Source organism: Agelaius tricolor, unplaced genomic scaffold (assembly GCF_023055355.1).
Source record: "Agelaius tricolor isolate 1412-34295 unplaced genomic scaffold, bAgeTri1.0.p SCAF_26, whole genome shotgun sequence".
In the NCBI taxonomy this organism is placed as follows: domain Eukaryota; kingdom Metazoa; phylum Chordata; class Aves; order Passeriformes; family Icteridae; genus Agelaius; species Agelaius tricolor.
The window spans coordinates 7,196,736-7,463,529 of NW_027269286.1; the positions used below are offsets into that span (position 1 = coordinate 7,196,736).

General features: G+C 38.5%; 2 protein-coding genes across 8 annotated transcripts; both read right to left on the minus strand.

Annotated features, from left to right (window-relative positions):
* Positions 1-24,734: 24,734 nt before the first annotated feature.
* AKAP11 (A-kinase anchoring protein 11) lies at positions 24,735-68,908 on the minus strand. 5 transcript variants are annotated; one of them, XM_071448496.1, is made up of 12 exons: positions 68,782-68,908; positions 59,946-60,053; positions 54,443-54,559; positions 50,910-50,957; positions 49,345-49,479; positions 48,234-48,498; positions 43,127-47,780; positions 40,818-40,928; positions 36,914-36,997; positions 36,163-36,209; positions 33,675-33,835; positions 24,735-29,124 (listed from the first exon to the last, which is right to left on the minus strand). In XM_071448496.1, the coding sequence occupies exons 2-12, from the start codon at positions 60,003-60,005 to the stop codon at positions 28,978-28,980; spliced, it is 5,829 nt and encodes a 1,942-aa protein (XP_071304597.1). In that variant the 5' UTR covers positions 60,006-60,053; positions 68,782-68,908; the 3' UTR covers positions 24,735-28,977. The 5 variants fall into 5 exon arrangements, with proteins under 5 accessions (XP_071304597.1, XP_071304596.1, XP_071304594.1 ...); XM_071448495.1 differs by having other exon boundaries at positions 36,914-37,027; XM_071448493.1 differs by having other exon boundaries at positions 36,914-37,027; positions 40,818-40,973.
* A 15,355-nt stretch (positions 68,909-84,263) lies between these two features.
* On the minus strand, positions 84,264-243,407 carry DGKH (diacylglycerol kinase eta). Of its 3 annotated transcripts, XM_071448480.1 has the most exons (31): positions 243,205-243,407; positions 236,791-236,976; positions 162,792-162,902; positions 160,493-160,573; positions 144,611-144,715; positions 144,171-144,303; positions 137,464-137,570; positions 136,237-136,362; positions 134,995-135,097; positions 133,139-133,301; positions 130,622-130,730; positions 130,178-130,317; positions 128,552-128,636; positions 126,092-126,177; positions 124,583-124,682; positions 123,075-123,348; positions 122,382-122,510; positions 118,844-118,978; positions 116,932-117,049; positions 116,388-116,498; positions 116,142-116,238; positions 113,485-113,592; positions 110,467-110,580; positions 110,044-110,178; positions 108,794-108,960; positions 108,058-108,163; positions 107,140-107,232; positions 102,876-102,995; positions 102,365-102,473; positions 100,840-100,970; positions 84,264-95,091 (listed from the first exon to the last, which is right to left on the minus strand). In XM_071448480.1, exons 1-31 carry the CDS (start codon positions 243,259-243,261, stop codon positions 95,002-95,004), a joined length of 3,729 nt encoding a protein of 1,242 aa, XP_071304581.1. In that variant the 5' UTR covers positions 243,262-243,407; the 3' UTR covers positions 84,264-95,001. The 3 variants fall into 3 exon arrangements, with proteins under 3 accessions (XP_071304581.1, XP_071304582.1, XP_071304583.1); XM_071448481.1 differs by lacking the exon at positions 100,840-100,970; XM_071448482.1 differs by lacking the exons at positions 162,792-162,902; positions 236,791-236,976; positions 243,205-243,407 and having other exon boundaries at positions 144,171-144,272; positions 160,493-160,515.
* Between the last annotated feature and the right edge of the window lie 23,387 nt (positions 243,408-266,794).

Consider the following 266,794-nt stretch of genomic DNA (forward strand, 5'->3'; position numbering starts at 1 on the left):
AGGGAATTGCACGTACTTGCATCAGAAAACCTCATTCAAATACCAAGATGTCAGAGCACATCAGGAAACCCTGAATTGCACAAAGCCACAAGTAGCCTACTGTGCATTATATTTTTACTATGATGAATTAATACATTGTGGTTTTCTCTATTTGTTTCCTGTTCAGTATTGTCTTTAAAAAAATTACTCACTTGTTTGCTTACATTACTGGAGGGAATGATCACACTCTACAGGATCTGAAGGGCAATAATAACACAGAGCATGAAGTCAGGCAGCATTGCAATTCTCTAGCAGCTCTACTTTTTCATTTGGCTGCACTTAGTAAGGAGGTCCTCTATGTGGAATTGTACCACTGTTTCTATGGTGATATGTCACAGACATTTCAGCTCTTTGTGGCATTTGCAACCTTCTGAGGATTCAGTTTAACCTAAGTTGGTAGGGGTAGATGACTGGAAATGCTCTTGGCAAAGGTGACTGGCTGTGACTGGCTGTGGTTAGATGCTGGTGTGCACAAAGCTTTTGCAAACAATGAAATGTGACTCATGCCTAGATGTTGTGGCACTTTTCCTCCCTTACTATATCAGCATTTGGTTTTATATTGCAATTTGATTTATGCTTCGCTATTTGTAACGTTAGAAATTACTTAAGCAAGGTGTTTCAAGGGAAGATGTCACTTCCACCACTGTCTTGTTCTACAAGATAGTTACAGTAAGATGAGGTGGCAAAATTTTCTGAGAAGAAGATTTCTGCTTATAGTGTCTCTAAGAATGACTTTGTAAGAGTGCATGCTTGTCCTTTCCTGTATTACATATAAAACTGTTTGTCAAGAAGCGTGAATGACATTGAGTCAGAAAGACACTTTTAACAAGGGACTGCACATCACTGGTTTTATAGCATCATTTGTCAAAGCCAAAGAACAATTTAAGCACAATGACTTCACATTAATTTGAGAATTCTGAGTCCCTTGAAATCTTTTTTCTCAGAATATTGAAAAAAAATAGAAGTGGGAAAATAAGTAAAAGTATCCCCCAGTTATAGTAGCATGAGGAGTGCACTTCCACCTTCACATGCTGTAAAAAGTATTCCTAACATCTTTAGGTAGCCTGAGCTCATTTCCCAGCAACAAAGTTCATATTTATCAGGAAAGCCAATGGATTGTCTGGTTATGGCAGGGGGAGATGTGACATTTCTGAGAAATGTGGAAGAATTGTGATGTTTCCTAGTTGAGTGACAGATTCCCTGCCTCAGTGTCAGAAGTATAGGCTTGGAAAACAGAGTCGAGTACCACAGCTCTTGATATCCTCTGATCAGCAAGGATACTTATGGAGACACCACCAAATGGCACCAACCCAATCCTAAAATCACTTCAATAAATTGTTTCCCCTTTAAGACCAGAAGTTCAAAGGTCACTTCAAGCCAGTCCTCCATATATGCAGGATAATAGAGCACATCAGGCAAAGTTTTCAAAGCATGGTGGAGTTTCCTGCCAGCCATGGCCAAATCACCCAGCCATGCAGGTGTTCTCTAACCAAATGTCCACTCTGGTACCACCAGACCACTTAGCTGTTGGAAAGTGGATAAGCAGCTGGAAAACTGCTTTACACATGCAGTCAGCATTCAACCCAATACTTTCCTTGCTATTATTTCTGCTACATCTAATCCACAACAAAATATTTGGTCCATCCACTTACTGCATTTTACTTTTAGCAAAGTTTCTAGGCTAAGGGGTTCTTTTGCTTCTCACGTGTTCAATCCACACAGCAAAATGAGGTTCCTGTTTTGATAGCAGCTACTGATGGTTGCAAATAATAGCAAAAATAAACTGCTGCTACTATTTGACATGACCTATTTCCAGATAGGAAATGGTCTATCATAGCATAACTGAGAAGATAACCCATTATTAACTCCTGTCTCCAAAACTTCCAAGAAGACTGATTATATGGTTCACCCTGAAACACTGCAATTTCACTAACATATTTGTTGAAAGCAATTATAATCTATACAGTACTTCATAGATCTTGGAATACAATAACTTTAAATGGAGTAAATGGCTTACATGCTCTGATCTCAATTGAAATAGGACACTATTATATCTTCAGAGGTTACCAACAAATCTCTTTCTCCTGGGTAAACAAAGAAAATCATGAGGAGGAGAGAAAAAGAAAATATTTTGAAAACTTGTGAGTCCAATTGTTCTCTGCCAACAGCTATGCAGACACTGGGGCTGACTTGTTGCCAGAGTCAGCACACTAGTTAGAGCTCTCACATTCTGCAGGCAGCAGCTTGACGATAAAAAAGGAAAAATCTTTCCCTTCTTGCCGCCTTCAGCAGATGACTCCAGCCTAGAAGGGAGTCAGCCCAAGTGTTTGCAATGGCAATTTGTTGAGTTTTTGCTCATTATAACCTTTGCCAGAGCTTTACTCCATGACCCAAGTGGCTGGCTGACTGAATGCCTCTTCCCGGACTGAGGAGGCTGAGCCAGCGAGGCACTGCTCTCAGCCTCGTGTCCCAAATGGGCAAAAGGAGGGGTTTCCAGCTCTCAGCCAGGCAAGGCTGTGGTAGAGAACTGCTGCTGAGTGGCTCACTAGGGGCCATCTGGGGCACAACAAGAGGTGCTGTTTCACCAGCAGGGCACGCGGGTCATCCCTTGGGCACAGGCAGCACCCTGGCCTGTGTTCAGAGCACACTGAAGACAAAGCAATACCTTAGCAAGCTACAGAGTTAGATTTTTGTCCTCTACTCTCTCCTGCACTAGGGCACTGCAGGCAGGGATCATAGAACCATGGAGTCAGAATGGTTTGAGTCGGGAGGGACTTTTAAAAACCATCTAATTCCAACACTACCACGTGGGCAGGGACACCTTCCACTCAGTCTGGTTTGAAGTCCCATCTAACCTGACCTTGAACACTTACCTGGGGAGCAGCCCTGCAGAAAAGAATCTGGGGATGCTGGTTGGCAGCAGGTGCAGTGTCAGCCAGCTGTGTCCTGGGAGCCAAGAGGGCAAAACACATCCTGGGGGCTTCATCAAACACAGCATCACCAGCCAGGCAAGAGAGGTGATTATCCCACTGTAGCCAGTGTTGGTGCAGACCACCTGGGGTACTGCACACAGTTCTGGGCCCCACAACTTAAGTATGTGAAGGTACTCAAATGCACCAAGAGAAGGGCAACAAAACCGATGAAAGGGCTAGAAAAAATGTCCTATGAGGAGCAGCTACAGATTTTTGGCCTTGTCTGGATTGGAGAGAAGGATGCTGAGCTGTGACCTCATGCTCTCTACAGCTTCCTGACCAGAGGAAAGCGAGAGGGAGGTCTGAGCTTTTCTGCCTGGGATCCACTAATAGGATGTGTGGAAATGGTTGAAAGCTGCATCAGGGGAGGTTTAGACTGGACATCAGGAAGCATTTCTTTACCAAAAGAGTAATCAAATGCTGGAACAGGCTTCCTAAGGAGGTGGTCAATACCCCAAGCCTGTCTTAGTTTAAGAAGCATTTTGACAATGCCCTTAATTGTATGCTTTAACTTTTGGTCAGCCTTGAACTGGTCAGGCGGTTGACTAGATGATCATTGTAGGTCTCTTCCAACTGAATAATCTATTTTATTCCTTTCTTTTCTATTTAATTCCTATCATTTCCAGTGATGGGGCATTCACAATTTCTCTGGGCAACATGTTCCAACATTTCTCCACCTTCATCATAAAACTTTTTCTTCCTTATATGCAGCCTAAATTGACCCTCTTTTTGATTAAAACCATTAACCCTTATCCCATCTCAACAGGCCATGCTAAAAAATTTGTCTCTGTCTTTCTTATTAGCCCCCTTTAGGGACTAAAAGACTACTGTAAGGTCTCCCTGGAGTATTTTCTTCTCCTGGTTGAAGAAATGCAATTGTCTCAGCCCTTCCTCATAAGCAAAGTGTTCTATCAGACCATCTTAGTGACCCTCTCTGCACTCACTCAAACAGGTCCATGTCCTTCCTGTGTCTGGAACACCAGAGCTAGACACTTACTTGACACTGGACTCATGAGAGCAAGGCAGAGGGTCAGAATTGCCTCCCTCACCCTGCTGGCCTCTCTGCTTTTGATGCAGCCCATTACACTGTTGCTTTGCAGGCTGCAAGCCCATGTTGCTGGCTTATGTTCAATTTTTCATTCGGCAGTATCCCCAAGTCCCTCTCTTCAGGACCACTCCTAATCTCTTCATTCCACAGCCTGTATTATACTGGTACTGATGATTTCTCCAACCCACTGTTCAAAGATCATTATCTATGTAGCTCCCTGCCACACCTGACTGAAGATCTGTTGCCTTAGCTATTGATCCCACAACTCTCTGGCTGTGTTATGGAAATAACATAGATTTGGGGAAAAACTAGATTATGATTACTATGAGTGGGGATTCTAAGACACCCCTGACTCCCTAGTCCTTCCTCCTGACAGGGTGGAAGTGGCTTCCCAAAAGCATGTTTGATCCTTGATGACAAGAGCAGGCCTGTATCTCCACAATCGAGAATGTCCAGAATGATCACTTTAGATTTTGGGCCCCTCTCTTAAGCACCAAAAGCTTACAAGCACTTGTATCCCTTTCCATTTCTGCTTTTTAATACCTCCCCAACATGGAGGTCTCCTTTTTTGTCCAAGGCTCAATCTCCAGATATGGTGAAATCAGGGGTTTCTGCTGGTGAACCATGGATGTGAAGGAGGAACCTAAAGAGGCAATGGCTTGGTGAAATAGATAAGAAAAGATGAGGTTCTTCTTTGTCCATGTGGTATGGTTTTGTAGCCCATTTCCCAAAAGCATCAAGCGGAAGCCAAAGAAAGTAATTTTGTCATGCCTCCTGCACTGTGTGTGCATCATGGGGCAGACTTGCTAAGAGGAAACTTAAGGAGGATGTGATGTTCCAAAAAGAGTCTGGGGAGTTTTTGGTGGTTAAAATCCACACCTCTCTCATCAGTTCTTAGCAGAAAATGACAGTCAAAAGACCAAAGTATCTGTGAGGTAATTTAGAGAAACTAAAAGGTCCTCAAAATAACAGAGGTTTTGTCTCTGTAATCATATTGCTCTGAGGAAGCCCATTATCTTATTTATGGTTTGTTTTTCAGGGTCAGAGCGGACATGGGGCTGCATATTGAGAAATACAGGTTGTAATGCTGTAACAGGTTGGGCCACCTCTGTGGGTTTGTCATACAGTCCTGTACAGTTTGTTTTAACTAGGGTGTACTCACCAAGTTTACAAAATCAGTTAGAACTTTACTGAAAGCCAGGCCAGGATCAGCTAACTTGCAGTGTTTTAATTCTGTAAGAAAGTCCAAAGGAGGCTTTGCAAACCTATTACAAGAAACAAGAACTCAAATTTAAGAGAACAGCAGATAAAAATGTCAGGCCACTTAGTGTGTTTCATTTGGCCAGGAGAAGAGCCAACCAATTTAACTGAAAGCATCTGCAAGGGATGTGTAGTGTCTGCAGGGCTCTTGAAACAAGTTCCACGAATTCCATCAACAGCTATCAACCAGATATTGCCACTCAGAAGCTAAGTGGCATTTTGCAAGCAGACCATGTCTGCACAAGAGAAATGAACCCAAGAAACAATTCAGTGCTTATAACACCTCACAAAGTATCCTGTGCTTCCTCACCTGCTCTCACTAATGGAAATACCATTACTGGCTGTCCCTTGCATCTCACCTAGCTTTACACCTGTTCCATGCAGTAGTCAGCTTTTGAGTAAGGTTCCTATGACTATCATCCACCATCTTCTTCTGACCTATTTTTAAGTGTCATGGAGTTTAATATCTCCATAGAAGTAGTTTTTCATTGAGCAGTCGGGCTGATGAAGATGGCTGAGATTGGCTAACACAAAATCTACACAAAGAGATGAAAGTCTCTGTTCAAAAGTGCAATGGCATCAGTTCTTGGTTATCCATCTTGAGGATGGTGGAATCAGAGAAAGTTCAGGTATGCCTAACCCCAGACTTTCCTAATGGCTTTTCATGGCAGCTTCTGAGGAGTCATTTGGACAGTGTTCTTTCCCAGAGGGCTTCAACATCACTTTCTGACAACTTGGAAACGAAAACCCAAACTCCTAAATTACTCTTGAAGTGTTGCCAGTATTTGTGGTTTAATGGTTGGGACTGAGCATGCTTGTTTGTTTTCTTAATGCCCTAGACCCTAGAATCAGGTTATTTATTACCTGAGAATTCCACCTCCTTTCATCTGAAAGCCCTTTAATCACAGGGAGATCACAGGAGAAAAGCCACAAGGGAACAGAGGGGAAATGATGTGAGTATAAAGGAAAAAAATAAGTAGTTCAGTAGTAATGATACTGGGTGCCTAATGATTCTTAAGCTAGTGTCTTGATTTGCTGGAGTCTGACCCAGGTTTTGAGCAAATTGGGCTATTGCTTGTCACTATTAATTTGACTGGTTCTTCAAGTCCTGAGGACTTTTGTAATCTTCAGCCTTCAATCAGGCTTCAGATGATGAAGGTGTGCACCTAAGAAACATGTTCTTCCATATTAGCCAACTTTTCTTTAAAATTTATCTCCACAGATAGTCTAAATGATTAATTTCATTGAGACCCGTTTGGAAGTTGTTTAACAAAGATGATTCTTGTGCTGACCCATCATCTCTTCTTGCGTGTCAATGTGTATCGCTACAAGCAAAGTTTGTGCTGTCAAGGAGGTGGCATATCAAGGACAGAAAGTTTCCAGGTTTCCTGCCATGAGGGATCACACATCACTATTGCCTTGGGGTGGTGGGCATATGCCATTTTAATATACACAATACCCCCCACTGCTTGCTTTCAATCTGAGTAAATCTGACTCATACTGTGACTAGGCTGGTTTCGAGTGAAGGCAGAATGCAATGGGGTGGGCAGATAGGGTAGGAATTAAGATAGCTAGAAACTGAGCATGAGATGGTTGGTGTTTGTTCTTATCAAAAAAAAAACTTGTCCATCCCAGCTTCCAGATACAGCATCTTGATCCCCTGAACTGCTAGAGCCTGGCTACAGCTGTTTTGGCACCAAAATATCCTGGCACTGTCAGGACGTGTCATAAGAAGAGTGTGTCTTACATCCATCTGGTTTACTGATAGCTGCCTCCAAAGTGCTTTGAAAAGTGCCGACTGAGGATACAGAACAATAAATCCCCAGCTTGCCATTCAAAGCCTCAAGAAAAATAATAACCTTGAACCCTGTCCTGAAATTTTATCACTTCATGCTCCAAAAGGACCTCAGTGTCTCAAATGGGCTATCCATCTTGAGAGCCATGTTTTATTGGCAGCTCACTGTGTTACAAAAGGGCTAAGAGTGCATGCCTGGCCTTAAAAACACCCACTTGAAAGTTTTCTGAAAAAAAAAGCTTTAAAGTCTGCCTGGCTGGTGGCTTGCTTTCTTGCTGCACTACCAGTAACTTTGCATTTGCTGTGTCACTCGACAAATTGATGGGCCAAAAAGTTTCTCTTTGGAAACTTTCCTCCCCAGCAACTAGCCTTCCACCCCCCTGGTAGCACACCCCTAGCCAGCTCTGTGAGGGCACCAGGCCAGCATGAAAGAGTGCTCTGCAACAGCAAATTGGGTTCTTTCAAACTGTGTTTGCTGAATTTGTTTCCAAGCAGTGGAAGGGAGCAGCCACGGGGCAGCAAGACCCAATGCCACCCAGACAGCTGTCATGCCATCATGACAGAGGGCGCAGAGAGGACAAGGTGGGGCTGGCAGGGGGGCAGTGGTGGGCCAGGAGCAAACACTGGCATGGAACCCCAACTTTACATCTTCCCTGGTCCCGCCAGCACATCCCACCTGAATGCACCCACTGTGCAAGCCCTTGAAGGCGCTCAGTCATCGCTTCTCATGCACGCTATCACAGCCAGCATTACTGCTGGCTTTGCCAAGGCTTGTGAACTTATTTTCTACTTACAGAAGACCAACACAGGACAAAACAAAGGCCTCCTCATCCTTTCTTTTTTCCTCTCAGGGTTCCTATACCTCATTGCAATCCCTTCTAGTGTCCCCACAGCTTTCTGTGCATGAGGTTCTGAGCAACTATCTCATTGTCCTATCTCTGAGGCATACAACTAGCTTTGCTTCTGCATTTGTTGCATTTGATATCAGCTGCCCCCATAGCCACACACCAACAATCATTCTTGGAGTTGAGAACATCTTTCTCTATTTTTCTCTCTCCTCTGCTACAGCCAGTTTTTCACTCCAGTTTCCACCTGAGAACTGCTCTCAAGTGCTCTCAACTGCTCTCAGCCCTCTCTGCCTATTGTACTTCTTGTCCTGGCAGCTCAGCCTTGTTCAGTGACCCACATCTCTTTAGTTCAGCCATCATGCCATGCCCAGTGTGCTGATGATGTCTATAGGTAAGTAAATGGCCTTTTCTCCATCTCATGCAAGCGCTTTTTAATTCTCTTCTGTAGCACTAAACTCTGTGAAAGACTGCAGTTTAAAAAAACAATCATTCGTGTGCATGATTCATTTCGCTCGTGTCGAGAGTTTACTTCTTTCATCTTTGCAGATTAATAAATGTGCTTTCTTTTAAATCTGGTACTTTAGGCTCATCTTTTGTCACAATATTTATCAGCAAGCAAATGGGATGGCTGCCCACTACTGGGAGCCAACAATGCTAGTGGCAGGGAAGAGTATAAGGGTTTTCAAGGATGAACCAAGTTAACTGTTGTTACTGAAACACAGTGATAAGAGCAAGGCATACAAGTATGTAATTCCCACAAAAGCACTTAGACAATCTGCAGGTCAGAACTGTGTCACTTCTCCTCTAAACACCATCCTTAGAATAGGCTGTCTAAAACATTCCTGAATATGTTCTTTTTTTCTTACAGGCAAGAGTACTTCCAGCATACCATCTGATTAGAGAAGTCTCTAAAATGTTCTGATGAAGGTAAAGGTGAAAGGCAAAATCTGAATGATGTGTAAGGGCTGTGATAGGAAACATGTGTTGCACAGGATACTAAATATTTCTCTAAATTACTGTATGCCCAGGTACGTTTCTACTAGTTCTGTCAGCCTGAAGACAGGAAGCACAGCACAGTTAATCTCTGCACATGTGAATTCTTCCATCCCACAATGGCAGTGCTTCTTCAATATCCTCCATTTGGGAGGGTCCCTTGGCCACACCACCCTCCAGTGCCTGCACAGTACGTGCTGATTACTGGTACCAGTGTTGCTAGTTGGTAGAGCCCAGGTGGCATTTTTTAACCTTTCTCTTTTGATTTCTAAATTGCCAAGAACTAGTGATGAAAACAAGGCTCAACAAGGCTCAACAGAGTTCCATCCAAAAGAAATGCATCTTTCCCTATGGGTTTAACTCAAGTAACTAACTGCATGTGGGAATCACGGGCAATATACTATGTGATACCACTACTCTTCTATTCAGTAAAGGTATGAGACTCAAAGAAAAAATCCAAACAGGCACTGAGAAAGGAGAGAAAATGCATCGAGGCTCAGCTAAGTGCACAAACTCAGCCACAGGCTGTGAAATCAAAGCTTGAGGCAGAAGCAAGGTCTTCCATTTCTGTTGAGGGAACCAGGTGCCCAGCTTTTATGATGACATAAAGTGTGCTCAGCTGCATAAAGGTTCCAGCTATTCATGCCAGGTCAATAAGAGATGACACAGGGCAAGACATCTGCTCACAGGAGGGAAGGTTTGGGACTCAAATGCTAGGGATCAGACAGCGAGCCTGTCATCATCACAATTTAGTGATGCAACACACATTTGCAAATTTTGCCTTGGATTCCCTGAGTGAAAAATCCCACATTTATGAATCTTCCCTTGGATTGTCTGAGTGAAAAAAAAAAAAGTATATAAAGGCTTTATCCTGATTTTCAGCTGCTGCTGTATGTGCCATATGCACATGCCAGAGTGAGGCCCAAAGCTGAATGGCAGATCCTAGTTAGAGCATTGGTGTTTGGCTAGTGTAATTATTTGCAGTATTTAAAGTCTATGGAGTAGTTTGTGGACCCCCATGATACACTGAGTTACTTGCTATAAAATGAATCTCAAAAGAAGCTATCATTAAAAGCTAGGAAATTAATAGAAAAGCTTTTGTTTTAATTTGTCTTACCAAACTGAGGTCGTTGTATCCATCTCTTCCTGTATATACAAAGTCTAAAATGCCTCCTACCAATGGAAGATGGAAGTATGGGAGTGCATATGCACCAAGTCTTCCATAGCCAGCATCTTCCACCCAAGAAGCTGAGAAACCTCTTCATTATCTCCTTGTTTAGAAAGTTTAAAAATCATGCTTCATTTAGCCCTGGAATTAACAGGTGCCTGCTTGCATCGGAGGTTAAATTTGTCGGAGTCAAAATACACTAATAAGTAACAGTCATTCCTCATACCTCAAGGTAACAGGGTTTGCTGTTGTTTACAGAGCCCCCTTATAGCTGAAGCAGCTTGCCAGAGCAGAGAGGAGATGACCTGCTGGCGACTGCCTGTCCCCCTGACAGAGAGCCAAGAGGGACTGTGCAGCGCAGGGCGGGAAGCGCAGCAGGAGACGCGGGGAGGATGTCCTGCACCGCAGACAGGGCACAGGGCTCTTAGTGGTTAAGATGACAACAAATGTGCACCTCTGTCATCAATCCCTAGTAGCAAGCCATATCCATGGAGAAACTTAGACAAACCAAAAAGGTCCTCAAAAACAAGTGAGGTTTTGTTTTTTGAATAATGATAATGTACTGAGGAAAGCCATTATCCTATTTATGGTTTGTTGTTCAGACTCCCAGCCAACAGCACACCATACTCCGTGAATATATACATTCTAATGATATGATGGGGCAGGACACAGATGTTATGGGTTTGTCACACAGTCCTGCCTGGTTTGGCTTAACCAGCATGAAATTGCCAAGCATAAAAAGCACTTGCAATTGATAATAACTGCCAGGCCAGTGTATTCTAATTGCTATACCATGATTGCACATGAAAACAAGAAAGAAGGAGGAATAAGAAGGAAGTGATAAACGCAAAGATTCAGGGGACCAGTCCAAAGAACAACAAATTCAAAACAATTCAAGTTGAAACCATGTAGCAATTTTGTTATGTTGAAGCAGAACTGTGACTAATTTAATTGACTAAAGAACGAAAGGAGAGTCTGGTCTCAAATACTGTCAAAGACCACTTGCTGCTCTTCTCCAGGGATGGCCAGGCAATAGAAAATCTAGCAGATTAGGATTATGTATCACTTTGCCTCTTCCCAATGGAACCACTAAGGTGGAAACGTGTTTCTGGATCATCATTCTCATCCTTCTTTGCTTTTGTGCTTTTGTAGCCAAAGTCTTACAAGATTTTTAAAATCAGGGCATTTTTAATACACATGCCTTCCCCCTCAGGCTCATCTAACATGCTACTTCCCAAGCAAAGTTTTAAAGGTAAGAAACATTTGCAATTCCCCTTGACTTTGATTACAGATCCCTTTAAATTCTTGGTCTCTAGTCAATCCTCTAAATAGCTGAGGCACTGAAAATGAGAGGCCATTGTTGTCAGATGAGTTTTTCATGAATAATCTATCCATCATGACAAATTTGACAAATGTGCAGAAAAATTTGATAAGAAGAAAAGTGAATCGTTGATAGGACACAAATAGGGGTTTACTTGTATGTGGGGCTGGATTTTCAAAGAGCATTGATTTTTGCAATATTTCTGTGTTAGATTTTTACCTCTTCTGCACAATTTGGTGTTTTAAGAGATAAATGAAAGAAGGTGAATGCCTGAATTGGGATCCAGATGGGCCTTTGTCCTCACTGCACAAATCTAACCCCCTCTTTATAGAAGGCTTACCCTGGAACAACCTCTGGGGGAATTCTGAAACCATGATGGAGAGCAAACCAGCTCTTCAGCACTGTGGATAACTGGGGCTCACCTCCCAGCCCTTTATTTGTCAATGTAGACATACCCTTAGAATCCTTCCACTCTCTCTGCAACTGGACAAGTACATCCAGAAGCCAATTCAAAGTTTGGGAGAGCTGTCTTATCTTCTTTTGGATATGCCTCTATCACTCCATTGCATATAGTGAGAGCCAAGGCAATTCGGCAACTAAATCTTCTTGTAAATCTTGCCACTTAAAAAAGAAAGAAACAAACAGGTTCTTGTGGGACTTCAATGTTTTTTTCTTTCCAAAATATTTGAAGATTGTTGAGGAATACATTTGGTCCAGGTAGCTCAGTGTGAAGATACAGTGGGAGCTGCAGGTTGAGCTCTGGGTGTTGGGAGCCCGAGGCAAGAGACCATGGATTGCAGACCCTTTGCATAACAAAGGGCACAGGGATCTGTGGCACCAGCCAGGTGACCAATCACTCAGACACATGGAAGGAGCCAAGGATTCAATTGGAAGAATCCAGATTTTTGTGCATATCAAAGCTATGGGTGTAAAAACCCGGGATTTCTTTTGTTCAGGATCCCTCCTTGAAGGCAGCAGCTCGAGTTATTACTGCATCATGATAAAATTTTTTAAAGGAACAAGAGGATTGAGACTCTGCTGTGGGAAACCTGGGGTCAAACAGGTGAGGAAACCTGGTCTGATTGTGGAGTGGGTGTGGAGCCAAGGGGGACACATCAGTACTGCAACCACCCTATTTTGTATAACAAAACTTCATTGTGAAGAGGCAGAATGAACCTTTTCTCAACAATCTATATGCATAAGTGCTTTTTGCAAACAGATTCAATAATACCTATGAACACAGCTAATGAAAAAGAGGAATTGCTCTCTAATGAGGAATGGATTAGATACAAATCTCATCACACTTCCTAATACAGGAAGTGTGAATTCTGTATTTTAGGGAAGTTATAGCTCAGGCAGCTATCCAGGCTACCAGGTCAGACCATACCTGCATGCTGCATGACAGCCACAGACATTTGTGATGCATCTCAGAGAAAAGATGCATGTCAAAAGCCTGGAATTGCAACTGGAGAGCTCTATTCTTTGAAAAAAAATGAGGCTCTAGAACTAAAGAATCCTTTAGAACTTCAGAGGATATGGGTTAATATTAATACTAAATTAATCTCTTTTTTTTCATTTGGATTCTGTCAAGCGACTCACCAAGCACCCTGGATCCTCCCAACCTGAGGCAACTAATGTTACATGTTGATGGAAACATGTCAGAAAAAAAAATTAAACCATTTTCCTGTGGTAAATTTTGATTTTTATGAGAACCACATTTTCCATTTTTAAGATACAATTTCCAAGCAACTCTTAAGTATGGCTAAAAAACATATCCACAACTGTCAGGAATCATTGGTTAGCAAATGGAAAGAAAGCTCAGGTTCAAAACAAACAATGTGGGTTTGCAACCTTTTGAGGTTTCACTGTAGGTATCACGATAACCAGCCCTTTTCCCCCTAACACCCAACAGCAAGAATTTGTTCACTGTCTCAAATCTCACAAAGAAAACAAGAATGTGAGCCCTGAATGCTCAACCACCAGCAAGAAAATAAAAACAACACAGAACACATTCTTTGCACATCTCTCAGTTTTGACTGTTGGGGTCCTGACTCATGAGTGTTGAAAGTTTGGGGTTGCCGAAACTGCTTTTGTTTGTCACTAATAATCACTCATCTCAGGGAACATGTGGTTTACTGTCTCATGCCAGGCCTCCAATGCTAGGGGCTGAGGTTCCTTGGTGAGACAGCCTCTTCCAGCTCCAAGACATGTTCTTCCGCATTATCAGAATATTTTATTTTTTTAAGCATCAACTGTAAAACAAATGGGTCTTTCCCTTGATAGACATTTTGATTTTTATTTTTTTTAAGATTAACTTTGTTAGCCACAGAACTTTTGCAATGTTTCAAGACCACTGATAACTGACCAGGATGGAAAAGAACACAAGTACATGCAGCTTGCTGTTTGTTTGGTTTTAATTACTTTCTCTGCCATGGCTAGAGACTTCTGGAATTATCCTCTTTGTGGAAATAAAGTTAGGCAGTTGGGCTTTTCTATCAAAATACTTAGCTGAGTCATAAGGCTTGGGGAAAAAGTAACACAGGGTGAGTTTAGAGTTGTATTGAGTTGTCTGGTAAGCAAAGGAACGTTCTTCAGAAGTACCCAGGTAAATTGCATTTTCTAATGTGTTTTCATTCTTTATGCTCTCTCTGATAGAACAATCTCAGGATTAGTCATTTGGTTTTCTATATTGCCTCTTACAGGCAGATTCAGGCAGTCCATAAATACCACCTGCCCCAGAGAAGGCAATGCAGAGTTCTTTTATAGCAGCCATTCTAAGAAGAAACTCCCATAAGAAAATATTCCAGTCCATTTTCTGCCTGGCAGTACCTCTGCACAAACAAGCAATTCCACTTCAAGCACTGACTACAGCTGACGTCTATTCCCTGCTCCCAGTTTCTTCCAGGAATATGGTTATCTCATAACTACCCCAAAAAAAGTCCTTCAAGCACATCATTTAGACAGAAATTTAATGCAAATATCTTATGGGACTGAGCACTTAATCCAAAGGGTCAGATGCCCAGAGTGGGACTGGGCTCGACTAACATCAAACTACTACTATATAATCATCCCAGTACAAGAAAGAAAAATTTTACAGTGAGTGTCATCATTCATTGGAACAACCTGAACAGGGGCATGGTGGTGTTCCCATCACTGGAGGCTTTCCAGTTATGACCAGACAGGGTCAGATAACTTCATTTAGGCTCCCTTTCCCCCAGCATATTGGACTACATGATCTTTAGAGTTCCCTTTCAACCTGGACTATTCCATGATTCTGTGATACATATCAACACATTAACAACTAATCCAGACTCTATGGTTTTAAGCTGGTGTAAGGCGTGAAAAACAAGTTTTATGGGGAGTGACTGAAGGAGTTCGGGCTGTTTAACTTGGAGAAGAGGAGGCTCAAGGACAACCTTATCACTCTCTAAAACCACCTTAAAAGAGGCTGTATGAAGGTGGAAGTCAATCTCTTCTCCCAGGTAACAAGTGACAGGACAAGAATAAGTGGCCTGAGGTTGTGCCTGGAAAGGTTTAAATTGGATAATTCTCTTTACTGGAAGGATGGTCAAGCACTGGAAGAGGCCGCCCAGGGAAGTGGTGGAATCTCCATCGTTGGAAGCATTCAAAAATATGTGGATCTGGCACTTAGGGACATGATTTAGTGCTGGATTTGACAGTACTGGATTAATGTTTGGACTCTGTGATGTTAGAGGTCTTTTTCAATCTTAACAATTCTATGATTCTCTGTTTCTGTGATTGTTAAAAGAAATAAAGACATTTACTCTGTTTTCATATGACTCCAAGAAATGAGACAAATCATGCTCCAGAAGGAGGTTTTGTTTCCCCTGAGTCCTACAGGGAACGCTTCTTGGTACGAACATTGCTCCCAGAAAGAATGCACTTTATTCTATGCCTGTCTCTTCTAAGAGGGGTTTAAACCACCAAGGCACTTGCACTGCCACAGCAAAATTTGACTTTACAGTTCTAACCAAGCCTTGCTGCAAAATACCCTGTGAATGTCAGAGTGAGCAGCAGAAATAAGAGGAGTGTTCTGACTGTAGCACTATAAATTGGCTTCTTCCCTGAAGGCAGAGAATGTCTTGGCCTCCCTTCTAGGCCTTCTTATGTATTTTACACGTCTCATTTAAGCTGCTTTAGAGAAAATGCATAAACAGTTGTGTTAGAGCTGCCAAAAGGGGGTCCCAGGCCCATTCCTGAAATGAAGCATTAAATGCTTTGGAAAATGTCTTTCCAGGACCACCTTAGCATATAGATCTTGGCCTGACTATTCTTTGGCTGGAGTTTTCTATGCTGTCAGCCATGCAGAAAGGAATGGAGGGGAGATGTTATTAGCAAATAAAGATATCCAGCAGCAGATCAGGTATTCAGAAGGTTTGCACACAACGGGACTCATGGCAGGTCCTCAGCCTGTCTATTAGTGGTCTCAAACTGCCTGCATACCTGAGGACAGGCAAACCAAGAGAGGTAGAGAGCAGTGGGCTTTGGGCTGAGAGATGTCTGCATTCCTCTAACGGGCTGATAGAACCATTTTCAGCATGAAGCACTACATGCTACTATATTGTCAAATACTGGTTTTTATACACAGGCCAAGGACATTGTCCTGCATGTTTCTGTGAAGTTAAAGTTAAGTGCTGTAAAATTAGACCCTAACAGAAGAAATAGATTTTGTCTACACAAACACACTGATTTTAAATTCTGGTAGTAATTTTTGGTCTCATAATAAACAGACCACTGTGTGTTTATTTCTGATTCTGAAACCTAAAAGTAGCCAATAACCCAGTAAGGAGCCCTAGCTATTTATTTTCCTCTTGATTCATACCCATTAGTGTATGAAAGTGGCAATTTTCCAAACAGGCACTCATTTTGACAAATGCATTTTACTGACCCCTTTTACAGAGGGCAGACCTTGGAGGATATGTAGAAGTTTCTGTAGAAAATGACCTCACTCTTAAGTAGTAAGGATGCCAGATATCTCCATCTCAGCCATCCATAAGTCATCTTGATTTGTCAGATGCATTGGCTTTTAAAAAGCTCAAGGTAAGAACATCCATGGGAATAACAAGCCTTGTCAGCTTCATTTTATGTTTCTAGCAGCAGTCAATAGCAAAGGTGTCATCCTCCCACATGATTCTTCCAGAAATTTTCCTGTATTTACATAATGCCATCAGTCTTAAAAGGCTTTCCAATAACTATAAATTCCACTTTTAAATAATTGCCTAATTGGAAATTAGGACCAGGATTTTCATCATTAAAATCCTTAGACTGCAGCCATCTCTGATGCCTACACACATGCATCTCTCCAAAAGCTTTGTGAAACTGCAAACTTGAGAACAATGTTTATCTCTCCACCTAAAACATCCTGACAAAAGCTGGGATTGGTGACACTGCACACATCCTCTAAAGAGCTAAAAACTGTGGACTGACAAGCTTCCAGTGGCAGAGTTCATAATCTAGAGCTAGATATGCAGAACTCTGTTTTACCATGTACCCATCTTCAGCTGGGCTTAAACCTGTGTGTTCACACATTCATGGCAGTTCAGGTGTTCAGCTAAATGTGAGCTTATGCTTATAGACAGTTTGAGGAGCAAGCAGACAGGCACAAAGTAGACAATGCCAAATTTGATTACATAAGTAGTAAGCACACCCGTCTTTGAAAATCTGTTACTGATATTGGGCTTCACCAGGCCTGTAGTTTTACCTCTATCTGGACTTTTATTTCTGGTTCTGCAAAGTGTGAGGTTTTCTTCTTTGGTTGCACACTGGCTGGAGGTCCATGTGCACAAGCTAAGAGATCCATGCCTTTCTCCAAATATTTGTTATTGAGCACTCACAGCTCAAAGTTGTCTGGTTTGATTTTTTTGCATTAAAACTCTGACATGTTATGTTGCCTATTTTTGCTGCTTCTTAGAATTCCCCAGCTCCAACACCTCTTTGTTTTTCCAGTAATCTCTTCCTCTTGACTGACCCATACACCCGCAGTTCAGCAACTGAGCCATACTGGGTGCACCACTGGTGCCTGTGGGTAACCTCATTCACCTCTTGGCCAATGGCTCTTCTCACTCTCTTGAAACACTTATCAAATGGGAAAATCCCCTTTGCAGCAACCCACCTCTGTCATCTTCACAGCTGGGTAAATCTGCATTTTCTTTAATTCTAGCATTGAAATCACAAAACCATAAAAAATTCCTACAATGTGGAATTGCCACTCCTACAGTGGTGAAGAGAAAGGTGACAGGGTTTTAAAGCAAAGCAAAGATTTTTCAAAGTAAATTCAGTTATGAGCCAGGTTTTACTGCAATTTCCAGAGCAAAGTTATTAAAAGAAGATGCAGAAAAATGTAAAGAACTAAAAATGGGGCAATATCCTCTAAAGGGTCCCAGGGCATTACTTATGGGATATTGCAGATGCTGAGTCTCTCTGACAGTGTTTTTGGTCAAGTGAGGGTGGGAGGCAGGAAAATGTGGAAGATCACTTAAGGCTGCTGAAAATAAACATCTATCTCACAGATACAGTTCACAATAAGGACCTGAAAGGAAAGATTTACTTCAGAAAATGCCAAAACCCACAATTTTACTTTCTGCATCCAGAGTTCTATGTTCATCCTTAATGTAAAAGACATGAATAATTAAAACTTCTTACCTACTAGGAGAATACGTCTCCGAAGAAAAAAAATAGATCTGAGTATGGACAATTTTCTTAGCATTTACAGGCCTTATTTTTGTGTCATTCTTTTCCTTAAAAGGCTGTTGAAATTTTTGGTGATTAGTACAAAGATTAAAGCTGAGCAGAAGAACTGGTATAAAAGCTTTGTGTAAGCTAGAGAGGTACAGAAAAAGGAGTAAAATAAAACAGCAATAAAAACAGGACCGGATGTACTCACTCATCACTAGACATGTTACATGATTAATCACTTGTCCTCATTGTAACAACGAAGACAGGAAATCCACAAAACCTCAGCATGTATGTAATAGTGCATTTCTAGCTAACAAATTACAGCTATCAAGCTACAGAGAGAAGCATGCACTACATTTAGTATAATTTAACATACTGGCCTTGCCTGAAAACCTGGCAAAGTCTGCTACCATGCAAGCCTATAGCATCAAAGCTCTGTATTTCTATGAGGGTGAAAATTCAAGTATTTAGCATTTACATGAGATTCAGCCAGAAGGATGACGACCGGGGCAACTTGCGCAAAGTAGTTCATCGTGAAGGTGCTTGTGATGCTCCAGTCCAGCCAAAACATCCATCACTGACCATAAACACAGCAAACATTCTAAACAGGTTGTGGTGGCGTTACCTGGAGCCAAAGCACAAGCCTGGTTGCATTTTATGTCAAACCACTGACCAGCCTTGCTGCTACTTGGAAAGTATGGCCAACATCCGATTGTGGGCCGCCCCGTGAGGTTCACCAAACCACCAGCAGGAGAGTGGTTATGCTGCTTTCTTCAAAACATTTTTGTGGCTTTCTTGAGAGCACGGTATTTGTCAGGTGAGTATTGCAGTCAGGATGGTTTTATCACCTTGTTGCCATTATATGTGCTCCAGTACCATCCCAGAGGCCTCTCCTCTGCTCAGCTGTAAATAGAATGCACGAAGAACCATTCTCTGGAGGGGCTGCAGGCAGCAGAACACATTTTAAGGCTAACAAGGAGAATCTTCAGTCTGAACTCCCATACACCAAGAGGAAATACCCAGTTATTTATGTAACTCTACCTAAAGTATTTTTTATATCTTTCAAACATGACAAAAAGAACATTTTTACCTTTTATGCTGCAATTTTCAATCATGTCAACCCCTGACCAATACATTCTTAATGGGAGAGGACTGCAATTCTGAAATGGTTATTTCAGGTCTTCTCAAGGGGTGGTTAATTAGCTGTTAAATTATCTCTCTGCACCTAAATTAACACATGACCACCTAACATGCCTGTTAACATCCATCTGCCACACACCATCCTTTGCCAATGACCTCTTTCCCTGGAGCCTCATCAATCAAATTCAGCTTGGCAGGAGACTTCTTGTTCGCGTAGAGAAAAGAGGGAGTAATTCCCACCACCTCCCTGAGCAAAGGGCAGGAGGCATCAATCAGCTTCACAAAATGAGAAACAAAGAAAAGTAAGACCTACCCAAAAGATCTTCCAGAAGCCCCGTATCAGAGCTGAGCAGAGAATTCCCTTATTCCAGGCAATTACAGCGTTATGAACATCATACATCTTAATGCAGTCTTTGTGCAGACTGTTGTGGTTTTTATTAAAAAGTCATGCCCTTGGGAAAACAAAACCAAGAGAGATAATATCATGTGAAATGTTAGATTCTTTTATTTCTAGTGTTATCTTTGGGAATTCCTAGACTTTCATGTAGGCATGGGTTTGCTACTGCCTTGAAGGTGAGTCATCATTTAGAACAGGGTGAGAATTTTCATCCTTTTGACTCCCCACAGAAAGGTAAAAAAACCCAGTCAGGTACTTAGGATAGGATGGTTTGGGTCAGAAGTGACCTTTAAACTCATCCAGTTTTGACCCCTCTGCTGCGGGTAGGAACACCTTCCACTATACCAGGTTGCTCAACCCAGTCTTGAACAATTCCAGGGATAGGACATCCACAAATTCTCTGGGCAAGCTGTTCCAGCACCTCACCACCCTCAGAGTGAAAAATTTCTTCCAGATATCTGATTAAATCTCTCAGTTTAAAGCCATTCCCTTTTTCCTATTACTACATGACCTTGTAAAAAGCCCCCCTCCCAACTCTCTGGCAGACCCCTTTAAGTACTGGAAGATGCTGTAAAGGCCTCCCCAGAGCCTTCTCTTCTCTAGGCTGAACAGCCACAGGTCCCTGTCTTCACAGGAGAGGTGCTCCAGCCATCTGATCGTGTTAGTAGCCTCTTCTGCACCTACTCCAGCAGGTCCATGTCATTATGCTGGGGGGCCCAGAGCAGAACTTATAAAGCTATTACCTTCCAAATGATGAGCATTTTTCTACATGCAACCAGTTTGGGACAGTCCCTGAGTGATTTTCAGATTTGTCTGAAAAGGCCCACAGTTTGCAAGTGTTATTACAGAAAAGTATCTGAAATTGTAAAATATTAGTTTGATCATATTTGGGAGAGCAATAAAAATGCTAACTATTGTGGGATTTGGTAAATACAAGAAGTCATTGTGAATGTCCAAAACTCTTCAGAAGAGCCCAGGATCATTGTTCCATTTTACAGACTGACTCCTTCCAACATATTTCACCTTCTTTGAGGGTATCAAACCTTCTTCAGGGTCAATGGAGTGTCTGCAGCATAGGACCTGAGATTGGGAGACCTTTTAGGAACAGAGAGCAGTATAAAAATCAAGTCAGGGAAGCAAAATGCATGGAAATTACATGGAATAGGTGCCAAGGAAGCCATGTGGGGTCAATGCAATCCATAACCCTTGCTGAAAGGTATTAGTTAGACTGAGAAGGTAGAGTACTTAAAAAGCCCCACCCAGCAAGGACACTATAACCAAAAAGAAAGAAAACCTTTGCAGCCTTTACTCTTCTCAACAACCCAAGACTGTAGAAACTGCACATTTAAAAACAGATATGAAATATAGGACACAACTGCATTTGAACTTTTGACTTGCAAACAAACTTGCAAACTGTCTTTTGACAGTTGATAGGAAATGAATTTAAGTTCAAATTAAGTGAGGTCCAGGGTCAAGACTGTGTTGTGACCACAGTTCATTCTCTTTCATTTTCTCCTTGTTAATTAGAGACAATTTCATGAGCTTTAGCTTTACTGCACTTCCAATCTAATTACTGGAAAATGTCTACATTTTAGGAAAGAAAATTGAAAATGAACGATGGAAAAAACTAACCTTCTCATTGCTGCCTTGTATTCAGATTAATGGTTATTTCCCAAATTAATCTAAATCATTCATCCAGTGTAATTTGGATGGCAGCAGGAAGGATGACTTTTTGCGTACCTAATTTTTTTCTTAACAGTTGTGGTAAGCTAATACATGGAGAAAAATAAATTAAGTCATATTTTTAAGACACAGACACAAGACGGGCATATACCATAAGCAATGCCATTCCAACACTTGCAGAAGACAAAAAAAATCTCACAAGGTAATTTTAAACAAAAATTACCAAATTCTCTAAAACCATGTCTCTAGCAGCCTCTCACAAGCACTTTGATCATACTGATGAGGACTCCTTGGGGAATTTCCAGCACCCACCTCTTTATTTTCTCAGGCAGGCACAAGAAAAGAGGTCTTGTTGAAGATGCCAGCATGTACTAAGCTTGTCAGGATGTTTCAGGCTTAACCCTTTGAAGACTCTGATTGCCCTGAAGATAAAATATTCACATAGTGGTTTACAGCAATAAATTAGGACACAAGCAAAGTTCTGAACCTCCTAAGCTAAAAGAATGAAAAATGTGTATGATCTGTTGCCACAGAAATATTAATTAAGCATCTCAGAGTCCTGTAACAGTTAGCTTGGATGCTCTCCTCTTCCCAGTGCCTTTTAACTCCAATGGATTTAGCTGTGAACTCCAACTCTCTCATACATACTGCACAACATACTGTGAAGAGTTCAACAGGACACCCGCGTATTGCCATTTCTCTTGACATAATTTCTCTGCTTTTACAACTTAGTTTCCACTGAGCCATTTTATAATTTCCCACAGAAACATCATGCATCTCCTCTGAACTACAACTTCCAGCAGAAGCAGATGGTTCTTTGTTATATTTCTGTCCATATTGATAGCATTTTCACAGCATCGTGTCTGATTTTGTGTGCTTATCAATCCAGTTGCAGCATCTGTTCACAGCACAATACTATGGGGCAATAATCTGAAAATACGACCTTCTAAGGTCTTGACTACTTGCTATTAAAGGTTACTGTTTATCCAAATTGAGACCTGATGCAGCTGGGTGAGACAACTGGGATTTTGCCAGCTTTCCAAAGGACTGAGTTCTGCCCTGTGTCTGGAAGCCAACCAGCAGCACACTGCACAGACAGCAGCACGAATTATGGAGTATGTTTGAGTTACATTATACTTCAGTATCAACTTAAAAGTTGCTTTTAGATCAGCATAAAATCCAAGGGTTTTGCAAGCAGTAAATTGGGTTCCAAACCAAAGCAACCACAGATTACTTTCCTACAGGAGTTAAAAACTCAGCCAAAAGCAAGTTTAGCTCTTCTTCACTGCTTGATGATTTCTGGTAGGCAAGCCTTGTTCCATAGCCTCACAGCTAAGACTCCCCTTGCTGGTTTTTAACCACTTCCACCAGACAAGAATAAGAAGGCCAGAAGTCACATCAGGACAACAGAGAAGGGTCAAAAGAGAAGCTGAAGATGACAGCTGCACTACAAGACTTGACAAGGGACAGAAAAAAGGTAGAAACCAGCAATAGCCACAAGGAAAGTGTAGGAAGAGTCTCTGATTTAACTTAGAAGTTAAATGAGGTGGAGGCTGTACAAAATAAGAGATTGGAATTGAGTGGGCTACAGGAGCAAATAGCAGAAAGAAGTACCACATTATCACACACTTTCTTTTCTCAATATTCATCTGATTTCTGGTTGAAGCACCGGAATTCCAAAAACCTAAGTCAAATGAGTTGCACAAGTGTTCTCTTTTGCCCTTTCTTAATTCAAAACAAACAAACCAACCCAAGTAAATGCACACAAAGCTCCCTCACAGTCCTAGAAGCAGCAGCAATTTTCAGAGGGACAAAGACAATGCAGACTATATGTTCTGACTACATAAAGGTCCTAATTTCAGTTTTTGCCATTTCTTTGGAAAGGTGCTGTGTGGTCACGGACTAGATAGCCAGTACCCTGACCACAGACACAGCCTCATGCTTGTCACTGTTGGTTCCCTTGCCCTAGCAGTCACACGTTTCTTCATGGTTTGCCTCAACAGCAGGGGAAAGAGACAGGGTTTGATTAATATGGTGCTCAATAACCAGTAAGGTCAGTGATCTGGGTACATTTCTGCAGCCTTGGCATGACTCACTTTCCGTAGCCACCTTCCAGTCGGAGGCTCAGAGCAATCGCCAGCATGGAATTCAGTGACACCAGAAGCTCAGGGTAGGGACTGAGAGGAAGGTCTGACCAACAGCAGCAAGAGATGGAGTAGCACACATGTTGGGCGAAGACTATGGACTAGCTGGAGACTTAACTCTCAATTTCATACACCAAGGTTAAACAAAGTGCATGGATACTGTTCTGTGGTTGAACGAAGCCAGCCAGAACCAGACTGCTGAATGAAAGAAAAATAAAGTCCAGGGCAGGAAGAAAAAAGCTTAGATTTATCTTCCACATGAATATCTTCTTTCCCTTTATGAAAATCTTTTCCTCGTTTCCAACTCACTACTTGCCTTTTTTTGAACATACAGTATTTGAAGAGTAAGTTATTTATTCGCTTTAGTTAACATTTATTTTCCATGTGATTGACCATGAGGCATTACCCAAACAAAAAATCTTTGAAACAGATATGGTAATGAAACACAAGAATGCTCCTTTTGGAAGCAATCTCAAAATACTAAAGAAACCTCCTTTAAACCATTGCAAAAATAATCAAGGAGAGTTACTCACACTTACTGGTTTTAATGTAACTTCAGCAAAAAATTCCTAATTCTTGAAATGAAACCCAGCTGAGAATAGCAGACTCACAACTTATACATCAAAAGACAGCTACCTGCAACAGCAGTACTTCCAAATCTTAGAAATGGTCCTGTGCACATCACCTCTGCTCAGCATTACTATTTTAGGGTACTTGTCAATATGCTGTTTGGGGGATTTCACAAGATTCCAAAACACTTCAGGAGAGTGAAGAAACCTGCAAAATGTCCTGCTTCATACATTTTCACTAGCAGAGTATTCTTGGATTTGTCCAGAAGACTAAAGCTGAGTTCTAAGCTAGTTTCCCAAATACTGGACAAAGCAACTTCAGTCCACACAGAAATACCAAGGCAACCTTACTAACCCAGCTTCCAGGCAAGATGGAGCTGACTGGTTCTTACATGCCCCTTGTGCTGTGAGTAGAGTCCATGTGACACTTTACTGCATGTCAGTGGAACTGTGGGCTCACCTTTCAACCCAAAGACAGTAAAGCAGGGTCCTCACCCCTTGCAGGACTCCAATTTAACTCTGTAAGAAGTATGCCATCTACTGATGCACTGCTTACTACACCCTTCCTCACACAGCCACCGGCCAAGACCACTCTTAGCTGTGTTTGCTGAAAAGAAAAATAATATTCCATGAATTTACAAGAAATGACAGCACTCTCAAAGCCAGTGAAATGTGTTTTATTTTAAGCCACTGCTAAAACAAGGACAAATTTAGTGCAACCTGGAGTTCATAATCTGAAAACTGAATATAGTTAAGTTACTAAAATGGTAAAACTTGTCACCATTATACAGTACAAGACCTTCATATTCATTGAGTACAGTTACATAAACATTTAGTTATTCAAACTGCTTTTGGTATACAATTGCATCACTAACTGGGCTGTGAATTACTGTAACACTGCACAAATAAGCAGCAGTTCCAGCAAATTATAATAAATTTTATTATTAAATACTGTTCAGACATTAGAACAAAGGCCCTCTAAAACTACAACACCAGCTATACAACAGGAATGTACAAAGATGATACAAAATAAAGTGACAACAGTGGCTGGGCTCTGTACCTGCCTCTTCAGACTCAAGTACAGTAAATGCTTGACAGCAGTGGCTCTTGCTGAAAAGCCAAATTTCTTACAATAAAAATCATTCCTGAATCTTGTATTTTTTTTTTGCAAATTGACTGTCTAGAACTACAGGGGTTTGCGCTGGTGTTTACTACTCACTGTGTTCCCATCTCCAACAATTTGTCTCTCTTCATAGAAAAGGTCCCAGCCAAAGTTACATTAGAAAATGTAACACTTAAAATCTGATACCATTTTTGAGAGACCTAATTAGTCTCGGAATGTGGGTTTCTGGGTTTTGGTTGGCTTTTTTCTAAAAAGCTTACACAATCTTCTAAAACTCAAGAACAAAGATACTACAGAAATTGCATTCACATACATTATCTGGGCTGCCTTTTTACATCCTTGTTTTGAGACAGCAAATCCTCTTTAATTTTCAAATATGGGTTTGAGTTTTGTTCAGTTTTTATTTTAAGGCTTTATGCATTCTTTGTATTGTTTATGCACCCTGTTCTGAATGCTTAAACTAGTTTTAAATATGGCCACTGCTAACTTGCTTTACAGAGGGACTGTTTCTCAAAGTGCTTTTTCTACAGAATCTTACAAAACATCAAAACACTTCCATTTTTTAGAATACCAAATGTATTTATGAAGTATCTGGGTGGTTTCTGAAACAATAACATCAGAGGATATATTTTCCTCAAAATAAAAATTAAATTACCGGGGTTCCCATACAGAAAAAATGCAAGATGAATCAAACTCTACCTTATTATGTTTGTTTATAAAGCAGCAGTATGTTTTAAAGGGACCAGAATGTGGCCCTTCATGTTTTTAGAGTTTTCACTTACGTTTCTGTATTTGTGGTCAGGAGTTTTAAACAAACTCAGTAAAAGTGTAATTTAAGACTTGCATTAGCAAGGAACAGCTTTCTCACTAATATGGCAGAGAGCACCAGTTAGATACAGTCACAGTATGGTTTTCAAGGATTATTAAAATTATTCAATTGTAATAATTTTGCCAGGCTAGAGTAAAGCTTTTTAACTTTATACAGAAGGAGGAAAGTCAAGTCATTCTGAAGAAATTTAGAACAATTTGTGTAGCAAACTGGTTTGGTTTTTTTTGGCTTGTTTTCAGTAAAAATGAAGTATTTTATACCATTTTTCCCATGAAAATTTGGAAACTATGCTACTTTCCTCAGAGGATAATAAAACCATTTCTTCCTTAATGTAACACCAATCAATAGTTACACAACACATTTGATCCAGTCCGAAAACAGGATTCCATTTAAAAAAATATTTTTCAGTGCAACTGTTATCCACTTAACTTTGTGAATAGTTGTAAGCTTTGTGAATGGCATGATCTTCTGCCTTTCTACAAGAAAGTAAATGAAATGAAAAAGCACTTCACTAAGTTTACAAAATCCATCATTTTGAATAAATGAGTTAAAAAAATGGCTGTTCCTGCAGTGTTTTTTGTTGGTTGTGTTTTGTGTTGGTTGTTTTGTGTTGTAGGTTTTTTAAATGTACGGTTTTGTATATTTGGAATACCTTCAATATCTTCCTCACTGTACAGAAACACTTTACTATACTCTACTGTATCCTCATGTCCTGAAATTCCACTTGGTGAGAAAAATTTAGTCATGAGGCACTGCTTTTAACATTTTATTTCCTTGACATTTCAATTTTATAGGTAAATTTGTACCTATAAGTATATTATTGCTGAGTTAAGGGGAAGGTGTTATAGCCAAGGAATTATTTCAAATTTTTGTCTAAAACAATATTGAAAATCAAACTGAAAAAGAAAAAAAAAAACGGGGGAAAAAGGAATACAAGGGGTTTGGGAGAGGAAGAAAAAATCCAGACAACCTTTGTACAATTCTTAAAAAATATTTGCTACTAGAACTATCTTCCAAATATAGGAATTAAATAACTTCCTCTGCCATGCTTTGGGCTCCAGAGAAAAAGAATTCCTGATGTCTGGATTGTATTACCTATAACAATACAAAAGACCTTGAAGTGGCTTTTGGTCTTTTTGCCACATACATTGACTTTCCAATCAGTGAAATGATATATGAAGTGAGGAAATAAACTGAGCATAACAGAATTTGAATTTAGTGGTAGAAGTTTGCACCAGGAGTTCACAGCGGTGACATCTCATACACACACGTATAAACAAACCTGTGTGCATTCACATGAGTGAACACATGTATGTGCACATACAAAAACACGAAAAATCTTTGGCTCTGTGAGAAAGGTGAACTTTGTGAGATCCAAGGCAGAAATCCAGATGACAAAAGAGGACTAAAACCAACCATGCCTCTGCAAAGAGGCCAGTGGAATGCTTTCCTGAAATACAAGGACACTGCAAGAACAGTGCTCTTGAATTTACCAGTGTGACACTTCGTAGCAATTCATGGGGTAGGGGTAATCAGAATTGAACATATGCCACTAAAAATCTGGAATAGATTTGGAGACCATAGCTCTCCTTGTTTGGGATCACAAAACTGTGCACTATAACAACAGTATATTTTTCTGTGAAAAAGCTATTAAGATTTTTTTGTTCATCCAAAATCAGTAATGCTCTCTGATTATTTACCAAGTTTTAGGTGGCAACCTGGTAATCACCAGCACGTGCCTTTTTCTCTCAAAGGATATATAAAAAAACAAATCCCAAAAAACATTTTCAAACCACAGGATAAGTGAAGGTTCAGATTTCCCTTCAGACAGAAAGGCAGATCAGCAGCATTGGTGAGAAACCTGACAAGACTGCTAAAAATATTCAATTAAAAGTGCCTTTAAAAAAATTCAGTGAAGGTAGTTAACAAAAATGAAAAATCAATTTGCAAGAAATTTCCCCTTTACATTTTTATTAGCTTTCTTTGCTAAACACTTCCATGCTCACTGAGTAACAACATTGTCTATATTCATAAAAAGAAAATTCATATGTGGCTCTTGGAAAGGAATTAAAACTATTCGAAAAGATGGCCAAAATCCTCAGAAATTTCCATCTTCTACTTTTAACACATCTGTGTGAGAGACTAATGTACAAAGTCTTTGACACAGAACTAGTGTCACAGAAGTATCTGCATACAAAAAGCCTCAGTAAAAAATTTAGCAATTTAAATCTGACTGGCAAGCTTCAGGAAACCTTGTTAAAGAATTACATACGAAATTATGCTCAACTTCTCACTCTGCCCTTCTACCAGAAGTTACCAGCTCTGCAGGAGTCAACAAATTCATGCATTTGCACCTCTGCAATTTCAGAGCAGACTATCCCATCTTCACATAAATTTAAAACTGAAAAAGGTGGCTATGAAACCAGACTATATTAAGGGGCTGCTTGGGCAGGTCACAATTTTCTTCCTGGCAATGCTCTTGGGCATGTAACACCTGGCCAAAATGAGTATTTCTTCCACTGTCTGCAGCAAAGTATTCCAGAGCAGATTGTTGCTGAAATCAGTGCTCTTAGTTCTGCTGTGAATATAGCACACAAAGGAGTGGGAGAAAGAGCTGTCCTGGCACAAGGGAATCCTGAATATCATGTCTGAGACTGTCTCCTGTGGACTATGATCATAGACAAGGGTTGTTCATAAATATCTCAGTGGTATGAACACAGCAGTAAATACAATTTATGCGTGGGTGGACAACACCGATTATGGACTGAATAAACATACCATGTGCACAGTATCACAAAGCACAGCACAGCTATTTTGACTTTCACCTCAAAGTCTTTTAACGCTGACTATAACTTAAACATTCACTAGCTGAATTTTACTTTACACATCTGTGTTCCTTCTATCTCCTTTCAGAAGAGGAATGAAGTGAAGAGTGTAGCATCTTTGGATTTTTCAGACATTTTCCAGAAGCCAACTGACCAGAGATTTACTCGGAGCTTGCTCTCCATCAGATGCTGTCTCTATCATTTCACAATATTTCAGCACTGCTTGCAAGAGATCTCCAACTTTCCAATATCTTTCTCTCAGTCTTCTAGAAAGCTAAAGGGAAAACAGGGGAACACAAAATATTTTGACTAGGACATCCTGATTAAGTTACAGAAGTTATTCTTGAAACATTAGGTCATAAGACATCAGTTCTAATGAGTTAATCATTATTCCCACATCTAAAAAAACAAAAACTTCCGCAAGAATTGAGCACTTTTTTTAGGGCAGTCTTCACAAAACTTTCTTCTGGAGGGAGCACCATTTTCAAATTATGTGGTGCCACAGGTATGAGTACTGTGGTTCATCAAGACTGCAGAAAACAGGAAATTCTGAACACAAGATTAAGACATTTGCCACCCCTCCCATGCCAATAATGCATGTATAAAAAGACAAAACTCTGTCTTAATAAAAGGATGTGGATTTTCCTTTCACAACATATAGTGTGGTTGGGGTGGCACAGACACTACCCTCAATGAAAACAGTTTCTTCAGTATTGGGAAATTATAACATCTTGGGGAGAAGGAAAAGGTGATGATTAAGTTAAACTACCACTCAGGAGCAGAGATCAGTGTAGTTGAAAACATTTCTTTTCCCCCGGGATCCAAAGGAAAAAATCTTCCATTGCTGATGTGTCAAGCTCAGCTATATGTGTAAGAAAGCCTACCCTAAGGAAAGAATGAATTTGACAGCTTGCCCAGGAGTAAAAACCTAACAATTTTTAGTTTAAATAAATAAACAAATACCCACACAAACAAAGTATTTTCTGTAGCTTTCTGGACACCTGTCAATGCTGAATTTTGTAAACACAGTTTAGACACCCTACTTATTCTTTGGAGCTGTAAATTTTTAACCCCTTTTATAGTCCCTACCAAGACATTCCATATATTAAGTTTAAAAAAAGTAATACACAGTGTTCAGGGAAATATTTTTCACAGCTACAAAATTAAAAATTCATATAGTTTCTACTGGGAACCTGTCAAATTGCAATATAAAGTTCTAAAAAAAATAAAAAGGAAGACAATCTTTCCCCCCTTCTTTACCTAGCCGATGTTCCAACTGCAACAAGGCAGGTGATAGGACTGACAGAAAGAGCGTGGTTATAAAAACATGTATCAAAAAGTTAACTTCTTGAGAAAAACATTAACTTGAACAAGCAAAAAATTCTCTCTAATCCTGAACATAATTTATTCTGAACACTGGCAACTTTTCTCAGTAGAAATTAAGGACATCTTTTCTATGTAAGAAGAGACTGAAATCTGTAGTTATTTCTGTGAATTTTAAAGCAGAGCACAGGAAGTAGGAGTTTTACAGTCTACAACATGCAATTTTGTAAATGATGTTTGTTGGTTTATAAAAGAATGGTCATTTTTCTTTCCTCTGCCAGAGGAAAGTGTGGCTAATGTCCAAATACCTACTTCAGCAAATAAAATATAAAACTTCAGTCCAAATAAGTTTTCCACTACAGTAAAACTACAGAACTGGCACCTAAATTTTAATTTTATGTTTAATCTCACTATTTCTTTAGATGACCAATCTGTTTCTTCCTGCCAGACAAGTGAAATATTAGTGTTTACTCAAAATAAGACTCTTAAACAGGTAGGTAAGGTCTCATTAAAAATGGAATACATATGATTTTTTAATCCAGGCACTTGCATATCCACATTGTCAGGCATCTCACAGAAGTCAAGATCTATTCTAATTTGCTGATTTCTTGTTATCCTCCTAACAAATGTATTTTGTTACATACATAGGTATTTAACGTCTTGTTGCCTTGCTGAGCATAACAAGCACCCTTAAGTAAGAGTTCATACCCAGCTGCTGCAAGTAACAAATACCCTGCCTGATACACGCTAGGAGCCCGTCTGCCTTTTCTGCAGCCGCATCACATCGGCGGCTCATCACCCTGCTGCGATCAGCTATAACGCAAGCCTTTGCTCCCTTCCAGGACTCACCCACTGCTTATAGAGCAAATGGCTGTTTCCGACGAGCTCTAAGGCCCGGCGGGTTGCCCAGGAGCCGGGCTGGGTGACTCCCGAGGGTCCCCGGGAGATGCCGCAGCCCCGCGGCTGCCGCGGGAGCAGCAGCGCGGCCGCGGCGTCCTCTGGGCTGCAGCGCCCTCTGCAGGGCCGCGCTCGGCTCTGCAACAGCCGGGAATGACAGCTTCCAATCTCATTCCGTCTGGAACGGAGAACATTCCCATCGGGAAGTGGGATGGAATAAAAAACAGGTAATCATTCTCTGCCTCCGGGGAGGGAAACAAAATTTCCATTTATTTTAACATAACTGCATCTGAACAACTAAAAAAAATCTATAAAACTAATTGAAACAATTAACTACTGTAGCATTTTCAGGACTGCATGACTACTGCCTGCCAGAAGGTCTTACCTTCAGGTGCCAACTCAGTATCAATTTATAACTGAAGTGTCAAGTAGAAAAATATCATATTTTTTTAAGAGGGCACACATAACAGGCACTGCTATTTTCCAGAGTGCTCTTCTCTTATTAATGTTGTCTTATTAAGGCAGCTGGAGTCGTCATCAGATACACAGCCAGCTAACAGCATCTTTCCTGTGTGTCCTGGAGCATTGGCTCAAATCTCAGCACCACAGCTCTGCAGTCTCTTTACTCAGAGCTGGCTAAAGAACAAGGGACTCATGGAAAAATTTTAAAAAGAAGCGCCTGCCATCTCTTTTGAGTCTTATTGCTAGATACACGTGTCTCGGGTACACAGAAAATAAATTATTATTAACACTTGTGGGTCCTACCACTATTCTACCTGAGTATTTGCAACAAGCTTGAAACAGATGAACAGATCTTCAAGAGAAGGCAGAAGATTTCATGAGGTCAGAATGACTGTTATCCCTAACCCAAACTCATTGAAAAAACCTTCAAAAACCTCCAGAAAATGCTCAGCCAAGCATGTGAGAACAGAAAAAGTGATGTATTTGCTTCTTTGTGTTAAGGCACTTATAAACGGTAACAAAGAAGAAACATATGAATATAAAGACTAAACCAAATAATTTCAAATAGCACAGAAATTGAGAAAAGTATTCTCAAACTGCCTTCCAGTTTACTGAAGCACAAAGTCCACCCTGTCAGAACTAACGTACAGCCAAATATATTCTTGAAATAATTCTAAAGCAAACATACCAAGCTCCAGAAAAGGAACATAGGGCATATATTTCTGTAAGCCAAAACAACATTTCCAAACTTTCTGAGTTATTTAAAATAAGAATGCAAAACTTCCTACTCTCAAAATCCAATATACACGTTCCATACAGTTACATAGGCAGAAAAACACTCCAAAATTATCATTCTCTTTGTGTGTGAGGAAGGCAGGAGCCTCTCTGTTAGGAGAATGCAGACCAGGTACAATCTGGACTGGCCTCTAGGCACCTTTCACAATTCTCCAGTAACTAAGCACCATCAGTGCACACATCCATCCAGCTCTGGGAGTCTGCTTTGTCATACTGACCTTTACCTCCCACTAACTCCACTTTTCTCTTGACATGATGATGTGAGCTTTGGAAAGCCCCAAGCTGAAGAGTCAATATTAAATTTCAGAACTGAGAGCAAGCTTTTTAATATACGGGTAAGTACAGTAAGTCATTTTTGCCAAGATCTTAATTGTTAAAATGCTATTAATGGCATCAGGCTAGCATTTTTTCACATTATCAGGTCACAGAATACAAATATTTTATAATTATTATTCCTGTGAACCTCATCATTAGAGACAATGCCTGTATTTGTATTAAGTTAGCCTTTCCATAACAAGGTAATGTTAAAGTAATTCCTCGGTTGATTAAAAAATATAAGTTTAATGTAAGAAAATCCAGATTAACATGTGTAGTTTGGTGTGCAGCCATGAAAGAATAGGTTTTATGATTTAATGGAATAGTAAGTTTCTCTCATGTGTTTCTGATGGAAATACTCAGGACAGCATGCATACCAAAATACTGAGTCTTTCCAAAGATACACAAATTGCTAATGCCCAGTTCTTTGAAAGTTTGATTAATAAAATGAAAGCAAAGGCACCTAAGAATAAAACAATCTTATTGAGAGTTCTTTTTAGTAGTTTTGGTTTTAGTAGCTTACAGAATAAAGACATAACATTTACTTCAAAACTAAACTTCTTTCTCACAAGAAAATGCATCTTTGCTATGAAAAAAGCCCAACAAAACATAAACAAACAAAAAGACCCCACAAACCAAAACAAAACGACCCTAAGCAGAACACATTAAGTTAGGAAAAAATTTGCATGACCAAGTTCTTGTAAAGATTCAATTTATAAACAATTAAATACTAAATAAAAAATGCTTGAAGAAATCTAATTTTCAGCAAACAGAAATGATGTAATTGCATCCTTTTTGGAGTAAAACACTTGTAAGTGGAGAAGTGAAAAAATCAGCTTTGATGCATACTGATTTATGTATGGTATATACAGAGGCGAAACATGCTGTTCCACTTTGACCTCTCAGGATTTAAATAATGATTTTCCTCAGCAGTGAACAGCAAATGAAGTAATAGCAGCTGGTAAATCACAGCAACTGGAAGCCAAGGGAATCCTTCCCCTTTCCCACCACCCATCAGGCCCGAGTACTTACAAAGACGAATTCCCTTGCAGCGGTGTCACGGAAGTGAAGGTCAGACACCTCTGTTTCAGAAGCTGCCAGCCACTGGAGGGCTGCTCTGAGCTGTGGGTCCACTAGATTTGGTTCCAGATCAATATTCATTATTGATAAAGTCTTTCGCACTTGCTCCAAACCTAACATTAAACATAAAATAAGCAAATGTATAGCTTCAAATTGTTTCAAAAAAATCTCTGTAGTTCACTGTTTATAGACTGTATTATCTTAAAAAACCCTCAATTTAGTGTACACAGATAATATGAAAGGAAAAAAATAGATTGGTCTCAAGTGTTTCAGAACTTTTCCATTAGGAAGTACTGTTTATCCCATTTACAACTGTGTGCAAACATAGCTCCATCAGCTCCTTCCATTTCAAGCTGCTATTTTTTACTATGCCTCCATCTAACTCATTTTAAGAAGTATGTATTTCTGAATTCTTTCCTGCACTGATCAGATAGCCTCTTGAACTTTTCCAAAATACACCGCTGGTTTACTGAGGCATATCCAGTTTTTCAACATTTCTTTTACAGCATAAGCTCCAAAATTTGTACAGCATTGGAAGAGTAGTTGTGTTAATAACACCTAGGAACTAGAGTATTGTCAACTTCTGTTCCCAAGCTGAGTTTCTGTATCCAGCTACCACAGAGATCCTTTATCACAATCCCAGAAACAACTAGGCACGCATGTAGTGCTCTCCAAGCTGGAGTCACTGCTTCCAGACTACTGAACTTGACTCTAGAAACATGGAATACATCAACAACAAAAACATTTATTCATGTTGAGTTTAGCTCAATCTCAATACTCTTCCAACTACTCTTCCAACTAAGGTTATGAGAATTGAGATACATAAGGTATTCATTCCCAAGCGGCAAAGTCAAGCAAGTTGAAACAGATTCCCCCAGAAGTAAAAGCAAGAGAAAATTAACTAGCAAAACTGTCAAACAGTCCTTTCAGTGGATAACAGATTATTTGTCGAGGAGCCCCAAAATTTAACTTCTTTATAAGAGAAAGAAGAATTTTTTAAAAGATTATGACAGTGGGTGGAAAGCATTGTGGTAACATTGCTGGGAAATTTTGGTACATTTTTCAGTATTATAAAATAGATGTACCTTTGATAATAAGGCTTTGATTCAAATTCTTTGGTGACCAAGGCACAGTCAGCTTAGAAAAATGTCAGACATTTCCAGCTATGACATGAACAGAACTTCCAAATGTACAACACCAGGTACAAAGTGTTCTACCTAGCACACTGTTTAAAGAGTCCTACAATTACACAACAGAAAGAGCCTTTTCAAAACAATAGTGAGAAGGTGAGGAACTTACACTGGAAAAATTTCACTAGAAAATCCTTAATACAGTATAAAGCAGGCTGTTGCACTACAGACAGTAGGTGACACCTAAACCATGTAAAGAAAAAAATCCCATCACTATCCTAATTGAGAAATTTGAATATTTGAGATGCCAGAACTTTTAAAGTTGAGACCAAAAGAAAGCAAATTAAAACCTACAGAGTAGAAAATATTTTAATAACAATTATTCTAAGGACAAAATACTCATTAATATAGCTTATATAGCTTTATTTTCTTACATCCTTAGAGTCTTATCTCATTTAATACAATTAAGAGATGTTGGTTACTTAGATACATTTTCCAGGAGCTTAAAAGGAGAGAAAAAAACTCCAAACCAACCAATACATCTTTCTGCTTACACTAATACTACTTGAAGATGTGCAACAAGGCAGAGTATCCTCTATAAGGAATAGCAGAGGTTCCTGGAAACACTTTTTTTATCTTCAGAACACACCCAACACAAAGAAGACCTCTGTTACAACATCAGCTCATCTTAAAACCATCTTCACACACTGTGTATTGGCTGTTCTCATTTCAGTTAACAAACTCTGGCGCATCAATCACACTGGAACCAGACCACAGAGATCTTCTAACAAACCACAAAGTTGTAACAAGATTCTGGATAGACCTTATGTTATACTTCACTAAGAAGAAAGGGAAAGTAGCAAATGCATCAAATCCAAGATTTTTATTATTTTTTATGACTCTCTTCCAAGATTAAAGTGCCCAGTTTGAGTAACGTCTTCAGCATTTTGAAGGCAGCCATGCAGATGCATTACCATGGCTCCTTAACAAATATTTTTCTTAAAAGTTAAGCTCTGCATATAAATTCACACTTTCAACAAGCTGATCAAAGTTCCCTACCTTATGTTATTAAATTTATGTAAGCATCAGTAAGTAACTAGCACTTCCCAAAGGCTGCAAATTTCAGTGTACTAAGAGGACTATGTACGGCATTAATTGAAAATTCTGACGCTTGACTGTCATTGATTATGATGAATAGAGATAATAGAGTTGTCACCTTATTTTGCAGACTACAAAGGCAAAGAATTAACAAAAAATTAATGTACAGTGCACAGGACAAGAACAGCAGCATATGCAGGAACTGACGTTACCTTCTACAGCATCCTTAGAATCTTCATCTTTATCTTCTGTTCCATCACTGTATTTTAATTAAGAAAACAAAAATATGAATACAATCCAATATATGCAGTAAATGTAGTAAATTCTAAGACTGTAATGAAGGTTAAATAACAACAAAATCATAAAAGAATTAAGGAGTGATCATGAAAAGCAGCTTTGCTTCTCACACCATTTCATGTTGTAAACCGACATCATCAACATCACAAGATTTTCTCTTAGGAAAAGAAGAGAGAAATGAGAAAGGTGTTAAAGGTGCTACTTATTGATTTTAATAGTTTTGCTTCATATGTGAAAAGGTTCAGCCACCTTATGTCACAGATATGAATAGCTATAGGTAAGCCTAAGTGGTCTATAAAAACCAATTACTATGCAATTCTGAAAGTTTACACAAGCTAAAGGGAAAAAAAACCCAGAAATCCTGTAGGAAGCAAGCTCTAGTCTGCATGAAAAAAAAAGTAAATCTAAAGACTTATAAAACTGCAGGCAAGAACATGCAAAAAAGGGACCCTTTTGCAAGCAAAATATATTAATCAGTTTTAGCACAGAAAAATTTAATCATTCAGGGTGGATTAATTAATGAAAAAATCATACAGTGATTAAGTGAGAAGAGTGTGAATAATGTATCAGCATAAAAAATGTACTGTATTTTTATTTTAAAAAATGATGATTTCATGCATTAATTATGAGGAATCCATCTGGTTTATATTTCTCAACTCAACCAACCTGTCTGATGTTGGAAAGGATAAATTCTCCTCATACATATCCCCTTCTAAACCAAGACTGCTCCAGCTACTGCTGTTACCATTACTGCCAGGAGAAGAAGAGAAGACAGCTGAACTAGAAAAGAACAATAGCTCAAACTAGAACCTTCATTTTCCTTACAACTCTTTTGTCAAGACATTTAACACAAGAGCACTGAAACTTTCTAGGTTTACTGGAACAAACATGACTCTCAGTGCCATCCAGAGCAGCAATGTGCACAATAATGCAAAACTAGCAGGTTTCAGTACACTGGTGAAAGTATTAATTTGTATTCATTAATTTTTCAGATCAGTGCTAGCAGCAATTCTGTCCTCAGGTCTAAGCACATCACTTGTTATTTCTAAAAGCTAACAATTTCAAAAGGATTACTCATAAGAAAATAGATTACATCTGTATTATTTGCTTAAGAAGTAGCTAACAGTTAATAAAATTCTGCATTGTGAAGACAACTTCACATATAAAATCCTTCCATCTCACTCCAAAAACCCAGTAATGATCTCCATCAACCTGATGAGAAGGAATTCCTAGAGTAAAGAATTGTTTTTTTTTCATTTTTAATATTGTTCTGTAAGTTGATCTTTTTAAAAAAGTAGGCTTTTAAATCTATGAAAACAATACTGAAGAGATTACTTCACTTACAGTTCACAACAATTCTGCACTTATTCTATGACTACATTCAACCCACTGCAAGGAACTGAAAAAACTGAGCATGTTCTTACACTCGTTAATTTCAGTCATTATAAATAGCACAGTTTGTTAAGCCTGTCAATATGTACAACACTGAGCAACTCATATGATTAAATCTCATTCCCCCACTTCATACCACCCCCAGAGGATGTCTGGAAGCCTTCCAAGAACAGGACTTCCAAATATCCAGCATTCCTCAAGAAAGCAGACTGCCTACTAGAGATGGCATGAGAAGCTGTGGAGTAACTGCAGAGAAGAACTGCTGCAGGAGGATGCTTTCTCCACCTAAGTTTTATGTGACTGTTGAAGGTCATTTCCACTCATGGCAAACAGCAGAATCGGGGAAGAAAACATTTCAAGAGACAGACATTGATCTCTTTCAAGTGTTTGCCAGTAACATTATCACCTATCAGTGTCTCTTGCTCTCCAGCATGCCTGCTTGGATCCCAATTTCCAAACAATGAACAGCAGGTTAGCAAGTCTACAAAATAAACACACTCAAATAACATGAAAAAAGTTTAAGAAGTTGCAAGTGCCTTATTCAGTACATTATTGTTTATTTAGACTACATGTCCAAAGAAAATTCAAAGAGTTCTCTTGTTATGCTAACAAGAAGAAAGAAACTTAAAGAGCAGAAGCTTCTGAAGAAACCAATTTGCAGAGAATGCAAACCTGGTCTAAAAAACATTTCTCGAGCTACTGTGTGAGACTATCACACTTTATATGAAATATTAAATTTGGCTTTAAATCATTAAATTACAGGTATAAAAAAAAAGTTAATATAGCCTATTGGTATCAATACTTTACACTCACAGCGTCTCCTTCACTGGAAGTTACAAAAGCAAAGCAAAAATAGAAGTAAAAGCTCTGCTGGTCGGCAGACTAAAGGATAAAGAATTTGCCATCTAAGAGAGTAACCTCTGCACACTACTGTTCTGCTTAGGTAAGAGACAATGCACTTTAAAGAGGTCAATCCTGGTCTGAAATAATCATATATATTGAACCATATGATTGCAGTGAGGTATGAGAAAGAGATGAGACCTTTTCCTAATTAACAGCCAAATTAGCAGTCTATTAAATAAACTCCTGTAACCACAAAACAAGCAATAAACAGACAAAGGCATTATAATGCCTCTGTAATTGTTCATGCAGCTCTTCAACAAGAGCCAGCAGAAGAATAACAAAACAAGCAAGAGGCTTCTGCTCTGAGTTATAACCCAACCTGGATGCTGGATGGAAAGCCTATGTCTATGCCTGTGCTTATACCTACAAATCAACTAGAGAGAAAGCTTAAGAACTTTTTAATTCTAAATTTAAGTCACCAGATTTAGGCATGAAAAGCTGAAGACACAAGCACTTCCCTGCATAACTAACTAGCAAGTTCCCTAAATACTTTTCATCTTAATGGAGCTGCCCACAGGATGCAGTGAATTAATTTCTTGTGTTGCTTAGCTTGTGCTTGGCTTTTGCTTTACCTGTTAAACTGTCTTTATCTTAACCCATGAGTGTTCTCACCTACACTCTTCCAACTCTCACCCCCATCCCACCTCGGCAGGAGTGACTGACTGCTGGGTGGGGCTTAGTTGTCAGCTGGGGTTAAACCACAACAGGGTATTATTACTGAATCTGTGCTTGTTACAGGTCTCCCCCTAGCTATCTTTTTTTACAAAAGGCAACAACCCCAGATTCTTGCTTCCACCTGATAAAGCTCAGCAACACAGACGAACACACGTGCTGTTACCCAGCCACAATTAGTTCTGTAAAAACAGCTGATCAATTTGCACATGCCTGTTTCCTCCATCAACACTTTACTACCCAAATTATGCCTACCCTTCTATAACTAACATGTTAACTCCGGTCATTTCTCTTCTAATGAGCCACAGATTTTCTTTCAAATTATAAAAATTACCTTCTTTTCATTTACATCTGTTTTGGGAATGATAAATCACAAATACAACAAAGGCACTACTGGTCCAGAATTTTTTTGTATTTTTTCACTTTATCAACTTATCTATATTTTATTGTGTAACTGCCAACATAGTGAATATTCTCCCTTATACTCAGATTTTCATCATCATTTTCACTTGCATCATCATTTTCATAAGAGATGATGTTTTATTAAAATAACTCTGAGTTGATGCATTCTTTTACAAAATTATTAAGGTGCATGAGTGATAAATTGTAGTAGTGGTTTGATTAAATTATTTAGTTAAGCAAAACATGAAAAATACTGCAAACATTTAACTGAGTAGTTTCACATTGGTACCAAATAACCTAGCTGGATATTACCTAAGCAAGCATGTGTCACATACTTTCTTTAATTGCAGCAATGATGGAAGTACTAACTAAAGAAAAAAATCTCTCTCCCATTTCTGCTATTCTTCAACAGAAATGCTGAACTTTTTCATATCAATCACAAAAAACTAAGTTTATTCATTCCTCATACATTCCTTCCATAGAAGCTGGGGCCACAACTCTCAGTATAATTCTCTCTGGAAAGAGGCAGAGACATTGCAAATTTTAGAACTGCCATTCTAATCTTTGTTAGCTATCAATCAGCCAGGAACAGTACAGTGAGAAGCTCTGTAGAAAACGTTACTAACTTGAACAGGTAAGTTCCAGTATTACACACCTGCAATTCTATGGTTGGCAGTATATAAATACTCCACCAATGTCAGTTAGAGCAGCTTATAAATTCCAGGTTCAAAAAAGACAAAAATAGCTGTAAAAGCTCAACATGCAAATTAAGCTATTACTTTTTTTCAAAAATAAATGAATTTATAGAAAACATTTTCTCAAGGATTAGGTTTTAATATTTTAGAGCACAACTTATAAACTGTATTCTCAAGCTTTATTTTACACAACATAGTTGTTTTTAAAATGCTTCCATCTTTTGCTAATACTTAAATTTTATATGTACAGTTTTACTTGATGTGATTCCCTGGCATCAATGACAATGCACTCTCCATATATTTTACAGAGTATGAACATTCATGGCCAACAACATTTTGTAAGAAAACAAAATCATGATATTAGAGCCATTTTGAATAAAAAAGTCATTGTGTGTTGAAAACAAAAATAATCTCTTCTCCCCCAAACCCCAGGAGAAATATCACTTGATGACAAGTTATTTGATGTCAAGGAAACTGTTTAACTATACTAACATCTTTATAATTACCTGTCACTTAGGTGAAGAAAACTGCTGCTCTCATCAGGATGTTCATCTTCAAAACTTAGATTGGACCAACTCCCAGTGCTATCATCACCAATACTAAGACTCATCTGCTGGCTAACAACAGATTCAACAGAGTGAAATCCTTCTCTTCCAACAGAGCTAAACAAAAATTTAAGACAAAAACATCACTGCATTTCATGCTGATCTGTGTTTAGTTCATTCACAGCAATTTAACCCCATTCCAAAGACATTAAATTCCATTGGAAAAGAAAAGGTGGGAAATCCCTTAATTTGTGCCCTATTCTGAACACAAGAAATAGTGCAACCAAATTAATCTGAAACATCAACAGGCTTACATCAGAGATTGCTATGTGGAATTCTTTCATTAGAAATCAAAGAGAGTGGTATAAAGAATTCTCTCATTTGGAATATTATTTGCTATGAAGCACAGAAGGCACTGTAGCCTTGCAGCCTGTATATCAAGGTACACCTGTCAAGCAGAAGACTTACCATTTCTGAACTTGTTCACCCTAGAACAGTTTGGCTATTTTCCCTGGCCTGCCTTCAGTACTAGCACTTAAGTAGTCTGCTACTGAGGGCAAAGTGCTTAAGTATAAACTGGGGACTAAAATATTAGGATTCTATTTTTTAGAAAGTTTTCTGCAAAAAAAGATTTGTTTTTCTCCTTCAAGAAAGTGTAGCAATGCATGACTTGTACAGAATTTTTCCCCTCAGGAAGTAAGTTTAATTTTTTTATCCAAAAACCAATTAAGCAACCATAACCCATAGAAGTTAATCTTTAGAAGACACTTTAAAAATTCATTTAAAGAAGTCTGAATTCCTTATTTAAAAAGCCAACCAAACAAAAAAACCGTACAAAATGAGAACATGCAGTTATGAACTAACTTTCATGTGCACACTGTGATTATCTATAGATATGTATATATGAAGCAGTAGGAAGTTCAAGAAAAATGATCGGCCTACTCCCACATAGCAAGCAGCCACAGTAACATTCACTATTTAAAAAGGCAACCTTAACCACATCATTCCTAACTTTGCTCCAGTGAACACGAATTTGCACAAATATGTTCTTGAACTGGAACCCATCAGGGTAATAAAAAAGGTCATTTTTCTCATTTTTATTTACAGTTATATCAGCACCAGTTGTCTACATCACACCAGTCAGCTTCTTGAGGATCATATGCATTACATACCACACACTAGATGACAATAGAAGAAACATTTATAAATTCTGTCACAGCAAAATTTTAATAACGCTTCCTTGCCCCAAATTTAATAATAAACAGTATCTCTTTGAACCCTGCATTTTGTTGTTGGCATATTCTAATTAGAATTTTTAAATAAAAGTGTCATCTTTGATACCATAGGTACAGAAAAACATCACCACATGACTTTTCTTTAGTCACACATCAAGTAAAGACTCAACCCTGTTGTGCAAAGACCAACAATATGCTCAAGAGCACTTTTATGCTCTTAGTATTTATGTGTTTCATATCAAACCTTGAAAATTTAGTTCGGTCCCACTGTAAATATTACTTCAAAATGAAAAAAAAAGGGTACGGATTCCTCTTGAACCTGAAAAGATTTCACTGTGATCACAGCACAATCAGTTTGAGGAAACAGTTGTTTGCAACAGATTTACTGTGGAAAATATTTTCTATTTATAAGCCTAATAAAGGAAACAGTATGTTACTCTTTGCTAAATACACAAGAATTTCAAAGTCAATTCCTTTGTTATTGTGTTACTATTTTATAAGCTAAAGCATAGTTTACTAAGTTGCTTTTTCTTAAAGTAACAGGTTATTTTTCTTTTGCTTTTTTTCCTAGTAGTAAAGACACTATCCCAACACAGCCATAATAAAAAATGAAGTCTTCATACTACAAAGCAATGGCTCATTTGACCAGCATCAGATGTTGAAGAGGAAGTATGAACGGGAAACAACTTGGATTCTGTCATGGCTCATAGATAACAAAACCTGTAAGGATTAGTATGTACAACTATAGGTACTATTTTGAAGTTGAAACAAAAAGTTCCACTTATTAGTAACCTACTAGAACATATGTGCTGACATACATAGTATCCTTGATTTCAAGCTCACATAGATGGAAAAAAGCTTTTTCTCCCTAGTTCTGAGTAATTTAAATATAACCAGAAGAACAAAAAGAAAGCATTCAGAACATAAAGTGTATCTTTCTAAGAAAATATATCTAACATTCCTTCTGAGCACATATTTGTATTAACAATCCTTTTTCTGGTAAAAAATGCAACAATAAGAGAAAATTAATATTACCTTATGGTAACTGCCTGACCAATATTAGTCATAGCGGATGTCATTATTTCAGTAGTAAGGCTTTCAGCAAAACTGACTCCATCTTGTCCAATACCACTGTCAGCTGTCAGACTTGTGTAACTCAGCTCTCTTTCTGCTTTCTCTACGGCTGCAGTAGCCCCCTTGTCAGCAAACACTGTCCTCTGCTCTACATCAACGTGAATTTTGGGAATATCGAGCTGAAACACTCTTGAATTTTGACAGGCACCACCCAATCCAGAATGAAGAAAATGCCTCACTGGAATGCAGGATCCTTGTGCAGGTAGATGATGGGATATACTTTCTGTACAGTACCGATGTTCCTTCATACTGCAGCATCTACAGACAGTTCCAGGAAAAGGAGACAGTTTCTCAGTGTGCGAGAGCTTATCCCCATTTTTTCTGCTTTCAGCCACATGGAGAACAGCTGACTCTAAACTCATTTCTAGAGTATCATCTGCTACTTTCCTGGCATATTGTTCTATAGCTTGAATTATACCTTCACTGTAGCCATTTTCATTTATATTACCTGTACTATGATAGAGTTTATGATCTGGGGAGAAAGGAAGAAAAGTTCTAGAAAACCTTGTTTTAATGAGATCCCCTGTGACTTCATCAAACTCAGTCTTTTTATACAGACAGGAATCTGTGAGAGACTTCGGCAAACATGTTCCCGACATTTTCAGTTTCTTCCTGACATCACAAGTGATACTGTGAGCAAGGGATTCAGAAAAATGTAACAACTCTGTACATTCCATTCTCTGTGTGCAGACACTCCTCTCAAACATTTGACCTTCACAGCGATGAATGCTGCTTTTCACTTGCTGTACTGCATCTTTATTCCCTGCTTTGGTCAGCTCCAGCTTACCATTTACCTGTGCATTTTGCCCAGGAAATGTCTTTCTGCTGTATCTGAGTTTGGTTTTTCTAGCAGCTTGCTGCAAGCCCGATTTGATAGACCTGTAAGCAAGTCTGCTGGCATACTGATCCACCAGCAGCTCGGTGTTACCTCCTTCTCTTTTCAGAATGCGGATAACATGATCTGCGTACTCGTCAGTCACACTTTCACAGCTTGGGTACTTGGATGTCAAACCTGTCGTGCCTGAACCCTGTGGTAAAGGAAGCCCACATGAATCTCTCTCCCCCAGCCACTGGTCCTGTACTGGGCCACACCATTCTTTTGAATTACCATCTTTATCGCCTTTACTCACATAAAAGCAATCCACCTGGCAGTTAACCCGCTTCAACCTCAACAGCTTGCAATGCCTTGATTTCACTACTTTCTTGGCCTCATTGATGACTTTTCCTGCCATATCACCTGCATAATTCCACAAGGAATTACATGTCTCTTCTGGGATACTTACAAATGCAGTATATCTACATCTTTTCTTTTGCATCCCTAACTGAGCCTGCCTGCCAGCTTCTCTTTCGTTAGTTTTATCACCTAAATGGGAAGCAGCCATTTCAGTCGCTACTGAAATTATGTGGCTAGCTAGGCTATCTGCATACTGAATTGTTTTGGCTGAATGCTCCCCTTTCTCAACAGGCACTTCAGAATGATCTTCATCTTCACTACTTTCCACTTCTTCAGAAAGCGACCACATGAGTTTCAGCATAAATTCCTCATTTTCCAAAGAGTCATGTTCAGTTTCAGATGAATCAGCAGCGGATGGATTGTAGGGTGTAGAAGGTGGTGTTGCAGGTGCAAATTCCTTTGCTAATTCTCCCTTGAGTTTCTTGGACAGTTTTCTTAGATTCCTTTCAGAACTACCTTGGCATGGTACTAGAGGAGTTGGTGGGGGTGTGTTGGGCATTAAACAGGTATTCCCATGTTTCAGGCTTGATTTTTCTTCCATCTGCAAGGCACCTTCACTGCCAAACATCTCTGAAGGCAAGCTATTTGCATGCAGAAAACAATCAGTCTGCCTGTAATTCAAAGCTCCTGCTGATAGTTTCTGGGTATCACTTTTTTTGGAAGGCTTGTTTAAGCATGTTATTGAACAGCTTCCTGTGTCAGTACAGTCCTCTAGAACATGCCTAGCAAAAGTCACAGTGGAACAAGGCGGTGGTGATTTTGAAGAAAAATTGTTTCCTTTTTGTTCTTGCCAACAATCTTTAGATTCTAAAATACACTGAACAGAATGAGTTGGAGTAAGAAATTTACATGGATTATTCAAAGGCAACTGTTGTTGTTCCACAATTATAGAAACATTACTTTGTTTCTCAGCCTCTTGCTTCTTTATCACACATTGTTCTTTTCGATTGGTATCTCTGTAAGCCTGTGAGCTCACATTACATGTTAAATTCTCACTGGTGTTGCATAACACAGTTTTACTTTCTTCCACAGATTGTTTTATGACATATTTGGCCAAATGATCTGCAAACATGCTCTTGGGAGTGTCTTCACCAGTACCTTGCACATTAGGTTTTTTATCTATTACTCTTCTTGTTAAAAAATCTGAATACTCTTCTACTGCTTTTGTTACCCTAGATGAGGTTATGGTTTCATAAGCTTCATTTACTATCATATCTACCATAGTTCCAGAGAAAGTATTAATGCCTTTTGACCCACTTGTTAATTCTGAATTATTGTTCATTCCAGATCTGTTGTTTGTTAGTTTGGTATCGTTCTGGTTACAGAAGAGGGATGGAGTACTTTCTGTACTTTGACCATGATCTGAAGTTAGATAAATATTTCTGAAAGAAGCAACTTCCTCCTCTCTCGTTCTGCTTGCGAAAAATGGATGAGTGGAGTCTTTGAATATTTTTGTACTGTCCTCAGCATTTGGAACAGTGGATATTTTCACTTTGTAAGCATCAGAGGAAACCTGCTGCTGACAAAGGGCTCTTCCAGCTAAGGGCACAGGTATTGAACTCACAACACCAGAGGTACAAAATAGAGCCTGCTGTACTGTATATTCCTTCTTGGAGTCTTGGATTGGCTTTTGTGCTACCCTATCATTAAAATTAGGAGAAACTGTGGAAGTCTGTGTTGACTCTAACATACTTTCCGCACTTACATATTTGATATTGTCCATGGAAACACTAATGGCTGCTTGTGTTGTGAAGGTCACATCAACCTGAGATAGTTCAATAAATGCCTCCTGAATGACAGATTCAGACAAATCTCGGGCATAGGATCTTACCACTTTGTTTTCATAATCAAATGATGAGGACTGTGCAGTAGGTGTTGATGGATATGAAAACTGGCATACTTCCATGATTCCTTCAAACACAAGTTCTTCAGCGAGATCTGCTGCAAACCGTGCAACAGTGTTGTTAAATATTTGTTTCTTTACCTGACGCAATTCTTTCAAAGCACCGGTTATAGCTTCGCTCACCAAAAAATTTGCTATGCCATTAATGGCACGCTCCTTCAGTGAGATTGCTCTACGTCTTCCAATCTCATAAAAAGCCATTTGAAAGACTGAAGAAGTTAACCTAGCAGCCAAATGGCAAAGTGCATTTGTGCATGAAGAAACACCTTTTTGGAGGTCCTTAAATGCACTGCCAAAACTTTTTTCAACCAATTCAGTTGCAAACTTTTGAATGCTGTCTCTTATCATTAGTGACTTATGTTTAGATTTTGTTTGCTTCTCTGGTTCCTTACTAGTTTTCATTTTGAGATCTGTAGCTTGCCGCCTCTTCTCTTTTAAAGTCACCCTTTTGTGTTTTGAATTCTCTGCACACATTTGTTCTGACGAGGACTCAGAAAAAAGAACAGAACCCAGTATTTCACATGAAACACTGTCAGCATATGCTGAGTAGCTGTTATAGGCTGCGCCACGGTGACTTTGACCTGTCCCCTCTCTGCCAAAATTAATTCGACACAGGCATTCAGAGGAACCGCAGCTCCCCAGGGGGCTGAAGGCTGATGTTCTAATGGGGCTGAAGAAGCCTCCATTCTCCTCCCCTGATGTTCTAACGGGGCGAGGGGAATCCGGGACCTCGAAGATGCTGCTGTATGGTGACTCCGGCTTACGAGGAGTTGGCTTCTTTACATTGGCTGGCAGAGTGGGACGATCAAACTTGAATTTCTGAGGGTTCATTGCAATGCTTGCAGAAGACAATTTTTCATGTGCAGTCCTCCTTTTCTGGGCAGGATTCCCTAGGATGGGATCCCTAATAATTTTACAGGAGTTTTCCAAGGTTTGTTCCAGCTCATCAAACCGATCAAAACTATCAAAAAATTCGCTCACTTCTGAGTCTGAATCCTCTATACCATCTTTTACTACTGGAATTTTTGGCAGCTGAAGTTTTGCCTTCAAGCTTTTTTGATACCCTTCTTCATCTAAGAAGATGATGGGGCTTGGGCTGGAGCAATCTGATTCAGAGGATTCAGCTGGAGAGGAAGAAAACAATGTTTTACGTAAAAAATTAACACCTTGATCAGAAGGATTATATGGCTTATAGAAACTCCTTTGTATCCAGGGATCAGAAATTGAGGTTGTAACTGAATTCTTTACTGAGGACCGCTCCTTAAGTCCCAAAATATCTATCAAAGTAGAACATCTGGCAGATGATTTTCGACGTGCAGAACCCACAACAATCTTTGAGTCAACAGCTTCTAAACATTGAGCAGGGACAGTCTGTGAAGCAGCATCTCGATGGTTTTGAGAAGAAAAGCTGCATGTACCTGAACAAAAAATAAAAAAGGTAAAAAGAGATTGCTTCAAAACCACGAATTTCCACAGAACTACAGCAAACTGAACAGATTATTTAATGGCAACTTCTGGGTTTACTATTGTTGCAAAATGCTAGCTCATCTTTCATGATTAGAGCAATCTTTCATTTTCTTTAAATCCTATTATACAAATCTAATCACTGACAAATTAATGTATCTTTTAGCACATAAAGTAGAACAAGATTTTATTTGATATCCATCTGACACTGAGATTAGAATCTTTTGTCCATGAGTTGGAAAACTGCTGCGAAAAGAGCAAAAAAATAATTTTTCAATTGCATAATATCCCTTTACAAAGCATGATTAATGTAAAAATAAATTACAACTTATTTACATTTACTTTTTTATTAAATCCTAACAGCCTAAATTTCAAATACCAACTTCTACAAGTGTGCAAGAACTTACCAGCACTTGGTATCTTTGAAGGTTCGTCTTCATCTAAGTGTTCAAAAGCAGTGACAAAATCATCCTCAATTGAAGAAACTGACTGATTGGTGTCATCATCTTCTCCATGGGTGGTCTCTGTTTGATGTTTTTGTGAAGAGTTGATTTCCACTGCATACCTTATGCCTGCAGTATACTTGCTTAGCAAGGTGAATATATAATCAGCTTTGATCCTTGGGAATGAAGGAGACAGTCTCATCACACAAAACACTTCAGGAAGCTGATTCTAGAAAAAGAGAGCAACAAGAAAACAAATACAGCAATCTTTAAGTGATTCATTCAATTCATTTTTATGAAGAGCAAATAATTTTAAAATATTTTAAATACAAGGAAATTAATTCAACAGTTTGTGTAGAGGGACAGCTAGAATGACCTCTTCATTTTTGTAAGGTCTGAATTCTGAATAAATCACTGCAATAATGTAACACAACCATGATTACATGTACCCAAGAAGCTATTAAAGAATTCATGATAAAAATTTGTGCAGGAACACAGTATTTCAGAGCATGTTTATGCCATATAATATTTCAGTTCACAGGATATCTGTTTCTTCGAGGTACCTTTAATCTTATATGCAATGTTTGTAATTGGAAAGAATTTAATTAGCATGGTAGTAATAGGAACAATATAGAAATAAAAATAATAGAAATTTTGTCATTAACAGCATTTATAATTTTTTTTAAGAAAAGCGATCACTGAGTTTTATGAACACCAGACATTCCCTTAATTTTGGGCACCTCTGTTTCAACAAAAAAGTCTGCTGAAGATGAAAGCTATCTGAGCAGAGCAGAGATAGTTAAGTTGACAAATTTCATATTCTTTCCAAATTGCCAGTGAAAGGGACTATAGCCTACCAGAAGCACAGGATCAGCACCATAATTAAATATTTGTTAAGTATTTTCTGTAAACAATACAACACAGTTAATTTTCATGAAACAAGAGAAATATAATATTAATACCACTGTGTTTAAGATGGCCCAAAACCAAAAGCAAGACAGGGTGTAATAAGGCTAAACTCTTCAGAAGGCAAAATGTAATGCTTCTGACATGCAAGAAGACACAAAAATTTTACCTGATGTTTCATGACATAAGGTTTTGCCAAGCTTTTCTTTACGTCTTTTAGAAACACAGCCTCATTTTCTTTTAGTTTGCGCAACTGGAGAGATTTCAGAACATCTGGAAGCTCTACAGAAACGGTTGATATCTCCTGAATTTAAATAAAAAACATTGAGAATACAAAATCAAAATAAGAGCAGGCAAATGACAATGGGGTTGATTTCATACCTCCCCTAAATCCTAACAGCGGCTAATTCTGGTAAAGTTTTTCTTTTCTTCCCTATTTCTTACTCTGTCCCTCACTTACTCTCTCAAACTGTGATGTAAAGCTTGTGTAAACAAGATTTAATTCAGTTCATACTTGGAGGATGCTTAAAAGTCATAAAGCAGAATCTTGAAAGTGCTGAAAAGCAGCTGCACATCCTACAAAATACCCAACTACACTGACCTCAGCTAATGATGGCTCTCAATGGATCTCTCCCTACATGATCTTTGTGTGCTTCATTGGAACAGTATTCCAGCTCCCTATCACAAAAACATGAGCAAGGCACTTCTTTAAAATGACTTTGGACAACCTTTAGATTTATCTAATACAGAAGAGGCCTACGAAAGAGTTCCAATTTTTTTCCAACAGTCCAAACACTACTGATCCCTATGGTTCAAAGCAAATCTCCATAAACCTGTTCTGTTCAACTTCCCCTACATTCCATCTAACTCTAAATGATCAAACAGTTCTTACCCATACTTGAAATAATGTCTAGTATTGTAATTTGAAGAATTAGCAACATTGATCTAATATGGAACACAAATGGATTTAAAGTTTCTGTTTTACATTTTAAAACATCAGGAAACTATTACAAGCAATGTCTACTAAGATCTAGAAGAGTAGAAACATGGAATTTTACTGTGAACATGCATGTTATGAATTATACTGATATGTAAATTGCACAGGAAGGCTAAATCTGTAATTTATGAAAATTGCACATCATAACTCTCTTAGTCTGCTACACTCCACCTTTTAAAATAATATTTCCTTTATGTATATATATATCTATATATCTAAATCTCCAGAACTACATCTTAAGGCATAACCACAATACTGACTTCTAAACCCCCATCAGCAATTCACAGCTAGAAGTCAGATTAGTAAAGTTCAGTTTAGTTTCACACATGCAACTGCACCATATCAATAAGCACAACTCAACTAAGGATAAGATAACAAACCAAAATACTGATACACACAATTTTTAACACCAACAACAAAACCCAAACCAAAAAAAATCACCCACAAAAACCACAAGCAACTGAGGCCCTTCCCACCCAAACATGCCCCTGCACTGTATTTAAGTTGTTCTAGAGCATCCTAATACAAAGACTGCCCAGGTAACATTGTAAATATATATAAAACACTGATTATCATATTAAAATAATTATTTTCAACCTTTCAATGACATTTGAAACTTAGGCTTCAAAATACTTATGATACATCTATTCAATTTATTAAACACCAAATTTCCTCCATCTAAAAATCTAGGTGCTACTGAGAAGAAATTTTCCAATATAGATAGATAGATACTGTACCTGCAAGTGAGCAGTTCCCATCCCTTCTGCAAAACCTATAAATGTAATCTGTAAAATAAATACAAGAGTACAGTGAAGTACAGTACTTTTTTTTGTTTCCTGCAGATATTTAAGAGTTTAAAATTCAGCAGACTTTAAGTTAAAGTTTCATTCTACTGCCACAAAACCAATACCTTAGGGCAGCACACCTTACTCAAAGAGCAGCACACAGTCATACATAAAGAACGGTAATGCTATACTATTTGACTGAGAAAGGTCAGATCAGACTGAAGAGCATACATGAAATTTCAAACTCACTACACAGGAATTATTCTAGTGGCTGGTATATACAGAGCAGCACATACATGCCTCATTACATCTGTTAAAATAAAGATCATTTTGCAAAGATCAGTGCTCATCCATCCTTGCTTCAGGCTGGGCACGTATAAAACAGTTTCAGTCTGAAATCTGTCCATGCTGATAAACTGTTATACATTTGGATATACTGAATAAAGCATAATGCCATTATGCAATTTACCATGTAAATTGATTAGCCTGAGGCCAAAACACAACAGATTACTTAAGCCACATGTTTGCATGCCATTGCCAAGTAAACAAACCCTAAGATAAAAGAATTAAAATATTCAACCTATCAAAAAAAAAAGGTCTTGTCAGACTCAGGAACCTAAAGTATGCCAGAAATAACAGTTTTACCTCAGTTTTTTGTGCTTGTGGACAAGTGAGATATTTTACCACATCTTGTCCCTCTTTTCTGTCTACAGGTGTTTTGTACCATTCAAAACAAACAGACTGAAGCGAGTCAGTCATTGCTCAAACTCTGCTTCATACATCAGATTTCCTTAGTTTTCATTTATTATTTCCCTAACAACAAATCCAGAGGCCATCTGCATACTCAAAAAAAAAAAAAAAATCAAGACATTTATTTTCAAAACAAGGCTGTCAGAAAATAAGCTTTGCTTCCATTTTGTAGATACAGAATAAAGCACAGAGACTAAATACATCTTCCACTGATGTTTGAAATTTAGTTTTATATGCTTTCCATTTTTTTCAGAGCACTATGCAATAGACTGATTTTTAAACCATAACTCAGAAATTTGCAGCAGCTACTCCAGTTAATCCAAAGAACATCACTATATTTATATTGATATATTATTACTGGTTCAGCTACCTGCTTGTACATACACAGAAATTCTGTAAGTGAGGAAAAAGAGCTCTGTAAAAGCTACAAAAAAGAAATGGCCAGAGTTCTATTTTGAACTATTTTTGTGCTTTGAATTTGTCCTTTCAAAATGTGAGTAAAAAAAGAAACCCCAAATTTTATTTTCAACTGAAATCATACTATGAAAAATTCTGTCTTGTTTATTTCATAGGGTTTCATGCTGGAAAAAAGATCTTATTCTTCCAGTTAATATCTTCCTGCTTAAATCCACTTATCCTTATGTCAGGTATGACAAGATCATAAAGAAAATAATGCTTCACCACAGCATTCCAAATAGCTCCATACAAATTACACATCTGCAGCACTGAATTCACTGTGTTAACTGTGAAACAATCCTGTTTGAGCAACGTTACTCTTCAACTCCTACACCTTCTCTTCAACTCCTACACAATTCATCTGCACAACATCTGCAAGACATTCTTCAACTTCTACATTTTTTATCTGTACAGTATGAACTTCTATCAGCACAATATGAACTGAATTACTCCACAGAAGGGGCAAAATATCAAACAATTTAAGCTACTTGGGAAAAAAATCTAGTTCTCTGAAGAACATTTTGAGAAGCTCTAGAGTTTGTTGCTGTTTGGGATTTTTTGGCAGTTTTGCTTTGTTTTCTTTAACGGGTGTTTGTTTTTTGTCTTCTTACATGCCCCTTCCTCTTCCTCAAGATAATGATTCCAACCCTTATCTTCTCCCATGGTATAACTCATTGTGAGAGACAGGGCAGTGAGCAGGAGTCATAGCTTCACACAAATGAAGGGCAACATTACACTGTGAAATGAGCAGACAGCTGTCAAAGAGACCACTACTGAATCTGTCTATTTTTGTCTTGATGACAAGGCTAATCTGGATCTCTTTATTGTGGTCAAACAACAGCTTTCAAAGAAAAAAAAATATCACCTTTTAATACCTTGAACATGTCAGAATATATCAGTTCAAAAGTTGTTTGAGTAGGCCAAGGAAACAAAAAGGTCATCAGTAACACAAGTCCTGTCTTTAAACTAAAAACAAGTGTATGAGACACTGTATTCGAAGGCTATCTTAAGCCATGGCTACAAAGGAAATGGTACAGGAAAACCTAAATTCTGGTTTTCTCAAGTCTGAGTTCTTCTAACATCATCTTCCATATAAGTATCTTTTTCCTGTATTTTCATAAGAAAAAAAATACCTGTTCTGTGACAAGATATTGACCCTCTTCCATTTCAACCAGAGGACTCCTAATTGCTTGATCGCAAAAGGTAACTAAATATAGTCAACTATCTTTCTCCACAGGGACCATCACTGCAGGCATATAAAACATGTTCCCAGCTATTTGTCAGGTATTTTCTACAAGACAAAAAAACCTTCATCGATTGTAAAGCATGGTCTGCTTGATCAGATAAAGACAAGGTTTTGCTCACACCTCCACTGCATAGCTCTTCCTCCTTACCTTAATCTGTCACAGCTTTCATCCTTCACAAATGCAGTTTCTTGCCTGCTTCCCAAATGTCTAAACCCCTGACTGTATCCATTCAGTTACACAACCTCTGGTGTTATCCAAGCAACCCTAACTCATCAATCTGCCTCTTGCTACTGCTTATGCAATTATCAGTCTCCCCTAAACACTTCCTCAGTTGTCTTTGCTTCAGCTCTCCCTATCTCAGCTTCTCTGCATGGCCTGTTCAGGTCAGCCTCTCCTTCTCTAAGCTCCTTGTCAGATCTGTCCACTACTAATTAGAAGTCTTGTAAAACCCATAACACAAGATACATGGTATACATTGCTTTTACTTTTTCTTTTCCCTTTGGGGAAGTAGCTGTTAGCCTCGTAACTCAAATAGTTCTAGTAATTCCTCCTTACAGCTTCAGATTTACCTAGATAGTCCCACATCCTCTCAGGTCTACTTCATCCAGACCTTGTCCAGCTTTCAGACCATTCATAATCACATAAAATAAGTCTAGACCTGCAATTCTGAGGCTTCAGCTTTAATCTTCAGACCTCAATCAAAGTGTTCTGCTACTTTGTTAGGGTATCATCTACACAACCGTAATCACAGCAGTGCTCACAAATGCAGTACACCCAAATCATCTATTTACAAACCCTGGTTTTTCTAGTTTCACAAATCCTCCAAAGCAGAGAAATGTCACCTTGAAATGTTACAGCCTTTTTAAGACTTCAGTGACTAAATTCAAGAATGACAATAGGAGAATAGATTTTAAGGCAGTAACTTGCAGCATTGTTCCTATTTATTGTCCTGCAGCTTTCCATACTGCTTCAAGAGACATTGCTTTCTACCACAGCCACAAAATATATATAAGTGGGAATATTATGGCAAACCTCAATAAAATGATCTTGCTCTTCCTGATTTAAGCATTCCTCTGCTGATACATTGCATAATTCTTTCCTGCTGTGTAGCAGTGACTTCATAGATTGCAGGATACTTTCACCAAAACTCTGAAAAAAAAGAAAAAAAATTTAAGAAAAAATACATGTTCAGTTTCAGATAAGTGGTCCATCCATCTGTTCTCTGCTCCCCACAAGTTTTGCTATTCTGATTACTATTTCAAATTATTTTGTACATAAATCACCAGGTTTGAAGTTTGAATTTACTTCAGGACATGAAGCTGAAGCAGGTACATTTTCTTCAAGCAATACTTTTATTCCAAAAGAGTTTGACATTCTGTATTTAAAAAAAAAGGAAAGATGTGAACACATGGAAAAAAAGAACAGATGAATCTAAGAAGAAATTCAAATCCCATCTATTGCTTGCATTGTAGTCTCTATATGGAACTTTTCCATCATCTTTTCCCTAAATAGGATGAAAAGCAATTTTAGCCAGGAGAAGTAGTGGAGTGGCTTCAGAAGTCGGAGGAGAAGAAAACAAACAAACAAACAAAAACTCCCAAGAAAATCCATATACACTCTTTCCCATTCCATGAAGAATATAAAACAACTGTAACTAAATCCCATGTAAAAACTTCTTGTAACATTTCTTGTAATTACGCTTATGGTGACATGCAAGCACCCAGGGATGGCTAAAAAAGGCTGAAGAATCCAAGACTATTCCAGTGTAACAAAGCATAGCAGAACAAAAGAACCAACACTAGGAAGGCAAATAAGACTGCGTAACAACTAAAACTAGTTCGCTCAGCTTGTAAAAAAGAAAGCATCATCTGAATTGTTTTTAGGAAGTTTTTAGGAAGCAATCTCTTATTTTAATTTAAAATTTTCATCTTCTCTACCAAATTGGAAGGTTAAGAAGACAAATAAGAACATCAGATGGTTAAAAATTATTAACCCAATAATTATTCTCTATAAGACTGCTCTGTTAAAAAATTACATGAGAAATCAGCACGTCCAACTTACGACGAAGTATTTCAAATTCGCCTAGCTTCTCAAACAACACAGAAGTGCTAGATAGCCAAATGTGGACAGAGAATTTCTGGTACTCCCACAACAAAAATAATCCCTTTATAGTAAAAAGTGATTTTACATATTACAGGTAAACCTCAATAAAGATTTTAATTTTTCTCTGTATAAAAAGCAGCAACAAATGCTACTATGTCGAAAGCCAAATGCTACTATGTCAAAAGCCAAATTCAGGGGGCCAGTGTCATCGTGGTTATGCTCATGGCAACACAAAATTAGGAAAGCACTTCTAGAATGAACAGACAAAAGCAAAACAGAACTTCAGGATCTTTGAAACTGCCAAAATACCTTTCAGAATACTAGCCAACAAGGCTCAGACTGCCACACTGACAGTCAAGGTCAAGTGACACCAAAGAAGTCAAAACAGTAACTTTTATAGAAAAGTAACAGCTGAACTATTTCATAAAGTATTTTAGGCAGTTATTGGGTCATTTGAAATAAATTAATGAAGTGCTCACCTAATTTCCACTTTTATCTATTCCCTTGCCCCTACATGTTTAGCTACAATTTGCTCCCACTTTGTACTTTCCTAAGAATGCTGTGAGTGCCTTTCTCTGATTCTCTGGATCTTCCAAATTTACAGGAGGCTGCAATACCAATTGTTGCTCAAAGACTGTTCCCTGGTAATTCCTTCATTCATCTTGTACAAAAGTAATTTTTGAAGCCAAACAAGCATGTTGAAATGTCTCATTTTCAGCTTTTATAATAATTTAATCAGTCACAACATTCAAAATAGTAATTAGGGAAAAAAGAAATTCATATGACATGACTTGCTAATTTTCTGCAAGCCAACAATGCTCCAGTTTGAGCACTGAAGGGATCATTGTTATTCTCTAGTTGGCTTTTCTAAAGCTGCAAACTATTACACACACCTCATTTATATACAAGTACCTTTCCCTAGTTCAACATCTGAAAGGCAGAATGGGTAACTAAGAACCAGAGCAGGGTATGAGGAACTACTGAGGTGAAGGACAATTCAACATTTTGGAGAATATAAAGTTGAAGTGGGAGAAGAAGAAAGATGAAACAACTGGAAAAATCTCCCTAAGGTCTGGAAGGACCAGCATTCAAGACTACATGCACTTCTGGTAGCCCATGGTGGAACTATACAACTGAGGAGATAAAATATCCATAGCTAAAATGAGGAGGAGTGAAGTGACATGTTTTTCAGATCATATTAATGAATATAAAAAAACCTCAGAATGTGAAAATAATAACCATATGGAAATTAACAGCATACTACATACACAGAAGAAAAAAATCCCATCTATCTCGACTTCTGTAGATCACCTAAATATACGAAGCATTAACAAAACCAGACAAAGACAGAATTACCTAAAAGAGTTGGTTTTGGAAATGAAGACTTTGCCTGGATGGAGATAATAAAAGGAGGGTTTTGAGAAGAGTTGATATAGGTCAGTAAGCAACTTCTTCAAAATTCACAAGCCGGGAAATAAAATACCTTAATTGATTTCTTGATCATGGCATAGCAATGAATGAATGGTCTATATGATACTGCACTGAAAATAGCAAACATGCATCCTTTAGTGAAAGAACTGACATCACAGTCACTGAGAAGGACATCCTGTGTAATTGCACATACAGTATTATCCACATGTAAAAAGAAGATTAACTCATAACAAGCAGAGAAACTAGGACTATGGAGGATAATCACTGGAATGCAGAGGCTTTCATACAGAAGCAGACTAAAACCTTAGTTTACACAGTTTCCAAAAACCAAGGCTAAAAGATCACCAATTGTAAAAAAATAAGAAAGGTGAACATCAGCAAAGGAATAGAAATTATTCAAGCAGAAAAATAAGGATATCCATAAGCAAACAGATAAAAATTTGCTGTGAGTAGCTTCAGCCTGAAATTTTAAAGTCTTAGTTATTACTGCAGTTTGGTTCAAAAAGACAAAAGCAGTTTGGGGGAAGGTGTTTTAAAGCCCTCATTAACTGAGAGGCTATATTTAGTAAGCTTTTGATATTCTTATCATTATCAAAATTGTGCTTGTGACAGCAGAGGACTGGACCCTGAATTTCAGAGAAATCCTTCTATCCAACAGATAGTGATGCAAGTTCTCTCACAATCCTGAACTAGAAGACACAACCACATTAAAAACTGAAAACTAGCAAGCTCTCAAGACTATCAGCTCAGTTTAGGTAAGGACAAGAGGTCATCTTCAATGCAATAATTTTTTTTTGTAAATACTACACTTCCAGTGTACATCAAAATATGGGCAAAGAACACCCAAGCAATCTGTAAAGCTCTACTTGGTAGGCCTCTAGGACTTAGTATTCTTTCCTCACATAAATTCTTGCCACAAATCCTATTTTATTCACAAGCACAGATTTCAAATTCACTAAGTTTTGCCAGGGGAAAACCAAAAATACTGTCAAGGTGTTCAGACATGAACAGTGGAAATTCTTGTCACACCTCGAGCTCAGCTAAGCAATTCAAAGATTTGCATTATTCCAGAAAATAGAGAAATCATTATCAACAAATCCATCACAGTACACTGGAGGAGATATTTGGTCTCATGAAATGTTTCATAAAGCAACTGCTTTCTAATATTTCAAACAACCTTTACGATGCCACAATCTCCAGAGAAATGAAGTGCAGTGCTGGACAGTCACACTTCCTCTGCTCTTAAATAACAAAGCAGCTCTTCCTGATTTCATCTGCTCTAAGATTTAAAGGGACTGAATATTCTGAGGTAATTTTGTAAAAATAGAAACTAAGACTTTAAATATGCACACCATAAATGTGCATTGACTTTTAAGAGCTACTACTGCAATAATTCCTGTTAGCTGTGACAAAGCATTACGAAGAGGACAGGAATCAGAGTGCAATCTTCTGTAAATCAACAGAAGGTGAAATACAGTGCAGTTCTGACCACCCTACTGTCTGACTCTAAGAGAATGAAACTTCCACACCATAATCTAAATAGACACTTCACAGGTAAACATCAAGAGGAGGCAGCCAGAGATCAAAACAATGGAGTCTGGCTGCAGGAAGATGCAGAATTCTGCAGGAAGGATTGAATTAATGTTTCTAGAACCACACAGTCCGGAATGCTTAATAGCAATTGATGAAGCACTTCACAGCAGTAATATTTTAAGCAACTACTAGAATCAGTGAGGAATCACTGGTCACTGTCATTATTAGGGAGATGCTTCTGTAACACACAGGTCTAAGAACCTGGTGGGACAGGGAGGGTGGTATTTGTTTTGTTTAGTAAATTGAAACAGAAAAACAAATAAAGGGCAGACTTTAAAAGTCTTTTAAAAGTAAGTTTATGTTAAGGTTAAGGATGCAAAATTACTTCACTGTAGTTGAAGATCTCTATTTGAGCTGGAGAGTCCTCAAAAACCATTAAAATTCAAGGTTTTATACCACATGTCTTAAAGTGAAAGATTATCACCCATAATTAGAAACTGCTTAAGAGATGGCAGTTAACATTCCATGTCAGGACCTGGAACAACTGACTACCAGCCTCGCTGTCTTACAGCACCTTCCCTCTGCCATCACAAACAGGACATATACCACAGACACTGTTTCTTTAAAACAACAAAATCTGCTCCTGAAATAAAATAATGTAATTTTCATGGGATAGGATGCTTCCTTGCTCAATTTCTCCTCTTACTGTTGCAGCAACTTGCAAATAAGGAAGTTATTAATAGCCAAAGAAGACCTAGAAAATTACTCATCTGTGTTCAACTACCTGGAGAAATACAATTAGATAAATAAATTTCTTCCTTCAGGATAAACTGCAACTTTCACTTTATTAAGTGCTTATAGAGGTTGCAAAAAAATTTTAGGAACAGTATTTATGTTCTCCAAGTTGAAGTGACAAAATTTAAAACAATAAATAAACTTAATTCAATATTAGAAATCCCCCCTAATATTCTTTGTAAGTGCTAGATATATTTTCTTTTTCACCAAGGCATTTCCTAAATGTTCATGCAAAAACAAGGAGAAACCAGACAGGAACCAAGATCTAAGGATATTACAAGTAAGCCCTAAAACAGGCTTCATAGAATTCAATAAGACTATGCAGTCGTATTTTAAATTATTACATATAAACTCAAAAAATCTGCTCTAAAATAAAAGCTATATTCTAATAAACAAGGTGAATTCTAGGAAATTAATACATCAAAATTTTATCACATCATCTTGAAAGACAAAAGCATTTCCTTAAATGATGCTATCTCTCAGTTCAATTACACTAAATACACCAGAATGCAGAGCAAAAGCAATTTCTTTGTCTCCTTGAAACATCAAACAACCAAAATTAAAACATATTAAAAAAAAAAACGAAAAAAACCCCAAATAAACCAGTTCACTTGCTTCATTATTACATGGAAAAGCTCAGAAATACTGTTTTTATTTAAATACAGATAATTACCTTTTCAACAGATATTCTTGATTTCATGTGATTGCCCTGAGCCCTGGCGTACGTGTCCATGTTCTTACCAATCTTGGTATTCAATGACAGACGTCGGCTCAAAAAACACTGCAAAAAACATTTATATTTGATTACTTTATATATACGCTAATATTTATACTAAATATTATTTATATTTAGTATAAACTTTATATATACGCTAATATTTATACTAAATATTAATATTTATACTAAATTTATACTTGATATATATATACTAATGGATAAATATACCCATTTAGTTCACATCCACTGTAAAAATGCAAGTAGACAAAACAAGACCCAATAAAAACAATTAAAAAGCATTTGAAGATTAAACAGCACACCATCCATACTGACAGCTGCCTTTAAAAAAGTACTGCCTTAATGACCTTCAAAATCAGGCATGAAATGCAGAATGCAGACACTTAGCAGTAAGGTTCACTGTTTTTCTTTAACTGGAATTTCAAGGCTGCACTGGGGGTGGGGAGGAACACTACATTAAATTTTGATTCACTGTCGCTCATATGCTGGCAGGTTTTTCAGTGGGTCCCTGTACAATACAACACACTGCAACCACCCTTTAACAGTCTCGGGAGGCAAATGCACAACTCACCCACTGTGGCAGCCAACGGGCCCAGCCATGTCTGTCACCCTGGGCTACCACAGGCTAACATGGATCACCACTCTCCTTCCCTGGTTCTGCTCTGGGCAGCCCAGGCTCTGATGGCAAAACACAGCAGACTACATGCATTTACCAGCGCTCTCAACTGAGTAGGTCACAGGAGTTTCTGCTCTAATCAGCTGCCCTTATTTATCCTAAGTCTAATTCTAACAAGAAGAAAATAAAAAACCAGCTATGAAGGTATTTTTTCAAGTTTCCCTCTTTAACCAGCAGCAATGGATCCACTTTGTTTCATTCATCTTTGCATCCACCAAAATAGGCAATAAATATAGAGCGTTAAGGACAGAAAGCATGTGGTGAGCTTTTAAGTTCTATGGAAGTTTTAATACTTCATCTTTTCCCATGGTCACACATTTCAAACAGGAAAAAGAACTCCTACACTATATAAAATAAATGAGGCAAGGAGCAAGTGCATGTAAAAATTACTGCAAAGATAAAGAAAGTAAACACCACGATATCAGAGTATGGGTCTTCACACAACTGACCAGACCGGTTTTGTCAATCTCATCTCAAGCACGTATTTAACCTTTATATGGGAAATAAAGTTTCATATGGGTTTGGTCTTGAGCATAAGTCACTTAAATATGAAGATCAGTAGTGTCATCGAGTAACTACCTTTCTCCACACCAGCACCTCTAAAAGTAAAACTTCTTCAAGAATAAAATAGCAAGAGATTATTATTAGGTACATCTGTAGCTACAAGATTATTATTAGGTACAATGTGAATACATTTCACTTTGATTTCTGCTTTCCTTTATAAAGATGAACGTGCTAGAATCTTAGAAAAGAAGTTACACTTAGGCAAATAAACTGAAACATTTTCATCTCTAGACACAGCTTCTCTCCACTAAATATTTAAAGTTTGGAAAATTCAGACAATTACATGAAGCAGTCAGGTGCATGATCCACAGATTATAGATATAATATGTAAGTATAATACATACAAATAAAAATTAATTTCACAGTAAACTATGGATAGAAGACTAAACACAACAATGATTCTGCTAAAATTCACGTGTCTAAAATAAAAAAATCCACACAACAGTATCAGGCAATACAAAGATATCCACCTGTCCCAATTGCTCTATCTTAAGTGGCTAGTCCAGTAAAAATCCAAAGCATATTGGGGAAATACTCTTAGACACTCCTTTATCTAAGAAAAAGCCATCTACAGAAAAAGATGGGTTTTCACACAGATACTTCAGCTCGACATTTTTGGATGGATCCCTCCTTGCAGCAATTTTAACAAAGCCCAGCATAGCACGCCATGGAGATGACCTTTTAACCTTGCTGGGTGCTGCAGTGTTTACTCAGGTACAGCAGTTCACAGTTACACTGTAAACTGCCTTCAGGTTAAGTATTTTCCTGTGTCATCTGCTCTGGAGACCTGAACATCAACCTGTAGGGTCCCCTACCTATGAAATGAACAGACTCGTAAATCACAGTATGAAGACTGAAAAATCCTGGGCAGAAAACATAAAGGTTTATCACCATAACCCCACAATGTTTTATCTTCTCTGCAACCTGTCCTTCAGTACTTGAATAATACAGGTCCTAATATATACACCTATATTATACCACCTACAGCATTTCTGCTCTCTGTCATGCACTTCAGAGAAATCTGAAGAGTCCCACTTGTCCAACAATGCAGCAAAACCATATTCTTTTTAATATGTAAAATCATTATCCATTTTCAATACAACAATGGTTCAATCATGTGAGCAGTACACAAACATTAGCACTAACTGAAAAGGAAGTGAAAGCACTGACAATAAAGCAGCCTGGAAGTAGCTCATTTGTATAAATAAAACCTACTGTTTAAAATTGCTTTTACTTCTGGATATTGAATTTTACTATTAAATTTAACTTCCTCCTATTGTTTACTCAAAAAAGGGGAATCGATGGCAAAAGCATCAGATACAAGAGGAACAGGACTTTCCTGTTACTGAGTAACTATTGTCAGACACCAAAAAAAGAGGGAAAAATTGATCACACAACTAATTACTGAACACCCGCACCATCTTTCACTTTTTAGCAAGTTGCATCACCTTAAATGCACACAGCATGGGCAATACACAAGAGCAGTTGGAAGCCTCTGTGCTGCTAGGAAGCTACAACTTAGCTGCCATTGCTGAAACTTGGAGGGAAAAATCCCACAGCTGGAGTGTGGCTGTGGACGGCTACAGGCTGTTAATAAAGAAGGCACAGGCTAGGAAGGAGTGGCTGAATGTTGCTCTCTACAGTAAGAAATGGAAAGAGTGTGAAGAGCTGTCTCTGAAGAACAGCCTCAAGCAGGCTGAAAGCATATTGGCAAAAGAAACAAAACAAAGTATTAAGTCAACCTGGTGGTTGATCCAGGGAAGCCTTCCTGATCCAGCTACAGGAGGCATCATGCTCAAAGACTCTTCTCCTGCTAGAGGCCTTCAACCACCCTAAATTCTACTGAAAAAGTAGCACAGAAAGCTATTTTAGGAGGAGACTCCTGGAATGCATGGAGGATAGCTTCTTAAGACACATAATAAGACAATCTTGACCAGAAGGGATGCAACACTGGACCTGTTAGTCACCAACCTAAGTGATCTAATCCGTGGCAACCAGATTGGTGAAAGCCTGGGCCACAGGAGTCACACATTGGTGGTGTTTGCAGCCCTGAGGGACATGGAACAGGCAAAGAGTCCGTTCAGGATCCTAAATTTTGGAACAGCACACTTCTGGCTGCTCAAGGAGCTAAATCCATAGGCTTCCCAGGAAACTGTCCTCAGGGATGTGGGAGAAGGACAGAGCTGGCAGGTCCTTAAGAACACTTTCCATAAAGCTGAAAAGATACCAATCCCTGGGTGTAAGAAATCAGGAAAGGATGGCATGGGACTGGCACTGCTGAGGTGAGACCAAACTAAGAGCAGCAGAGCTCAAACTAAAGGGCAGGAAGGAGATGAACAGGCAGAGGAAGCAGGGACAGGTATTCTGGGAAGAGTACAAGGACACTGCCTAGTTTTGCAGGGATGAGGTTAGAAGGCCAAGGTGAGGCTGAGGCTGAACTTGGCAAGGGATGCAAAGAATAAGAAGGGCTTCTACAGGTATGTCAGAGAGAAATGGAAGGTCAAAGAAAATGCACTCCCACCAATGAACACAATTGGCAAACTTGTAACAACAGATGAGATGACTGAGGTGCTCTGCAACTTTTTTGCCTCAGTCTTCACTGGTAACCTTTCTTCCCACACCTCTCCAGAGGATGGACTGGAGGAGCAAAGAGAAGATCAGGTTTGCAACCACCTGAGGAACCTGAACATACATAAGTCTATATGACCTGTGGAGACACATCCTAGAGTTCTGAGAGAACTGGCTGATCTAGTTACCAAGTCACTCCATTATATCTGAAAAGTCATGGCTGGAAAATGGGAAACATTGTATCCACCTTAACAAAGGGCAGAAAGGCAGATCCTGGGAACTACTGACCTGTTGGTGTCACCTCAGATCTCTGTGCCTGAGAAGATCATGGAACGGATGCTCCTAGAAGCTGTGCTAAGACACATGGAGACAGGGAGGTGATTCAGGACAGCCAGCACAGTGTCACCAAGGGCAAGTCCTGCATGACCAGCCTGGCTGCCTTCTATGATGGGGTGATTGCATCAGGGGACAAGGAACGAGCTACAGATGTCCTCTATCTGGACATCCATAAGGCTTTTGACACAATCCTCCATCCTTCTCTCCAAATAGGAGAGATATGGATTTGACGGGTGGAATGTTCAGTGGATAAGAAGCTGGTTGGATGGACCCATCCAGAAAAGAGTAGTCAACAATTCAGTGTCCAGATGGACACTGGTGCCAAGTGGTGTCCTGCAGCAGTTCATGGCAGGACCAGTGTTATTTAGTATCTTCATTAATGACACAGACCAAGTGAACGGAGGGCACCCTCAGCAAACTTGCAGACGACACCAAGCTGAGTGGTGTGGTTGACGTGCCTGGGGGATGGGATATTATCCAGAAGGACGTGGATAAGCTCAAGCAGTGGATCTATATGAAATTCATCAAGTTCAACAAGACAACACTCAAGGTCCTGTACCTGGGCTGGGAAAATTTCCAGTGTCGATACAAGCTGTAGAATGAACTGATTAAGAACAGCCCTGAGAAGAATGACTTGGGGGTGGTGGTGGACAAGAAGATGGACATGACCCAGCAACGTGCGAGTGCAACCCAAAAAGCCAGCTGCATCCTGGGCTGCAGGAGGAGCCAGCAGGGTGATGCTCTGCTCTGGTGAAACCCCACCTGCAGTGCTGCATCCAGCTCTGGGGTCCTCAGCACAGGAAACACATGGACCTGCTGGAGCAGGTCCAAAACAGGGTCACAAAAACGATCAGAGGGATGGAGCACTTCTGCTATGAAGACAGGATGGAAGAGTGGGAGTAGTTCAGCCAAGAGAAAGCTCTGGGAAGACCTTAGAGAAGCCTTTCAATGTTTAACTGGGGCTTATAAGAATGACAGGGACGAACTTTTTAGCAACACCTGTTGTAATAGAACAAGGAGGAATAGCTTTAAATTAGAAGAGGGTAGGTTTAGATTAGATACAAGAAATCTTCTACAATGAAGGTGGTGAGCCACTGACTGTCAGTGCCCCATCCCTGGAAACATTCAAGGTCAGGCTGGGCAGAGCACTGAGCAACCTGATCTAGCTGTAGATGTCCCTGCTCTCTGCAGGGTAATTGGACAAGATGGGCTTTAAAGGCCCCTTCTAGCCCAAAGAACTCTATAAATGTATAAACCCAGTTTTCCAGAGATGTGCTGAAGAACACTCTTCTCATCAGAGCATGTAATAAGCATTTAGCTAGCTTTTCCATGTGCATGTATCCTTGTTTGAATATATGTAAGAAGCAAAATTAAATAATCAGCTTAAGAGAATCCAACAGGAAATTTGCCATGGATTTAATCTCTTTGTGTAAGTCTATCCCATGCCTAAATTTACTTTAAGTCAATGTGTATTGACAAACCTTAGCTGGCAGAAAAAAAAAAAACGTTATCTTTTTTCTGTAAATGTGCTGAGTAAATATATTAAATTGCTACAGAGGCATATGTGGACGTGCACACCTATGTTAAACACATACAGGTTATGACAAACTTGAATAAACTTAAAATATATGTAATATGGCATTATTAAAATTAAATTTCAAATAAAAGGTTCTAGCCAATGACAATAGTAAATCTATATTATGTTTTAAAAATGAGGGGTTTTTAGTAGTACTAGAGCAAAAATAGACATCTTTCTTTTTAAGAAAAAGTACTATTTTTTTTGTCTTCAGCACAGACCTGAATCAGCCTAGAGAACTCTGATGATGATTTGCAAAAGCCAGGCTTAGTGAAACACTGAGCTTTGAATGATTCATTCAAAATATGAAATTTAAAAATCCTTAAGAAAACACTCTTTTAGAATCACAAAATCATCAAGGTTGGAAGAGGCCTGCATGATTATCTAGTCAAACAACCCATTCCCTCCGGTCCTCTCACTGCAGGCATGGCAGAAGAGTCTGGCCCCCACCTCTCTACACCCTTGCTTCAGGTGGTTACAGAGAGTGATGAGATTTCCCCCATGCCTCCTCTAATCCAGGCTAAGCACCCTGAGACACTCCTCATAAGATGTGTTCTACACCTTTTACAAGCCTTGTTGCCCTTCTCTAGATGTGCTCCAGTGTCTCAATGTCCTTATGGAACTGAGGGCCCAAAGCCAAACACAGGATGCAAAATGTGGCTGCACCAGTGCTAAGTACAGGGGCACAATCCCTGCCCTGCTCCTTTTGGCCACACTATTGCTGATACAGGCCAGAATGCCACTGGCCTTCTTGGGCCCCTGGGCACACCCTGGCTCATGTTCAGCTGCTGTCAACCAGAACTCAAGCCCCTTTCTACCAAACAGCTTTACAGCCACTCTTTCCCCAGCCTGCAGCATGGAGTGGGGTTGCTGTGACCCAAGTGCAAACCCAGCACTCAGCCTTGCTGAACGTCATACACTGACCTCAGCCCACTGATCCAGCCTGTCCAGGTCTCCATGTAGAGCCCTCCTACTCTCAATCAGATCAACACTCCCATCCAACTTGGTGCTGTCACCAAATTTACTGAGGGTGCACCCAATCCCCACGTCCAGATCATCAGTAAAGATGTTAAACAGGACTTGTCCCAGAACAGACCCCTGGGGACACCACTAGTGACTGGCCTCCAGCAGGGCTTAGCTCCATTCACCACCACTCCCTGGGCCCAGACATCCAGACACCCAGCTTTTTATCCACAGAAGAGTGGATAAACTTTTTATCCAAGCCATGAGCAGCCAGGTTTCCTACCAGGATGCTGTGGGAGATGGTGTCAAACTCTTTACTGAAGTCAAGACAGACACCATCCACAGCCTTTCCCTCATCTAAGTGGGTTACTTTGTCATAGAAGATCAGATTGGTCAAGCAGAACCTTCCTTTTTAAAATCCATATTGGTTGGGTCTGATTCCTTGGTTTTCCTGCATGTGTATTTATAACCTTGCCAAACAATTGCTACCAAAAATCAAATGAAGCAAGACTACACTGACAACACAGGCAGAATAGTCTAATGGATCCTCCTCCATTTCTCATTTCTAATGATTTATCAGTTTCGCTGATCAGGTCAGCAGTCTTGAAAAAGTCCAGGTATGAAACACAAGTTGTCTTAACCACAGCCACCCACAGGAGCACAACACATCAAAAGCAAAATACATCATTTATGGTAAACAATAATGACAGGCTGGGTCCTCTTTTTCTTGCTTAGTTTTAATTCTCTTTCTTTGTATTTCTGTCATACAGAAGCAGCAATTTCAAAAGACTCAATCATTTTCTTCTCCTAGATCACTACTAGCTAGTCATCACCCAGAGCTTCCCCCTAGTCCTGGGTCTCGACTCTCAAACACTTCCTGGGAAAAAAATGTTACTTGATATATTAGACATATCCACTGGTCTGGATTCTGTATGGCTTATGCAATCAACTTTAAGTTTCTCTACTTCAGTCTGTTGTGTATTTTGTACATAACAGAACCACACCAAGAGGGGCTGTTATTTTCTAAGCTACAGCGCTTTCTCAAGAAAACTTATTCCCACCTAGAGAAAATTTCACCAGAGAATACCTTGTTTAGTTCTCAAGGATTAATTAAATATAGGTGGTATCTACCACTAAAGTCTAACTGTACGATTCTGAAATAATCTCACAAACATGAAGCCATGTAAGACTCTTCCAAATGTAACCTGGATAAATTTCGAGCATTGTTACCATTTATTTCAGTATCACTGATCTTTTCCAGATACAATGTAAGTGGGATTTTTTACCTCCCCATCTCACTCTGGCAATACATCAGAGAGGAGAAGGCTGTATCTTTAAATACAGTTCAGATCTACAGTTCCCCCATTTTTTTCCCTTTTGCATATTGGATTTCTTTTGGAAACCAAAGAAAAGTACTTCGGTTGTAATAAGAGAGCCAAAGATAGCCCCTCAAAAGAGCCAAGAAAGCAAAGGAGGAACGCTCCTTGTTCCTCCTCCCTTGAGGGAGAAGAGGAACTGGGAGGAGGACATGCGGCGGGAGGGCGGGAGGCGGGAGGGCGAGGAGACACTTCTACAGCGAAATGTCCAGAACAGGCTGAACTTACTTAACCCGTGCGCACCGACCACAACCCCAACAACGCAGGAGGGAACGCAAACTCACGGAGCCTCCGTGCCCCCCTACGGCTGCACCCGCACGAGTCAGTCAGTCCCCACCGGAGATGCGGACGGACAGACCCGGCCCAGGGGGACACCGAGGGCCGTGCGATCGCGAACGCCGCGCTCTCGCTCCTGGAGCCGAAGCGCTGCGTTGCCCCCTGCGCCCCTCGTGTCACCCCGCGCTGCCGTCCAGGGGGCCCCGGCCTCGCCCCGGGTGACCGGCGGGGCCCGCGGGAGCTGCGCTGCCCCAGGGGATCCTTCCCCGGGAAGGGCGGCGCAGGATGCGCTTCCCCGGGAGCCCCCGGGCGACCAGTGGCAGCGAGCCCCGAGTGACAGGCCGCCGGCGGCGCCCCGCCCTGCGCCCGCGCTCCCCAGCAGGGCGGCCCGCGGGCGAGCGGCTGCAGGGGGTGGGAAGAAGAGCGGGCGCGCCGTACCTGTGGCTGTGGCTGTGGCTATGGCTGTGACCGCCGCCGCCTCCTCAGCGCCCGCCACCCGCGGCCATGGCCCCGCAGCGCAGCGGCCCCGGAGCGCCCGACCGGAGCCACCGCCCCCGCCCCAGCCCCAGCCGCCGCGGGCCCCGCCCCCTCCGGCCCCGCCCCGCTCCGCCCCGCCCCCGCTCTCGCGACGCTTCCCGCCCAGCCCCGCCCCCAGAGCCGCCGCCGCCGCCGCCGCGCGCTCCCATTGGCGGGAAAGCGGCGGCCCCTCCCCGGAAACAGCCGAGGCGGCGGCGGAGCGTGCGCTGGGCCCGTGCCGGTCACGTCCCCAGAGGGGCCCTGCGATCCCTCTCCGTGTCCGTGTTCCTGTCCCGGCTCCTGCCCTATCCCAGCCCCTCCACGCGGGAGTGCCCAGGTGCGGGCACGGCCCTTGCAAAGCCCCCGGGAGCTGTGTGCCTGCCAGGGGCCGGGCTGTTCCTCCTTGCTCCGTCGGGGCCGCGTCTCTTGGCCGAACGGCAGCCTCAGCGCGGGGCCGGGCTGGAGGCGGCAGCCTGGGTTTAATCGGACGAGGCGCAGACAAAACTCTGAGACCCTGTTTGAAAATCCTGTGCCCTCCTTCCTTTCACACTGCCTTCCTAAATTCAGTGCTGCCGGATTCCGCAGGGCAGGTGTGCATTTAGCCAGCAGATAGGCAATTGATTTTCACCTCCTCATGAGTTGTTCTGCTGTGTGTGTAGGTGTAGGCCTACACACACAGCAGGGATTTCCTTTCATTTGGATGGAAGCGGTAATCTGGTGTAGCTTCCCAGCATAACACAGCAGCAGCAGCAGCAGCTCGTCCAGGCACCGAGCTGGCAGCAGGGACACAGCGAGGAGGTGTTGGGCAGTGCACAGCAGTGTGGGCTGACAGCTCTGTCCCCCCGCGAAGGAGAGACTCCGGCAATCGGGCCAGGCCTTCCTGAGACCCGGCATGTGAGGGGGAAGCCCGGGGGAGGAACCACAGAAGGGGAGTTCGGCAGGTGGAGACGGGCCGGCGTCTGCCTGCTGCAGCTTCTGCAAAGCAGGAAAAAAAGAGTCGCCAAAGCTACGTTCAGACACAAAAAAAAAAAAAAACAACAACAACAAAACACCAAAAAAAACAAACCCACCCAAACTTCGTATACTAGGGCAGGGGTTAGGGAAGAAAAAAAACCAAAGAATGCTAGCCTTGTGGCTTTTTCAGTGCTGGATGGTTTCAAGCTCTAACCTGCCCCATTTTACAGAGACAAAGACAGAGAGACTACCCTAGCCCCCTCATAAATTGCACTTTTCTTCCACCACTAAGACCTATTAAAAATATATGAGAATTTTTTTGCTACTGGCTTTCCCTTACTCTTCAAGATAATTCCTGCTTCTGCCTACCTGCTGTTTTTACTTAAGCTGTAGCTTTTATTTCTCTTTAGTCTTTCCTGAAGGGCTGTTTGAGTTCTACAATCATTTTAGACACCTCAAAAGTCAGGGGGTCCATATTCACTTTTGCCAACAGGTAGCTAAACTACGTTTTCATTTACCCTAAAAACTACTAAGCTGTGGAACAAAGCCATGCAAAAACTACACAGATATAAGAACCAAAAGATTTGTTCTAGACTGTCTCACTTTGCCACAAGTGGGTTATAATGTTCCTCGTACTCCCAGGGCCTGCAGGTCCCTATGGGATGGAAAAAAGTAAATGAATAATAGCCTCAAATTTAACTCAAGATAGTCGTCATTTCAGTGCCCATTGAGACCAGCCTGATTTGGAAATACACAGTGTTTTGAATAAAGACATTTTAACAGTTTGTTCATCTTCAGCTTAACAAGAAAATATCTCCTTTTGACCAACTCCATCATTAAATGCATGTCTTAGTTTTCAAGAAAGATAAAAATTCTGTAAGAGGGATTTGTTTTTAATATATCATTGGGTTTTTATGTATCAACATTAAGTAAAAAATTACAAAACAAAATAGCTATGGAAGCAATGCAAACATGAAAAAGCATGCTTTAAAAATAAATTCAGGCCTTTTATTCCCTTTGTTTTGGAATTCCCCTTAGACTGTTCAGAATAATGAGTTCCTATGGCTCCCTGCCAAAACCTTGAGAAAAATCAAAGTTTACCCTCATCAGGAAACCATGAAACATAACCCATGGCATGCCATTGTTGGTTACAAAAATAAAAATGTTCATTTTTTTATACAATGATAAAAATGGGGATAGCTTTGAAAAAATGATTTTTTAAACAATTTTTTTTACAATTGATTTAAATACTGCCTATGGTAAAGCACAGGAAACTTGTCTGGTCAGCCAACACTTCTTAAAATTTATATTAATTATGAAGAAATACAAAGTTGGTTTCTGGGCTCTGGTATTTTGTGTCCTGTGAATTTTGTATTTTTCAAGGAAGGGTCTGACCAGTCAGAGCCCATCCCACTCAGCCCAGCCTGGGAGGAGGGCAAGTTCTGGACAGCCCCAGCCCTGGGGCATCAGACACCTGTGGGGACAGGGATGGGTCTAGTCCAGGCTGGAACACCAGTCCACATGTGGGGGTCAGGATCAGACCCCATGAAGGGAATCAGCATCTCAGATGTTTTCTGCCTGCTCATTTGGTATGAGAAATTGGCATCTTTAGAATATTTTTGTCAAAACTACTGTCATGTTCCTGGTGCTATCCTGACTCACTGGCTGCACCTGTCTAATACGTTTGGTATTTCAGGATCACTGGCTTGGAACAACTTATTCAGAGGCTGTCTCAGAGTGAGTTATATATCATGTCTCTCAGGTATTGAATGCCAGTTCTATAAAATGTGTTGAAGATCTATGGAAGATGTTCAAGAAATAGTCTGTGGCTTTGTTTGACTTTTTTTTTGTCCATTTTTTTACTAGTCACTTTCTTATATTTTCCCCCTCAGTACACGAAAACTACACAGCTGTATGATTGTGTCAGTGTTGTTTTGTTGGGGTTTTTTGATGATACTACTTCTGGAAAATGTTCCTCTATAACTAAAGCTTTATTAAGTTCAGGCCAGACCTGAAATTATATCCTTCAAGCTACACTTATTATAATAAGGATTTCCTTCACAAGGGCAGATGAGTAATTTATAGTATTTTTCCTGCCTTTAACATATTCTTCCAGTCTTAAAACCTGTGTAAGCCTTTTCCCTTGATGCCCTTGCAGCAAGCTGGGAAGGATCTGCCCTGCTTGAAAATATTCCACCCTCCTTCTTCCCTCCCCACCGCCTCAAAATAAAAATCTAAAACTCACAGCTCACAATGTAATAATTTCATGAATGACTTCTAGAGGCTTATCTGTTTGTAACATACCCTTCAGCTCTGCAGCCCAGCTCCCTGCTCCTGTGTCTGCTCTGCTTCTGGCCTGTGCCAGCGTGAGCATTTGTGAAATCAAGCGATAAATGAGATTTGAACTGAGAGGACCAGAGAACAACCTGCTTTCCTTCCGTTTTGCTGATCCAGTTCACCAACATAATAAATGTGTCAGCATGGCACTGAGGACAGCACAGACACAGCTGAGAGCAGACACAGCTTAAATGGTCTTGTTCTGCTGCGAGTGCACACCCAGGCATTGACTTGCTTTGCCATTTAGTGCCTGTTCAGTGTCTCCTTGAAAACACTCCTGACACCCCTGACACCTCCAAAACTGGAACTCTGCATCTCAGTGGGTAATTCTATGAGTCATCTTGTCATAAACCTGGGCTGGCCATGATGTTTGTCTCCAGAAAGGGTTGGGTTTATGGCATTATGGTATAATGTAACAGCATATTTTGGTTTCTCTTTACCAAATCCTTCTCAAATCCATTGTTTCCAGTAACATGTTTGAGGAGTCATTTTTATTTGCATGTTTGTGGGTATTTTAACTCATTATTTTTTCAACAGTGAAAACCCAATAAACTTAATATATGTAACTATGTTGCAGTTATTAGTGGTTCCTCTTTCCCTGGAGTTTGATCTGTAATGTATGTAAGTTTCCAAAACAATATGCATAAAGGATGTCATCCACAGTTCTATACTGAACTGGCCAGTCATGTCCTGCTGACAGACAAGTTCTGAGAGCCAGCTTAGGAGGCCTTTCATTGCAGAATGGAAAGCATCACACACTAACCTTATCAAAAGATGCATTGTATACTCCATAGAGATGCTTGCAGATGCTATGAGATTATTATCCAGAGCTTTGGAAAGCTCCCTGAATTCACATCCTTTCTGTGCATTGTGTTTATTAGAGGATGTGATAAACGCCGTCACTGTGTTACACAAGACCATACAATAATAATTGGAGCTGGCTGGGAAGTGAAATTTTAATTCTACAGGAAATTCCAGCTTGTCAATATTTTGTTTTGTTGAGTGCTGGAACAAAACATGTTGGCTCTGCAGCCTTTCTGGCAAAAATGGAACAATCTATTTCTTTGCCAGCTGACAAGCCTGGGAAGCCAAGAAACCAACTGAGCAGTCGGCCTGATGCCAGGGAGCTGTATAGCCAGTCAGCTGAACTATGGTAAGGAGCCAGCCTGGCCAGCAGCCACAGCCAGATCATGGCTGCAGCTTCTGTAGAAAGTTTGGATGGAACCAGGGCAATACAGAATTTCCAGTGCCAATCTGTTCAATTAGAAGATGGCCAAACACCCTCTCAATAATTGACTTCTGTCAGGAGAGGATGTAGCTTTACTCTAGTTTTTGTTGCTTGTGTGTTTTTTTCTTCAGCTTTTGCCTTGTGACTTTGGCACATAACTATTTCATGTATGAGCAGATTAAATCCAATAATTTTCCTTAAGGATTAATGATGATACCCAAGCCCATGAGGGGGTTTTCAGAGTGTCCTTCATTGCTAGTTTTATGACTGTCATTCAAATAACCTTGCATGCCAGCAATATCTCATGGCATCTGCCTGTGTATGCCCTGCTAACAAGAGTTATACAGTTACTGCAGGCAGTGCAGTGTGAGATTGGAATAAACACTTGTCTGCTATCAGATAACAAACTGTCTCCTTGTCTTCAGCCCATATTTGCAAAGTTTTAAGGTAAACTTGCCAAAATGCAATAACGAGGCAAAAACATCTTCTGAACTAGGGAAGTGATACTGATCTTTGTTGGGAAGTTGATGATGTGGAGGTCAACACCGATATGGAGAGCACCCTTCTCTGTCAGAACTAGCTGTGCTCAGGTACTGAGCTGTTTGCTCAATGTGACCCTAAACCTAAACATTATTGCTGGATTCTTGTAATGGTCCAGTTATTTTTCCCTTTTGATGTATTTCTGGAAAGGTATCAGATCAGTTTGTAAAAAAAAACCTACATCTTTGCCCTCCTGTAGTTCACGATTATGACATCATCATAAAAGTTTTTTTTCAAATGCTTTTTTCAAATGTTTAGATAATTTCTATTATAGGATAAATGTTATAATTCCTCAGATCTGCAGACATTGTACACACTATACGCATCCTTGTTTGTTTACAGTTGCTGCCTATACTTCCTCTTTAAAGCCCAGAGATGTCATATACCATCCTTAGCACAACTGTGGTAACTCCAGGGAACAATGAATTTCCTTGTAAATGTTCAGTGGTAATTAAATTTTCTGCAACTTCATCTATGTAAGTAGTCTCTAATATTCCTGCTGTGAAATTAGAGGAAAACCAGATGCTGTACTGAGACACATTTCAAATCTTGTGCCTTCCCCATATAAACAAATGTGACTCATTTTCTCTCTCTAATTCAACTACTGTGGAGATGCTACAGCATCTGGATTCCAAATTAATTCAATGTCAGTTTTCAGTGACCTTTATATTTTCTAAGCATGGCCCAGTTTATTACTGGTTTTACAGAGTTTATTCTTGAACTGGAAATCATTTTCATAGTGAAATTTTCCCACAATGAAAATAGTTCAGTGTCATGTTTATGATGTACTTTCTCCTTCATTTCTGCTGGAGTTCTTACACAGTTTGCTGTGTGCTGCTGCAATATATCCTGAAATGTGCTCTTCATCTCAGATGAAATAACTTGAGCATGTGTTTAAGGTTTTAGTCAGTCTCAATATGACCATTTGGCTTGTCTTGTTTATATTCCACACATGAATAACTACTGCTGTGTGCCATTTAAGTCCTTCTGATTCTCAATTTCCTCAGTGTTGCCACATACTCAGAGATTATTTAATTTCCCTTCTGATTCCGTCTATAATAGAAATGCTCTTTAAACATGAGCACACTTTAATTATAGTGTTATTGTCTTTTTCCATCAAAATATTGACTGGAAACTACCAAGTCCTTACATGTCTTCGATGGACCTTTCAGTAAAATAATAGGAGTATTGATAGCTTCTCCCAAACTTTGTTTTCAGTTCTCTCTCCCTCAAAAAAAAAAAAAAAAAAAAAAAAAAAAAAAAAAAAAGAAAAAACTAGGAGTGGAAAGGAAGGAAAGGAAACCATCACCCCATCACCTAAAACAAACTAGAAGTGCCTCATTCCTCCATCCACATGGTTGTATAAAATATTGCTGTAATACAAAGTATCCTGAAAACCTCATATCAGAGAGAGGGAATTTTTATCATGTAAGGGTTGCCATTATGAAAAAGCCACTGTACAATCCTTTCCAAGGACTTCTTTGTAAATTACTGTTTGAAGACACAAAATCTTGGCCAAAATGAAACACAGAACAGAAATACCTGAAAGAGATGCTGTGAGGTCTTCCCTACCACTTTAAGATGTCTGAGTTTCTTTTCTGATCTATCTTCACTGAAGGCAATTTCATTTTCCCAATTAAATTTTTCTAGGTACATTTCTCAGCTCAGAAATGTTACATTTACATGGCCTACTGAGAACCAGATAAATTTATTTTTTAAACTGCTTTTAAATTGAAGCTCACTTGATTGTGACAGTAAATTGAGTTTTCCAAGAATCAAAGTGTAGCTTAAAATTATACATCCTGGTAACATTGTATTTTACTGGGTATTTTGGACCTACTACCGTTGAACCACAGTCCATGGTCCAACCTTTTGGGCCATGTACCATTGAAGTATTAGTTATTCTTCTAATTAAGGAAGTTAATTTTTAACTTTATTGAAAAGAAAGTATCTTCTTTGCGGTCATTTATGCTTTAAAGCTGTGGATGTATATATATAAAAAACATAAGTATCTATTTTAGTTTATAAAGTCAAAATCTTTTTCATCAGTCAAAAGGAGACTAATCCATTGCCTCTGCTCAGTTGCAAGAAACTGCATTAGGAATATTTGAAAACATAATAAAAGTGTTTTAAAATCAAATTGTTTGAACTTCAACAATGTGTCATCATTTACAGCCGATAAGACATTGTTCTGCCTCTAAATTAATGGAAAGCAAGAATTAATATTTGCTTTCAGACAACTGCCTGGGTCATGCATTACATAATAAAACAGATGTACTATAGATAAATCAGAATTTGATCCTGAAAGCTGGGTTGTAAAAGTATTAATTTTTTTTCCCTTGTCTGCCAAAAAGTTTCCAGAATTACCAGTAGCTTTAAATTTCATCAGCTTTGAAAACATGGAAGTGTTGAGGCTTGTCCTGCAAGTTGGTTATCTTGACATATTGCAGTCAAATGGTTTATTGAAAAATTTTCCTGCAACTAAAAGTTACATAAAGACTGATCAACTGTGATTTTCAGTTCCCTAGGGGCAATGAGAATGGGATACAGAAAAGAAATTAGTGGGTGAAGCATTGATAATATTTATATCTCTTTACCTTATGCTAAAAGGTCTGTGATAGTCATAAATGTTGAACCACCCAATTCTGTATGAGTATAATAAAGTCACTGAAGGGTAAGTTACAATAACATCAATAACATATTGATGATGGATTCTTTAGTAATATACCCTTTAAAACACATTATACCAAAGGAGAAAAGTGGAAATGGATTTCCATTCCCCTACAAGCCCAGCTTTGCTATTTTTGTACCAGAAAATGAAGTTACATTGATCTGATTTGCTTATTCATTGGCAAAATGTGTTCATTTTTCAGGCCATCAAAAGGAGTTTTTTGTGGTTGGGAGCTGATGGATATGAAGGATCTGTGTGGGGAAGAACTCCAGGGCTTCAGAAGAATCATGGAGGACTTTGCATGTGGCTCCTGCTAGGAAGCAATCCAATGTTTTGTTTTCCCAACTTGGTTCCCTCAGGCTCTGGCAAGACAGGTTTGCTCCAAGGCACCCTTTCTCCTCCTGTCTCCTTCATTATCCAGGGAGGAGGAGCCTTTTGCAGCTTTGCAGCTTTAGGGCTCATTTTTCCCTATCACAAAAATAGAAGTTTGGGGTTTTTTATGAGGCACGGTTTTAGAACACACAAGGCCACTCCTGATAGCTGGTATGTGAAATGAGAAATGTGCCAGGATGCAGAGTACAAATTACAGCTTCCTGCCTTTTGGCTTGTTTTTAATTCAAGGCTGGTTTTTTTGGTCCCCCTTCTGTCTCAGGTGTGCCAGGGGAGGATAATTTTTTTAAATGTAAATTCATTTGGTGAGATTTCAGAAAGCTGATAGATATTGATGATTGATTATGAGGCTGGATTTCCAAGTAAACTTAATTACAGCTTTATAGGTGATGAGTTTTAAGATATTTGAAAATTTGAAATGAATATTTATAATTAATATGAATAATACATTGCAGCAGCATAGCTATATGGTGTATTTGAGTGTTTTATATGAAAAATACACATGGTGCTAGAGAAAATACATTATATTCATTAAAATAAAGTGTTCTGCGGAGGCTTTTTAGTGTGGGTGTTCTCCAGTTCTTTTCAGGAAAGATAATGATGCACACTGCAGGTGAGGAAGACTTGTCAGGATGATACAGAGCTAATGTGAAAGGATCCTAAGTCAAAAGTAAAGTTCTGCCAACAAGACAGAGCACTGAGAAGCAAGATTGCAGCTTTTTTTTTGTTTTGAAAGAAGTTTGTTTAGAAGTCTTCTTCTATTAAATTTCCTCCCACTATAGAAATGTCAGGATTTCTGTCCCAGATCCAACAGTCCAGCCTGTATTCTTGGCTGTAGTCAACAAAACATGTATGAAGGTGCCCACTACCCAATGCAGACCAAATATAGAAAACATTTATTTATAACTTCTGTCATTTAATAATTTTCTCAAGCTTTACAGTCTAAGACATAGCTTTTCCAGAAATGTTCTTGTCAATGATAAAGATTGATCCTCCAGCTAGTGTTACATTTCCTTTTTTCTTAATTTTTAATAAAAATAAGAGTTCTACACATCTTTAAAAACAGATTAGAATGAAAAATTACTGATTTTTCATTTTAATTAAAAGGCTAAACACCTACAATAAAAGGAGAATATTGCCAAATATATTGGCAGCCATGCAGGACTGAATTTAGCTGTACTATACAATATCCAGGGCAGCATAGCTCAGTATTTACACTTCTTACACATGCACAAAACACTCCAAACTCACCTATCACAGAGAGATTTATCCAATTTTTCCAAAGCAAAAGTCAGACAGGATTTACCTTCACCAGAATTTAGACATTCTATAAGAAGTGCCACAGGACCATTAATAACAGCAGGTGTCTGGGTCTTCTCCTTGTCTCACTGGGAGGAGGAAAGGAAGCTCCAGCAAAATGCTGGGATAAAGTATCTTCCTGGGACACTGGTTACATGTCTAGGTCATACAGCTACAGAATTAGTAACACCATTCCAGGCTGTGCCTTCCTGCTTTTTTGGAGATGTCACATTCCAGTATGGCTACTACTGGCTCATCATTTTTAATAGTCCATATAAAGGACTGGGGCACATTTTTTTCCTCTTACAGTGCCCTGGTGTCACTCTGGAGGATGAGAAGCTGTCAGTGTTTCTACCTTAATTCTCTTCTTCTCTGGTCAGCCTGAGGATGCAGTTTCTGCCAGCTTGCTGGTGGTGGTGAAAGGGGAATATTGTTCTCTCTTTCTCTTTTGTCTTTCCTCTGTTCTCCCAGTTCTGCCTCCTCACTGGGCCACTCCTGGTGCTAGATCCTTCTACCCTTGGCTTAGTTCATTAATCCAGCTGATCCCAACCACATTGTCACGTTCCTCAATGCTTCTTGGCCATATTAGGGCATTAATGCTGGTTGGCAGAGGGGTCTGACAAAACCCAGTGCTGGAGCAAAGGAAGCAGCAGAGAGCCAGACAGAAAACAGGCCTGTGAAATCAAGAGCCTAAAGTTTCTGTTATTTTAAGTTGCATGGTGGCACAGTGTGTTTTGAAAAGTAGGTGAGCAGCTCCATAGTTTGAAGGGAGTGCAAATGAGGGAGGGAGCAAAGCAACGTGCTGGCAGTGGGCTTCTCTCTGTGCTGAACCTCTGCAAGCACTAGGTGGCCTGCTTTTAAAGGAAATGGGCAATCCCATCCATTTCTGTGTGAAAGAGAGGATGAAAAGTGCAATTTGCACAAGTTGTGCATCTATTTTATACATCGTGCTAGTCATGCTAAAACTTCATCACTTCTGTAAAACACTAATCCTGTGTTGGAAGGAGCAGACACCATCAGTGCTGGTGTTGGGTACCCTGAAGACACCGAGGCCAGAGGAGAATGGAAGGTAAGATATGCAGCTGACCTGCAAAGTGTGGGATTCAGACATAGAAACTACATTTTGGCTGTGGTATTTAATGTCTTCTGGGAAAGTCCTTCTAACAGTTGTAATTTGTGTATCTCTCAAAGAATGACTTCAATTCTGGGCCAGTAAAAAGAGTCAGTGCAAAAGGAAAACTTTGCTTTACCACAGGCCTTGAACCGCTGAATAAACAAAAAGAAAAAATCAGTTAATATTGAAAGCAAACAAAGCTTTGGTGAAATAGTAAGTGATTTAACAAATTTCAACAGCATCATTACACGTATCATATGCTCACTGATACTTTACACATCAGAGTCACTCAGTGCCAAAAACTAAGATGCAATAGAATTTTAACATGGGATGCACCCTAGAAGCCTCATTTTTCTCTGTTTAATTTGGGAGGTGGGAAACTGATGGCAGCAACAAGTGAGCCTGGAAGCTAGAATGGGAACATTAATGGATGGATAAAATGTCATGTAACATCTTTTCAGCACTGTGATTCCTCCAGGCAAACCCCCTCTACCAACCCAAAGGCAATCTGATGGTCAGATTCCCACAAATAACAAAGCAAGTAGGTCTACAGAGGATAGTAGTCCTCTCTAAGAAAAAGTATTATTTCTTTTCACTCCCCCAGGGATTAGCCTGGATATCAGAAGCATTTAAACTGGGTATTAGCTAAACAGATGTAAAAGAACCACAAGGGTTTATGATTCAAGTTTTTCTCCATTTAATCCAGCAAGGGAAAAAGTCTTTAATAAAAGCCCAGATTGCCCAGCCAGCTAAGAAAACCAAGGACATTGAATCTTATTTTCAAAATATATATGTTTTGAGAGGGGATTTATATTGAAAAAATAAGCCATTATATATTTTTGATCCTGCTAGTAAATGATACAATAATTTAATTTCAGTTTAAAAACTAGTGCTTCCATCAAACCTTAATTGAGCTTAATCAGCTATTAACAGTAGTTTTTATTGACTGAGAAATAAATGGTGATTGATTGGCCTGACATAATTAATTGTTATTGTAGTTTTCAACAGTATAAGCTCATTTGCCCAGGCTACTCTTTCCACAATGTTTGAAAGATTTAATTAATACTGCTGTCAATAATTTAAATAGGCTTAAGATTCTGGGAATTACAGAGTAATCATTTTTATGGCCGAGTGATCACAGAGAGATCTATTGAAGTTTTAATTCGGAGAACATTTGATTTGAAAAGCAGTATATACCTTCCTAAGACAACTCTGTGAAGGTTTTACACTACAACTGTCAAATTTATGCTGTTCATTATGTTTCAATGGAGCAGAGCTGGCACAGGTATTGTCCCCTCCATCTCTCCCTGTGTAGCTGCCCAGTTCCTTTATAAATTCTTTAAGGAATATATTTGATTTTTATTCATATATAAACTCATTCAATTATTTTCTTTTGATGAGGTAAGATAATAAGTGAAAGATGTGAATTCAACTGGCATCTGGAAAAATATTTTACAAGGCAGTCTGCTTGATGCTCTCCCTCCTCTTGATCCAGAGCATCACCCCTGTCCCTACATTTCCTCGGGTTTACATTTCCTCGGTCTGTGGAGTACAGAAGATGCTCAAAACACAATGGTGTGGAAGGTGAAGGCCCAAAAGAGAGGAAGTGAGAGATGGAATGCCAGAGCAGAATTATGTGAGGCTCATCTTCGTAGAAAGTCAGTGCTTGAAAAAGAAAACTCACTTTATAACTTCCTGTTCTATTCAAGTGTGTGGGTTTTAATTTCAGGAAGGGGGTGCCCATACACTCCAGGTAAAGCACTCTCCTCTAAACTGTTACTCTGCCTTGGATGAGGAGTTGGCCCCACCTGCTCCTCTCACAGTTTACAGAAGCTGGTGAAGGAGAAAGAATATGAAAACCTTACTATCAAGCTTTGAAGTCACTCTGAAGTGACCCCTGAACCTACCTTAAAAAAGCAGCTTCCCCTCACTCCAAAAAAAGCCATGTTTCGGGAACAGCTCCATGGCATCTTCAACTTCTTGTAATTTTATCCTTTTTATTCCCCTGAAAATAGCCCCCTAAGATTTCTGATTGACTGTATTAATGCTTTGAAGCAGGTTAGTTGGAAAACAAGTCATCAGGCATAAATCAGAAGAACAAACTCTTATACCACTTGCAGGCCCCTGTGTGATTTGACCTTCAGAGTACTGATGGCTTCAACAATGGGTTGGAAACACTGTGCCCAGGAAGTCTGAGCAAAGCTGTGCTCCCTCAGAGGGAGGGAAAACACACCAGGTTGAATTGTGACACCATTAGCAGATGATGATTATTATTATTGTTACAAGGGCCATGTGTTAGGGATTCAGGGGTATTACATGTCTGATTCTAATTAATGAACTGCTCTACTCAGAGGATAGCCTGACTGCCAGGAGAACATGTATCTGCTGTTACATTAATGTCGCTAGGCAGCAGATGGATGATTTTTTTTTTTTAATGAAATTGAAGAAAGGAAATTGAACTTGGCAAAGTGTAATTGGGAAATGACGGTAGGCACCTGAGAAGGGCTGAAGCCTTTGAGCCATGGGAGATGCAAATAGCAGCAAAAGGGCAGAGGGGAGGAATGAGTTCAGAGTGGCAAGTGCAGGCACAGCTGTGCACTGCTGTCAGGGAAAGGAAATGGAAACTAAAGCTGGAGAATAAATCCTGCTGCCTCAGTGAGGCATCTGCCACATCTCAGGATGCCCCATTTCATCCCCATGACATCTCTCATCTCTCCCTCTATAAAAAGAAAGATGCACTTCCGTGTAGATCCCCTCAGTTCTCATCTGAAGGAGGAGGGCATGGGCCAGATGCTGCTTTCACTCATCTGCAAGCATTTGGCCAGGACAGAAGCTATTGCACCTGCCTTGTGTTTTGTCGTGCTTTCAAGACAGATTCAATCCATGACATCTTACTATTGCATGGCTGGGGATGATTGACGTTGTGACTCCATTGACATATTTTATTTTGAAAAAGTGTAATTATAAATATGATTGGAATGGCATTTGTGTAATTAGGAAAAAGTCTGCAGTAACTCCAAAGGAAATGGGGCAAACAACTAGTTAAATACAGGGCCAATTCAGGCTAATGCCATACTCCTCTATCTGCCTCCAGAATGGGCAGATTTTAATCTAAACACAAACTTTTAGTGGCCTGAATGGCACAATTAAAAAAAAAAAAATATTTCTCACTTTTTACCATGCTCATTGTTCCAAAATTTTAATATTAACATGAAATGTTAATACTGCACCAGTTTCATTTTTGCCCTTGTAGTTTATCATGCCATCCCCACTAAACCTCTTTAAATAATTTGCTATTTTGTTTTTGACAAGACATCCATGCAGCCCTTTTTGATAAAATAACTCTGGGCAGTAACTCTGTTAGATTTGCTTCAGCACTTCCAATTTCAATGCTTGCCTGTCTACAAGCTTCTTTTTTTCAGATTTTCATTAATTTAGTGATAGGAACTAAAAGTTAACACAGTTTCAGAGTTCATCATCAGCTATTTGGTGCCACTGAGATGAATGGATTGATTATATGCCACAAGTATTAACTTGTGGTATGAACAGTTCATTCATTTACCAAACTTTTCTCAAAATTATTTAAAACTTCCCTCGGTGCATCTTCTAGGTTAAGGCTTATAATCCAACTACTTCTTTCACATTTTTTTTACTTCTTATTCACAGAAAACTGATTTATGGTCAAGATGAACTGTGGGAAGCCTACCTTACTGTGCAGTCTAACCTCTAGAAGAAATTCTGGAGAGTTCCCAATGTCCAAATACCATCACACCCCATCTCCTCATGTACTGCAGAGTGCCATCCCTAGTGGTGCCACCTACTTTACCCCATGAGTTATTTCTCCTACTACAGTCTCTCATTTATACCACAGCTTTGATTATTGAAACCAGCCTTTTCAGTTTGGTTAAAAAAATTGAATTCTCCCAAAACACACCTAAAATTAAAGTACAGCTTCTATCCTAAGAGAACTGTAAGGACCTGGAATTCATGGTGCATTGAACCCCCCAGCACTGACCTGTAAGCCTTCTGGGTTATCCACAAAATTGCCTCTCCAACGTATGATCATTCAGGACAGTGGGATCCCAACCACGAGACAACTTCATAGATCACAAGATTACAGCCTTCATGAACTGACTTAGCTTCCTACACACTATAATTTTCCTTCTGTCTATGCCACTGACTGTGGTTACTTTCACATCACGTTGTGTGCTAGGTACCAGCCTAGCAGCCCACGGACCTGCAACACGGCAGCTGATGCTGGCCTGCAGAATGGCCCTCTGGAGTCACCCCTGTGAGTGTTTGTCAGGGCTGGTGCCAGCGCAGCACAGCCCTTACTGCTGAGGAAAACGTGTTTGCTTCACTGCCACTTACCCTGAAAAAACGCGTGCTACTGAATGTTCTGGTTTAATGGCTGTTGTTACCATGGATGCAAGTGCAAATCTGTTTTTCCACTTAATACGCGGTGTGGCAGCAAGATCCAGCGGAAGATCCCTGCAAATGTAAACACCTACATGCACAGTGACCTACTTATGTCTGGGTTTGCACGTAGCTGTGTAGAGCATGGATCAAAGCTGTATTCAAAGCCCTTAATTTAAAACAATATTCAGGCAGTCCCTGGCAGACTGAGTAGAAGTGATGCTTGGTATTCATTCATCCCAATTTTATGTAGTTTTGAGTTTTCATTTAAGTTCCCAAGTCTTAGATTGTGGCAAGGAGTTGCCATTGCATTTATTTCAACGGGGAATGCTGGTTTAGATTTGAGGACATTGGTAGCAGCCCACATTTTGAGTGGATAACATCTAAAATTCGGTGCTATGATGTTCAAACATTTCCAGTGATTTCTAGACACAAAATAAATTCAAGGACTTATATACATTGAATGCATTCTGTTTATTTGAGAAGGAAGATCTCATACGAGTGCCTGCTATGGAAGGCATCTCTTATCATGTACAATAAAATCAACCATTGCTTCCAGCAGAATACAAAAATACACATCTCAGTGACTTCCATACAATAATAAATATGTAATCATGCATCCAACAATAAAAAGGCACAGAAAACTGGTCACTTAGTAGTCATAAAAATTACTAACTATATTAACAAAGCCACCCAAATTATCTGTACAAGGAAATGTAACAATATATTCCAAAGGTGAAAACACATAAAACATCTTTAAAATAGTATATGCAATAAATACCTCAATTGTTTTTATATATTAAAAATAAAACTGTGCCATTGTAAACAGTATGTAAACAAACAAAATTCACTGTTCCTTACCATTATTACAAGTAAATAAAGCCAAAAGTTACACCCCTGCTCTGTTAGATATACTTCATTGGCAAGTTTTGTCAGGCAGTTTAAAGTTTTACTCTTTTCTGCAGCAAACAGAGCCTGCTATGTGTGTAATTCTAAGTATTAGAGCAATTGCTAAGCTTTAAAACTGACTGCCCAGGACATGGTAGGTCATCAAAGAGAACTGGAACTAGGAAAAGCAATTCTTGCAGTGTTATGGACAGAAGTAATTTATTTTTACTACATGTAATAGTGTGGGTAAAAGTCAGCAGTTTACATAACACTGCTCTCCTACAGGACTCGAGGGGGCTGTACAGAGGTGGTGAGCATCCCTATTCCCTTGGGTGGAGAAAGTGAGGCACTCAAAGGTTAACTACACTGCCCCCAGTCTTACACCAGCTCCACTGGCAGGAAACCAAAGGCAGAATCCAGACCTTCAGCCACTTCCTCCTCATTTCCTAAGCTGTCACATTGCCTTGCAGACAAACAAAGGTGTGTCCTGAACTCCAGCCCTGATTAGAATTGCAGAAAGCCAACCAACACGCAAAAGGAAAGGTGTCTGCTCGCTTGGGCGCCCCTCTGTCCCCACTGACAACCATGGAGCCTTGTCACCAAGTGAAGCAGGAACACCACAGGAGCTTTTCCCCCACTAATCTGTGATCAGAACCACATTAGCAGACTAACTAACAAGCCCAGACAGAGCCTTGTGTATCCTTCACAAGGCTACTGATTGCCTCAAATGTCTATTCTTTTGAGGTCCATTTCTACAGCCAACAAACTCCTAGAAAGTTCAACCAAGGTGTAAACTTCCTGCCTTATTAGCAAGGGGAAGGATAGAAATCTGAATATGATCCTTTCTTAAACGAAATTATAGGAAAAGACTCCTGGAAGTGGTGGGCATTTGCACAGATGTCTTCAGAAAGAGCCCTCTGAAGGAAGGTGTCTGCTATGTTATTTCCTCAGCTTTTGATAACCTTGACATAATTACCTCATTTTACAAGTCCGACCATCCCTGGGATGACTATCTATGATAAATATAAACTTACCTGTTCCCAACATATGTATTTCAAAGTGCATGACAGCTCTTATTTGAAAATGGTATTTTAGCCTTAGATGAAGAAATTAGGATGCATCTACTTAGCTGTTTCACAGCCATATGGTTTTTTTACAGGAAGAATACACTTTGAGCATATGTAATTAAAAGATACCCTGGAAAGGGATTTAGGAAGCGCTGCATTATGGTACATTTCCTCCTTGTGCTATTAAAGAACCGTTCCTTCTGCCTCTAGACAAGTGATTTCTCTAATGTCAACCAGTTGTCTGACTTGCCTTACCACTTAACATTTTCCTAATTTTAATTGATCCATGGAATATACAAAGTCATTCAACACACTGGCTCTGAAGATACTTCCAAGTCTCGATGAGAAGCTTAAAGCCAAATACTTACTATGTAACATTTTTTTTCCCCAATAAGGTACTTTTGGATAAGGTACTTCAAGTGTCTCATACCAGATCTGCAGAGACAGGTGAGCTGCATGAGATCAGTAGGTACAGAAAACAGACAGGACTACTTTTTATTTATCAATGAATACTTCTTCACATTCACCTGCCACATTGCATTCCCTCTTTGTGAGAGAGGCATGAAAGGTGATCTCTTTTTAGATGATTCTGTATTAAATCTTACAAAAGTTATTTTAGAAGGTATTTTCTTAGACATATTCAAGGACCAGATCAATGAAAAATTCTGTACAGTCTCTGAGGCATATACTCCCACCTGTGTTGTAGTTTGCAGGTTCCGTAGAAAAATCCAAATAGAAACTGCAGATTTCACATTGGGAAAAAAATAAATACATTTCACTCATTAAAAAAACTATCACAGTAGGAAAATAGACAGTAAACAATAGATTCAGAGGGGTTTAATCTTGGCCCCAGTGAGATCAATGGGAGTTTTGCCAAGGATTTCAAAAAAGCCAAAATTTCACCCAGAATCATGTACAATTCTTTAGCTGACAACAATCATAAACATCCTGCCACCCCATTGTATAAGTTAAATATTAATAAGCATCTGTAAACATCCTGCAATTTATCTGATATAAAAAATACTATAATAAAAACAATGCAGCATCTCAAGCACTGTATAGTTTTAAGTTTTTTGGCTCTACACACAAGTTGGCATTGTTATATTGGGCAAAACCAGGGTATGTATATACATCTCTATGTACAGGTGTGCTCTCACATAAACACTATGAACTAGGTACTACATATCTACACACATCCACACAAATACTGGCAAGAGAATGACATTCATAGGCATGGCATACAAAAGCCTACCCATGATCAATTTGAGGATCGCTTTTATGTGAGGACCATTTTCTCTCCAAGAAAATCATCTGAAGGCTTACGTGTAAATGCTGTAAGTGAAATACAAGAATAATCTCCAAGGGGCCTGAAGTACTGTTTAAAGCACAGCATATGCCTAAGTCCCAAAAGATTTATATGACTGCAAAGATGATGGACTTTCTTGTGGAATGAACAGGAAGAAGGGGAAACAAAGGGCAGAAACTACTGAGTACACATCAGATTTTACCTAAACCCTTGCAAACCATTTTAGATGTTTTCATTTTCAATTGAATATAGGTTTGGATTGAGTCGAAATCATGTGTTTCAGCTCTTTGCTGCAAACTGCCATTTAGACACAAATATCTGAGTTATGCAGAGAACAAGACAGTGTCCCATCTCTGCAATGCTTCCATGTGTACTTCATGCATCCACTCATGCATGTAAGTGGATGTTACTACAGAATTAATGAACAGATGTACTTGACTGGAATACCAGTGTAAGTCACAAGTCTGGCTAATGACAGAAACCACCCATGCTGGGCTGGGATCCTCTCAGAACCTTTGAAATACCTTTAGATGAAATTTACCTTTCTTAAATCCCAGAATATACCTTAAAAATACAATAATGCAATTCCATAGTGCTCAATATTTGAAGATACCTGCTCTAGACAGACAGATGTGACAGTGAGAAGTTTTGTTAGTAGTGACTGATTGGTTTGATATCACCATGAATTAAGACAAGAAGCTGCTAATATTATATGACTGTGTGTGATGACAGCAGCAAAGAAGAGCCAGAGGGAAGGTGCAGAGATCAGGCCCCCTTCACCTTCCAGGAGCATCTCAACAGCTTGTACTCCTTATGTACAAATCCCATCTATTCCATGTCTCATCTGCCACTGTGAATATCACCTTGCCCTTTGATGATCCCATCGACACACAAGCATATTAAATTCCTAAGGTAACTGGCAGCTCTAGGGAGGTGCCTAAAAGAGTTTCAGCTCTTTTAGGATTCAAAGGATTTGATGTAAAAAGATGGCTAATGAAACTTATTATTTCAGGACAGGTTCACAAGCTGTGCTCCTTGAGTGGGAAAAATGGTAATTTTTGTTGAATATGGTCAACCACATTTTTCAAGGTACCCGATTTAAGGAGAGATAAAACCAAGACAGAAAGTACAGGTGACAGATGCCTGTAAAAAATCCTCTGGAATGTGGCTAGGCACACAGTCCAAATGCCTGTTTCAATGTATAGACATGGCATCTTGTGAGAGGACAGTGCTACTAGGAACCTTCACAGTAAGAATCTGTATGCCTGTGTGCTCCTTGTAAACCTTCCTAAACTATTCAACTAGAAAATCTTGTATCCTTGAAATTCTCATTAAAAGCCTCCAGGCCCTACTGTTCAGCACACGTGCTCTCCCCATCCCTGAAAAGCAAGACCAAGCAGCTTTGAATGGCTTTCCTCAGTGTCCCCATTCACAAAATAATTGACCATGACTGCAAAGAGAATTAGTCCCAAACAGAGCTTACTTCAACTAACACCAGAAGAAAAACAGTGGTGTCTCTAACTCTTTCCCTGTTAATGACACTGTCAGGTTATTAATTAAGTTGGTTTTTATCCAATTAATGCTTTAGTTTAAAAAATGCTTAAAATGCTATTCCCTTTAAAAAGTCATAGAAGGGATTTGGGGCACTCTGGAGATTTTTTTTTTGGCTTTACACACAGTTTCCATAATGAAAATAAACCATCCAATTTTACTTTTAGTTCATTTCTTCCTGTTCCCACTTCCAGTTCACACGCTCTTGTCTACCTGGATCAAACACAGCTCCCTAAAATAGTTGCTTCCAATGAATTTGGAAAAAGATAGTTGCAAATGACTTAAAATTTTATACCACACTGCATATTCAGTAGCTTCTTCCTAATACTAGTCTTTGAATAATACTACAAACTATATTTTCCCAAAGTATTTGTTCCACAGAATAAAATATTCACTGGCCATTTGGATATTGTCTACTAATAGCTATCATAATGTTCAGTATCTTCAATGTCTTACACAGCTGGTAGAGTTAGCCAAAACACTTCTCTTTCCAAGGGCACTCTGGTAGGTCGTGTTAATTGTTAGATAGAGCTTCCAGCAGGGACTGTAAAAACACAGCTTAAAAGATTTTTAGTCCACCATGGCTATGCTAGGCTTTGGAGACTGAAGCCTTGGTGTATCTTTCTCTCCTAAGCACCCTATAACTTTTTCCTGGCCTGCCTGTCCAGCTGTTCTGAACAGAAACCATGGAGAGACATGCAAGGGTCTCATCTTGCCAGAAGCTGGGAGCTCATCCAGACACAGGAGCTGGCAAGTAACGTAGAAACATTAATAAAGGTATGACTAGTGTTAAACATAAATGAGGCACCAACTTCTTCTGCCTCACTAATACAAGCAATAGGTTATAGGAACTCAAAATCCCATCAGAGTGCTCATCAAGTTTTTGTCAACTGAGAAACAAGTCTTTAATTATTTAAAACAGATGTTTGTAATTCTATCATGTGCACATATGAATTTTCTGTCGAGTGCTCTGAAAGTGATAAGTCTTTAACCACTACAGCTAAATTGATTAAAATTTGTCCAGGAATACTCTTGAGTATGTATTCATCAGCATTTTGCTTCTTTGCAAAAGTGTTAACAATGCTAATATTTTTTAATTTACATATAACAAGGGGATGATGTTTTAAGATTAATTCTATGCACTGAAAAAAACCATAAACCTTTCAAAAATTTTTTTTTCAGGTAAAGTATTGAGGGTGATCACTATTAAGCCTAAAGAAGTTGCTATGAATTTTGGTATTAGCTCCAAATGGCTACAGAAATAGTCCTCTCAAGGTCTCCAGATGGCTTCCAAATGGATTCTAATTTCTGAGAAACACTGGTCTTCTGTATGGCAGAAACAAACATTTCAAGTACGTAAGCTAACACTTAACAGAGCTATAAAATGCAAGTTCTACTAATGCAACAGTAGTAGAAAACAACTAGAAAACTTTTTTTTTTGTTTTTGTAAAAAAGATCAATTCCACATTATACTCTAGATATAAATACAGAAATTTATACAACCAGTAAAGAATTTATATTGATAATTACCAAATGATGCTTTATCAATCCTGCTGATGCTACTATTCATCTCTGAAGAGAAAGTAGAGATATTTTAAGTCCTGTCCAAAGCTTAAATCCTGTCCAAACTCCTCAGCTTCCTCAAGTCATCAAAAACCTGTTCCTTAAGACAGCAATACAGTCATGTACAGTTCTTGCAAACATTAAATCCTCGCAGTTAGAATAAGCAGCATCAAACCTAGATGATATGAAAATCATACCACAAAACATACAATCCATGAAAACAGAATAAAAAATACAGGACAGCCTGTGTTATAAATGTATACAGGATGCTGCAGTTGAGAGGTACTTAAGTTATTGGGGTGAAAAAATAAATTTAAGATTACTTCTTTAATTTTATTTTCTGTGGCTCTCACTTCCTCATACAAGTGACAAGATGATTTTCTGGTTGTAAGCTAAACAAATTGCTCCAGCTCCGTTATCCTCAATGAGATACATTCCTTGTGACTTTACCTTTCACAAGGACTTTTTGCACTGCTAATTATTAATTACCAGAACTGTTGAACTCATAGCCAAGAACTTAATATTTAGGGGCACACAGAGAGCACTGCAGAAATAGCTGTAAACAGTACTAATGCAATCATTAGCAGGAAGCATCAAGCAAAATGGAATCACCATAGGGGGTTTTGTCTTGCAAGTACATCATTACAACTGTTTTTAAAGTAGGACTATGGAACATCCTCTCATATTTGCTTTATATATTATTTTTCCATTACATGTGGAAAAGGTCTCCTGCCAGTGTTCCTGAAATGAAACCACATGCATTGAAAAACACTGATAATTTTACCCTTGAAGTAATATTCATTATCAAGGCTTCATGAAATTTTAATTAATAGCATGAGCAAGTTCAATTAAAAAGTAAAATTGGCAGGTTATCTATTTCTCTACAAAAAGCATGGAAAAATATAAAATGGACATTTATGAAAAAAAAATCAACACCTCTCCTTTGAATTACAGCGATGCAGGATTGCAGTATTAATTATTTTGGCCAGGGATAGAAAGATAAAGATGATTTCTATTTATTATTTACAGGACCAAGCATGTTAATTCCAGTCCCAAAACAAGAAACACTGGAATGAAATAGTCTGGGAGGGTTTTTGATCATATGCTTTACACTTTACTGTTCTTCCAAGTTCAAAGCATTTTTCTTTGAAAGAAAGAGACACTCAGGAGAAAAGAATAGTGTTTAAGGGGAGAGACATAAAAATGTATCAAAGAAAATTTTCCCTTGCCATCTTATAAAAAAAATTGATTTTTGAGTCTTCTTTTCTTTGAATTATTGCAAAACATCCCCAACACCTAAAACTATGAGTTGGCTTGATTTCATTCAGTTTCTAAGAAGAAGTCATGAGGCTTTATAAAGGCAAAACTTCCATCATCTAAATCAGAGGTTGCTACAGCTATCAAATACAGTGCACTGAGAAAATCCTACTTGAAAATGACAAAACAGCAACTTATATTTAGCAACCTGCTGCAATTTCAAAACATGCAGCTCTTGTGTTCCTCTCTCTGAGGTGTAGAGCTATAAGAATACCAGCCACTACAAAAAATGCAGATTACTCTGCTCTCCCTTCAGGCTTTAATGTATACTGACCACAAAAATCGCATGTATTTGACTGGGGAGGAAAATTTTAATCCACTAAACTTTGTATAGGGATTGTCTTGATAAATCTAGCATGTTGAATCAGGCTCCACAGGGTCTTGTTTTCTAAAAAGCTAACTGCTTTTAGGGATGTGTTTACCTTGGTTTTGTTGAGATATTGGGATGTGTGCTTTGAAGCACTTTTTACAGCAGGATTAAATTAGGGAGAATACAGTACATTTAAAAAATGTATTTAGTTCTAGGAGCTGGGACTTTTACAGCAGTAAGGAAAAAGCCCCAATATTTAGAATAACCATGAGAGAGTAACACTGTTCAGGTCTTCAAAAAAGCCACACCACTTAAACACAGCTACAACCCACAACCTCCAGAGAGAACCCCTGTAAAAATATTTTGAGCCTCCTTGTCAGATGCATTTGCACTTCATAGCCAACACTAGTCTAAGGCATAGAGTTGCATAAAATTTGCTCTCCTGGGCGTCTAATAAATACAGCATTAATGATACAGTTTTGTTTTTTCTTATTCACATGTTTAAAAAAACTGCTTAGGACAATCAAAGTTAAATTCTTTGGTGGTCATTTAGAAAAATGAACATTGATCAGTTGTACTATACTGAGGTAATTTGAGGAGTGCCATAAGAAAGCTGTTACAAACAAAATTTTCCCATTTTCCCTGCCCAAAAGCAGCTCCCATTTTTTAATATACTCAGCATAGACCTCTACAGTGACTTGAAGAGATCTGGATCCATAGCCCATCTTAATGCATTACATACAGCAAGGCTGAGAGTTGTAAAGAGATTGTATCTCACAATCAGGAAAGCAAAGAAAGTTCTGCTATGTATTATGTCCTTGAATAGACCAGAAGATTACCTATGTTGTCTACTATAATGTCAATATGCTAAAATGCTGCCACACGTTAAAATACAGTGTAGCTCATGGAGAACCAAAGGGAAAAGGAAATAAAGCTTACAAAGACTTTGCAGATGTCCCCTGAATGTCATGAAAGGGGTGAATGTCAAGTACATTAAAATAAAACCAGAACCAACAAACTTTCCATTGTTTGCCTAACTTTTCATTTTTTTCATATGCTTTTCGTACAACAGCCTGAAAGTGATATCATTTGGCAAATGCATTTTGGTTTATTTTGTATGCAAAACCTAATAGAAAATAGCCTTTTACTTTTGTTTGCTTACCAGAATAATCATTATGTCCACAGAACTCCCAGAGTGGTGCCTGTTGAACTTACAGCAGCAAGAAGACAAAGTACTAAAATAAGATAAAAATTAAGCCTGTTTGATTATTTTGATTTTTTTTTCTCCAATAAAACAACGAGTATAATAGATTTTACTTTCCAAGGGATGAGTCCCATCTACTTGCCATGGAACAACTCCGGTCATATGCATGAGAAATGGAGGGCAAAACTAGGATGCAGTACTTGACATTGGCCCCTCTATACAGGAAAATAAGTTTTGGTAAAAACCAAATGAAACCTTACTCTGCTGCCCATGAGGAAAACATATATAGATATTAAGATACTCTCATGTTTAGGAAACATCAAAGCTACTTGATTAATGAAAGTCAAGTGTTCCTTGAGCTGCAATGACACGTTGCTAGAAACAGCAAGGAGAGAGCAATTCTGTGCAAGTTTTCTGGCAGGTGGTGCAAAGTCATCTCATCTCAAACATTTAGGTAGGATTTTTTTGGTAGATATCTAAAATTTATTTTCTGTCTAGATTAATTCTTTTGTGAAAAGTTTACCAGGAAATTAAATAATGAACCTGTTTCATTTAAGTAAAGTGTAAATAACCTTACAAACTCTGGTCTAGAGCAATATCTAAACAAAGATGGTTTTAATTTTTTTAACCTGTTTACACTCATGGATTACTGTCTTGCATGTGATTCATCTTAGCATGCATAGCCTAAAACCTTATAGTCTGCGTTTTTTCATTTTTATGGTCTACTGATGGTGGAGTGCTGTCAAGAAACAAATGGATACCTTTGTAAAGAAATGCATACAGATGCATTTTTAAATTAATAGTTAATTAGCAACAAGTAAAAGTTTACCCCACAAAAATCAAACCAGCTGCTACATTTTAAATATCTTCTTATGTATGATAAATAAAATTAAATTTTTCTTTAAGAAAATTTCATTAATATTTAAACCTGCTTTTGAACAATAGAATAAATAAAACCATTAGTGCCTACAAGTTCAAATATGCTACAGCTGTTTAAGATAACTGAATAACTACATTAAAATGCACCATTGAGAAGATTCTTTATCATTTTCCATGCAGGAAGCCAATTGATGTTTTTGTGAGGTACCGGTCTTTCAAAAATTCTCATAAGTTAGTTACCTGATAAACCTTCTGTACATGATATATTTAAAAATCTAACTGTACAGTGTTTCAATCATATATAATCTGCTGAATATGGCACAAATGCTAAGTTTCCACACCCACACACCCTTTGCCATAGAACACATTTTAGGCATAACACAACACTGAAGAATAGAAAAGTGCCTGAAACTGGAGGAAAAAAAAAAAGACACTCAAGTAGCAATAAATTAAATCTCATTCAAACCGATAAAAAAGTTGTTCAAGTGTTTAAAGTATCAGATGTGTCATGCAACAGAACAACAGACAATTCAGGCAGGCACACCATGCATTATAGTTTGCATTCATGGTATCATGAGGTATCTCTCCCCTCTTCTGCATGGCCAGCGAGTGCTGGATACCTGCGGCACTGCCAGGCTCGCGTGTTGAACCTTCCAGATTTCCTGGTCTCCTGCACACGAGGTTTTACAGAGCTGCGCCTCGGAAGGAAAACCAGATGACCTCATGCTGTACAGTGGCATCTTGCTGCAGCATAAAGAGAGGCATACTGAGCTGCATGTAAGCAAAGCAATCATTCCTTGATTATATTTTCCAGTCACTGCAGTTCACCATCAACCGACCGATTTACCAAAGTGGGCTTATCCAAACTGGCCAATTTGCACACCAACAAAACATCTTCACAGAACATATCACCTTTTCCTTTTTGTTTTGGCACAAATCCTTTTGTACTCTTGCTGCAAGTTCTCCACCACACAAGAATTCAGAGATGCTAGCCTGTACAAACACCAGTGCTTATTCTTCCATAAACTACAAGGACAGCCAAGTGCCTGCAACAGCTTTGCTTCTCCAGCAACTTTCTCTTCTCTCTTTAAGAAAAGCACCAGCATAATTACACTTCAGACAAAGGGGTGTTCTTGCTGAGCTCTTTAATTCCCTGGAGAATTCGCTTCATATGACCCACTTTCGTTATCCCCAGGTCCTACAGAAAATGTAAAAATAGAAAAAGAAAAAAAAGAGAAGAAAAAAAAGAAGGAAGTTTACTTTAAAAATGGGAAAAAGAAACCCCATTGATTATGACCTATCCATGCAACAGATGTCTAGAAATGTGCTCATTGCAATCAACAGTAACCAGAAGTGTTAGCAAGAGTTGCTTTACAAAAAGACTGCTAAGAGCATACAATAAATCCCTCTCTGTCTGGCAGACAAAACATTACTTACCTGCAACAGCAACAACCCAGGGCACTTTAATATACATCAAAACCATCTTTGGCTTGACTTATAAATACAAACACCTTTCACAATTTCTGGCAAAATAAGAGAACAATCTCCCCCTCCTCTCTAACACAGCAACCAAATGCTTGGTAGAATGTGATGGATTGAAACTTCTGTCCAGCAATGTTACTTGATCTGAGGCCTTATGATGTCTGCTTTAATCAGCAAACACACATATCCCCAGTTTCTCAAGGGAAAGTGGGTGTAATGGCTACAGGCATGTAGGACAACTTCCCTTTAGAGAGCAATAGAAAGAGTTTGTTTTTCATTCCAAAAAGGTTACATCTCCTAGCATAGATGCTCCTGATTAGAGAGCTGGAAGAAAAATTCTCAGAAACATGATAGTCATATCCCAAAGGAAATGTAAAAAGCACAAATCTCCTTGTAGCCACTAAATCATTCCCATCAGCTGAAATGTTTCTATTATTGGTTTCCAGATCGGTCTCTGCACACAACAACAGACAAGAATTTTTTGTAGCAAACTTCTTCCAGTATTAGTAATAGCTTTAGCAGCATCCTTTTTCAATTTTGGCTGGTCCAATGATCAGAGAAACAGAATGGGATGCCCAGCTGTGCTAATGATCTCCCACCACTCTAATGAATTTTCAGCTCAGTCTGGTGGAAATCTGCTTCCCTTATCTGTAAAACTCAGCTATGAAAAAGTCTTTAAAAACCACGTTTTAGGGGTGTTGAGCAATCAGCAGAGTCAAACACTAGTTATTAGTAGAATAAACCTTACATAAATAGATTATGGTTAAATAACTAAAAAAAATTTAGAAAAGTTTCACCATTTTTCTGAAAGAGAAATAATTTCATTTTAAAAGAAAGATTTTTCTTTTAAAAATAATATAGAGACATTAAAAAGAAGGGACTGTAATTAGGCAGCTTGAAAAAATTTTTCTCATAAAGAGTGGAAAATGAAAGCATATATACTATTCCATATGTACTCTACGCAAAGACTGTATCTACATTTCTACAGCCACAGAGACCTCAGAAAAATCTGTATTCTATATTACTTTAAAATGTTAGCATGCATTTAATTTTGGAAGAAAGGGGTGGTAAAATGGGCATGAATTAATTATTTTATTATAAAGGTAGCACAGCCAAGATTAAAAAGATGGTTTAATTTTCAGAGAGTCAAGACTGAATTCTGGTTATGTTAGAGAGAAAAAATACTTGGCTGTTTTTTCAGTTGAAAACTATCAGCACTATAAATAGATAGTCATCCTTTACAGGACTTTGGCACAAAGGTGTCAGCGTTAAGGAGCTCAGTTTATTCATAAAAGTTCCCAAAGCAAGTGCTGTTCACAAACTACTTGGAAAAAACCTTATGATTTTCCATATCACATAAATTTATTTTATTTTCACTAATAGTCATCTCACTTATAAACAAATGCAGTACTCATTTTTAATTTAAGAATAGTTAATGTAGGTAGTAGTCAAATTCATCCTAAAATGACAGTAATATTTATAATTTTACATTTCTGTAATATTGTCCTTTTTATGTTAAACTTAATTCTCAAGTGAATCAAAAAAAGCCACACATGACTACTGAAACTAATGAAATAGCCTAGTTGCTATGTGGAAGAAACTCTACATAAGGGAAAACCCATAAGGATACTTTCCAAACCACAACAAACCACACAATTTAAAGGTTAAGAACTTAAAAATTCTTCAGAACAAATATATTTTCATGAGTAGAACTTCTGTTGGATAAGCAATACAGTGAGGTGCTGCCAGAGTTCAAAATCAGAAGAAAGAAACATATTATGAAATTCCAAAAAAACTCAGCCACTCTTCCCACCAGTCTTTGTAAAGCATTTCACAACACCTTTGATTCAGAAGCAAGAGATTTTGGGTTTATTTCTTTTCCAGCTGAAGTTGCTGTAATGCTTATCACAACAGCAAGTCTCAAGTGCCTCATCAAAAATTTTGGGGACCCCTTTCTGCTACACTTCCAAGGCAAAAAAACCCCAACAAAACCCCTCATTTTTTATGCTTTTATAATAGTTTTCAGTTTGGTGGAAACTAGAATTTATACAGTCATGACACCAGATGCTATTTGATATTCTCAGTTTACTGCTTATGCAGAAAAGTTTGCTGAAATTTTCTCATCTCGGACTATAAGGATCTGCTACAGCAGCACATCATGCATCATTCAGAGAACAAGAGCCTCAAATATCTCTGGAATTGGTGCATGAGACAAAATCTGTTCATATCTACTTGATACCTAGTTAACAAAAATTCAATTTGGCTAAACTACAGTTTTGAAGAAGAAACTGTACCCAGAATCTGAAGAAAAAAAATAGACTTTCTTTTTTCCCAGATATGGCCTTAGAACTACAGTATCACCTCTCCTCCTGCTCTCCCTAACCACTGTGCCATTTCTTGGACAGTTTTTGGCCAAATGTACCACCACTAACAATTTATGTAAGAACTCCTTAAGAATAACATCTTCTAAATGTGAAATCTACCCTACTTGTATCCCCAGTGTTAAAAGCATGTCTGAAATCTAACAAATCTTACAAAACTTTTTCCATAAAAAAAATTTTCAAAACATGCTACTGCAAAAGACAGGGATGAAGTGTCACAGTCCTTGTCACAGATTTTAGTTTGACTGGCACTGCTTATCAAGGTGATCTGTGGCATGGAAAGCCTTTCTCCAAGGAAACCAACATTGCTTTGGAACTTTAAAGAGACATCATCCCCTCGTCCTACTAAATGTGTTGCAGTTCTGATTATGACTAAGCTGCCTGAATAGGAACATGGTTAAAAAAATAAATAAGGTTTAAAAAAGGTTAAAATAAAGGTTAAATAAGGTTTAAAAAAAAAAAAGGCACAACTACACCTTCTTTCTACAGTTTCTGCAGAATAACACACAATTTACTGCCCAGCTATTCATCAAGGAAAAGAAAATCATATGAGTGTAAATTTCTAAGATCCCCCTAAAGGAAATCAGGCATAAGAGGCTGAAGAAAGATCATTACTGCAAGGACTGGGTAGAAAGAGATATCCTGGTTTTTCATTTGCCAGTTGCCACACAGAGCTCCCTGAGAATGGGATCCACAAGCTATGCAGAAATACAATTAGAGGTGCCCAATTCTTCTGTCAGCATATCAATCTGTTCCAGTGATGCATGCAAAGGAAGAGTGTTTCATCAAATCCTTCTCCATACCGCTTTTTATTTCTACTTTTGACCACAAAAAGAAAGGTGGGCTCAGAGGATTAAATTAAAACAGGCAGCATTTTTTCCTGCTGCAGACATGAAAGGTAATAGAGGTAAATGTATTGCACATGAGTTAGGAACTCATGAATCAATGGTGATCTTGTTTAGCTTGTCAGGAAGCACAGGCCTTGCAGTGGAGGAGAGGCTGCAGACAGATTATAGCTTGCAAGAGCACTGAAGGCTCATTGCACACCTCGATAGCCAAAGGGAGGAAATATTCACAGGGCAGCTTGTGACGTGTTCCTCATTTCCCAAGTAGAACATTACACATCTTGACACCAATTCAGGTCACTGGAGAAAACTGCAGGCTGCCTGAGACATCCTTAATTGGCTCCCTGCAGAGACCCTGCCCTGTAATCAGCAGGATGAGCACTAAACTCTGCTATTTAAGTTCAGTGCTGTTAGAGTGCAAGCCATGCCCAGCCAAAAACCTGGCCTAGCTTATGAAGGGCACTGATTTGGAAGCTCTCGGCATCTGCTAACGAGCACATGGGGCGATTCTGGAGCGAGATTTTGGTTGGCTCAGGGCATGCCTTTGGCAACTTGTGTAGAGCAGCTCCTCATCCCACATGTCTCCAGGCAGCACTGCATAGAGGAGTTGGCTCTCTGCAGGCCCTCTAGGACAAGCCTTCAGATTTTTTATGGCACAGACATTTGTGATGGGCTTTTATATACACCGAAGCAACATGAGCCTTAGCAACAGGGATACGGGTTGGTAGTTACCCTGCTGCAGACATTTACTTGGTTTGAGTGCCAGTCCACTGGGCACGCAGTCAAATTGGTACTCATGAGAAATAAGGCATGGCCAGAAGCCATGTCCAGTTTAACACTGATCTTACCCACCATAATTTATTCCAACTTTAAATTTTCTTAACATTTTAACAAACCTATGCATTGTGTGATGCTGAGTTTCTCAGCTGAATTTTAAGTTTGTTCAGCACTCATTCAGAACAGGGAGTTGCAACATCCATCACTGGAACACTGTGGTGGATTGCTTGGACAGTCTTCTATTTCTAAAGTTTTGCAGGGAGGGACTGTCCTAAACTGTCCCTTTCTGTCAGAAACTGTCCTGAAAGAAAGGCATTTAACTTCCATGGAAAGAAGCTTAGGCAATTTAATACCAAAGAGTAAAATAATACACAACAGCCAAACAGATTATCTGAAACACAGCTATTTTCAGCAGCTGCTTTCTATTGCAACAGTCACACAACGCAAGCACTACCCTTATAACATCAGGATTGCACATGATATAAAAAACTACATAAAATAACACATTTGTATGAAAATATTGTCTCTACCTGGAGACTATTGCACTGTGGCTAGAACAATGACTTGCACTCTAAATGTAAATATTTGCAATTTATACAATATCCTATTTCCTCTCTTATGTGCTAAAAGCAGTTGCAAAACCCATTACCAAGAACTCATTACTACCAAGTTCCTGGAAAAAGTCATTTAATGAATCCCCAAAGATATAACCACTATTATTACATATAATGGATGCACTTAAGTCATTCCTGAAAAAGATCAGCAAGCTCAAATAACAGCCTCAAACTGCTGGATAACATTTCTCCCTGCAAAATTTATCTATCTGACCTCAGAGGAAAAAGGTTTTACAATTTTGAAATAAAATACTCTTTTTAAAAAATCTATACAGCCAAAATCAGAGGTCTGTCACCGATGGGAAAACCTATTTTGACACACAAACACCAACACCATGTAAGCCAAATACTGCAATTTATTAAGCTGCTTCTCTCTCTCACACCCACTATGTCCAATATATACACAATAAATCATGTGGAGCGGATCAGCCCCTGCAGGAGATAGATTCAAAATAATTATAACCACCGTCAACTGATCTGTACTGATCATGTTTAATGGAAACAGTGAACTCTTGAAGAAAACATTATATTACACAGATGCTAGTAAGATATCAAATGTGCTTCTCCTATGCCTTCTGACATAAACTGCATCTACTGCATTGTATCATTCTGCATAAAGTGGGGGGAAAAAATTAAGAAATTTTGGATAAAACAGATATTTTTAGTTGTGAGTTCAAGTCAGTACTTCAGAAAGTCAGGCCCAAGGACAGCGCATATTAGTTTATTGCATATTTGCACAGTGTAAGCCAAGCTACAAGCAATGACAAGTGCAGGGAAAGAAGAAAAGTTGGTTGTTGTTTTGTCAAAGAAAATGGTCAATAGCAGAAAAGTAGCACAAAGGAAATACCTTAAGGTCTCGCCTTTCCAGATGTAAAAGCTCAGAGCCTCGGATGTCATGGCTGATGAAGATTTCTTTGTACTCTCCCAAACTGAGCAGATCCAGCCAAGCAGCAACTTCATCTGTGCCCCATTTTTGAACTACCAAAGTTAAGAGCAAAACCCCCTTAATTTCTACATGCTCAAATGCATCACAAGCAAAGGTTAGGCCAAAGAGAGTGGAAAACAGAGTAGAATTGCCGTGCTAGCAAAGGGAAAGGTTAGAGGTGTCTTTTCCACAAATACTGACAATTTCCTTTTTACATGCAGGTTACAGGTTAGCAGTTAACACAAGAAAGTATCTAAACAAGGTTGGGGTTCTTTGCTTTGCAGCCATGCTTTCAGCTTTACTCCAGTTTCTTCAGTAAAGCCTTTAAAACCTCATGTCCCAACAAATTCACATTAAACCAGCTAAGGATCAGTGATGCAAAGTCTAATGTTGTTCTGCTGTATGTCATTAATTTATTAGTAGTCATCCAGGGAGAAGAGAAGCCTTCAAAAACTAATTAACATGTAAAATTAAAATAGCAACCGTACCTCAAATATAGCAATGGCAGCAAGCAAGTCCAGTTTTAATTAACAGATTCTAGTATTCTTAATTCTTAAGACAAAAGGTACTCTTTAAGCTACTGTGTTACACAGGCCATTAAGCAGCTCTCTGTAAAACATTGTTCTCTAAGGTTAGTTGCCCACATTAGTCCCATTAAGACCACATATATAAAAAAAATAGTTATGCTACTTATTGCTATAATTTTGCAACTTCATTCAATGCTGATCGCTTCACTTTATAATGAAGAGAAATCGGATATCTAATCTGAAACTTAGATCTGATCAAAAACCGCAAGATTTTGTAGATTGTGATCAACTGTTCATTGAAAGAATAAAGACATAGAAACAGTTTTAGGACCATCTAATCACTGATTACGTCCTGGACATAATCTTAAGGAAGTGAGCTCACGAATAAAAATGGGAAGAGAGGAGGGTGGAGTTTGTTCAACTTCTAATTAAAAAATCAGTATTGCCTATCATGATTTTTTGTTTGAGCTGTCTCACTTACTGAACCTATAACCCACCCAAAAATTAAGAATAACTGGTTAATTAAACCAGTGTGATAAAAGTTATGTCACACCTAAAACTAAACTGAAAAACCTGAATTGGAGATTCACAGTGAATCAATGTGTTTACCCATGGCTTGTATGGCTATGAGTAAACCAAATGTAACCACCAGCAAAGACACAGATCCTGTTGCATGATAAAACTTTCAAAGTATTTTCACAGTAGTTCTTTGGTTCACTTGGTAGTACTGGGGGTCCTACTGAATGTTTTCCAAATGCACTGAAAGAAATATTTATCCTAATGAAGATGCCAGTTAGCTCAGGTGCTTTCCACTTTGACTTTAGTCTTAGGTAAGTCTTGTCACCTCTTACCAAAAAAATCCCATAAAATCACATTTCCTGCAAATGCTACTACTTTTCTTGCAATTTCAAAACACATACCAGGCTGAGGGCTGGTCTTATGCTTCTGAATTTTTTCTTTTTTAAACTTTGGCACTATACGAAACACTGTACTTCTATTGTTTCTTTTAGCATAATCCAGAGGGGGATCCTGCATGAGAAAAGAGGCATAGTTACCTTTAATTAAGAGAAAACAACTGTTAAATTAGATGCTTGTGATGGTAATTTATAGCTAATCTCAAAAAGTAAGACCCAAATTTACTTCTGTAAAGAATAATGTTAGGATTTAACTCTATACATGTTTGTATTAATAAATATAAATTAAAAATATATGTTTCATGTATTTATTTATCAATCAAAACCTTTACATTCACAGATGGGAATAAAACACCAAAAAAAGGCACCAAGCTTAGAAGGTTGTTCACAGCAGACAGAAATGATCTGGCAACACTATTGAAAGTTCCTCAAGAGATCATGAAAAATTGTAATTTACTTTTCCCTATCAAAAGAAAATTAAGTTCAGTTAAAATCAGAATGTGTTACTTGAACTTACCTCATCATCATTTGGTTGAAAAACATAATAAAGCCAAGGAATCTCAGCAAGTTTTCTCAACTCTGTTTCCACACTGTGCAAAGCATCAGACAACAGTTCTTCATGGGGAGCTTCTAACTGCTGTTTATAAACAGGCCAGAAAAATAGGACTTTCAGTTTCATGAAGTTTAACATCTAAGTCTAGATACCATCTTGTTACCACACACAGACAGATGACTACTTCATGGTGAGTGTCAACAAATGGTGAAGACAAATAATATTCCAAAGTTAGACTTTCCTCAAGAGATGTGTGAGACCACCCTCATACTACATTTAGTACAGTCCCAATCACAAAGGCATGACTGAGACAGCTGAGACTTTTGGTGCAGAGCAGTTGGGCATAGCTGTCAATCCTTGTCATCCTTCACTGCACTCCTGAGTCTTTACACAGAGCAAGAGTTATCTGATAACACCACTGCAAGGACACACTAGAAATGGACACTACCAACAGAAGGAAGAGAAAACCTGATGAGAAGAGTAAGCAGCTGAAAAATCTTTGTATGAAACGTGGTGTACAAAAATTGAGTAGATGGTAATAAGCCTCTGTTATTTTTTGCAAATGTGTTCAGATGGTTGATCACTATCTCATGTTCAAGTATGAAGAAATGGATCATGCTGAAGATTTCCATTCCCAAAGGCCTTCCAGTGGTGATATGATACCTGCACTACCCATTCTAAATAGGTGAGACAGGGAGCAATAGGCACTGCTTCTGGCTAAGGGTGGAAAGTACTCCTTGGCAGGAGACAAAAAGACAAAAACATCAGTAAAGGCCAAAGGGAAAAAGAAAGTGGTGGTAAAAACATTGGGACTTGATGATGCATGTGAATTTGGCTCTCTTCAGACTTTGAGGACCCCACAGAGATGCCTGTTTCCTTTAAAACTCCAGTCTGAAAAGTGTTCTGAAGCTGTTGTGTGAGTGAACACATGTGGAAGAGGTAAGGAAGGCAGCTGATCCCTTGAAAAGCTGTTTTGAGCTCATCTGGGATTGCTGAAACACCATTTTGAGGTAAAGAGTTGAATCCTAGACCAAGTTGCTTGGAATCATTAATAAAGCAATCTGAACACCTATTTCTCTCTTTCAAGTAAAAGTAGTCTAAAAGCAGTGCAGAATATCCTTCTGAAAAGATCTAATTCTGTTACATCCTAGTGAATGCATTTTTTAAATGGAATTATAAGAAAATCTTGGATCTCTAGTGCTGGAAAAATATTTTGATATTGTTGGAGTTTAGTGATAAATTACAAACCCCATGAATTTATCCTGCCTAACAAAAATGTCTTTCCTTTGCTTCAGTAGTCTGCCTATGTTCCCATCTTTCAAAGGAAAGACCATCTATAGTAAGATCTTACTGTCTAATATAGTGATACTGGAAATATAAGCTCATTTTCTCTGTGTGTCCATAAGCAGATTTTGATCTTTAATTTGACCTTTTTTTTTTTTTACCTTCCATTTGAACAGCTCAGTTAATTTGGAGCATGGGGAAAAAGCCACTTGTCTTTGAAGAAGTTACAACTTTTCTTGTGTTTTCATTTCTGAGAAATTACTCAAGTCATCTCTTTTCTATAAAAGAATGAAGCAAGGAATTCTGTCTTTCTCAACAAGTACTGATCTAATTGCTTGATTCTCAGAGGAAAACATTTTGCCTGGGGACAAAAAAATGCTCATCTGATGGTGCTCTTGAAATAAATCCAAAATAATAATTCTGGTATAGAAAGAATCAGCAATTCAGTGCAAATTCTCCTCCTATAACATCTTGGAATATCTTATTTCCAAGATAAAAATTCACACTATGAATGAAGAAATAAAAATAAAGGATATTTTATTTCCTTCTCTATTTAAATTTTTGATGTCAAAATATTTTATTTCAGTGATTTTAGACAATTTTATTCTGTTGAAACAAAAAGTCTGTCATACTTTTTCCTTAATGCATTTGAAAACTGGGCTTGGTTCCAGACTGGAAATGCCTTTTAAAATTAAAAACTGGACACAGGGCCATATAGACAAAATATAGTACTTGTAATTTTTTCCAAACTGTATTCCAGCCATAAGCATCTGAGAGATTCCACAAATCAGCTTCATTGTCCCATCTTGAGCAGCCTGGTCTCATAGAAGGTGTCCCTGCTCATGGCAGGGAAGTTGGAACTGGAAAATCTTTAGTCACATCCACCTCAAAACATTCTGTGATCCTATGTTATTATCATATCACAAAAGATTGTATTTTACCATTTGTTGTGATTTAATGTTCCTACTGTTGTATGAATTTGTTAATCATAGTTCTTGCAAGAGGTGGAAGGAACCACAGACTTGTTTTATGTTAATGTACAGGTTTTTTTCTCTTTCTCAGTTGCTGTAAGAGCAAAACTCAATAGCCAGTAAATGGCAACCAAAGAAGCAGCTTACCAAGCATCCTAGTTTAGTTGCTGGCTTGGGTTAAACCAAATAGTATAAGCACCAAAGATATGAGTTTACTGCTCTCAAGAGCTTTGACCACAGGAAAGAGGGATGTGGGAGAAGTGAAGACGCCAAAAATTTAGAGAAAGATATGAAAGAAAGAATGTCTGTTGTTATCAGAGAAGAAAGATCCTTACAACAGTTTATGATGGGAGTGCTGATGCATCAAGCAACATCTTACACTTCATCTCTCTCTCTCTTAATAGAATGAGGGACCAACACAGAGGCAACTGCAGCATTTATAAAATACATGGCAATAAGGTTAACCAGAGTGCCTTGTTACTGTGACTGTGAAATACTCATCTAAACGAGCACAATGTCAAATGAGCGTAATGGACACCTCTGGAATATTGTCTTGGTACCTTCCAAACAGCCTTTTTACTAAAAAAAGGGCCTGATGTAGCCTCATGAAGACATTTGCACAACCTTAATGAGAAGCAGAAGTACAACATGTAAAAATTCAGAAGCAGAAAAATGAATCAAAGCTTTGGAGCCTGAACAAGGGCCCAGTCCAACAACACAACGAGATCACAATCTGCTGCAGAAAAGGTAATGTTTCAATGGGAAGGTTTCCATAATAACATTATTTCCAAACTGTCTTGATAAATTTCACCAGTCCTAGTATGGCATCACCAACTTAAATGTTTTCTTCTAATTACTTTTGTAAAAATATTTAATTTTTTTTAATCTCTATTTTAATTCCCAGCTAAATCTAAAATATATGGGATTAGCAATAGCAATTTGAAAAATAAATCAGCAGGTGTTTTTTCCCTTTTCTTGGACAAAAACATCTAATGAAATAACTTTCCTTTCAAAAACACTGTAAAATAAAACATGTGAACCTAATCTTTGACTATTTCTATAACTTAAACAATTATTAGCCTTTAGACTAAGTTTACTTTTGGTTACTCTAAAACAGATTTATCACTTGTTTGTATGGTATGCGAACCTGCAGTATTACATCCTAACTCAGCTAAATGAAAATATTCCTATTAATACCCATTTTTAATTACAACACATATAAAAGCGCTAGTAATGAATCTGCTTTTGAATCTAAAGAAAATGTAATTTGAGTATCTTCTTAATGTAAAACTGGACCAGCATACAAAACCTGACATCTTTTCTCTCTTCCCAATGCCAGTAGAGAAATTTTCTAATTATACACCCAGATACAATTGTTGAGAAATCTTTATCATTTTAGACACAAATACTTGCCAAAGAAGATTCCAAGTACCATTAGGGGTTTACTGAATAGTTACCAGTTAAAGATTATAAAATAACTCCTGACAGGTATTAGAACAGGAGTGATATTTCCTTGCCCAGATTAGGTCTGTAGAAGTTGACTATATAAACCTAAACATCTCTCACCCTAGGCTCCCCTTAAACTCTGAAGATGGTCACATAATAGTTCTCCAGAGGTTCTCTTAAATGCTATGTCTCCAGAAGATAAATAATCTTTCTCTAACATAGGCCTCCAAGACAGCTGAGTGTGAATCAGCCTCCCAAGGATACCTATTTCTCTCCCCTGACTTTTAACAAGAAGAGTCCAAGCAATGACTCAGCTATCTCAAGTGAGGTAAGATGGATGCCAGCCTAAGAGAAGATTTCAAAACTTATTCTGATCCAACCACAAATGCAGTGTAATCTTCTCCTATTGACCTTGCAGAACTTCTTGCAGTGTGTCCTCACTTTGGCACCAATTTACCAAAAATCAGCAAAGACCAAATCACAGATGACCTGAATGAAGAATAAAATCATGTGCTGTGCGACCTTACCAAAGGAACTCTTCCTACTAGCAGAGATTCTGTTTCATTGTGTAGGGCCTTCACATTGACAGCTATCTCCATGGCAGTGTTTCTGGTAAGGCTCTGGGGAATAAGAAGCATAAACATTCTTTGAAGTGATGCAAGTCAGACTGAGAATAAGTACTTTCACCTTACAGCACAGATATTAAGTACCTTCTCCTAGGAGAAATACATCAGTTTAGTTCTCACGGACAACCTGTCCGGCACTGAGAATAGAAACCAAAAATGTAGTATCTATTTGCTGTCTTTTCCTCAATTTCATTTAGTGTGGCATTAATACAATCCTGAAGATCATCAGGTGATCAGCCACCACACCATATCAATCCACACGTGACAAAGACCAGTAGAAAAGTTGTGAATTTCATTTAACAATGACTATTGACTCCAATTTTTCACCTTATCCTCAGCAGAAGCAAGATACTAACCACACTTCAAGAAGCAAGGTCAACTAACATATTTACCCTGTGTCCATTTAGGTTAGATATGGACAGCCTCTACCTAATGAATCAGTCCTGGGTCCAATCCCAGAAAACACCCAGATTATCTAGTGTGAAGAGAGAAACCAGGAAACTCATTTCACATCAGCCCCTTTGCCTTCTCTGTATAGCACTTGGATAGCAATTAAGCATGAACATTTCTGTGAAAGCATCCACAGAAAATGACCTTTATGTAGTAACAGATCTGGTTCAGCCTCTGTCATGCCTCCACCCTCTCTGAGGATATGCCTGTACAGTACCAGCTGGGGAGGACAGTGGGGAATGCAGAAACTGCATCTTCTGCCTTCTCATCCAACTTGTTTTCAAATGGGGACAGGGGACAGTCCCCAGGCCACAAGTTTGTGCACCCAGGTGTTATAGCTTATTTATATAAATCTCAGCTCTTCTTTACCTCAGGAAACCTTGGGTTGGCTTTATTTAATGCATGTGAACATGCATTAACAGCATGAGCAAGCTCCTGCTCCAAGAGGCCATGTACTTTTGCTGCTTCACAGATCCTAAAAAAACATTTAAAAAGGAGAATAATGTTTCTTAATTTCTTTAAAGAATAATTCTTGAGTACACAACTTCATCAGACGAGAAAATGCACAAGAACATGTTTCAAAAAACACTCATAAAATTATAGTCCTTTATAACAAAAATTGAAAAGCAAGTATTTCTTCAAGCAATAAAGCACCTCATAGAAATTATATCCATCACACAGATTATTTATGATGCTACAAAATACTGAGATGCATTTATTTGTCTTAGAACACTAATGCCATACAAAAAATGGAACAAAAAATGTTGGTCCTATTAATTCAAGTAAACTACAGAGGAAGACTCTAGCACATTGCAATAACTTACTTGAAATTATCTTAAAAACCCTTACACCTATTTCACAAGGCATATCCTTCAGATGTGACATGAAAATTGGCATTTTTAAAAATACATAGGAAAAGGACACAAAAAGAAGTTGAGCCTCAAAAATAAAATAACATTTTTAAATTAGAAAAAAACAACTGATACAGTGGCAACAAAACTTTAAACCAGGGAAAATGTACATGTCTAAGTTTCTGGATGAATTTGCGTTAATAATTCAGTCTTGGTGTCTAGGTTGTCAATCCAACTTATTAATTTTACTTTACCTGGTAATAAGTTCTTCTGCAGCTTGTGAGCACAACTGGATCTGTGCAACTTCTTCTTCTGTAGCCAACTCAACAGCTTGCTGAGGGTACAAGGGAGATCGAATGACAGGCTTGCAGGAATCATACTTCTGTTTGTCCTCCCAAGACTTCAGGGTGTTTTCAAAGGCCTAATCAAAATGAATTATACATTCAATTGGCAGCACTTGGGAGTATTCTTTCTCATCAAAAAACTTAATTTTACATTTTACATAATTTTAAATTATATATTATTTTAGTTAAAATTAACAAATAAGCAGGTGCTTGATTTAATTTTATATAAATAATACTACCCGATTAAATAATAATTTTACACCTAAAGTTTTTAAAATTTAGTATAGTGAGTATGAAAGCTTGCTCTCTGTCTCCTCCCCATAGTCTTCAAACTGTGTCTTCCAAACCAATAAGAACACAAAGACAGTAATAATGGTTGGACTCAATGATCTCAGAGGTATTTTTCAACCTAAATAATTCTAGAATTCTGTGATTCTCTAATGCAAGCACATTTTGTGTGGATATCAAGATAGAAATTCAAATATTATTCTGATACAGAATTCAAATATTAAAAATGGTGGAGAAAAAAAAACAAATTTACTAAAATAGAGCTCAAATTCCACCTGAACTCCACCCCAAATTAAGGATCCAGCTAGTGGATGGAGAACTGAGGGGCACTTGTACCTTTCACACAATAATCCTAGACAAGCATCAACTCTCCACTGGCTTTGTGACTAGGTTGTACTTGTGTCTCTTCTGTCTGAGACTGGCTCATGGGAGAGAGGGAGGATTGGTAGGACACAGAGAGAAATCTGCAGAAAGCTATTCTGGAAAATGGACAGTATAGAGCTCTGCTATTTATGCAAGTGTGCTAAAATTTCCAGTTTGTGACTGGTATAACACATCTAGGGAAAAAGAAAGAAGCAGTAAAAGGGGAGGGAGGGAGGAATAGATAAAATGTTGACCATTCTTACTATATATTAATAAGAGTATAGGATTAGCACTAATGAAACAATCAAAAGTTAACAAAATTTTGCCACTTATACAAAATAGCAGTTCTCTATCTGGCTCATTATAGAAATTATACCACTGTAAGTAAGTCAATGAATTATATAAATAGTTATAAAACATTTTTATAAGTACTGTTTTCTTCACGTTATAACTGAAACAAATTATCACAGAAACCAATGTTAGCAATGGTAGCTCTTTCTGCAACATACTCTGTCTCGTGTTAGCATCTGAGCTCTGTTTTTATGTATGATCTTAATAACTCCCGGGGGCTGGATCCATGCCTCTCCATCGACTTGCACTGGAACCCCTTCATCACCAAGTATGGTGATCTTTACTGACCGACACTGGAAAAGAACAAACACATTATTTTACAGGGCAATAAACACTGCTGAGACTGACAGGCCACCTGTAATCTGTTGATTATGAGGAGCTGTGGCTTCTCTCCAGAACTGTCTCAGGAATTAAGCTCTCCTATACATCATTCATCATTGAAGACAATTTGTTACCCGCTAAAAGCAAAACAATGTCAGTGCTTTATTAATGTATAGGGTGGTGGTCATTGAGAGTCCTGCTATTGCCAGAATCCCAAACTGCTGCCAACCATCTTGCATGCTTGCAAGTAAGCAACAAACCTGAGCTATCCTGTGGTGCTGCAGTTTGATGACTCTGGACACTGCCATCTGCATGCTGCCAAATACAGCAACAACTTCTAAGATTTTATCATCAAATGATGGAGCTCCAAATATCTGTGAGGAAAAGAAAGTATTCCATTTTTGATTGCAAATCCAGTGCTTAGATTACTATGAAACACAGATTCATTTACAGATTTGTTTTCAACATTTAAATGCTCTAAATTCTTTACTGTAGAATAACTACACTGTTTCTCCAAAGTCATAGGAGTAAGATACCACAGACAACAGGCAAATATCGTTTAAAAAAGCAATGCTGATACCATTTGAAATATCTGGATGACAAGGCATATCCTTATATAGAAAAGATGGCATGCTTCAGAATGCAGATTAAAATTGTTTTTCAAGGCAAGATGAAAGGCCAATTAAAATCTCTGCTTGGGTAATGTACTTAATATCTAAGAGGTTCTTGAAGGTAGGAGAAGGTAAGAGAAATAAATGCTTTCCTTTTCTTCTCAGAAGTGCTTATCTGTTTATATTCTGAATTCTCTGGAAACCAACATCCGAGTCCATGCTCTCTCTGCTTGGCTTAACAGGGCTTTGATACTGAAGACAATCTTGTTTGTGCTGTCTATAATTATCCACTGTAAACAAGAAAACCACTTCTGTATAGAACAGATGTCCTTCTGTGCAGCCAAGGTGCAGAATTTCCTCAGGCTCACACAAAGCACAGGAACTCTCGCCACCTGGTGTGCTGCTGGGGAATTCAGCCTCAGGGCAGATCTCAGGCTGCACTTCAGCTGGGTCTGGTGGGTGATACCATGCTAAAGTCACTTGAAGCTTGGCCATTTCATCTTGATATGCAATAAGGAGCAATGAGGGAGAAAAATCAGCAGGAGACATCACTCCAGTAGGAGTTTAGTGGGTAGGGGATCACCTCTCTGAGCAGTACTTGGACTCCCTTAGTTGGCAACTTAGGCAGAGTAAGCTGCATCAGTACCACCTGAGACCAGACTGAAGAAAAACAGTTCTCTGTTTTTCAGATTTCTCTGAAATCCCTCTGATTTCTTTTTTCCAGTTTCCATGGATTTTTTTCTATTTTTCACAGGAATGTATTAACATCTTGAAAAGAACCAAGATCATGATTCTGCAGTTCTACAAGAAAAAGTGTGGAGAGTTCTTGATCCAGTAACTGATGTTTACAGGGCTAGCTCTGACACGTGTTAAGAAAAAACAGCTGTAAAATTTCATTTATTTTGTGTTGCCATTTCAGCAAAAGGACAGGAAACACTCAACTAGTCTTCTGCTGTGTCTCTCCACCAGCAATATCTGTACCGAAAACCAATCTCTTTTTTCTCCTTTTTTTCCTTTTAAAGGCAAACCAATCTCTGTGGATCAACATTCAAATTGACTCCTTTCCTGTTGCAGGTCAAGTTTCCAGCCTGTCTTCTGGACAGCAAAATTACATGCCGTGCTCAGGCCAGTCAGGGTGCAGATGCCCTGCTTTGCTCACTGTTAATGTTTCAGCAATCATCAGAGCTGTCAAGGTAACATCTTTCATTTGTCCAGACAAGCAGAACCAGCAGCACTTCAGACCACCATCACCTCTTGATGTAGAGTCATTCAAGACTGCACTAAAGCAGTGAATTATGCTCCTAACTTTGGCCAAAACAAACATGTCACTCTGCTGGCACATCTGCTCACTAGAAGACTAATAATATCAGTAAAACTGCTCCAGGACACACACGTTTGCTGTATACCAGTATGAAAGCTGAGGCAAATCTTCTCTCTCACTGAAGCAGTCCAGGGAGAAAAAAACCCTCCTGAACAGGGGCTGAGCAGATGTTAGAGCAGCTTTCAAGTTCTGACTATGAACATGGACTATATATAAAAGCTTTAGATATCCATTGCCAAATATAAATAGAATTTACATCCTCTCGCATATACCAAAAAAAAGAAAAGGAACTAAAACCTGTCTAAATTTCTTTTTTCACTTTTACATATGTGTATATATATACACATATAGAAAACATATATATTCATATGCAATTCTATATGTATTATATAATATAAACATGCAATTACATACAATAGATATGATATTCAATTACACGTTATATGTAGATATGTTTTTACGTATGCATTAAAAAATGAAAGGATAAAAACTCACAAGAAACATAAAATGTTTTGGCAAAAGAGTCCTGGATTGTCTACATCAAAATCACAAGCCAGCTTGCAACTACAATTTTAGGTGATTCAGACATCACACATTAAATCAGGACATGCAGATTAGGATAATCTGCTAGTAATTACAGTTGGTGAGCTGTGAGTGAAGTGGGTAGGGGCAGTAACACTGTTCCAGGTTGTAAGGCATGTAGGGATCCATGTGATGAAATGTTTCTTAGGAGTTGAAAGAAAGAAGGGGAAAAAGGTACCTTAAAGTATTTTAAAGGTTCATTTAAAATAATTTTCAAAAACCAGTTTACTACCCTGACTAAATTATCGGACACTAAATGCATCAGTCTTCATTTTCTGAATCACCATCCCTCACAGCAAAGCTGTTTGAAGAACAGGAGGAAAATTAAGGTATAAACTTTGACTGATTATCCTGTCTACCTTGCTTGTTGTTAGACTATATCAAACAGAAGAATCTATGCTTTGAGAAACCTTATTTACAGGCATCTGTAAAACAATATAGAGAAAAATTACTTGTGCCTCTGTTTATAAAATTAATTTCTAAAAATAATCATAGAGCCATTTAAAAAACAAAATCATTATGCTTTATTATGAATATTTTGCTGGAATGGACATGACAGAAGAAAATGGACAGTAAAAAAATCATGGAACATATTTTCAGTTTAAAAAAAACAGCAAGACAATACAAGAACTGAAACATCCTCCTGAAATAAGAGTTGTTATCCAAACTATATGCTACTACTTTTAAAATCAAGTGAGAAGAGCAGTTCATTATATTTATTGCTGGTTTTGCCCAGAAGGTTAAGTCTCTTTAATGCTACTTACATCATCTTCTTTGGTTCCACCCCAGAAGTTAGTCCCACCAGCATAGCTGGGAATGTTTAGCACAGCTATGCCCTGCAGGCTTGGAAGGGGGATGTACTGTCCATCACACTGTAAGGGATAAATGCTCCTTCAGTACATAAATAATATGATAAAAGTAATCAGTAAAGAGTAATTTTTAGCACATGAAGTTTCAACAGAGCTGGCAGGGGACAACAGAGTCTTTAAGAGGTCTGGTACAAGACTAGTCCCTCCATGCAATGCAGCACGTCTAAAACAAACCTCTTCTTTCCAATCTTAGCAGAGGTGAAAAATATGTAGATCTACATGCTGTAGTATCTACAGCAGGGGTGCTCCATGAGTCTTGAAAGAAACATTTTCACATCCCTTATTATGAAATTTCTCATGCACTTTGACCATGGTCTGTCCATCAAGGATTAAAAATCTTTTGCAGTAAGAAAATCAATCTCCCTGAGTGCACACAGTAAGATTGCCAAGGACATTACAAAAAGATTCATTTATACATTTAGGAACTAGTCTTCCATCCTATACCAGCATTCCCAAAATTGCAATTGCAACTTGTTATTTAGTCAAATCCATTTAAACCAGGGGCTGGAGGGTGGGTGTCAAGAATATCCAATAATATTTCTGGCATAACCACAAACATGTGGTTAGCTGTCAGTGTTTACATGTATTGTTGACTTCCTGCAAAAATAACTTCACTCTCCTCCCAGAAATGCAAAGATAAATCTAGGACTGACCCCGCAGGTGTCACACTGGCTGTAGATGGGAGTTGTTGATTTTGCAGGTAAGAGGTCGCCCTTATTTCCAACCATCTAGTCCTTCCTTCTTACTGCTTTATCCCCCAAAACACAAAAGCAACTCCATGTCCTGCTCAACACGATCATGGGAGGGCATCAATCTCACTTTTGGCCAAGAGTGAGTTTACAGACACCAGTGAAACCACTGTTGACTTACAGCAGTACAACTGCCTGCAGGGGGAAGCCCAATGATCTCAAACCATTCCACTGGGAGTCAAAAGTGCAGTCCTGCAGCAGTGCCACAGGCATGGAATTGAAGCAAGTTATACGCAGGTGTCACTTATGGACCATGAAGTTGCCAGTCAAGCTGCCTTTAATGAAGATTGCTAGATGACTGCATGTTACCAGTCCTCAGAAGGATCTTAAAATTATACAAATGAAAAAAAAAATCTAAAGAAATAAGGACAAAATCTGTAGCATCTTTATCAGGAGGAGAAAGAGATGCAAATTATTTCCAGAATGTGCTTAGTGCTCTCTTTTTGTGATTTAATCTTAGCAGCAAGACAGAATGTAACATTTTAATCAAGATGTGTCAGTATCCAAAATATGGTGTGATATTAATAGATGCTGCACAGCCATTTGTATTACAGTAGAAGTCTGCTTCTAGTGCCTGAATATGCAGGCATAATATATCCAATAATATGCAAGACAACAGTAAATGTGCAATTTTTACTTGCTGACTTACTTACAGGAATATTAGGAAAAAAATATGGAAAGGTCAACAGTATTATTGAATCTTATTTGAATCCAATTCAAAAGATCTTTAAATGAGACTTCTATCTCCAGTATACATAACGTTCTCTCCTGGCATTATTTTTGCTAACTACTGCATAATTCCTTGATAATTACTCAATCCTTAGCTAACAGCAATCTGCTGCTACCAGACAAAATCCTCCTAAATCTCAGAGTGAGAAAGAGCTCCAGTAACCTAAAATTATTCTTTCAACTTAAAAAGTTAACCTCATATAAATATCATAAACTTCCATATGAAATAGTTAGTATGAAATACAAAGAGAAATTATATATGTTATATACATACATATATAATTAATTATATACATACATACATACATATATAATTAATTATATATGTTATATATAATTTTGTCAAAGTCCACCTTAGATATTCTTTGGGTGAAAAGAACAATAACCATCCTATAGTCTTTTTCTGCATTTGGGAATCATTTATATCTCCTTTAAGTTCCCAGTACCATGTGGAAACTTAGATTTTATGTTAGAACTTAAAAGCCAAATGAGAACTATGTTTAGACATGGAATTTGTTGTTGCTTTGATAATATCTTGCTTTTTCGTGTGAATATTAGAGAAAGTCTCTACTGCTATAGCTGGGCTTCTTGCAATGCATATTCAGAATCTCCTCCCTTTTGTCAGTAATGTTCTACTATTTACATGCTCTTCCTATATGTGTAGCTTTCATATACTTTCAATTGAACCTGAAGGATTAAGACTACTTATCTCTTTTCTTCTCTTAATTTTATGGTCATTTCTGTGGTTGCCATTAAAACCTGGTCTGTCTTTTTATACAGTGAACATTAAGAAATATATCCTACCTACACAATTTATTCTCTTTTTTCAACCCAGTAATTACAAGAAACTGGGTAGTTTTTGATCTTAAATAATACTGGGCATTTTTTGATCTTAAAATACTGACATTTTACTCAAAAACATGACTTGGAGGACCAACTTTTACATAGCACATCTTTACTCAGGGCCTTTGAGGTCAGCTTGGGTTGATGTAAGTACAATAACAGGTTTCAAAAATAAGCACTAATTCTTCACTACACATTGTGCCAGCAACTTTCTCCATAAATAAAATTTACCTCAAGTTGAACTTTTTGTTCTAAGTTCTTGTAAGTTCTCTGCAATAGCTCTTTTGTGCCAAGAACTCCATACCACATCATGTTTTTCGTCCGACTTCTGAAAGCAGGCAAAACAAGATTCACATATTGACATACACACATTATTGTGTCTTCCATTTGTAAAATTAAGAAATTCATATAAAGAGATAAGGAAAAGAAAAGAATGGAAACATCTTGGCTCTGTTACTGGCAGAGTAATTATATTACCTGCATTTTTCAGGGTGCTCTTCTCGCTTGTTATTAAATTCTAGGGAAATTTTTGCATCTAACCCAATTCCAAAGTAGTTGTTCATGACACATTTTTCTGAATATCCCTCCCTGTTAGAGGAAAAGAGAAAATCGGGTTTACATTAGTACAGAACCTGGACACGCAAACATCTTTGACCAAAACTGTGATTGGTCACAGAACAGAATATGAACTAAGATACTTCAAGAGATCTTTCCTCTAAATCTTCCTAAGTAAACTGGTTTGGGCTGAAAAACCCAGCTCTGAAAGATTACTGTCCTCCTCCTCCACCTGAGCAAGGTATAAGTAAGCAAATGACTCCCCTTATTTTCAGCTGCTGCAAAAGAATTTGCAATGCTCAGAACTAACCCAGTACAATCCAGCTTGTTTTCAGACATTGAGGTCTACTGCCAAATGATGGCAAACAAGAACTTCATAATGCAAAAAATAAGAGACTACAAAAATGTGAGAAGGATGCCCTTAGGGAAAACAAAATAGTACATTTAGAAAAAAAATATTTCTTACAAGGAATCTGGATCCGGGTCAATAAACGGCGTAGCACCAAATGGGTCGATGTTTGCTAGCAACATTTTGCTAATAATTGAACTTCCTGCAATGGAAGCAGCTAGACCAGCCCTTAAACCTGATTAAAAAAGAAAAAAATAAAAAAAACAACAGAACAAAACAGAAAGAAAATAATAAAAAAAAATTGTATTTGATAAATAGACAAACATATAATATAAGCCACATACTGAGAAACAAAATTCATTAAATCTGTACAGGGAAAGATTGTGATTCTATCTCAATTTTTACTGGTTATCTTTTCAGGTCTCTGGCTCTCTTAAGCAGAAAGGCAGCTATGCTGCATTGGGGTGGCTCTCACAGGTAACACCATGGAGAAAGAAAAAAACAAAGGAAATTTAGGGTTTCAGGCCCACACTCACTGCCTGGTACACTAACCAGATGGGTGACTTAACATCCAAAAAGACTGCTAGAGCTTTTCATTCAGTTTTCTCTTCATCTCCTAAATGTCCACGATTTTTCTTTTGTCCTATCCTTTGGAAGCATTCATAAGGAACATTCTCACCATTTTTACAACTGGCAGAGCCATCATTTAACGTAATTTGTGAAAGCTCATGGGTTCAACATGCCTGCTTTGACTAATATCAACTTCATTCCACAAAATACTCTGTAATGCATGTAAACAAAGCAAAATACTAACAGCTTTCACTTAAATTTGCCTAAAGAAAAAAACATAAGCTTGGTTCCACTGTGTTTTAGCTATACTATTAATTAAGTTAATTAAAACAGAGTTTTACTAGTGCTCTCTAGTATTAATTCCATTTGGAGCAGAAAGATAGTTTTTCATTTATCAATTGAATTTAGGTAAGAACAGATTTTTTTTTCCCAACTATTTTACAGAGCAGCTTTGTGTGGTTTCAGTTATCCACTTCCAGAGAGATATCCACAGACAATTCTTACTCAGAGGGTTGAACTTTACATAGCTTTGTCCCTCAGCCTCTTCATCCTAATCCATTGATTAGGATAAATGATAGAAGGATTTGGGGGTACCTGTGGATAAAAAATTGGATATGACCTGGCAATGTGAGCTTGTGGCCCAGGAAACCAAACATGCCCTGGGGCTGCATCCAAAGCAGTGTGGGCAGCAGGGTGAGGGAGGGGATTCTGCCCCTCTGCTCTGCTCTGGTGAGACCCCAGCTGCAGTGCTGCATCCAGCTCTGGGGTCCCCAATATAAGAAGGACATGGACCTTCTGGAACAAGTCCTCAGAGGGCCCTAAAGATGATGAGAGGGCTGGAGCACCTCTCCTGTGAAGACAGGCTGAGAAAGGTAGGGTTATTCAGCCTGGAGAGGAGAAGGCTCCAGGGAGAATTTATTGTGCCCTTTCAAAATACAGAGCAGATTTATAAGAATGATTGAGAGACTTTTCACCAGGGCCTGCAGTGACAGGAGAAAGGGCAGTGGTTTTAAATTCAAATAGGGTAGGTTTAGATGGGACAAAAGGAGAAAAATGTTTGGGATGAGGGTAGTGAGACATGGGAAGAGGTTGCCCTGTAAAGAGAAGCTGTACAAGCCCCACCACTGAAGTGACCAAGGTCAGGCTGGATGCTTTTCTGAGAAACCTGATCTAGTGAAAGATGTCAATGCCCGTGACAGAGGGCTGTACTAGATCATCTTTAGAGGTGCCTTCCAACCCAAACCACTCGGCATTTCTATGATCCTGAATTTTACTTTTCATCCTCCAGGATCAAATGAGGCACTTCTGCTACTTCTGGTGTTGTGCCAAAGGATCAGAAATATGCTACATTATTATGCATTTTCTCCTATACAGTACCACACAATGTATGGTGTATGTGTATGTCAGATCAAACGAATTCATGCATAAAGTAAAAGTCATTATTTGACAGCAAGCTTACCTGGACAGATAATCCTCGTGTTTAGTACTGGGAGGTTTTCCTTGCTTGCTGCCAAAGCTGGAGCAGAGAAAGAACCTGTCTGAGAATGGATGCCTCGGCTTGTACGTCTGTCAGGAGATCTTGGTGCAGTTTTAGCTGTGCAGAAAAAACAGAAGTAAGAACACTAATTAGACCTATTATGACATTATCAATACATAATTTTTACAGCCCTGAAAATATATCAGAAGCATTAATTTATTCTGTTACCACTCCATGACAAAAGTCCTTCCCCCTCACACCACAGTTTTTCTTCTAAATACAGTAAGAAAACTCAGAAATATATCAAGGGACAAACACAAATTAGAATGAGCAAGTGTGCATGGCACTCCACATGACAAATTCTCAGCTTATACTTCAAGCTACCAGCAAAAGTATTATATGTATTAAATGGAAATATGTTCATAAAAGGTATTATATTCACCTTAAAATGCAACAGTATTTAACACTGCAGTAAGCTTCTGATAAACATACCACTGAAATAATTAAATTTAAACTTAAATTTCATCTATGTTTATTTATAAATATACACATATCATACAATATATTGTCATTTATAACAATTTTAATATAGGTAGTTCCATGGCCTGTAGGTTAGAATATCTGTCTTATCAACACCTACAAGATTTTCTTCAAGCAGCTAAAATGGGCCCATGCCTGCATCAGATGCTGAAAAATCAGAGAAAACATCTTTATTTACAGCCAAACTGAAAACTGCAAGGGAAGGGAAAAAGTCATGTCCATCTTTGCCTTCTGCATTTAGAGAGATTGTGGGAGGCATCAGTTTTCCATCATCTTTTTCCACAGAAAAACTCAGAAAACAAACAAACCAGCAATTTCCCAAATAATAAACTTATTTATTAAATTTCTTCGGAAGTTGGATCAGTGAAACCTTGACAGATATCAATGTTTAGTAGCTGTTATTGACAAAGGCTCAGGAAAAGGAAAGGGAAGAAAATCAAGGGGAAAGAGAAGATATTCACAAAGAGTAACTGGAAGCTCAGTGAGGCCAGTTATCCTCTGGCTGCCTCTGGAGGCAATGAAGAAGGATTGGCTTTGCAGAGGGCTGACCTTGGGTGCTGTCATTTACTTTCCTGGCAGGACTAGTTTCATGCAGCCTCAGAGAATATGCCAATGCCTGCTTCAGCCTGGGAAAGTCAATCTTTGTGCAATTCAACCCTGTCAGACATACCCAGAAACCAGTGCCCCAAGGAAAAAAGTTTGGGTATTACCAAATGCTTTGTTATAGCATTTCCATGTGCATGTAGAAAACTCTCGCACAACAGATGGTCACAGACAGACACTTCTTGGCTATCTCTGCTCCAAATTATCTCACATGTTAAAACTTCAGCTTAGGGCAACACCAAACTTTACCATCTGAAGAAGCTCAGAACAAAAAAATGAAATCATTTCAAGATAATGTGATTTTTCCTCTCAAAAGATGAAAACTAATCTGTCAAAAATAGAATTAGTAGGACTAGCACCAAGACAACAGCAGGGAAACAGCACCAGGAATGTGGTGGGAAGCATACAATGCATCCTTTTCAATGGCAGGAGTGAGACAAATCAGGTCATGTCAATCATAACTTAGCCTGAGAGTAATGGGTGTACTGTATGAAGACACTTATGGAAAGAAAATGTTGAGTGGGAAAATCTAAAGACAAAAGGATTAACTAGAACAAGGGTTTAGACATTGTGTTCACATCACTTCAGGTCAGGCTTTGCCCATTCATGGGGATTTTTTTAAGTGATGATAATCTACATAGAACTGTAAGTGGAATGGCAAACTCTTCACTTTCTTGTATCCATGAGTAAGATGACACACCTTTCTGAATGACTTGCTGAAGTGAAACAGAAATTGTTATACACCAGACAAGGAAAAGTGGGTAAATTTTTCTGGATTGTTTTATATGAAAGGACTGACCGAGTGGACTAAAAGTCATCTCCTTCTGACTTTTAACACCTGCATAACAGCCATAGCAGTTATCACAAAATGCTACAACAGTGCATGGTAGCAATACAACACATTGATTTGTATTGATGCCTGACAAAACACTGTAATAATGTCAAAAAATAAAAAGAAATAAAAATGGCAAGTAATAGCTAGCAAAAGTCATTAAATATTTAGATGAAGTTATTAACATACGGAAAAACATTATCTTCATCAAATGACCAGGAAGATCCTTGGAGGGTAAAATATAATACTCAGAACAAATTAGCAGTCATTTTTCATAATACTACTGAAAAATTCACAACACTGTTCACACAGTCTGTTCTCTCTGCACTTGCAAACAAGGCAGTTGTATTAAATAGGAAAATCAGCAGAGCAGCTGCTCTTTATTTGACAGATGAGACTCATGGGAATAACTGCAATAAAGATAAACTTTTTCTGTGAATGCTCTGATAAAAACAACAGAGCCCTAATGAGTAAAACTGATGTTTCAGTGCAGATAATTGAATTCATGTTCCATGCTTTGTCCCTAAACATCTATCGTCCAGTGACAGCATTAATATGCACTCTATTCCACACACAGAAGAATAATACAGCTCCCCATTAGATGCAGAAATTATACCATCAAGAAACAAGGAATTCAGTAAATTTCTAGACCTGAATATCTTTATTATACAGTTATGGCAGTAGGACTGGGTCATCTGTAGGGCCAGCATCCTCTCTCAGCTACTATTGAAAAGGGGCAACCAACAGGCATTGATTGCCATAACCAAGAGAAAATGAAGAGACCAGTGAAGAGACAATCACTGGAGAAAGCCTGACATGTTTCTGGAGAAAACATGAGATCCTGGATCAAGAGAAGCCCCAACAGCCCAGTGTCTCATTTCCAAAGTAGAAGCTACAGACAGACACCAGCTTCAGAGCAGAGCCTTGTGAGGACAACTTTTGAGGATTTTAGTGTGGGTTAGGGTGAAAAAAGGAGATGCAAATCACAAAATACTTTTCTCATTTTGCCCCAAAAAGTTGCTCACCAAGTATCTAGAGGATGGGCTTTGATGCCACCAGCTACCACTATTTCTCTATGACTCACAGATCATTTTGTGGCCTCACCAGCAGGACATCACTGTCCATTTTGATAACATGGAAAAGACTGAAATTTCCACTGCTAAGACGCAGCTTTCCTAAAATTTCTATGTAGCTTGAGAATCTCAGTCTACAACTGAGATATGCTGTTGCCACCATCACCTAGGCTCTAGGCTTTGCTCAGGTTCATGTAGAAAGATGAGTGTAAACACTGATTAAACAGAGATTAAATTCAGGCACTCCTCTCCCCAACAAGTGCCTCCTCAGCTTTGTAAATACATTCCAAAAGACAGTTCATCTATTATTTCCCACACTTTTCACTTACCTTCTATTTATTCAAATCTATTAGAATTTGTGAGTAGCTTCCAGTTAAACAGAATGCTAGTATTTTTAATTATGGAACCAATCATGCTTCAAATACAACTATAAGGAGATGGAATATTTCTATTTTATTCCTAATTTACTCACTTGATGGAGACTCAAGTTCTTTTGTATCTTCCTCTTTTTCCTCTTCTTTGGATTCATCCAACTCTTTGCTGTATTCCACTGGAGACTGGTTCACTTGTTCTTCACTATGAGCATTCTGCTCATCCACAACTGTTATTAAGAGAAAAGACAAAGTCTCAAGGATTCTAAAGAAAAACTGCATATATTGAAATAAGCACTTTCTTTGGTAGCTTTTAGCTTTAAAATATCAACAAAAGAGTTCCATCATCAATTCAGTGAAAGAGTCAGTCAATTCTTTACCAGCTGATAAAGATTTGCTGTCAAAAATTTTCATTTAGTGGAGGCTAATAGTTAAAAGAAATGCACTTTTACATGTGCACACACGTATATACATAAGTAGTCACACCTGCAGAGTCATCAACATTCAAACAAGCTGCATTTCTTTTCCTTGCAGCTTACACAGATAAAATTATGCAGCACATAATTTTATCTGTGTAAGAATATAGAAATCAAATTTTATAATGAAAATTTATTCCAGTTAGACAAACAAACAAGCAAACATACCAATATTGCTGGGAGCATGGGAGGGGAAGGGAGAGGTTATTGGCACACCTGGGGAAAGGACCGGGATATTGAGACAGGCTATTACATCACACCGCAACAATTATCCTATCCTATTCTACCAGTCTGGATCAAAATATTGCTGATGTGCACCTTTTTCTGCTTGTTCAATGATCTGCCTCACAGCCTTCTTCAAGCTGTTTGCTCGGAGCATTAACTGTTGCCTTGGTTTGAAGAGCTTCTGGGAAGACTTTGAGACACACTCTGCTAACTGCTCTTTACTTTCAGACAAGGATTCTTCACTTGAGAACTCCTCTGGTTCTTCTTCCACGATGGGGGGAGCAATGCCCGGGAGAATGGGAGCAGCCTGGGCTTCTGTGTGAAGAGCCTGGAGCAATAGGTCCAGCTTTTCATTTAACTCTGAGCACTAAGACAAAGTGGAAAAGACAAACACACGTTAAAAAAAATTCAACAGTGAACAGGTGAATATTTTCAGGAAATATGGTACCAGATTATATATGAAACTGCAGGTGTCTTTAGTGTCTATGTAATTTCTTAGGTGAAATCCAAAAAGAGGTTCAGTGTTTCAGAATATCAGATTATGAGTAGGCCTGCAAGGGCTTTTTGCAGACCCTGTGACAGTAAACCAGATTAGATCAATTATAATGCAAAACCTCTACACTTAGATTCAAATAATACTCCATGCTAAACTCAGCCTGCCCCATAATTGTATGGATTCCATCCTACCCCCTCCCAATGACTTGCAGCCCAGAAAACCACCAGAAGTTTGCCCATACATGGTTTTTCAGTACCTCAGTTTTGAGAGGTATCTATCAGCTGTTAGACTGAGACGCATGGGGATTTTCTGCAATACAGTTGTATATTTAAGCAAGTGAGTTGTCACAGAGCAAGTGGCTCAAGCCAGATCAGACACTGTGAGATGCCAGAATCAGACACTGTCAAATGCCTCTCCCCAACACCAAGTAATTGTTCTCCCTAGGTACACAGGAAAAGAAAGGATTTTCTGCACCTAAGAGAAAGAAAACACTCTCTGGCCTTGGAACAGTTAAAAAGAAAAACTAATTTTCTAAAACGTGCACCGGATGGAAACGTGAACCACAAATTGCCACTTAGCAAGTACATTTTCTGACTCTGGGATTGCCAAGGATTTTGTTTTCTTCTTTTCTTTTCAGCTCATGTAAATTTTGTGTCTCGTACCAAATCCTTCTGTTGTTTTCTTTCCCAATGTTTTTGCAACATGATCTCTGTATTTTGCAGCTTACACCACTATTTTTAACATTGTGGTCTGTCTCCCCTTCATTCTCACAGCATACTCTTCATTACCCCATTGTTTTCCTGTAGCTAACTTAATCCCTAGAAGTATAACTAATGCAAAAAGAAATCCTTTTATCTCTATGTATGCTACCATGAACTTTATCCTTTATGAAGAAAGAAAGTGTAAACAGTTTAACAAGATCTCAGACTTTAAAGACAGTTTGGAAATAATTAACTCTATGCAATAGGAAGAGAAGAATTTTGAACTCACTGGTTGAAATGAAAGCCAAGCTGGGCATTCTAGAGCAATGTGAAAATCAAACATCCATGAGCTATAAACTTTAAGAACCCAACGACTTTAAACCTGAACGTAGTCATAATCTTACTTTAATGGCCATGGCATCCGCTTCCTCTGCATTTTCCATTGGTTTTTCGTAAGTCTTCCCTATTTTGGCAACAAAGTCCTTTACAGTTTCACATAATATTCTTCAGGTAAAAAAAAGGAGAGGGAAGAAATCAAATGAAATTAAATAGATATGTTTTGAATATTAAATTCTTATGGCAATTTATTTTTATGTACACTACTATGAATCATTCTTATTGGAAACTGAACTCCATGCTCATACTTGCAAATCAGATGACACTCTTTTCCATAGCTTCCAAAACTGAACTGATAAGTTTTAAAATAAAAACTCTTTCATTTAAGCCTTGGCATACTTTGTATCTCAGATTCTTACATGAAATAAACATGACTGATTTTATCCACTCCCTTGCTTGTACATCTTCCTTAGGAGAGGATTTTGCAAACTTGCATTCCCTTTAGTAACTTCAAACACAGTCATGAAAATTCACATGCAAAGTTGGAGCTTAAAAACCATGGAGAAAATCTACTGACTTTAAGGAAGCACTTCTTAGATGAAAGCATATGGCCACACACATCCCATTGCACAGCTCGTGCTTTTGAAGCATATCTGTGCAAACTACAGTGGCTGCAATGAATTTTCAGTGTGTAAATCAGAAAATTACTTGGTTCCTGCACTGCAGAGAGACAGCAAACTTACTAATGAAGTGGGGATAATTGCTTAGTACTGTTCATTTGGTTGACATTTTTCTGACAAATTAACAAATTTAACAAGGTACAGAACCAATTTAGAATCTGGAGTTAATAATATCCTGCAGTTTAATCTTCTATGTGTGCTATGTATAGTTTAAAAATGAAATTTTGTTAACTTGTTTTTACGAGGTAAAAAAAGATGTGATGATATTCAGATGCATTTTAAAAAAATTCTATGACTGGTCTTTTGCATATTGCAAAACATAAGATTTTTTTCATAGAGAAGGTATATACAGAACAGTTCTGATTTCAGATATGTCCATGATTTGCCAATTTTCTCTCATTTCAAAATGTTTCAGTTTGGGGAAAAAAATCCCATTAATGTCCTAGATCAGTATTGATTGAAGTGATATAGACAGGGCTACAACAAAGCTACCTAAGCTAAAGTTCTGCTTCACGCTGGTGAAATTGTTGCTCCTCTAAACATGCACATTACAAAAAATAGCCAGAAGAAATGCAGTGTGAAGGAGACCACATCTATGCATTAGTAACAGTAAGTTTGGTATTTAAGCCATGCACTGATTTGGAATGATTTAACATGATTTTATATAGATAATGTGTGATTATTTTTTAAATTTAGTATTAAGCCATCCATTACAACTGTACCATCTAAAAATTTCACAGAAAAGAACATCCACTCTAAAATATATAAATCAAGATATATTAAGCCAAGCCAGTTGGCCATCCATAAGAAAATCAGGCTTAGATAGAATGCTATTATGGTGATGATGTTACACAAGAAATTTATCCCCCACATCGTACATAAAACTGATTGACTCACTTGGCAGATGATATGACAACTGAATGCTGATCAGAATTGAGAATTTTTGCAAGATGAGCAGCAACTGAATCCTCATAAGCAGATATCTGAAAATAGAGAGTAAAGAGACTTCAATTTCCACACATTCCAGCAGTTTAACACCATGTAGCGAGTTTAAACACCACAAAATAGCAGGATTTCCATTTCAGATCTAATACAAGGCCAAGTGTCTGGTAATGAAGATTCTACATGCATACTGTATTTTATGTATCAGATGTTTAATATGCAAAGTTAAACTGCATCTGGGAACTTGATCCACAGTTCTTTTCCTCTTGTAGAGAAAACAGTAAGTTATTTCTAGGCTAAAATAAGTCTGTGAGGCAGAAAAGAATCTACCTTCTCAGATTTATAAAAACCTACATTATTATGATCCAATATCTTTTACTTCTAAAATAAACAATGCCTTCCTCAAACAAATTTCTCAATAAGAACAAGTCTAAGGTTTGCAGCTGTAATCTGGAATTTTCACTTTACTGTCAGGTGGGTTCTCACTTCCCAAGAGCCACAACTGACAAAGACTGCCAAAATGGTAGGATGTTATCAAAACCAATCTTCAAGGAGCAAACTATTCAGGGCTTAGTCTTTACAAGAACATTAAAAATTACAAATTACAAAATACTCAGGAAAATATTTGGACAGGATCAAAAATGTATCATCACACACTGTATCCTATCTCAAAATGTCTCTGGATCCAGACTTCAATTTTAAAAGAAAATTTTAACAAAATTCCAAATCCAAAGCTAAAACTAAATACAGTTCTGACAGCTCCATTTAAGAATCTCTTGAAATCCCTCAGCATGCTTTTGCCTTTGATTTTGAGCAGGCAGATATACCACTTCAGTTTTTTCTCCTAAAACCCACCCTTCATCATAGGACTCCTCTGACATTGAATCAGTTTTCATTTCAAAGGAGAAAACAAAACATAAACATCTAATCTGTAAGAATGAACTACTGCTTTTCAAACATCAGTACAAGATTTCTTGAAACCAAGTGGAATTAGTCTCCTGAAACTGCAGGAAGAATGAAAGGGAAAAAGAAAATAATCAAATATGTACTTCCATTTGCTTTTCAAACAGTGTCATAATTCAACACCCTACTGTAAGGGTAATTATTATTTTTTATGAAATAGCCTAACTCAGTAAGCAATGTAAAAAATCCCATTAAAATAGAGATTGAACGGGGTACTCAAAAGCAAATGGTTTTGTCCAAGTCAAGTAATGACAGGTAATATAGCCTACAGAATACATTTGCTAAAAAAGAAGTTTTATATGAGCAAGCAGTTCCTTCCATTTTCAGAAGGGGCTAAAAAAAAGTTTCAAAGCCAGAAATAGCTAGAACAAAATTATGATGAAGACACACTTGAAAATTTCAACTCTCTTGAAAAATTAGAGGCGATAAAGCCTTGATCTGCATTGCTGACACCAAAAACAGAACTGTGTGCAAAGCAACCCCCTTGAAATCCCAGCCTTTTTGCATCTCTATATCCAGCAATCCATCAAAGGTTATAACCTCCTTGCCAATTAAAAGAGCCTGGATTATTAAATTGTTCAAGAGACTGCTGATTAATTATGGCTTCTCAAGTACTTTTGAGCTACAGTTGATATGCATTAACTTTCTTGGGAATATATTATTTTCTCATTTTCAGCCAGACTTTTCATGCCAATTAATTTGATTAAAGCATCTCCCTCTCTCAAAATTGAAACCTCATCAGCTAGTACAAGCACAAAACTAGTCTGGAAGACAGGCTGAGTCTTTCTTTGATGATACTTAGGATTTTGAGCTCTCCCAATGAACAAAGAGAAAGTTGTGATATCACCTGATCAAACTCAAGCTGCAAAGCACTTCCGTCTCTCTTTAGAAATACAACTCTTGCCTCCAAAATGCTGGGGGCTTTTTCTCAATGCTTAATCCAAACTCACAGACATTTGCTTTTATATATTAAAAAAATGTATTTTAAATATTTATGTATATTATCATAGTATATAGAATGTTATACTATAACATAGCACTAAATTATGCTACTATATACAAAATTATATAAAAACTATACTCATTTATAAGAGTTATGTAAAATATATTGTTATATTATGTTACATGATAATATGACACTAGATTACATTCTTGTTTAACATGCTATAAAAATACATTTTCTAATGCATATTAAAATATACATATATATTCAGGAAGAAATTTTTCAGACAGCTTTGCTGGAAACTCCTTACTTTCATTCTTTCTAGGTAAATAATATAGAACTGGAAACCTTACTTACTTGAGATACACAGCAAGGAAAAGCCTTAATTCAGTTCAGTTAGCAGATCATAAAACATCAATTTTTCACACAAATGCTTCAATTATGGCTACTGTCACCCCAGAAGCTCCAAGTTAAGTACAAGAAACAACAAAACAAAAGTTAAAGTGCACCTGGCACTCCTCTGACTCTTCTGCAGTCACAGGAAGAATAGAAGGCTTTGCTGGTAATTTCAGTTCATATGACATTATACTCCACCTGAAAGAAACATAAGTTTCCAGACTGTTAGTTTTACACTCTCTCCACTATATTAACAAAAAGAAAGTTCACTGTCACACCACAGAATATCTATGTATAAAAAAGCAGCTTAATTTGTAGTTGTAAACTATATGGGTAAAATAATTAGAGAGATTAAAGGTAATAATTTGTTTTATTACTCAGATTATTTTGTAGTGATTTGATTATCAGTCTCATCTGTGAAAAACTCATGGGACATTCAATATAGGGCATAAAGATTTTCTGGAAGAAAACATTCAGATTATAAAAGAATTTGTGCAAACATACTGCAGAAGTCAAAGGAAACTAAACATCTTCCTAAAGAAAAACCTTTAAGGTGACATTAGCTTTCCATCCCAACTAGAGGAGGCAGGCATGACAACAAAGCAAAGGATGAAGTGTCTTCCTTGATGTATATATATTTTTTTGTTTGGAACAGGACAGCACATGACAGCACAGATAGTATGAAAGCACTGCTAGCAACAACATCCTTCAAAGCCTGCTGAAAAGAGCAAGTAATCACTGCAGATGGGTCTTGGGAGCAAGTCTACTGAAATTAGACCAAAAAATGAAACAGAGTATGTTTTCATGACAGGAAAGGGGAAATATGATTTAATCTACAAGTTTTTCAGAATCTGAGGATCAGTAACAAGCATTTCTCTACATATTTTGCTCTAAAGCAATCAAGTAGTCTGCAGAAAAGCTTAAAATAAATTTTTCTCTATTTCATAAAAATAACTTATAGTAAAATCCCTTATGATGACATTCAAGTGTTTGTAACTCAAGCAAGAAAAGAAACACTCATGAGAGATGGGAATAACATAAGAAATACTCCTCTCAAAAGCAGTGCTAGACTTCCATTGGAACAACATGATCACCATCATCTCTGATTTTTTTGTTTTAAATGGGGTTGCTGCCTTCCTTTATGGATGAAAACTACATGAAACAAGGAGTGGGAAGAGCTCATTTTTTTTACTAAGAAACTGCCTTGAACAGAAATATTAGTCATGGATCCAATTAGCCCAGCATCTTGCCAACAGCTGATGCCTCAGGAAAGGGTGAAAGCACACAAGGTGAGTTTTCCCCGCATCCAAGGACAGAGAGCTCAGGTGTTTTCTAAATAAAGAAGCTACAATTAATGGTGTTTAATGAGCATGTATGGAGTCCTTAAAATTGCTCAAATCAGTTTTGAATCTATACAATTTCTTAATGCTCACAACTTCTTGTAACAGGCAGTTATGCAGCTCCTTCAGCCAGGCAATAAGCTGTCAACTTTTGAACATGTTTGGACAGCACACTTCCCAGTTCCATCAACCACTCATCCCTCTGACTCTTTAGTTTAAAAAGCAGGCCAAAGAGCTGTCCCCATCACAACTGCAGCTTCCTTCATGATTAAGGCCTGCACTCAAAAAACAAATCCATTGAACACCAAGTCTCTAAGATGGATTTTAGGCCATCAGAAACCCCAAAAAAATACAATTTAAATCTCACAGTAAGTGATGCATATGCACATTTAGGTTTACCTGTCTAACATTTTCGTGCTGGCTCGTTCTAGTTTTTCCAAAATCTGAGGAAGTTGCGTATCATCATCACAGGATCCTCCCCAGCCAAGGACACGAGCAAGGTCATTTCCAGTACCAAGGGGTAACACTCCTAACTGACACTGAAACACAATACAGGAACAAATCTACTATTGAAAACTAGAAAGAAAATACAAGTGGTTTCAAATGCATGTTATCTCAATGAACAAATGTTAATTTCATAGCTGATGTCTAAAGCCTGTAAGTCAAGTTGCGCTACTCTGCTACAACTCATCCTGTTTATAACAGTGAAAACTTTCATTAAACAGTAATTATTGAGCTTGCGCTATACACAGAAATACAGCAAAGAACCAAGTCAAGGAAAAGGTAAGCACACAAAATTAAGCCTAGTCAGTCTAGGCAAGGAAAGTAAATATGCACACTTGCCTGCTTGTGCAAGCTGAGCTTATCAATTTCTGACAAGACCCAACCCACGCTTCCATCGCCACCACACACAAGAATCCTGAAGTTGTCAAACTTCTGAAATAACCGCAAACTGTAGAGAAAATGCAGAGCTAGTTACATCCATTAGCAAGACAGCAGTGACATTCATTAGCAATTGTTACAAGAAAATATTGTGCACAGCATCTTTATATTCCTTTTTTTGTTGTGAGGCATGGGGATACAACCATCTATTTAATTAACCTATCTGCAGCCCATCTGTCGCTGTATATTCCCCTTATACTGACATTTCTGATAAATAACATGCCAAGTTATTCTTTGAAAAAATCCCTTGATATTGTTTTCAGGATTTTATAAGTCTGATTTTATTGATTTTATTAATATTTTTTAAAAACAAATTTAAGTGATAAAATTTCAATTGCTCCATGCTTCTCACTTCAGCCAGAAGCATAATGCACCACTGGGGATTTTTCACAAGAAGAGGGTAAGACACAATGACAGGATGTGCTCCACAATATGAGTGGGCTTTTGTGGGCACAGGGCTAACTAAATGTAAGGAACATTTAAGCAATTCTTAAACAGAAGGTAATCACAACAATTTAAGACAAATAATACAAGTATTTAGTATTATATCCTTAAAGCCATATACTGCTTTCACTTCCTATTGCTCTTCCTCCTGTTTTCTGACTTTTAACACCTACATAATACAACACTTGGACAGTATAGAAAAGGAGGACAAGAGAGACAGAAAATGCAGAAAGGTAAGACAGAGGAAAAGGGAATGAGATGTGAAGAAGCAGGCAAAAGGTCAAAAATAACAGGGACTTAAACTGAAAAAAAAAGAAAAAGAGAAAAAATTGGAAAGTATAAACTCTTAAAATACTAATAACAAAGATATTTGTTTTTAATGCATGTTATTTTCCAGAATATGTATAATTTCTGAACCATTTTTAAAAAGTAACATATCAAGATCTCAAATTTTTGAAGCATTTATATTTTTTCTAGAGAAAATAATGTCACTTGAATACCATGGGCACATACCTAGTCAGAACAAAAGAAGCAGATATTTAAGGGGGAAAAATGTTGATACCAGAGTAATTTATCCTATCCTGAGAAAAAGGAGAAAACCCCTAGCAATACACTGTCTCATAGCATGCACCTCTGCTTTTCAGATCAACTAGAGAAAAGAAGACATCAGTGCAACCTGATGGAATACCTGCTAAGGATCTCTCCTTGGGAACTGTTTAGGAGAAGTACTTAAAAGCACCTGACATGAACTGCAGTTTCTGTGCAAAATCAAAGTGAGCCACCTCAGCCACGGCAGAACTATATGAAGGAAGAAACTTGCAAACATATTTTTCATACTGCCTCCTTTCAAACATTGTCTAATCAATTAAGACCAATGTCATATGTCATTATAATTACATGTACAAAATTCTAGCTAAAAGTGACTTGGATTCAGCTCAGATTATCAGGGTTATAATGAAAAGAATATTACAACTCAGAGTTATTATGATGTGTCCATAACACGGTACTAATTATTATAATCCACAGGTGTAATCAATTGTATTATTTACACACTGCTTGAACTGAATTTTTCTGGATTTGCTCTATCTACCTTTTATAATTAAGTATAGTTCTGCACAATTAAGAGTACAAAAATTTGTGCTTCTAGTTGCTATAACTCATAGCATTAGGCTATTTAACCATATCACTACGTCTGAGTGGAATTGAGTTAGGCAACAGAAATATGGGCATGAATTTAATCTTCATTAATGTGCAAAGATGATTGCATTGTGGTCACCACTATGCAAATTTCATCACTATCTCTCCAACAATCAACCCTTAGATTCTGGGGAGAAATGCCTGGTGGTTTTAATTGCGTTCTTGCTCCAAATTCTTTGGGATGGTCATTTTCTTGACTATTTCCATATTTTGCATAAACCATATTTTGGACATACTTTTCAGGTGAAAAATTTTTCATGTACTTGTCCATTAACCATTAACTGCAGACCCCCCCGCTGACATTTGTGTTCAAAATTTTAAAAGGTACAGAGCACATTTAGACGATAGTCTTATTCCATAGCTACACACAAAAAGGTCAGAGGAATATCAGAATTATGCATGTGAAATGGAAGATATGCACCTGGGCAACTGTGCATAAAGGCAAAATCAAAGTTCCTGTGATACAGGAAAACATCTGCACATTTATATCAGTTTTGAGCCTTACCAGTTAACAGAAGCCAAAGCTAGCCAAGAGCTTTTGGTTTTGAATTTTCAAGCTTTTCTAGAAAGAAAATGTTATCCTATAAACACAGTGGAATTTATCACAGTGGAAATTCTGTTGCCTCTTAGATTTTAATTAGGAAGTCAGAGTAGATATTGGTGATGGAATTACAGCAACAAGGGGATATAACACTATAAAGCAAGGGGAACACAACGCCATACTTTGCACCTAATTCCCTTGTGGAAAGGCTTGCTCAAGGTTTCCAAGGTCATTACCCTAAGTGAGGTCCTCCATTCATTAAATCGAAGACCTGAGCTGGATTTAACGACTGTTTGAATCGACGAAGAAACTTTACTCCCTGATTGTCTCCACTCTTTGAGTTAACAAAAACTAAAAGAGGACTGGCACAGGATGGCGGGCATGTGGCTTTCCAGAAACCTGTAAACATAGTTAGAAAGAATGAAATAAATAAGGTTTCCTAATATGAACAACAAAAAAACAAATCACGGGAAAGAGGAAGATAGGGATGAAGGACAAAAGGAGTACATTTTTTCATGCATAATGTAAATGCTAAACTGAGTATTAGTCCTGCAAGGAAAACATAATTACACAAGATTTACCAGTTCTTTTTCTGTTTATTTGTTTCTGGTATTTTCAGTGCCTAGATTTAGTAAAATCCTGAAGACAATAGCTTTACTGTTTTTCAACTGCCATTAACCTTTTAGAATACTTCTTAAGTTTCATCTTCACAGATTATTATCACATAATTGAATATATGTTTCAGTTACAAGTGTTTGGTTTTCAATCTTATTTTGCTTTAGCTTTGCTGGGTTGAACAGGATCATTCATGTCTGTATGAGCTTTTTAAGAGTACTCACAGATTTTTAAAAATTACTTGTACTCAGTTCCTCCCAGGTGAGACTTCACCTAAGAGCCTTTTTTTCAGACCGAGGTTATACTATTCAGTATAACAGAATCACTGAACAACAGAAGACCTTCAGCTGTGATTCAAAGCTTTTTAAAGCCAGTGCATCTTAACTAATTACAGCAGGCTCTCTACAAGGTCCTTAGTCAGAAGGACTAATGGACACTGTTGTCACTAACATGACCAGTCCATGGAGGTAATGGTTTCCCAGCAACACTCCAAAATCAGACATCACATGTATAGGTTTTGACATTTGTCTCCAGCATTATTAAAATGATTATGTTGTTTTCAATTGCTAAAAAAATACTAAAGCTACAAATTAAAAAATTTCATTAAGGCATGGTAATTTAATTCCACATTATTATAATGTCTAATTTCAAATAAGGTTTGATTAATTAATTTAAATGCCAAGAAAATTAATTTCACATATTGAACGATCTTCCTAGCATGAGCAATAAATGACAGCATGATGTCTAAGACACCACAAAGCAAATAAATAGAGTGAATATATACAGCATATACAATCAGTTTTACTAACTTCATGTAGCAAAATTCATTTAATTGCATTCAGGGGGTTGGTCTACTTTACCATTGACACAAGCTATAAAATTAAAGTAGTTAAGATTTTGTGATACTTTTTTTTAAAATCCACTCTCCGCCTTGAAGTGCAGTCCTCCACTGTTGATGTGTCTGTATCCTGGACCACCAAAAAGCAGCTCTGAGTTTTGAGCATTTGCTAGGTTTTATCTGTGTGTTGCAGGATTTTTGCACTGCTTATCTTTAAAAAAAAATAAATCAGAGAAGCTGTGGAAGCAATTCCTCTCTGAAGCCTGGTAAAGTAGTTGTTGAGCTGTTCAGCTAACTTATCTCTGCATAATGCAAAATTATCCAAAATTTGAGAACTCACAGAAGGAGTGGTGTATGCTAGGCTGGCACCAGCCCACTTCATCTGAGGATTCTGATCATTCACTTGAAATGTCTCTAAGGGTCATAAATAAAATGGAAGAAAATTTCTGCTGGGGCAGCTTTAAAAACACGCCAGTTTAATAACTCTCTAAAACCTACACAGAAAATTATACTTCTCTCTAAATTTGCAGACTGCATTCACCTGCTCAGCAGAAGGATTTTAGCCTTGAATATTTGCATGGATCTCAACAGGCACTGGAATTCCAGAGGTACCACTGAACACACCACAGTAGTACGTACCATCAGAGTCTATACTGTTTAGTGCTGTTGGAGGGATGATCGATACCTTACATTGGCCAAGTGGACATTTACGAGGGTACAGATCTTTACAGGCCGTGTGAACCTACAAAAGAAACAAAAAATTATTTTCCTGCAGTGTAATTTTGATACTAACTGATACTATGTTATCTATGTAACAAAAATGGACTCATATTTAACATTTAGGTGTAGAGGGAAAAGGAGTGAGACTAGGAAAAAAATCCAAATGTTCAACCACAGAGCCTTGTTACTAATTCAACAAAACATTATTTTGGAGAATTTCATCTTCAGCTACCCCTATAGGAGATAAGAATCATCCTTTCTAAGGAATCATTTGCCCCCATCCACAAGGAAGGAAGAAGCAAGCTCCCAGCATCTGTGCTGGTGGCAGCAGACTAAACAATAGCTCTGAACCTGCCTGGTCCATTGGGGCCGTTCTGGAAGACATATCTGCATTAAAGCTAGCACACCTACCAAGCCACACCCATCTCCCAAAGCTGGGTTGCATAAACTCCATATTGCAAAGGTCTTTTCCACAGATACTGGAAAGAGAGGCACATGCAGAGGTGGCTGCATTTCACCTAAATATCAAGTCGCCTCTGGAGATGCCAATCATTTTCTATGGCTCATTCACAGAGCCTTGGATAACTATATGCCAGAAGCCTCAACAATAAATAAACTGCTAACTTGCATAAGAAACCCATCATTTTAGACAAGTTGATACAATTAAGAGAAAACTATATATTAGGGAAACAGCAGTAGTGAGTTAGAGAATTTCAATCAGCAACCTACAGATTGCCCTAAAGAAGAGAAAATCAAGATTTTGCACTAATAAATACGTTACTACATTAATAAATATTAATATAACATATTATTAAAATACAAATAGAGCAATATCTACAATAAAAAATACAAGGAAGTAACATATAATTATTAGCCATAAGGAACAGGCACCTGAACATTCAGTTAGCAGCTAGAAGAAAGCAAACACATTGGAGATGACAACACCTATTAAAGAAAAGCTGCATCTGTGGGTGTATTTAAAATTGATTGTGCAAGTAGGACAGTCATCAGAAATTCTGAATGCTACAGAGATCTGAATTTGCAGAAACTTCCTGCTACTACTTAATCCAAAAGCAGGTTGTGGAATGACAGAACAAAAATAATGGCAAGCAGTAAAGCTGTCGAACGGTGAGATGCTTGGATGTGGCTCAGCACACCTACCATAGCTTTACACCAAAGGCACTTCCAATCCTGCAGGCGTAGAACACTGCCACAAGTCTTGTCACAGACGGCGCATTTGGCACTGACGGGCAGGTTTCCTTCTAACCACTGGTGAGGCATTGCTATCTGTGGAGAAGGAGGCATTAGAGTTAAGGACCCAGAAAGAGAAATTAAAGGCTTTTGTCTCTCAAATACAGGTGGATTTAAACTACTTCTCAGAGCTGTATCCTTTCATCAAAGAAGCAGGTATGCTGGTCAGCCAGGATAAGGGACACTGATGTTCAGAAGGCAACTGCAATGAATGGACCACTCTGGTGTTCCACATGCTAGGCAGAAAACATGACACCTGAAGAAGGGAGACCTGTCTCACTCATGGTAGCAATAAACCATAACACAATGGGGCAGTTAAGTCCAGAGACTCTGTCATACAAACAAGTTCCCACTCGGTTATGTTGACTACATGACACAAACCAATTAAAAATACCTAAAATTCATAAAAATAGGCAGGACAGCAGAATTCTTCTGTCGCTTCACTTACCCACTCACCATGGCTGGTAAGTCACGGCTCTCTAAAGCAGTCCCAAATGCAGTGCAAAGCTTTACTCAGTGCACTCTTTGTCCCATTAATACCATGGGTAACTCAGGACACTCAGGTGTTCAACTTAGTATCAGCCTTCTAAGAAGAAGCTTCACACCAGTGGTCCATACACAGCTGTGTTTGTAAAAATAGTCCATTTATCACAATCAACCTCTTAAAGGCTTTTGTTGTTTCTCCTGCTAATTTTAAAATTCCTGCTTTCATCACCAAAATCCCCTCCCAATTCAGTGAATTCCAAATGGGTCTCCTGGGGAACTGCTCCAGGGAAAGAGGACAAAAAATACATTGCCAAAACAGCATGGTAACAGTGCAAAATACCACCTTTTGCTTAAGAGCAGTAGGAACTTCTGGGAGCAATTCTCCAGCTGCAGAGTTTCTCCACATGTGGCCTTTAAAACCTTGTAATACATCTGCAATCTAGTGCCCACAGTTGCTAGACTTGTCTTGTGAGATAGGAATGCAACTTTTGCTCCAAATACCACGTTAATCTTTGAACAGTGTTCAGGAAAATAGCCACCTACCATTTACTTAAATGGGTCACATGGGAGTATTTCTGTGGTTGGGCTTTTTTTGTTTTTCCTAAAGAAGAAACAGCTTTGGAAAATACTATAAATATGAATAGTACTTACACCATCTTCATCTTCAATGATGTCTTTTCCAATTGAGGCTAATGTAGTCCATTTGCAGTTATTTGTTGCTCGGACAGCACATCTTTTATGTGCTTTAAACTTACACACTGCAAGACACAGGTAAACATATATATCCTGTGTTATTTGCTGTATTTCAGTGATACACACCTTTTAAAAAATTAAACATGGATATCTGATAAAATAGCCAAGTACGTATCACTTAGCATTGCACACATGACACAAAACAACTCAAAGAAAATTCAGTTCATAATCACTCCAGCTTTAACTCTCTAAACCGGGCTTAACTGCTTAGCTGTAGCCCATGCTAAATGTGCCCTGAAGCCCACATTGGTCCCCATCTTTTCAGGTACAAGGTACAATATATCTTTAACTATGGGTTTGCCTTTTTCATTTCTCCAGTAACATGACTCAGATATCTGACTTAAATTTGCAGGAAGTCATGGGAGACTGTTTTACAAAACTATTTTGAATCAGGAGCTCTGTTTCTTTGCTCAAAAGATGCATTTGGGGCACCATGCTGGGCCTATTTTTCTCAGAACATGAGAAAATGAAGGGTTTATGTGGAGATATTTTTATTCAGGATACTGGGGATTACAAAATTTTCCAAGAGCTTGTATCACATCAGGAAGAACCTTACTTTTTACTGCATTCTTTATTAAAAGTCTGCTAATTGGAATATCCAGCACAAGTGTGTAGTTAGGCAGACATTCTGACACCCTAACAACTATTTGAATTTTGTTCAACTCAATTAATATGCCTAGCTAATGACACCATATTAGACCAAACAGACTGACGCACCCAAACCATGGGTATTTCTTCTACTGGAAGTGCATGATGTAATTCTATTTAGAGTGCATTATATAAATTATTTTGGCAAAGACCATTAAAGGTTTATGAGAACTAGCCAGTAGATCAGAAGTAGTAGTCTCTTTTCAAACAAATATTTGACAGGAAATTATCAAGGCTTTGGCCCATCGCTTATCTACCATTAAAAAACATTAAGCCATGGTACAAAATGTCTTGTGAATAATAAATTTTCCATTTTAATTCCACTGATCCATTGCCAGATCAATTTAAAAAGTGAATTGAGACTATGTAAGCAACATCTGAGTATGAGAGCAATCCTCACTGTTCTGGGAGATGTGTGAAAGTAAGTGCTCAGCTCTCACTTTCTTACTTTCTAGAAAGAAAGAGAAGGAAAGAAAACAAAGAAGTTTCATTGCTTGTATAGTAACTCTCCCAGTCATTTCAAAAAGCAGCATTCATATAGTCATAGAAATATTTGGGTTGAAAGAGACATTTAAAGATCAGTTAGTTCCTGCTGTAGACTGTGACATCTTTTACTAGACCAGGTTGCTCAGAGCTCCATCCAGCCTGGCCTTGAACATTTCCAGGGATAGAGTGCTCATGACTTCTCTGGACAATCAGTGTCTCACCATCATCACAGTAAAGAATTTTTCCTACTATCTAATCTCAACCTACTCTCAGTTTGAAGCCATTTCCCCTTGTCCTGTCCCTACATGTCATTGTAGAAAGTCTCTCTCCATCTTTCTTGCAGGCTCCCTCCAGGTACTGGAAGGCTGCAATTACATCACTCTAAAGCCTTCATTTTTCCAGGCTGAACAATCCCAACTCTCTCAGCCTTTCCTCACTGGAGAGGTGCTCCAGCCCTCTGATCATCTCCACAGTACTCCTATGGACTCACTCAAATAGTTCAATGGCCCCCAACTTAAGAAAGGTATGGATTTGTTGGAGCAAGACCAACACAGACTCAAAGCATGCAAATACCCCATAACTGTCAACTAACAGGGTTGACTCACTTTTTCTAAACAGCTCAGCATCACATTGTGTGTTTGCCAACCTGAGCTGGTTCCAAACATCTAATTAAGCCAGCTCCCACAGAAGCACAGAAATAAAGGCTGTATTTTGAAGTGATGGACCATGAGCAGTTTTCACCATTTGCATGTTTCAGAGTAGGTATGCCACTGAATTCAGCTCCCTACTCATAAATGATAAGCACTTGCTGTGTCACAGAGATCAAAATATAACAAATCAGGGATGAGGGGGAATAGAAAATTACAAATTACAAAGTAATAGAATGTTCAAACCCTACTGAGCTATGATTGAACTTGATCATAGGAATTCAGCTTCTTTCTCAACAAGGCAAGGACAAAATCAATCCCAGGCTCTGAAGAGCTGCAGCAAGCCACCCTATACATGGCAAGTGACAGGTTATGCTTGCTTTGTAAGTACTACAAATAACCTACCAACCAAATTTCAGATCAGACTCTTTAGGTCACACCCCCTGCAATCTCAGTATCATGAAAAACAATTTATGTTAGTCTAAACATTAAATATTACCAACAACAATAAACTTAAGACACAGATGTAACTTGCAAGCAAAGAAGGGAAAACTTTGAATCCAACCTCAATATTAGTTATCGCTATGACCTAACTTCTTTTGTCTCAGATTACACTGAATCCCATTCATGAATCAGTCTGATACCTGAAATCTTTTGGAAAATATGCAGACATATGGCTAGACATCAACTGCCAATATTTTGCCAATGAAAGCTAAAATACAAGAAAAGTTAAGTTACTCAGGAAGCTTAACATTGCAATATAGTTTCTGAATGCAGGTGTGCAGTTGTTGGTTGTACGACCACACACTTTTAGAGAACAGGACCTTCAGTCACTGCATGCAATGGATGGTTCTCAATAGGTATAGAGTTGTGCCATACTCTGCTTCATAATTTTCAACAGGTACTTGCCTTACTGACCGAAAGCTAATGTAATACTGCTTTTCAGCCATCAATATTAATTTCTTCCTGGCCTTTAAAAAAAAATTTAAAAAAATATAGTAATAATAATAATAACAATAAAAAGAAGAAGAAGAAGAAGAAGTTGTTGTTGTTGTTGTTGTGGTTGATGCTGCTGTTGTTGTGCCCAGTACTACTACTACTACTATTAACACCTTTTTTCAACATTGTATATCTTCAAAGCATCAGGGACTTCAGAACAGCTTCAACTGATTTTTGCAGTGATAGAAAACAGCATTTCCCTGATACAGGTTGCTGGTTATAAAGAATGCACAACTACTGATTTGATCAAAAATCTTATTTAAATGTTTTCTCCGGCATCACAGATCACATATATACATGTGATATGAAGTCACAGAACTGTTTTCTACTACTCCTTCATTCTTTAACAACAAACATCCCTTCCCTTTCTTGCCACTTCATTCACTATTCACTCTCCAGACTGTGCAGAAAATACAGCAAAAGTATCAGAGGCAATGACTGTGCAAGTAGTGCCCATACAATTCCCTGGGCAATGGGTAAGAACAACAGGGTTTTGTGGGTAAAACCCCACAATCATAATGGAAAGAGACAAAGTGCACAAAGTGCATTTGCAGAGGTAATTTAATCCCAGTATTTTCTTACTGATTGACTTCATCATCCTAAAGTGTTCTTACAACATTTTGTGATTCATCACAGAAGAATGCAGTTTAAGAGAGAGGTTTCTCCCACTTATTAGCTATACTTGATATTCAACAATCAAGATCCTGTCATGATAAACAAAATGCTACATGAAAAAATAAATTTCTGAGAACAATCATAAATGCAGTATTCCACTGGCAATGACTAAGATAGAAATGCAGTACTGATGCAGAGTAACTGAGGTTACAGAGCTCTGGAAGAGTTTCTGTAGATAATGATATATCGTCCTTTAAGCTTCTTTGCCTAAACATTCCATATTGAAGCTAAACTCTGAGGAGTATAAAAACCAAAACCCTTTCTTGATTCAGCTGATTTGGAATAATTCCTAAAGCAAGGCATAGAGACCGTAATTACTGTGTCCTAGTAAAGACTGGATGAACATTGCAGAGATCAGTCCTTTAGCCAGAGCAACACAACACAGAGACAACATTGGAAAAGTAGATTATCTTTCGAGAAGACAAAAGAAAGAACCTGTTGGAAGAACAGCATTGCATCTCAAAGGAGAGTCTAATTAATTTTTTTAGAAGTCAATTGCTTGTTGAGCAGTAGCAAGAATGAAGCCTGGTTTTTTATAACTGACATCTTCAGATTGATAGACATATCCGTTCTTTGACTTCTAAAAAGGTGCAAGTTCACACTAGTCTTTTACCTAGCAAAGGTATTAACCTACCATCTTTTTCTACACTGGTTTCCACAAGTCTTAGAGCGTTTTTGGGGTGGCCTGCAACTAATTTGGCCAACCTTTGCTGCTGGGATGGAAAGTGAGCTGGAAGAAAAAGTCACCCATCACCTCCAAAAGAAATGCGGCTTGATTTGACTTTAAAAAAAGCAGTTGTGCAGGAAAACAGCAATTTTAAGAGAATAAAATATTACAGGACAAATAAACTATCAAAAGCTGCAAGATATCACCAATGGGGTTTATTTTTACCTACAGTTAAGAATCAGACCCGAAAGACTATAAGCTACTTTCAAGACAACTTGGTGTGCCAGTAACCCAACCCACTAACAGGAGGAAGAGCTCAATTATCTCTTGAAAGACCTCTCATGCTTTTCAATACAAGGCATAATAGAGTAGCCTGGGATCAATGACCACACAAATAATTGAATTTTGTACAGATATAAATGGATTCCCAGTATAAAGCAGTGCTGAAGGTTTGAAAAGCAGGGCATGAATATTTAAACAGGTTTTTTTAAATTATGTAATGGGGAAAAGCAGCACAGAACAAGTCTGGGGAATGTTAAGACTCCAAACTTTCCAGATTGTCCTCTCAAACTATAGACTGCTAATACAGGTAAGATACAGAAAAAAGTAGATGATTAAATGCATTAGAAGTGCACACAGCAGAAGCAAGTATCAAACAAAAATACATTTTTAGATGAAGAAATTAAGGATGATGGGTTTTAACATGTATACATAATTGCAGAGAAAGTATAAAGTATTGCAGTAAAAGACTCAAATGTCAAATGATTTAGATTAGATATATAACTAAAGATCTTATTTTATTTAAAAAAGAGGACAATAGATATAAAATAGAAGCTAAGAAGTTAGAGGAGGTTAACTTATTAATAGACAAAAGAATATCACAGTATCTACATATAAAACATTCCAGATCATACTTGATTATGAAACTGTAGAACAGTGAAAGGAAATCCAAGTCACTTTCACAACCTACTTTTAAAAACTGGCATCATAAATGTGGATAAATGTAGCATTAGTGTGTCATTAGTTATACAGAAAGGTGGCAAGCTCCAAATCTGGAAATTATGGGAACTTCCCTAATGTAAAGTTAATGCCAACACCCTGTATATTAAAAACATATTTAGATGCAAAATTAGACACTGAAAAAACATAAAATGGTGAACTACATACATTAACATTGACAATTTTCAATAAATGACCCTTTTAAAGTAGCTATAATATTAACTTAGGAATGGATAAATTCTTTATGAAAGTCATTCCTTTCCTTTGCCTGAGCAAACATAACTGTATTTCTACACAGAGGCAATACAACTGCATTTTAGTTAAGCACATGATACTTCCATCTGTCAATATCAGACATTGAGAATACCATAATTGCCTTTAAACTGTCCAAAGGACTTATTCACAGTGGAAAACATACACCAGAGAGGCTGGAAGTAACCATGATACTTCTAATTTCTACAAAACGCGTTTGTCCTGTTCCTTGGCAACTGCACCATTAGTTACATTAAAAGCATGGACAATTTAGGACAATGGGTTAATGTTTCCTTTGTAAGGTTTCCTTAATACATATTATTATCCTCAAGTATTATAACAGCATCAATAACAGAAATGCACTTGCTGTTGGGTTACATTCATCCAAAGAAATCAAATTATGAATGGTGTAACTGTAACTCTTTTCTGGGTAGTCAGCTATTTTAGTAATTAAATATCTCTACATCTCATATATCTCATAGGGTCACACAGATGCTTTATTTTCTCCTGTCTCCTACACAAGCAGACTTGTTACACTTTTCCACAGAACTTGCAGGAATTAAAAAATAAGCTGTTTCAGGCATATTGTAATCATTTGTTAATTAAATATAATTTCTAGGTAAATGCTGAAGTTTTAGCCACACTTCCTTTTTCTTTGTGCTGGATTTCTCCTGTTGAACCATCAAATGCAGTCATCTACATCTCTACCCCCTCACAGCATGAGAGAATTTTTAAAGCAGTAAATCAGTGTGTACTGCAGGATCAGGCCGCAGCAACAGAGAAAACAAGAACTGGAGGGCAAAGGGTCATAACACTTTGTTCAGTGTTAAGAATGCTTTTAGACTTGGGGCAGAAAATACCATCACAATTTTTTTTTTTTTCCCCAGAGAAATGCTGATTCTGCAAACCAGTAAGAGTATTTGGTTCCACATTTTTGATGTGCAAATCAAATAAATCCTATCTTTTCTTGTGAATCCTTCACCCTGTACACTCCAGTTGCTGCAACAGAGAGAAGTGTTCTATTCTGAACACTGAAAAAGGCACCTGGAGCAACAGGAAGGTGAGGCAGATCATTAGCAGTCCCTCTACCTAGAAGAGGGTCACTCTCATGTAGAGTTTTCTCCCTTCAGGCTCTTTTGTTACTCATTTTCAGGATCATTACTCATGCTGAACTTGCAGCCATCTGTCTACACACATAGCATGATAACCAAGGGAAGCAATCATTATTTTACCTTCACAAGACAGGCCGTGAGAAGTGACTCCAGAGAGGCTCTCTCTGCACACGTTACAGAAGGTGGGTCGGGCGTGGGAGCAGGCGTACCAGTTATGCATCCCTGAGAAATGTTCCACATTAAACTGTGCGGTCTAGTAAAGGAGAAGTTAAGACAAATTTGCAAGTACAGAACACAGCTACGGTGACTGACATTACGCACGGTTCCATATTATAGGGGACGACAGCGAAATGCTCCCCAAAAGGATTTTCCAAAGGGTATTTAGCCTGCTCTCCCTCCAAAATTCTAAATCCAAGTGTGATAATAAGCTCTCAGTTTGTGAAGTTCTTAAGGTGAAGCTTCACTCTGACATTAGACACGCTTTTCACACTACTCCAGTTCCATATCCTGCTTGATCTGTTGAGCCAGAACAGGTTGCACCAAGAGGGATGTCAGCTTACCTCATAGTGTTCTCTGGACTGAACGGACTTCAGAGAGCTTATCCAGTCCTCCATTTCTTTTCTGTTCTCAGCACACAATATTAGCCTCCTAAATGGAGTGATTATCTGCAAAAGATAACACATCCTGATTAATCCAGATAGTAAATATCATGACAGGCTATGATATCTAAAGTACTCTTCCCCGTGAGATGATGCAAAAGGATGACACGCCCTACAAGGCAAGATCCTAAACACTTAAAATTATTTTCTTTAATGCACTACTAGCAACAAAAGAGTTTGCTTTTCCTTGTACAGTTCCCAAGTTTCAAATCAGGCTTTGGTACAGGTCTCTGTAATCTACATTGATCATTACCCATTCTCAGCTCTTTGTCTATGCACTGAGTTTCAAATGCCCAAATGGCAGGCACTGAAATGCTAAAACAGCCATTCTGTAAATTACTATTTGACTAAGACTGCAATCCTATTTCATAACTGCATCATAGCAACTGCAAGGTCCATTCCAATTGCTAGAGACAAAAACATATCAAAATCAAATGCCTGGAAGTCTTAAACAACCACAAAAGCTGTCATCATATTTCACTATCTTGTATATTGACAATATATTTACACAAATTTATACACACAAAAATTTAAAACAGCACTTTTTATATCCAACTATATCAACTCAGTATAAGAACACATACAAATCTTTATAAAAAGGCACAAAGAAAAAAAGCAAACAGTTGAAATCATATCCTACTAGGACAATTGAATAAATTCCTGGAACAAGTTGATGCTGGGAATTTTTCAGAGTTGGATTCTGGAAATCTGAAAATACTGTACCAAGGAGGTTCAGAGTACAAGCTGCTCTGCCCTCTCCCTAAACAGTAGAAAAAATAATCAAAATAATAGGAAGGCAGCAGAAACTATCAGCTAACTCCCACTGAAATTATTTTGAGCACTGCATTAAAATAGACAAAGCAGTTACTTACATGGCAAAGAATTTAAAACAAGTACAAGAAAATAAGGAAAGTTATTTGTTTTGTTGTAGAAAGTCTGAAAAATAAAATTAAATTCTTTATCAGTATTATGCATTAATCTATTTCATAGTATGCACCACCAACACTTGCAAATTAAATAAAACAGAGAAGGAACCACAAAAAATGGGAATTCTGAGTACTCTTTTAAATGCTACAAGCTAGATATGACAACATTTGCACAATATCAGTAAGCATTTATCTGCAGCTGCAGTTACTTACCCAGTCCCTGCCGTAAATTGTCTCTAGCCTTGATTTGTCCTATCCACTCCTTCATTAAACTGAGCTGCACTTTAACATCTCTCAGAGGCGACGTAACTGAAGTGCAGCAGGCTGCAAGTCACATGGAGGGGAGGCAAAACCACTTTGGGCTTGCCTTTTTTTTTTTTTTTTTTTTAATGTACTCACTTCACATGGAATGGAATAGTTTCTTTGTTTTCTGTTTCCTTCAATCTTGCTTAAGCTATTTAAAAAGGTTTATTAGTAGGTCTCCATGGCTTTTCCTAAAGAACAGTTTATGCAAAGAGCAATGCTTCTCTCATTAGTTTGGAGCCAAACAGACGCTTTATTGCTTCAAAATGTTTTTCTAGGCCAGGTCATCCAATGAAGCCAAGAAAAGTCATTAAATCATAATATAACCCTGGCTCCAACAACAATCAGCATTCTGCTGAAATTTCCAGGTTTCAGTGGACACAGAAATCTTATTTGGGCAAATACAAGCCACAGATTATTTCCTATTATATGGCATGAGATTATAACACAGATTAAATAATGATAAATCCACCCAAGACTCAGCACATTATGTCCACCCTGCTGCCACAGTTATTACTGATTCTAGCCGGTAACCAGACATTGTGAAATGCCATCAAGCAACAACAGCTGCATTTATTGCTGAAAACCCCTGACTAATCTTGATCTTTTCAAATAATACTTAGATATATATTACTCCTATCTTCAATAGTACTGGTCACAATCCACTGTGCATCCCTCCACCCTTCCCCCACTCTGAAATTAAGGCCCTGGTTCAGTTGTTCACACCTAGTTACCCAGTGCCAATGAAGACACCCTTTGGTACCAAAGGCTTTGGCAGGGGAGGGGTAAGTATGATAGAGGACCAGAACAGTAGCTATAAATCACCGAGGTGGGACACCAAACTTCCTCTCAAAATGCCCTGCACAGCCATTTATTGGCAATCAAACCACATCACCAAACACTGCTAACCAATGCATGTAAACACATCAGAAATTCATATATTCCAGCTTCTTACTAAAATCAGAGTATAAAAAACTTAATGAAGTTCACAGCATTTCAGCAGTCTAACAGCTCAATAGGATACTCTCAATAGCATGAATATAGCATCAATTATTATTGCTACAAAAATGAAGTGGGAAGTTTACATATTTGTGGGAAGATGTACATATTTTTAAATACAATAAACTACATATTCTCTTTGATTTACATATCAAACAACAAACTCTAAGAAGGTAGATAGTAACATGAAAAAAGACAAAATGCACTATATGCAAGAAGTAACAACAGTGCTTGAAATTTTTCAAATAAAATAAAATAAAATAAAACAAAATAAAATAGGAACTAAGAAGCCCATTTAGCTTCTCATCTATTTCAGTCTACAAAATCATGGAGAAAATGTACTCTCATTATTTTTTAGATATTTCATGTAACATAGGAACTCAGGGAGTCAAGGAAACTGTTAGCAAGCAACAAGTGTTTTTCCCTAAATGCAAAGCATTCTTTAGACTTGAAAAGTATTTCTAAAGGATGCTGAGGAGACAAAAAGTAAAAATGCCCGAAAAGGCATTTGAAAAATTCATCACAAATAAACGCATCATATACTATAAAGGACAATATCTGAAATCTTCAACTTATCAGGTCTTCAAAAGTCCAGCCATGAGTCAATGTTGGGAAGTGACTCAAGGGTAAGAATCACTGTATGTGCTCTGCTGTTTCTACTTCATTCTTTAGTATCTGCTACTATTATTATTATACTTTAATTCCACTTGGTTTTATGAGCTTTACACTAACTCAGTATAGCTTTTCTTGTTTATCCTAAATTGAGATTGACTTCCTAAACCTTCTTATTTGCATTTATACAGATGGCATGCTTTCGTCTGAATGCTTACACAATGCTATGATTAACTAAGTACTAAGTGGGATGTTTGAAGTTCATTCACTAAAAACAACGGAACCTGTATAAAGACATAATCAAAATTAAATGGATGTAACTGAGCTCAAAACAATTTTCCTGCCTTGTATATTTGAATTTAACTAGTAATTTTATCTCATTGCATGTCTTCATATTCAGAGTCCTGTATATTCTCTTCTACTGACCTAAGTCAGCAACTTTTCTTCAATTACATATTATCTTTTTGATCTTCACTGCTTCAAATATTACTATTTGTATATAGCTCTGAATATGTTGAACTCTCAACAGAAAGAAAGAGAGGAAGGAAGGAAGGAAGGAAGGAAGGAAGGAAGGAAGGAAGGAAGGAAGGAAGGAAGGAAGGAAGGAAGGAAGGAAGGAAGGAAGGAAGGAAGGAAGGAAGGAAGGAAGGAAGGAAGGAAGGAAGGAAGGAAGGAAGGAAGGAAGGAAGGAAGGAAGGAAGGGAAAGAGCTCTATAACACAATGCAAAGGAAGTGTTACAGGAACCACCGGGAGACCATCCATTGAGGTAACATAAGAATAAGGTGCCAACAGTTCACCTGCTGACAAAGCAGGAGACAAATCACAAAAGATGAAGACAGTCAAAAGGTCTTAAAAAATAAATAAGATTACCTTCCTTTGAAACTTTTCACCATTGTCAAGTAGCCAAGAAGTCACTGCTGATTTTGGAAAAGACAATTACCAAGAGCAGATACTGCAGTATATTGGCAAGTAATAAAATAGAGGTAGTTGGAATAAAAAACACTTTTAATGCAGTAGGCATTGAGAAGAGTGAGCATATACAGTCTTAAAAGTTGAAGACAATCAACACAAACCCTAAAAAATCCCAGGAAATAAACAATGTCTGAATGGGAAGTAAAACTACCCATTACTGCAATAAAGTTCTTGTTCTGTTCAGAAAAGTAGGGGGATTTTTTTGAATGGGAAATGAGGGAGAGAAAAAGAGATCACTGTTCACTCTGCTGCTGCAGAAGTCTTGCCTTAAGTTGGGATTTTCACACAAACACTACCATAATTTGGCTTCTAAAAATATACACATACTCATATATATGTACATACACATCTTGAAATTACTTGGATGACATTTCTACAGTCAGGTTTGGGACCACTCCTACAACTTTTCTTTCAGACAACACTTATTAGCAACAAGCTTAACATCTTGAAAGGAAATAAAATTGTCATCAAATTCAGAGCAAATTTGAAAGTCCTTTCTTCTTTCAGTAGGCATAACCTAACCAGTAACATCGTACATGCCTTCAGCCCAGTGGGTTTAGACTTACAATCTATAAAATAAAAATCACAGAGAGTTTAATTAAAGCCTATTGCCTAATTTTTATTCTATTTTTTTTTTTTACTATCAGCAATATATAAGAAAATAGAGTTCCCAAAGCTTGTTGGCTCCAGTTCTGGCTTCTTTTACTAATTCAAAATGAAGACACAGTGTTTGCTAATCAAGAGAACAGTGCTCTATACCTAAGTAGCTACAGAGCAGCTCCTGTAAAGCATTCTGCTTCCTGCAACATGGTATTTGCATTAAGGCACCTTCTGCCACTCTGAACTATTATCAGACATTATACTAATAGCACTTTGTATGGCTGATCTTGAATTAAATTACTAATGTAGAAATGTCACATTGAATCTGAAAGGGGTGGGGAAATGGTTTTCCTGTTCTCTGGACAGATACTTTTAAAATCTCTTTTGGAAATAATGAAGAGAGGATGATACAGAAAAAGCACCCCAACTCTCTTCTTAGGGTCTAAATTCAATGCCTGGGGCAGGAGTGTAACATTAAATGCTTCCTAACTTCTCTGTGCTTACAGATGTTGGCAAGTCAGTACAGGCAAATGCTAGGACAACATGCTCTGCCTCTCTTGCTTTTCCATTCCCCTTTTCTCCATTCCCCTGTTCTTGTGCAGGTGGGTCTGTATGAGTGTGGCAAGTGAAGGCACGTCTACCAATGGCAGAAGTTGACTGCTGGGGTCATTGATGCTCCCACACCTTCCAGAACTTGTCTGCAAAAATCACAGTGATAACAGTTGGACATCTTTCTAGAGTACTCATAATTTCTTGGTTTCTGGATACTAAATAAATTATAACAGTACTGTCACTGTCAAAGGTGTAATTAGTTGGTGCTTTATGGTGAATTGTCACTGTTATTTTTCAGGATGAGTCAAGCCAGGCAAAAGTATAAATTACAAAGACAGGGGAGGAGTTAAAAGCAAGGTGGGTAATAAATGGTTATTACATTTGCCTGACTACAATACAGAATTTATAATCAGAACAATTATCTCTGTCTTCTCCACTAAAATGTTGCTTCCCTCTTTTTCCTGGCCTTCTCCTATTCCACTGTTCCCAAGCTCACAAATATTGATGTAATGTATGGTTCTGGCTCCCACAGTAAAAAGTCTTAGGAGTAAAAAGAAAAGACTTAGTCCCACACAGCATGTCTTACACCAACACAACATCAGAACAAGCAAGCTTAGCTAAAAGACAGGACAAAAATGGTTACATCATTGAAAAAGGTAAAGGGACTTCATTCTGCAATAGAATCCAGCCTGGGTAACTTAGGTGGCTTATCTTAGACCACACTGAGCAAAAATGAAGGAGCATCACCCAGAATACAATCAGGCACATGGACAAGAAAGCAGTTGGGAATAGTCAGCATGGATTCATTCACCAAGGGGAAGTCATGTTTTTGTAACCTGTGATGAAACAGCTGGCCTGGTAGATAAGGAGACAAAGGTGGATATTGTTCACCTTGCCTTCAGTAAAGCTTTCAGCACTATCCCCTAAGACCCTCCTAGAGAAGCTGATGAAGGATAGGCTGGATGAGCAGACTGAGGTGCGTTGAAAACTGGCTGCATGGCCAGGCCCAAAGGGTGGTGATCAGCAGCACAGAGTATGGCTGGAGGGAGGCCAATAATTAGCAGTGTACCTCACGGGACAATACTGGGTCCGGGCCTGTTTAACATCTTCATTAATGATCTGGATGATGTGGTAGACTGTATCCTCTGCAGGTTTACTGATGACAGAACACTGGGAAGGAGTAGCTGATACACCCAAGGGTCACACTGCCATCCAGAGGGACTTCAACAGGCTAGAGAAATGAGCTGGCAGTAACTCATTAGGTTCAATGAGATGCCCCAAGTCCTGCACCTGGGAAGGAACAACCCCAGGCATCAATGTACCCTGGGGGCCACCCAGCTGGAAAGCAACTTGGCAGAAAAGGACCTAGAGTACTCTTGCACAACAAACGGAGCATAAAGCAGTTACATGCCCTTGCTGCAAAATAGGCCAGGGGTATGCTAAGATGCTGGTCCAGGGAGTGAACCTGCCCCTCTCCTCAGCCCTGGTGAGGCCTCACCTGGAGCACTGTGTCCAGTTCTGGGCTGCTCAGTACAAGAGAGATATGGACATACTGCAGACATTCCAGTGAAGGGGCTGGAGCATGGGATATGTGAGGAGAGCCTGGGGGACCTACAACTGTTTGGCCTGGAGAAGGTTCAGAGGCATCTTATATATGTAAATCCCTGAAAGGAAGATGCAAAGAGGACAGAGCTAGGCTCTTTCCAGTGGTGCCCAGTGAAAAGATAGGGGTTATAGGCACAAACTGAGACATGAGAGGCTCTCTGTGAATATCAGGAAACAATGTTTTACAGTGAGGGTGACTGAGCACTGGTTGCTCAAGGTAGTTGTGAAGTCTCGACCCTTGGAGATACTAAAAAGCCACCTAGACACAGCCCGGACTAGGTAGCCCTGCTTCAGCAAAGGGGGTGGACCAGATGGCCTTCAGAGGCCACTTCCAACCCACAAGTCACTCCATGATTCTGTGAAAACAGAATCCAGGTAAATCAAGTCATCCAGTTATGTGTCCAGCCATGAACTGCAAAAGTATCCAGCAAAGATCCCTTTGTCAGAAATCCAGTTCCCCAAATCAACCTCATGTATTCAACTTCAACCAACTGCTAACAGAAGAACTTTTTCCTGCAGAAGTATAACTTTATAAAGAGACAGTTACAAGAAGTAGAGTAGGAAAGTTCCATGGATTTGGAATTAGAAATTTATTTTAAATCAGCATTTAAATACAGCAAAACCAATAAACCATTCTTGTAAATGTAAACTGGAAACTTCTATATATAGTTAGTTCAAGGCCTGCATGTTTCTTTAAAGTCCTTACATAAAGATTTGTTCAGCAGATTAGTTGCACACTGCTGTGCCCTTAGCTTTGGTTTCACCAGCTCACTACACATCTATGAGATGGGATGGCTTCTCAGCTTTAGGGAAAACATGTAGTTATATATTTAATGGCACTAGGTGCAAATTTATATAAAATAAACCAGCAAAGGACTATTTTTTTCCTGGCTGTAATAACAGATTCCTGTTTAAACATCGTTCAGCTGCCTAAAGCCAGGGATCCTTGTTCACAAGAAACAGGACATTTTTTCAAAGTTTACACCAGTGACTTAATTTATAAAATTATCTGGTAAACAGGAACTGCAGTGAGGGATACTTTCTGAGGTTTATCCAGGTATTTTAACCACTTTTAAAGAATGAATAGAAAGAAACATCAGAGAATAGGTTATGTGTAAAAGTGCAGGAAGAATGAAATCTGGCTTAATTCTTCACACATCCCAAATGCTTCACCAGTAAAAAAGGGAAATAGGGAAATTTTCTGCAAGCTATTTTTGAAAAATTTCTGTCAAGAATGAAACGTTTGGAAAACAGGCTCCAGGCAAATGCAACTTAAATCAAAATGTACAATACAGACCAGAATGGTCACATTTTTAAGTATCTCCTTTTTTCTCTCTGAAAAGTGTTCAGCTTCCTTGTAACAGATCAATCTCAAGCAACTCATCTATGGACTTTTAGCATCACAGCTGAAATGCTTTATTGCTTTTTCATAATGAAACTTAAAGCTTCAACATCTCCAGACACTCTAGGGAAAAGGACAGTGCATCAAGTCGGAGATAAGGAGCTTAGAACTTGAAAGAGCTCTCAGCTTCATTACATTTTTTTGTCACTGTCAGAGGATGGGAGGGGAGGGGGAGTGGAAATGAGCAAGTACTAAATGGAAGAAAAAACCCTAAATGCATCACAAGTGCACACTAATGGCTTTTGTCTAATTTTTCTTTTCCTAAGCATATTAATTTGCTATTTCAGTTTTTGTCTTACTTCTAAACTGCCTGAATATAGAAAAGAAAAATCCCAACCCTGAGTAGAAAATTGAACAAAATGGAATCCAAAGCACTTCCCCTCTCTTTCTGTGGTTTGGGTGTTGCTCAGGCTGGGAGCATCAAAAAGCCTTCATCACTTAGAAGATAATCACCATCTGTATGAAACAGCAGATAGTTCACAACCAGGGAAAAGCTAAATCCATTCCAAGAGTCAGCTACTGGCACAAAGCTGAGTCATGCTGGTGAAGCCAGCAGAGGAACTTGAGCCTTTTCCAGCCATGTTCCACCTCCTGGAGACAAGAAGAGGCCCCAGCACCTTTGCAGATGTCACTGCAGGACCTGTCAGCCCTGCTCTACACTACCCACAGGGCATGGGGAACATCTGGATATGCCATTACCCCCTCTACACACAGTGCCATGCACTGACCCTTCTGATAATCCCAGGGGCAAAATTTAAAATACAGTGCCTCTGAGACTAGGATTCAGCTCACCAGAGGACAGTACTTAAAGCAGAGTTCTGCAAATGGGTTTGAACTCCCAGCATTATCAGTATACACTGCTAACATCAACACACAACTGGAATGCACAGGAAATTTCAAAACATACCCAAATCCAGGAGATTATTGCTGATCTAAAGGATAAAAACCAGAAACATGTTTCCAAACACAAATCCATTCCTTGCATGTCCCTGTGGTTTATTAAAGGGAGAAGTCAAGCAAGAGTGTCTCCCTTCAAGGGAACATCAACACAGACTATATATAGACATTTACTCAAAATAGATTTTTACAAAGAAAAAAAGAATACGGACAGCTGTGCTTCAGCATATTCTTACAGAGCATTCTTACAGAGCAAACCAGAAAGATTAATCAATCCAGGATACAAACAAGGCAATGTTTGCTTAGCAATAGCTGAAATCAAGGGAGTCCATATCACGTTTGGAACTTCAAGGATAGTTGCTGACCCCAGGATCTTAGGAGCCTGCCAACACAGGAGTAGCAAGATGATTTCACCAAATTAAAGAAGTAAGAAAGACTGTGAAAGAAAAGCAGCAGAAAGGCCAGAGAAGAGAAAGACCTGTGTTACCTTCAGGTGAGCAGCCCTTTGCAAAAAAGCAAACTAGACTGAGATAGAAGAGCATCTGAAATAGGCTTGAGGCTATCAGTAAAGAAATCATCTCCTGATGTTACTGAGATACAGCTGCAGTAAACTGGATTTTGTAAACAGGCAGAACAGCAGCAGAGGAATACCTCCACTAGAATCCATAAGCTTTCTGCACTTAAATAAAGCTTAAGAGCCTGAACTCTGGGCAAATCAAGAGTCAGTATAAAATTGAACTGATGTCAGCTTATTTAAATTTAAAAAAAAAAAAAGAAAAAAAAAGTTTTAGGATAATTTTTCCCAACTTTAGGAATATCTCTGTTTGTCTCTTAATATTTGAAAAGGCAGAAGGAGTGCCCAAACCCAAAGATGAGAAGTTTTAAACTTCTTGGGAAAAGGCTTGTCTTCTTTCTTTCTGATGTGGTTGGGGGAGATTAAGCAATTCTCACATTCCCTGAAGTTTTTGTAGTCCCTGAAGAAAAATCTCAACAACAACTCTGAAAAGATCTCAGTGGCAAGAAAGAAGCAAAATATGTCCAAGTCCAGAGAAATTAACACTATCTCTGAAACATACTGCAAAACTCTGGCAACACGTTCTGTCTCCCAAGCCCAGAGTGAATATTACAAGCTACTTCTCTAAAATCAATTAGAAGTAGCTAATCTCCATGATGCAAACAGAGCTGACTGATGTCAGAAGCAACAGGATATAAATAAATAAAGTGCTAAAAGCAATCTGCCTTTCGGGACCGGTTGCAATATTCAACTTGAAATCATGACAAATCCCAAGAATTGGGATCCCAGTACAACTGGGTCACCTCCCATTGAAAACAGCAACTGCACAAAGATTAAAAGAATTACTTTATCCTTTAAGCTGGTTCCACATAAGTCATATGCCAATAAACTTTACATCCCCAACCAAGACAGAGGATATGCTACATTCAGAAATATAGATAAGAAATAAGGTAATCAGAGGTCTGTAAGAAAACAATAGAAACTAGAAGAAGACAATATAAATTTTAACCACACTTGAAGTGCAGTTGCTCCAATAGAATATTTGGTTTCACTAACTTACAGAAAAACCCTAATCTTCTAAAAATAATATATCCAAGGATAATCAGCATATATAAATATTTAGATTTTTCAAAATCTATCCAAATTTACAGAGTACCAAGAAAACCATAGACAGCTGCAAAAAGATTTTTTGTTGTTGTTGTTTAAAACATATTAAGCCGCATTCCCTACTTTTCAGTCCAAGTGAACTCATATGTCTGACCAAAAAAAGTGGAAATCAGAGAAAAAAAAAAATTTTTGTAACAAAGTTACATTCAGGGACTAAGTTTAATGAAATGCCATTCATGTTTTGTTTGGGTCTTTTTAAATATAATAAGGAAAAATACATTTAAAAATTAACCCATAAAGGAATTAATTAATTAAAGCAATTAAATTGAAAAACATTAAGTACTGTTCAGAAAAGTTAAATCAAGCTGATCTATAATCATGTTTAATCAATCATTGAACTGAAAAGACCAATTATAAAACTAAAAAGACCATCATGCAATGAGATGAAAAGCTAGGGGATAAAAAAAAGTATGAAGGAATAAAAAGAATTTTTAATAAGAAAAAAGATTAATAGGTAATAAGCAGCTTGTTATTCTCCAAAAAAATTTTGTGGCATGATTCTTAAACTGGAAGAGAAGTGTAAAGTAGCAATACAGGAATATTTGCAGACAGCACAAAATTTTGATTACTAAGTTCCCCCTCTTGATCTCCAAGGCACTTCAAAGTGAGCCAAGCAATGTATTAAGTAGAGAGTACAGTGACTTGAAAAATTTCAGCGTTAGTAAAAACAAAGAAATACACACCACAGAAGCACAGATTAAATATTTATGAGTTACAGCTCCAAATTAACAGAGGAAGGATGTTAGTACCAAAATAGGGAACACAAAAATTCACACTATGCCACTGCAGAAAACAGACAAAACTTGGAATCCATAGGAATGTAAATTAATTTATAAAATAATCCCAGATGTCTCTGACTTGGGCTTCCTTGAGTGTCAAGCATGTAACATCACTTACAAGATAATGCTGCAGAGTAACAATCAGGAGAACAGCAAGAATAAGTAAGAGTATAGAAGAATATTGACAAATATTATTTATCTTGGAAAATAGTTAAATCAAATGGAGGTAATATAAAAATTTAAAATATAAAACTGAAATAGTTTATAAGTTTCTACTGCCTTTGCATCATAACACCAGGTGAGAAAATTTATTAAAGCCCAGCACTTTAGAAGTTCTCCAAAGAAGAATTTTTTTCACAGAATAAATAATCAGGACTCTATGGTCTATATGGTCTAAAGCATTGCTAAAACCAATACATCAGCAAAAATATACTATGCTAGACATTTCTGCAAGCATATCCAGAATCCTAGTAATCAGCATTATTAGCTGGAACATATAGTCTCCTTTCCAGCCAGTCTCTAATTACTAAAAATCACAGTAGGCTTTCCAGGATAGCAGATCTGCCTACTGCTGCTTCCTCCTGCTGAAGATGACAACTTTCAGAAGATGCATATTCAACAAAAAGCACTTGATTCAGCACCTGATTCAGAAAGCTGAAAGCAAGCGCCTACATTTTAGGCGCCCTGGATGACAAAGCTGCTATTGTAGCTAAGGGAGAGTCAGGTAATAAATCATTGGAGTCTAAACTGAACTGAGCAATTACAGAAATTGCTTTAAAGACCTATTAATTTTATTTTAGATACCTAAATTTAGGGGCCTATAAACCCATCATCAAGTCCCACCCAGAAGTTAGAACAAGCTGAATCCCCATCCTGAGTATCACATTGTTTGTTAACTCTCATATTCCTGGAGAGAACTTTCCAGAATGACAGTGAAATTATTTCCTCTGTCACTCTTAGATGCAATTAGATTGAGCCAGCTATACAAAGTAGTGCCTCAAAACCAGTATTTTACCATATTATTATTTTCCATCACATTTGTCATCAAAAAACCCATAACTGATTTAAGAGTTTCAAATAAAAGTTTGGATGGATTAAAATACAGATGCTGCCACATGAAGCCTGTGCATTTGATATGAGACTCTAACACAGATTTAGAGTACCCAGAGTATTTTATACAACCATGTGGCTCAACTATTGAGGGGCAGCATGCATAACATCTACAGATTTTTTTCCTCAGCAATGTGCATCAGTTCTTCAGCATCAAAAGCAAGGCAGATGTAGAAACTTAAGCCCAAATTTCAGCTAAGATAACTTCCTTTTAAATCACAATCCATAGTCACCTTTGTTGCCTTGAGGAACTTCATTGTCTGAATATGCTTGTTCAAGAATCCTTTTAGCATTTTAAAATCCCATCCCTTATACCTGTTAGAACAAAAGCACACCACCACTGCTCTACAAGGCCACACTTACACACCAGAGAACACTCTTCAGCCCCATTTGGTCTCGAATCTCATTTTGAGAACAATAAAGAGGGTTTTTCTAAATGCACTCAATGTACCAACAAGCCAAACTCCATCCCTGCAAACCAAAATGCAGAAGGAATTTCAGCTCTCAGCAGAATTGCTCACTGCCCCATCTGCTTCTGTGCAACAAGGCTGGGAGACTGATTCATCCCAGGAGCCTCCCCAGAGGAGTAACATGCTGAGCAACTACACTCCTCTGGCTGTGCTGAGACAACACAAACCACCCCCCGAGGCAGAAGCAGAGTTCTGGATCAAAACATGTTCTGCAGAGTGCTCAATATCACTATGAGGACTCAGCACGCCACTGAACTGGCCATGGGCTAAGCAAAATCCCCCCTGGGTTCCTGATGAGGCTGACAGAGAGGGTGATCCAAATTTCTCACTGGATGCTGGAACCTCTTCACCCTCTTCCCATAGACCTGGGACACTGGTACCTAACAAGGCCATAAGAAGAATCCAGCCTTGAGTGTCTTATGTAAAGGTTCTGAAGTCAAGGGACACCCTTCCTTCTAGGTTACCAATTAACCTCTAGGTAAGGATGTTTAGAACTACAAAGCACTTATAAACTCTTAAAAAGCAAGGTTGTACACTAGAAACTTATTGCTAGAAGTGAGTTGATCATTCACTGAAAGGTAATATCATCAGCAGTAAGGAAAATAATGAAACAAATGAGCTGATTAAAGTTTATCAGCCCTGTATTTTAATTAGCAGATATTATGTACCTCAAATTTCCCTTTAAGCTCAACTTGTTTGCAGAGAGATAGCAAAAGTAATTCTGGTGAACAAACACTGGTATTTAGTTACATAAAATATTCTGCAAGCTTGTGCATTACAAATAAACTCAACCTTAAATCTGTGTGTTATGACTAATTTTAGGACTTGAGTTTTATCCAAAATAAGAGCATGGAAAAACTTGACACACACCTCTGCCTTCAAACAGACAAACTAGACAAGGCAAAAGAAGGCAAAACAGTAATTTCTACAAGCTGAGGGTGGGAAATTGAGGGGAGAGGGGGGAATCTAAGTGAAATGACAAAATGTTTTTTAAACAAAAAATGAAAATCTTTTTTTTTAATATAAATTTGTAGAGGTGTGTTTTCCTGGAAAATCTGTCCCTTGGTGTATATTCCATCTACATCAGTTTGTGTTAAAAATATTATCTATTGGGACAAAGAAACAAGAGTGCATTAACTAGAGAATGCTAATGTTAATGATTTAATTTTTGGGGTTTTTTTAACAAATAGAATGCTAACAGATCCCTTAGAACATAAATAAAAAGACTCATAATTTTAAGAAAGACAGAATTACCTTTTTAAGATGGAAGAAAATAAAAAGGCAAAAAAGAAAAGTTTATTTTTATTTATAAGGAGTATTGCTGGATAGCTAACCACCCACTCCACCCCTAGCCCCTGAGTCCAGCCCAGTGCAGGCGAGGTCAGAGATGTCTCACTCACAGAGCTGTGTTGCTGGGAGACTGGGTTAGGCAAACACAAAGAAAGAAGCCAAAAGATTAAGCAAGATGACGACTATTACCATATTTCACAGTCAAATCAGACAATTCTTCAATCCAGGAGAGCTTTACATCCAAATAATTTTTCAAAATTAATTTGAGGACTGTTTGCCCTAAAGTACCCAGGACATGAAAATAAACAGTGTCTCTGAAGCTGTTAAAGCTGTAGCCAGAGATTTCTTTTTTCACTACTGCCTTCCCCAAAAGTCATGATACTAGAAGGAAAACATGCTTTTGGTGAAGAATGAGATGCTGAATGGGCCTAAAAGATTACAAAGGATACCAAAACACCAAGTAAAAAGCCCAAGCATCCCACTTTTCTGAAGAAGTAGAACTTTCAGGCAACAGAAAGAACCTTTCCAAAAGACAGGCTAGTAACTTACACAGGCACCACCTCACCTGAGACCTTCTGTCAAAGTAGTCTTTTTAATTGCATTCTTAGTCAGTAAAGCAGCTTAGATTGACACAACACACTGGGCTGTCAAGGCCAACATGAGCATGTCTTTGACGTGCTCTGACTGCTTCAGCAGCTGCCTGGGAGATCCCAGAGCAAGAAGAAACTATGAACTCTCATGATGCTTGCATTTGACTGCTTTCGAGAAGAAAAACCAAGACTGGTAATATGAACTAATATGGGTCACCTGGGGAATTAAAAATGTCAGGAAAATTAAAAATTAACCTTTTAATAGAGACATGTAGTTAAGGAAAATGAAGCCATTACAGTCAGTGGGACATCTCAAAATGTCCTTCAAAAGGACAACTTCACCAATGGTATTCCTCATAAGTAGCTCATGTTCAAAATCTTTTTCTCCAGAGGTTAAGAATCAGCAGAGGAATTGTGTCAGACATTAGCACTAAGTTCTAACAGACGGTTGAACAATAAATGAAGAATCATTTGTGTAAATAACACCTGTGAACTTACAGAAATAGGGATTTATCTGTACTATATGTTCTTACAGCAGTATCAGAATCAAGGTGAGACTGTAGGGACAGCTTTTCCATGTGACAGAACATATACGGCTGTGATTGGCAGTGAAAAAAATAAAATACATTTCAATATAGGAAAAAAACAAAAATGTTAAGAAAATTAAAACAAAGACACAATTACATTTGATTTAATTCAGCATGTCACCTCTAAGGGAAATTATAGCACAAACCCATAATAAGCACTAAGTACTGAATCTTGTATTTTTAAGGCCTTCTATCATCATCTTTTGAAACAACTGTCATCTCACATTTCTGCTCACTGAAATAAATGCCCTATAGCTGATGTGATATTGTTCTCATACATTAAACCATTTCCAAAAAAAGAAATTTTATTTCCAAACAGAGGAAAATGAGCAATTGAGAGGATCCTCAATTTTCTTAGTAACAGTCTATCCACAGCTTTCAAAAACAGTGTTAAAATTGTTCCATACCGTGAAGCTGTTGTTGACATTTTTTGTGCTTGATTCAGCTACACTGGCATCTGACAGGTCAACTTCATCAAATATTAGAGACTGTGAAGGGAAAAGAACATAGAAGCATTAAATTAAGTCTGAGTCCACTTTCAACTATGCTTACAAAATGTGTTTTAATTTTATTGCGTCTATTCAAATTAGAAAATAAAAATGGAAAATAAAAGTAGTGAAAAAAATAAACACACTGATGATGTGACAAAATTTCATAACTGGCCCTAAACACAGTCCTACTTGCTATTCTGAATGGTACATGAGAGCATAAAAAAAGGGCTCAATAATTATATTGCTTTAAAATCTCTTTTAAAAGAAGGGGGGTTTCTTACACAGATGAAGCTTTAGAGTGTCTACTGTGCAGCATAAATGTGGTGTCAGAGGAAAAAGATTCCAACACAGTAAAATGTATTTCGTTTTAGGATGGAACTCTAAAGTCATGTAGGAAGCTATGATATAGTATCCATATGAGAAGATGCATCTCGAAGTGCTGAACTGATCCCCTCCACTCCTTTGTCTGATGTTCAAACAAGAGAAATTTATGTCTACTCTTAAACACTCCAGCCTCTGGCAAAGGATCAATTAGGTTCTGTTATGCTCATGATGGGTTTTCTAGCACAGAAGAGCAGACCAACAAAAATGCCTATTTTTTTAGCCCTAGCATGTTTTTCCTCTTACATGCCACAGGGAAGAGAATCAATATTGGGGGAATTTCAGCATGTCTGGATTCAGCATGCCTTTGAGTATTGGCACAGCTGCCTACTCGTAAGACCTTTTTTTCTCATCTTTATCACAGAATCACAGAATGGTTTTAGTTGGAAGGGACCTTAAAGATCAAACTCCCTGCCATGGTCCAGGTTGCTCAAAGCCCCCCATTCAGCCTGGCCTTGAACACTTCCAGGGACGGGGCATCCACAGCTGCTCTGAGCAGTCTGTGCCAGTCTCTCACCATCCCCACAGTAAAAAGCATCTTCCTACCCAATATCCACATATGGATATTATGGATCCCCTTTCAGTTTAAAGTCATTCCCCCTTGTCCTATGACCACATGTCCTTGTAAAAAGCTCCTCTCCAGCTCCCTTGTACCCCTCCTAGGTACTAGAAGGCTGCTACAAGGTCCCAGATCTGACAGCCTGTCTTCATAAGGGAGGTGCTCCAGCCCTCTGCTCATCTTTGGATCTCTTCTCTGGACACACTACAACAGTTCCATGGTTCCCAAGATAGCAAGGGCACAGACCTCCTGGAGTGAGACCAACAGAGACCCAAAATATTCCATATTCCTCAGCTAACATGGCAGGCTCACATTTTCAAAATATCTCAGCATTATGCTGTGATTTGAGGTTGCCCATCTCAGAGCTCTTATCTGCCATGCTTATGTTTTATATAAACTGCTCATGGTCTCACCAATTGCTGAGAGGTTTGACAACAAAGGTCCTGCAGTGCTGGGCTCCCTGAAGCAATGGTGCTTTCTTTGATTCATTATAGCCACACAACAGTGCACCATCCAGCTGCAGTCCTACAGTCCCACAAGGAGAAATCTCTGTGCCTTTACTAAGAGTTTTGTGGAGAAAACAAGGCTATAGAAGATGATGGAGACCTGAGGAACCTCACCTACAGATCCCATGAGATGCTGCAACCCCACAGGGTAAAGGAGAGTAACACCCACAGCTATAAAACAGCACAATCTGAGTCAGCCAAAATGCTCTTGGCCCCAGCCTTGGGAGGGAGGAAGGAAATGCCTTTCAAAGAGAAGATAAGTATTCCCCTCTGCCCACCCCCAATTCTCCCACCAAAAAAATTCAATAGATGGGAAACAGCTTTTTCCCTTATATATCAGTTTTGGCAGAAATCAGCCTATCTTGATTTCACATAACTATTTCTATGGGCATCAGAGCAGAAGAGTTTTAATCGAATGCAGCCTTAGTGATAACTTTTAAGCATTATCCATTTATTACTTTTTTTGACTGTCTGAGAGCCACAAAAAAACCCACAACCCCTTAAAATGACTTTATTATTTGTCTGAATAGACAAGAAGGTTAAAATAACTGTGATAAACTCCATATGAAAAAAATCAAGACAAATTACCAATCTTTCTTGAAGCTAATTTAACCCATTACATCCTATATACAGCAGTTTTTACATAATACAACTGTGAACAAATCATTAAATTATTATTATTAAACTTATTAAGTGTATTAAACTTATAAAACTAAACAAAACTGAAGTCACAAGTAAAAGGCATTAGACACTAATAGCACAGAATTACCTTTGAATCCTTAGCATAGTAAAGGGTACGTCCTCGAAGTTTGAAATAACGCTTTTTCCACCTCTGAAAAGAGCTGGTTTGCTTCAGTAGTAATCCTTCTTTTATGCTTGTCTGAAAAATATTAAAATATAGAAACATGTAGAAACAGCTGCACATATCGATTAAAGTTACACTTTTTAAAATTTATGTTACACCTCAATATAACTGTAAATTGAAACTTTATTTATTCACATTAAATAGAGACTAATTATTTGGACTACCAGATTTTGCATTGCTACTTTTTAAAGAATGACAATCTTGCAAAATGCTAATTTTACATTTAAACTGCAAATAATTCAATTGTCTGGATAGCTGCAAAGCCACAAATATTAAACTGAACAACAACTGATGGTGGCACAACATGGGAAAAAAATACTAAAACCATCAACAGAAGATAATTTCCAGTTCCAAAACTGATTATGTTGAGAAGAAAAACAATTTCCACACAGATACTAATTCAACAGGGTACTTAAATGTATCTGATTCAAGCACAAGAATTACTTTAAAATAGAGGGAATAATCCAGTTTGATGCAAGTCATGCAAGACTTTGAGTGTGTTGCTGAACTGAAGCCTTCAGCATGAAATCAGCTAACCATTAGAGATAATTATTATCTGGAAAGTGTGAGAACAGTAAAAGATAGGGATATTTTTACCATGCAAATCTTTTTAGGCAAAATATGACTCACTGATCCAAACCTTTCCACTGCATACTGAATCCTGTCTATATAAATACCATTTTTTGAAATGAGTAAGAGGCAAACTAGTATATTTTAAAGGTGTATGCCGTTTGCACCAGTGTGTATGGGATTCATTCAATTAGAGAAATTCTCCATTTAATCAGACAAAACGACATGAACACCGAATAATAATTGCATGAATCTCAAATTTTCTTCAGTGGTGAAGCACACAAGAGGTAGGAGAAAAAGGGAGTATGTCTGGATATTATATTGCAAAATTACTATTTCTAAATTATTTCCCATTTGTAACATAATAATGTGATAAGAATCTTATAATACAATTTCTAGATAATGTGGGACAAACATCATTTGAAGTTTTTCTAGAGCTTCTGGAAAATTAACCAAGACCTAACCTAAAGTTTATAAATATCTTCTATTATCAGATGTGAAATTCTCTTGAACTTTAATGCAAGTAATAAAAATACAGAAAAAGCAGAAAGCACTTTACTGTTCCTACCATTTCCTCGAAATGAGAATCATTGCTGCTATGTACAGAGATCCCACCCTTCATTTAGATAGTCCTAATGTCACAAACCAAAAATGCGGTCCAATGATCACAAAGCAATTGAATTAATGCCCTCAGGAAAGCAACCTTCTCCAATCAAACATTGTAGCTGAAAGTCTAGATTTGTCACAGTTTGATTCACATGCCAACAGCCTGGATGAGTGGATTCAGTCTCAGCCCTCCAGTTCTAGCAAAGGGATAGTAATTCCCAGTGGAAAGGGTCTGCTCACCACACACTATTTTAAGAAACTTTGCAATTTTCTGATCAGACCCCAAGATAAGCTAGCTTTCCATTATATAAATAGATTTAATCAGTTAGCAAATACAAGCACTTCTTCAAAGCTGTCTGTTGTAGCCATGCAGCACCTGTGCTTCATATCACACTCTGAGATTTTGGAAGCTCATCACAAGGACGGGAGCAGATGACTTGTGTGTTTCTCAAAGGTCAGAGGATGTTAAGATTAGAGAAGTTCCAAGGTACTCCACATTAATGACAGACACTGACTTACTGGGAAAATTTCCAAAATGGAAGGAAATCCACACTTCCTAAAGTGCACTAGTTTTACTAGGAGACACAGAACATACATTATGCTTAATACTTTTGGGACTTTTAAACTGTGTTAAAAAAAACCCATAAAATTCCTTAAACCTTGATGTATTACTCACTAAAGAATTAGTTAACTCTATCTTGTCATTTTTATCCCTACTAAACCATTGTCTCCTATTTCTACTTACTCCTTAAACACCAGTATCCCTAATAACAAACCTTCAAAATTAAATTTATTTTGCAAGTCAGCCATTTGAATAGCTTCCTAAAGCAGGCAGTAAATAACCTTGCAAGGTCTACATAATTTATTTTTGCATAAAATTTTTTTAAAAATCTGGTAAACATTTACCCAAGAAGTAGAAGTACTTAATGAAGTACACACATGAAATTTACATTTTACCACAAATAACTATTTGAGCTGAGGTCTGACCATCTTAAATAGAAAAATTCATGGCTGCAGGCATCAAAACTGAGCACAAAGCTTTAGCCCAATACCCTTAATTAACTTTATTTAGACTCTAAAATGTTTAAAATTCCATCTGCCAATGAGTCATTAAGTAATCTGCTAATAATGCTTTCCTGAGTCTATACCAAGTAAGAGCATTTCCAGTAATTTCAGATTGGAAGGGACCTCCCAGGTTGTTGAATTTGGGTCCTCATTATTTCCTATGCACAGGTCATGTTAAGTTTTTCAAAAGCAATGATCAGGCTATAACTACACCTTAAGAAAGTAATTCTTTTTCTTCTCCCCATGGCAATTAAGACAGTGCTCCAAGATCTCACTGTTCTGAGAAGCCTTTTTATAATTAATCCCAGCTGGACATTAAATCTGAAGCATAAGCAATAATCACTCCAATTACATTAACTTCTTTCCTACTGTAATTTAGGAGAAACAAGAAGTACAGGTCCCACAATCCCACACTACTTCTCCCTTTTACAGAACTAGATCTCATCAGCTTGCCAAAACCTCTGAACTTGCCAAAACCTCCCCATCCTGCATCTCGTGTCATCTAGTAATACAATGTCCCTCCAGAAAAATAGGACTATAATTAGAACAGAATAGAATAGAATACCTAACAATCTTTACTATTTTAGCCATTAGTAAAGAAAATTATTGACAATATTACAATTACAACATCACAGTGTTCCACTGTGGTATATCTTCCAGAAGAAATCTAATTATAAAAATCACAGCCGTATTTCATAAAATTAAGGAATACATATGTCCAATTATCCAAGAATATCAAATGCAACTCTGCATCTCCAAAATCTCCAAAAAAATGACAAAAACCAAACTGTATTTGTGGGTATTCGGGTCACTAAAAATGAGAAACATTCTGTTTTGTATCAGCAGATTTTTAAATGTCCAGTATATAACACCTGAAAAGTCAAACCAACAGTTTTTATTTAAAAGAAAACCAACCACATTGCCTTACTCCTCATTCACTCATGTTTGTAAAGCCCCATATTTCTGCAAAGGTAAATTTTTTACTTCCACTGCTGCCAGAAAGACAGAAAGAAAGGAGAAAATATTCTGAATTTAGAAAATAATAAACTAATTGTGGACCCATTATTGGCAACTACAAACTAAACCACTAAATGATTAAAGTCTACCCTCTACTTCTTTTCAGGTAAGTAAGTGGATATGCTGCTCAAAATGTGTCAGGAGAGTGAATAAGAGAACATGAGGAAATTTCTGAAAGTGAGGAGGATGAAAATGAGAACATGAAAGGCCATAGAACAAGGCAGTCAGATGCAAACAGGAAATTAGGAGTGTGAAGAAGAATTTTAAGACAACCTTGCAACAGATGCTCATGCTGAGACTAAAATGTTCATAAAACTTTGAAAGATGAAACACACCTAGCAGGTTGGCAGGATCATTTTCCAACAGAAGTGTGAAAAGGATACCCAAGGATAAGAAGGCCACAAGTAAGAAGCTCACCAAATCCTCAGCATCTGTCTTTACCAATGAAGATGATGAGGTGGTATCTCACACACCATGTTCTCCAAATATTAGAACAGCTGCATCGACGTGGAGGGCATGTAGGGAAGTACAAGACCAGAAAAATCACTAAGTCATGTGGGCCAGGTGGCATTGACCTGGGAGCCTCGAAGGTCCCAAAAGGGCCACTGATACTAACATTCACTCCTGGTAGGACAGTAGAGTCCATACAAAAGAATATTGCTGAGCCCATACTTATCCAATTGGAAACAGTCAACAGAGGTTTTGTGAAGGAAAATACTGCCCTGCTACCTACCATGTGTTTAGGAGGTGTAGAGGAAATTAGGACCCTGTAGACCTGGATTTTTAGAAAGCCTTTGACAAGGCTTCCCACCAAAGAATATGGAAGATATGTTATTAGAGCTAAATTGGGAAAAGGGACAGGATGTGAACTGAAAGCTGTTTCAAGGAAAAAGCTAAACCTCATTAACATTCTCACATAAAAGTAAAGAAGAGATCTGTGAGTCACAGTTCACAGTTCTCTAAGCTAAACCACAGCCAGAAATGCCATGCAATTTTGCCTATCACTAAGAAAAGCAACAAACCCAAGACAGAATATAATTTTGCTGCTCTATAACACTGTTGTGCCAGACAGTTCTGCTCTCTCTAACTCATGAAATGGGGTTAAGAGAAGGTACAGAGAAGGACAACACAAACGATTCACAGAACAGTAGCTGCCTCACAACAAGAGATTGAAGAGCAGAAGACCAAGGGGGTGATACGAAGAATGTTTAAAAAAGCATTAAGCAAAAGTAAGGTGACTGCAGAACTACAGCTCACCAAAGCCCACAACATTATAACAAGGAGGAATGTGACAAAACTACATTGAGATCAGCTTAGCAAAGATAAAAAGTAGCACATCTCTACATAGCAGGTAGTGATTTTATGAAGCATGCTGTCACAAGAGATTGTACAGGCAGACAGCATCAGAAGCACAAAAAAGAAGAGAATAGACAAATTCTAGGACAGTGTATCTGTAAGTGGTCCCTTTAATTTGCCATGAGGAAGTACCATGGGAATTCACAGCCACCAGACTCACATGCTGCTCCTGAACAGCCTTTTCTACTCCACCGCTGAAAGTGGATCATTGTGCAACCAAGCAAAAAATGTCACAGGTTGAGTTTCTACTGCTATGTAGACAGCATCTCTTTTGCTTTCAAGTCTGATGTTTGTATTTGCAACTGGGCCTAGGCCTTCATTTACTATAACAATGAGTATTTGGATTCTTGACAGACCAGGCAATTAAAGGAAAAAAAAAAAAAAAAGAGAAAGAGATAATATGATGATACTCTTTGATATTAACTCTCTCCTCTAATACTTCCTATTCCTGTGATTTTTCCAAGTTGAGTACCAGGATAAAACCAACCCCCTTCTTTTCAGTATTGGAACATTTTTACCATCTGCATAGATAAGGCTTTAGGCAGACAGTGCCTTCATTACTTTACAAGGTAAAATCTCACAGCTCATAGTAACTCAGAGCCCCTTAAAATATTCAATGTGTTCATTGGATTGAAAATTATTTTTATTATTAAAAATGTGACAATCAAACACTTGATTTATATTAAAATTATGACTCAGGAACTCCAAGCCTGTGATTTTCTTGACAATCTCTTTATAGCAGCTTCCATTACTGTCACTTAGGCTGACAGGTTTTTCATTAGTTATGTCAAAATAAAAATAGATTTTATCTACCAAGAATAAAAACTTCAGCAGCAGCTTACTGCAAGGTTACATTTTTATTGAAGATTCCTGTTCACAGTGAAAGGAGCCTAACATTCGAAAATTAAAACCAAACAATGAATCTATGAATTTATACAGCTAAAAAGCATCAAAATAAATTTGAAAATCAGTATGTTTATGAACTAACATTGTTTTAATATCAAGAAAATCTTAATAAAACAAGTACCACCAAGAACTGGTAGCTCAGTGGAGCAAATGGAGCTGTATCATGGGGTGCCTAAAGCACAACACCTGCCTCAACTGAGATGCCCCAGGCTGTTGCTGCTAACACATCCTCCAGGTTACATCAGTGGCAGAAATCACAAATTGCAGCAAGTTGCACGTGCTCGGTCTGTCACTGTTGATGACAGTTATCCCTGTCCTATAAAGGAAAAAACCAGACCAGCTAGCTGTGAGAAAACAGCTTTCCAAAATCTCAGAATGAAAGCCAGCCACACACCCCACCAAAAACACTAACTTGTGATTAAGCACCACCATTTCTGTGTAACAATAAACACTGTTTCTTCAAAGTTATTCTCATACTCCATATTTTGGGGTCATTTATGTGAATAGACTCTAGCCTATGTAAAACTCTAATACAAATAAATGCCATTATACAGCTGTGCAGTGTCCTTCTTCCTCAACCTTCTTTTCCCTTCATGATCCCTTCCAGTCTATGCTAAGGAAATAGATTTTTGCACTACTATTGTTAAAATAAATAATTATTTTAAATAGCTTTCAACTTCCTCTAATTGGAACACATGGTAATGCAGTAAGACATGAATTAAATATGAAATTACAGAGAAATTGCCATAATAAAAATATCTTAGTAGCAATGTGAAATGCAATTAGCAGACTGATTTAAAAATAGAGGTTGTAGCACGTAACAAATATGAGTAAGATATTGCCATATTAGGATAAAATGTTACACTTGGAATTTAAAAAAAATAGAAAAGAAACAAATACCCTATTTTAGATATAAAGTTGATACTAGATTGAGAATGGAGAAGAAACTTTATCTGCAGCTCAAGTATTTAAACTCCTAATTTCAACTCACGTACAGCATGTTGCTCTCACTCTCTGTTCTCATTAATCAGGGCATGAAACAGCTGCAATCCACTGAAAAAGGATAAAACACTTCATAGGACTGCAACTTGGTGCCAAAGATTTAAGAGTTTTGGTGGTGGAACACAACTCAGTTAACTTTGAGCAGTATTTCACAGCTACCATTTGGAGTATATGTAGTTGTTCCTTTTAAATTGCACATGCTCTGAGCAGAGAGATTTAAACCAACTAAGTCTAACTGGTTTTGAGACAGAAGAATTTAGATGGTACATATTTCACAAATAAAAAATATAAAAAATAAAACTCAAAGAATCAAAGCATTCAGCTGAAGATATTTTCTTCCTTTACAGAATAATCTAGACTCTCTCTCAACTGCAGAGGTGGCATTTCATTTTAATCAAAAATCTTCATAAATGGCTTTTTTGAAGATTGGGACTTCAGAACTAATAAAAGCGAAACTATAAAGTCATTAACAATTTCTATTCTTACAGATGAGAATTATAGGAAAGAATGTTGAAAAACACAGACTTGTAAACAAAGCTGCAGGACAAAAACCTGCATTTTGAGACATGACGTAGCACAGAACACAGAACTTTCTAATTACTTGTTCTCTAACTAATTCTGGTACTTAGGTTCAGGTTCAATATATTTACAATTAAGGAGCATGGCTGTTGCAGAATCACAGAACAGTTGAGGTTGGAGAGGATCTTTGGAGATTTATATAGTCCAGCCCATGTCACAAAGCAGTCACTTGGAGCAGTTTACCCAAGGATATCTATGTATCTCCATACATATATCTGAGTCTCTGCAAGGGCAGAGATTCCACAACTTTCCCAGGCAAATGTTTAACCTGTCTTAGTGTTCAATTAAGTGTTCCTCAAAAGAGGGAGGGTAAAAAAAAAAGTCAAAAATAGTTTTTTTTCTTCTGTTTAAATGTTGTGGTTTCTGTATTTCAATCTGTGCCCAATGCCTCTTGTCCTGCCACTGGGTACCACTGAGCCTGACTGTTTTCCTTACACTCCTCAGATATTTGTATTTATTCATATGATCCCTTTCAGCCTTCTCTTCTTCAAGATAAACAGTCACAGATCTCTTGTCATATCAAAGATGCTCCAGCCTCTTAACCATTGTTGTGGCCTGCCACTGGACTCTCTCCAGCATGGCCATGTCTGACTTGCACTGAGCAGCCCAGAACTGGGCACAGCACTCTGGATGTGTTCTCACCAGGGACAAGTACAAGATCATCTTCCTTGACCTACTGGCAATTCTCCCAAGCACAGCCCAGCATCCTGCTGGGTCTTCATTGTCCCATGACCCTCCTCTGCCACTCTGCTTTCCAATCAGTCAGGCCCTAGCCTGTCCACTGCTACAGTGGGATACGATTCATCCTCCTCAAATGTAAGACATTGCCTCTGTTGAACTTCATGGGGTTTCTTTTGGCCCATTCCTGCAGTCTGTCCCTCTCTGAATGGGAGCACATCTGGCACGTCAGACATTTCTCCTCATTTTGTATTGTCCATACACTCTGCAGATACACCCTGCATTATCATCCAGGCCTTAATGGAGATGTTGCACAGCACTGACCCCAGAAACAGCCCAAGGGGTAAACCAGTAGTGACTGATCTCTAAATGGACTTTGTGTCACTAATCACCACACATTTGCTCCATCACCTTCCAAGGAATAGAGATGGGGCAGCTGGTCTGTACTTCCCCAGATCCTCCTTCTTCCTTTTCTTGAATATGAGTGACATTTGCTTTTTTCCAGTGCTCAGGAACTTCCCTTAGTGGCTACCACCTTGGAAAGGTAATGGAGAATGGCCTTGCAATGTCATCAAGCAGCTCCCTCAGCACTGAGATGTGTATCCCAGAAGGACCACTGAACTTGTGTTCATGAAGTTTAAGTGTTCCCAAACTTGATGTTTCTTCCCCTTCCACCACTTTCCAACTGGTCACAGGCACCTGGGATTTCAGAGGGCTACTGTGAACAAGGTAAAGTAGGCATTGAGTAACTTAGCTTCTTTCATGTCTTTGTTACCTGGTCCCATGCCTCATTTAGCAGCAGCCATGAGTTTGCCCCACTCTTCCTACTTCTACTGATGTACCTGTAGAAGACCTGCTTGTTGGCCTTCACATCCCTTGCTAGACTCTAGTGCAGATGGGCTTTGGCATTCCTAATCCCACCCACACATGACTGCTTCTCTAAATTCCTTCTGGATCACTTGTCATTGCTTCCAGTTTTTGTACGCTTCCTTTTAATGTAAGTTTTTTCATAAGTGTCCTGTTCACCCATGCAGTACACAGCTCTTAAGACTGGGACAATGACAAACTCATTCTCTCTGTCTTTAATTTCTGTCAGTTCTAAATGTGAAAGCCCTTGGAGCAAAACTGCACTTTTTTTCTAAGATTTCTTTTCCTAGAATTCCTTACAAATATTACTGAGGAACCTACACCTTGCACAATTTTTTCCCAATGCAGATTTTCTTCTATGAAAATCTACAAGTTCTAGACAATGTCTGGAGGCCAAATTGGCACCAGAAATTCCAGTCCCAGTTGCTGTATTTTAATTATTTCAGAGTTATTAAATTTAGTAGGTGAGTATTTTATAGCTTGGTGTATTCTGGAGAAAATTAAAGTTCGTGATGTAGTACTGAGTAAGTGCCAAACAGATCTGAAGTTTACTTCCAGGCCACTAACAGCCTTCTGTAATCAGAGACATCATGCTGGTACATTCACTTGTTTATGCAGCTACATATAAATATTACACGTGTACTTACTGAACCATTATAAATTTAGGAAACAACTTATTACCTGTGCTGATGAGTTTCAGTCATTAAAGAAAGCTTATGAAAGAGGGATCTTTTACAAGGGCATGTAGTGTCAGGACACGGCAGACAAGGGGGAATGAAACTGAAACAGGGTAGATTTAGATTAGATACAAGGAAGAAATTCTTTACTGTGAGGGTCCTGAGACACTGGAACAGGTTGCCCAAAGAAGTTGTAGATTCCAATCCCTGGCAGTGTTGAAGGCCAGGTTGGATGGGGCTTTGAGCAACCTGGTCTAGTGAAAGGTGTCCCTGCCCATGGAATGGGGGTTGGAACCAGAAGATCTTTAAGGTCCCTTAGAACACACCCCACCATTCCATGCAGCAGGAATTAGAGAGCACAGAAGTGACACAGCTGGACACAGCATCTCATAAGCCTGCATTCACTGCATTCACTTTCTGCATTCACCGTGAAAGATAATCTTCACATGTTCAGTCTCCAATCATAGAATCCCTAGACAGAATAATGGGGGTTTTAAAATCTGAGTTTTCATATGATCTGTCATTACAAAAACACACCACCCTTCTTTTCTTTCTATTTGAATGAAGTCTTCATCTGTCTTTGTCATCCATCCTTGAACTATTCCCAGAAGACCTTTTCCTAAGATGATAACAAAGCTTTCAGTTACAGCAATTCTTTACCACTAAAACTGATTCCCTTGTGTAAACTTTTCTTGTTGCCCTTTAAACTCATAAAGTGCTTCGGTAGGACAATGATGCAGATGTAAAACATCACCAAATTAACTCAAAGGTTGTTACTAACTCACAGTACTTTTTAATGGCAAAGCACTCGATGGGACAGCGGTTATGGTTCTTTACTTGGTACACTCCAACTTTCTTTTCTTTTGTTAAATCACAGTAACTTTTCAGCAGGAGAAAATAATACGAACACACATCTTTTAAATGAGTAATAAGGTTATTAATTTTTGACCAAAGTAATTCACAATCAACCCGTCAATGCCCAAACCAAATTTACATCTACAAATATTTTTAAACAGAACAAAGATGGAAAATTGTTTTCCACAGTGGATATATGTTATGGAAGCCTTCTATCCTGTTATGTACTAAGATTAAGCTGAATATACAGCTCTAGAGGTAAACATGATTATTATGCTCTGAAACTTCTCAATGAAGTTTCTCACACCATCTTTAACAGCATTTATGAGTGAGAAGCTCTACTCTCTTCTGGAATGCAGATCAAGTGTCCTATTTATTATAAATGTGAAAAGCATGGAAAATATTTTTTTTTAAATATATATGGTTAATCAGATTTCCTCTAAGAATTTCTGATCATGTTTCTTTGGTATCTACTCTATTCTGCTTAAAATACTTTCATCCTCGTAATTGCTTACTTGTGTTTAATACAGGTACAAAAAAGTTCTGATTCATCCCATTTCTAAGCATTAAGTACTTAAGGGACATCTGGGATTGTTATCATTTCCCTTCAACAAGAGCTGAAGGGCTTTGCAAGATACACCCTAGAAAAATTTGCTTTCTCCTATGCTGTTACAGTCATGGAAGGGAGGGTGCAGCCACTGTGAAGTGTTTCAGGTCAAGCAGCCAAGAGTTAAGTCTGAGCTGTGACAATACCCTTAGATGCTGCAATGACTGATGCACAGCATGCATGCCTTGGGACCAGTAATTTGGAGCAGAAAGGCAGGCCAGGTCTGAGCACTAAACCCACTAAAACTTCTGAGCCAGAGCATCCCATTATCTTTGCACTGGAGGCTGAGATTCATTAGAACTTTCTCCACATGCAGAGAAAGCCACAGAAAACCAGCTAAAAAAATAATCAAAAATATATTAATCAGATCGAAGCTGTATGACAAAAATTTTAAAACTGCAGGATGATCCTCACTCTCCTGTAAATTAGACAGGTTCCAAAGACGAGGCTAGGTAATTGTGGTCTTATACTATCTTAATTGCAAGAAAAGTAATTCAAGCTACTTTTTATAGCACTTTTCTTGTTAGAAAACCCCTTGAAGTGGAATATTTTAAGAAAAAAAGACTAGTTGAAAATGCTCTTTGACAGAGGTACTGTGAGTTTATTAATTGGTTTCAGACAGTAGAGAGAGGTGCTGATCACAGAGACCTGGATGAAAGAGACGTGACAACAAAGTCAAAGCACCCATATCAAGAATCAATTTCTGAGTCATCTGAGTAATCACCTGAACTTATTACTCAATTCTTCCAACCAGATTTCTGATATGATCTTATACCAGCAAGAAGTCTGGGAGTAAATGTGATTAATACTCCTTTTTTTTTTCCTTTCCCTCTTTTTTTATTCATCTCACCAGAGATGCTTCTCAAACAATTAAGCCATCTGTACACTTCGTAATTTTCTAGTTAGGCTGCTTATTGTTGTAATTTTTACAGTTCCAATATAGATAATTTTTAAATAGTTATTACTTATAATCCTCTATTAAAGACTCAATTTTAACAGGTTAATGAAAAACATAACTAAAACTTAATATTCTGATGCATAAAGCATAGTGACTGAAGGCAGGGAACTGTTTTCTTTGCATGTTAGTAGGTTTTTTAAAAGAACATAGTAGTTTTACTTTCTGCTGCCTTAAACACCAAAGATGAAGGCAAGATGCTCCTGCTGTGACTTGGAGCATGCTTTTGATGACACTTATATTTAGCCCAAAAATGGGCTGACTCTGGTCCAGGGCACGAAACAAGGAATTACCATCCCCCAAAGAGCAGCTTTAAATAATCCAGATATGAAAAAGATTTAGTAAAACACCCTGAGGAAGGAATTTGTCAGTTTTAAACTAGGGCCCAAAGTTACATTACCATCTGTATGCCAAAAGTAGACATAGACAGTTATGAGGAGACAGAAAGGTGGTGTGATATGTGTGAAATGAGAAAGAGGATTGTTGAGGCAGAACTGGCACAAAAGAAGGGCAAGGAATAAAAAGATTATTAAGTTGAACATCATTGATAATGATGGGAAAAGTCACACACAGATCAACAAGGGTCTCTTGCAGTGTGAGACTACATCCTCCAATTTACAACAGCCATTCAGATATGCTATGAACAATCAACAGCTATTCATGTGAACAACAGTGTTCATTATGAATAATCAATCATTGGGAAAAACTATACTTTGGAGTCTCTGCATGAATTTATTATTGGACACATGGTGTCCCTGATACCATACAATCCAGTTGAGCTGTTTAACTCACCCACCTAGAAACATTTTCAATAAGCAAACAGGACCAAATTGAACCACAGAGAGAACGTGCACTATCAAGAGTAGGGACATCTTTCTGGATACGCAGACCTCACCAGTATTAAACAAGAGACTGCTTACCAGTAATAAGGAGATACAATTTATACCAAAGTAGAACATTCCAATTCTAAGGGTAGCTGGAAGCTGGTTGTAAGCAGTTGTCTGAAGAAGTTCCACAAAGAAGTAAAAATACAACCAATTTAAAAATTCCACAAACATTCCTCTAGTATGAAAAATAAGAATGTGAGAACTGAGACCAATTAGAGTATAAATGGGATAGATGAACAGTAAAACCTGGGGGAAAAAATGAAAAAGCGAAATGCGCTGTTTATTTCAGAACAATTGTTGGATAATATTAGTACAGATTTTTTTTTTTCATACCTCTTATGAATGATTCATGCATTCTTATCTAAAAATCATGATTTAAGTAAGAAATTATGACCACTAACCATCTTTTTGTATTTAATGAAGATTGAGACAGGATTTTGAAACTGACAGAAGAAAAAATCCCTCTCCACAAACTGCCCTGGCATAGTACACAATGCTAATTTCTACATGAAAAATGCACAGGTTCAGTCCAGGTCTCAATGGTTGGCAAATACTATAATTAATCCTAGAAAGTACCTTCTATTATCGCACTAAGAAATTACTAAGAAACAATTAACATTTTTGAAGTTTCTTTTTTGAGTACTCTTGTTTTTCACTCCATTCTCTTACATAGCAAAATGTCATGGACATTTCCAATGCATATACTGTTTCTGCACATAAAAACTACTTTGAGTATAAATATTGTGCCTAGTATTATAGGAATAGTATAATACAGAATGGCTGATACCAATGAAAATCTCATGTATATGTTATTTGTATACATTCTGGTTTATATTTTACAACTTATTAAAATTGCTTTAGAATCTATGCCAGAAATTTCTAGGTGTTGTTTCTCTAATGAAGCCATAAAACCTGTTGTAAAAGGCAGTTCTTCTAGCAACTTCCTAAGCAATATTTTGTCACACTATTATGTGAAAAGGAGAACACATGCTGAGTTTTGCAGTTTCCCAACACTCTCCATCTAATGTCTTAAACAAATATTAAGATAAAACACAAACATAGTGTTCCTCTAAAGATTAGCCCCACCTTTTAAGTTAAAGTAATTGACAAGAACTTTCATTTCTTTTCATAAAAATTGTTCTATAGCAAATGACCACGTGGGGGTAGTAGTGTGATGCAATGCTCAAATGCAGCTCAGCAGCACACAGCAGTGCAAGCACTCAGGCTGTGAGAAGTAGGTGCATTTCTGCAGTAGGTTTATGAGTCTTTATAGCATAAATACTTTAACTATAGAACATACATACACATGGACAACTGCAGTATCAAAATCTGACATTTTTGAGACTCAAGGAAGTGATAAGTTATCCTTTCATTCTACACAGATTTTGTTATAGAAAATCAGAATAGCCTCAAATTAATGTTTAGTGAGAACATACATAGAAGAGCTTTGGCAGTCATTTACTGAAAGTTGACATTTTCAATTGCTAAATTACAGAAGTGTAAAGATTTTTGCTCAGGCAAGTTGCTAAGTTATATATGATTAATAGCTTCTGCTCGTACATACATTTTTGAATTTTCTCTATGTGAAAGAGGATGCTCAGGCTTTACTGTTATTAAAGTGAGTAAGATAATTCCTTTTTTTTTAGTGCAAATTATGGTCAATCTTTTTTTCCCTTAGTTACATCAGCCAGTATCATAACTCAAAAAAGTTGGTCTTATGAAAGTCACTTGCCTTTTTTAGGATAAGTATATAAATATTTATTAGATTTGTACTGTACACAACATAATAGAGGAGAAAAAAAGGTGAAAGTAGTTCCTTGCTGTATAAATAGCTCTAAGTACATAGAAGATACAGCTCAGCTAAGCATTATAACAAACTGATTGTGCCATATCTTTTGTTGTTATTCAGCTACATTGATTCACAGACTTTCTATTGTTTTACTCTGATATATTCTATTTTTGATATATAATAGAATACATTGCAAATATGAATTATTTTTACACATATAGCGATCCCAAAGGTATTTGATAGCACTGTTATGCAGTCAGAGCTTGCCAAGAGAATGCAGCCAGGAAAAGAAAGGAGTCTTGAAGTTGCCAAGCCAAGCTGAACTCTAACCCACTGACTTGTTCCTCTCCAACCCTTTTTCCCCTCAGTGCTTTCGCAAGTAATACGTTACCAAGTCAAACTCCTGCCTTCCTACAATCTGGGAACAGTACTAAAACCAAAAGAAGTATTGTTAAGGGCTTGCCCAGGCTTGAAAGTTGGTGCACATGATGGGAGTGTTTGACACAAAAGCATAACAGCCGAGCAGTAACCCAATGTGCAGTCACTCTTACCCTCAAGCGAAAGCATCACCTTCCTGTTTGCCTTAATCCCCAGCTAAAAAACTTTTTTGCTGTCAGGATGACTCATTAAATCAACATTGGAAGAAATAAAAAAGCTCAGAATGAGGCAAGGTATCTCATGACAAAAAATGATGGAGCAGACAAGTGAGGGTAGCAGCAGTTACCAACAAAATTCAACAGCACAAAACTTTTTTGCCACATTAACCTCTCTGAAAAAGGAGAGGTTTTTAATCAAGAATTTCAACTGCCTGGTTAATCAATACAATGTTATCTCACTTTATCGGAATGACTTTACCTGTTTTAATAATAAAATATTAATTAATATTAAATAATATCATATTATCACTTAGGAGCTAATTTGTTGTTAATAACCTCCCTTTAAGCCAGTTGAGGCTGAGCAGTTTGTTCTGGCACAAATAACATAGTAACTAAAATGCCACTGTTAAACATTATTAAAGGGGATTAGAAAAGCTATTAATGTTTTTAGTTTGTGTGTTTGCTAATTATTTTACAAAACAGTTGCTTTAATTGCAAAATAAGGCAAAGAGACAATTCCTTCCCTTAGAAAACTCTCCACAGTGCAGCACAGAAAGATATTGCAAAACGGTAATAAAATAGGAAAATGCAGCTTAGAGAAACTAGAGAATGTTTTAAGAACAAGATTCTAAAATGTCTTATAATATTTTAGGTACTTCTGCCCTTTTATTTGCAACAGTGAAAGCCTGCAGGCAAAGGTGAGAGGAATAGCATATTTTTAGGCTGAGTTGCTGATATGTAGAAAACTTCACCGACTTGCGTAAGGTCACAGTGAGTCAGCACCAACAGAACAGTCGATCAAAATCCAAATCCCATTCTCAAACTACTCAATTGACTCACTTCCCACAACCAGTTACTCTGCTGGTATTTTATGCAATAATCCACTCAAATCATGAAGCTGCTTTTGTAAGTGGAATTTTTCATGTTACAGCCCACTTGTGTAAATCAACCAAGGAGATATTTCATTACTTTTTAATGAACTTCTGTGATCTCACTTCCCATGTCATATTGGATATCCTTGCTTAATGCTAGATAAATGAGTCAGGTTGGGCATTCCTGATGACTGATATGAAATCGTTTTAATGCATCTTCTTTGGAATCTATTTCTACAGAAAAGACCCAGATCACAAAATACATAAGCTAAAACAGAGGTATCATTACATCTGTAAATCAATACACGATATTGTTCAGGTATCATCTGTTCTGGCTCAGGGAAAAAAAATAAGGTATCTTGTTTTCTTCATGCAAAATGATCATTTCAAATCCCAAAATATCCCAATAAATCATGCCACAGATCCTGTTCATTCTCCCAACTTCATGAGAGGTCTCTTGCAAAAAAAACCAAAAACAAACATTTAAGAAGTTTGGAACAAGTAACTATCCTAGCCTGAATCTGATCACTGGAAGTTCCAGTGTTATCTGCTGAAAGTAGGATAGTGTCGTACTCTGCCTCCAACTGTTATAGACAACTCAGATCAAGAGATTACATAAATGCCAAGCGCTCCCCTTCTACGCTATCTCTAAATCTGTCAATCTTCACTCTTCAAACCTCACTGAGAGTGGTAAGAGTTGCTTCCCTGCATAAATGCAGCAAAGCCATCCCTGTGCAGCAGAAGTCACTAGGCTGGGAGAAGGCAATTCTGTTTGGCTGGTAAATAACCAAGGACATGCCCAGCCAGATCAAGAAAGAACTCAATTTGACTCTTAAGGGCACTAGGGAATCACAACCTTTTCTGGCATTGCCTTAAATGCAGGTGTTTACCAGCCTTGCTCCAATTACCAAATTCTCTTTCATTGGTTCATTCACAAATGAACCAAATGGAAGGGACAACATACTCCCTTGTTAAAATATTTAACTGCTGCATGTGGGGAACAGTTGAATTTCTTATCTTTCTGTTGCAATTTCCTCGTACCTCCAAGGCTACAGCAGCATAGACTATCAGCCACATTATGAGAAGTAGGAAAGAAGTGAAATTCTGCTGAACATAGTCATCACACAAAGGCTTCTTAAGCTGTATGTTACATTGCTAGAGCAAAAATCAGAGGCAGGATACAACTGGTTGTGCTAAGCACTCTGAGCACTCTGGAGACTATTAAATGGTTACTGTACTGTTCAAACAACATCCTCATGAATTTGAAGTCCTCTTAAAGTACCTGAAAGACTATAATGAAATAATTAATAGATATATTTACATATTTTAAAATATTTTTAAAAAACCTAGTGTGTGAGGAAATAAATATTTATAAAACCAAGGAAAGATAAAGATAACAAAATTCAGAACAGTAGAGAACAGGCAGTGGTTATGGGGCCACATCACCTCTTCACTCTTCTAAAGATACCAGTCTGAAACTTTGTGTTACCAATTGCTCAAGAGCTGAAAATTAGCTGCCAGTTGGGAGCACATGAGGGCTGTGAACTCGTAGGTGCTACAGCAGGAAACGTTCAAAACCCAGAAGAAAGAAAAGAGACAGAAGAAAAATCTACTGACAGCTTCCCCCAAAGTTTTTAAAATAGCACTTTTAAAACCACTCAACTTTAGTTGCACTGGAAAGAGGTAGAGCTGTAATGACATGTGTCTGTATGACAACAGACTTTCACAGATGCTGTGAAATTCACACATATACTAGCAAACTGAATTTTTGCCAGTGTAAGCTACATCAGTTGTCTGAAGAATTATAAACTGTACTAGGAAATAATTTTAACAAACTGTACTAGAAAGCTTTTGGTGATAGTTGATAGTTTGTTTAGGTTCCTGATGAAAACATTAATCACACTCTGACTCCTTCCTCACAAACAAGAAGTTTCTCATGGGTTTCACGGACCCCAAACATCTATGCAGATGTACAGACACTAGCTGAAGATTTCCCTAAGAGCACTTGTCTAATTCTAATCTTTCCCTTGAAGGAATCAAGTCCAAAATGGCTTTTTGAACAGTCAAATTTGACAAATTAAAGTCAAATCAATGGCAAAGAATTATGAGACTGTATACTCCATTCACTTGATAATTATAAATGGTTTCAGTTATAAATAGCCTGAAATGGTTTCAATTAGTTTGAGCCAGTATCCAATTTAAAGACCTTCATGTTCCATTTCCGGGAGAAAAACTCCAATATCAACTGTCCACGAATCTTTAAGAAATGCAATGCATTGAATGTGAGAACACTGAAATAAGCCCCATAAAATGCTAGTGCTGACTGTACTCTTCCACAAAATATATTTCTGAATTAAAGACTACATTATTAAATATAGCAGTAAAAGCAATCCTTTTGCTCAGAAATAATATACCTGTTTTAAAAAATAAACTGAATCAGAGCACAGAGTACCCTAGACCAGCAAATTGAGCACCGATGGATAACCTAGGAATATATTCCTTCAGCTGTGAAAGGTAGATCTGTCTCTCTTGTGGATCAAACAGAAATGGAGGATGTGATTTAGCAAAGCAGCTATCAAACCTCTAATTTTACTGTGTAGATAGAAATGCAAATTTCTAATGGCAGTAAATAGAATATACTGGGTTTTTTATTTCACACTTAGACATATGACGCATCAGTGGAAAAAAACCCTGTTCTCTACATGTTTGATACTATTCACTGGTTGGGCAGTCGTGATTTTGAAACAAGTCTAAAAAACTTAGGCATTTGCAATTATGTATCTCAGTGTACAGAAATGTTGGGGATTTTCTTTAGAAAACAGCTACTGGGATCAACTTTCCAAAATCAAAAACCCTCCCGACAGATTCATTTAGTAATCCTGGAATGTCTTTAACATCTTCCAGCACCCGTTTCCCATGACTTGTATTGTAGACATTGAGGAGAAGACAATGCCTCCACCATCAGAGAAGGCAAGGAAGTCATTATTTAGCCTTTGTACACAGCCTTTGATCTCCTTGTGCTTTACAGTGTGCCAGGTTATTTTCAATGCATCCTGTAATGGATATAAACCAAATTATCATAACTCATAGAGAAAGCACTACTTTTTGCTTATTAGAAGACACAGCTTCATAGTCATGATTTCCAGCAGATGTATTATTCTTACCCCTCCTTCTGTGTTTTTCTAACCCAGAACACTACCATGTATTTAAAAAGGAAAGTTAAAAGACCCACAGTTTACCAAAATAAATTATTTTTCATTGCTGGTTCAAAATATTTTATGATCAATTGTTCTAAAAAAGGGACTCTCATATCACAAGACAATCGTGTTTGACAAACTAAATGGAAGATAAATTTTGTTATCAAAAAATATCTGAAAACATTATGAGAAGTGTGTGAGGTTTGTAACAGAAACATCATAATTTCAAAAGGAAGTAGAGGTGTGATAAAGCCATCAATGTGTAATTTCAGTTCTTGTTTGTGCATAGTTTCCATATTCTGGGGCATCTAACGAAACAGGGGTTTGTGCAATTTTTCTGCTTCTTTTTTCTTAGTTACCCCAATAACATAGACTCCTGCAGTAGTTAATAAAAGCCTTCAAACATGTAGAGAACAGGGTCTTTTTTCCACTGATCTGTCATGTGCCTAAGTGTGGAATAAAAAAATCAGTATATTCTATTTATTGTCATCAGAAATTTGCATCTCTATCTACACAGTAAAACTAGGGGTTTGATAGCTGCTTTGCTAAATCACTTCCTCCATTTCTGTTTGATCCACAAGAGAGCTAGATCCACCTTTCAGAGCTGAAAGAATATATAAGTTATCCATCTTCCCACTCTTCAAAAGGAATGCTGATTCCAAGGGAAAGGCAGAAGACAACTCCAAGTACATCCCCTCTTGCAGAGGACTTGCATGAAGTTTGCTGAGAGTATTACAGCAAAGACAAAAATAGGATTTAACTACATTTGAAGAATTATGACTTCCTCAAATTGCTACGTTACTTATAACAAAATATGTGGAACAGCAGGTACCTAAAACTGCTTCTGCAAATTTCATAAAACTCTATGGGACTACAGGAACCTAAAGACTGATATAAGAGGTCCCTATACATGAAAGTCATATTGCAATGCAAAAGGCACTAAATAACCTGATTCACTCAGCCTTCTCTCATTGCCTTAGAAAACAGAAATATAGATGCAAGTAGTTCCTCTCCTCATGCAAAAACTAACACAGAACCACTCCCTGCTTTACAAACATTTTTTTTCTGATTAGTTCAGCCAGAGCACACCCAAACTGCAGCCACGCTCTCCCCAGCAGCATGACCTCTTACAACCTTCCTGGTAGGCTTATGCAACCAGGAAACCAATAGCAATTCTGTGTAACTTGGCTAATTTCAACCCATCAGGCCATTTTAAATTAAAAACAAATAACCGACCCCTAATTTAGAATCAGCAAGAAAAAATTATTTAGAAAATGAGTACAAAACACACTGAAAATTCTGAAGGCTCTCACACTTCTTCCTGTTTTTCATTCAAAAACACAAAAGTGTTTCAATTCAGTTAATTGCTCCTTTCCAATTGTGAATTAGAGCATATTAGAACCTTTGCTTTGGATTAGAGCACATTATAACCTTTTAAAAAATGGAAAAGTTTGGATGCAATGTGTGCATTTCTGTCACAATTTCAAATTAAACTTTCACCTCGTGCTTGCAGTAATCGGATGCTTTATGACAGATTATTACTTCAATAGATCTTCAGAAATTGTATTTAATTATTTTTACTTCAACTCAACTATATCCTTCATCAGAAGACCATTTAAAAATTCATGTAACAATAGCTTCCTAAGGAAATAGAGACTTTTTGAACATTTACATCCAGACTTAAAGTAAAATTCATATATGGTAAACATGGCAAGTCATTTACAATGTTGCTGAACTATGGAAAAAGAAGTTTTCATATGGACACGTGAGTGTGAGCTGGTGATCACAGGTAATAATGTTTAATTCTTACAAAAATCCTCTATGCTGCAAGTGTGTATCTGCACACAGCAAAACCACATCTCATCTGTAAGTGACACTGGGAGATAAGACAGGGTTTTTTTCCAACAACAAAGGGATATCTTCCCCTTGTGGCACCTGTCTTCATCTGGAATCAGTAGGTTCAAACCACTCAACAAAAAATCCTACATTGCAACTGGGACAAAAATCACCACCTGTAGACAACTTCAAGGGAAGCTTGAGGAACCTCCCGGAAATTTGAAAAGTCATGGACAATTTCATGGCAAGGTTAAGGAACTGCACGCCACATACATCCTACTGCTGTAAAAAGCAAGGAAACTCTGGTTTTGGGAGGGGATGAGAGGAAAAATCAGAGCAAGAACATTCCTCATTGTATATTATACATATTGATCTCTCTTCAAAATAGGCAGATGAACAGGAGAGGACAGGGAATTTTCTGCACAGCATAAGACAGGGAACATAAAAAGAAAAAGAAAGGACATTGTCTCATTGATTCCACCTAAGTGATCTTGCACAGGAAGAGATAGGATCTCTGGCAAACAGCTAAATTTTACTACATTTTGCTAAAAATAGCAGCTGATCTGAAGCACTGAACAACTGAAAATGAAAATATACTGTTCTTTTAAGTGGAGGTGACTGCAGTCTGGTTTACTTTCTGTCTCCATCTGCTGGTAAGTCATGCTGCCAAGTAACACAATTCAGTATTTTAAAACACTGATAAAACGTCTTTAGAATATAATAAGGTGGTATAACTTACATTAAAATCAGCAGATTACAGCTGAAAGTTTAGGGGGGGGAAAAGCCCATTAGAAGTTTTGTGCCTTCAACTTCATCCAACATTGCTTCAAATAGAACAGTAATTGGTGGATGCCTGGAGCTGAAAAAAATACACAGTCTCCAAATGGCTCATTTTTATCACATTCAAGTAATGATTTACTTTAGGAAGAGTAATTAACATTATTTTTTTGACCTTAAGAAAAGCTTTCACTTTTGCCATTATTTTTGGTCTGCTCTTATTTTCTCATATAGCTAAAAATGATTCAGAGAAAATCCTCAAGTTTATACACTGAATTATCAAATAATAACAAAACTGAAACTTCTGTACACACATACAAAATAACTGTTTGAAGAATGACTATAAAGCACCACTGCTCACCGCTTTACTGTTACTTTAGTACTCAAGAGACAAATAGAAATCCCTGGCTGGTCCCCAAATTGCTCTTTACTCCCACTCAAGCTTTCTAAGATAAAACCTCTGTCATAAACCTGTTCATAAGCAAGCTCCTGATAATGTCAAACTGACCTTAGATTCATTGCATCTGAATTTATCAAGCACCTATTTTTATCATGACTACATTTATAATAAGCATAGCAGGTTATGGGAGGATAATACAGGAGGGGAAAAAGGAAAAATAAATCAATACACTAAACAGATAGACACTAATATAGGTAGCCACTGGAAGAGAGGCCAGCCTGCTCAGAGCTTTCAGTTGAAGCTGCAACTTCAAAGTTACTAAAAATAATATTTTCCTTTGGAAAAATTGATTTTCATTTACAAGCTAGTCATTGAGCTTTGCATCAATCCAATTATTTCTCTTCAAAATACTGAAAAACAATAATTATTTGGAAATAGATAGGAAGCTAGGCAATTTTTGTCTAATATAGTAAAATAATTGCAAACAAAAAAAAGTAATTTATCAAAATTTACATGATCTATATTCAGCTTCTTGTCAGGTTGTAAGGTGTGGTTCAAGCAAAAAAAAATTTCCAAGTAATTTCCAAAGATTCGCACAAGTTTACCCTGGCAAATAAAGCCTTACTCAGGACTATGCACATTGACCTAGCAAAATTAATTACTTTCCTTTTTAACCCATTAATCATCTGGTTTTCATTCTGGAGAAAGCCCAGAGTTTCATCTTCCTTTGTAGTGCAACATTAAACCAAGAAAATTGCCAGTGGCAAAATAAACATCATAATGCTTCATGTAAGGTTTCCAAGATTCTGGTGGGAGCTCTGTACAGAAGTATTTCTGTACTCCGGGTTACGACATTCTGTTATTTAAATATTAATAAAACAGTGATGCAAACCACATTAGAAAAGAAAACAAATCTTTTCAATTAAGTTTATTTTTAGAACAAGTCCTAGGATTCCGAATACAGCAGCATTTTCTGAACACAGTGTTTTTCCCTTAAGATTTCCCGCTGGCAAGATTCCATAACCTACTCGGTTCGGTGGTGGGAGGTGAGCATTTGTAGAGAGAACAGGCACCTCAGAACACTTCTAATTGGCCAGCCAACACATTCAATAGCTGCTATAAATGTTGAACACAATTAAAATTGCAATCAAAAGTAAAATTCCAATTTTTTTCACGGCATAAAACGCCAAGTTAGAAGGAGTACTTTCAGGAGTGTTTAGAAGTGAACCTCTGACATATACAACAAAAAAGTATTAGCTCACAGTATAAGAAAAATGGGGCTAAGCAATGCTATACCAGACCTAATTTATTCAGGCAACACGCAATCTAGCTTCAACCAGATTGTATTATCACATCTCTGCATGGAAAAAAAAAATTAAAATATCAAAAGCTGTTATTTTTAGGGGAAAAAATATTTCTTTAAGGTTTCTGGATAATAGCCAGCAGCACAGGGCTATGTCAAGATGATGGAATAACTCAACCTTACATCTCTAAGCATCATGGTCACAGGAAACAGAGGCCAAGGCTAAAATGTGACCCGTTGTGGGAGGATTTAGTTAAGCTCTGAGTTTAAGTGGAGCAATTTCTTTCTCCAAAAAACCCCAAAACAAAACAAAACACCAGTAGTGAAGTGCACAGGTCATACTACATTTGTTTAGTATCCATAAAATATCCACTCCTAATCTCTGTCACATTTCCACAAGGGGGACAATGTGCATGTCTCATGCATACATTCCCTCAAGTGATCAGTCGGAAGTGAGACAAAGCCTTAAACTTCATTACTCAAGAGGAGCAAACATCACCAAGAAAACACAGTCGAATTGTAAAGACTCTACTGTACATCTCTTAGAAGCAGGATTTTTTCATTCCCATGAAAACACCCACTGCTGATGGACAGCTAGCATTTTAACAGCTGCATTAGTAATGCTTAAAGCTTAATAGCAAGCTTTTCAATAGAGGACCTGGAAGTGTTGTTTGCTTATACGCATTTACAAATTCAATTAACACAGGATACAGAGAGTAAGAACCCCCCTGCACAGATAGGAGAAAGAGCAGAGTTCATGCCTAGCGTAGAGTTAAAGATGAAGGCTGACAGGCAAGAAGCAAGGCAGCTGCCAAAACCTCCACTTCTCCACTTTACAAAAACCATTCCTTCTCTGCATGTGCCACTCCCACCGCCCTGTTAACCGAAGGTGCACGCGCGGGTAAGCACGAACAGAACGCGGCTCCGTAAAGGGAATCATAAATACTGTGCTCCCAAAGAATGCACAGCATGTGTAAATACTCCAAAACAAAACCTATCTGTCACCAGTGTTATAGAGAGGTTTCCCAGTGGGCAAAATTCTGACACTGCTAAGAGTCAAACAGGCAAAATGCCAAAGGTAAAGCGAAAAAAGGCAAAATTTTTAAAAAATTGATCTCCCTCTCAAATGCGTAAGCGCATCTCAAGTCTATTTAATGCTCATGATTCACATAGTCACGTTTCTGATTACACTGATGTGCTAAGGTTTCTCAAGTGATAAACTAGAGAAGTTATTGGTCCCTCTTATGCTGTCCTGGAAAATCCAAGCATGAAAAAAAGTACAACAGGATCTATTGTAAAAAATTCAGTGTTTAATATGGACTTTTTATTTTTCAATAAAAATGAAAGCAGCAAAAAAGGAGTTGAATTTTTTACACAAATTTCTTCAACAAAAACATATACAGATAAAAGTCATATTTAAAAACAGAGCTTAACAATCAGACACATCACTGAGGACACTTCTTCCAGACATTCTAGTTGTCCCATACAGAAATATCTGGAAACATTAATGCAGTGAATAGCCGCAGCATTTTGCAAGAAGCACAATCCCATTCAGCAAAGATCGAAGATGGGGATAAATGTCAAAAATAATCATAAGAAAAGCTAGCTTTTGTTCATTAGAAACTACATATTAGCAGCAGTATTCAGGCTACATACCTTACATTAATAAATCTCTCTAAGGGGGAGGAAAATAGCAACAGGCATGATAGTGGATTTCATCATAGGTCTGGAAGGTAAGTGAACAACTAAAAAACATGGGGACATTGAGAAAGAAGGAAAATTAATAACCTCTCCAAAAAAGGCTCTCAAGCAATGTTCATACAATAACACTACTGACAGTCCAAGGCTAGAGCACACAGTAAGACAAACCTCATGTACATATGCTTCCTAAATATGAAACATTTGAGTAAAACTGCTGACTTTCAGCCATGAACATTAACTTCGAGACATCCTTGTAATAATTTTCTATGTAGTAAAACCACAGAAAATACAGGCAAGAGAAGCTGAATTTTATACAAGATTTCACCTTACACAGCCTCAAATATTTATCAAAATTAAAATAAATAATACAGAAGGATGCAAATGTTTGCACTGCCACCCATCCAAATGATGTCTGATTGTTCATCACAGCACAACAGCAATTAATGGGGACAAGTGAAATTAAGGGCTTCCTGACAAATCAGGGAATCACAGTGGAGGCTATGTTCCAAAGTTATTTGTTTATTGTGCTTTTCTACAATGCTTTATGCTTCTACAGAAGCAAAAGAGGTAAAAAGAATAGACTTCTACAGTAATTGAAAGTATACCTGCTACTTTAAAATATCTCTAAGTACCACAATTGATGCAGGTACTGGTTTGCACTTTTGAAAGTACAACCACACCAATCAGCACTGAAGATAAACAAGGAGCACATCCTTATAGCTTTCAAATCCTCTTATCCTGTGTACCAAACACTTCTAAAATCTATGCTCATTAAAGCACATTGTCCAACACAAGTTTTAAGAAGTTTAAGAGTCTGCTCTCCTCATGTCCACCAGGCATGAAGGGGGACATAGAGAAGCAAACTTTCTTACATACACTGTGCCTTTGGGTGAAAAAGTTACTCAAAAAGTGAAAGATTTTCTCTCAAGAAAACCAAAACCAAACAAGAGCATGATCCTGATAGCTGACAAATATCCTCCATAGACATTTCTGGTGGAATAAAAAGCCAATTTTTCTGGCTTGGGACAAAATAAGTTCTATTTAAGGTCCCAAAACATGACTGAATAAAACCCCTCACCACCTGGTTCTTCAGACTACTCAGCTTCCAAATAGTAAAGTACTGTATAGGAGGCTAAAGCTCTGATTCTACAAGTGCCCACATTGGGCCACATCTGCCTGGTCCAGATACACACATAAAAGCAGGCTTGGGATTCCCAAAATATCCCAGAAGTGTCGGATCTGGCAGGTGTTGTCAGCATGAACATGCACAAAACCTACAACCATACCCCCAGGAAAGCACAGAAGAGCCATCACAATCACTTACATTGAGGGACATATAGAAGCACTGATGGTCTAATAGGTCACAGTTTAATGTGTCCCATGATGCAAGAAACCCGTGATTGCACTCCATTCTTCAGCTGCATGTCCCTTTTGAAGGGAGGAACTTCACTAGAAACTGTTTAGTCATGAAGCAGCTGCCTACAGCAAAGCTGAAGGTGAACCACTTAGCATAAAATACTTAGCAATGTCCAAAGGGCTGGTGAAAAATCAGCATGACTCCATGAATCAACAGACACTTTCCCAGAAAGCATTCTATCAATAAAAAAAACCCAAACCCCACAGTTTTACTTCCAGAATTAAATAAAAAATATAGTTTTATAGATGTATTGAAACCACAAAACCTTGTGAATTACCATACCAGCTTTACATCTGTACATTTTGAGTTTCCTGTCACAATTGTTCTTACACTGTCAACATGCCACTTACCTTAAAATAACCACCAGTACCCAAAAATAACTTTGTTTTGAATGTGTAATGCTATATTTGACACTCATTTGTCAATTAATAATCTGGTTTTAGCACATGAGTTTATGACTCCTCAAGTCTTTTTTAATCTCTACTTTGGGTGCTGAAATCTTTCTTTATTTAAAATGAACTATGGCAAAAAAACTCCATAACCCCCTTTTACCAGTTTAACACTCCAATGTCTAGGCTGCAGACAATCCCAAATAGATGCTGCCCTGAGTAACTGAGCTATTTAATGCCAATGAGAGGATTACATCTGCTTAAGGCACAACAAAAGCACATGACACCCTGTGTTATGCATCCGGATACTACTGCCATGAACAGGGAAGCAATTCTAAGTATAGCTGCCAAACTCCTCTTTTTTCCAGCAGGAACTCCTAACTGGAAACACAACTTCTTCCTTTTCTGCATTGACACAGCACTCCCAAAGGCAGACAGAGCAATCTGTTATGCCCAGATTTTACTCAAGGTCCTCTCCAAGTTAACAGCAAAAATTCCTTTGTTTTTAATGGGAGGAGGAAGGCTGGGTTCCCAAAGAATTCACAGTTCAGCTTCCCTTTTAAGTACCTTTTTATCCCAGGACATACATAGCTATTCACAACATCCTATTTCATCTTCCCACATTCCTATTCTGAGCTCAAGTGTATGAACAGAAAAATCTCCATTTCTGCATTACCCACTTAGATGCAAATCTGGGAGCACTCCAGAACCTCATGTTAACTCAGACACACATGAAGAATTAACCATCTGTGTTACTCCATCTGTTGCAGACTGTACTTTAGACTAGTCCAGAACAGCTTATCACATCTCACTTTCTTGTGACCTAAACTCAAAATGTTGGGGTTTTTGCTTACAAAAAACAATGCAACAGACTAAAATCATATGGTTTTCTGTGTTAGGAACAGCTGTTTCAGACAATGCTGCAAACAGATTTTCTTTGGCAAGTTACTGGTTGGGAAATAGTGTTTGTTAAATTGTTTGTAGTCTGAAAGAATCAAATAAAAAGGAAGTTTTACACACTAGACAAATAAATAAACATAAAAGTAATTGTATTTCAAAAAATCCCTTCTTTTATAATTCTTTCTTTAAATAGAGATGGAGACAATAGACCTAGTACACTGCATATTTAATAGCAGCTTACATGTATAAACTCTAAAAAATTAAAATAATATCTATCTTCTTAAATATGTTTTTCAAACTTTCTTCCAAACGACAAGCAATCAAGGCCAAAATGTCAATGATAAATAATTAGGAAACAAAATTACTGTTATATTTTTATTTCATTAACATTTCTGTCAGTGATACCATTTAGGACTGTGACATCTTGGCTTTCACTTGTGTTGTAGATAATAAAATGCTCATATATTTATTAAAAGTTATTCTCAGTAGAATCAGATCTGATCCAAGAAAATAATGTCAAAAGTTGTTATTCTGTGGCATTTGGTCTTAAGGAAAAAAAATTTCAAAAAGAGACTGCAAATAATGCCTTTATTCTGCACCTGTTTTTCTTAGCTTGCCTTTGTCACAATATTTCTAAAAATAACACCTCGCATTTCTTCCGAATGCTCACATGTACAACTGTGTTTGAGTCAATTTAGAGGCTTCACTGGCTCTTTGATAATGTCACCTCACAAACGAGGAACCTGAAACAAAGAGTGGATGGAAACCATTTATACACTGCCCAATTTTATGTCATAACTGAAAGTAAATTAGTGACTACAGCCTTCTTATGGAGTATACATAGTACTGAAAAATTACGAATTTTACGAAACTGTGTAAGGAGCCTGGAAAGACCAGGGTGGCAAAGGCATGACTTGTGATTCAGGAACAGGAACTCAGGTCCCATCTGCAATAGGCTTCTTGATGACTGCCTTAAGTAACTTCTCACTTCTCCTTTATACCTTCATTTCAGAGTTAAAAATAACAAAAATACTTTTTTATTCATAGAACATGGAAAAGATAAATTTAGTTATTTTGATGATTCATTCAGACACAGTAGCCATGGGAGACATTCTAATATCCAGAATTTAAGACAGGCAGCTGTTATTGGCAGAAGCTTCAAATAATTTTTATGCATTACAAATATATACTGCAGTCTATTGCACATTTAGAAGGGAACCATCTATTTTTTTTTAAGAGCATTCACACCAGATGAGAAGTGAAAAGACTGCATAGCATGATGAATTTAACACAGCGTTAAATAGTATCTTGTCCTATTAAATGTTTTTAATATATCTTCCTACATCATTTAAGAAGGTTGTTTTATACTTCTGTGTTCTGGAAATCAGTTCAGCCTGCACATATGACAACAGCTTCTTAATTTACTACATAGCCTACCCATGTGGGAGCATTGCCTTGCTTCACACAAGGGAGAAAGTATAACTGTAATCAGATACTTTCAAGAGTACAATACACAGTTTCTTTCTAAATACAGAACCTTTCTGTTTGTGTTTAAAAAATTTTACACAAAGCAGACAATTTTCACCTGAACTGTTTAGATGAAGAGCACAATTTTAGCTGCAGGACCCCCAGAAAGAATGTTTTAAGACTGTTTAGATTAATACCTGCAAAGTTGTTCAAATCTAAATAGAAATTAAAAATTATAAAAAGGATAGACAATCTAACATAGGTAATATATGGAACAAAGCTCAGATACACAGAATCTCAGAGTTTTAATCCAAAGCAAAGCATCATATCCAGTACCTGATTTAGGGATGTTCCCAGTAGTACCTACATCTTAAATTAAAGGGCTGCCTACACTTCAAAAGTGCAATCACTCAAGTTAACTTAGAATGCAGTCATCTGGATTTACAGGGGTTTTACTATTAAATACTTGTATTTTTACATGTTATTATAATGATTTTGAGAGTGTATTTTTGCACAGAAGCACCTTCACCAACAACTTCAGTAAAGCAAGTATTTACATCTACCTGTCCGCAAGAAATGATTAGTTATTTGTCAAGTCCTCCAACTATTAGGTTTGATGTTTTTCTCACTAGCTGGACAGCCCAGCTTTTTACCTGAATATGAGTATTATAAAAGCTAGAGAGTTTATGCACTGTATTAGGTCACCATGAACCCAACATCAGCTAGAATTCTCCAGAAGAGAGGACTGAGAATGCGGGGGAAACAGCCCTGCAAACACACCCAGCTCAGTGAAGAAGCAGAAGGAGGAGGTGCCCCAGGCACCAGAGCAGAGATTCCCCTGAGCCCCTGGCACAGCCCATGGTGAGGCAGCGGTGCCCCTGCAGCCCATGGGGAGCACAGATCCACCTGCAGCCCGCAGAGAACCCCACACCAGAGCAGGTGGATGCCCTGTGATTCAGTGAGAAACCCACACTGGTGCAGGCTCCAGGCAGGACCTGTGGCCTCATGGAGAGAGGAGCCCATGGTGGAGCAGGTTTCCTGGCAACACTTGTGACCCCATGGAAGACCTATGCTGGAGCACTCTCTTCCTAAAGGACTGTCTCCTGTGCAAGCCACCCAAGCTGAAGCAGCTCTGAGGAACTCTGTAAATTCATATCAAGCTTTCTAACATTGCACAATGCACACACCAGTGTAGGCAGTGTTGCCATAAGGCTTCACACACAAGCAAAGCAAGATATTTCCTGGCAAAGGATCCTAAGAAAGAGTCCCTTTCACTCTCAAAATGTTCATTAAACAGCTTATTATGCTACCCATCTTTCAGCCTTGGATTCCTTGCTCTCAGAAAAATCTTAACAAAAAGAACAAAAGAAAAAACAAAAAACAGAATGCATACAGGAAAAGGCAGATTAGGGTGTGGCCATCAAATACCTTAATTCACTTTTCAGTTTTGCAGATGCACATTCCTATTCCTCAACAAAGCTGCAGCACCTTTCTCTCCATGTGTCCTCACCAAAAGGCTACAGAAATACAGTTTTGTCATTTCAAAGGAAATACAAACCATTCAAAAATTTCACCATGAGATTCCTTCCCAGGAAGACATGCTGATGGTGCCAACAGAATTGGAAAGCTCAGCTTTAATATCCTAACAGTTAAACTTTCCATGTGGTACTCCAGCTTGTGACCAGGAAAGAAAAGTATCCTTTGGTAACAATGCAGACTTCCTCAATACAGTAGCTCTGAATTTCCACCTATCAACATTAGGTGGAAATTCAGGTCAGCTATTCATCAGAAGCACACGGAAAGTAAATTAGACATGTCAAGGTGAAAAGTTTCATGCTCCTTGTCTGCCTCAAAGCACTAATGGGTAGCCTGTTCCTGTATTTCTAAGGACGATCAGGTTTCTGGGAAAGTGTTCCTTGTATCTGAGAAAGTCATCTCACATTTTCAGGACTACCTACTCACTAAGAGTAGAACTCCAAAGCAGCATCCACTGATGAACTGCAAATTTTCTGCCAGTCCCCTGCTGCTCTGGTTCTGACTGCACAAATCTCACAGCAGCCCAGTTAAAATCAGGACTGAGGAGACTTCTGGCAACTTTTCAGCCCTGATGGCTTTTTACCCACTCTAGGGTCTTCCTCTACCAGCCAACCTATGATGTCTTGAGCATAGATTGAAATTTTTAAACAGTGAAGTCTCATTTAAAGTGCAAAGTAAACCCTAGTCTGGATCTTGCCAAGGATGCGTGCTAGTTTCAAATGCAGATATTCTGTTCAGACCAGTATTTTTACTAAGATAACCAAATTTAAACTTAATTGAACACAGGATTACTCAAATTCAACTATACTGTTTTGAAATGCTGCTTTGTATTAATCTGTACAAGTTGTCTACAAGTCCAGACATTGGGACTTTAGACTTCTGTGATTTTTTTTTTTTTTTTTTTTTTTTTTTTTTTTTTTTTTTTTTTTTAATTTGAGCCCAAAAGCTAAAAAAAAATTTGGGATCAGATTTAGCTTCACTGAAGCTATATGGAAAAAAATTATGAGTCATGGGATAATGATTTTAAATTACAAAAGGATAGATTTAGATTAGACATAAAGAAGGTATTTTTTACAATGAGGGCAATGAGACACTGCCACAGGTTTCCCAGAGGAGTTGTGGATGCCCCATCCCTGTAAGCACTTGAGGTCAGGTTGGATGGGACTTTGAGCAACCTGTTCTAGTGAGAGGTGTCCCTGCTTTTTGCAAGGGGGTTGGAACCAGGTGATCTTTAGAAGGTCCCTTCCAATTCAAACCAAACTCTGTGGCTATACAATTATCCTAAAACTGGTTCAAGACCTAACTAACTTGACACATACAATGGAAGGTACAGACTACATAGAGAGAGATGAAGACATCAATCAGAGTGAGAAAGAAGAGGTAAAATGATTGCATTTGAAAACCCATTCCAAACGTCCCCAAAAATTTTTTTGTAAAATGTTTCTGCATTCACTGGTTGCTTCAAAGACTGAGGAAAAGAGGAATAAGTCAAAAATTTATGTTTTCCTCTTAAAAGCATTGACAAATTTTCTTCAAATTCAAGTAGAAAGTTGAGCTACTGTTCAACAAAATAAATGGATTCCATAGAATAAAACATTAATGCAAACGACATAAGAATGTTTACCATTAGCTGACCAATCTGTAAAATATCATATAAAAAAATCTATCAACTCAAGGAGTGACAAAACTTCTTTCCATACTACATTTTAATCAAAACACAAAGCTTATTTGCATTTGGAACATGGAGTATGGACTGGACATCACCACATTTCTTACATACTACAGACTGTCACATGAAATGTTTCAAGCATTGTACAACCACCACATTAATGCTGAATACAAAATAGGATGTGGCTATGTGGTGAAGCTTTCATGTTGTAGACCAGGCATAGTCATCCCAGGTCTACGAAAAAGGCATAACAACCTTCCAGAAGAATTCACATAGCACCCAGGATCAATTCTGTGTTGTGAGCCATTGCTGGTCACCACTCTTAATATGGGAAGGGCTTTTACAGTCTTTCAGTGGTTCTTTCCCATTGCACGAGTTTTGATACAAAGACACTAGTACAAGATGGTCACAAAACCATCACAGATTCTGGATGCCCAAAGAGAACCATCACAGAGACTGATGTCTCAGAAGAAATCAAGCTCCTATGAAGTGCAGCAAGTTGAGTACTGACCCACAAAAGGGAAAAACAAAGAAGAAATTGGCATTACTAGTTAAACATAAAATCTAGTCCAGAATAATATAAGAAATTAACTGGGGCCCCTTTCATATGTGATTTGTCAAAACTTTAAAATCTCAAAACTGTGTTAGAATCCACCAGCATCCCTGATATAACAAACCTTCATTCCCAAACCTGCACTTAGTAAGGCAGCTATGACAAAGTGAGGCCTAAACTTTACTACTAACAGCTCCAGCTTGCCATGCAAGGGTAGACAACTGAAAAGGCCTATTGAGAGTCCACACACTGATGCAATCAAGAAAATCATGTTGAACTGTGATAATTTCTGTGGTCAGCACTATCAAGGTGAAATCAATTAAGACCTTATATATATATAAATATATATATATATATACACACACTATGAGCTTTAAGTCCTTTGTTTCAAACTCAATTAAGCTACCAGTATCTCCCTTTTCAAATATTTGTCTGACATTGCCCTTTATTCATATTATTCTGAGGAAAAATCTCTTATAGTTAATATTTATCCTGGCTAAAAATAAATGAGCACTTAATTCTCAGCTGTTTCAAGCTCTAATTAAAACCAGTTCCACAGCCAGACACAGACACTATTCTGAGAAGAAACAGCCTCAAGTAACACAATGTTCATTGTTAAAGAAAGTGGTTCATAAGCAATTATATCTTGTCAGCTCTAACAGTTAATCTAACCTCTTCAATGACACCCAGTTATTTTCACACTCAACATCCTGCCACGAACCAGTAATTACGGCCTGTACTTGCTGTCTCTGCTGACACTGACTTGCAGACTACAGAGACATAGGCAAATGAGCTTATAACCTTAACATAACCAAAGGACACCAAAGAGGTTATTTTTTGCAGCATGACATTTATTCCTGAAATTGTTTGGCCATTAAACAACAATCATTTCATCATTTAATCTAATTCTAACCAAGACTCTGCTTCAAATGGAAAGCTTTTCCACTGGATTTTTTTTCCCTATTTGCAGCAAGTCATTAAAACAAAATTAATACATGGTAAAAAAACTGCAGTGAAGGAAAAAAAAAAGCTCCAACCCTGTAGAACTTATTTTGCTTCAGGGAGATAAAGATTTCTCATGCTGGAGAAAGGAGAGAAGGGAAAATTAAAGCTGCCAAGCAGTGGCTGCGGAAGACTCCAAACCCCTTCACTCACATTCCCAAAAGTAAGTAGCTTAAGACATCAGTTCTTCATGTTTGCTTGCAATATGACACAATTCATGACAGAACATCAGCAATAACCTTGAAAAGTCAGGGAAATGCTTCTCAGGGAGACCAAGGAGAAAAACATCATCCTCGTTGTTAAAAAGAGGGGTAAAGAAAGAGCCAAAGAATAATAGTCAAATTATTTTTCTTACTAAAATACAGAAAAATATAATACCCATGAGTACAGAAAAGCAACATGTTCTAAAACATTTTGACAATCTCTCATGACATGCTCATCACAAGACAAGAAGTTTGTCTTACATGGTTGTAAAAGTGTCTGGGAAACTTTGCTTGGGAAAAATATAAATGGAAACGTGACTTTTAAAAAAGCAATATGGGCTACTTACAGATTCTAAGAATTTGAAGATCATAACTGAAAAATGGGCTCTCACAATAGCCAGTATCAGCAGGTATCTGAACAGATATTTCAATTAAATTTTGAAATGTCAACAGCACATATAAGCAAAATACACTATAGGGTGTTTGCCTAAGAACACAAGGTATAAGCTGTGCCTGCAGAGACTGCAAAAAATTTTAAGGATTTTAAGCACTAAAAGAAGGAACTGAAGAGCTGGCATGATCCTCTTTACCTCCTATGTACAACTGATTGTTAAGAGCCAGAAACTTATTGCATTACATCAGCAAAATTTGGTATCTCACCTGTGATCTAAATGATTTTCCTTGGAGTCCTCTCCTATTGGCAGATAACAAGCAAAGCCACAATGCAGCAAGATTTTAAAATGAATTATAGTTCGAGTAGTTACTCAAGTCAGAAATAGAAGTAGTGCCACTTTGCACTTAATGCCTGGTCCTACAATTTTGCCAGAGTAGGGTACATCTTTGGAAAGTTGTGCTTTAGTTTATTGACAAAGTTTCACGTATGTATGTCATGTATAACCAATTTAACACACGTGACTGAGATCTAAAGAAGTCTAAAGCCTGTACCCTAGATCACATTTAGTACCAAAAGAATTTTCTGTTCTCATGAAGCAGATCTTCCTGACCTCTTTGGTCAGAAAACCAAATATTTTTCTTCTAAAAGACCTGAGAAATTAGAATAAAGTCTACCCCATAGATTACAGTACTTAAATTTTGCTGATTAAGACATCTGCACAAGGGGGTCAAGTGTTTAAGGAAAGGAAGAAAATGCACAATATTGCTAAACAAAATTAGGCTTTAAGATATCATCCTAATCACAAACATGTATCATTAATACACTTTTAGGGGTTTTTTTGTGGCTCAGTGATTCTATCAAAGGTTTCATTCCAAAGGGCTATTTCCCTTGGTTACCAAACAACAAAATTAAAACTTTTCTATCCCATCTTTCATTTTCCTTTCCCATATCCACACTCTGTAGTTTGTCAACTACCCTACTACCCTTCAGTGCCCAAATTTCTACTGAAAGAAAGTTCTAACTCAGCCAAAAACTGAAAGATCACAGGTCATTATATGACAACCATTAAAGGGAGAGACATTAATTGCTCTCTCACTTCCTTTTATAATGAACATGTCTTCTAATGTTCAGTTAGGGTGCCACAGACAAGGGCATATCTAAAGAATCAAATTCTGTTTTAATTCAGATTAAAGTTTATTTACCCTCTCCAAAAAAAAGAAAAAGAAAAAGAAAAAGAAAAAGAAAAAGAAAAAGAAAAAGAAAAAGAAAAAGAAAAAGAAAATTCACCAAGGAAATAAAGAGACATGAAGTTAATGTTCTCCCCCCTCTGCATCTTCAGGCATAGGGTAATTCTTATTATACAGTAACCAAATTCCAAGAGGTTTATAAACAAATTTAGTCTAGTCAAACAATAAATGGTGGTTCAGCAACTGAACAGGTTTGGATATCCATGTGCAGCTTGGAGAACTGCCTCACAAAACAATTCTTCAGAGTGCATTGTCCCAAGCACAGACATTTCACTGGGAGACCAGAAAGTGATTGAATCAAATCATTTATTATCTTCTCTCTTCCACAGAAATTTTCTTTCGCTAAGCAAAAGACTTCTTTTCTAAGAGTTAACTAAATACAGAGAAGAGGAGGATCAATTCTACAATACAGTGTACACTCTGGAAAATCCTGATTACCAGCCCCATTCTCCATGAAACAGAGTGAGGTCATGAGTTTATAACAGGAAGCTGCTTATCCCTATTAGGAGAAGACTGCCTAAAAACAGGTAATGCGCTCTTTGCAGAATAAGCAGAAGATAAAAAGTCTGTTTGAGGAAGACTTTGGTAGATGTACTTTCCCTTCATTCCTAGAGCTCTCTAGGAACTTAACAACAACAACAACAAAAAAAAACCCACCAAAACATGTGAGTGGAGAGAGTTGATCTATAAATAGAATTTTTTCCTACTAAAATCATTACTAGAATTTCTTGGTAAAGAGCTTTAACTGAAAGAATCCTGAGAGAAATTTTGATACAATCCCCTTGCAGCCTGCAAAATATCTACTTCTATCCACAACACCAAAAACAAATAGAGAAGCTATCTCCTGAAGTAAGACAGGCCAGCAGAGACATTTAATTATACTCTGTAGCACTTTACTATTTACACAAAACAATTTAAAAAAAATCCACTCCCACTTTTCTTACAGGAAATTAAAAGCCCCGATTATACAATCAGCAGTAGCAACACAAATGTTACTATTTGGACCATAAGAAGCATTTTGCAATTATAAGGGAAAGAGAAGTAAAGAAACAAGTACCTATACTGGCACTATCTTTATTTCAAAAGTATTATCACATTACATTCACTGAACAATTTTTTAAGTGACAAAGTCAGGCACTAAGAAACTAACTAAACCAGAAGAGTTTTTCTGAGCAGTTGTTACTTAGCTCTGTAAATGCCAAAAGTATTTTTACAGATCTGCAATTACAAAATGATACACTATTTCTTTCCACTGAAGCCTCAGGTCCCGGCAGGTGAAACAGTGAGAAGAATATAAGTTGCTCAAAGAGCAAGAAAATTATTATTTATTTTTATCCTGATCATATGGGGATGCTACACTACCCAGTCTTCCTGTTGGCTTCAGAACTGTTAATTTCCTTTTAAGAAGACACTTTTCATCATCACATCATTCAAGCATCAGTGCATGTTATCTTCTTATCTGCCCTGTGCAATAAGAACATAATTTCCCCCTCATATAAGTAAGGGCAGTGAATCACTGATGGAGCTGGGGACAGAACTTCAAAACTTGTCTCCAGTCACAATTTTACAGACTACTCATTCCTGTAGTTCACAGATGGACTTATCATGTAAAGTTCCCATGTACCTCAGGAGAAATGGTGAGAGTCCAATTTTGCCATAAATAACATAAATAAAATGCAGACAACTTGCAATTTTAGTGGCCATCCATGCTGAAGTTGTTTAAATTAATCCTCTAAAGAGGAAGCGAGGCTCATCACAACTTCCTTTGTATATCACTCATCTCATTCACAAGATCAGCTTTCCTATCCTTGTAATCTCTGGCTTCCCTACACACATGGTGAGACATGGCATTTTCAGACTACAGCCCCAGCACCTTGCTTTCACTCTTACCAAACCTTTGGAGTCCTGTCTAGCTGTTAACCATGTATTGTAAAATTAAATAAATAAAAAGCCCTGCCCTTCTCGAAGAAGTGATACAACTTTCTTCTTCCAAGTGATACCATTTCCTCCCTCCTTCCCAGTGAAGCACCGTACGCTGCTGACAGAAGGTGTGGGACCAGATTTTGATAAGAATATTTGTGCTCAAGCAGTGTTTTGACAAGCTGCCAAAATTCTGCAGACAACAAAAGCAACAAGAGAAAAAGAGTATCTGTTTTCAATCTTTTGTAACTTACCTTAAAAAAACACTCTAGGATTTCAAGCAACAAAGAAAAAGCACTTTTTTGGCTTTGTAATTATCTCTGCTGATTCCAAAGGCTTGCAGTAAATAATAGACTTAATAGAGGTACAAAAATCTTCTTTAATGAAAAGTGTTAGACAACCTACACAAGAATAAAAGGACATGAACTGCAGACTCTTGATGCCCTTAAAAAATAATTAAAAGTGTAGTTCATCAGACAGCAGCAGTCTGAATTCAAGCAGTAGCTGTGGGCCAGATAATGTACAAATCCCAAATTCACCTCAGTGAAATGATACTTCCACACCTGAGCGATGTTGACCTCATTTCTTCCTTTCCCATCTCATACTGTTCCTGGTCTATCAAGCACATGCAATTAAAATAAAGTTGTCTGAGGCTGTATAATTTCTTGTACGTAGTTGATTTTTCCTGTGTCCCCACAGATACAGCAGGGAAAGCAGAGGGAGCCAGCTATGAGAGAGGGACAATCTCGGCATTGGTAGCTACTGAAAGTGCACCCGCTGCCACCAAGAATCAGCAAAATGTTGATCCCAAGTGTTGAACTACAAAGAAAACTGCACAAAGACATCTCCATGGAGGCTTCTATGGAAAATATTCTACAATGCAGCTTCAAACAGCTTGGCAGGGGGAGCAGAGGGAGGGAGAGGGGGAAGGCAGGGAGGTGTCACACAGTCAAAGACTCCAAACTTTATGTAACATGTGACACTGAAATCTTCTTGTTCTTGTGCCCAAAATATTAAACACAGTGAGAAAGCAGCACCCTTTCTTCACCAGAAAATGTGGACTATAGAAGATGATGATTAATTGTTTCAAAAATGCATATGACTGACTTTTCAGTAATCCTACCAAATCATCCTCTTAACATTACAAAACATCCACACAGAGCCATCTTTCTTCAAGACTTTCATTATTTAAATGTTTTCAACAGGTTTGATTTGGCTCTGAATCGTAGGGAATTCATGACTGAAATGTCAATATACCATTAGACTGTCCTAAGAGACAGCACTGTTGCTGATAACTCAAGAGGGATTTGTGTTCCTCTGCACATCTACTCATATCATGGGGCAGGGACAAAATGCATATCTTTAGCCTAGAAACTACTCTTGAAATTCAAGCACTTTCCCCCAGTGTCTGATCAGCTACTAGAATTAAATTTATTTTGCTAAGCATAGATAGAAAGCAATCTCTGATATAGCCATGATTTGGTCTATTAAAGTCTTTGAGAACTACAATCCAAGGTCTCAGCTGTCCCTAAAATTAAGTTTGGGATGTTGGCTATCCAATTGAATAGGACAAGGGAGAATGGCTTTAAACAGGAAGAGAATAGGTTGAGATTAGATATGAGGAAGATATTCTTTACTGGGATGGTGGTGAGCACTGGAGCAGGTTGCTCAGAGAAGCTGCTGATATCCCATTCCTGGAAGTTGGATGGGGCCTTAGACAGCCTGGTCTAGTGAAAGAGGTCCCTGCCCATGGCAGGAGGGTTGGAATCAGATGATCTCTAATGTCCCTTTGAACACACACCATTCTATGATTCCATGCAACAGGAATTGGAGAGCACAGAAGTGACACAGCTGGACACAGACACAATGAGCATATGGAGAAATGCTACATAGCTGTTCCCCCTGTGGCAATCAGTGGCCCACATGTAATGACAAGGACAATAAAAGGGGACTAGTATGTCCATTATCTCTCTCATAAATATTCTCCAGCAGTGGTATGGCAAAGAAAATCTGTCAAACACTATGCAAGAGGAAATCACCTCTCATTTTTCACACCAAGCACAGAAATATTTTAGTCAATATAATATTCAGTCACAAAAGACACAGTCTCTTTCTCTAGACTAATACACCCAAGAAAAAAAGTAGCTGATATTTAACTGTGCTTTCAACATATACTGAAGAGTACAGCTGAATCCTCTTTTGGAAGGATGGGAGGAACTCTACTAGCACAACAAAGATGGAAAATGTTATTTCACCCACTGTCATCACTTCATTAGATTTCTCCCTATTGTTAAAAGATATAAAACTTTTTCCTCTAATGAGTTTTATTTTGTGAGTCATTAGGCTGCTTCCTTTGCAACTCAGAATCCTACCTACAGTTGTACCACAGGCCTGACTTGAAGGAATATGATAAAGATCATAGACTGAGTGGGTTGGAGGAGACTTGAAAGACCATTTAAAGTTATAATCCCACTGCTATGGGCAGGAACACCTTCCACTAGATCAGGTTGTTCCAAGTCCCATCCTATCTGGCCTTGAATACTTACAGTGATGGAGCATCCACAATTTTTCTAGACAACCTGCACCAGTGCTTCACCACCCACTTTTCTTCCTAACATCAAATCCAAACCTGCCCTCTTACCATTTAAAACCATTGCATCTTGTCCTGTCACTCTCTGCCTCTATAAAAAGTCCCTCTCTCTCCATTTTATAAGCCCCCTTAAGGTACTGTAAAGCTGCAATAAAGTCTCCCTGGCGTCTTCTCCATGCTGAACAACCTCAGCTCTCACAGCCTGCTCTGTTGTAAGGAAGGTTTTCCATCTTCATGGCCCTCTTCTGGACCCACTCTACAAGGTGCACAACTTTGTGCTGAGGACCCCAGAGGTGGATGCAGCTTTCCAGGCACGGTCTCATAAGGGCAGAGGAGAAGGAGAAGCACCTCTCTCGACCTGCTGGCCACACTGCTTTTGATGCTGGCCAGGATGTGGTTGGCCTTCTGGGCTGCAAGTGCACACTGTTAGCTCATGTTCAGCATCTCATGTCCAGCTTTTCACCCACAGGAATCTCCAAGTCCTTCTCTGCAGAGCCACTCCCAGTGGCTTCTTCTCCCGGTCTTTACTTGTGTCTGGGGTTGCCCAACACAGGACCTTGCACTTGGACTGGGTGGACAAAGCACCTTTCTTCATACCCTTTTGTTCTCCCTGAAAAAGCTGATGCAGGTAGGAGGCAGCACCATGGGATCTGTCCCAACCACTCCCCCTAGCCTGCCTCAGCAGACAGTGGAGAAAAGGTTAGAAAACCCTTTTTTTTTTTTATATGTTTATATATCTCACATATATATATATAAAATATATCTACTCTTTGATATATTTATATCATAGAAATACTTGATGTGCTTTATCCTGAAATGCCTAAACCAGACCAGACATCACCCTAATGATGCCCATTTCTCTCTGCTGATTATAAAGTGGAAGTGACTGGCTCAATATTAGGAAAGATGAATATTAGCTGTGACTGTCATTTTTGCTGGTCTAGACTCATTTCTGCTTTGCTTTTTTTATTGTTTGCTTTACTTTGCCAATTCTCTCTCTGAGTTACAAACTCCAATATCTGATACTCTGTTAGTGGGATTCTCTACATGAAAAATACCATATCTTAGTTAAATTAAATAAAACAAGCAAACAATAAACAACCAAACACAAGCCACCCTCATCACCACCTCCAAACCAACTCACAAAGCTAATTATAAATGTAACATTTAGATCAAGAGGTTAGGTTACAGTAAACTTCAAGATTTATTTTGATCAAGACAAGTGAAAGTCAGTCCTGACAGTGAAAATCCAAGCAGATCACTTGTTTTTGCAGAATTCTGTCTGCATACAAATTGCCAGAAAGATTGATGATGCACCCAGTGCAGGGATTAGAGTCACTGCACAACAGTGATAAATAAAAATATCTAGGCTTTATTTATTACTCCCACTGTAGGTATTCATCATTACATTTCCAACTCCTGGGATTTTTGCATATACATTTTACGTGTTCATTTCTGCTTTTCTCCTACATTGCCTGGCTACTTCCTCCCTTTGAAGATGAATAAGGGAAATGGCCCATAGGAAATATCAGACTCAAACCACTTATTTCTTACATTCTTCCTCTTCAATAAAGTATATTAAGACTGGGATTGAAGCAGCTGAAAATAGCATTTGTAGGTATCTTAGTGGTCATGCCTCAGCAGATTGCTAACAACCACTGTAAGTTGTTTTTATCTGAGGTCTCCACACTTTCAGACGGGAGTGACTTTACCAATTCCCACATTTGATGGTTAAAGTGAAAACAGGAAGGGGAGAATATAATGGTCATCCACAAAAATACATACACAGAATTAACCGAACTACATTAGACCTCCCTGAAGAAAAAATTACTTTATGGTGTTTTATATATGCTTCAGTGATTAAATGCTTCAATGATTAAATCAAATTGTCTTGGTTTGAAAGACAGGTGTCTGCTAAGGAAGGCAGGAGCCTCCCTTGGAATGGAATATGTAAACCCCTTCCCTTCGAGTTATCATAATTTTGAAATTAAGGGGCTCTCAGGCAAAGATATAAGAATAGGAATAATAGTTCTTTACAAATATGTTAAAAAAAAAAAAGGACAACCCCTAAAACCCCAACACAAATAGATCTGAATTTTTCAGGTTTTTTAGATTTATATTTTTCAGGAAAAAAAAAAACTGCTCTAAGAATCTCAATAACAATAATTCTGAAGAGCTGGAAATCTAAGATTAACTTGGCTGAAAATACATTCCCTGACATTCCCTGATTTTTTGCACTCTCTCATCATTAGAAAGATTACCTGGGCCAAGCAAATGCACTGATGGATTGACTATTTAAATCTATGTGATTTTAAACTCTTTTCAAAACATACAGTCATATGTCTAATAAAGCCAAGAATGTCAAGTACTCCTTCTGCTGGGGACAGCCAACCTTTAATCTCATGCTCCAGATCACTGCAGGCAAGCTTAAGAAATCTGTCAGCCTTCACACAGCTTCACAGGCTGGAAATACAGTTGTATGCCCAAAAGGGAAGGTATGAGGACATCCAGCATGAGAGCAATGAAGAGACACATGTAAAAAAAATCCCAGTTGCATCTAGCAGGATGTTTAAAAATGAACTGTTTGTTCCTTAGAGTAAACCACTGGAACATTAAAGCAGAGTTTTAAAAATAGCTTTTGCTAACATTCAAGAATTTACATTTTTATGTCATTCTGTATTTACATGCAGCTTTTCTACCAAAACATCAATTTGACATTAAAAAAACATTCAGATCAAAGGAATGATGTACAGAATGATCACTGGGCAGCAGTGAGCAGAAATCAATTTTAAAAATAAGTCTGTTTGAATATTCTAGCTATTTAAACAGGTATTTTTTCTTAGAAAAAAAAAGAAACATTGATATTACATGGATGACTCCTCCAGATGCTACCAGTTGTTAGGTGAAAGTGTCTGCTGCTGTATACATACAAATGTAACACAGAAGACAAAATTAATAAAGCAGGTTACAGAGAAACAGATTGCTTATGCAACTTGTGTTTAATATCTCTGACCAATGCTTGAAGTGTACATACTGCCTTACAGTTCTTAACTCAGCAAACTAAAACAGGCAAAGATAAAACCAAGTTTTTAAAGGTTTGGGGTTTTTCCCCTATAATAGTTACCAAAGTAGATTAGGAGCAAAATAGAGAAGCAAAGTCAAGGCAGAATACGAATAGTATCATTCAGTAGACTATGAGCAAAATAAAATGGAGATGATCAACAATATGCAAAACCAATTATCTTCTCACACCACCCAGAATATACTGCACAGTGAATTTAAGATTAAATCTGAACCAGAGATCCAACCATGGTTTATATATCTTTTAATTCAGCATACAACTGGCTTTGAAAAGGATCGTGGGCTGGATGGAGGTAAAGGTGTTTTAGATGGAAAGCAGGCACAATGCTGAACTACGAAGATTAGTATGGACTAATCTTGGACTGTGAGGAGCATTGCACTAATGACCTCACAAAAATACTACAGTAAAGATTTGTCTCTAAAACATATGTCTTAAAATTATTTGAGCTAACCAATCAAGTTGATTCATGAAAAGGAAATTTCCATTTATCAGTCTGATTATCCTACTTAGCTGACTCCATCACTGGATCTCATATCAGTATTCATCAGCAGTTTGTTTAAGAAAATGCATTTGCCCTCAGACCCACTTTAATAGTTTTAATATTTTCTTACAATGAACTGACAGGATCACAGTTAATGCAGTAAGATCACTTAAAGCCATGACTCTGTTTACTCTCTCCCTTCCAGACTCAAAGGAAAAGTTAGCCTCAGTTCTCATTTCTAACTAGCTATTCAGCCTCCAACACAGATGGAAAATTGGTTATTACTGAATAGTAACTAAGCAGATTCTTATATATATATATACATATACACACACACACAAACATCTACAAGGAAAATTCAGTAACTAAGGGGACAGTTATACCTCTAATAACTCAGTCTTAAACACACATACACATACAAAAAAAAAAAAGGCTAATGAAATTAAAGGCAAGACACTGGAAATGGATAATTAGAAAACAACCATGATCCAGAAGATGCTGTCAACTTTCATCTGTAGTGACTCACAGAATACTGACAGAAAGCAGTCAACCCCATCTACCAATTACACATCTGCTTAAAAGCTGTAATGAAGACATGGCCTTTCTAACCAACAATCATGTCCAAACAATCTTCTCCTCTTTGAGATAAAGCAGGGATGCCACTACATGTTGATTCATCTCAATGACTTTTTTTGAGGTGAAAACAAAGAACAAAAAAATCCTCACCTGCTCCTCTGCTGGCAAAATATGTCAAAAACCCCTAACACACCTAAATTCCCTGAAAATTTCCATGCATGTCTAATGTACACATTTAGCATGCACAGATATATACACACACAGACACATGTATGTATGTTGGTATACAGTCTATATGTGTATAGAAGGCTCCATGTACACATATAATACCAAAAAAAATCTCAAAATATAAATAGCTATAAAAATTAATGTGCTGGTTTGGGCTGAGATAAAGTTTATGTTCTTCACAGTAGCTAGGAAGGTGCTAAGCCTTAGTTTTTTGCTGAAAAGAGTATTACCACGGGTATGTTTTTGTTACAGTTGAGCAGTGCTGACACGGCATAAAGGCCTTTTCTGCTGCTCATGCCACCCCAAGAATGAGTGAGCTGAGGGCACACGAGGAGCTGGGAGGGGACACAGCCTGGACAGCTGAGTCTTGCCAGCCAAAGGAATATCCCATAACACGTAACAAAATCACAGAAATATGCTGAGCTGGAAGAGACCCTCAAGAATCATCGAGTCCAACTCCTAGCCCTGCACAGGACCATCTCCAAGAACCACACCATGTGCCTGAGAGCAGTGTCCAAACACTTCCTGAGCTCTGTCAATCTTGGGGCTATGACCACTTCCCTGGGGAGGCTGTTCCAGTGCCTGCCCCTCCCGAGGAAGTTGTAACTGCAATGAGGTCTCCCCTCAGTCTCCTCTTCTCCAGGCTGAACAGACAAAGTGACCTGAGCCACTCCTCAAGGCCCTCCACCATCTTTGTTGCCATCCTTTGGATGCTCTCTACAGTGTCACCCTCTGCACAGAAACCTGGGGAAGAAGGAGGAAGGGGCAGAAATTCAGAATGATGGTGTTAAGTGACCATTACATGTCATGGAACACCACTTTCCTGGAGATGGCTGAAAATCTGCCTGCCCATGGGAAGTGGTGAATGAATTCCTTGTTCTGTTTTGTTTGTGTGTGCCTTTTGCTTTACCTATTAAACTGTTTTTGTCTCAACCCATGGGTTTTCTCACAGAATCACTAGGCTGGAAGAGACCTTCAAGATCAGAGTCCAACCCATGCCCTAAACACCTCAACTAGACCACGGCACCGAGTGCCACATCCAATTTTTTTTAAACATTGGAGAGGAGTGAGCTGGTGGCTGCATGGTGCTCAGTTGTTGGCTGGGGGTAAACCATGACAGTCACTGCAAAAAGCAGCCCCTAAGGAGCACTAGACTCTTAACAGGCCAGCAAGCTCCATAGCAAACATGGAAACCAATTAATAGCTCAACAGCAATAACAGCTATAAATTCAATGTAGCATTCTCCTATCAAATCTGTTGTCATCTCAAACCCTTCAAGCTCCACACAGCACCAAAAAATGCTCTATCCCAGCCAAAAGCAGCACAGCTATGCTTGTTTGGTATATACTTCCGTATATGTGAATATGCATATAAATGCATTTACATACACGCACACACAGACAAAATCTCAGTTACATCTCTTTCTCAAAATTTGCATCCCAAGAATAAGGCAAATTTTGGATGAACAGAACCAGATAGTAAATAAATAAATAAATAAATACAAACATACATAGATAAACAAAATGTGATTAATTTAATTTGGACTGTGGCCTGCTTCCACAGCAGAGCACATTAACCACTCTTATTTCTAGTCCTCTTTTTCACACTGCTGTTCAATACTGACAAGCATGGAAATTAGGAGAGCTACTACACTGTATTCCTGTCTCCAAAGTCCCCAAAAGCACTAATTAATTCATAGGCCATAGCTTAGAAATTTATGAAAGTGAATATCTGAAAGTCAATTGAAGCAAAGAAAAAACTCTACCCTTTTTTACTTACAGGGATTATTCACTGGCCTCTTTACATCTCTAACTCAACTGCTTTATTATTTGATTCAATGCTTAAATTTTTTAAAGCTATCAAAACATATAAGAAAAATGTCAAAAATGAAAGTGCTTTCAAAATAAGGAACATCAGTTTTAACTGTTACTTACACCTCAAATAATTAAGCTCTCATATTCTACCCTTACATGTCACTCCTCACCCCATATTTCTAAATTTCCTTTTCCTTGACAACACAGGCTTTTTACTCCATATGTCAGGTGCTGACCCCCTACTTTTCATCATCCACTACTGACAGTAGGTGAAGCAGATGAGTCAAAGAACAGTATAAATAAACAATTTTTTAAAAATGAAACCAAGCAGTAGATTTGGGAGCAGTATCAATTTATCTCCAATTCACTGGACCATCATATCTGATGTACTTGAGCTGTGCTCCTATTCTGTGGGGACCTGGAGGGGTTAACACCACCATTTCACTGATGCAGAGTTTCATCCAGCTGTGTAACACACAAAGGGAGGTTGAGCAGAGTCTGGGGGCTTCATTTGACTCTTACACCAGGGTTTCCACTAACTGTACTGGGACTTTATTTACTGAAGTTGAACTAAAAATTCACAACAGAACTGGCAAAACACAACAATGGATTTGTTCTCATCAGCTTAACACCTGTTTTCTGAATTAACATGAGTTATAACTATTAAACCAGAGTATTCACAACAAATAGCAAGAGCTGCCTGTCTCCAGAGTGATCAGCTCTATTTCCTACAAGTTAATGCTTTTTGCTTGCATTCATCACTTTCTTTTCTACAAATTGTAAACACTCAATTATTTCTCAAGCAATTCATGTTTCATCTTTTTATTGATCAGCACAGTCAACTGGCTCAGCTCTGCACATCAGAATTTCATACACCATAAAATGTCTCAGTGCAATATGAAGGTACTGTTACTTTATATATAGTCCCATGCATGCAGTTGTTCTCCTTTGGATGAATAAGGAAACATTGCTTGGTAATCTGGTTAGGACAGGCTTTAAATTAAAAAAAAAAATCTCATAGGAAATAAAACATCCCAGTCCCCAAACATCATCTACTCAATGCGTAACAGTCATCTAATCTGCCATGTTTTTCTCAGTTGGAGAATTTATTTTCTGTTTTATGTTCCATACAAGCTAAAATTGTTCCCTTGAATATCCTATAAAAATGTATAAATGAAAGCTTCTTCAAAAGTAGTTTTCTGGAAAAAAGATTATTCCCTTTGTTCATACTGCATCCAGCTCTGGGCTCCCCAGTACAGGACACGCATCAACCTGTTGGCCGTCCTCTGGACTCATACCTCTGCCCAGAGCAGCTGTGGATGCCCCATCCTGGAAGTGCCAAGGCCAGGCTGGATGGAGCTCTGGCCAACCTGGTCTACTGAATCCAGTGGGGGGGTTGGGAATGTATGATCTTTAATGTGCCTTTGATTCAAACCATTCTGTGCTTCTTGTATCGTTCATATTCCTAAAAGCAGAACTGACCCTAGTGATAGAGACACATTACACTACCAAGAGGCTCAAAATAAGGAGGTATGCTTTAAACTGTGATTTAAATTAACAACACAATCCAAAAGACTGGAACCTACTCTATTGCCAAAATACTACCTTATTTTGATGGAAACTTTACCCTCATCCTTATTCTAGTGATAGACCAAAATGGCAGTGTAACTAGGCCTTTGTACAAATTTTAAATTTCATTTAACTTGGGTTAAATGAAGCAGAAAGATTGGACTTTATTCTCCTTCCCACATAATTCATGCTCTACAAATAATTGGTCTTCACTTCCTGGTACACTGCAAGTCTGTTCCAACTTGCTCGGTTATAGCAACCAACACTGGTAGCACAGATCATGCCTTTCTCTCTTACTCATTCCTTCTAATCTTCCGCCTTTTCAACAAAATGTATTTACTTTTTTTGCTAATATCTTTTTTTCCCGTCTCATTTCAAAACAGATTGTTTCTCCTTTATCTGACCTTTTTAATTAGACTTAATAATCCAATAAAATACTTAACACCAGTGAGCAGAAAATGCTCTACCTAAATGAAAACATTTGCTTTGACAGGAAAAAAAAAGGATTAAAAAAATATAAAAATCAGAATTAAAGTATTTGTTCTGATAGTGCAGTTGAAGGCATCATGAAATCTCTAATTTATTTCCTAAATTCCAATCACTCAACTGGAGATTCTCTAAGTTCACCACTGGGCTGATATGACATGAAAACAACAAGTATACAGACACACCCTAAGAGAACATCTCAGCTTTCCTCCCACTTGGTTCTGCTTCCCAATTTTTTTCCCCAATTATTTATGAGCCAGACCAAGTTCACCACACAGGCTACATAAACCTCTCTCTTCCTTTCCCCATTTCCTTGCTAGTTTAAAACTAATAGACCGGCATAGCTCCCCTCCTCTGTTAAAAGGCTTTTTTTATCCCCAGTTTAACTTTTTTTTTTTTGTAAAATTAATCTCCAGCATGCTCAACGGAAGTTTTCCACATGTTCTATTTGGATGAGTGTGTATTAGTTAGTGGGTCCTATTTTTAGCTGTTTTGCCTTACTTTACAGTGTATCTCCTTAAATAGCAATCTGGATATCAACATAGAGCACAGATGAAAAATAAAGCATATTCCCTGTTTCACATATATTTAGGGACAGGCAGTTTTATGTTTATAAATGGGAATATCTGAGTATAAGGAGTGAAATTTAGCATCATAACGTTAAAATAAAATTTTTTTTAACTTGGAAATTTAAATAGTTTTTTTTCATGGGAAATGAATCCACTTAATTTTAGATATTTTTAATGATAGAGTTTCAGCAGCTGGTATGGAATTTATTGGTAATCTTAATTATACTATAAGCTTTACTCTGAATCCCCTTTAAACTTGAGGCACTTCAGCTGAGGTGGACAGGATCTCCCTCTGGAGGCCTACAGAGGCATCTCCCTCTCTCTCTTGACAAGGTAGGGAACTTGGTTGCACAACAGGTGGGCTTCTGCATGCAAACTCAGCCTAAAGATATTCACCCTCTGCTTCCTATTTTCCATCACCCATACACTGACCTGTATTCCACCCCTCTGTCAGCTATGATGATTCAGCCTGGATCAATGAAATAACTGAGTTTAAAAAAAAATAATAAATTTTAAGTTATTTTCATCCCAGATCATATCAAAGATCTCATTTACAGAGAAGAGCATAAAACTGCACCAGCATAATTAAGAGAAGCAAATGGCAACACCAAAATAAAACAGAATTTAAAGAAAACAAACCAAAAAACCTCAAAGCAAAGCACCATGGGAGGCATTAATTTGTAAGTCCCTTCCCACTCAGAATATTGTATGATTCTATGATTCATCTCTGAATGCAGATACCAATAATTAATAGAATCAGTATGGTTTCACCACCCCAGTAATTTGAGTGAAAAACATTGCAATGAAGGAATTGAAAGAAAAGAAAAGAAAAAGAACTTGCAAAACCTCACTTGAAATCAGAGGAAAGTGCAATTCCTAATGGTTTTGCAAAACTCTGCCCAAACCATGGAAAAATGGTAAGCTGTCTGATAAAATATGCTCTTCAGTGAAGCTGAGATGAAGAAAAAACAGATGGAATTTTCAAACATATTAGCAAGTCATGCAACCTCATTAGTTAAGTAGACTGGAGTAACTTCTTCAGCAAGGCAGACGTATCAAACACAGGACCAGGAAAAGCTCCATTGTATAATGGACTTATTAGTCTTCGTGGCTTTGATACAAGTTTGAACTAACCAAAATCTCCTGCAAACAATGCAATGCATTTACTTGTGCACTTTTTTGATGGATTTATTTCAGGTTTTCCCTTTGTTTCCTTATCCAGCATTTTCACTCTACATCCTAGCAAGCGGATCTTCCATAACCACATAAGCATCACAGAGACAACCCATGTGCTTAATCTGCCTTAATCTTTGGGAAGTCTGTCTCTTCATCTATATGATAGTACATAAGCTATGATAATATAAACCTTCCCCTCCTCCTGTGGGGATACTTCATTGATTCCAAATGGATTTCCCATTTTTACAGTATTTCTTGTAGTACTCATATGGGAAACTTAGTCAAGACTGAGATGGGAATTCTTTTCTTTGATTTAATTTTATGTTTAGTATTTTACAGATTTTACTAGAAATCTTTAATGAAATTAACAATTTAAAGAAGATGTTTTTGATGATGATGATGATGATATTGAGAGGACATGCCTGCTTCATAGCAATGCAGACAGAATCTGCATAATAATAGACATCAATAAACCAAACCTATTTAATTGTTTAATACTATACAATACTAAGAGTTGACATTTAATAGTCACATTTAAGAGTAACCAAGGTAAAAGAAGACTGCAGCTGTGTGTTCAACAGGCAACTTATCTTGCTTCTTTGTGCTTTGAAAATAAAGTATTTTAAACTACCAATTTATCTACTAGCACACATCAGTAAGTATTCAGGAACATAGTATAATACTCTCCTTGACAGGTTCTAAATATCTGTTCCAACAACGTCAAGTACATAGTTATTTCAGTAACATAAGATTTAAAGTATCTGACTTTTGTGCAAAAAGATTCAAGAGAAAGCTGATGATCTAGCTGTTGCCAAAACGTATTTTTTAATTGACATAATAATTAAGAAAATTAGTATGAAGGCAGCCACAAACCATGGAGCATTTCTCTTGTAATAACTCATTATGCAATGTTTTACACTAAACATTCATCACTAATCATTTTCATCGTCATAAAAATTGGGATCAAAATAAAACTAGGATAATATTTTTGTACCTCCAGCAGCAACACAAAGATGTAAGTCTGATTCCTGCACAGCAATATTCTGGATCTTTGCTATTATTGGTGAGTATGAAAATTTTGAGAAGAAAACAGTATGAGCAAGAGATTAAAATAGTTTCAGGTAAGTGACATTTATATACCTCCAATTAAAGAAAATATAAGAAGACAGGTGCTACACAAATAACAAAATATCCACTTCATATTACTAAGGTAAATAAGGTACAGATAATGGCATACATTACAACGAGAAAGACAGACAGCTGTAGATTAATACAAAAATATAATAAAAATGACAATGAAACAAAACATAAAGCATTAATAGACATAAAACCAGAAGAGCTGAGAAATACTGAAACCAGTGTGATTTCTTCCAACATATAAAACACATCTGATTACAAACCACATCTGTTTTAGAATAATTTATGCTCACTGCACAAGTTTACTGAATTTATTTTACTGCTCATACTAGCTCAGTTAAAATCCATCATTCTACGACACATTTGCCTTTATAGAAAAGTCTGATTTTACAGATACACACCTAAGAGTTAACAAGCTAAATATTCTTACGATACTTACTGCTTCCCTGATTCTCTAGAGCTATGTCTTCGACAAAACCAAAAGTCTAGTCTAACTCTTATTTCCCAGGAGTTTTCCCACAAATCTGCAAAATAGAAGATTTCAAGTATGTACTGTGGCTATTCTGCCTCTCAAGGTTTTTATATGCCACTGCCCTCAGTCAGCTCTATTACTCGCCACATAATCTAATATAGAAAGAATGCACCCGATTGGTTAAACTGCAGAGCAAAATGCTGCTATATAAAGCAATATTTTGAGCTTCCAGTTTGGGATGTTCCATGAGCACAACACTTTGAAGGAAAAGAGAATTTCCATCTACAAGTAAATAAAAAGCTACACTCCAAATATTTTCAGCTATTTGAGATATTTTTAAACATCTGCATTTCTTATCAGCATTGGCATGGCTCAGACTGGAGGGAAACATGAGATAGAGCCATCCAGGAGTTTGAAGGAGGGAGCAGCCACTCCTGCTCATCCTCACTGCCTGCCCAGGGGGTCAGGTTAAGAGATTGGGGGGGGTCATGAAGAAAATAAATGAAACACAGAAAATAAAGCATTTCTGCTCATCTCCCAGCAGCTTTCATGTTCCCACAAAAGCCTCCTTGCAATGACCTCTATCCCATGGGTAATTTAAGGACTGAAATATGAAAAGCACAAGTGACACAGGTAGGAATCCAAAATATAGAAAAGGGAGGATAATGACACATAGGAAGAAAAAAGGAGGGTGGATGCAATGACACAAGTGACTGAAGTCCAAGTGCACTGGCGTGAAGGATGGGTATGAAGAAGCATAGAAGCAATATGAAGAAGTGAAAATACTGTAATATTTACTGAACAAAAGCCCTCTGCCTTCCCAGGTCACCTCAACCACTTGACACAACACCTCAACTTGTCTACACATCCTAAAAGCTTCTGTTAACATCTTTAACTAGTGCCTGTATTAAGAAAAAAAATATCTTTTCTCGTCTAAACCAGGAGTTGATTAAAGCAACCTTCCAATAAAGAAAAAACAATTATTTATATTCCAGCACCAAGTAATGGCACTTGCCTTTGATCTCATTAAATGTCCCTCTTCTACATATATTACCTATTTACTTATACATAAGGAAAGTAAAATTCCTCAGGTGTTCCTTACAAGATATATTTTCCCTGTTTTGCAAATAACAATTTTAAAGCCTAATATACAGTGCTCGCCTCTGCAGAAGTCCTCTGAGCTCCGAAGTCTTGTGTAAATTCAATTCATTAATATACTTAGTAAATGAAAATGCAATTGCCTTTCCCATGTTATTTTGATTCATACCTTCCATGAAGATATTAACAAAATAAATCACAAAACACTTGACACTGTACTTCTACACATCAGTCTTAAACTGGTAGAACTACCCAACTAGAAGTCATTTTCATGTAGTGGGAAAGGGCACAAAAAAGATTAGATCTCTGAGATTTGCCTTGAACAGGGAGTGAAAAGCTGACTGTGAGCATTCAGAAAGTTATTTGTGATTGAATTGCTCTTGCTATCCAAATACACAACTACCTTGTGTAGGTTCTTATTTAACCAGCTCTTCTAAGGTAATTAATGCAGCATTTTAGGAGGTGACCTAAATGCTAGGTAGGATTTGGTAACTCCCTTCCTACTGAGCACCAAACCTGTCACCTTTTTGCAAGTGGAATAGATATCTCCAACTACTTGGAGCAGATATGCACATTACAGCAGAAGAGAATGAATGGCTATTACATACCCAAAGTAAGTTACTGTGAAGAGGAATGAGGGAAGGAGATATATCCTACAGAAATCCCCGACATCCATCAGGCTCCATGTTATCAAGACCCATTACTGACTAAAAAAAGTAAAATCTGGCCAGGTAATAGGAAGTGATGAAAAATAAAAGGGAAGCCCAAAATATGGGAGCTGCAAATGAGAGTAATTGCTTTGGAGAAGCACCTTTGTTTTCCACTAGCTATAGAGGGTGTGTGGGAAACAAGGTAGAAGACTAACCTGGTATCAGTGAAATGAAGAGACATGAATCCCATCTTAACTACTCCTCCTAGAGATCAAAGAAGAGATAATCCCATTCGCAACACAAAAGCTGCATTTACCTGTATTACTTTATGTTAGCTGTATGTATTGCACAACTTTTATATAAAACTATTTGGTTTAGCAAAATAGCTTTTTAATTAATCTTTCATATAGCTTTTCTGACAATCTATTTTCACCTCAAAAAGCACTATGGTTTTATATTCAGACAGATGGTTAAAAGCATTTCAGGTGACAGATATTATCTATATTTATTTGCATCATAAAGCAATTTCTTGAAGGCAAAGCATTATAAAAGATAATGAAAAATGTATTAATATTTGCATTTATGAAGCAATTATTCAAAAAAACCTTCTTAATAAATGTTTCATGGACATGATATGTGGACAATGTGAACCTAAGTGGCAGAAGGTTTAGCTGGAAAATTATATATATCAAAAAATAGACTCCTTTGTCTCAAAGAAAACCCCCTAAAAAACCCCATAATTTAGACTTTTTTCCACTGTTACACTGTTTGCTATCTGTAACAAAACAGATGACGATCTGTTTTGTTTATTATCACCATTATTACCAGACACCTTTCCAGATACATCTGCTGTACCTCAACTCTGAAGGTTATTAGTTCATTACTTTATTAGAGAAGCCTAGGAGTAACCAGGTAAAGAGAATGTAGTTCATTAGCAGCTCTGAACAGAATATATACTAATTCAGTGTTACAACATGTAAAGTGAATGGAATTAAGGAAAGCAATTTTAGATAATGAAATTTTAAATACTTTATATTCTATTAAGTTGCTTCCAGACTCCATTGTACAAAAGACAGACAGACAGAACCAGCTATAGAGTTAATTATCCCTCTTTCAGATCTTTCTAGTGAAATAGCCTGTTCTCTTGATAAATTGATTCACTGAAGTAATATTAAGGTTTGAAACTAAGAAGTCCATTGAACTGCTGAATTATGGCTCCATACAGCTTTTTCTCAGAAAACTTATGGTTCTGGCTTTGATAAACTTGTTGGACAAAAAGCTACAAAGTGAAAAAAAAAATCCCAACCAAGTGGAGCGATTATTAAAAATACACCTATTTCAAGGTCATCCGTGAGTTTTTACTGCCATCCAGTCCCTGAAGCCATTGACACGTTCACTGGGAAAAAATGCTGGGTGCTGCCAAGGTATATTGTTTATTGGCACAGAGACCAAGAACTCAAATGAGTAGTTCCATCAGGTATGCATTCAGCATAAACCAAACATCATTCGCAATGAAATGATGTAACAAATGTAGAAGCTAAAAGAAAACCAAGCTGTGGAACAGAAGCAAGCACAGCGTTCCCAATAACAGGGATGGGAGGAGATTCCTAGGGCACTAACTCAGGACACAGCAGTAAAATACTGAGTGCAGAGTGCGCCACTGTTCTTGAATCATTACTTCCTTTGACACTGTCAAAGGTTGGCTGGCACCCGCTCCTGACAGGTGCAGGAATGCCACAGCCAATGCCAGTCCAGCCCTGCTGACTCACTGTGACAGGTGCTGCCCATCAGTTCCCCCAGAAAAGGGAAGCTGACCTCTCCAACCATGCCACTCATAGCTGAGAAACAGAAAGGAACCTTAAATGCCTGGCAGATGCCCAGCCAACATGCTGCATCCAAAGGTCATTCTCTGGAGTCATCTTATTGAAAACTCATGGACACTTACTGTACATACATTTCTCCTGGTTAAACAATTCCAATAGAAGGTGTTTGCGGACACAAAACCAGGACTAAGGACATTTCACAAGTCCCTCAAGAAACTGAGATTTCAAAAAGGGCAGCCAGTTCTTACCCTGCCACTTTTGTTTGCAAAATCAAAATCAAAGTTTTCTTAAAGGCAACTATGCTCATGCAACCGAAGTGATCTCTTTTTAATTGCTTTTCCAATTAATTGGTTTTCTTCATTTCCTGCCAGGATAAGAGGGTCGTACTCTCTATCATACCCATGAATTTGCCAAGATTAAGAACTTCCATTTACTTCATTCACTAAAATTCACACGAAGCTGTTCACAAGGAAAGATTAAAGGTTTGGGGTCTGAATCACTGGGACAGATCTACAGCACTCTTTGGCTGGTAGTCTGGGAGCTCAAAACAAAACAGACATCATCCCAACATCCTTTCCAGCAAGAAGTCTTTTGATCTTCCTGTCATGGAACAGTTCAGAAGCTTCATAACGATGTAGAAAAGACCTCTCTTTATTCCACTCCAAAACCTATATAAATCTGGCTCTCTCTCCCCTTCCCAAGGGCTTCTATCTTGCCTCCAACTTCTCTCACAAATCATCAGATAAGCCAGGGTTGTGTATGCCCTGATGGGTAAACAGAGAGATTTTCCATGTGATGACTTTGTAACAGACTCTCCAGACATGCTGTTCTCTCTTTTGGGGAATGATTTCTCTCAAGAGGAGGATCCAGGTTGTCCTTTGGGATTCCTAAGTTTGTCATAGCTGCCTCTCCTCCTTCTTGCCTGGGAATGGAAAAGCTTTTGATCCTAGCCTGAACAGTCACAAACTGATGTTTGGTAGCATAACAGAACCATTAGCCAGCCAGCCTCCACCTCCTTTTCCTCCAGGTGAGCATAGCAAAAGGCAAAAAACAACTCTGAACCCTGGAAATAATACTTCACTATAATGTATAAAAAAACTTTAAATAGTGAAAATTCAGAACTACCAAGTGAAACATTTAAAATGCAAACCTCTCCCTAGCCACCTAAAAAGAGGTAAGGGTAAATCTCTTTGTAGTTTGGCAATGCTTAGGGCTTTCCTCTACTGAACATGTTCTTCAGAAGCCCTTCTATCTCCTTCCATCATTTCTGCAGCCTCCCTGTTCTCCTGCAATTTAACAAAAATTAAAGGTACCAATTGCCCTTCTCCTCCCCACTCCTCACCAGGAAGCAAGACACAGAAAACAGTAAGCAAACTGTCTCCTCTCCTGTTTCCCACATTCTCATTCATCTGAGGAAAAAATAGGCAGTATTTGTACAGGTAACTATGAATAAATCAATTTAAATACTTCTACCATCTGTCATAGTGTTTCTTGTTTCCTAAAGCAATAAGTGATCTGAAAATCTGATATAAGTTGGCTCTTCTTGGAGGTCCAGAAACTACTTGTGAGAACAGCCTACAAAGTATGCTGTTATTTGACACCATGAAGAGGTGTCAAAATGGATGTTAAGTCTCCCAAAGCAATAAATCTCATACCTTCATTTTCATAGCAATCAAAATCTCATCTCTGAAGAAATTAGTGCTTTTTGGCAGCCCATAGATTAGCAGGATGTGAATATTAGCCTTGTCCTTGAACTCAAATTTCTGTTAAAGGCAAAATAAAGTTACTTGTTTTATTCTCCATCTTCTGCCCTGTTCATGATAACAAACTGCTTTAAACACTCAAATTTTCAAGAGCATTCAGCACAAACAAGTCCCATTAAGGCATGCAAATAAGTCACTTTGGATGTGCTGGATGCTGAGAGATCTTGAAGAGCTGACCCAACTACTGCTTCTGTACTACTTGACATACTGTTCACTGGATTTAAAGATTGTGCACAACTCGGAAGCAACTTTGATTGTTAGGTACACAGGGAGAGTGGTTCTGTTGTGGTACAAAAATGCCTTTTGAAATTATACACTCTTCTGCATATCTCTGATCATAAGTGTTTAAGTTACATACCTTGTGCAGACTTCCATACTGAAAATAAAATAAACTTCCTGAGTACCCTCATTTTTCAAATACTTCCACAATTCTTCCTTGGTTATAGCAGGTCATGAAAGAGACACTTGTTCTTCTCTCTGTACTTTTGATACTAAAACACTTGGGAGTGGTCATTATTGAATGACTGAAGAGAATATGCTACAATTAAAATAGCACATCTTTTGCTTCTGGGCCTTTCATTAGGAGGGTAAGAATTCACTTTCTTCTGAAAACTAAAGGGGAGACATGGACCTTCCCAGTTGTTGTCATGGATACAGCTGCTGAGAAAAATGTCATTGTACCCCTGCAGATAAATGTATGTGACAGCTGCTTGGAATATTTGGTGGTAAAGCACCACAGATGTTAAACATTCTCGCATGGCCACCAGACTCCTCTTGAAATGTACACTGATTTTTTTTAAAAAAATTAAAGAAAAAAGGAAAAAAAGTTTATTTTTAAACATAAAGGTTATAGCATGAAGGAAGAAAAGGCTAAGCAGTTAAAAAAAATGTTGGCACTTTCATAGTTCATGATGTCATGGAGGAAAAAATATTACGGAACAATAGTATGAGTAAAGGATCAAGTGTCAGCCCAATTTTGGGTTATCTGGATTTTGTCACTGTGTGTTATAACAGTGTTGTTAGCGACAATAACTGTATTTCTTAGGTCAAGGGACAATTAAAAACAAAACAAACAAATAAAAAAGGCAACAAACACACATTGGAAAATTCTGTATCAAGGAAGTTCTGATCCTGATTAGACCACCTCAAAGTGTCAGCATTTCTACTTGGACTAGGGCACTTTTAATCTACTTCTACTTGACCTTTACACTAAATCTTTATGGGGACATAGGTTACAAAAACATGAAGAGGTTGAAAACAGGAGTTCTTCATTGAATTGTAGAGTCCTAGAACAGCTTGGGTTGGAAGAGACCTTACGGATTATCTAGGTCCAACCCCCCTGCCATTTTCCACTTCCAGTGATCTCAGATCCTCAATGAAGTAAGGTGATTACCAAGATGCTTCTGGAGTGTTGCTGCACAATGCTTAGTGGTATTTCATTGTACCATTCAGGCAGTAAAAGGCAAATACTGTTCCTACACAGAACACGTTAAGCTTTGGATTCTCCTCTCCTGGTAAAGTGGAGGTACACAAATCCCTCCTAATGTAATCTTTCAGTTAACACACTCCTAAATAAGCACAGAGAGAAGGGAAGGCAGGGTACTCTTCCAGCAATCATAACTTTGAGTGAGGGAGCAAAACACCAAGGGCTGGTTAGGATGAAGAAAGGTGAGTTTGGTTGTGACACAAACAAAGACAAGCAAAAAAAAGAGGAGGAGTAGAAAACAGGCCTGCAAGCAGTGTAGAAGTCCCCTCAAAATGAGGAGCTAATTCAGCACTGTGCAAAGGCCAAAGAAATAAGGAAGCAGAACTGACCACCCTGTTATAAATCTCTCCTATTAAGTATTTTGGGACTGGCCTAAACAATACAATGCTGTATTTTGAAGAGATATGTGAGCTATTGCTAAATGAAGCACGTTGGAACTGGAAGCAAGATAACTGCTTTAGCATGACGTAATACCCCAACTAATTAGCTCTGTTAGGAACAGAGCCCAGGAGGGCTGCGCTGGATCCAGAAGGCAAGCGGTTCATTTAGGGCTACCAAGGGCACCTCACTGTGGCGCTGCTCTCCTCCTCAGAGACACCTACTAGACATTATCAGCTGAAGTGGTAAAGCATGATGCAATAAAAATCATCATCATCATACCCACCACCACGCGTAGAGGCACAGTTTTACTGGAAAAGTAGTTGCGAAGTACATGCTGTAAAAAGAAAGGTGAGAGCATCCACTTACAGCCCAAAAAGGCTGGTTGTTTCACCAAAGTTGGAGTGCCTCCTTTTGATGAGCAGGCAGAGCACAGATCCTGCCCGAGCACAGATTCCTGCACTGCTCCTTTCACCAGAGATCATGACATTCATCCCAGCCAAGAAAGTAGCTGTTGATCAGTGTTCTGCCATATCTGAAAATCATCACTGTGGCCCAGCACCCTAACCTGGCGTTCATTGCAACACAGGCCCTTTGAAGCTATCCAGTTGTTTCAGAAAAGAAAAGCCACAAGAACAGAAAACAACTTCAAACAGCCCACTCATGGCAGGTCCCACAAGACTACTACACCTTCCCTGTTTGCGTAGCAAATGATTAGGGTAATAAATGTTTTAAAATCAGAACATGTTCTTATCCTCAAAAACATATAAAGCTTAGGACATCATCATTTCACTCCTGAAAGATGGAAAGGGGTAGCTGGATTTTTAAGACAAGCAGTCATGTTTTTCTATTTGGCCTCCAACAGTAGTAATTAGAAATACACTAAATTAATGGAAGTGACCTACCTGAAGAAAACAAGGAAAACAAACAAGGAGTGTCTCAGAAGCTATAGATTGCAGAAAAAGAATGAAAAATTTCAGAGAACAAACACTGCCCTCAAGGTAATAATGTCCCTTTTAAGACCCACCCACAGAATAAAGCCTTTCCTGTAAACACCTCTCTTCCTGGAGAAAAGCTGTCACAAAGCCATTACAACAGGCAATACCTGATATGGAGCTGGACATGGAACTCCCACAGGTCATTTTCCTGAGCAAGCTGCCCCATGGTATTTCTGGGTACACATGTGCAGTGGCCTGAAAAACCTACAGGCACGTAAATCCTGCTGCTTATTTGCTATAAAATTTTGCAGTGTGATCTGTTTACTATGAGCGCAGGCTAGGTGCATACCAAGAACTCTGCACAAAGCACAAAAATCACACTTCTCACCCCTTATTTCTACACCAGAGATACTTTTTATTTCTGTGTGTCTGGTTGTCTGCCTGAAGCAGGGGCTTACATATGAGTGATGCAAGTACTACATCCCTCCTTGCTGACGCACTGAGCACCCTCTCTTTCACTAAGCTTTCACTTAAGCTTCTGTTGGCTGTGATGACACATGAAGACACCCTTAGAAGCTGTAAGAGCAGTCCTGTTCATTGGCAACATTACGCCCATGTCAAGGCCCAAAAGACTTAGAGGTCACTGAGACAGACAGTTAAGTTAAGCATTCATTGGGATGTGTACTTCCAGGACTCCAAAACATTGCCCCAAAAAATGTGTTCTTAAATTACTTTCTTGTTTGCAAACAATCCTCTGCCTCTGCTTTGATCTACCTTCAAAATGAAGCTGTTCCACACATTACATTCCATTTCACCTGCACTGATGAAATGTGCAGCGTGCCCTTCGCATCCTGCACTCTTTTACATTGAAGCTTTTAGGAACGTTAAGCAGATCTTTCCCCATTGTTCAAACCCAGGATGCTGACATTTCAAATCAAACTTTCCTCTATGCAACTTGTGAAAATAACAAAGATAACCTCCCACCAATGCTCAGGCAGCTGCTTGCCTATATGCAATGAACCCAGCACAGGTTGCCAAGAGACTGCAATGATGAGCAGTGTTTTTTCCTGAATACTCTCAAATAAACTTTCAGTATATATCATCTCTGAGCAATAAAACATGCAAGACCACATTCTTGTTTCAGTTTAGAATTCTTTTTATTGCCGATATATAAAAGGACAATTTTATTTTTATCAATTAGGAACATCATAGTACCTCTGTTAAAACTGAGAATAAGCAATTTTCAGATAGCATGTACAGAAATCCCCCCAGAAAGCTCTGTTCCCTAGAGTAAAAATTAAGTGCAGATTCAATGAAATTTAGGAGGCTCTAAAGAACAGAAAAACTAAGTCTATTATAAGATACTGCTAGTCATTGTCAACCTTTCCATTAAAGAATAGGGCAATTAGAAATTAAAACAAAAGCCACCATTAAACCTTAGGTGTCAGAACATTTTTCCTTATTTGCAACTATCAAGATGAATAATAATTTTATACACTGTGTACTACTTAAAGAACAAAAGCTCTTTTAGATATGTTTCTAATACAACATTGCATAAATTCTTAGGCCCTAATCATTGATGAAATTTTTCAAGGAAAATTCAGGCTACCAGCTACCTTTTTGTCCCTGTGGATACTGCATATTTTTTGTCATATTACTATAAATTTATTTTTGTTTAAATTACACTACATATCTCTCCAATGAAAGAAAAACACTGAAGTGCTTTTCCATACATGACAAAATTCTGCACACACCAAGAATCAGAGGTTTAGTATTGCTTAACTCCTTGGGGAGAAGAGCTGAAATCACTATTTCTCCATCATCATATGCTGTGGTAAAACTGATGAGTGGTGTTAGCAACAACCGACAAAGTTTATGCAGTGAAGGTCAAATAAAATGAAAGATGAAGCTTGGGGTCAAGCAAAAGACAGTCTATCAACTAAAACTGCACAGCTTGAAAAGCTTGATAACCATTTCCATGATAAAAAACTTACCAGAGGGAAAGCATTAAAGTGTAACCAGAACATGAATGACCAAGAAGTCTACATTTTATCAAGTCCTAGTGCCATGCATTTTGTTGCTGCATTTATTTGGGTCTTTTTCTGTGCCATACTCATGACTTCTGAGTCATTTGTCACCACCTCTAAGAGGTGAATATCAACCTCCATGGCCAGACACAGTGATGTTGGAAGAATGGTGAAAATTATATAGGACTGTCCAGGCACCCTCAACTGTACCTTTGTCAAATCCTAGGTCATCAAATGTGATACAGAATTAAACCAGAAACAAACAAATAAAAAAATAAAAGGGGGCAATTATTTAAATTCTTACGATTTCCTTTTACAGCTGTCATCCTTTTACACCTTTTACATCCCAGCTTTCCCAAGCCCTGAGTCCCTCTTCAAAATCTAGCTTTCAAATATTAACTAAATCAGCATACAAACAGTCTCACAGCAAATAAATCACAGCCATAGTAGGGAGACATTTCAAAAAAGCAATCAGGACTGGGAGGTTTAATTTAGAGAGAGGAGAAAGACTTTAGACCTTGATAAGGCATGACATAATTCCATGCCATTGATCTGCAATCATATAGCTGTATCTGTAATGCAAACAACAAGTAATTTAGAATGCTCTTAATTAGGTGTAATAAGTGTACACTGGCACATTACTGAATCTATAAATAGACAGCAGCCACATCATCTCACTCCTGCCACATGTTATGAGGTATAGGAAGGAAAAAGAAAGGCACTTTCCTTTTATAAGACCTTTCTTAAATTTGTTTTAGTGGTGGGGTTTTTTGGCGGGAGAGGGGTGTTTGTTGGGTTTTGGGTTTTTTTTTGCTCCTGAAGGTATTTAATCAGGCCTTTAAATACTGACAAATCTTCCCCAGCAGACACAGGCTATCCTCATCAATTGTATAAAAGGAAGAGAGAATACCTAATTTGTAATAAATCAGGAACCACAGAATATCGATCTGTAAGACATTCAGAGAGACACAGCTCTGGGCAACCAAATGTTGCCTTGAACACCTCCCTGCTCTGAGCATGGGGGTGGGACAGATGACCTCTCAAAGTGTCCTCCAACCCAGATTACCTTCGTGATCCTGTAACATTCGTAAACTTTTTTTCTATAAGAAGTCCTTCTCTATAACCTCTCACACTACACACAGTAATTTAAACTGTAGATCAGCTACAAATAACCTTGGGATATATTTCAAAGAAAAGGTATAATCCTTTTTAAGAAAATTCAGCAGAAGCTCATGTGCCTCTTGCCCTGGCTATGATTTATGTTTATTTCTTTTTACTCAAATAGAAAAATACAAGATTGCCCTGTCATTTCCAACACCTCACTGTGAGACAACCTCTCAGGGACACAGATTTATCAAAATTTCAAAGGGTAATTTGAAATATGAGCCCTTTGTAAACCTGTTGACAGCAGATCCCTGGTTGATGAAGGAGTAGAACCCATGATGTTAACTCTTTTTAGCTCCTCCCCAGTGGTGCACACAGCAAGCAAATATTTCAAATATGGAAAAAAAAAATCTTTTTTTTACCCTAAACAGTGTAAGCAAAAAAAAAATATAAAGAATTGGTTTGCATGCACACATACACACAGAACTACTGGGCTCTAAATACAGTTCTCTATGCAAGAAGTAAGATCATCTGAAGCACACACATGATCACAACTGTGGAAAAATGCAAAGCTTAAGGAAGCTAGAATAAAAATTATGTATTTTTTTTTTACAAAAAAGCTATTCACGGCAGTTGCATTTACCTGGCAACAGCAGGTAACATGAGATAATATACAAAAGCACTTTTAAAGACAGGTCTTTAAACATACAGCTTGACATTCCCAGCACATTTAATAGCTTGCTTTTGACAGGAGCTCGTCAGAAGTTCTGTACTTTAGTAGTATCTTCAGTTCCTTTCAAATGCTGAAGAAGAAGCAGAACAGAGTCTTGCAATGCAGCAAGAGCAGCACAGATAGAAAGCTGACAACCCTCTGAAGCCTGAAGGATTTTTTTTTTTAATGCCTTTTATAGAATTACCAAGCTGGGCAAGGGAAAAACTTGTCATCTAGTAGACAGGATACACACACAGACCCTAACTTGTGCAACCTGCTTTTAAATTTCTGAAAGATTATTTGCCAGTGGATTGGGGAGACCACCAGCCTAAGCAGCAAACCATCTCAGGTATAAATTTTATCTTACCTGCACATAGTTTTGAGGTACATTTTGGTCAATGTTGTCTCTACAAAATGTTAACCAGTGGACTCTGTACAGGTAAAAGTTCTTTCTTTGCTTCCAGAAGCACCACAGAATCATGTTTATTAGCCCAACATTGATTTATAACCTAATTTTAAAAAACAAACAAACAAACAAACAAACCTACAAAAAAATCCAAGAGTCCACTGAACCACACGAAGAGGTTGTCCTAAATTCTGGTTTCCCCCTGTAAAACCCTCATAATGCAAACTTCTAGGTTATATGAAGGTTTGCTTGAACAACTTCACTCAGGGGAAAGAAAATCAAGTTTAATATCAGATAGATGGTTCTGAATGTTATTCCTGGTTTTGTCTGTAATGAGAAGCTGTGCAAATGGGGAAAATATTTTTTACTTCCTTGAAAGTTCAGATTTAATCAGAAACATTGGTTCTTCATCTCACACCCAAGTAAATCACACTAGCTCCCCATGACAGATCTATATCCTCTCTGCATTCATCCCAGGCAGAATCCACATATTATAAATGCATCATTATATACAATAATAAAAAAAATACTGTTTACACCATGAACACCACTATATTCTTTCAGATTCTTGACTCACAAACCCCCTTTTACCCTTTGTGCTCTCTTTTATTCACTTTAATAGATCTCTGAGACTGAGGCCAATCAATGTTTGTCTAGAGAGTAACTCATGTGAAGCTCCCTGACGCTTCAGGCAAAAAATGACAATAGCTGAAAAATCAGCAAAAAGGGTGCATTAATTTTCAAGTCAATAGCTCCACAGTGAACCATCTGCTCCCAGGATTGATCAGTGCCACTGAAGGAGGAGGCAGTGAAGGGTGAAACTATTAAAAGAAGCAAACTCATATATCTGCCTCTGCAAGACTCCACACCCAACAAACTTTATGGTCTTTGGCAGTTACTCCTCTTATGGGAACTACTGGGAGAAATCTTGCAGAGGCATAGACTAAAAGGAAAAGGGATGTCACTCCTTCTCTGTTCAAATTCCTGAAGAAACCATGACAGCAGCAGGCAAGAAAGGAGGGAGAGAACACAAAGCAAGATGTCTCTATGGGAGCGTTAAAACAAACACAGAAGTATGTGCCTGTCCTCATGGTCAACAGAGAGTATGCACAGGGAGGAAAGAAGTCTCTGCCTGATGGGCAGCTGGGCTGGCTGGATAGCCATGCTGGTCCTCTCCAACATCCTTAGCTGAACCAGAGCAAGCCACCCTTCTAACAAGCCAGTGACCTTCCTCTCACTCCAGAGGATCACAGCAACAGTAAGGACTACCAGCAGTCAAACTGAAGTCATTCAAGCTCAGTTACTAAATTTAAGCAACCACACAACAGGACATAACTGACCAGAGCAGCATGACAGTCCTTTAGAACCACTTAAATCTCTGCAGGCATGAAAAACCTCAGCAGATCTTCCCAGCATGGAACTATGCCAGAAGTGCAAAATGACACTGAGGGCACAGCCAGCTCTCCTCGGCGAGCACGTCTAGAAAGACCCTGGCAAGAGCAGGACACACATCCTCCTGCTGCCCACAGAGGGGCTCCTGTTGCTTGCCACCCGGGAAATATATAGGGAGACTTGCCACCCACAAGCTGCTACTCACTTTTAAAACCCTATTCAGGTTGCTAAGTGACAATAAAATAGTGCAATCTCACACAATTTGCAAACCCCAAGCGCTTAAAGGCAAGGAAATGAATTGTCCAGATCATCATAAATCTCATGCTGCCCATCTAATAAACAAGTAAATTCTCATCAAATGTAAAAGCTTGCTGAATTCATTACAATAATGCTACCTCTCCCAAGAGTACAAGCTCAGGTTTTGTTAATGTGCTTTCAATATCTAAGTGGTGAAATATTCCTAAACAGGGATACTATTCAAATAAAAAACTTAGCTAGAAAAATATTTTTTTTACTCGTTCTTCTTAATTGTGCAATATATCATGATAATTCCTACATGGTAAAAGTTTTTAAAGTCAACTGCGATCTGACTTTATATACAAAATTTTTATGACCCACATCTGACGAGCACTTAAGCACCAGATTAACTTTAAGAAGTAATTAGTCACATAGAACTGTACAGGGTGACTGAAGTGTTTCAGTATGTGCACAAATGCTGTACCAGAATAAATCTCTTAATTCATTTTAAATAGCATCTAATGTGGTGATCTAATTTTTAGCATATCAATGCAATATTTATTTTGGGTCAGCATTAGGCTTGTTTGCAGTGATAAATGCAGTGTTTACATTAAGAAAGAATGAAGCTTCTTTTCGGTATGATATAAAGAATATAATTCATGGATGTCCCCAAGCCAGACTTTTTTTTTTTTCTTTTGCTTTTTTTTTGTGCCATTGCTAGCAAATTGAGAATCATGTCTTGAATTTAGTATTATACAGCTATGGTCACTGCATGTATTTAGTACCCTAGTTTTTAAAAGAAGATTTACCTTTTAGTTTTTAAAAGAAGATTTTGGAAAATGCAACTGATTTTTTCAAGGCCAGGGGGGAAAAGATAGAACAGCAATGTAAAAAGGTAGCAAATGCAAAGGTGAAAGAAAGAGCTCTCTCTCTTAATAAAGGCAAAGTTCAGATACCAAAGTATCAGACCAAACAAAAACACCAAACAAAACTAGCCATGCTGTCAACAACTTCAAGCAATTGTTGACATCATTTCCCCCTACTTTACAAATAATAAAAAAATCTCAAAAATTTAATGGCCGACCAGAACAAAATACTGGCCTTGTGGTTCCCTTTCAAGTGAGCTACCAAAGTGCTCTCACAAGACATCAAACTATGTCTTAATTATCCCGTCAGAGGAAAACTGCCAAAACAGCATGACTACAGAGCATTCTTTTATACCCAAAACTCCATATTCTAAGCATCAATGAATCCACACATTACCTTATTGCTTTGCTAAGATTTTGAGGTCTACAAAATATATGTATGTTCTTCTGTAGATCCCTTACCAGAAGCATGGCTGGTCAGAGTTCAAAGAAAATGAGAGGAACATTGTTTTAAAAGAAATATATATATAGTCTTTTGGAGTGTTCCAGAGCAAGAACATTGGTCTAAGCTGCCTTTTATTGTCTTCAGCTAGTCAAGAGAATTTCAACAGTTCCCTCCAGAAAAAGGCTTTGTGATAGCAAACAGACTTCTCTTTTAATCACTACTTCAAATACAAAACCACTGTAATTCTAGGTATTCTGCTTTAGATATCCAAAGTAATTTGGCTAGTCCAGCTAGTCATCCAGTAGTCATACAGCAGTCATACAACAGCGTTGCATCCTGCATTCTGACGTTGCTGCTGGAAACAATTCAAGATGTTTGCAAATGATCTATATAGCCTTACATGGATAAAGACCCAGCTATAGAATAGTCCTTTCTTGAGCTCTGGCATGGCTGCTCTGTGTCTCCAGGACTCTGCACATGAAGTCCACAAGATAAGGCATCTCTGAAAGGGATTGCCAGTTATCATTTATTCTTGAATAAGTCTCTTTTTTTTGCTTCTTAAAAAACAGAAATTCTCCTTGAAGTACAAAATAAACTCAAAGTGTTTCACCCAATCTTTTTCACAGAAAAGCATTCTCCAGCTCCTTAGAACAAAGCAGAAAATAATCAAAATCTTGTATTAAAGATGAAAGTGTGATTATCTTTTTTCCACCTTCACAGCTCACCCAGCTGGCTGGGAGGAAAAAAAGGGTAATTCATGTTATCTCACAGTACAAAATAACATTAATACTTTAAAGATTCCAAAAAAAAAAAAAAAAAGCCAAAAAAAAAAAACCCACCACACCACAGAAACAAACACCAAAAAAACCCACAAAAGCAACATTCTTTGAAGACCTGCTTGCAAATACCTACGGTCAAATGTTACAAGCTCCTCCTTTCTTGTACTTAGCTAGCAATTTAAGCTTTGCCAATGCATGCATCACTAAAATGCCTTAGCAGATTTCATTTCAGTTTTATACAAACATGTGTCAGAATTTGGAGTGGTAATGACCACTGTGCCCTAAATAGTGTAACTCTTTCCATTCTAACCCTGCTTACTTCTACATAGTGTGTTCAGTCATTTTTAACTTCCCCAAACTATCATATCTTTGCCTGAAAATTTCCTTTAATGGACTCTATTTTGAAAGCTTATGTAGACACACAGCAATTATGAGAAGCAACAAATATTGCCCACCATTTAATGACAGAAACTGGTTTGCTTTGTCCAGGCATACTCTAGAACAGAATAATATATTTATATATATATGCATATCAAAACTTAAATATATTGCCCTGTGCATACATATGTGTGTTGCACATATCAGGAATACACATTAATGAATAGTTCACTTTAAAAATAGGTTTAAGTCCCCAGGATGTGGTGAGAGAAACAAATTTGCCAGATTTTACAACAGTTGTGGGAAAAAAAAAATGCTGAGATATTTTACTAAAGATGGATATACAGTACATAAATTTAATTGCAAAATGAAAATAATGGAAAATATGAATACTGAAGACAGATATCCTGTAGCACCCTTCAGTCTGTTCTGTGAACACTGCCAGGTGCCAAGAACTTGAGGACGATTGCTGTGCACTTCCTCGCTAGTGACACTATTCATATCACTGCAGTTGCAGAGTACATTACAAACTACAGCGCATTTTGAAGCTGTGCAGAGTCACACAATCCTAATGTATATAAAGGATCTCCACTGGGGTAAACTTTGCTACCATGGCATTTTCCTGAGAACTTCTGGTGCATTAAAAAAATCATGTTTCCTTAACCAGAAAGGAATGAACTACTACTTAGTTGAGTAAATCGGGAACCATTAAAACAAGGAAAAACAGATCACATTGCAAAGAATGATGCTCATGCATTTCAACACTGGTATCACTCACAGCACTTTACATTTAGGTGAATTAACAAGCTATGGTAAACTGAGAGAAATGTATACCAGAAACAAACAGGAAGTGACTGCTGGGACTTGGCACTGTCAAATGTCACCATATGGAAAAGGTTAGAAACTTTTTGAAGGCTCAGTTCCTAAATGGATGGTGTGAAGGCAAATAAAACCACATTGGAGAATTTAATTAATTTACTTTTATTACTCCATAATGATTTAAGATCTCAAAAAATATATGTTAATAACTCAGATAAGAAAATTCAAGTAATAACTCTTGCCAACTAAACAACACTGTATTATCTCCACTAATTATAACGCAGTCTTGCTTCACAATATCTGCCATGTTACAGCAATTTCATTACTAACAAAAACCACTGGGGGTGAAGGAGAGGAAGAAAGCTTTATCCCACATACCTTACAAGTGTATTTATCTTACTCAATACACCACATTTTCTTGCATTTCCTAAATTGTACTTTCTGCTCCAGAATGTCTGCTTCACGCAAAAATAAACACAGGCCAGAAACTTAATGCAGATTTGAGAGCAAACCACATATCCAACAGAGGTTTTGCATTAACTGGATGTGGAGCCATTAAAATAGAAAGCTAGGTCAGTGATAAAAGTGCTACTCTTCATATGCAGTTTTTTATAGAGTACTCAAGACAAGAGTGGGAGCTGTAACTGTGCTCATCTAACAACTATACTTCCAAGTACCCAGGGATCGTTTCATTTATTAATCTTCTGCTGATCCTCAAGGTGAGGAGAATTCAAAGAGAAAAAGTGTGAGCTCTAATTTGAACTTCCCCTTCTCGACACATTTCTGCTATAAAGAACAGAAGAAAGGCCATCTTTTTAAGGAATGTGCTTTGCACTACAGCAATTAACTTTAAAGCAACTAGAAGCCAGCTGATGACAGGCAGTTTTCAGGCTGTAGCCCCAAGAACTGAAGTCATCTGTTTAAGGAAGGCACTGACTCTCCCTGTCTTAACCAACATCTTAAAAATGAAGAAGCCAAATTTAACACACACATGGAGAACTTTCCATTACTTCAATCTCCAATGTAACCCTGCTTGTAACCCAGCATCATCATATATACTACTTCCAAACTGTCTGACTACAGTTTTCCAAAGCTACCAAAAATCCAAAATGTATATTCTTAAAATGTTTGTTGGTTTTGTTGGTTTTTTTTACCAAGACATGTTTTATGAGCTAAATATTCAAGTCATTCAAAATGGGGGGAAGGATAAGTAGACATTACAAAACCAAAAGCTGTTTCCATTAGGGATTTTGGCTCAAAAGTGCTCAAACTTCACAAGGTACCTGTCACTTATTATTAACTAGTGTTTCCTCCATGGAACACTTACAAACTCCACAGATGCAAAAGGTTCCAGGATGACATTTAAAGATACTGGCTTTAATCTCACAGAAGTCCTAATCAGTTTTGTCCTGATTTCCCTAAAGGTACCTACTGCTACTGTGTCACTCTACAGCCAAGTATGGGGCTTTAGCAAACAGCTCCTAGTGACAAACAACATGTTGGCCTAAAGAATAGTCCTTTAGTCCTTTACACCACTACTCGTTCCCTCCTCCTCAAGTTGGCAGACACAAACACATGTTGATCTTCAAGTTTTCTGTTTGGGGTAATTAATAATGGCCACATTTTGACACAGATATGCTTTAAAGTTTTGTAAAAATTTAAGAGATAGATATGCATAAACTAAAATTGCACCCATAACAGAAGTTACAATGATGTCCAGCCGCATCACCAATCTGTTTTTCTTAGCAACTGACTGTAAAAGTAGTTCCACTGAAATCAAGCTAACAGCTTGCCAAGGAAGTTGCTCTCCAGTGCAGGTAAGCTATGGCAAAACTGGACAACAGTCTTCTAAATAGAACTGTGAACCAATCATTAGCATATCACAAACAAGCAATAAACTTTGGTGTAATTATATCTGCCAATACAGTACTCCTGGTTTTCATCTTCTCATTCTCTTATTCACCCTCTGCCCTCAGTTAAATAATTAATTGGTTTTATTTAGGAAGAAAAGAGCAAAGAGTAAAAATTGCCTTTGAGAACTACAGATGTTAGAAGTTTTTAGGCTTCTGTTTGTTGTGTTTGTGCTAGTGAAAGGGGTTTGTTCTTGTACGTATATTTCCTAAATCCTGTTATACACACATTAAAAAAAATCCACTCCTGAGTGATTCTGTCTGCAAAGTATCACCATATGGTAGCTTTCACAAATGATCAACTGTACCAAAACATCTAAAAATAACATCTTCCTTAAGTAAAACAAAAACAATTACCAGTGGAGACTTTTGGGTATAGTTCTGAGCTAAGGAATCGATACCACGTCGCTGAAATGCTTCAAGTAAGTAAATAAGCAACCTCTGGAGAAAAATAGCACAGTCCTAAATGGCCCACAAGCATCAATGATAAATGTAATATACATGCTTTGGGTTCTTTCAAAAGTCTATTCTTAGATGTAAGACAAACCCAATCCATTTAATTAAAACCTTAGCTTACAAGCACATTCACCAAGTAAGTGAAGCTTAACAAATCTAATTTGAATGAAAGGGACTAGCTGGGTAAAAGAGCAGCTCCCTGATGTTCCTTGCTCTAGTGGTTTCATGTAACCACTGATCACCAACTACTACAACAGCAAACATACAACACCCTTAAACTAAATGGGAGTTGTCTGTCTAAATATAGCTACTTTTAAATAATGCATTGTGAGTTATAAAATAAAGTGCTACTGAATTATTTAACATGGGTCTCATCTTTAACAATGATATATCACTTTTAATTAAATTGAAAGGAAGATGTTTATATGTGGAGTTGCATATTATTGTAAATTACAACCAGTAAAGCAACATTTTAACTCCAATTATGTCAGCAGTCAGTTTTTCCTATATATATCTGATTCACAGAAATAGAACTGGGACTCGAGCTAAGATAAGCAAAGGCAAGACTTGCAGAGCTGTCTTAGATCTTCAGACGATCCCAGCTCAGCATTCATTCACAACCTTCAGACACAGAATATCCCACCCATCTGTAACAGTTGGCAAGAATTGGCTGGGATCTCAATCTCACCAATCTGTGTCAACAACATTCATAACAGGCACGTTTTCCTTATGCAAGTATCAACCTCTTTGAGAGCAAACACTCAAATGCATTTAATACCACTACAGGTAATAAAGGCATCGTACTCTGTAACTTTTAAAATGTTCTGAAGACACAAAAGGGTGTTAAAACTGAAAGTTTGTGTAGAACTACGTTTCCAACACAATGCAACAGTTGTATATTATTTACTATAGTAACCTTTCAGCCAGGCCTAACATCTGTAAATGCAAAATTAACATTTAGCAACAAAATCGAATGACACATCTTGTTTAGGAGGTTTCAGGAAAAAACAGCCTTTCACCTCACATAACAGAGCAACATTACTGTTTAACAATCACTGTTTAAAGGTGGCTGCCTTTTGCACATAGTGCATGGAGCAAAAGCCCAAGGGAAGAACAGCACCAACCGGACCGGACTTCACTAACTACTAACTTTAATGGGTGCTCTGTAGAGGAAACAACACCACGTGACCTATTGTGTAGAAATCAAACCCTAAGTGTGATCAGTTCAGGCCTGCATGGAGTCACTTTGCCCCTCAAAACAGACACTTCCCAGAAAAGCCCTGATCTTCATGTTATTGCATCAATAAGCTCTCCCCAAGGTGGGTTTTGTGCAGATCCCATCACTGACTGTGGACCACGCTTTGTAGAAAGTCATGGGATCCTTCTACACAGCAAGTCTGTTTCATGATGTTTATGCTTTCAAATGCCTGCTTGTTGATTTTACAAGGGGGGAAAAAACTAAATAAACACACCATCCATGAAAAAAGTTAATTCCACTGGGACAACTCGGCAGCCCGAGACAGCCAAAAAAACTGCATTAACCTAAAATTTTGACAGCCGCTTTACGCATCCAGTGTCACGAGCGAGGATGTATAGAAGTTTACTTCTCTTTCCGCGAGGTGCCTTTCAAAGTGGAAGCCGGCTTTCCCTCCTTGGCGGCACTCCCGAAGAGGAGCCCGACGTGCCACCGCGGGCTCGGTGCCTGCCGCTCTGGCGGGGCGCACGGCAGCGGTCCCCGGGACCGGCGGTGAACTAAAAAGGGTGGGCGGCGGGTATGGAAAGTGGCGGGGAAGGGCTCGCTGAGCCAGCCCACCCGCGCCGCAGGGTGGCAGGGCGGGATCCCCGCGGCAGCGGTGCCCGCCGCCGAGGAAGAGGAGCCGGAGGGAAGGAGGGAGGGAGGGAAGGAGGGAGGCAGCCCGCCGCTTCCCCCACACCCAGGACGCCCGGCAGGGCAGGGCGGCTGCCGGGGCAGGCAGCTTCCCCTCCGGCCAAGCGGAGCGCCGCAGCCCCGGGGGGCTCTTCCTGCCAGCCAGGGACAGATGTGGACGCAACAGCTGGACGGGGAGGAGGGGAGAGGAAAGGAAGGAAGAGGCACGGTTGTCTCACAAACCTCCCCCCCCCGCCAAGCCCCCGCCGCCGCTCCTGGGGATGCGGGCGGGATGCAGCGGCCGTCCCCAGCTCCGTGTTAGCCCCGCTTGGGGATGGGGATGGACAAACCGGCCGTGAAAGCGGCGGGGCTGGCCGGCTCCTGCCCCCCTTACCTTGCTGCGGATCTGGCCCGAGGTGGACACTTTCCGGATGAGTTTCTGGGGGCCCTCGTGCTCCCCTTCGCTGTCCGACGACTCGTCCGCCGGCCCCGCCGCCGCCGCCGGGGCTTGGGGCTGGGGCTGCAGCGGGATCCCGGCGCCGCTCATCCCCGACTCGGCCCCGGCCATCTTCCCGGACTCCTACCGAGAGAAAGCACACGAGCCCGGCTCAGCCAGGGCAGCCGCTGCCGCTCCCCTCCCCGGGGAGGAGGAGGAGGAGGAGGCGGCGCGGGAGGGTGGGGAAAGAGGCGGTGCGGGGGGGCGGGACGGGGGAGGTGGCGGCCGCGGCTCTGGCGGAGCGGAGCGAAGCGGGGCCGCCCGCCCGGCCGCCATCTTCCGCCGCCCCCTCCCACAGGCAGGGGCCGCGGGCCGCGCCGCCCGCCCCCTCCCGCTCCTAGCGACCGGGGCACGGCCACCCGCCGGCGGGCGGAGCCGGGCGGACGGGCCCGGCCCCCTGCGCCCCTGCCGACCGGGAGCGGCCCGGGGCGGCCGCCGGCTGCAGGGGGCGCCGGTGCCGGTGCCGGGCGGGCCGCTCCCGGCAGGACGGTGCCCGCCCGCAGGTGAGAGCCGGGGCCAATCCGGCCGGAGAAACAAGCGACGGAGAGCGAGAAGGGCGCCCGGCGCTCCCGCACCTGCCCGGGTTTCCTGGAGTGTCCCGGCTGGCCGGGAGGTGGGGCCGGCACCGGAGCGAGCACCGCCCGCCCCGCCGGGCACCCCCGTGCGCTCTGTGCCGCCCGGTGACACTCGGAGGGCGGCAGTGCCGAGTTCCGAGCGCAAGGAGGGCGAAAGCGGGCGGGTGCCGTGCCAAGCCCTTGCCCCGTCCCGGCCGAAGGCTATGCCGCTCTCCCTTGGGAGCGCAGGATGTCTCTTCGGGACTTGGACGGACGGCATCTGATGCGATGGGCTCCTTATCTGTATGCTGTTCCTCCAGCCAGTCAACCCCGTGGTAACTATCCATCAGTGCCAAAGCCTTGGACAGTTTTAGTAAATGCATCTATTGCTTTCCAGTGATTTTCTCATAATAGCTTAATTTTCTTGTTACTCTGTTCATTTTTGTCTTTGTGAAAGAGCAGCCCTTACTTCTGGGGAAAGAAAGGGTCAGTTTTCCTTTTTCATCTCAGATCTGGCAGCTCGCACAATCTCGAAATGTCACCACATGTTCTGAATTGTGGGACTTTGAAATTATTGTGGCTTGTATGCAGTCAGTGTTCAAAATAAGTGTTTAAATCACAGCAATACTAAATAAAACACACAAATCCTAGCTGCATGGGCCGGATTAAGCATAAGAAAGCAATCAATGTTTGTGGTTTCTATATTCCCACAATTCTATTTATATTTCCAGAAAGGGAACTAACATCTCTTAACATGCTAATATAATGCCGCAGTACCTAAATACAAAGCATCTAATGAGGAAAAGTAAACAACTGTACAACCTATTCTACACTGCAGACACCTTGCCACAGTCTGAATTTCAAAGAGTCCAGAGTTTTTATAGTCCAGCCCATTTCTTTTATTGGGGTTTTTATTTCTAGTAGTGGGGGAAAGCAATATTTCCATGAAGCCTTGGAGTTCTTGTGGCTTAGTTCTGTGTTACTGGCAGCAGGTACTTCAAATACAATTCTACTACCCACCTCCACATAGGACCAATTGTGGAGGTTAGATTTTAAAAAATAACAAAAGTAACATTTAAAAATTCAAAATATCTATTTTAAGGATTTAGAAGTTCTATTTTAAAGGCATTTTGATCAATTTACCTACATGCTCTATCAAAATATTAATAAGGCCTAAATCCTATCATTAATACCTCATCTCAAAATGATTGTGAAAATAAGGACTAATTCTGTTTTATCTCACTCTTCACCTGAGAAGGAGTTCTCCATTTTTTCAAAACATGGGATCAAACTTGACCAGGTGCAAGTATGCATTGCTCTCAGTAGATAAGTTTAGGGCACAGCTAGGAAGAAAGATATTAAAAGCAATGTTTATGGACACTGTGTCTTTCCACCATCCTTTCTTCCTCTTCACCATCTGAATTTTGGGAATAGCAGATTATGCCAGAACATGTCTCACTGCAATTCCTTAATTCTTTTGAAGGTAAATGTCACTTGAATATTTCAAGGGGACAACAAGATATAGTTTCCTAACATATTGCACATAATAGTAACTGTGATTTGAGAAACATTTGGTGCTGACAGAATACAAGCAAGACTGGCTACATTTAATTCAACTGAATTAAATAGTGCTGGCTGAACAATAGTAGTTACTGTAAGAATAAATACAAGTCTTCAACTTCTGTTCATTTTTAGAGCTTAGCTATGAGCACTAGTAGCTGCACCATGCAGAGGGCACCATGCATCTTCACCTGGGCTACCTCAGTGTGCTCTTCCTCACTCCTGACTATCCAAACAGAGAAGTGTGGTTACCAGGAAAGAAAGCATTAGCCTTTCACTTCCAAGCAAGTCTCTTTCATCATGTCTTGGTAAACTTCAGAGTGCTATGAAAGAAACAAAAAGTACTAGGAATGTTCTCTCAGGTTACTTAATGTGAAGATTTTAGTAGCAATAACCTAAGTCTGCAAATGATAGGAAATGTCCCACGAGAACACTTCAACAAGAATATGAGAACATGGTTTCTGTGAAGCACATAGTGGATTCTGTGAAGTTACAGGTTCTAACATCTCCAGTTGTTTAATGCGTACAGAGTTCTCCAAAATGAGAAACCAAGTGTTAAGCATTGTTGAAAATACAAAAGTTACTCATGTTAGCATAGAGGTTTTTTTCTACAAATATATACATTGCTGAGGCACAAAGACAGTTTTAAAGATATCACTATTTCCACTTGTTCTTCTTTTCAAAGGTGTTAATAGATAATCAGGGTCCAGTTCCAGCCTTTATCCAGATAAAGCTGCCTAAGGTGGCAATGAAGTTCACCTCAAAAAGGACTTGCAATTTGACTTCTTTTCCTTCATGTCACAGCTGGCTTTCTCCCAGGTGGTCCATGTCAGACTCAATATGTGAAATATTGGATAGCACCTTTCAGCCCCGTGACCACAGCTACAAATACTCTGGCACAAATGGTACCACTGGACTTCTGCAAGTTGGGCTCTTTAACAATGTTGGACTCTATGCAGCCATTAAAAACACATACAGTATTTGCACATGCTCTGTCTTTCACTTAACAGTTTCACACTTCGTAGCAATGACCTTAAATTTCCTAACTGAAGCAAGGGAGTAAAAAGCATAAAGGTTGGTGTTTAAAGGAAGATACTCAAACAACAAAAAATAGCTCTGCTGACATCATTTGTGCTACAGCAATTAATATCAGCTGATAAACTGCCCTTTATGTAATACATACATATTTACACTGTGATATTGTATACATTTAATATACATATATACACTGTGAGAACATTTTGACTCAACCACATTGAGTCCTAATAGGACATGTGTCGTAAAATGCATATGCAATATAGAAAAAATCTAAATACACATTGCATTCTAGCTGCACTGAAAATTATAGTTTATAATACAGATTACTGCACTATTTGATTTCAGCCCTAAAACTCATTCCCTTTGTAACAAGCATTTTCACATTCTTTTTTTCCAAGTCACTTTGGCATCTATAAACTAAAGGGTAATGCTTTTCTATTCTTCATCTCAGAAAGTTTTGAATCAATAGTGTGTCAGGTTAACAATTCATTATTCACCATGTTGAAAAGATTTTATTGAATCTTTCCTAATTTTGGTGGTAGCCACGGTTTTTAACTGGGCTTCCCACTCTGAACAAGTTTATTTCAGACCTCCCTGTCTGAACTCCCTCTGCAGATCAAATTAGTGATACTATTCTTTCTTGACTTCCTTACTTAGAAAAGAGGAAGCCAAAATATAACAACATGTATCCATACCACTGTTAAAGAAAGTAACTGCATCACTTGTGGCTGGTTTGGGATTAGACAAGGGAATTCCGTGACCTGTAGGTTACAAAATTAAGGAAACTACTAAACTGTGTTGTATGCTTCAAAATAAAAAGGTCCAAACCAGGGCAGGTAATAAAAAAGTAAGGTAAAACCAAGACTCAGTTCTCATATAACATATGAAAATTGTGTCCAGAGCTTTGTGAGTCATGTGTTATGCACATTTTTACTACAAAGCCACCAAACCTCCCTTGCAAGAATGCAGGGTGCACCTTACATTTTAAGTCACGTCTGCTTAGCTCCATCATGGGGTCTTACAACTCTTACTGGATTCAGGAAGAGCTTTTCAATTAAAAAGTGTGGTGTGAGTTAAGAAAAGGTCTTTATAGAAATTTGAAGTAGTACACAGACAAGTCCAACCCTGACTGGTAAAAGGACTTCTCACTTCATTTAATGTCCATAACTTATTTCTCAGAATAGCTACAGGAAGAGCATTTCCCAATAATCAGAAATTTGCATAGGTTATTAACTTGCACAGATGCAAAACCTGCAAAAAATAGTTTTCTTTATCTTACTACTCTTTGTTTCATGTTTTAAGAGCAGGGGAGAGAGTATACTATGTTTTCCCTTTCATCATTCAGGTCTTCACCTGAATCTCCCTTTGCCCCCATTATCATAAAAAGCCTGCTTATGAGCAGATGGAAAGAACAATGTGGCTCTTGCCACAAAGACCATGTATTTTACCAGCAGGTTACCAGGTAAAGGATTGAGTGGATTAGCTGAAATTAGAGTCTTGTAAAGGAAATCGGTGCAGTGGTTAACCTTAAAACTGCATTCATGGATGTACTCTTTAACAAATGCAGCAATGAAATGATAAACATGACCCAAATCCTGGCCCTTACTGGGGGAGGGGGAAATGGAGAAAAAAAAAGATGTGCTCCTTGTTTATCTAAGCCATGCGCACAGAAGGAAACGGGCTTGGATGCTTCAGCCAGGACTCTGCATTTCCAAGCGGAGAGGGGCTGCAATCCATCTGCCTCCCGAGTTTCAGCTGAGTTTTGGATGACGGCAGCAATTTAAATGTCACTGTTTAATAGGATAACGCATTCGCAGGAATTGACTTCGCTGCCTTCCTCCCACGATGTCTTCATCTCTCCAGGCAAAAATCTCGGGTTTCCCTTGCCTGATCCTTTCAATGTCAGCCCCATGTTACCGGAACACACATACAGCTGTTTTCCCTATCACAGCTGCATCTCCGGCAACAGTTTCAGGGCTTGAGGACTGCAGAGGGCAGCGAAGGGGGATGTTCAACTTAATAACAAATACTAGGACAGTAAAAATATATTTGTAAGGGCTGCAAATCCTAACAAGGAAGGGAGTGAACTTAGTTCATTGTGGGTATCTCCAGGGCTCCGCTGCTGCTTTCCTGAGGGTGCACACACCAAGCCACGCAGAGAATGGGTCTCCCCCGTTTTCTCTTTAAAACTGGGTTTACAAGTAAAAACTGGACCAACAAAACGAGTTAGCAAAACATGGTACAGCCATCTAAAGGGGAGCTTGGCAGTGGCACAGGTCCATGCTTCATGTTGCCTCACCAAGTTCAGGGCCAGAGGCAGCCTAGCCTTGACCTCTTAGATAGCCTGAAATCTTCCAAGCAACTACCCAAAGCCTATTTTTAGCCCTCCCTGCCTGATGTGTGTGTGTGTTTGCACAATGGAGAAAAGCCCAGGAGCGGGACGAGACTGCCCTGAAAAGGGAAATCTGATTTTATCGCCTGCTGAGGATGCCGGTGACATGATTTCCTTTGGTTGGAAGGAGGGTCTTCCAGTTCCTTAAACAAACCGCAAAGGCACCTCACCGCAGCTTTCCTCCTGGCCAGTTTGAGCACTCCCCTGCCTTCCTAGCTGCCCAAAGGCACGCACTTTCCCCACACGGCGGGGTGACAGCAGGGTACCCCCAGCCCCGTCCCGCTTGCCGCTGCGATGGGAACCATTCCCAGCCTAGCTCCAGTAGAAGAAGGGGGGGAAAGTGTGCGTCTCTTTCTGAAAGCTGCCTCCCAACGCTGCTTTTGCTGTGCTAAGAGGAGTTTAGCGGTGTCAACATCCAACCCACTCCCCCCCCGGCAAAGTTGAAGGCAAGGCTCTCGGTGCTAATCCCAGGCTTTCCACCCGGGCAGTGAAACTCAGAAAGGGCAATGAACTCCCCGTCTCCCAGAGGGACGAGCTCGTCAGCAAATGGCCAGACACGGCGGGGGCGAAAGGCTCCCACCCCCCCGCTCCCCGCGGGGAGGGGACGAGCGCCGGCGGCAGGGCTCTGGCGTGGAGCGGGGTCGGAAGAAGGGAAGGGGGGGCTGGAGGGCACAGATAAGGATGATAGCCCGACCCCCCGGCTGAACAATACAGGCAGGAAAAAGGGTAGGAAACGCCTGTGCAACGGCAAGGCACGCATGTACCTACCAGCTCCTCCCAGGCGGGGCTGCGGGCGCTATAGGAAGGGTACTCATGCTCCTCCATCACCCCGCAGCAGGTCCCCAACCTCCGCGGGGAGAGCGCCGACGGGCAGCGGAGCTGGGTCCGCCGGGCTTCGCCTCCCTCACGCCGCTGCCGCTGCTCCGGCTGGCAGCGCTTCCCCGGCGCCGCTCGTCCTCCCCCCACCCCGGCCCCGCTCCTCCCTTTTCTCCCCCGGCTATGTCCAGGCCCCCTCCTCCCTCCCCGCCCGGCTCCTTTCCCTCCCACGGCCACCGGGCTCAGCCCCGGCTCCCGGGGGAGCCGGCCTGCAGCTGCCGCGCCGCTCACATCATCGCCGCCCCCCGCCCGCCCGCCGCGCTGTCCCAGCCGCCCGCACGCCCGGCCCCCTCCCGCCCGGGAAGCCCGGCGGATCACGGGCAAATCGCCTTGGGCGTAAGCCGGTTTAGGGCCGCTCCTGCTGCCGGCGTCGCGGCGGGGCCGGCGGGCGAGGCTGCGCCCTGCGGCGAGGGCAGAAAGCCCCTCGGTGCGCCGGGAGCCGCTCCTGCCCCGCGGGACACGCCGCCTCCCCGGCCCCCGGGCCGGCCCCGCTGGCTTCGGTGAGGGCCCGGGGCGCGGGGTCTGCGGCCCCGACGGGCCCGGCTGCGTGTTGGGGGGCGCCCCGGAGGGAGCATCGCTGTTCCCGCATCACCCTGCCCCGAGCCGAGACAGGAGGGGACCAGGGGCAAGGCCCGCGTGCTGGGACAGCCCTCTGGCCCCACTCCTCCGCAGAGGCTCCGAGAGCGCAGTACTGGGCTTTTGACACCCTTTGGATGTTAAATTGAGGGTGAAACGGCGCCTCGTTCCTCCTCAGTGGCTGCGGGTGGTCCCACGGGCACGTTAAAACAAACTCCCAGGAGCTGGGACACGGCATAGCCACTGTGGAACAGACAGCACGGATGTGTAGGCCATGTCTGACACAGTGGAGTGCTTATTTCCAGGGCCACCGTGCCAACCTGATGGAGCAGAAGTATTTCTCTGCCCTCCATTACACCTTTTATTAATACACAGTGTGTTTACTTCAGCCTTCTTGGTTTACTAGATACCAGCATCCCCTTGAAAACCAGCCAAAGCATTACAGCCCTTCAAGTGGATGTTGTATCTCCTTTGAACTCAACACTTTCACTCCTTTGTTTTCCTCTCTGTTGTTGTGGAATAGCGGGATATGTGAAAAAGTAGAACTGGAGGAGAGAAAAAAAATTAAGCTTAGTCACCATCCAAAATATTGGTGTTCTTCACTCTACTTTCAGCCTGCCCTTTTGAATTTGCAGCTATCATGTTTGATTACTTGATTACAACAAGTTATCTTGAGATCATCTACTTGGTAAGTGTAAACATGGACAAGAAATTGTATTTCACAAAAAAAAAAAAAAGGAATTTGTATTTGTAATAGTTTTTTTAATGTATTTACATTTTCTTTGTGTTTTAAAGCTTTTTCATAGAAAAAAAAAGCACACTGACATCTGAGCTTTAGCTTTTGCAAAATCCGTCTATTTACAAAGATGTAGGAGTACTATTGGTGCAAAAAGATGAATCTACTCATCTGCTTATCTACTAATTTAACTGAGGCTATAAAGTACTCCCATGAAGTTGAGATAGTGGAGATAGTGCCACTAAGCCGGGCCCAAAGAGTTGCCACAGCAGCTCACCTCATTTGAGGAACCAAAACTGCTGCACTTCTTCCAGATGCAGAAAAAGGAACTATTTTTGTTGATAATAAGTTTATCAGTAGTGAGTTGATGAACTGCCTTGATGGTAAGAGTGTAACCTCAAAAGGAAGAAAACAAGACGACTTAGAGCATTTTGGTTTTTGGAAGGCAGCTTTCTGTAGCTAATGGTGAGCAACAGTTGCCCAAGGATGTTTGTTCCCTGAGTGTGAGAGACTGCTGAGGAATGTCATGTTATAAAGGGCTTTACACTAAGAAGGAATGTCAGAGTAAGATTAGTCAGCTCCCCTCCTTTCCTCATGATGCACCGGAGGATCTCACGTGATGGTTGTTTATACCTCTCCACATCTGGCCTCTTTAGCCTTGGTCATGCTGGAGCTTTGTGGCCAAAGTCACCTGCCATGAAATATATGTCATATATAGTCTCTCACATTCCCTTGCTTACTGAACCACAAAAAAATTGAGTCTCATAAAACTCTACGAGTCTTGAAGTTACTTCTTCAGTTCACATATTGTACATCCCCTTTTGCCCTGAAATTCAGATTCTCACTTTGCCTCCAGTCCCCTTTTCTGTTTCTTCTGCCCTGAATCTTATACCTGTGACTAGATATGCAATTGTGCTCACCTCATTTCATTCCCTGGAGTTCAAACCTTGATTTCCATAAGTGGAAAGCTAGTATGGGCCCCAGAAGATTATAACAACCTACTTAGGTTGGGGGTGTATTTCAAGGTCTTGTTGAATACAGACAGGCATCAGTTGCTGCACAGATCCTGCTGGGTCTAAGAGCAACCTATGCGATGCAATTCAGCTCAGCCCTGCCCTTTTGGGCTCCTGAATGCCAAATCTGATTTTTCAGTTCTTTCTGTCAGGGTGACAGATTGCTGTCTTTGCTAAGGAGCCCTGCCCTGCGTGATTTCCCTTTGCTCACTGAGTCGAAGAGCACAGTTCCTGATGAGACCGAGGTCTCTCTGCTGCTTGACTGAACTGGTTGAAAATCACAGGCCAAGGATTTTATTGGAAAATGTAATTCTGTCAAAGCTAGCAAAGAATTTAAAGACAGGTGTCAGAATCACAGGATTATTGGGGTATTTTTGTTTGGGGGCACACTGCTGCATTTACAGAGGGCCAAGGGAACTGAAGTCAGGTCCAAGGCAAGGATGTGACAACTAATCCTTATGGGGAAGAAAACACCTAAGATATGTTAGTGAGAGGAGCTGCCTGCTAGAACAAGGAGTGACCAACTGTTTCCTTCCCTTCTCCTTGGACTGGGAGAAGAACCTATTGGAGGCAGTTGGAGCAGGAGCAATGGCTCTCCTATCAGGTCTACCAAACTGCATCAAAACATCTCCAACATAGCCTGGGGGTGAATTTCATTTCCTTCTGATTTTTTTATTTTGTTCCAAGTCATGTTGTTTATTTGGATTATTTTGGGGTTTTTTAAAAATCTTTTCCAATTTTTTAAACTCAGTCTAGACATTAGCGGTTTCTTGGTAATAGTCTACTCTATCTACCATGTTTGAAGTTGCCTCATCTCCCTCCCTGCCCTCAATGATTCAGTGAAAACTTGAACAACAAATTGAATGTTTCATTATTGACTTTTTTTTTACATTAAGTGATTTGAAAATAGCCTGCATTTTCTAAGCAAAATATTTTGGATATATTGGACACACCTTAATATAAGAACTTTGATTCCAGTGCTGTGGTTGGACATTCACAAGAAGGTCCCCACCACTTCAAGTATTTTCTTTCTTTGGGGGTGGAAAAAGGAGCTTTCAATTTTTTTTCCTAAGTTCAGGTAGAAATACACTAAAACAATGAGCTTTTTAATATTTTTCTGTATTTTTCCACCAGCATTGCATTTAGCATATACAACATAAAAAATATACACTAATTCTCATCAATTTATGCTAACATGAAACTTTCATCTTAACTTGGCATACAGTATCAAACCTAGTTTGAGTAAATTCTTCAAGGAAATGTTATTCTTCATTCTCTTCACTGTAAACATGCCAGTTGGCCTTTTTTAAAAATAAATTTGCATAACATTTGAAGGTATGATTTCCTCAACATGGTAGTTGGGTAGTTCCTGCCAGCCAGACAGGTAGTAACAACCTGCACTGGGTCATTAAAATGAAAAATGTATTAAAAACAGAGCAAAATGTACATACCTCTCTGGTAATCCTTCAGCTAGAGCTGAAGTTACAAAATGGGTCATTTAAAAAATAAAGGTACATTTTTTCCATAACATCCTGATAGTTGCCTTGAAATCCACTAATTTCTGTTTGTAAGAGCATCTAAACTATTGAACAAATTCTGCATTTCTCCCAGTTTACAGGGCCTACTGCCTGGAACTCACATTGGCACCTGAGAAATGTTTTCAGCCTACAGTTTTCTTTCAAGGACTTCCTACAATGTGTGCATTCTTCTTCATTATTATTAGTCCTCTCATTAATCTAACAACTGCTTCAGCACATAACTACCTGTAATCAACAGGATGGTTTAAACAATTCCATCGATTTTTGGGTTTTACAAGTGGGAAATTATTTATGCAGCTGGAAGAATTACTTTCTAAATGAAGTGCTTTAGAAAGAAAGAAGTCACTGAGAAAAAAGCCTTGGGAAAAAGTGTTTTACTGGAGCAGCAGCAGAGCCATGGGAGGGCAATCCACTGTCCACTTCATTTTCCTCCCAGCATTTTTATTTCCCCTTCTAAGTTCCCCACCCCCCACCAGTGTCAGCACCTCCTGCTTGTTCTGCTGGCATGGGGAACCACCTCAACACCTCCTTCTGAGTGCCAACATCAGGGACTAACGTTGTGGAATGGTATTTTCCTTATGGACTTTATTCTGAGACATCTGGTGGGTGGGGGGGAGGGCGTTTTTGTCATCCCACCCCTCTGACTGCTCTGACTTTCTGCTGAAGTCAACAGATACCCTGAAAGTCAGAAGGAAAATGACATGAAAGCACAGATGGCTGTCGGTAGTGCTTGCTCAAACTGCTGCTAACCTTCACTAACCACCTCTGCCAGTGCTCCTGGCGGTGGCCATGTTCTAACTCATTTATTTAAGGATACTGGTGAACCAATAGCTTCATTTCATAAAAACACCTTTGGAAAGAGTAATTCACTCCAATCTCTTAGACCCCTGATGACCAGGATTTTAGATCCTTCCTAGAGGATGTAGTTAGTAAATGACCTAAACCTGCTGCCTGCAAGGTTGTATCTCATTCCCCATAAACATGTGGAAACCATTCCATGGGTCTTCACTAATAACTTTTGGTGGGTTTAAAGGTAGTTGTCACACACTTCTACTCGCAACCAACCTAGTTTCATTCTCATCATTGACCTCTCAGCTCACGCTTCAGAGATGTTGCTTGTGGCTTGCTTGAAATGCAGTTCCCTTTGGACACCATGCTCCAGCTGAGGCCTCACCTTAAATAACGTCAGTCTGGGTTTGCCCAGGTGTGATGGACATACTCCTTGATTTATCATCCTGACCATATATGAGGGTATTCAGACATCTTTCCTGTTTGGGTGTAAAGCAGGACTTCCTCCTGGTGGCATCCTTTTAGATCTGTGAGCACCAGGGAATATTTCAGGTGAAACAGTATTTCCTAGGAAAATATCACATCAGTTTCAAAAGCTTCAATGAGTCTATCCCATTCACAGGCCTGATTTGTTTGACATTAGTTGTCCTTGAAAAGCCTGTATTAGTTACACCCCTCCCTGTTTTCTTGTAATTAGAAACATTTTATTTTTATTTTGTGGGGAATATAAGTTTATGTGATGGATCAGTAATTCCCAGGTTCCTTCTTTTGATCCTTTTTTAAAGTTTCACTTCCTAATACAAGACCTGAAATGATTAAACACAGGATGTGTTCTAACCTTGTTTTTATATATGAGCCAAACCCCTCTGATGGAACTTTGCATTTGTGGTTGCCCACTTTGGGATGCCTGGCACAAACTTTTGTACCCGTTACTTTGAACTCATTCAGACCTTGCAGATACAACTTTTTGACAAACATTTATTCTAAAAGAGAAAAAGAAATGACTAGTAAGGCATGAAGGTTACTGATGTGATACTTTAAAATCACAGAAAAATTAATAAATATAGTACTTCTGAAATGCTCAGAACTAAAGAAGAGGTTTTAGTTAAACAATCTCTGAAAAACTAAAGAAAAGCAGGAATGGGAGAAAAGAGTTTTGCTCCTAACACGGAAAAAGGAGAAAAGAGATGGCAAAATTATTTGTTTGGAAAAAGGAATGAAGTTATCTCACCCAATGGCCTGGCACTTAGATAGAGCCATTTATTTTATTGTGTTCTAATAAGCACAGTATTGCTTTCCAATTACAGCAAATCAGTATGTAATATTCCTACTTTGGTAATTTTTCTTTTCTAAGTGTATCAAGGTATACAAATAAAAATTAAAACATCTTTTTTTTCTCCAACTCCTCTGCTTAATCAAGGAAAGAGACAGAATTTTCCCAAAGGAGTTTAATTGCTTGCACAAATGAAAGGAAGAGGCAACTAGATGTGTGAATGTGGTGGGTGAGTATGAATGCATTCATGTGGCCCATCTGAATAAGTAACATGATGGACTCACATCCATGGTCCTGGTCTTCTTTGGAAATGAACTAGGGGATACTGAGACAAATATTGTTGTCCTAGCAGAAAAGAAAAAACCTAGAAAACTAGTTTCCCCAAGAGTTGGTGGATGTAGTGCTGGAAACCAGAGTATTTCTGTGGCCAAGCCAGTGAGGTACATGTTTACTTTTAAGGATGCAGTTTGTCCCTTCACTTCTAGCACATGCTGAAAGAACAGAGTCTCAGTGGGGAGCCTTGCAAATTGACAGATTTCAGAGGAGAAATATCTGCTCTGTAAAGGAGGTATGAAAGGAAGGAAGGAAGATGACTATGAGAAACAGTAAAGAATGAAGGATGTGCCTGTTTACTTTTCTAAAATGATACATTTTTCTGACAGTAACAAATAAAATATGTTAGTAACTCCACAAAGACCACTATTAAGTAAAATGGATGCTTTTAGCAATTGAATCAAGTATAACAAGATTAAAGAAATTCTTACTATAAATCCTGTAATTTAAATTCAATTATCTCAGGGACAAATCACTCCACAAAGTTTTTCTTAGATTCTATTAACTTAATGTGGATTTGAAATTCTGGCATTGCTCTAATAGTCTTCCCACATTACTTTCAAGGGATCCCATCAGATAGTTTGTATAGCTATTTTTGCTTTCTAATAAAGAGAGGGTGTAACATGACCTACCAGAAAAGAAAACAAATTTTTGTTACTTTAGCCTTATTTATAAGTTATATTACTAATTTAAAGAAACAGACTTAATCCACAAAGTAGCCATAGGGAATGGGAGAACTGCAAATTAACATGGGTTAGATATAACTAAGCCTAGTTTAGATAAATGAAAAACTAACCAAAAAGGGCATTTCTTTATGTTTTAGGTTAGAAAAGCTGAAATGTGCAGGGGAGAAGACTGGTGTTAATGGGTCCTGAACATGGACATCATTGTGCCACTTACCACAGACTTTGTATATGAATAATGTTTGCTTTTAGGGAAAAATATTTTATTGTCTTAGTGAAAATTTGCACAGGTAAAATTTTTATATTCTTAGTACTACAGTGAGGTGTAATGAGCAAGTATGTGCTACTATTAGGGACTTGCAGCTCTAAGGAGTTTATTAATAGAATTTACCAATCTCCATTAGTGCCAAATAAAAGCATATTCAGGCATGTAAACTTCTACTCCCTCCTTGATATTTTAGGACCAACCATATTCCCCAGAACTTCTTTGTCCTAAAATCTTACTTCACAGTGTGGTGAAATGAGACTAGTGAGATTTTTCTGACAATCATGGAAATCTCTCGTCACTGGATGGAAGAATTGTGACTGCTGCTGGGTTCTGCCAGCCCAGTCCACAGAGGGTGTGGAGTGCTGGGAAAGGCAGGTTTGCCCATCCTGCTGGGATGCTGTGCGGCTTGGGAGACAGATCTGTTTGCTCATGTCACTGTGAACAGATCCACCAGGCTGTGAAATACCTGAGGGGCTAAATCTTCCCCTGTAAGGAATGGTGGAGGGAGGCAATGGGGACTAGCAGATACATTTTGACCAGGTGAATAGCAAAAGGTAAATTAGGGACAAAGTTTTAAGGTGCTTTATGCTTTATGTTTTTCTGTACTACTACAATGTCAGAACAGTGATATGATTTACAAGCAACTTTTCTTCCTGTGTGAGGCTTGTGGAACTTAGAGAGGGTTTCATATTTGCGACCCGGTGGGTGAAACAATGCCAGGTGGGAATGTTTGTAGTTTGGATGGAAAAGTACCAATCTGATTAACCTAGAAGAGACTGAGCAGCTCCTGGTCAACCAGATTTATTAGGCAACACTTTCTAAGATGAAAGCATCTGAATCCCATGGAAACAAGCAGAGGAGTTAGAGACAGGCAGGCTTTAAATGATAATATTTGTAGATGTCATGAAGACCAAAGGGACAACAAACCATGAAAATGGCAAATCATTGAAACAAATTATTTGGATTGGCTGGTGAAGTGAACATAAGCAATTTCTAAACAGAAAAATGCAAAACTTTGTACTGAAATAAAAATTTTGTAGAAAATATATATCTTTCTCTGTGGAAGAGTGACCCACATTTCAGCAGTTTGTTGCCCATGGATGGACTCACATTGGAGAAGTCTGTGGACAACTGTCTCCTGGGGGGTGGACCTCACACTGGAGTAGGGGAAGGACTCCTCTCCCTGAGCAGTGGCAGGAGCAACATGTGATAAACTGACCCTAATCCCCTCTCCCTGTCTCTGTGAGCACTGGGAGAGGAGATAGAGCTGGAAAACAGGGAGGGGTGAGGGTAAGGTGTTTCTAAGGTTTATTTTACTTCTTATCATCTTGCTCTGATTTTGCTAGTAATAAATTAAATTAATATTCTCAATTCAAGTCTGGTTTTGCCCATGATGGTATTTGGAGCAATCTCTCCCTATCCTTATATCAAACCATGAACCCTTCATTATATTTCCTCTCCCTTGCCAAACTGCAGAGGAGAGTGACAGAGTGGCATTGGTGAGTGTCTGGCATCCAGCCAGGGTCAACTCACCATAGCAAGTAAAATGTCCTGTAGCATATATGGTGTATAAACTTTTCTGACCAGCTAATCATCAGGGAATCTTTTGAGTTTATAATCACAGAAATATGATATATTTTCTCTAGGTTAGAGGAAAAAAATCTATTTTATTAGAGCAAATAAGGGGTAAAAATATCCTTATCCTGTCACAAAAGCAATAAATTTTATCATTAAAGGAGGTCTGGGTCACAATAAATACCAGAGTACTAAGAATTCTCCAGCTGATGCACTTTTTCTGCATCTTCCATCTTATTCTCCTGATGATCTCCTAGATAGCAATGATTGAAGCTGTCTTTTTATTAGATATGACAGCTTCCACTGATGAGGGTGTTTGTAATTCTCAGTGAAAAGCAGATGTTAAGATGAAATACCTTCAGTTCTCTAACTGCAGAGTTGTGTTTTTTGGTAGACAACTCAGACAGTGGTTCTGTGATCATTAAATACCAGCTCTACACAGTTGTACATCATTTGGCAGTACAAATTTGATAAAAATCAGGCAAGAGCATATGATTACATTTCAATTGGTTTAGCCAGAGCACACAGCACAGTGTTTACATCCACTTTACAATTTTATGTTTATTTTATGCTGGCTTCAGGAAGACAGCCTGAAGTTAAAGTTGCCTAGACAGAGAATTACTTTCTCCACATTAAATCTACATTAATCTGCTAGGACAAAATTCTCTCTTCAATTTTTTGTTAACAAATGAGTGGAATGACTCTGCATCCACATAATGCATTCTTATGATTACAGTGGCTTTGAGATTTGACACTAAGTTCTCAAAAAATGGATTCACTGTGTTGTTAAACCACATCTTGAGAGCTAAGTTGAACTGAGAGTATAAACAGAGATACCAAAGAGCAATCTCATTGTGCGTTCTCTCCAACAACAAATGCCAAGCCCTGGGATACCTTTGAATTTGCCAGTGATTTCTGAAAAGAAAAAAAAAAGGAAAGGAAATTCTTCAGCCATAACAGGAACACTTTCAGGAAAAGAGCTGGAAGTAAGAATGGTTTACTTTGAACTTGTTCTTTCAAAGTCAAGTTGTGTGTCTTTAGTTGTAGAGCATTATTTGGAAGAGGTTAAATTCCCTCCAGTTTGACCTACATTGAGTTCTGTGGTTTGGGAGGGTGCTGTATGAGCTGGGCACACCAATTAATTTAAAGGATGGTAGTAGTCTTAGTAAATCAATGATGTAAAAGAATGAATATCTTCTTTGTCAACTGGCTGAAAAATTTCCGAAACCATAAAGGTGAGTTCGTTGGATGTTGGGTCACAATGTTTATGCTATTATTAAAAGCCAAAAGAAGCTGTGGTGACAAAGACCTGCTTTGAAATTAGCTTGGGAGGGAGTGTTCCATAACACCCAGGCAATACAAACACCAGTGTGGTCAGTGTAGGAATGGATTTTGGTGGACTGATTTTTAAGGAAGAATGCGTTGACCAGTCTGGCATTACAGTATCAGAATGTATGATGTAGGAAGCATGAGAAACAAGGACTTAAAAAAGACTGGAACAGATAATGAGCAGAGTCTTTGTGGTATAATTCTGGAATGAGACCACTTACCTTCATGGAGGCAGATGAACATATCTCCATGATAGCCAGATCAGGTTCTATGTCATTACTCTACATTTTGAAAATTAATTTTAAAAATCTGTTTCAGGGCATGAAATAGCCCAGAAAGGGGAGCTTCACCTCTGATCTGATGAATTTCACACATCTTTTATTATGTGAATCAACAAATGTTGATGTCTTTATGAAGAGTCATTAACCTCCAGGTAGTTAGAAGAGTAGCATGCCAATTCCTCAAAGCACAAAATTCAGTGCTACTAGATAATCTTTGAAGACCATTGAAAGCACCACCTAACAAAAATATGCAGGAAGTTTGATGGCCTTTTTCTTCTTTTACTTGGAGATTAAAGAGCTCCATTCTCTTAGTTTTGAATGCAGTCTCTCATACACTCGTACATAGGATAAATCTTGCCTGGTTTTTTTTGGCTTATTTTCATCCTACATTGAGAAAATACATGGCTAAAAATACTTCGGGATGCTTTCCAGGGAATACCACCCATGTGTCCCTCAAGAGACTCTTCTTTAATGTTCCTTAACCCACATGGTATTCAACATTTCCTGTGACAGACTGTGCCTCCACAAATAAGCTGCACAAGTTCCTAGTATGAGCTGTGCACTGCATACAGTAGAATAATTGCCTTAAAAGAATGTTGAGGCTACAAAACGAAGCAGTCATAGAGGTAGGCAATGCCAAAATTAAGGCAGTCTGCAAACTCAATATGGTCCTGTTGTGCAAAAGCCTAGTCTGAGCCAGTGTCTCATCCCATGTTTTTATCTCCTGATTCATTCCAGCTACAGATACGTCCAGCTATTCAGTGGATGAGAAACCACTTGGTATTTCTTGATATTCATAATTTTCACCATTCTTCTTAGTGGCTTATTAACTTATAGTCGCCATCCAAAAAAAAAAGAAAAGTCAGTCAGCATGAACATGGCTCACTTGACAAACAAAATTTGCTCTGGTCTTCTCTGCACACTTTCCCTCACTGGTGTGGCAAAGCTGTGTTCCAATCATCTACACTTTAAGGAATTCCCCTGCTGTGTTTTTAAATACCTCCCTTCAAAAACGGTCCTGGTATCCCTAACAGTGGAATGCACTATGTAACCCGAGCTACAGATGCTACCAGCTGTTTTTCTGCCTCACATAGATGCCCTTCACAACTGCCATAGGAAGGAAAACTTGATCCTTACATCAGCAGTATCTGTTCTAGAGCTGAATGACTTAAACTACCAGGTGGAGTTATTTCCTTGGGTGAAGCACAAAATCCTGCTTCTCAATGCACCAAAGCTCTTCAGTGAATATCTCTCCTTCCATCATCCTTCTTGGCTTCAGACAGCCGAATCCTATAGTACGGGTCCTAGGGAGAAGCAGACTTTCATCTAAATACCAGGTCTGTGTTTTTTTCTGTGAGCCAGCAACTATCAGTACCAGGCTGCAGAAAAACATCCCAACACCCAAACCCTTTGAACAGGGCATAAAAGACATTCTGTTTGAGAAATCAATGGAAAAACAGATGCCTAAATGGGTGCAAAGCGGTGCTGCTGCTATTAACGATGCAATGATTAATGATTCCAAGTATTTGGGATACACTTAACCCTTTTCATAGACTCATCTAGGCATATAAATAGAACTTGTATGATTTGACTTCTTCCTAAGCCACACAAATAGCCTATTTTGCATTTGGTTACAACAGATTCAGGGACAAACAAGGCACTGACATGCAGAACTTTGCAGAACCTTCCTTAGCATTAAAATAGGCAAAACATCCCTCCCCCTCCCCCCTCTCCCAAACCTGCTAGGCTAATGGCAAAAAAAAGTAGCACCATAGCTTCAAGAAGCGTCAGACACTCTGCTCTGGCTGTTGCAATCTTTCTCTTTGGCCTTTGAAGGAGTGAAGCAGCCCTTTCACACATCTTCTGTGGGAGTGTGAAGAAGACGAGCCCTACCAGCCTATTTTAAGTCCTGTGTCTTTGAGAGAGAGGAGACTTTGTGGAGTTTGGAAGGAGAGCTGCAGGCTTTGCCCTGAGCTGATGTTTTCTACCTAATGATATTGAATGGGTCTTCTTACAGCAGAAGCTGTAAGGTGCTTTCCCTCCCCACCACTATTTTCATAAGCTGGTTGTTTACTACGAGATCAAAAATGTTGCTTATTTGTGTCACACTATCTCAGCTTCGACTCCTCTGGAGTGAAGCAGTTTACAAAGGTTATCCACAGTAGTCTGTAGCCTACACTTTCTTCAGGAGCCTGAGTAATCTGCAGTTACAGGGAAAAGACACCTGATAATTCTCCCTCCAAAAAGACAGGGTAAAAGCATGCAGAGTCTGCCTAGTGCTGATAGCAATTTTACACGTTGAATCGTTGAAGCTGAGGAAGCTGCAGCTGCCAAAAAAAAAGGGAACATTTTTAAATTAAGACACCACACAGAACCAGGAAAATTCTCACTTAGCAAATGAAATAAGGACAAATAGCAAGAGAGGTACTTCATCACTGATTTTAGCAGCTAACTTTCCCTCAAAGGTGCATCAGGCTCCTTTTTTATTTTCTAATCTACTCTCCTGCTGGGTGTGGAAGGGGGAGAGGTGCAAGACCTCAATCACCCATTCAAATCTGGTTCACACCATAGGTGTGCATGGGAAGATGAGTCCCATCACTCTGACCCCTGTTTTGCCATAAAAAGGCAAGATTTCAGCACTCTTCCCCTTCTGTACTCAGGGAGAGTGGCATCTCCTTTCACACTTCCTCCTGCTTCCATGTAGCTGGTGCTTTTGAATTCTCCAGAGCACAGTGTATGACTGAGCTGCTGAGCGTTATCACAGGGGACTGGTACTGCAGTGTAGAAGTGGCCGAGGCATGCAGTTATCCAGCTATATTTATCTGGATGGAAGGGAAGTAGGAGCAATGAGGAGAGGTATGTTGGCAGAACTGAGCAGCAGGAAGGACATGACATTTCAAAGGAGGGAAAATGCAAATGAGAATTTACTGAAGGCTAGTTAAAGGGAAGGGAAGGGAAGGGAAGGGAAGGGAAGGGAAGGGAAGGGAAGGGAAGGGAAGGGAAGGGAAGGGAAGGGAAGGGAAGGGAAGGGAAGACTGAACAGAAAAGGAGTGTATGTATCCAGCAGAGAGAGTACCATGGTGCTGTGCTCTGTGCTTCTGCATAGCTTTCCCATCAACAAAGAATTGAAAACAGTATGTAGGTTTCTTTTTCACATACAACTTTCTAATTCACTCAGCCATACCATTCCTTTCCACCTCAAGTAAGCAAGAGAGTACAAGAAGACCAAAATAAATGAGAAAATAAGAAAGAAACACTTTTTCACATTCTTAGGATCATCAGACTAAATGTATCATTTCTGCAGCTCCATAGAAGGCAATGAAGCTGAAATTACTTCTTCATGCATGGATTACAGTATTGCGTAGTGATTTTTCGGCATCCATAAAATGCAGTGTAAATAGTTTATGCTCAGTCCTAAGGGTGAGGTGCTTTGTTTGTTTACTTCTATTCTGAAAACTCAAGGAAATATCATATTGAAAATTTTAGTACAAATAAGGGAATTATTTTGAAAAAAAAAAGTGGAAAAGATTTGCAGAGTGATAAAATGAAAGTTTAAAAGTACCTCCATTTGAAGAAAATGGGAAAAATTGTATAGAAATACATAGAATTGTGCAAGCCCAGGCAGTACAGGAAGAACAAAAAAAGTTATTATACCCATTTTTATTTGTTCAAGACAGGAGAAAATCAGAGAGACATGAAAGGCAGAAGAGACATCATGCCAGACAACTTTCTGATAGATAATGGGCAATCCAAACTTGCTATCTTGTGTTCTTTCTTAGCTTATGTCTGACATCCATCTGCTAGGTTTTGCTGTACATCACACCTACGTGGACTCAGTTCTTACATTTTCTTCCTGAAGGAATAAAAAAAGTTCACTGGGGTGGAGGACGAATGGAAGTCAGTAATCTTTAATATGGAACAGACTTCATATTCAGGTTGTTTCTTACAAAGTAATCAAAACAAAAAAAATTGCAAAAAATCGGATTATCAGGATAGAAACATAAACATTGAACACAATAATAACATATTTAAATTAAACACAAGTGCGTAAGGAGGCTAAACCTTTCAGTCACAATCTGTTGTGTTTGTGTAGATACACAGACTGATAAATTCTGTGGTGCCTGGTTCTTAAGGAATAAATGTCACTTTGTGTCCTCTGACTGCATCTGAAGTCAATAAATCCATCTGCTGCCTTTCACGCATGTAGAATGCATTTTCCTCCCCTTCGAGCCATGTTTGTTGGCCAGCTTGCTATAAATAAATGACCTGCACAACAAATTCATATCCTTGAATTTCAGCCATTAATTTAAGTATGCATATTGCAGTCTCTCCCAGGTACAGGAGGAAAGGGAAGCACAAACAGCAGTAGTCCTAAGGTGCTTCTCTTGCCATTATAGGTTGTCAAATCCAATTTTAAAATATTTGACAAATGATAAATAAAGACAACAGGTAATTTCAACAAGAGCAGTCTATTTTAAATTCTTTTTTGTGATGCCTTCTCTCAGAGTTCTTGGTAGCACCTCTGTAGACTGAGGGAAATATGGAGAACAACATACATCTCCTTCCATTAAATTAATGCAACACCTTCATTCCATCATAATATGTTAACTTTTTAAAACTCAACATCATCACACTACACAATAAAACACTCCTTGATGTAACACAGTACTGTGTTTTCACCCAGCTCACCTAGAAGACAAATTCCATATAAACTATTTTGTACCTTTTGTTGCTTTGCCTTGTCAAATTTTCCCTTTAAAAACAATGCCTATGAGATATTAATTGACAGAATGTTTGGAAAAATTCTGAAGAAACCTCTTCCATTGAATCAGTCTTAACATACTAAACAATTTTTTATTCTTACCTGTTTGCATTTTTCTTTTGATACAAATCATATTTTCTCCCTTTTTTTCTCAGAGAAACTTGAATTTCATTCCAATTTTGAAGAAATTCAAGCCAACCAGTTGTCAATAAAGAGCATCCCATCTCATTAAAGACCAAAATTAAACAGAATTAGTGGTCTTTAATATTGCTCCCACATGTAGTAGGGTTGCTTTTCATCACTTGAAGTGGGCATGATTTCTTTTTTAGAATAATGCTATTGCTAAGACACCCACACAACTCCCCTCCTGACTTGCTGAATTTCTAACTTATGTTTTATATCAGATTGTTTGGCACAGAAGCAGACTGTGGAGAGAATATTTTTAAGAGAAAAAGTGGTCTTCTCAATCAGAAGTAAAAGGGCAGTCTGGGTAGACTTGCGCTGCATGACTGAAGTTTTGTCTCTTTGTTTGCATTTTTGGTGAGAACTGAAATATCTTCCACAAGAAATTGTGGATCTCAAGGGAGAAGAGAAGGGAAGAGACTGCAAGCTACTATTCACCAGGTTGTTACAAAAATAACTTTCATGTGTCAAGTGGTTCGGTGTAGGTGGTGCAATTTGGCATTATCTTGCATCACTACTCGTCTATCACCACACTTTTAAAAACTATCCCTGTCCTTGGCATGGTGTTCACACACAAGGTGATTTCACTTTTTACTTTCCTGCAAAACAAATCCAGATTTCAAAACAATAGAAGCAGCAGGAGGATAGGACTAACTAATCTTTACAAAATTTGTATACTTACATATATGTGTATGTATATACTTACGTATATGTAAGTATATACATTTCCAAGTTTTTGTTTCATAGGCACTGATAGAGAGAGAAGTTTCTATTTTAACAACCTAAAGAATGAGTTTGCAAATCTTTGCAACAAGGATTTAAAGAAAACCCATGCAGTAATACAGAACTGAATTTGGAGGTTTAAATTAGATTATTCACAGAACTGGCCATTTTACAATCTACTCCAGAAAATAGTAGGCAAAAAGCTCTCATGGAACTTTGTCCTTCCATGACTGGTGTAGCAATATGGGCTCTGGTTACCCAAGCAACTGATCAACAACTTCACCTTGGCTGTAAATGAAATGTTGGGAAGAGATTAAAAAAAGGAAACAGGAAGCAGGGAGAAAATTTGAATAGAAAAAAATAATGCCCAGGATCATGAGCAGGCAAGTAGTTTTAGTTTTTTGTCAGTACAAGAAAAAGGACTGGATTCTTACAACATGACAGTATAAAGTGGCATTTAAAGAGGTGCCAAGAGAGTTTCAAAGCCCTTACCTATTGAGCCCTGCTGAAAATGGCAGGTTCAAGTTATATAGAGGATAAAGGGAATATTTTATACAAAACAAAATGTGCAGACATTATCCTCTTCTGGCAGTAGGGAAGCTTTTAACCTGAGAAAGTCTAGACTGGTTATCTGGGGCACACACAGCATACTACTGTGAAAATATATAGTATTTATTTTAACACTACTGGATAGCACTGGAGTAAAACCTAGGGGTTTTTAACCTTATAATAGTGACTCTCTGATTCAAAGAGACTGGATATACACAATATATTTACTTGAATGTTGTCAAAGTTATAAAGATTAGGGATACAATTCTATTCTTGTTTTACATTCTATTTTGTTTCCAGGGCACAAAGTCTGGATTGATTTTTTTAAAACCCTTTTGTAGCAGTAAAGTCATGGGAAACTGTTTTTTACTTTCCACAGTAGAGATCCTCTCCCCACTAGGGCTGAGAGGTGTGATCCTAGGAAGAACAAGGTCAGAATGAATCCAACTCTCCAGCACTCTAAGGAGACTAGAATGGGAAACAAGACAATAACTGAGCAGGTAGGTGTGTTTCTTGTGCTGATGAGGGGCTTGGAACACAAGCCCTCTGAGGAATGACTGAGGGCGCTGGGGTTGTTTAGCCTGGAGAAAAGGAGACTCAGAGGTGACATTATCAGTCTCTACAACTCCCTGCAAGGTGGCTGTAGCCAGGTGGGGGTTGGTCTCTTTTTCAAGGCAGCAACTGACAGAATGAGAGGTCACAGTCTCAAGCTGTGTCAAGGGAAATATAGGCTGGGTATTAGGAAAAGGTTTTTCATGGAAAGAGTCATAAAGTTCTGGAATGGCCTGCCCAGAGAGGTGATGGAGTCACCATCCTTGGATGTATTTAAAAAAAAGCCTGAATATGGCACTTGGTGCCATGGTTTAGTTGAGGTGTTAGGGCATAGGTTGGACTCAATGATCTTTAAGGTCCCTTCTAACCTAGTCATTCTGTGATTTCTATGAATTCTGTGAATTCTGTGAACTGCAAATAGTGTGGGATGAAATTTTTAAACTAAAAGCTCGCAGAGCAAGTGTGGATATGTGTGCATATTCTATAAGGCATCTGATCTGGTACCTCTTGGCAAGGTAACTGAGAATTTAGAACAATAAAAAATTAAGATAATAATCAGTGGTTTAAAACTCCACTGATTGAAAGATGCCATATCTTTAAAAGATTCTTCAGGTCCTAAAGGGATTTGCTGTTATTCTCAACTACCATCACTAATTCCAAAGCAAGCAAGCATGTGTTATAACTGTTTTCAGATGACATAAATTTTGCCGGAATAGCAAATACTACAGAATACAGGTGAGTGAGCCCTCTCAGCTATTTGATAAGCTAACTATGAAAGTTTTAGGGCAGTCATGTGCTAAACAGTACTTTGAAGAGAGACACAAAGCATCTGAGGTCATGGAAGCTAGAGACTGAACATATGCTCTCAGCCTGATCCTCTTAGTAAGGGTGGACACAATCTTTGCTGTAAAATAGGAAGCTGTATCATCTCTGACATTGGTACAACAATCACTATAATATAGAAGCCAACATTGACACTGGCCAGAGCACTGAATGTCCACTAGACTCACAAAAAAAGAATCAAAAGGTTACAAAACAATTGGAATTATTTGTTCCACCATCGAAGTTAGCCTTAATTTCTGATCATTGGAATTCCTGGCACATTTCTGTGTAAGAAGAAAGACTCCTCTCCAACTAAATCTATTATGTCAAGTACTATTCCATGTACTGAGAATTAGAAATTGGGATCAAGATACATCAAACTTTTTGTTAGGCAACACTTTAAGAAGATTGAGCGTGCTGTGTTGTTATTATTTTACAGTAATGCCTGTTTCTTTCTCTCTTGACCAATATAGGTTCCTGCTATATGCTTTTTTTTTCTTGTGCAAGGTAGAAGGCCCAAGGGGCTCTTTTCTGATATTTGTGTTTTGGTTACAGTTAATGCAAAAGGATTTCCTTGTGTCCCCAGTGAGGAGGAAAGCTGTGACAAAAAGTTGGGGCTTGTTCCTGAAAATAGTGTTTATGTGTTTCTTTCCACTTTCATTAATCCAATTATTTTAGTGTGTGTACTCGCAGACACCTAACCTCAGACTAAGGATTGTCGTGTGAAGGTTTTGGCACAAATTTTATCTGATGCACTGCAAATTCAGAGACAAGAGTTTCCTGCTGAGTATCACCAACCAATTGTCAGTTCCTTGATCCAAGACTTCCCACTGTCTCTCTGTAGAACCTAGAATGCTGTTGCAAATACTGGTATAAACATTAAAAAGCTTACAATACCTCAAAGTTAGCCTTGTCCCTTCTGTGAAGATTAGTTCAGAAGTTTTCTTGGGGTTTTGGGGGGTTTTATTTTTAAAAATAAGCACTGAGGACAAAACTCTCCTCTTTTGCGGAACCCAAAGCATGGACCTGACTTCTGCAGATTGTCTGCTCTGAAACTGAGGAAACCTCAGTGCACGGACACAAAGTATTGTCAGCTGAGAGCTCATTTGCAGGATTGTCTCTCCTTTTTTACTCTGCTTAATTCTATCACTGAAATAAGGACAACAGGGTCTATTTTTGGGTTTAAATGTAATTTATTATGTAATTGTTGCTCAGTTAATGAGTTTACGTGGGATACAATAATACAGAATTTCAACTGTACTTTAAAGGCTGTCTTGCAAATCACTGTCATGTTTCTACTCGTTTAGGATCAGTGCTGTCAAATATTAACAATATACAGGAAATATGTCCTCCTTTTTCAGGAAATGCTTGTATCATTGAGTCAGTAAAACTGTTTCAGCTTAAGAGAATCAGATTTAAATACCACTTAGAGACATGCCTAACATTTATAAAAACAATAAATATTAGTTGTACATTAAGTGTTCGCTTAAATTCAGAAGCCAGCAGATTAACCACCTCTGTGTGAGTCTTTTTCTTTCCATATACAACATGATATAACAGTTTGATGAAACATTTGCTGTTAAACATTTCTGAAAATATTTTCAGGACATGTATGTTCTGTACAATACAGCAGTTTTGGGTCTTATGCAATACTGCACATAATATGTATCTGTATGTTCTTTATATATTATGGGTGTGTATTCTTTGATAGCAGGGGGGAGGAAAAACAAAGCTTCTGAGGATAAACAGCATTATTTAATTTTCACCAGCAGAGATCATGTTATTTGGTTTTAAATTCTAAACCACTTTATTTAAAATTTAATTTTATTTAAACTGAAAATATATGTGGTATCACCAAACTGATGAAACTTCTGATAGTACCCCTATACCTCAAATTGTCCCCTTTTCCTGGCTTGTTACTAGAGACAGGCTATAAAGTGCAGGCTGGATTCTTTATTACAATTCAGTTTTGCTGGAAGGAAGAGGCTAATGGGAATGTCACAATTTTAGTTCCCATCATTAGGTCCACATTCTGCTCACTCTAGCTGCTTCTTTACTTGTCCTTCTTGATGATTCTGGTCCCATTTTCCACTGACAGTATTCAGTCCATTTATGCCTAGGAAATTTATACGAAAAAGAAATAAAGAATAACAACGTTGGATCTATGGCAGCCAGGGAGCTTTATTTATACTCCAGCCATAGTTTGATGATTGGTGCAATCACATTTACCGCTCCAGCAGGTATTTTCCACATCTAAACCAGAATATTTTGTGTCCTTGTCTCGCTTTATAGAACCCCAGCAGTAATTTTCCAGACATTATTTCCATCTTGCATTTTTCTGTCATTTTGCTTCTCTATCTTCCAGATTATTTCACATATTCTGACATAACCCAAGAAAACAACAGATGGCAATTTCATCCAAGTGGGTGTTATCCACTGGGACTGCAAAACAGGAGCTTGTTTTCCAGTAACTTCCTGCCTTTCAGGTTAAAAGTTGCAGAACCTACTGTGGTGCTCTAATGTGAGTCTCAAATGTTAGATTGTCTTAGGCAGAGTTAAGTCTGCTGTTTTCAGTAAGATGAGATGGAGCCCTGCCCTCAATCAAAATTTTGAAGCCAACCCCACTGACTAGATATGGGATTTCTAATGTGCAATGCATGAGTAGCAGTGATAATGCAGTCCAGCAGAAGAAACAGAGGTAGAATAAAGAAAAGTAAAATGTTGTGAAGTTGTGTGGTTATGTGGGAAACAAAAAACAGTTGGCAGATTAAAAGGCTTGGAAGAGAAGCAGTAAGAGGAGGAAGGGAAGAGAGAAGGAATAAAGAAGGAAAGGAAGGAGGATCAGACAAAGGAGAAAAGTGGTAGAGAGAAAAGGAAGTAAGGAGAGAAGGATGGATATAAGATATAGGAGGGCATATTTAGCCATGCAGTGGTGTCACTGAACTCCTGAGCAAAGTTCTATTTCTTCAAAACTTTAGGGCTTCCAGTTCTGCCAAAAAAACCCAATGAAAAGAAATACTCTAAAAGTTACAAACAATGAGACACATTTTTATTGGACTTCTTTGGAGAGAAGTGAGGTAGTATCTGTATCTTGTCCTGACAAACAAGAAAGGAAAATTTTCCTACTGCTCCTCAACAAAAAACATCCTTTTCATCAACAAAGGGAGAGGAGTGTAAATACTTTGAGCTACATATGGTGATTAGCTATGAAATGGGGAAGTAAGCAGAGAAGCATAAGAAAATTTAGCTCAGGTCACAGATGGATTTTCAGCTTTTTTTCTTTTGCTGGACCTTCTCAGCCCACAGCTTAGCCAGTACAGCAGGAGACAGATAATATATGTAATAACTGCTACCAAAGAGAGTGGTATGTATTATTAAAAATAGTGTCAGAACACAGGAAAAAACACTGAGAATATAAAAGCAAAATTAGGGGATAATCTTTAATTCTACGATAAGGGGGAACTAGAATACAGGGCATGTCTATTGGCACAAATGAAGAGGTTTCAAATGCATACAAAAAAGAGCAATTCAAATCAGACAAAGATGTAAGTAGTTAGTTGGCTTCACCTCACCTGCCTTTGGGTGTCTAAAGTAACCCGTTTGACCTGAGCTAGTGGCAAAGTTCCCATTGGAAGGAAACAGATGTTTCAAAGAAACAGTTCATCTGAACCATACCTGCCTTAGGTTAAGAGGAAGAGTCTTTCCAGGCTGTCTGTTTTTTTTTCTCTGAGTATGACATGGACCTTCTGCTCAAATTCGGGTGGTGTTTCTATTTGCTCCAGTTAGAGCAACCCAGGATATGCACCGTCACCACAGAAAGCATTAATACCTTGTTGAGATGAAGAAGACTTTTGTGATGGTCCGGGAGGATTGTGGTGAGTGAACCCTAGCCAACACCTGAACACCCACACAGCCACTCATTTATCACTGTCTCACATGAAACAGGGAATAAACAAGAATCTCTGTAGGTTATTGGCATTTGGCCAAGGTCAATCCACCACATAAAGTGGGACTGACCAAGTTTATGCATTGGTCAGTCTTGTACTAAAATCCTGTATTTCACATACTTGTCAGGATGACCTTGTATGTTGATCAACCTGTTGAATTGAAAGATTGCTGAACAATTGTTTACAAACCCTGGGAGCTAAAAAAGCAATCTGAAATACTGTACAATGAAAGATATTTTGCACTACTCATTTCTTCCATCAAGAAAAAGAAAGAATATCAACGATGGCTCTTTCCCGTGGGTTTGTTAATCATGAGAAATCTTTACAGAACCAAGTAATAGGGTTGGTAAAATATAGATGTCATCTTTTTAGTGGCAACATTTTGCCTGAGATAACACACTTGGTAAGAAATTAAAATTAAATTCCACATTTCCTGATACTGACAAGGAAGTAAGAGAAGTAAAAATGCCAATTAACTTACACACATGCACAAAAAAAATTCACTGTGTTTAGTTGTCTAAACGCTTTCCCTGTTTGTTCCACCTCATTTCTTTGATGACTTCAACTGCAATCATTTCTTCAGTTTGTCTCCCTCTAGTGGATCACCCCTTTTGTGTGTCAGCAGATACTTTATTCTCATTTTTTAATTTTTCTGTCACTGGTATTATGTAGATGTAATGTTATTATAATAATTGAATAATCTATACACAGCAATTACTCTATTTCATTTCTGATGACTGCATCATTTAAACTTATATTTCTTCCTATTGCCCCAGGTATCAGCTGTCTGGGCTACAATTCATGCAAAGTATTCTCAATCCTCTTCTCATCTTAAAAAATACAATTATACTGTATTGTTTTTTGGTCATTCTTCTATCTTCTAGATGATTTCAGAGACTGGATAAGTAGAGGCCTATATAAAGCAGCCTTTAAAGTGGTCTAAATTAAGACCTGATGAAACAAAATAAAGCTAGGCACAGTTAAATCATGTCACAAATATGGAATGCCTTGTCTAAACCTCTAGCAAGTATCATCTTTCAGCAACATAGATGTATTCTATTGCTTGATGAATATAAGACAATGTGGCCTAGTCTTATTTTTCAAAGGATCCATACGTAATTTGGAGGAGAATATATTTAATTACAAGCAACATAGAATCTATCTTGGGCTTATTTGTATCCATCTGCATCATGATCTTAGTGTTTCTGTGGTGGATCAGAGCCCTTCTGTGTTTAACATCTATAAACCACAGCAAAAAGGCCTATTTCCTGCCTCAAATTTCTTACACTACAAAAGAAGGGCAGCCAAAAAAGTGGACTTGGCAAAGAGAAAGTGGGAATGGAAGAAGCAAATAAGACCTGATAGTTGAACTATTGCTGAATATTATTAGTGTTAGCACAGGCTGCCAAACATCTTTGAGACTGCTGCATTTTATAGGCAAAGAAAACGTTTCAGGTTTACAATTGCAGATCTGAAGAAGGAAAAGCTCATGACCATTGGTACTGCTATGTCTGAAGGGGCACAACTCTTCCAGACCAGAAGTTTCTTCT

Coding starts and splice junctions, on each gene's coding strand:
- AKAP11 (XM_071448493.1), bottom strand. CDS start 60,005: ATGGACACGTACGCCAGGGCTCAGGGCAATCACATGAAATCAAGAATA. Junction 50,958..54,442: donor AGCAAGATCATTTTATTGAG/GTTTGCCATAAT, acceptor TTTATTTTACAG/ATTACATTTATAGGTTTTGC. Junction 33,836..36,162: donor TTCTAAGGATGCTGTAGAAG/GTAACGTCAGTT, acceptor GTTTAATGTTAG/GTTTGGAGCAAGTGCGAAAG.
- DGKH (XM_071448480.1), bottom strand. CDS start 243,261: ATGGAGGAGCATGAGTACCCTTCCTATAGCGCCCGCAGCCCCGCCTGG. Junction 144,716..160,492: donor ATGTCAACAACAGCTTCACG/GTATGGAACAAT, acceptor TATCTTTTGCAG/ATAATCACTCCATTTAGGAG. Junction 123,349..124,582: donor CGGATGCCATGGCCATTAAA/GTAAGATTATGA, acceptor ACTTTGTCTTAG/TGCTCAGAGTTAAATGAAAA.